Source organism: Xyrauchen texanus, chromosome 7 (genome assembly GCF_025860055.1).
Source record: "Xyrauchen texanus isolate HMW12.3.18 chromosome 7, RBS_HiC_50CHRs, whole genome shotgun sequence".
NCBI classification, from domain to species: Eukaryota; Metazoa; Chordata; class Actinopteri; order Cypriniformes; family Catostomidae; genus Xyrauchen; species Xyrauchen texanus.
Genome location: NC_068282.1, coordinates 28,369,963 through 28,658,320, shown reverse-complemented (window position 1 = coordinate 28,658,320; position 288,358 = coordinate 28,369,963). Strand labels below are relative to the sequence as shown.

Here is a 288,358-nt window from a genome sequence, read left to right as displayed (position 1 = left end):
ACACACACCAGTTTTTTTTTGTGTGTTTGGGGTAAGAGCATGCTGCTCTTGCATTGAGGCAGGGTGGGTGCGAGCATTGCGATCTGTTCTCAGCAAAATGCTTTGCACTCATCTTGCTTACTTCCGAGAGCCAGCGCCCACCCTTCCATCGTGGGGCTCTCATATGGATCTGGCTGAGGAGCCAGAGACGGGTCCGTCCCTATCGCTCGCTCTCTCCCCAGATCCAGCCGGTCCTTCTCGAGATCCTGAAGCGAGCTCCGGCGCCTCTTCGGCTCATGAGGGGTACGTTGAATCTCTTGAGTCTGCGGACTTTAAGCTACCCACCTCTGAGCGTTCCTCACATGATAATAAAGCGGCTGAGGAATTACTCGAGGTGGTTACTCGGGCGGTGGCCAGACTTCAGTTAGACTGGCCATGCGAACAAGAGACCCCCAAGCGCTCCAAACTGGAGGACAGGTTTCTGTGTGGTGGCCAAGTGAAGGGAACGCTACATCAGTCCCTTCCTTTCTTTGATGACCTTCATGACGAGCTTTTTCATTCATGGAGGAAACCTTATACTTACCGTGTCTTTGTGCCTTCGATGTCGACATATTCGACTATCGTAGGTGCTGAAGCACGTTAGTGATGTCGCCGGTAGAAGAGACACGTGCGGGTTATCTCTCGCCTGGCTCGGCATCATCGCTAAAGAGACCCACTCTCCCCTCAAAGCCATGCAGGATCACCTCTACGCTTGTGGGTAAATCTTATCAGGTTGCAGGTCAGACTGGTGCTGCTCTGCACACTATGGCAGTGTTACAGGCGTACCAGGCTGACCTGTTGAAGGACCTGAGTGCGGGCACTATAGTCGATGAAGAGGCTTTCTCAGAGCTTCGTCAAGCCACGGATCTGTCTCTCTGGGTAACCAAACAGATGGCACGTGCCATTGGCCGGTCCATGGCTGCTTTGGTCAGCACGGAGAGACACTTATGGCTCAACCTTTCGGGCATCAGAGACAAAGACAAAGTGTTCCTCCTCAATGCCCCGGTTTCACCTTCTGGCTTGTTCGGTGACTCTATGAACACGGTCATCACCAGGTTCCAGGAGGCGAAGAGTCATGAGGAGGCCTTCGTGAAATTCCGTCCTCTCCGCACTCAGGGGGAGGGGCCGCCGGCCCCAAAGCAAGACCTCAGGACCGTCATCTCCAAGAAGAGAAAGCCCTGACGATTTTGCACCCAGCCTTGTGGGGGTAGCCTCCTTCGGGAGGGGGCATGTGAAACATCCACTTGTACCTTCCAGATACCCCCACGAAACCACTCCATTGCCGCCGCCTCTGGTGTTTTGGGAGTTAGAGGTTTCCAGCAAAATGTTGGGTGTTGGGAAACATCCTCTGCTCGCTCGCTTCATTCGTGGAGCCATACGATTGAGATCTCCTGCTAGGACCAGGATCCCTTCATGGGACTTAGTCCTTGATAGTCCTTGAGGGTCTGGTTGAGACCCACTTTGAAACTCTAGAGTCAGCGTCTGATCAACTTTTGACTCTCAAGATGGTTTTTCTTATGGCGATCACTTCTCTAAAAAGAATTGGGGATCTGCAGGCTCTGTCTGTCTTGCCATCCTGCTTAGACTTCACCCCAGGAATGGCTAAAGCAATATTGCACCCTCATGTTTCCAGGAGTGTTGGTTATTCACAGGGAGGGTTACTTTTGAAATGTATTCCACTACAAATTACAGAATACATGCTGTAAAATGTCATTTGTAATGTATTCCATTAGAATGCTCAATGCCATTAATGTATTCTATAAACCCATGTGATGTATTTGCCACATTTTTACCTCCTCCCAGCCTGGGCAGGATGTGGTCTCCATGGGGTCCTGAAAGAATAGGACTGGAAAAGAACACCTTCCCCGATGCGTGTTATAGCTAGATGGCCCCAGCTGCATCTAACACTCTGTGAGGAGAAACATAGAGAGGAAAAGGCCGCGGCTGGCATGGCCTGCTCCCATGCTTGCCACGTCGCTTGTTCCCACCCCTCAAGGGAATCCTTTGTCGGATGCTGGGAACCTAATAAAAACAATATGACGTCTTAGTGTGGCGTCGGGGAGGGTTACGTGCAGTCTGATGCTCATGCTCCTTTGCCACGCTACAGCTTGCTGCATCAGCATCAGCAGATCACGTAACACGGTTCAGTGTAGGTGGCACTATTGAATAGGGACCCCTTGTGTCACTACAATCGACACACCATCGAGTGAGTGACAGAAGGGGAACATCTAGGTTACTAGTGTAACCCCCATTCCCTGATGGAGGGAAAGAGACGTTGTGTCCCTCCTGCCACAACACTCAACCAAGCTGCTATAATGGCCGAACCTTATTCTCGGCTCCTCAGTGCAGAACCTGACTGAACAGATGCACAATCCCTGGCTATTATACCCGTATGTCCAGGGGTGGGATATTCAAATTCTGTTCGCCAATTTGGCATTCGCCTTTTTCATATTCAGAGGTATCCGAGGCTCCCAAAAGAAGCCCCTTGTGTCGCTACAATCGACACAATCGTCTCGTTCCATCCATCAGGGAACAGGGGTTACACTAGTAACGTAGATGTTATATACTGTTGTCTGATGAAGAGCATGTAGTTCGAAATGTCATGATTTGTCTCTTGGTGAGCTCATTAAATTGATTTGGAAGTAACAGTATGCCAAATTTGTTGTATGTTTACATGATATAAATACACATATAGTTTTATATAAATATTGGTTCATGGATCCAAAGTATCGATAAAATATCATCAGAAAAATATTGTGATATATCGATATTTGATTGTTTCGAAACTGCCTGAAACTGACATTTTTGTCAGAGTTTATGAGTGAGCTGCATAGAGAGCTGTAGGATGCTCCCTTGGTTTCTTGATCCCTATATAGTGAATGACTTAACTTCCAGTGTGCTGCGTGTCTGTACTGGTCTCAGAAAAGTTTGAAATGCACCTCATTTTCATCCTAACTACAAAGCACTTTAAGAGGGTCATGATCTTTGTGTTGGGCACTGCAATTGTGTGTCTGCCACAGTGATGGATAACACTTAGACTAGCTGCCTCACAATTGGCCAAGAATGCAGACAATTATTAGACATAAGCTTAGGTGAAAACACAAAGCCCTTCCATAAATCACGCACAATCATGAGTAAATATTGTCTTGTCATCTAGCTATTTGCTTAGCATCTGGGTGTGCGCATTGTGTCGCTAAATTGATTCACGGTTCAATTGATGGCAAATGTACTAAAACAACACTCAAAAAAGGGTGATAAATTCAAAGGAATCCTTGAGAGACATCCACTTTGTCCTCTCCGAGGCTCGCTATAGAGATAAGCAATGCCAGTTACAGTGACGGCTTTCCGGAATGAGTCTAAATTGTAATTTGAATCTTGAGATTGTATCTATGCAAATCTGTGGTGTGAAGCTGTGAAAGAGGCAGAAACTGAGCAGCTGACATCTTGTGCTGAAATATATAGTGCCATCAAATTGTTTATTCATGCCGTGCTTGTAAAAGTCTCCCCTTCACAAACTGCAGCATTTGCATTTGATGATGCCCTTCCAAAGAAGATGTCTCAAGCTTGATAGCTTCTTCCCAAGCTGTTTTTTTTTTAAAGATCGGATGAGCCCATAGAACAATGCATTGTGTTTAATTAGCTTTTTATTGGTGAGCTAATGAAGTTTTCTTACAGATATACTTGAGTATATAAATTAACCACATTGAAATGACAGACAGAGTTTATAAAACACAGGTGTTTATTGCCTTATCGTGTGTTTTAGCATTCCAACGAGTCGCTATTAAACTCATGAACACGGACAGACACGCTACACAGATGCAGTAGCCGAACACACACTGGTACATCTGGTGCCATCATGGGTTTTAGCAGTACACACACACAAACAGTATGAAAAAAAAGAAAAAATACAAAATAATTTTAACTAGCTTCTGCCACCACTCTGGTATTACATGAGGATGCCTTTGGCATAAGTAGATCTACATGTTCATTTGGTATATTAAGAGCGGCACACAGTTAAAGAGTGTTCATTTCAATTGTAAATTTCTGCCCTGGGGCCTGTAGCCCAGTACTTGATTACATGAGGTCTGTGCTCACGGACACAGCCTGAGTCTGATTGAGAGTCCAGTGCACCTAATTAATTTCATTAGAAAGTGAAGTCATCTTCTAGCAGGAATTAATATTTGGAGCGTCATGTTGCTAATTCATTTCCAGATTTAATTAGCTCCGAGAAGAAATGTTGCTTGGGCAAGAGGACTTTTTAATTATCAGCTTGGATAAATTTGAAAATGTTGATGCCTTAGGGTTGAGTTAATTAAAACCTGCATTATTTTAACTTTAATTAGCTCCCATCTTTGTTTTGCTCCACCATATGGCCATGTCCTGTAGTCAAATGTAGTTAATTAAGCTAATTAAGCTAATCATTTTAATTACTCAAGACAATGTGATTGGATAGAGGATGACTACAAGTTTATGGCCTAGTACTTGTTATTCATTAAGTTGAGGGGACAGAGTTATTTCTGATTGCAGTTGGCAAGCGTTGCCAGGCTGTGACAAGCTCTGAGATATTAAGGCTGAAGAATAATTGCATTCCTTGATAAAAAAAACAACATGTCACAAGCACAACTCTTTTAAAGTGGAAAATAATTTAGAGCTACGTCTATTAGCATTCTGTGCGACTCGTGTTTTGGTTACAGGCTCTCTCTAATATCTGATTTAATGGTGCAGAATCACTCAAGTGAGAGGACCCCCCTCCCCCCCTTTCTCTCTCCCTCCTACCCCTGACCCACTGACCACACTATCGAACCTGTGATCTGTTGCTTGGGTAATGAAACACACAGAGTTTGGAGATTAAACTTTATTAAATTCATTCATGTATGTCTGGGCGGCAGTCTTAAAGAGATGTATTTACACTCCTCTGTGATTTTTCTTTTGCGGTTCTATAGTATTATTCATGTTTTTAAAAGAAAAACTCTTTCAATTTCATGCTTATGGCTGCTGGCCAAATGGTTTTATTTAATAGATGTCACTGCATAACAAATCATAATTTTTTATCAATCCATGATATACAGTATATCTTCTAAGTTAGCATAAAAGTATATACTGATCCAGTTCTCGAGTTCAATTTACAGACTCAAATATCAGCAGTTCTCAAACTAACAGCTAATTGACAATGATAAATAAATAACAGAATAACTATTTCTAACACAAATATATTGTAAGGCTTCCAAGCAATTGGAATATAGTGTACAAGTTGTAAGAACCATTTTTGAAGCTTGAAATTAGTAAATAAATAAAGAAATAAACTAACAATACATTATTCAAAATGTCTCCTTTTGTGTTCCATGGAAGAATGAAAATCATACTGGTTTGAAAAAAACGATGTCCGATCCCCTGAATAAATGATGCCCGAATTTTTATTTTTGGGTGAACTATACCTTTAAATTGCCCTTTTCAATTTCCTGTTGGTTGCCGAAAATAATTTTGGATTTTTGGATACTTTGGTAGTTTTTGTGTTGGAGGACTAAGAGGCAGCAAATTCCTGAGCATGTGAGGCAGACACTGTCAATGGACAGACATCTGGAGGCCTCCAGGGGGTCTGAATTCTCTCTTTACACCCCCATCAGGACCAGGATCTGACTGAAAAATTGAGGAGGTGTGTGTGAAAGCAAAGGAGTGTGTGCCTGTTTGCTTCTGGGAAGAGCCATTTTTCCCTCTGGGCCAACTATAGAGATACAACAGCATGTTGAGGTTTAATGGCAACATATCATGTCCAGTTGGTAAGCGCCCAACAGATACAGAGGCCAAGTGGAGTAATGATATAATATAGCCAGACATGATGTCCATGGTTTCCATTATTGTTAAAGATTTTCGTTGCCCGATAGCACCACTTAGGTAATTTGTTTCTTCGTATAATCCTATTGGCTGCTATTAAATTAAACCAACTGGTCATTGGGGTTTGGGGACTATAAATAAACCCTGTTGCCATGAGGTATGGCAGTATGTGTTATGTCTCATTTGATTAAAGGGGAAGCACTTTATAATTTCATCTGTAAAACATGACCACCCAGTAGCAGGTGACCTCACTGGGTCTGCAACCCATCAGATGATCCCAGCTAATGGCTAAAGTAGCTAGTGGCTTTCACTAATGTGCCCACTGTCTCATTCATATCCATAACCTGTGATTCCACCTCTCATACTGTTCAAAATTCTGATCAGGAACATTTGCACATTTATTCAATTTAGGGTGAATATTAGCCTTATATGAGACATTAGTAATAACTTTAAAGGAATATATTAACCAAAAAAATGAAAATTCTGTCATTCTATACTCACCATATAATGGTGCTCCAAAATAATGACTTTCTCTCTTACACAGAAAACAAAAGAAATATTTAGAAAATTGTATTTTAATATTTTACTCTGTGCTGTCAAGCTTGGAAAAGGACAAAAACACACCATAAAATAGTGATGGGAAGATCAGATTTTCTGCCTTGGATCTTTAAGTCTCGTTCAGCAAAATGAACTAATCGTTTTTCAAGTAATTTTGTTTATTTAGATCATCATGTGACATAGGCTCTACAGAAAACAGAATTGATTAGTTCTCCTCCAGAGTTGGTCTTAGGAGTTCGGATCTGGGTCTTCGTTCATTTGACACATGACCTCCAGGCTCAGCACTCATTCACGAATGACAATTACTCTTTTTTCATAATTTATTTCTTTACAGCTCAGTGTGTTGCAGTTTTTTGTATCACGATCAGTACATGTTAGTATGGCAATAAATGAGTTTTTAAAATCATATGTATTGTCATGATTAATTATTTTCATGTATTCAGTGCAGAAAGTGTTGACACGATATTTTTTTCCCAAGTGTAAAATGAGTTAATAAATATTTAACGCTTTAATACCAAACACTACGAGCACAAACGAAGACAGGTAAGAGTGATTGACATGGGTTTTAGCCTGCTCGATTTCACAGCTCCCAAAATCTGTCTTGTTAAATACAAAGAAAGAAAACTTTATGATGTTTCTTTTAACATCAGAAATTGAGCACAAATGAACATCACATATTTGGAGTGATTTGGACCACAAGGGCTGGAAAGTGACATCCCACAGTCAGACAAATGATGTCTAATATATAAAACACAGAACCAGCACAAACGTTCATATTTACAGCACAGATAAGCACAAACAAATGGTATAGATTTGGTAATTATTTAATTATATGGGGTGCAAACTTCATGGAGGTTACTAAAGCAATTGCTTTGCTGCACTGCCTAACCTTAAAGCTATTCACATGTTTCATTACATTATGACCGCTCTCTCTGCCATATTGTGAACAAAGCCCCTATACTGTACCCCCTGTGATCATTGGGACATGATGAAACTTTACTAAACTGTTTCTGTTTATAAAGCTTAATAAAGTGTTATCTTTCGTTTACACAATCAGAAGGTCTTTTTTCCAGTAAAATGTATGTTAAGTGTTTCATTTCACACAATTCTATCAGTGAAGGGGGAAAACACTTGTTGTTTATTACTTTTTACTCTCTGAAAATGTCTGGCCTAAATCTTGGATGTGTACATGTACATACAGGTACAAAAGGAACTGGAATGCCCACTCCATTCAGATATTTTATTCGGAGCTGAGCGGTCTGAATCAACAAGCTGAATACTGCTGCTGTTCCATTCATATATCCATGCTGTTGGATATACGACGCATTTCCAACGGCTTTCTCTCCTTTTGCACTACGAGGGCAGATTTCGCACCTTGGCACTTCAACGGCGCCAAAAGAGTGTATATTCTTAATAAAGAGTATATTTTCTCTATTAGAGCACACATTGACATTGAATGTCTTTTTAAAGACACATCTTTTTAAAAATGCCTTTCTGTCAGTGTGTAATTCTTGGATGCGGTAGTTATCTCTCTGCTTCCGATGGCCACGGGCCCTGCCTCACGTGTCTGGGCAGTGATCACACTGAGGCAGCATTTGCGGATGATTCATGTTCATATTGCGAGAATATGACCATGGTAACGTTGCGGTCGCGGATTTCTTTCGTCCAAGGGAAAGCCACTCTAGCCGCCCCCCGCGCTGTACCTTCTATCCATGGGAATGAGGCCCGGCTGGTGCTGGAAGCGTTTTGTAGAGTTCAATGGGTGCGGTCTCGCCGGGTAATTCCCCGCGGACCTACCATTCCCCAGCATGCTCGTTTTCTCACGTCCAGTACCAAAATTAGACCAGCCTGCCTCACGGCCAGCATGACGTCTCTTTCGGAGCTTGCGAGCTGGATGAGTCTTTGATTGCTGCATCGTAGAGCGTACTGTCGATGTCGTATGCCAATGACTCGACTGGGCTGCCACCTTCAGGTCTGCTCGCTCAGTCTGAGGCTGACACAGAGTTGACCGCCATGCTTGCCTGGGCCGCAGCGAGGAGTTGAAGCAACCCTCCTCAACATGACGTTGCCTGCCTCCCCTGCCTTGAGGCCCCAACCCCAGGTACATCAGACACGATCATCCCCTTAGTGCCCCTCACCCGGAGCTTGGGCGCATGTCTAACGCTTTCCAACCCATCGCGGTGGCTAGCCAGGACCATCCGACTAGGCTATGCGATTCAGTTCACCAGATGCCCGCCCCTGTTCAGCGGCCACCCCTGTTCAGTCTGAAAGGTGGGGGGTTGCGGCCAATCAAGGAATGTGAGTTCTGAACCGGGTCTTACACAGACTCCCGTTCAAGATGCTGATGCAGAAACACATTTTGAAGTGCGTCCGGCATCAAGATTGGTTTGTGGCGGTAGACCTGATGTGTACTTTCACATCTCGGTTCTACCTCGACACAGACCCTTGTTCCTTCCTTTTGATGGCCAGGTGTATCAGTATAAGGTCCTCCCCTTTGGCCTGTCCCTGTCCCCTCGCATTTTCATGAAAGAAGACTCTTGTGCCGTTAAGGGAAGTGGGGATGATTGGCTGATTCTAGCACACGAGAGAGTTGCTGTGCGCGCACAGGGATTTGGTGCTCAGGAACCTCAGCCATCTAGGGCTTTGGTTCAACTGGGAAAAGATCAAGCTCTCCCCAGTTCAGAGCATCTCTTTTCTCGGCAAGGAGTTAGACTTGGTCTCAATGACAAGTGAGCATGCGCATTGGGTGCTGAACTGCCTGAAGTCATTCAGGCAGAGGACAGCGGTTCCACTGAAACACTTTCAGAGGCTCCTGGGGCATATGGCTTCCTCAGCGGCAGTCACGCCGCTCGGGTTGATGCAAATGAGATCGCTTCAGCACTGGCTTCAGACTCGAGTACCGAGATGGGCATGGTGCCGCGGCACACATCGTGTAGCCATCCTGCCGCTCTGCTGCTACTTATTCAGCCCTTGGACAGACCTTGTGTTTCTACGGGCAGGAGTTCCCCTAAAGCAAGTGTCCAGATGTGTTGTGGTCACCACAGATGCCTCTAAACTGGGCTGGGGCGCGATGTGCAATGGGCACGCAGCCGCTGGTTCCTGGTCAGGACAGCAACTGGGTTGGCACATCAACAGAGAGTGGAGACTTAAATTTTGCCTAAAACATAATCGATGCAGGTACAATTAAAATGTAAATACATTCAAAAATAAGACCCAGACTACAATTGTAAAAGAGCAATGTGATAATAGAATGTTTAAATTGTGTATTTACTATGTGTATAAATCCTGTCAGTCAATAAACATCTTTATAAAGATGACCACAACAAAAGATTAAGCACAAGCTTTATTTGGGACATTATAAAGAGAAAAACAAACAACAGAATGAACTGGCAAATGCCGGAGTCATGACAGGGATTTCACAGCAGCAGTGAATAATCCATCATTAACTTCTGATGTTACGCATCCGTTTCTTATGCGCAGCTCCAATTATATAATTGTTCGTACCGTCGTCCAATGACAGGCCTTTTTGAGTGGCACGTGGGAGAGGCAGTGTGTCTAATAACTGCTCTTACGAGTCAACATTCCAATGCCATTTTTTTTTAATCGATTCTCAGTTGTTTAAAGAAAAGGAAAAGAAAAACGAAAAAGAATAGCCATTGACAAATGGATGAGGAAAAGCAACCTTTTTAAAAGGTGCTTTTTAAGTGCATTTAAAAATGTATTTATTGCTACATTTAATTTCATTTTAAAAATTAACTAATTATTATTTATTAATGAACAATTTCATTTTTCATTATTGTTAAATATAATGACATTTTTAAACATAAATAAAAAAAAAAACACACATTTCAATGTGTCTTTTTATTTTTCCATTTATAAACTGATTTATTTATTCAAGTTTTTATTTTCAAATTAATCGATTGATTTATTCCTTCATTATTTTTTAACTGCCACTCCTGGGCTACATCTCGTATGGATTTCCAAATGGTAAAAGAAAAGGAAAAGTCAAACTATAAAGAAAAGAAACTGACAGATGGATGAAGAATAGCAATTGCCAAATGCTTTTTAAAACACCATTTAAAATTAATAATGTGCTGTTTTATTGCTAAATGTAAGTACAGTTTAAAACATTTAATTAAACATCTAAATGTGTCTATTTATTTGTCCATTTTTAAATTGGTTTATTTATTCAAATTTAAATGTGTCTATTTATTTGTCCATTTTTAAATTAGTTTATTTATTCAAATTTAAATGTGTCTATTTATTTGTCCATTTTTATTTTCAAATTAATAGACTGATAATTTATTCCTTCATTCTTTTGTAAATGGTTCTCCTGGGCTTCCATAAGAAATGCAGGATCATACTTCTTACTTTTGTCTTTTCTTTTTTCATGCGCATCATGGGAATTTAAGCATTTTTGTATGTTTCAGTGTGGACAAGCAACTTTTGGAAAAGTTTTTGAAATGTGTGTGGAGAGAGAGCATTTCGAAAATGAAAACATATGTGATGTTGAGATCACATACGTGTTATTCATAACATGAGATGTTATTCACTTTAAAATTAAATCATTGATCAACTCCCAACAGCGGCACCTAAATCAAAAAGAGCGACTACAGTGCAGCTCCCAACAGCAGCACCTAAATCAAAAAGAGCGACTACAGTGCAGGTTTGAGGTCATGATGAGTTTTACAGTGGTTTTGTGCTGTTTTGTCTTTTTTGGAGCTTGTCAGATTTTATTTTAACTTTGACTTTCTTCTTCAATGGAAGAAAGAATGTCATAGGGGTTTGGAGGGACAATTGAGTAAATAAATAAATTGACTTTTCGTGAACTATTCCTTAAATTGCCCCATATCCATGTAAGTGCTGGTCATGTAGTTTAGTGAGATTGAATTGTGCTCTTGCCTTAGGATGGAGAGAAGAAGGCCCAACAGATTCTCAGAACTCATTGTGATGTAAATATTAGTCATTTTAATCTGAATTAACACCTAGGGGAGTGTATATGTGTGCACACCAAGTTATGCTCACCGGTATTCTCTAACACTAATCTTGTATTCTATCAGGCACATATTAGCTGTTGATCAAGGTGCAACTGAACACTGCATTAATTAAACAGTTTCACTTTACATATAAATATCTTTAAACGTTTATCCATAATATAAAACATGTTCCATGACAACTTACCTGGTCCCTTATTTTAAAATCAAAGCAGCTGCATTTTGAACTCAGAGATTTAACCGCATTCATGTATTTCTAACAGATAAACAAATGCATGAATGTTGTCTCCAATTAAATGGAGTTGAAAATAGGCAGATTACTTAAAGGAATAGTTCAGTTGAATATTACAATTATATTATTATTTACTCACCCTCTCCTCGTTCCTTTTCAATTGCTATTATGCTATTTTATTTTAATTCATTATGCAGCTCTTGCCATACAACGATAGTTCCAAGTGACCAGAGTCCTCTGAAGCCTTATGACAGTTCTGTGTGAGGAACAGAATTAAATATAGCTAATTATTCACTGAAAATCTCACCCAATCTAAAATTGACCTGTCAACCATAGGCTTCATATCAGTCCCCCTAAAAATCTGTGACTCTGCAATCAGCATGTAAATCTTTTAAACAGTGCCAGCACTGCAATATTTTAAAGCACAAGATTGCTTTGGTCGATTTTCCCACCTGTAAAGACTGACTATAGCGTGAGCCAATAGCATTGAAGTGCAGACTGTGAAGGAACATTTCACTTGTTTGACCCACTGAAATAATACATCACATTTCCCCCTTTTGAATCGTGACCAAGTGAGGATAAGCGTCTGTTGACTGACTAGAGGAGAGAAGGCATGTTGTCCGTTTAGTTTGGTAATCTCGTTTTAAAGTTCCCATGAAGTGCCTTTACGAGCGCAAGTTAAATCTGGTGTTTTGACGTATTTACTGCTGTAACAGGAATTGGGGACGGGACATGTCGAATAGACTAGTCCAATTTTTTAAAATATGAATGGGTGGCACCTGTTGGTCACAATAGAGGCACAAAGTCTATTTCATGATCATTCATATTCTCTGTTCCTCTGTGGCAGAATGAGCTTCCAAACTCAACACAATATGCTAAAATCATCTCAACATTCAAGAACCAGCTGAAAACACATCTGTTCCGTGAGCACTTAACCAATCCACACTAAATGCACTTCACTTAATATTTAACAATTTTACAAAAATAAATGAATACATATTGTCTGTCTCTGTCTTCAAAGCTAGCTTCTATACTACTCTAGCCACTTTGAGAACTTGGCAGTGCGGTACTGCAGATATTGTTTACTTTTGTACAACAATTTTTGAGGAATTGTTCCTCAATTGTAAGTCGCTTTGGAAAAAAGTGTTTCCTAAATGTATATGTAGCCAATATGCTTTAGTTTACAGCCACACACACATACCCCTTTCCACCAGCTGCTCATGTCAGAGCCGCTTACCGGGGAAACTTTAGAAGCAATCTCAATTCTGGTCAGTTTTTCCAAGGACTTGTGAACCGAACAATTATATATCTGACAACATTAATCCATAACCAGCCCACAAACACACACAGCACATTTTTCACAGCACTCTTTGCTTACGACAAGGCTAGATACGTTGTGCATGCCCAAGGCAGATGAATGAGAAATAAGCAAGAATTTATATATATATATATATATATCCACGCCCCCAAGTGTAGCTGATCAGGACTGTCCAACTCGGCTAAGTAATTCAGTTCGCCAGGAGCCTGCCCAGGTTCAACGACGTCATTTTCACCTCGTTGAAAGGCGAAAATGTTGCTGCCTTGCGCACAGAGAATGTGTCCCTTCTACGGAAGGACACTATAGAGCCTGTCCCTTTAGTTGAGATGAAGAAGGGGTTTACAGCCCCTACTTCATCGTACTGAAAAAGGCGGTGGTTTGCAGCCAATCTTGGACTTCTGGACTGGACCTCTGCACAGACTCCCGTTCAAGATGCTGACACAAAGATGCATTTTAGCAAGCATCCGTCATCAAGATTGGTTCGTGGCAGTAGAGCTGAATGACGCGTACTTCCACGTCTCGGTTTTACCTCGACGAAGGCCCTTCCTACGGTTTGCTTTCAAGGTGTGGGTGTACCAGTACAATGTCCTCCCCTTCAGTCTGTCCATCACCTCACGCCTTCATGAAAGTTGTGGAGGCAGCCCTTGCCCCTTTAAGGGATGTGGGCATTTGCATCATCATTATCGATTCTAGTTCACTTGCGGGATTTGTTGTGTGTGCTCAGGCACCTCAGCCGGCTGAGGCTTCGGGTGAACCTGAAAAGACATTGCTTTCCCTGGTTCAGAGTATCTCTTTTCTCAGCATGGAGTTAGACTCAGTCTCAATGATGGCTCGCCTCATTAGCGAGCATGCGCAGTTGATGCTGAACTGTCTGAAGTGTTCAGGTGGAGAACGGTGGTACCACTGAAACTATTTCAGAGGCGCCCGGGTCATATGGTATCCTCGACGGTGGCCACGCCGGCGATGGGCATGGTGCCATGGTGCACAACGCGTGCTTGACAAGTAGGTCTGCCCTCATCTGTTCAGCCCTTGGACGGATCTGGCATTTCTACGGGCAGGGGTTCCCCTAGAGCAGGTCTCCATGCATGTCATGGTTATGATGGACGCCTCCAAGTGTGGCTGGGGGGTCATGTGCAATGGGCGCGCAGCCACCGGTCCCTGGACTGGCCCGAAACTGCATTGGCACATCAACAGCCTTGAGATTCTGGCAGTGTTGCTCGCCCTGCGGAGGCTTTGGCTGTTGATCCAGGGCAAGCACATGTTGGTTCAGATGGACAACACACCGGCATAGTGTACATCAACTGCCAAGGTGGCCAGTGCTCTTGTTGCATGTCGCAACTCGCCCAGCATCTCCTCCTCTGGAGACAGCAGTGGCTCAGGTTGTTGTGAGCCATTCACATCCCGGTCAACCTCCACAGCACAACGGACGTGTTGTCATGGCAGGTCAGCTCAGGGGAGAGTGGAGACTCCACCCCCATGTAGTCCAGCTGATTTGGCGTCGATTCGCTCAAGCGCAGGTAGACCTGTTCGCTTCCTTGGAATCCTCCCACTGCCTGCTCTAGTATTCCCTGACCGAGGCTAACCTCAGCACAGATGTACTGGCACACAGATTGCCCCTGGGGCTATGCAAGTATGTAGTGAGAATAATTGCACAGACGTTGTGCAAGGAGCAGGTTGTCCTAGTAGCACACTACTGGCCCACCCAGACTTGGTACTCGGACCTCACGCTCCTCGTGACAAGGGAAATACCTAGTTTCACTACATCATATTTGTACGATTATTCCCTCCATCAGTGAATAGGTTACGAAAGTAACCAGGACGTTCTCCCAAGGTTACTTTTCTCCATTAACAACATCTTATGGAGTTTTGTGTTCCTTGCCACAGTCACCTTTGGCTTGCTCACTGGGTTTCTAAATACAATTATTATTTAATTACCATTTTTTATACACAATTCACAATCGTGTTTTATCAAACTAAACAATGATGACTCTAAGACTTTATAGATATTACAATTTCATTTTCTGTTAATTCATGATTTTCTGTAAAGCTGCTTTGAAACAATGTGTGTTGTGAAAGGCACAATACAAATAAAAATTACTTGACTTGATAATTAGCGGACTTGAGCCCTTCAAAGCCTTAAGGCAACACCCAATACCTTTGCGAGAACTCTGTAACATGCTGAGAAACTGACCGGGTGGATCGCTTGCACCTAGCGCCCTTTCCCTCTGCTGAGGTAAAATCGTGCGCTCTTTTCCCAGGAGATCCCACTAACTCGGCTCCCTGGATGACTCCTCCCTAGCCCTCTAGTCCACGAATTCAGTGGAGGAATTTGCCGACCACATCCAATGCGGGTACTCAGTCTACCCTGTACTGGAATAGGTGCTCCACAGGTCAGGCTCCTACGTGGACTTCCACAACGTCAAAGTAAGCAATAGATGGGGAACATCTAGGTTACGGATGTAACCTCCGTTCCCTGATGGAGGGAACGAGATGTTGTGTCCTGCCGGCCAACCTCATTGTCGGCTCCTCAGAAAAATCCTGACTGAAACAGACGCATTTCCCTCTCTTTATACCCGTATGTCCGGGGGCGGGACATGCAAATCATTTTTTTCATAGATCAGAGGTGCAAAAGGCACTCAAGAGAGACCCCTAGTGTCGCTTCTTCGACACAACATCTCGTTCCCTCCATCAGGGAACGGAGGTTACATCCGTAACTTAGACGTTTCCGCTACTCTCGTCTCCCTGCATCTTTCATTGCATTTTATTTTTATATGTAACATCCATCTACTGACGTACAGATTCAATCTTGGTTTATTAAAATAAAAAGTTATATTTGGGAAAATTTGAATCTAAACCTTTGAAAACTAAAGGCAAAAAGTTACCACTAGATCAATCAGTCATGTTCTTAATCAAAGTGCTGATCTATGCATTCGTCTACTGACTAACAAAATCCCAAGACTGACATTGGTAGATGTAGAAACGAAATTACCATATAATGTAGTACTTGAATCGGTCATTAAGAATGACTGTTGATCAAAACAGATGATTTAAAATAATCTTATATAGCATAATTAATATTCATGAGTTTCGCAGCACTGCCCCCAAGTTTTCATTTTTATATAGGCCTATCTTTGGTAAATCTTCACTTTCAAATTGATTATTTTGTAACAAAGATGATAGGCCTATAGGACTGTATTAGCAGAAATAACATGTGATATGCATGCATTTTCATCCATGGGTACCCTTAAAATAAAAAACAATTCCCTGCATAAGGTGGTGACGTTTAGTCAGACTGCAAGTTCAAATGTGAAGCTAGGAACATTTAGAATTAGTTGGTGTGTTTAATAGACAGTGATTTGGTTGCTCTGAAGATATACATTTTTTTACTTATATTTTATATGCAAAAAAAAAAACATTAAAAAAATGTATGTTTGCAAATCAGTAGCAAATGTGGTTCCTGTGGAAAAGCAGTTGTATCACAAATGAATGGACATATGTTAATTGATAGTGACTCTTTGGCGCTTGCTTTGGTTACCCCTCATAGTCTGCATACCACCCAATAAAAAATGTCTCGATCCACCCTTGCCGGACGGGCTGGTTTGAGTATTTCTGTAACTGATGATCTCCTGGGATTTTCATGCACAACAGTCTCTAGAGTTTCCTCAGAATGGAGCCAAAAAAAAAAAAAACATCCAGTGAGCAGCAGTTCTGTGGACTGAAATGCCTTGTTGATGAGAGAGAGGTCAGTGGAGAATGGCCTGATTGGCTAGAACAGAAAGGCTACAGTAACTCAGATAACCACTCCGTGCAATTATAGAGAGCAGAATAGCATCTCAGACTGCACATGTCGAAACTTGAGGCGGTTGGGCTACAACAGGACCATAATAAAGTGTTCAGTGAGTGTATGTTCAATGTAGTTAACTAACTACTTTTTGGAAAGAGTAGCTTGTCTGTCATTTAACTACAGTACATGTAGGCTTTACAGAGAGGCAACTAGGCAAAACAACTTTGAGGAAGCAAACATCTAAGATTTTGATTTGTCTAATATGTTTGATCACTACATAATCTCCTTACTTCCATTTATATTATTTAAGAGTTTTGATGGCTTTACTTTTAATCTAAAATGTTGAAAATTGTAATGAGGAATGAGTTAGCCAAACTTTGACTGGTAGTTTAAATATCTGATGAAGCAGGATACTATGTAAAAAGTCTGAAAGTACTGGCTGAACTGAATGAGCTGGTAGTCAGGGCATCATATGCTGAACTATGTTATCACTAATCGCTGGGAAAAACCATTATGGGTAAAGGAATTCAGGCAGGGTCAAGCTCTAGCATCCAAAGAGAAATGAAAATAAGTTATAGGTCGAAGACTAAGAGGTGTGTGGGGGGATGGGGGTGAGATGGGAATGGGCAGATAGATCCTAAGCAGATCCCGCTCCCCTTCATGTAATTGCAGAGATAAGAAGTCATGCAGCCTCTTGGGCAGACCGTTTGGTGATTTACAGCTCTTTAATGGCCTTAACTTCAAAGCCTCCTAGAAAAATCATTAATAGATATATTTAACAATGTGATACATTAGTCCTTGCCAACACACTCTCTCAGCTACAGTGTTTGAGAGAAAAGCCCAAAGAACTGATTTCAAATGCTTTATTAATAGGTAATGAGATTTTTCCACTCTTTTTTCTCCCTTTTCTTTTCTCTCCTCCGTTTATATCAGGTGGAAAAAGCAGGCTAAAATTATGTCTTGTTACAGCGATGCATTCATTTGCTTTATACTGCCTTTCTCTATACCTCCTTCTTGACAGGCTCCCTTCCTCCCTCCCCATATATTCCTTTCATTCTTTCTTTCTTTCATTCTCTAAGTAAGTCTTTCCTGTAACCATGATGCAGCATGATGCTTTGAAACCCTGACATGTTGATGTTTGGTGCTCAGGTGGGTAATGCATGTTTGAGTCTGGTCTGGCCAATAATATTCTGCCCCCCTTTAAAGCCCAAAAATAAATAGAAGCCTGTCCTGCAGTTTATGTTATGTTATGAATCCTCAGCAATCCTTTTAAAAAACAAAATATCTAAATTATCTTATCTTGTGTAATCCTCCAAAAGCAATACCACTGTTCCAGCCCACTGACACGCAGATATTGCGTGGGCACCTGCAAGGTGACCAAGTGTATCTCAGCAGCATACATTTATAAAAGCAATAAGTTAAATACATAGCATATGTCCAACCTAATTAGTATAGTATACTAGCTAATTCAAATACAAAATTAAACATTTACAAAAATAAAAAAAATACACAAAACCCTTAAATTTATGAGGTCTCTTGCTTAGGAGATTTGCCCTGAGCGAGAAAATTCACTAGCACCCTCAGAGAGATAAGAAGAGTTGCAGAATTTCTGATGAGGCCTTTCTTTTTTTGACATCTTGGCTGATTCTGCCTGATTAATGAAAGCATTTGGTGACCTTTTGCTGTTCTTATAGAAGGTTCAGCCCTCTGCTCAGGGACTCTGGCCCTGTTGCTCCTGTCTTGCTTCATCCTGGTTAGCTACAGGGCCTCAATTACATTTTATATTCACTTCCCCCACTAAACATTGTCTGTTTTTTTCTTGGAATGAATCACAGGTATTATAAAGGCTTCAAAATAAGTTTATTTAAGTCTTTGCTCTAGAATATTAGTTCTTTGTTTTGTAAAATGTAAAGCTAATCAAACAAAGTTCATTGAATATTTTTTTAACAAACTGGTTACTTGTCTGTTCCATTGCACTGAAAGCAAATTAGCTTCTCACTAACATGTTACAATAAGGTTGTATTTATTAAAATTAATTTACTACATTAGTTAACATGAACTGACATTGAGCAATACTTTTAAAGATTTTATTAAACTTGGTTTATATTAATTTCAACACACTCATATTTTTTTTAATCAAAAGTTGTATACATTAACACTAATTTATGCATTATGAATTAACATGAACTAACAATTGTATTTTTATATATTAACATTGCGCAAGATCCACTGTTAATTGTCAGTTCATGATATCTAATAATTTTTTTATTGTTAACAAATAGAGCCTTGTAGTAAACTGTTACCAAATCCTCTAATACTACTGTTGAGACTGTTGATTGCAACACAGGGGCCAAGATGTGCTGGACAAGAGGTCGTACAAACTGGTAATTACAAGGGTATCATGCTATAAATGTGGTTTATGAGGACATTTCTAGTGTCCCTATAATTCAAATCGCTTAAAAGAACATACTAAACAATGTTTTATTGAAAATTAATTTTTTGTGAGGGTTAGGTTTAGGGGTAGGATTAGGGGATAGAATCTATAATTTGTACAGTATAAAAATCATTATGTCTATGGAGAGTCCTCATAATGATAGTTGCACCAACATGTGTGTGTGTGTGTGTGTGTGTGTGTGTGTGTGTGTGCACTTTTTTTTGCATAGCCAGTGGATGTACATCAGGAACACCATGGTTCACTGCTGACTAGGAATGTGTATACGGAAACAAACAAAAAAGGACTGTAGCACAAAAAAAAAATATATATATATATATATATATATATATATATATATATATATATATTCAAGCAATTCACATGAGCAAGAGTGCGATATGGTCCTACATCAGCACTCTTGTGATTCGGCCGCAGGCCGAGTGCCATAGCTAATCATGGTAGTGCTGATTTAGGGCCATATAGCATGAATGCAAGTGTGATGTTGCTTATATACAACAGTTCAATGAACAAGTACATTTTACAAAATTAGGAATAACTGAGTACGGTCATAAAAACGCATTTGTGCATGGAACTACTTTATTACATGATAATAATCTGCCATTGCTGGTTCAAACCAAATGATGTGTTCAAGCATTCGTTAGTAATTCAAAAATATCAATTCAGAAATAGTATCACGGCTTGTGCTGTTTCTGACAAGTTATTGGATAAACAAGGATGGATGCATGTGTGTGTGTGTGTGTGTGTGTGTGCGGATTGTAACAACTATAGGGGCATCTCGCTCCTCAGTGTGCCGGTAAAGGTCCTGGCAAGGATTATTCAACATCGCCTTGCCAGGCATGCTGAGGAGAGGCTTGCGGAGCCCCAATGTGGTTTCAGGAAAGGGCGGTCTTGCACAGATGCCATATTCTCTGTCCGTCTGCTACAGCAGAGGTGTAGGGAATTCCAGCAAGACCTAAATATCTGCTTTACTGACCTGGTCAAGGCCTATGATACCATCAGTAGGCCTGGGTTCTGGGTTGTTCTTCATGCTTTCGGAGTCCCAAACCCACTGCTCGTGATCATTAAGGAACTTAACGATGGCAAGCAGGCCCGGGTAAAACTACGTGGCCTGGAGTCGGAGCCATTCCCTGTTCACCTTGGAGTGCGACAGGGATGTCCTCTGGCTCCCACATTATTTAATATCTATGTTGACCACGTGGTTCGTGAAGCCTTCAATGGCTGTACCGGAGGAATTTCCATCTGGTACAGATATAATGGGAGGTTGATCGATGCCCAGGTGCGGTCAAGGTATGGCTCCCTATTGATCAACCATATTATATATGCTGATGATCTGGTGATTGCTGCTCACTCAGAGAAGGAGTTGGAGGCGCTGCTGATGAACCTGAAGCTTGCCACTAAGAGATGGGGCCTTACCATCAGCCCAGCCAAAACTAAGCACCTGCCTGGGTATTATGTACCATAGGACACTCCACCCACACAGCTCCCAATTGGTGATGGGGCAGTTGTGGAGAGAGTGGAGTGTGTTCCATACCTGGGCAGTGTGCATATGACCAGCTCCAGTTTGACAGCAGAGGTCTCACTCTGAATCAGTCGAATGGCATTATCTTTTCATTGGTTGCGTAACTGTGTGTGGAAGCTACCCTGTTTGTCACTCCGCACGAAGCTTCAGGTATTCTCAACCAGGGTCATTCCCTCCCTTGCGAAACGTGGACCCCCCTTATGGAACATCTTCACCGGTTAGAAACATTTAGGCTGGCCTACCAAAGATCCATCCTGGGTTTAACCAGGCTGGATTGTGTGAGGAGCTCACAAATCCTTGAAAGATGTGGACAAAGTCCCATCGGTGAGCTCCTCCGGCAGGCAAGGTTGCGCTGGCTGGGTCATGTAGCCCGCATGCCCGGCCACCGCATGCCTAAACAGCTTTTGTTCAGCAGGATAGAGAGGGCTAGGCGGGTGCGGCATGGGCTGGAGAAGAGATGGAGTGATGTGGTACAGGAGGATGTGGAGCTGAGTGGACTTGCCGATGACTGGTACCAGTGGTGTCAAGATCGGCCTCTTTGGAGGAGGCTTGTGAAGGACGCTACTGGCCAGTTGGAGGCAGTCACCTTCCAACAACAATGGAGGGCAGAGGAGCGACACTCACAACAACGAGCAGAGCACCGGGTGGCTAAAGCACAGCAAGTTGGCATAGTAGGGGGCACAGGTGGTGCATCAGCCAGTCATCTCAGTCAGTCGACCCATGTCACTTGTTGGATCTGTCCCGTGACCTCCTGCCAGTGGGAGTTCGACACTTCACGTGGCCTAAACGTGCACATAGCCTGGCACAAGCGTCATGGTGACGTCACCACCACTTAGTGGTGAATGGCGGTAGTTGTTGTTGTTTGTGTGTGTGTGTGTGTGTGTGTGTGTGTGTGTGTGTGTGTGTGTGTGTGTGTGTGTGTGCTTTTTTTCATATTCAGTGGATGTACATCAGGAACAATAAAGCATTTGGTTACTTTTTCCATTTTATTTTAGTTTTTATCATGCCTATGGATGTCACCTCTGCCACGGTCCACCGCTGAATATGAATGTGTATACGAAAACAAACAAAAACAGGACTGTAGCACATACTGTGCGAAATGGATTGACAAGCAAACTGTTTTGAATTGAAAGAGGTGGAGCAATCCACTCAATCTGTGCATTTATTTTGGAACCAATGATTGTTTACAAGTACAGATGATTCCCCAAACTAACTGTTTTCAGTAACAATTTAGAGAAAACAGTCACATTTAAGGGGTCTGATGCTCACAGTCATCAATCTAGAATTGCTTAGGTTGCAACTGCTTTATACTGTATTTGATGTTTGGTAAGAGGTGAAATCAGTGAGTGACACCTAATGAACAGCTCCTGGGTAAATGTGTTGCATGTGTTATCTGGGTCTTACTTGCACCAGGATGGGATATACAGGACATGCAGTTATCCACCAAAGTAAAATAAAAAATATATATTAGAAACACCAGTGTATTCATATCGCTCAGTGGGGATCTGATTGAAGAACTCACCCACATACACACACAAAAACACATACACAGAGAATGAAAAACCTTAGAGGAAGTTTAAGCTTAAAATTATCAGATTTTACTTTGGCATTTTTGGAATAGTCCCTGTATAGCAATGCCGGTTATGAAACCTTTTCATTGTGAATGTATTGTGAATGTGTGTTTTGTCTCACTGTAGGAGTCTGTCTGCAGTCGGCCATGCTTTCAGGGGCTGGCCGACCAGCCCAGCACTTAAGAGATGGCACACTGAGTGTTGTCGTGAGCCACGACTGGCTTAATGCATTATTATTGTTACCACATTCCCTCACTGAATGCTCCAAAGGGAGTGAAGGCTCAGAAAGGCTTTTCAGAAGCCCAGTCTGAGAAAACATACTGCCATAAATAGCTGAATTGGGCCTGGGTATGGATTGGTCATGGGTATTTTTGCTCATTTCCCCCTGAAGTGGGAAAGAGCCTGAGAGGAGGCCTTTCGGAACATTGGAGCTGGGCAGAGTATATGTGTGACCTGCTAAAAGACTTTAGACCTTCGGACAGTTTTGGAATTTGAATATTTTTTGTGTGTAATTTCTTTCATATTAAAATACTTTTTTCTCATTTGCCAGCTTAATATGAAAAAACAAATATATGTAAGCCATTTGTAGGTTAATTTCCAAAAAAAGTATTAAAATGTTACCACTTTTTTTTATAACATCCCAACCAGTCCGACACAGCGACATGGCTCAACCAATGGTGTGAGTTTTGGGCAGGACTAAATGTTTGGAAATAATCTTTTTGCAAATCTGATTTGTGACACTAGTGGCACATAAATTCAAGCATACTTTAACTTTAATACTTTCCCATTTCAATAAGGGGTCTGTGGATAATTCTATAGATTTTAAAGAGTTTGATAAGAAATTGATATTTCTTTTAAAAGGAAGAGGAACAACATCACACTGCAGTAGATGTGAAATTCAATACAAAAACATAGGGTTGAATCATTTTCAGATGACACCATTAACCTTTTAGTTAAATGCTTTTGCACTTTGCAAGATAAAACCCAATAGTGTGTGTTTTTAGTGCAGTTCTCTCCAAGGTGAGTCGAGACTTTCTGAGAGTAAAAGGGAGCAGAGTTACTAATGGAGGTGGGTTGCTTCTTTTTGTGTAGTGAAAAAATGAAGTAGCCTTTAAATGCGCTTTTCCTAGAGTCCATTGTCTGCCCCTGGGGGATAGAAGGACAGAGCGAAAGGGTGGTGCTTTCAATCTCATCGCATTACACAAGCATTTACATGACGGACAGGATGGTCGTTTATGAAAAGTGAGCCCTCTCGTTGTCAGGAGCGAACCCTATTAGCTGAAAGAAACCATGCCCTTCTGGAGCTATTCACAAGTGTGTTAGCAGTACACCCATAATGGCCAGGATTGTGTTACCCCTTTACTTTAGGGCAAACAAGACTAGCCTTAATTGCCTTACCAAAATTTGCATGTCCCTCTTCGTGTTATTGAACACCCTGCTAAGTAATTGAGCACCTCTGCCCCTGCTCTATTTTAAGTTGTTTGCAGATACCATGGAAAGACAGTTGAAATAGTACAATTACTAACCAGATTTCACACATCTTACAAACATCTCAGTTTCAACAGCAGGTCCTTCCATTGGTCCTTTCATCCACCTGATACAATATTTAACAAGGTGGCATTCTTGATTAGTGTTGACCTTTTGACAAACTGGACACTGATACCTTCCAGAGGGTTATGTGTTCAAACATGGACAAAGGAGGTAAAAGAGAAGACAATGTTCATGGCTTTTAAATTATTAAACCTTTAGGTTAATTATTCATGTTCATAAAAGTATGAGTATGTACCTGAAGTGGAAGAGATAATATTTTCCAGAGAGTGTGTTTTTAAGAGGACATACCAGAGTAATGCAGTTGGCTAGATGGAGCTGTATTAATGACTGAGAGAGTTTAGCTGTGTGAGACTAGCCATAATGGTAATTGCATGTATGATTCGCAAAGAGCTTTAGCCCAGAAAGTGACTGGGGAAAAAGAGGCCTTTTAGAGCAATATGGGCTGTTTTACCACAGCTCCACTTAAGTGCTATGGTGCTCTAAGCCTAATGAGAAACTTTGATCCCAGTCACCAGAACCCAGTCAGCATACTTTCACTTTTGGAGTTGTTTTTTTTTTTTCTAAATCTTTCTTTAAAAGGAATTTCTTCAGTCAACTTTAAATTCACCCAAAAGTGTAGCATTCTGTGGCAGAATGCTACTCTCAGAACATTGCTTTGTTTGTCTGAGTGACCCAAACAGCTCGACACAGCAATATTGATGCATGCAAAATCACACGGGAAATCAGCATGTACAGTGTAGCTTCTGAAAGTTAATTTATCCAGAAGTCAAACCCATACTGCCAAATTAAAGACAAATGGCATTCCCTGTCAGACATATATGTATAATTTCAACAGTAGTTACTTTTCCCTCTAGCGCTAAATTGCGCAATCAACCACCCAGACATTCACTGAAAAAGTGCATAAGGCTTGTCATTAGTCACACTGCTATGGGTTGTTTAATGGCCGATGCCGATAACCAGCGGCAGGGTGGATGATAGGCCAATACAATGCTGATATATCACACAATGTTATATAGTAAATTTATATAAACATAACATTGCATAAACTCAATTTACTCAATTTCACACTAAACTTTAACTTTGTAAAAATAATCTGAAAAAAATTATATCGTATTTAAAATGGTAGATAGTAGTTTCTTCTGATTTCAGTTTAGTCATCACATTTCTGTAATTTATTTGCACATGAAGAATTATTAATATACTGTATTAGGAAGAAGGAAATAACAGTACACACAGTAGTCGAGAACCATGGATGGCATGTCCACGTTAGCAATCGCAAAATAAATAATCATACCCAAAAATACATAATCAAACCAATTGCACATACAGTACATAGAGAATAAGTAATTTACTCAAAGCACACGTGAAGCACTTTTACTTTAAAGTTGCATTCACTCGCTCATGCGGATCAAGCACGAGCAGCAATCTCCTGACAGTTTAAACCACCTGGATCACCTGCTTGGATTGTCACAAACTGACCGTCATGATTTGTGAATCAGAGGAACTTTTGATCCTGTTAATGATGTTTTGATTCAGGCTGAAAGAATACGTGCTTCAGAGGAAGATATTAGATGAACACTCGATGGGAAGAAAACATCTAGGTTAGGTCAAGTCAAGTCAATTTTATTTGTATAGCGCCTTTCACAACACACATCGTTTCAAAGCAGCTTTACAGAAGATCAGGCATTAACAGATGATAAAACTGTAATGTCTATAATGTCAGTGAATCATCATTGTGTAATTAGATAAAATACAGTTGTTAATTGTGTTTAAAAATAAGTAATTAAATAATAATTGTATTAATAACCCCAGTGAGCAAGCTGAAGGCAACTGTGGCAAGGAACACAAAACTTTTGTTGAAAAGATGTTTATTAATGGAGAAAAATAACCTTGGGAGAAACTAGACTCACAGTGGGGGCCAGTTCCCCTCTGGCTAACATCATGAATATAATGTAAATATTACTTATGTATAGGTAAAGTTATGGTTTAAAATGATTAAACTAAGTAAGTGTTAAGGGTCAGTGTTTTTACACATTGATTTTGTTTGAACTGTAAGATTAATGACCAATGTCTTTGAAGTCCATACTGGATTAACTGCAGAAGTTCACATAGATGCAGTTGTCCTTGTTATTTGGCTGATGAGGGCTTTTGTTGACAATTGTTAGTCTATGCATTCCATTTCAAGATCGTAGTCGATCAATAGACCGAGGTGATGCAGGCAGAGATCAGGGATGTGAAACGCAGTTCAACCTGGCCGGTAATTTCGGTGAGGTTCGGTGTGGTCCATCCTAAATCCAATGGCATATGAAGTAGCCCATGTCTTATGGTTGGAGTTGGCATCAGTTCATCCTAAAGTGATGTTTGGCTGGCACTGGCTGCACGTAGTCATCATTATTCAGCAACACGTAGCAGTGGAGTCCAACGCGAAGCAGGAATGGTGCTGGATCCAGCCGGTTCTGGTGACCTCAGGATAGGAGTCCCGAGGTTTAGACAAGGAAACAAATAAAGTAATATAACCATAGATGCCATTCAATTTATTGCAGAGATATAAATCATGATCAATGTTTGTTGATCTGGTTTCTGCTTCCATATATTAGGTATATGCCTGGCTAAATAGATGAGTCTTTAGTCTAGACTTAAACTGAGGGAGTGTGTCTGCATCTCGAACAGTGATAGGGAGACTATTCCATAGTTTAGGAGCCAAATATGAAAAGGATCTACCTCCTTTTGTGGATTTTGATATTCTAGGAACTATTAACAGGCCATAATTTTGCGATCATAATGAACGTGATGGAATATAGCATGGTAGGAGGTCATTTAAGTACTGCGGAGCTAGACCATTCAAAGCTTTGTATGTAGTTAACAGAATTTTTAAATGAATACGGAATTTAACAGGTAGCCAATGTAACGATGATAAAATGGGGCTAATATGATCATATTTCTTGGTTCTCGTTAGCACTCCGGCTGCTGCATTTTGAACCAATTGAAGTTTATTTATTGATCTTGCTGGACATCCTCCCAGTAATGCATTACAATAATCTAGTCTTGAGGTCATGAACGTATGAATTCGTTTTTCGGCATCAGCAACAGAGAGCATGTGCCTTAATTTAGCAATATTTCTTAGGTGGAAGAATGCTGTTCTACAAATATTGGTAATTTGATTTTCAAAGGACAGATTGGTATCAAATATAACACCCAAGTTATTCACTGTTGAAGATGATGTAGCAGTACATCCATCGAGAGTCAAATTTATTTTAGAGTTCTTAGGCTTATTTTTTAGAGTTTTTGGTAAAATAATTAGTACCTCTGTTTTGTCAGAATTGAGTAGAAGGACATTTCTGGCCATCCAATCTTTTATTTCATTGATACACTCTGCTAATTTGGAGAATTTTGAAATCTCATCAGGTTTTGAAGAAATATAAAGTTGTGTATCGTCGGCATAGCAGTGGAAACTTATTCCACGATTCCTGATAATATCTCCCAGGGGAAGCATATACAAGGAGAAAAGAAGAGGCTCTAAAACTGATCCCTGTGGCACTCCATATTTTACTTTTGTTTGGTTTGACAATTCCTCATTTACATAGACAAAGTGGTAGTGGTCTGATAAATATATTGCTAATGCAACCTCACAAATGCCAACATAATTCTCTAGCCTATTCAAGAGAATGTAGTGATCTATCGTGTCGAATGCAGCACTAAGATCTAAAAGCACTAGAAGAGAAATGCAGCCGCGATCAGATGACAAGAGCAAGTCATTTGTAACTCTGATAAGTGCAGTCTCTGTACCGTGATGAGGCCTAAATCCCAACTGAAATTCTTAGTATATACTATTTCTCTGTAGAAATGAACATATTTGGGAGGATACTACTTTTTCTAGTATTTTTGACATAAACGGGAGATTTGAAATCGGTCTATAATTAGCCAGTTCTCCAGGATCAAGTTGTGGCTTCTTAATAAGTGGTTTGATAACTGCCATTTTAAAGTTTCTTGTGACATGTCCTAAGTATAGCAAGGAGTTACTAATATTAAGAAGAGGTTCTGAAATTACAGGAAATACCTCTTTTAAGAACTTAGTTGGTATAGGATATAACAAACACAAATTCATGAAGTCATTACTCTTGTGCTGTGACGTAATATCTGGTTCTGTTGAGGCTTCATTCCTAACCAATTTAGCCACAGTACTGAATAAACATCTAGGATTGTTGTGGTTATTTTCTATGAGTTTACTAAAATATGCTGACCTGGCAGCTTTTAGTGCCTGTCTGTAGCTACAGACACTATCCTTCCATGCACCACAAAATACTTCTAATTTTGTATTTTTCCACATGCGCTCCATTTTCCGAGCTTCTCTCTTGAGAGAATGAGTGTGATCATTGTACCATGGTGCAGGGATTATTTCTTTAATTTTCTTTTAATCGAAGTGAGGTGAGAATATCAAGAGTGCTAGAGAAGACTGCATTTATATTTTTTGTTATTTTATCAAGTTCTTCTGGGCTTCTGGGTTTAATGAGTGTATGAAATAGATCTGGAAGATTATTAGTGAAGCTATCTTTAGTTCTACCTGAACGATAGTGTGGCGTAGATTGAGTAACATTAGCTGACTGCAGCATACAAGAGACGAGGTAATGATCTGAGATATCATCGCTCTGCTGCAGAATTTCTATATTATCAACATCAACTCCATAAAACAGAATTAAATCTAGCGTATGATTATGGCGATGAGTTGGTCCTGTTACATTTTGTCTGACTCCAAGAGAGTTGAGAATATCGATAAATGCTAATCCAATGTATCATTTTCATTATCGATGTGAATGTTGAAGTCACCAACAATTAAAGCTCTATCTACAGTAACTACAAGATCTGATAACAAATTTGCAAATTCACCAAGGAAATCAGAATAAGGCCCGGGTGATCTATACATTGTAGCAAGGACAAAAGATGAAAGAGATTTTTTATTTATATCTGATGTTATCACATTAAGCATTATTAGTTCAAAAGACTTGATATGATTTATATCCTGTCCTCTGAGTAACACCAAAAACCTCCTCCTCAACCCTTCAGATGAGGCTCGTGTTTATAACAATAACCTGGGGGAGTAGATTAATTTAAACTAATATATTCATCCGGTTTAAGCCAGGTTTCAGTCAAACAGAGCGCATCCAATCTATGATCTGTAATCATTTAATTAACAATTAGTGCTTTGGTAGACAGAGATCTAATGTTTAGTAGCCCTATTTTATATGATGCATATTTTTAATTTGTTTGTTTAGTTGAAGTTTGACCTTAATCAAATTTTTTCTAAATGATTTAGTGAGGGTATTGTGTTTGGTAGTTCGGGGAACAGACACAGTCTCTATGAGATATCTAGGAGATACTGTCTCTGTGTTGTAGTTTATGTGACCTGTGTGATGTCTCAAGGCAGCTAGCAGTAGTTCAGATTAACCAGTTTGTCTGCTTCATAACCTGGGCCCCAGTTAGTCAAATACTCATCATTATTATTAAGACTATGAGCCAAATTACTAGAGAGGAGAGCAGCACCTTCCCTGGAGCACCTTCTCTCTTTAGCAGGTCAGGTGTACTCCAAAAACTCTTCCAATTGTCTATCAATCCTATTTTATTCTTCAGACACCACTCAGATATCCAGCCATTCAGTGACACTGATCTACTATAAACCTCGTCACCACGACGAGCAGGGAGGGGACCAGAGCATATTACAGTGTCTGACATCGTTTTTGCAGGTTACTAGTGTAACCCCTGTTCCCTGATGGAGGGAACACGACATTGTGTTGATTGTAGTGACACAAGGGGCTTCTTTCGGGGGCCTTGGATAACTCTGAATATGAAAAAGGCCAATGCCAAATTGCATCTGTTCAGTCAGGTTCTGCACTGAGGAGCCGAGAATAAGGTTCGGCCATTACAGCGGCTTGGTACAAGAAGCATCTCTGCGTGAGAGGGTACTTATTTTGTATTTTTGTGTTATAATTCCCTCATACTTTGTGATCTACATCACTTTAGCAATTTAGTGTGTCTGGACTGTGAGTTGTGTTTTCTCCTTCTCCTCAATCAGGCAGGAGCTGCAGTGCTGCTCTCGTTTGTCATCGTTAACATTTGAAATTATCTCATGTTGCGTTAAATGATATCAAGCAACTATTCCACAACAAAAAACTGTGTAGACAATTTGTTATTGTCTACACATAATGATAATGTCGATAATTTCACCATTGTCGATAAGACTGACTAATCATTTCAACCCTATTGGCACCCAATATAACTGAATTATCAATATGATTAGTTGTTACGAATGAGGCAGCGAGGAGAGAGGATCTAAATGCAGGACTTCTTTATTAAATGAACAAACAAATAAACAAAGGAAAAACCCTCAATGGGGAAATAAACATAAACAGAGAACTAGAGCAAGGAACACAGACCAGGCTTGAACTACATTCAACGAACGACAAGGTGTGAATAAAAAGCAGAGCTTAAATAACCAGGGAGTGATGACTGAATTAGACACAGGTGAGAACAATGAACAAAATGGCAGTGGTGATGGCAGGTGGATTCTGGGAAGTGTAGTACATTTAACAATGACAAGTGAAACCCAGGGCAGACAACAAGGGAATGGTGACATAGCCCCCCCTCAAAGGAGCGGCTTCCAGAATAAATGAAAAATAAATGAAAAAAAAATTAAAAATCGTCCAAGGAGTGAGGGGGGGGGGAGCAAACAGACAGACCAGAGGAGCACAAGGGGCAAACAGACAGACCAAGGGAGTACAAGGGGAAAACAGGCAGTCCAAGGGGCACAAAGGGCAGAGAGGCAGTCCAAGGAGGCACAGGGAGCAGACAGGCAGTCCAAGGAGGCACAGGGGGCAGACAGGAAGTCCAAGGGGGCACAAAGGGCAAGGACAGGTTCAGGTGGTCTGGGAGCTGGCCACCGGGCAAGGATAGGTTCAGGAGGCCTGGGAGCTGGCCACAGGGCAAGGACAGGTTTGGGGGACCTGGGAGGAGGCCACTGGACAGGGACTGGGTCAGGGGGCCTGGGAAGAGGCCACAGGACAGGGACCGGGTCAGGAGGCCTGGGAGGAGGCCACAGGATGGGAACAGGGTCAGGAGGCCTGGGAGCTGGCCACAGGGCAAGGACAGGTTCAGGAGGCCTGGAAGGCGGCCACAGGGCAAGGACAGGTTCAGGAGGCCGAACCGTGGGAGGTGGAGCTGTTGCAGGTGGAGGCGTGGAAGTAGGCGCCATAGGAGGCTCTAGAGGCGGAGACCTGGAAGGCTCTGGAAGCGGAGCCGATGGAGGTGGCACCGTAGGAGGCTCTAGAGGCGGAGCCGATGGAGGTGGCGCCGTAGGAGGCTCTAGAGGCTGAGGTCTGGAAGGCTCTGGAGGCGGAGCCGATGGAGGTGGCACCGTAGGATGCTCTAGAAGCGGAGCCGATTGAGGTGGCACCATAGGAGGAAGCTCGGGAGGCAGAGCCATAGGAGAGTCGGGAGTCTCTGGGAGAGGAGCCATAGAAAGCGTGGGGGGTACTGGCTCTTGGACGGTCATGGCCACTGGCACTGGCTCTTGGACGGTCGAGGCTACAGGCGCTGGCTCAGGGACGGTCGAGGCCACAGGTGCTGGCTCAGGGACATCGGAGGCTACAGGCGCTGGCTCACTGACATCGGAGGCTACAGGCGCTGGCTCACTGACATCGGAGGCTACAGGCGCTGGCTCACTGACATCGTAGGCTACAGGCGCTGGCTCACTGACATAGGAGGCTACAGGCATTGGCTGGTTGGCCGTGGTTAGCGGAGGCTGGAGAGCAGAGGCCTTTCTTCTCCTCCTGCTCCAGGTGGATGAAGTTAGCAGCGCTGGTTCATTGACCACGGCAGGCGTGGGGGTTGGCTCACTCACCGTGGCTGGCGAGGAAAGCCCAGAGGCGGGAGCTGGGATCTGGAGAGGTGGTTCCCCGGCAGCGAACTCCTCCAAGATGAGTCCCACGTACTCCCGCCAGGTGCAAGGAACACAGACCAGGCTTGAACTACATTTAACGAACGACAAGGAATAACCAGGGAGTGATGACTGAATTAGACACAGGTGAGAACAAAGAACAAAATGGCAGTGGTGATGGCAGGTGGATTCTGGGAAGTGTAGTACATTTAACAATGACAAGTGAAACCCAGGGCAGACAACAAGGGAATGGTGACATTAGTTTATGCTGATTTGAGTTACAAAAACAAACATTTGTGCCTGTTTGGACTCTGTATTACACTTTTTTTTTTGGATGTGTAATGTCACTCCCCACTCCATGTCATCCAAAACGCTCCAAACAATGTCAGTCATTTGTTCGTGATTTTTAAAACAAAACTGGTTTGGAGTGATTTAGATAATTTGGGGTGGAAAGTGATGTCATTGCTCCCCCAAAGTATCATGTTATATCTAAGAAAGAGAAAGAGTTACAGTGTTTGTTCTAATGGCAGAAACCGGTGCAAATAAGTACAAACCAACACAGATGTTTGTTTTTGCAGCATAAACTAATTTATATTTTTTTGCTGATTTAAATATGTGGGGTGCCAACTTCACTGAGGTTCTCATACAGACCTTGTGTAGCCCTTGAGGGACCCTGTTAGCTCTGGACATACTCGGGTGCTCTTTTACTTACATACTCCCTTAATTACTCTCTGTTCTTGTATGTATTTAGGCTGGCCAGAGAAATGAAGTGGAGAGAGACACTGCACAGTCCATCATGGCCATTTTTGTTGTGCGAGAATGTGATGCTCTCAGCACTCCACTGGACGTTTGCGTTGTCATTGATGGTGTGGAGGTACTAAATGAGTTGTCCTCTGTTGTATGTGCCTGTACCATGATGTTTGGACTCATTTATGCACTGAACTTAAGAATCCACAAGAACTTAAATATACCCTTTAGGCCTTTCAAAAAATCCTCATGGATAAAGAAAGCAAGCAGATGACCTGAAGGGTGCAGAACTTCTCTGCAAAGCTGCAGGAGTGAATTCCTCTCCTTGGACCTAGCTGCAATTTCCTGCTGAATGTAGTTGTTGAATTGCTTACTTCACTTGATTGGGGTATTAGAATATAAAAATGTTGCAAACTGTTATTTTGTGAACGGGGACCTATATATTTTATTTAGAAATGTTTTACTTTTATTTTCAGAACTAATCATATGCAGAATTATTATATATTTTGAATTGATATTTGGGGTAATTTTAGGCTTAGTTTATTTACATATAATCTTTATCTAGGTACACTAAAAGATTGGCAATTGAAATTGATTTGCCATGGGTAATTCAATCAACGTTTTAATTTCTACATTGGGTGGATGTATAATTTAGCTAAAAACTTGAATTTAGGAAAACTTAAACTTGGTTTCAAATTGCAGCAGAAATATTCCATTGGCCAGTTGGACAAATGTTTTATTTTCAATGTATTTGGTACACTTACCAACCACTTTATTAGGTACACCTGCACACCTATTTATTCATGCGATGATATAATCAGCCAATCGTGTGGTAGCAATAAAATGTATAGAATCTTGCAGATACGGGTCAGCAGCTTCTGTTAATTTTCACATCAACCATCAGAATGGGGAAATACTGTGATCTTAGTTATTTAGACCATGGCATGATTGCTGGTTCCAGACGGGCTGGTATGAGTATTTCTGTAACTGCTGATCTCCTGAGATTTTTGTCCACTGCAGTCTCTGGAGTTTACTCAGAATGGTGCCAAAATCAAAGAACATCCAGTGAGCGGCAGTTCTGGAAAAAAAATGCCTTGTTGATAAGAGAGGTCAACGACGAATGGCCTGACTTGTTCGAGCTGACAGAAAGGCTACGGTAACTCAGATAACCAATTGTAGTGAGCACAACGCGTCAATCCTTGAGGCAGATGGGCCACAACAGCAGAAGATCACGTAGGGTTCCACATCTGTCAGCCAAGAACAGAAAGCTGAGGCTGCAGTGGGCACATGCTTACCAAAACTAGACAGTTAAAGAAGGGAAAAACATCACCTGGTTTGATAAATCTCAATTTATGCTGAGGTACACAGATGGTAGGCCCACTGCAGCCTCAGCTTTCTGTTGGCAGACAGAAGTGAAACCTGACATGGTCTTCTGCTGTAACCCATTCGCCTGAAGGTTAGATATGTTGTGCATTCTGAGATGCTATATTGCTATTCGGTTACATGTACACTTCAAGTCTGACATTTTGAGACAAATCCACTTTTTATCACACTATTAACATTGACTTTAGACATAATGACTGTGCTTACATTACCATGTCAAGACGGACATTTTGTCGGAAGTCTATATGAACTCTATTTGACTGTTCAAGATGCGTATCAAAAGCGCTCAACAAGTCGGAACATGTGTGAATGTAAAGCGGGCGGCTACAGAAGCGAGGAAATAAAAAGTAAATCTTTTAGATTTTATTGAGATCAACCAGTTGTTATCTTGCTATCGTGACCAATGTAATGAGCACCCCTGGTCAACATGACCTTGCAGTAGCCCTAAGACATAAATATAGACATTTACTCCAAAGTTTATAATAAATATTGAGGATGTTTTCCCCCCAATAAATATTGAGATGGTTTTATCGCCCACCCCTATTGCTAGCATTGCAGATATCTCTCACAGCAGCCCAATAATCTAAGTGATAGATAGCTAATTTACAGGCAACATTATAGATACAGAGAATCTAGTCTGCAGACATATGTAATTTACCTCTATATAATTCTTCAATTAAAGGCAGAATTCATGCTGATGTCTTGCTTGCTTGAGCAAGCTAAACTCACATGTCACGATCAAGCAATTGGCCTTCTTCATTGCGAAAAGCCCTTTCAGGTGTGGCCATGGATTTTCAGGTGTTGAACTGCTGCTTGAGGCATCCTCCACATCCATGATCATTTATAGCAGTTGGCGCCTGCTGCCATTCAAGTTTTCTATGTGTGTTTTGATTTGACAGGAGTCACGAGACTCTCTCTTGCCAATCACATTGATACATACAAATAAAATCAGGGCAGGGAAGAAGCAAACCAAGACGGAGGGAAAATAGCGCAGTAAAAGTAGTTACAAATGTACTCAAGTTAAAGTACACCATTTTTTTAAAAGTACAATTCCTTGGAAAAAGGAATTATTTGTAATTATTTACTTTATGCCCCTGGATAATCGCATGAATAATTACTTATACAGGTGTTCCTCATAAAGTGCTCAGTGAGTGTATATACCAAGAAAGTTGTTCCTTGTGCTTAAATCGTGCTTTTTTAACAAAACCAGACTAGATTATTTTCATAGTTGTTGTTATTACATCATATATTCAGCTCACAAGACAATGGCCACAATCCTGGATGAAGTATGTCCAGAATATATTCATACTACATTCATAAAACATACCTACTTTTGCATACCTAAAGAACATACTTTTTTACCGGCCGAGAAGTGCGTCCTTCATCAAATGCAGTACATATGACAGTATGCAATTTCTGACAGAGCTATGGATGACTATGCATATTAAGCTTTTATACAAGAAAATTTCAACATTAAAAATCTATCTTTTGTTGTAGAGAAATGTGCTCTTGTGTGTATTATAAAATCAAGAGTGTCCCATCTTATGGTAGCTATTTGTTCAAAATGATGGGGGGGAAATCTCCTTTTTCGTGTTTGTAAAGACATTGAGTGCAACATTTAAATGGGTTTGAAATGTGTCACATTCCTTCCTGATGAGTGCACTGATAGTGCTGAAATGTTGACTTACATAATGTAATGCACATAAGTGCACATAGTTTACACCCATCTTGACACATTTATACATCAGCCTCAGCACCTGACTAAACATCCAACATGCCAAAAAACTGTATTTTCTTTTCACTTTGGTAATCTTCACAAGTGTCTCTAATTACTGCCTCATTATTCGTATACAGCCTTTCTGTTTAAAGAGTCAGCCTTGAAAGGTTTTTTTATTTTTTTTATGCACATTGTACAGCTGTGGCCAAAAGTATTGGCAGTGACATACATTTTGTGTTTTGCAAAGTTTGCTGCTTCAGTATTTGTAGATTATTTTTTCACATGTTTCTAGTTTTAAACATGTTTATTGGCAAAAACTCTCAATTTATGCAGAGTCAATATTTACAATGTTGACCCTTGTTCTTCATAACCTCTGCAATTCACTCTGGCATGCTGGATATCAGCTTCTGGGCCAAATCCTGACTGATGGCGATCCATTCTTGACTTATTAGTGCTCGAATTTGGGCTTCTGTTTGTCCACTCGCCTTTTTAGGATTGACCACAGGTTCTCTATGGGATTAAGATCCGGGGAGTTGCCTGGACACGGATCCAAAATCTCAATGTAATGATCTGTCCTTGATGTTTTTCTTGGAGAGAAGTGGCTTCTTTGCTGCCCTTCTTCACACCAGTCCAAAAGTTTTTGACTCACTGTGCATGCAGATGCACTAACACCAACCTACTGCCAATATTGAGCAATACAATGCATCTGATCACTCTGCACAATAATCTAGAAACAATGCGAATCAACACCACAACAGTAAACTTTGCGAATCACAAAATTGATGTCACTGCCAATACTTTTGGCCATGGCTTTACCATTCTGATTTCTGAAAGTTTCTGTTAGTGTGAATTGACCCATTGCTCATCTCCTCCCCTTCATCATGTTACTCACTCAGACAAGATTTATAGAGATAGCAATGAATCACAGTTTTTCACAAACAGTTTGGTTTTCAGTCAAATGTGATAAAAAAATGCTAAAAATCAAATTAATATTCTTATAAAGGCTTGAGTTAAGTGTGGCTTTGCAAAGATTTTCTTTAAAGGGGAAATTACATGCCTTGTCTTATTATTTTAATATTTTTCTTGAGGTTCCCTTATGTTAGTAGTATATAAAGTGTTTTAAAATGTTTTGCACTATATTTTTGTAAATCATTATCATTTCCCACTCTCATTCTGCCCCATAGTCAGAAACTCAGTGTTTTGGTCATTCTCCTTTAAGACTTGACTGTAAACGCCCACTGTTATGATTGGATCTCTGTTCATGACTGACCTGCTCTCTCTTTGCTATCTCACTGCTCACCGTTGCTGACCCGACTCAATAATCAGAAGAGAATGAACAAGCATTAAAAAAACATTAAAAAACTAATTTCAGGTGTTACACATAATGGACATCCAACACATTGCATCTGAATATATTAAACTTTTCATCTCAAGCATAACTGTTAACGCTCACACTCTGTCTAGACCGGATGCGATAGTCGTGTCACATCAAAAGCAATAGAACCCATTATAATCAATGATTCTGTCTACCATGGAAGCATCCATTGTATCATGTCACTCCATCAGTAAACAGATATCCCATTCCATTTTGTACACCATGTTGCTACTACTGCCAACAACACACAAAAAAAGAAAACAGTTCAGAAAGTTTGAGTCGATGTGCCCAGTATATACAGCCTCAAGCCGTTGTGTCGCGTCGCTGTAAACAGGATGTCAGCACCATAAACTATCAAACAGTCACGACATTTGAAATATTTATGCATGGAACTGTTTACTTAATGTTTTTAACTGCCCCATTCTTCAATAACGGTTCCTTTACCAAGCTTGAATCGAATCGCTGAAATACACTGAAGACACATCCACATCCAGTTTACAGTATTATCCTGCACTGAAATGCACATTGCCATCAAAGATGTCCATCCAGACACATCTTAGGGGCAAGATAGGGGAAAGAACACGTCCATGATGCGTTTGCGCTCAAAACAACAAGAGGCAGCAGCTGGGGGGCCTGTATAGCTCAGTGAGTTATGACGCTCACTACCACCCCTGGAGTCACGAGTTCAAATCCAGGGAGTGCTGATTGAATCTAGCCAGGTCTCCTAAACAACCAAATTGGCCAGGTTGCCAGCGAGTGTAGAATCACATGGTTTAACCTTCTCGTGGTTGTGATTAGTGGTTCTCACTCTCAATGGGGCACGTGGTAAGTTGTGTATGGATCGCGAGAGTAGCATAAGCATCCACATGCGGAGCCACGTTCTGTGCACAACGAGCTATGTGATAAGATGCATGGATTGATGGTCTCAGAAGTGGAGGCAACTGAGACTTCTCCTCCACCACCTAGATTGAGGTGAGTAGCCGCGCCACCATGAGGACCTGATAAGTAGTGGGTATTGGGCATTCTAAATTGGATAAATAAAACATATTTTAAAAATTAAAATGTAAAAAAGAGGCAGCTGCTGAATGACAGATGTGGATTCTCCTTTTCAGAGTTGTAACTGAAAAAAAAAACATTGTAGTCCTTATCTTGCAACTTGTTAGCAACATATTCTTTTAAAAAACACGGTGGCTTCAAAATTCACGTTTGGGGTATGACTTTGTGTAATTTATGTTGTTGAACTTAATGACCAATTTTTTTTTTTGGTCACAGACCTTATTTTACTCATAAATTCAAAAATGGATTTATAAAAACCCATATAAAAGTCCAAAGGGAACCTATGGCTTGAGAATGCTAATTTTGGACTACAACCTGAACATCAACATGGCTGACATCAACACTTGCTGAAGTAGGATTGGTCATTGTTTTTTTAAGGCAGAGCTTAGCGGAGGGTCAATTAGTACACTGAGGTAAATGAGTCAACGGTCCTCTGTAATACTCTCTTCTTTAGTCCTTTAGCCCAGACTGAAAGATCACACATCACAGAAGCTCCACTTTCAAAATATTGCACAACTCTATTCACAGAACAATATATTACACTGTCAGCACCCATCAGGGGAAGGGTTGCTGTGATTTTTTTTTACTTCCTTTTCTTAATCCTTACTCTTGTTTTCTTGTATATAACCTTCATCTTCAAATCTTCAACAAGCAAGCTTTGACTTGTTCAAATATCACAGCATTACAGGCCCAAACATGCCAAAGCTTATTCAACGTCACTGCTGAGAGATTCTCTTTCTATCACTCTCTCTTTCTCCCTCTGTCTCATTCATCTCCATAGTAGAATAATGAATTATATCCATGTATATCTAACTATACTGTTGTTCAAAAAATATATACTTTTTTTTGTTTTGTTTATGTAACTGAGGCTAACATTCTGCCTAAACAAACTGCTTTTGTGTTCCACAGAAAAGAGTAATACTGCTTTGGAACAACATGAGGGTGACTACATGATGACATAATTTACATTTTTGGGTGAATTGTCCCTTTCAGAAATGACTATTTAATGACTACTAAAAACTATTTAACTTCTTCACTATCCACCATTGTACTTATTGAGAAACAAAGGGAAGCTTTCTATGCCTTATTTCTCCCTGAGCAGTAAAGCCATACATGTGACTCCATTGTTGTGACTTAGCTCCATTAACTCGCCTTCTTCACAATCCACGTCTCATATGGATTATGAGTGTAGAAATGCCATTTTTTAAATGTTCACTATTTACCATGCACTGGGAGTGGAAAACATTAATGTTTCATGTTAACATTCCTCATTCATACTGCATTGCAAGTTAAGCAATTAAGGCAGAGCTTACTAATAGTTTATGGGATTGCATACAGTATTCTATATATATATATATATATATATATATATATATATACACACACAAATATATGTACATACTTTATAAATAAAACAAAACAGCAATTTTGTAATAAAACCCTTTCATGAAACAAAAATGGAATGTATTAGGAAAAGATTAAATGCTGGAGAAATCTTGAATTCATTTCCATTTATTAGGATCAATTTACTCTGGTAATTGCTTTAACATTAGCAGATAATTGTCACATACATGGCCCTTATGTTTGCAGTTAAAACGCTAAATTACTTGTACAGATGTGAATCTGACCTTTGCTCCAGTGAAACAACCATGCTGCTTTCAAGTATGTAAGCTATGTTATGCACAGTATACTGACATTAAAGTGTGACTCTAATTATAACTGGGAAATAATGACAATACGCTATTATCATCATGACCAATTATCACAACTTTTACTGCTGCCGATATTACCAGAACTGTTTTCCAGAAACAGCTGTTGCTGGACTACAATCACCTGTTGCTCATAAAAGTATTTTGGAGATCCTGTATCCGTTACACGTTATACTGGCACCACATGGTAAAAATAGCTAGAGGACACTTTTTAACTTGAAGGTTAGATGAACATTGTACAGATCAGTGGACAACTTTATTGGTTTTACACAAAGAATTCACGCATGCAAAAAAGGGAGATATATTATTTTCCTCTGGAATCACTTTGTTGAAAGTTATTTAAATGTACTTAAGCTCTGTTCTCTCTAGAAAAGAGACCATCAGACATTCCTCAAGTTTATAACTGAGAAAACTCTGCTGAAGCACTTAGGAGATGGGTGTGCTTTCAGAATGGCTCATTTGAATTCCTGATGCTCTGAGGAAAGCAAAGCCTTACACCTGTTTTAACTATGCTTTCCATGTTGCTTCAATATAGGAATTCAAAACCTCCGAGTGTATTCCCAGAAAATACTGTAACTTTACATGGTGCATCAAGATGGGTTTTGTACTCTCGCAATGGAGCTGGAGCATGTTTTGAAAATTAGCAGAAACTCAACAAGCTGACCAGAAAGTTCAAAGAGATCCAGACATGAAGAATGAATGTATGCTGACACAAAGTTAAATATTTCACCATTGTGGCTCATGTACTTTTATATTTACTTCATGACACTTTATTAGTGGTGCTTGCAAAGCATCACTATTGTAATCTCACATACTTATTTTTATTTTTATACTTTTTATTATTCTATCTCCGTTACAAAACTTCGGCACCTAACTCGTCCCGCACCGTTTGGCGTAGACCCACGAATGAGGTGTCAAATCGAACGACCTATTGAGGACACGTGTGCTATGACTTTTATAAGCGATCGGGGTACAGTAATTGCCCCAGGGGCAAAAAAGCGGCCGAAAAATCCCATAGACTTAACATTGCGACAAACTTTGACGCGTCACAGCTCCGAGCGAGGATTTCGCAGAAACGTGTGATTTGCCATATTTGAAGAGGCTGGCAGGCTCTGTAAGAGCATACCTCAAAATGGGGTAAAAGTTGCACCCCTGGGGGGCAGGAGCTGCCCAAAAATGCCCCAATTGACTTACAATGGTGTAGGACGGCCCATGAAATGAAATGGCATTGGGATTTGTATTCAACATAGCTCTGGATCACAGTGTCATAGAGACAATGGGGCGGGCTCATTTTACTCAGACAACCAATCAGTATCTCAGGATCATTTTGAATCTATCAAGCCACGCCCTAGCAACAATTTAGAGCACCTTAGCAACAAGTCCCATAGACTTCTAATGAAAGACATCAAAGGGATATCTCCGGATAGAAGTGTCATAGAAACACAAGGGTGGTCTCGTTTCACTCGGGGCAGCAAACAGCCAATCATGAATCACCTCAACACTTCCTAGCCCCTCCCTAGCAACCATTGTCGAGCACCTTAGCAACCAAAATCCATAGAGGACATCTTCCATTCTGAATGTCACACAGGCATGGGAGTTGGTTTATATCATTCATACTGACAAGCAGCCTTTGGAGTTTCATGATTGGCAGCTGCCAAGCCACTCCCTAGCAACTAAACAGAGTACCCTAGCAACCCTTTAGCAGTAACTATATCTCTGCACCAGAAAATCAGAGAAACTTCTGGGTTGATTTATTTCAATCAGGATGGCAAGGAGACTTCATTAGTATCACTAAGGTAACTGCCTAGCAACCAGATGGGGTTACCCTAGCAACCGAGTAACAAATCACATATCTCTGCATCAGAAAAACGTAGAGACTTCTGGGTTGACTTATTTCAATCAGGATGGCAAGGACACTTGATTTATTTCAATCAGGATGGCAAGGAGACTTCATTAGTATCACTAAGGTAACTGCCTAGCAACCAGATGGGGTTACCCTAGCAACCGAGTAACAAATCACATATCTCTGCATCAGAAAAACGTAGAGACTTCTGGGTTGACTTATTTCAATCAGGATGGCAAGGACACTTGATTACTATCACTATGATTACTGCCTAGCAACCAGATGGGGTTACCCTAGCAACCGAGTAACAAATCACATATCTCTGCACCAGAAAATAGTACTGACTTCCGGGTTGATTTATTTCACTCAGGATGGCAAGGACACTTGATTACTATCACTATGGTAACTGCCTAGCAACCAGATGGGGTTACCCTAGCAACCGAGAAACAAATCACATATCTCGGCACCAGAAAAGAGTACAGACTTCCAGGTTGATTTATTTCAACCAGGATGGCAAGGACACTTCATTAGTATCAATATGGTAACTGCCTAGCAACCACATGGGGTTACCCTAGCAACCGAGTAACAAATCACATATCTCTGCATCAGAAAAACGTAGATACTTCTGGGTTGACTTATTTCAATCAGGATGGCAAGGACACTTGATTACTATCACTATGGTAACTGCCTAGCAACCAGATGGGGTTACCCTAGCAACCGAGTAACAAATCACATATCTCTGCACCAGAAAATAGTACTGACTTCCGGGTTGATTTATTTCACTCAGGATCGCAAGGACACTTGATTACTATCACTATGGTAACTGCCTAGCAACCAGATGGGGTTACCCTAGCAACCGAGAAACAAATCACATATCTCTGCACCAGAAAAGAGTACAGACTTCGGGTTGATTTATTTCAATCAGGATGGCAAGGAGACTTGATTAGTATCACTATGGTAACTGCCTAGCAACCAGATGGGGTTACCCTAGCAACCGAGAAACAAATCACATATCTCGGCACCAGAAAAGAGTACAGACTTCCAGGTTGATTTATTTCAACCAGGATGGCAAGGACACTTCATTAGTATCAATATGGTAAATGCCTAGCAACCACATGGGGTTACCCTAGCAACCGAGTAACAAATCACATATCTCTGGATCAGAAAACGTAGATACTTCTGGGTTGACTTATTTCAATCAGGATGGCAAGGACACTTGATTACTATCACTATGGTAACTGCCTAGCAACCAGATGGGGTTACCCTAGCAACCGAGTAACAAATCACATATCTCTGCACCAGAAAATAGTACTGACTTCTGGGTTGATTTATTTCACTCAGGATCGCAAGGACACTTGATTACTATCACTATGGTAACTGCCTAGCAACCAGATGGGGTTACCCTAGCAACCGAGAAACAAATCACATATCTCGGCACCAGAAAAGAGTACAGACTTCGGGTTGATTTATTTCAATCAGGATGGCAAGGACACTTGATTAGTATCACTATGGTAACTGCCTAGCAACCAGATGGGGTTACCCTAGCAACCGAGAAACAAATCACATATCTCGGCACCAGAAAAGAGTACAGACTTCCAGGTTGATTTATTTCAACCAGGATGGCAAGGACACTTCATTAGTATCAATATGGTAAATGCCTAGCAACCACATGGGGTTACCCTAGCAACCGAGTAACAAATCACATATCTCTGGATCAGAAAAGCGTAGATACTTCTGGGTTGACTTATTTCAATCAGGATGGCAAGGACACTTGATTACTATCACTATGGTAACTGCCTAGCAACCAGATGGGGTTACCCTAGCAACCGAGTAACAAATCACATATCTCTGCACCAGAAAATAGTACTGACTTCGGGTTGATTTATTTCACTCAGGATCGCAAGGACACTTGATTACTATCACTATGGTAACTGCCTAGCAACCAGATGGGGTTACCCTAGCAACCGAGAAACAAATCACATATCTCGGCACCAGAAAAGAGTACAGACTTCGGGTTGATTTATTTCAATCAGGATGGCAAGGAGACTTGATTAGTATCACTATGGTAACTGCCTAGCAACCAGATGGGGTTACCCTAGCAACCGAGTAACAAATCACATATCTCTGCATCAGAAAAGCGTAGAGACTTCCGGGTTGACTTATTTCAATCAGGATGGCAAGGAGACTTGATTAGTATCACTATGGTAACTGCCTAGCAACCAGATGGGGTTACCCTAGCAACCGAGTAACAAATCACATATCTCTGCATCAGAAAAGCGTAGAGACTTCTGGGTTGACTTATTTCAATCAGGATGGTAAGGAGACTTGATTAGTATCACTATGGTAACTGCCTAGCAACCAGATGGGGTTACCCTAGCAACCGAGTAACAAATCACATATGTCTGCATCAGAAAAACGTAGAGACTTCCGGGTTGACTTATTTCAATCAGGATGGCAAGGAGACTTGATTAGTATCACTATGGTAACTGCCTAGCAACCACATGGGGTTACCCTAGCAACCGAGTAACAAATCACATATCTCTGCACCAGAAAATAGTACTGACTTCCGGGTTGATTTATTTCACTCAGGATCGCAAGGACACTTGATTACTATCACTATGGTAACTGCCTAGCAACCAGATGGGGTTACCCTAGGACGACGGCACACGTGAGTAAATAAATAAGAAATAACAATAAATTTATTTCATGCTAGTTTTAGTTTTTATTTTATTTTATTTATTTTTTTTAATTTTAGTTTTAGGGAGTTTACTAATCATTACTTGAATAAATCATATTGCAATATAGAGACAATATAATATAAATGCATTTTAAAATTAAATGAAATTATATTAATAAGGTAAATTATATAGGTATATTATTTTCTTTATTAAAATATATAATTTAGGCATTAACTCAATGTAATGTGTTTTACTAACAGCCAGGTGTTATAATAAATTGTCGCATTGTTGTTAACTTATTAAACTCCAAGAAAGAGATGACAATTTGGTGGATGATTTAAAAATATTCGTTAATCATCTGTAGGGTAGTGTATTCATTTGAATGTAATCATATCGGACGCCTGAGTGCGCTCAACGACCACGTCATACCACCACGAGTTTCTAACAATTGTTAAAAAAATAACTAAAAACAATAAATACATGAAATAATTTACCATTGTTAATGTGTTTATTTTTGTTTGCAGTTATAGTATTGAAAGATTATACACATATTAAGGATGATAAACCAATTCAATTGATGAAACTACAAAGCTGGTACGGAGATATATATATAATTACAAACTAAAGTCATTATAATGGTTATTAATATTATTTTATAAAGTGAGTAACATTTAAGATAAAAGGAGTTTTATCACTACGTGTGACAAGCAGTTTCTGCAACAGCTCAAGCTCTCCGACGCACTGTGTATACGTCAGCGTCCGAATTCACTCACTTCATTTCGTTCACTCTTTACCGATATACCCCATTTCAATGGATGGAAGAATGACTTCAAGCCAATTGTAAAATCTCTTCATTGGATGACAGACAGAAATGCCCTGAAACTTCTTTCCGTTTTGGAATTGTTTATGTTATTGGACTAATTACCCTCACCCTTTTTTTTTCTCCTTTTCTTCTTCTATGTTCTTTTTCTAAGTGATCTATCAACACGAATACAACTGTATGATCGTCGATTTATGCCTTATTGTTTGTACTTGAATTCTCTATATTAATAAAAAAATAAAAAATAAATAAAAAAAACTCTTTCTATAATGCACTCAAATGCCATTCACTATATAAGGATTAGTGAATGAGTGAGCGAGTTTCGGACACCTTCGAGACAACTCCGAGGTATTCCGAGTCATATTAAAGATTTGTTCACAATGAACGAATCATTCGTGACCAAATCATCACTAAAAGGTGTGATTCTATTGGTCGTTCAATCAAAGCTCGCTGCTGATTGGCTGAGAGATGGACTTCACTGAACAGTGGCTGACAGATTCTCCGCACTATTCTCTTGAGGTGAGTGGAGACGGTTGGTTTCAATTATGCTGTTTTATAAAGCCTTGTATTGTCAAATGCAGCTCATTATGTGAAGTAAATGTAGGAAATATTATTTAGTATTATAGTATGAGTTGTAGTTTATATCATTTTTTGTTAAGCACTGAAGCTATTTTTTTCTTTAAATATGGTATCTTTAATGCATGATAAGTAACGTTAATGTCTACAGCCACACTTCTATATTTGTGTGAAAACGTAAAATTATATTTTGTGTGTGTTTGATGTATATTACGTCCTTTGGTTTTTGCTGTTTGTGTAAAGCAATGGTAGCTCATGTGATATAGGGCCTACAAGTTAATAGTATAGCGTTACTTATGGTAGTCGCGTTTGTTGTAGCCTATTTTACATTCATGCATATGGATGCATAGATTTAAGAATGAATATTGTCGATTGAAGCAGCTACAGCTCGTGTCAATCAAAGGCAGCGTCGAAGTTTCGCATGTAATCTAATGAAGGCGGTTGAACTGAGTTAGTCAGGGAGAAAAATCCAGTGAGAAGCGTATTTCATTGCACGCTCACTGACAGAATTATCTAATCATAAAGTGCACATACATGTATGTAAGAATTTCATTTTTCTCTGTAATAATATAACGAGAGTTTCATGAGTGTACTGGTAACTTTATCACTCAAGACAAGAGTGAGTTGAGATAACCTAGCTTTCAGCGCTTATGCGATCCACGGGCTTCATGCAAGTTAACAAAACTCCGCGCTGACATACGTTACAGCCAATCACACGCTTTTCTGCTCAATTTAAAAGCGCAGCGTGCCAATCGAAGGCGGGAACTGATTTCAGTGCAAGCTCAACTGACAGAATTCTCTAATCATAACCCACAAATGCAAATATAGTGTATGTAAGAAATTTATTTAGCACTGTAGACTGCATTGAATTAGACTTATTTGATCGGTGAGTGATGTAGATATAGATAGATGACTGCTGCGCTTGTGAAAGAACGAGCAGAGAGCGAGAGCGCGCCCCGGGCAATGAAAGACATCAAAGGGATATCTCCGGATAGAAGTGTCATAGAAACACAAGGGTGGTCTCGTTTGACTCGGGACAGCAAACAGCCAATCATGCATCACTTCTACACTTCCTAGCCCCTCCCTAGCAACCATTGTCGAGCACCTTAACAACCAAAATCCATAGAGGGATATCTTCCATTCTGAATGTCACAGAGGCATGGGAGTTGGTTTATATCATTCATACTGACAAGCAGCCTTTGGAGATTCATGATTGGCAGCTGCCAAGCCACTCCCTAGCAACTACACAGAGTACCCTAGCAACCGTTTAGCAGTAACTATATCTCTGCATCAGAAAATCAGAGAGACTTCTGGGTTGATTTATTTCAATCAGGATGGCAAGGAGACTTCATAAGTATCACTATGTTAACTGCCTAGCAACCAGATGGGGTTACCCTAGCAACCGAGTAACAAATCACATATCTCTGCATCAGAAAAACGTAGAGACTTCCGGGTTGACTTATTTCAATCAGGATGGCAAGGAGACTTCATTAGTATCACTATGGTAACTGCCTAGAAACCAGATGGGGTTACCCTAGCAACCGAGAAACAAATCACATATCTCGGCACCAGAAAATAGTACAGACTTCCGGGTTGACTTATTTCACTAAGGATGGCAAGGAGACTTGATTAGTATCACTATGGAAACTGCCTAGCAACCAGATGGGGTTACCCTAGCAACCGAGTAACAAATCACATATCGCTGCACCAGAAAATAGTACAGACTTCCGGGTTGATTTATTTCAACAAGGATGGCAAGGACACTTCATTAGTATCACTATGGTAACTGCCTAGCAACCATATGGGGTTACCCTAGCAACCAAGTAACAAATCACATATCTCTGCATCAGAAAAACTTAGATACTTCTGGGTTGGTTTATTTCAATCAGGATGGCAAAGACACTTGATTACTGATCACTATGGTAACTGCCTAGCAACAAGGAGGGGTTACCCTAGCAACCGAGTAACAAATCACATATCTCTGCACCAGAAAATTGAAGAGAATTATGGGTTGATTTATTTTAATCAAGATGGCCAGGAGACTTGATTACTATCACTATGGTAACTGCCTAGCAACCAGATGGGGTTACCCTAGCAACCGAGTAACAAATCACATATCTCTGCACCAGAAAATCGTACAGCCTTATGGGTTGATTTATTTAAATCAGGATGGCAAGGAGACTTGATTAGTATCACTTTGGTAACTGCCTAGCAACCAGATGGGGTTACCCTAGCAACCGAGTAACAAATCACATATCTTTGCACCAGAAAATAGTACAGACTTCCAGGTTGACTTATTTCACTCAGGATGGCAAGGAGACTTGATTAGTATCACTATGGTAACTTCCTAGCAACCAGATGGGGTTACCCTAGCAACCGAGTAACAAATCACATATCTCTGCACCAGAAAACACTACAGACTTCCGGGTTGACTTATTTCACTCAGGATGGAAAGGAGCCATGTATTGTATTACCTTGGTAACTGCATAGCAACCACATGGGCTTACCCTAGCAACCGAGTAACAAATCACATATTTCTGCACCAGAAAATCATACAGACTTCTGGGTTGATTTATTTATGACCATAATTTTTGTTCTTTTCAAGTTACAACATGCTGTTTGACGAGTTTTGCCACGGCAAGCACCACTCACATTTTCTTCAGGAAATGTACCCATCTAGTATATTATTATAATTTTACATATTATATATTTTACTTCCATCTACCGAGGTAGTTCAGCTTGGGAATTAACATTACTTGCATTTGAACATCATTTGTTCGGGTAAATTTGTGTAATTTTCTTAAATAAATGTATGTTTCCATTGAAGCAAACCATTTTGGGTTGTGAGTGCCATTGAAGGATACACCTCCTGCATACTCCAAATTCCTGTAAAGGTTCACATTCAAAGGCTGCATTCAGAGTGTCCTACTCATTTTTCTGAAAGGAGACAGCCTCTGTGATGCATGCGGCCAACAAATGCGACCTCCGTGGCACACAGCCTTTGAAGCGAGACACAGCCAGCATCCACTTTCACTTCTTTGATTTTTGGCAATTCACTTTATATGTGCATATTGCCATCTTCAGGGCAGGGAGGAGAATTTATAGTATATCTGTTTTTCACCCACTCTTATTATATCGCTTCTGAAGATATGGATTTAACAGCTGGAGTAGTGTGGATTACTTTTACACAGACTTCATGTGTTGTTTGGAGCTTAAAAATGTTGATACCCATTCACTTGCATTTTGAGGACCTACAGAGCAGACCTATTCTTCTAAAAATTTTAATTTGTGTTCAGCAGAAGTAATATATTACAAATTATACCTGGGATGGCTTGAGGTTGAGTAATGATGACGTGAATTAAAATTTTTGGGTGAACTATCTCTAAGTTTAAACATGTAACACTTTACATTTACATGATTAGTAAACTATGTGTTCCGTATCTGTACACCTCTAATCTTTGAGACAAGGACATGCCACTTCCCTGGACATACGGGTATAAAATGAGCTGGCTCGCAACCACTCATTCAAATTTTTTCTTCAGAGAGCTGAATTCCACTGCCGGCCCATTCACCTCGTTATGAAGCGTATGCTATTGTATATACAGGATATATTGGATATATTCTCTCCCTCTGCGCAGTCACTTCGACAGTGCTAAAAGAGTATATATTCTGAGCAAAGAGTATATTTTCCTCTAAAAGAGCATGCATTGATGGACAGCATCTTTTTTAAACTCTGGTTTATCTCTGTGAAATTCATGGGTGCAGTCCTTATCTCTCCACCTCCGATGGCCACGATCGCTGCCTCACGTGCCTGGGCCCTAATCACATTGAGGCTGTGTTCGTTGATGGTTCATTTTCTCATTGCGAGAACATGACCATGACAATGTTGTGGTTGCACTCCAGCCACCCCCGCGCCGGGTACGAGGCTGGGTCGGTTGACGCTGGAGGCGATTTTGGGCTCCAATGGGTACGGTTCCACCAGGTAATACCCCGCAGACCACCCATTCCTCAGCATGCTCGTTTGCAACGGTCCAGTTCTGGGATAAGACATTCAGGATCCATGCCTCGCATCCAGCCTAATGTCTCTTTTGACTGCGCGTGCAATCGGTGCTGAACTGCCTGAAGTCATTCAAGCGGAGAACAGCGGTTCCACTGAAAAACTTTCAGAGGCTTCTGGGGCATATGGCATCCTCAGCGGCGGTCACGCCACTCGGATTTATGCATATGAGACCGCTTAAGCACTGGCTTCAGACTCGAGTCCCGAGATGGGCATAGCGCCGCGGCACACATCGAGTGGCCATCATGCTGATCTGCCAAAAACGTGCTTACAGCTGCATGTTCCTGGACAGGGCCGCGACTGTGTTGGCATATCAACTGCCTCGAGTTGCAGGCAGTACTGCTCACCCTGTGGAGGCATTTGCCGTTGATCCAGGGCAAGCAAGTGTTAGTCCGGAAGGACAACACAGCGACAGTAGCGTATATAAACCGCCAAGGTGGCTTACGCTCATCGCATGTCGCAACTCGCCCGACTGAGGTCACTGTGGGCCACTCACATCCCGGGCAAACTCAACACCACAGCGGATGCACTGTCACGGCAGGTGATGCTCAGGGGAGAGTGGAGAACCCCCATGTGGTCCAGTTGATTTTAAGTTGATTCGGCAAGGCACAGGTGGACCTGTTTGCTTCCCAGAAATCCTCCCACTGCCCGCTCTGGAATTCCCTGAAGAGGGCTGCCCTCGGGATAGATGCATTGGCACACAACTGACCCCAGGGGCTGCGCAAGTATGCATTCCCCCCAGTGAGCCTACTTGCACAGACCTTGTGCAAGGTCAGGGAGGATGAGAACAGGTCATCCTCGTGGTGCCGTACTGGCCCACCCAGACCTGGTTCTTCGTGCTTCTTGTGACAGCCCCTCCCTGGTGAATTCCCCTGAGGAAGGACCTTCTTTCTCAGGGACTTGGCACCATCTGGTACCCACGCCCAGACCTCTCGAACCTCCATGTCTGGCCCTTGGATGGGACGCGGAAGGCCTAAGTGGTCTACCAGAGGTCTACCTCCCAAGGTGAAGACCCCCAGAGATGCGCAGTCAGGTAAGTGCTTTCCTTCCTGCAGTAGAGGCTGGAGGGGAAGCTGTCCCCCTCCACCTTGAAGGTGTATGTTGCCGCCATAGCGGCACACCACAATGCAGTGAATGGTAAGTCCTTAGAGAATCATCAGGTTCCTGAGAGGCACCAGGAGGCTGAGTTCTCCTAGGCCACGCCTTTTCCCCTCATGGGATCTCTCCATGGTCCTTCTAGGCATTCAGAAAGCCCCGTTTGAGCCCGTAGAGTCAGTCGAACTGAAAGCCCTCTCCTTGAAGATGGCCCTCCTGACTCACCTCTGTCAAGAGGGTGGGGGATCTGCAGGCTGCCTGGAGTTCGGTCCAGAGGACTCTCACATGGTCCTGAGACCGGGCTATGTGCCCAAGGTTCCCACGACCCCTTTTAGAGATCAGGTGTTAAGCCTGCAAGGCTTCCCTAGGCCTCTGGCTGGCAAATTCAGCAGAGGAATTCCTAGCCGGAATCAGAACATGTGCTAGCGTGCCCTGTATTGTGGTTTTGTCGATGCACCTGTGATGTATTATCCGCGTTACGGTCTCCCTATCGGTATACCTGTGACTCCCTTGGGAAGAACCCTCTCTGTCTCTGGTCGCTGTGTTTGTAGTGCTCCTCCGCTTCGGGTAGGACCTACCACTGCGCCTCTTCCATGTGTGGCTGGAGAGCCCACATGGCGTATTTGCCACATGTTAACATCCCCTTTGGACATGATGTGGTCTCCAAGGTGTCTTTTCCCCCTGAAGGAATTGGAAAGGAAAAGAACACCTTTCCCAGCGCGAAAAATAACGTTAGATGGCCCCATTTGAATCTAAATACTATGTGGAGAGAAAAAACATAGAGAGAAAAGGCCGTGGCTGGAGCAGCCTGCTCCCATACTAGTTACGCCCCCCCCCCCTCCCCCCCACCACCACCAGGGATGTGGGGAACTACATTAGGTCTTTTGGGGCATTGGGGGAGTCTACGTGCAGACTGGAGCATTTTCCACAATGCTGTACTACCTGCTGAAATGTCCTGGACCCTGTCTTGCCTCCTCGGCACAAAACCTGAATGAGTGGTTGCAAACCGCTCCTTTTATACCCGTATTTTCTCAAAGATCAGAGGTGTTTGGGGCTCCGAAGAGTGACCCCTAGTGTCACTACATCAACACAATGTCTCATTCCCTCCATCAGGGAATGGAGGTTACGACAGTAACCAAGATGTTAACATTATCAACACAAGGTAGTCTGTGTAGTTTAATAACAATGCAATTATAGACCATAGGATGTTATAAAATGCAATAAAAATTATGTTTATGATGAAAGATTGTCACCATGCTCCCTTTCCACCTGTGCACCAGTGGAAGTGTGGATTATAGGCAAGCATTCTGGAATGCAAATCAGGTCCACTTCATACCTATTAAGTCGAGCAACAGCTTCAAACGGTGATTTGTTCTGCAAATAGCCCATTCAGTCTGTGCCCAAAAAGGTGCAACACCTTTCTCATCCCCTACGTTAATTGAATCTTCAAAGGGAGATTTCACCCCCGGCCCCCTTCCCACCCTCAACAAGAACTGTGAGATGAATAGCATGTACGTATGAAAAGAGAAGAAAGTATACATGTTTATCCATGTTCAATTAGCCACCCCATCATCTGCATTCATAATTACTGCAAAAGAACATAGACAGACACAATTAGGGGATGGAGAGATGGTCTGTGATGGTACAGCATTCAGGGAGGTTAATAAAAAAAGCATAGTTTTGCTAATGAGCCCATCCTCGAGAGAAACTTGTGAGGTGAATTACAGTGATAATACGAATCTTTTGGTCTCAAGGAAAATTGAATGTAGAGGGTGTTTTCTTTTAGATACTGAACATTATTCATGTTGAGTGATTTCAGATGATAATTAGGACACCTGTGAAAGATTTAGGCCTAACCCAGAGTAAATACATGGTTTTAAAGTTTCACGCATACTTCATTAAGCATGAAAATCTAATTTTTCACATCAGGAATTTGGCTGATAGCCAAATGCTGAGTTTCGTTTTAAACATAATTTATATTTAGTGACTTTACAATAAGGTTATTAACGCAAGTATTTAATGCAATTAGGTAGCATTAACTAACAATGATTTTTCACAGCATTTATTAACCTTAGTTAATGTATCAAAATATTATTATTCATTGTACATGTTAGTTCTTATTGCATTAACTAATGCTAACATATACAATTTTAAATGTAAAAATATTTATGAAATATGTAGAAATTAACATTAACCTTGGTTAATGAATGCAGTAATACATTACAAAAAGGATTTGTTAACATTAATAAATGTTGTAAAAGTACTGTCTTTAACTAAACTTAATGTTCGGTTAACCATAATACATTTTATTCATTAAAAGTTGTATACATTAACAATAATTGATGCATTGTGAACTACCAATGAAGAATTGGATTTTTATAAAAGAACATTAACCACGATTAATAAATGCTGTAAAAAATATACTGTTCATTGTTAGTTCATTATGCATAAACTAATGTTAACAAATGGAATCTTATTTTAAAGTGTTACCACGAATGCAGTAAAATGTATCGTTAGTCCATTTTAACTATGTAGTAAACTAATGTTAATAACTACAAACATATTGTAAAGTGTCTTTAACACAGAAATTAAGTGGAAGCTTTAAATAGCATTTAAAAAAGGAAAGATTTTTTATCTTAATTTTTTTTATTAATTAAATACACCATATTGGAGCAAATGTCTCTGAAAATATCACAAATAGATTTCTCTCTATAAGCTATGAGCTTCATTTTTTGTTTGTTGCGTGATTTCAGGATCAAGGGAACAGGGTTTGCTGTGTAGTATGTACGGTAGCCACGATGGGACAAAAACATTTACATGCATACATACTGTACATGGTAGCTTTACAAATACACCAAGAGTGTTCATGATTCGATTTCCACAAAAAAGCCACGGATACTTCTTTGAACCCAGTTTTCTGGATTTTTATATCATCCAAAACACATTCCCTTTACAACATCTAAAATATAGAAAGAGAAGATACCATGTTGCGAAGAAAAGGAGAATAGACAAGGTAGGACAAAAATATAAAGAAAGAAAGTCAGTATCCCCCACTAATTTTCAAACAAGTGTTACGCAGATTTAAAAAAACGCTGCATTTCTCATTATTTTCACCCTTTCACTATCAGTCTCTTTTAACCCCAAAACATCCTCTGCCTGGTCCCTCTCAATCTCTTTTCTTTCTGTGTCAGTCTTTGAGTCACTCAGGATCAGAGATCTTGTCTGGGTCAGTTCATGGAGTCCTTAGTATTTCCCCTCTAGGGCTTCATGGTCATTTTCTGTCCATGATTTGGGAGAAAAGGGCTGTAAAAAGGGTGCTATTGCAGGGTTTGTCAAGGTGGAGCTCAAGCCTGAGATTGGCGCTCTGGTTTGGAAAAGCGGAGCTTTAGGGAAAGGAGTGGGTCGGGGTCCGATCCTACGGGTCTTCATTGGCAATGAGCGAGGGCTGAAATGAAGGCACACATCCTGCTTTGAGCAACACCTACGTCCTAACACACCTGAGAGACAGAGAGAGAGCAAGACCTGTTAGACACACTTAAACAGGGTTATCATTACTCAAAGGAAATTGAAACCCAAAAATTATAAATTACTAATTTGCTGTAAACATGGTTGTCTAAAGGACTGCTGTGATCTAAATAAAAGATGTTTGTACAAAAATTAGAGCTGTCAAAGTTCAACACATCTGATGAATTAAAGTTTGACGAGATCATTTTTCTTAATTGCAATTAACGCATTTATCATTAATAAAGCATAAACCAGCATATAGACTGGCCGGAAAAGGGCGGAATCTTTTGCAGTGAGTCTGCCTAGAGTCATTACACTGATGCATAAAACGCACACACAACAACCATGTCAGTAATCAAATGATGGGGAAAGGACCTATTATTTGTTGTACAAAACAAGCCAAGATGGGACTTGTGATAGATATCAAGTCCTTTGTATATTGCTATAAGGCACAATTTAATTAATACAAAAGCACGTATAATAAAGCATTACATTGTTACATATCGTTTTATTGTCTTTCCAAAGAAAGAAATTAGTGCATTTTGACAGGAAATCAAGTATACAGTATCTCACAAAAGTGAGTACACCCCTCACATTTTTGTAAATATTTGATTATACCTTTTCATGCGATAACACTGAAGAAATGACACTTTGCTACAATGTAAGTAGTGAGTGTACAGCTTGTATAACAGTGTAAATTTGCTGTCCCCTCAAAATAACTCAACACACAGACATTAATGTCTAAACCGCTGGCAATAAAAGTGAGTACACTCCTAAGTGAAAATGTCCAAATTGGGCCTAAAGTGTAAATATATTTTTGTAGCAACCATTATTTTCCAGCACTGCTTTAACCCTCTTGGGCATGAAGTTCACCAGAGCTTCACAGGTTGCCACTGGAGTCCTCTTCCACGACATCATGGAGCTGGTGGATGTTAGAGAACTTGTGCTCCTCCACCTTCCGTTTGAGGATGCCCCACAGATGCTCAATAGGGTTTAGGTCTTGAGACATGCTTGGCCAGTCCATCACCTTCACCCTCAGCTTCTTTAGCAAGGCAGTGCTCGTCTTAGAGGTGTGTTTGTGGTCGTTATCATGCTGGAATACTGCCCTATGGCCCAGTCTCCGAAGGGTGGATATCATGCTCTGCTTCAGTATGTCACAGTACATGTTGGCATTCATGGTTCCCTCAATGAACTGTAGCTTCCCAGTGGTGGCAGCACTCATGCAGCCCAAGACCATGACACTCCCACCACCATGCTTGACTGTAGGCAAGACAAACTTGTCTTTGTACTCCTCACCTGGTTGCCGCCACACACGCTTGACACCATCTGAACCAAATAAGTTTATCTTGGTCTCATCAGACCACAGGACATGGTTCCAGTAATCCATGTCCTTAGTCTGCTTGTCTTCAGCAAACTGCTTGCAGGCTTTCTTGTGCATCATCTTTAGAAGAGGCTTCCTTCTGGGACGACAGCCACGCAGACCAATTTGATGCAGTGTGCAGCGTATGGTCTGAGCACTGACAGACTGACCCCCTGCCCCTTCAACCTCTACAGCAATGCTGGCAGCACTCATACGTCTATTTCCCAAAGACAACCTCTGGATATGACGCTGAGCATGTGCACTCAACTTCTTTGGTCGAACATGGCAAGGCCTGTTCTGATTGGAACCTGTCCTGTTAAATTGCTGTATTGTCTTGGCCACCGTGCTGCAGCTCAGTGTCAGGGATTGGCAATCTTCTTATAGCCTAGGGCATCTTTATGTAGAGCAACAATTCTTTTTTTCAGATCCTTAGAGAGTTCTTTGCCATGAGGTGCCATGTTGAACTTCCAGTGACCAGTATGAGGGAGTGTGAGAGTGATGACACCAAATTTAACACACCTGCTCCCCATTCACACCTGAGACCTTGTAACACTAACACATGACACCGGGGAGGGAAAATGGCTAATTGGGCCCAATTTGGACATTTTCACTTAGTGGTGTACTCACTTTTGTTGCCAGTGGTTTAGACATTAATGGCTGTGTGTTGAGTTATTTTGACGGGACAGCAAATGTACACTGTTATACAACTAACAAAAACAAATACATTTGCTATCTTAGATTCCAGATAACCTTTGCACTTTTAAGTGTTTAATGCATCACTGATACCTTAACAAATGTATACAACATTACAATTAACTTGGTTCCCACCAGAGGTACATATTGCGAAAGAACATGCACGTTACGACAAAATCTAACTTTTCCAGAACTTTTATTAAATGAGAAAATGAATGATTTGCCTTGTTTGATGTATTTATCTGCCTTGTTTGAAACTTGTTTGATTTCCAACAGCATAACAGTGCCAACCACTTTTAAAGCAGTTTTGGTTCGGAAGTATTTTTCCCATTAAAATACTTCATAAAAAAGTTCTAAACCATGAACCAAACCAACAAGCTCAGAGGTGAATCACATAATTTAAAACTTTGATTTAAAGATATCAAGTATTTTGAAAATAAGACAAAAAAAAAAAAAAAAACACAAGATGGTGTACTTAACATCATTCATGAGAGAATGAGCTAATATCCCATGAAGCATTGCAAAAGAAATAATCAAATTATTAAATAAAAAAAAAATCACAAATATTTATGTACCATATTTTCTGGACAAAGTCATACCTGGTAAAAATCACATTGTTTAGAGGATAATAATAAAAACAGTACAAGAAATCGTGTGTAACAGTTTTTATTATTATGTTTCATAAAAAACATTTTGACAAATAAGTCACATCTGTTCATAACATATGTAACTCTATGCTGTATACAAATACACAGCTTTTAGTCTGAGAGTAAAACAATATGGCCATTCTATTCTATTAATTAATTAAAGTTAGTAAATTTATCTGTGGATATTCTGATATTTGCAACTCTTTTTGTATTATTTATTATTATCCAGATCGCTGACTGAATGTTTTTACAAGGAGCGTGATGAAACAATGTTGTGGGCATGTGAGGAGTTGCGTTTGACAGCAGTCTAGAGTTTGTTAGGACAATAATGGTATGATGGGACAGAATATTTAAACTGGTTGCATCAATTACTTCGCAAAAGCATAATACTCTTTAATTGGCTACATTCTGTATGACAGATATTTAAAACATTTGTAGTTTTCTGATGTGCCTGCATCAAGTGGCCAACATCAATTACGTATACATTTTTTAAATAAGTCACTGCAGACTATATGTCATAGAACCTTTCAGATGATTAAAAAAATCACTTATATTCTGGAAAATACGATAGTTTGAGAGTGTAGGGAAACCGACTGAATTGCATTATTCACTGTGCATAATGGAATTGGGCACTCACTTCAAAGTGTAGGAACTTTTTGTGGATCCAGAACCATGGGAAATGCTGTTCTTCACCAGAAATTACCATATTAAATATTATTTTTATTTAACAAAGTCTGGTCACTTCAACAGAACAGATCATCAATTACCAACCTCAGAGCACAGAGTAGGTCTGTCTTTGCAGGTTTATAAATTACTGGAAAAAATGAATGGGATTTTTACTTTTGGAACCAGACTGTTGCACTCTATAGACATGTATGAACAAACAGTTTTCAATTATATCAAATATCAGCATCTTGACAGCATGGCAGTCATAAGATTACAAGCCTTCCCCCATTTCCTTTGTCAAATAAAGACCGTTGGCCCCAATGAAGCCCCTGCTTTTTTATTGATCAGCCAGGCTTTTAAATCCATCTTCTGCCCTATTTTCTTCCGCTTTTTAAGCATACATTTTTGTCTAATTTCTTAACAATGATGTGCCATGGTCCCCAGGGTGCGAAGTTCTTGTGCAGCTGAGCAATGCTGCAGAACAGAGAAAATTATACCAAAATCCAAGCACTTGCATTCTGCTTTCATAGACAGTCATGCCAAAATGTTCCCCCTCACCATTCTCCTGGCAATTTGATTTTCCCATCCTACCTCAAGTTACTAAGGGGTTTCAGGCAACTGTAATAGTAATTGCAACCCCCCCAATCCCCACCCCACATTGGAGAGCTAATTAAAGAGACAGAGGCAGTGAAGGTTTGGATCCCCTGGGTTCAGGCTCAGCATGAGAAAGGTAATTTGTCTGTGCTGAACAAAGAGATTAGGGAGAAGCCGGGGAGCTACTTAATAAATGAGCATCAAATGTCCTCAGACGTGGACATGGACAGCACCAATTATGTCACCATGAAATTGCACATGATAAAAACAATAGCTGCCTGACGAGGCCTCGTATCTGTCTAGGGAAGCGTTCAGTCAGTCCCTCTCTCTCTCCTTCGATCATGCACTGGTTTGTTTTGGTTCCCAGCTAATTTCTATAGGGTTTGGACAGGCTGAAGAATTACAGCTAGCATTTGAGCAGTGGTGGAGAAACCATGCAGTCTCTTAAATTAGCCTGTATCTTTACTGCAGGGCTGAAAAGCTGAACTAAGTTTCCTAATAATGATTATAATCCACTCTCTATACTGGGCAAAAACATGATTGTGTAAGTATCTCCACGGACCTTCTCTTTTCCTGCTGGTGGAGAGGGGCATATGGGTGTATTTAAGAACTCTCTCTCTGCTATAATTAAAGCAGCGAGGCCAATATTCATATTGCATTTTAGCATTAATAATTCAACTGTTTTCACTACAATTGATGTCGGCACATAAATAAACAATGAGGCCTCATATTTACACAGCGGCAGCAGCGGAGCGAGAGCAAGGGAGAGAAAGGAGTAATGTAGGGATGGGGGCATTAACAGACATTTAAAATTATGCTTGATAATGCAAAGGCATTCAATTTGAAACACAACATGCTCTTGGAGCTAATTTGTGAAAGTGACGATCCCTTAAAAGGCCTCTCACAGAGTACTGAGCTAAATGGAGACTTTTCCCTGTGCTTTTCCTGGACTAACTACATCTTTACCTTTCCCTATCTTTTCTGCTGGAAGGTGAAATAAATGTTCACAATACTCAGCAACTGTCCGAGCTCTCTCGTGCACACATCCCCGCTGTCTCCATATCAATACTGATTATGTGTCACTGAGCCGTTACTTTTCAGGGCTGCCAAGTGATACAGTCGGCTGGTGGCCGACTTCAGAATGAAGTCTTATTGCAGACGGTCCCAAAGGCAAGAAGGGGAATTAGGTAAATAATTTGCCTGCATGGCATCTGGTTTTGTTTATTTAAAGCTTTCTGCGCAGCGTCGGAGGAGCAAATAGCCAGACAGAATTGTGGAACTGAAAACATCAAAGGAAAAGGGGACAGAATTATTGACGCCAGCGTAAAAATCGAGGATCTCTTTAGCAGCAACTAAAATGATTAAAGAGGGGAGTGTTTCTTTCCTTATTTTATAAGTCTTGTAAAAAAACAAATATTTAGTTTTTTTATTTAAGGAATGCCAAGTAATATTGATTGGGTAAATAAACCATTTACTATTACTTTTATTTTTACAAACAGAATTTTTTTTCCAGAAAATTCTTATTAGGCCAATAGGATTTCACATGTTATTCAGGTCTTGTGTAGTGTAAATAAATGACTTGGCATCATCAATAAGTAATTGGTAATGGATATTAATGTGGCAGGGTTAGGTAAGCGAAAATCTTTTTCAGCCTCCTTACCTGTCTTTTAACTTAACAAACACAAAGCTTGCATAAGCTGTGCTCTGATTTCAGCGCGTTAACATTATTTCTAATAAATTAGCTTTCAGCAAGGCTGAATTGCTCTTGTCCTCCAGACCTGACTATGGGCTGACTATAAGCTGCTCAGCTAAGCAGGTTAAATTGTTTTATAGATATAGAGACATATTACAACCTATCAGGTTTTTATGTGATATCAGTTACTATAAAAGTTCATGTTACTTAAAATTACCAGTTAAAATTGTGAAACCTAAAGCAATAACCCTAATAATAAAAAGTAAGGACCTCTAAAGAGAATTGAGTGTTGTGTTTGGCTACAGATAACTGAGAAAAACAAATATATATGGACCTAAGGGTATATCAGAGAAATGTAAGTGAAACTTCAGGAAAAAATACACAGAAACTTTGATAGTAGATAGATAGTCTCACTTTCTGGTCAGGCAGTAGAGAGTTAGTCTGCAGTGAACTCAAATGGCCATTGATGAGTGCTGTGGGTCTGTCGTGTTCGCAGAACAAGCTGCCGTTGATGTAGTGAAACCTGTCTCCAGGGACCAGCCGATTCCGGCAGGTAGAACATGTGAAACACTGCAGGTAAACATGAAAAGAACTCCATTACCCACAATCCTTAGTACATTAACTACTTCAGATCTCGGAGCAATTTCCAGAAAGCACACTGCAAAAACAATTATATTTAGTCAGTATTTTTTTGTCTTGTTTTCTAGTAAAATATCAAAACATCCTTACAAAAAGATACATTCACTTGAGAAGCAAAAAGATATTAAGTGTAACGGTTATGTTTAAAAAAAAAAAAAAATGCAAACTGCTTTTCCATGAGCACTTGAACAAACAATCATATAATATATATATATACACACACACACATACATACAAGCAATATCACAGAAGCAAGAATGCAATATGGCCCTATATCAGCACTGCTGTGATTTGGCCACAGCAGTGCTGATTTAGGGCCATATCGCATGATTGCGAGTTGTTGTTCATTTAAATCCATTTAAAGCTATTTTCTAACTTTAGTAGTAGTAATACAAGCGATTAGGAAGAGCTGTTGAATGTAAACGGCTGACGTGGATTCACTTCACATCGCCTAACTGGCTCATATTACACACAAAAATAAATCTTTTGCCACCACCTGCTGGCTAACATATGTAACGTTAAAAAAGACAAATAGATGGCTCTTAACACATATGCACTGCTCTTACACTTTAGTTTAGAACAGCATGAACACAAGCGGAGTGATACACACACAGTTAAGCGTCAGAGTGCTGATGGAACATCTCTTGTCCAATCAGATTTGAGGACTGGAACTAACTGTTGTGTGTGTGTGTATATATATATATATATATATATATATATACACACACACATATAATAATATATATATATATATATATATATATTATTCTTGGATAGTATTTTTCTATTGCAATTGAAACCATGTAATGCAGCAATTTTCAGTACTACTGTCTCCTTAATATGAATCGTTTATGTTGTATTATTAAATTGCTTATTTAACAAATAGATTTATTTTCTTGTTTTAAGAAAAAAACCTTACAAAATGTAGCTTGATTTCTCTGAAAACAAGATGCAATACATTATTAATATCATTTTGCTTCAAGTAAATGCATATGTTTAGATATTTTTACTAGAAAACAACAATATACTAAGAAAATTTGTATAAAGGTTAAATATTGATCTACTTAATTATATAATTTCTCATTATAATAATAATAATAGGAAATGTTCCTTTCTTATTTCTTCTGTACATGTGCATTAAATGTAAATATATTTATTTTGATTTGCTATAAATCATCAAAACATATCATTCACACACACACACGAAAAACACATTTTATAGAACATTCAAAACCACCAAACAATCATTGAAAAGTACACTCTATGATGTGTGAAATGACTCGAAGAAGCATATAATTTAAGTGCAGCAGAAGTACGCTAAAGATTAAAGCTTACCTTGAGATGGTACACGTTGCCTTGCGCCCTCATAACCAGTTCACTTGCTGGGATAGACTGACCACACGCACTGCATGCCCCACTGTTCCCAAATAACCTGAGGAGAAACAGAGACGTGTTAGCATTGTCAAAACAAGAGACAAATGTTCACATTCATGTCAAAGAGCAAGCAATGAATTCTTCAACAAAACAACAAAGCCTGAAGCGGAACAGTAAATGTTATCATGTTAGCAATAGCATAGAGAAAAATTTATGACAGAAATGTGGACAAAAACCAGATTAGCCAGAACTACGTGCCAGAAAGTTTCTTCATAACATCATAACAGTTAGCAATGAAAAAAATGCATTTCTATTCAAACATAGGCTAAATGGTACCAGCAAAAAAAAGAAAATGGGTACCGGTAGTCTATTTACATCAGAGAAGACAAACATTAGTTAAACATTCTGTACCAATATCTAAAGGTCTTATTCATAACATTGATGTGTTCTTTATTTTAATATTTATATATATTGAATATAATTAATAGTTCTGTGTACATCAGAAGTTTTTTAAACTGCTTGGCTTTTTGTTTATAATGTAACAATGAACTCCTTTGAAATCCAAAGACATGTTAAATCATTTCCGGTGCCTCTCCTCTCTCTTTCAGACACACACAAAATAAATTCCATCTTCAATATTCTGATGTAGGAAAAATAAAATCATAGTAATATCAGGAAACCAAATGAAAAAAATCATGCATTCTGTCCTTCAAAAGCTGCTGCCACTGGGAATAAGTATTACATTTGGTGCTCATTTTTTGCAACCTAATAATAACATAGAACATAAGCAATCATGGCCTAAGAATATTTGATTGTACATCTAGGCAGAGACATAGCGCTTTTGCCATTAGGACTCAAGCGAGTGCTCAGTCACCGCCGCATTTCCATTAGAAACCCTCGGCTACCCGGGTTGATATATAATGTGCATGGGTTAACCTTTTCAATCATGGTGTCAACACTTTAGATTTGCTTCTGCTCATCTCTTTCATCTCTCTCTCTCTCTCTCTCTCTCTCTCATCTCTCTCTCTCTCTCTCGATAATGAAATGCTTGCTCCTGCTTCCGTTCTATCTGCCTTCTGAGTCCACAATTTAGATTACTTCATCTTGCCGAGCAACAAACTGAATGAAATTTCGATTTGAGCAGAAAGTAATTTACTGGGATCTGGACCCATTTGTCATCATATCTCACTGGCTGTTTGCTCTATCACTGCACTTTTCCTATGCAATCAAATAAGACCACAGCATCTGACAAGAGAGAGAGAGAGAAGCAAAATATGAGAGACAGACTGTTAGAAGGATAGAGGGAAGGAAATGGGGAAGGAGAGTGAAGAAGTGCCACAGAATGGATGAAGTAAATGTTGGTGTCACGGCGAGCGTGTTCCACATGTGCACGGTTATATATTAACTATAATAAGAGACTTCAATGATTATTTTGTTCCTCTAAACAAAATACTTTCTATGTAAACATTCTGTTGCTAACAGTGATATAACATTCCCCTTACCGCTTAGTAGTATGTATATCTGTGTTATGTTCCAAGCCTGATCTTAAGAAAATTGAGTGGGGGCCTGGGTAGCTTAGCGAGTAAAGACGCTGACTACCACACCTGGAGTCGCAAGTTCGAATCTAGGGTGTGCTGAGTGAATCCAGCCAGGTCTCCGAAGCAACCAAATTGGCCAGGTTGCTAAGGAGGGTAGAGTCACATCGGGTAACCTCCTTGTGGTCACTATAATGTGGTTCTTGCTCTCAGTGGGGCGGATGGTGAGTTGTGCGTGGATGCCACGAAGAATAGCATAAAGCCTCCACACGCGCTATGTCTCCACATTAACACGTTCAACAAGCCACGTGATAAGATGCATGGATTGACTGTCTCAGACATGGAGACAACTGAGACTGAAGTCACTACACCACCACGAGGACCTAGAGTTAATAAATATGAATTTATTTTTCCAAGGTAAATGCTCAGTTGATTTTTAAATAAAATAAAACGTATCTATCTACCCTAAACTTTAAAGATCCCATATTATGCTAATATACAGGTTCATAATTTTATTTTGGGTTCTACTAGAATAGGTTTACATGCTTTAATGTTCAAAAAACACATTATTTTTCTCATACTGTACATTGTTGCAGCACCTCTTTTCACCCTCTCTGTTTTAGCTCCTGTCTCTTTAAAGCCCCCTTTTCTGAAAAGCCCAGTCTGCTTTGATTGGTCAGCTGGCCCAGTCCGTTGTGATTGGTCAACCGCTTAGAGCGTGTGTCAGAAATGTAACGGCCCTTACCATAACCGAGTTTCAGCTTAAAGTAACCCTTAGGCAGGCATTATGCAAATGTATTACATAGTGACATAGCTAAGTCACGGAAGTAATGGCTGGGCTGCAAAACAGGTGTTTCAGGCAGTGTTTTCTGTGGGAGAGAATAACTCCTTTTGTGTGCTTTGTAACTTTGCAGACCTTTTACATGCACAAACCGCTATATTTTTATTATAGCACCTCTAGTGTTTATTTCACCAGGAAACTGCTGCGATACATACAAAGAGCTATTTAAAAAAGTAATTTTGTAAAAATATAAGTATAGTAAATTTATTCTATGAGACCCAGTTTTATTTTCCAATCATTAAAACAGCTGTCCTCTTCAACTTCAACATGTGTTCACAAACAACGTTTATTGAGATCACTACACAACGCACGAGTGAAGCTTTGAGTTTCTCTTCAGTGCCGACTTGAGGGTGGGGGGAGGGTGAAAACAAATTTGGCTGTGGCATCGATTGGAGCAACTCAATCAAAACTCAATTTCAAACGTAATTAGCTGTAGGCTTGTGACAATGGCGCGGTTTCAATGGCATCGATGGGCCAGTCATGCTAGTCAAATGTCAAGGGGAGGTCTTTAAATGTTGCAGTTTGATTCACCTGTGAAATTACATCTTCCACCAGCCTTGAGAAAGTAATCTGACTCGCCCTGATGTGCACTTGAAAAATCCTCATCTCATCTGCTTAATTTGACAACTCCTGAGCACTTCCACCTAAACTTGCAAGTACACGATATTTGGGACCCAAGCTCAGAGCGCACTCCCCTCTTAATTGTACTGGAGTCTTTTAGAGAAACCGAGAAGACATAGCAAGAATCTCCAGGCAACCTTTTTATTTTCTCAGTGTGCTCTATATGTAGCGTAGCAGGTTAATTATTTGGGCAGGGGATGGCTGCTGATAACATTTGATTTAAAGGCCTGAAGGCTTTAGGTGCTCAATTAAGTTGCTATCAGTCTGCTCCTCACCTCTAATTGTCTCGCTCGCCATTGAACTTGTGTGCTGACGAGGGGAGCAGAGAGAAGCGATATCAAGGGTCACTATAAATAAGGCCAAGGTACTCTTTAATTGCAATGACACCACCCGTTTTTGCTTCCTTATCCTCAAACCAGCCTCTACTTTGTTGTTTTCTTATTCTTCCCAGCTTTTCAGACCCTTGATCAATTAGAGGATTTTGTCGATGAAACATCGTGGAATACTGATTTATTGACAGACTGCAATCTCTGTATGCCTTTCATTATAAAACCAAGAAAAAAAATCTGTCTGCACTCCATAGGCAATGTCTAGAGGATTTAATTTGGACAATTTAATTTTGGTAAAATACAACCTAGCAAGGCTGTTTAGGGCCATCTGGCAGAAGCTCAGCCTCTTAAGCGGAACCTTTTGAGCAGAGTGATGTAAGTTGGTACAACAATGATTTCTGCAACACAGTCCATTATAAAAATGCCTCTCTACATTAACAGCCAAAGCACCTTACATGCACAGGGACATATTGATACTTAAGCAGGGCTTTGCATAATGGTGATGTTACATTACAGAGAGAGAGTACGTGGGTGGGGTGGAGGGCTAGGGGGAGATTTCAAGGCAAGAGAGCAGGAGGGTGGGGAGGGGGGTGAAGGCAGCCAAATGACACTCGGTTAATTCAGAGTAACAGATCTAGTCCCAAGTGGATTGAAGGCCTTGAATTAATTCTGTTATGACAAATCAAGATAAACGTTTCCCCTAAATTGCATGCGATTTAATTAATTTTGGAGATCCAAGTATTTCCTGGCCTAATTGTTCACATGCTCCCGCTGTCATAGTGCTTGAGCCGGCAGACTTCAAAGTGATATTAAATAACCAACTATTAGATTTATCTAGCACGTTCTATTGGAAAAGTGCCATTTAATTACCTGGCTCTATTCAATTAAAAGGACAGTGCACACCCTATACCCCCCCTCGCCCCAAACCTAACAGTCACATGATTGTTCACCCCCTATATTAACTCTCTCTCTCAATCTCTCGGTGTTCTCTCTGGCCTACACAAATAATATGAGTGCTGGCTTATGGACAAAATGACTTCAAATACTCTAGAGTCCCTCCTGCTTCTCTGGGGCAAAAACTAGTGAAATCTACGATGCTGGTGGCGGCACAACTCGCAGCAGTTGCCCTTGCACACATTGCTTGTGGCCTCTCACTCAATGACATCAAAAGTCTATCGGCCCATGTGATTTCCCCCTTCTGCCATTAGGGAAAATGAGAGGCATTTTTACTTTGGCATCCCAATCAATCACTTAGCATTTTTGCATCAGTAGTATTAATATAATTCTGGATATGTAACTTCATTATTTACACAGCAAGGGCAATTTAATAATCCATTACAAAAATAAGGAAGGCCTCTTTAAAATCCCCTAAGGGGGCTGGCCTTCACAATAATCCCCTATTCTCTCTCTCTCTCTCTCTCTCTCTCAAAAGCCAATTTGGTTAATTAAATGTTTTGTTTGCAATGTGGCTCTCATTCATTTCGGACACGTCATTGGAAGCGGATAGGAGCCAGGCACTAGATCTCATTAGATAAAACCCATCAGGACTAAAGGAAAATGGATGGGGACTCTAATTAAAGCTTTTAATTGTGTGGACTCACTGTCAGATGTTATTTTTCCCCTGCTCTCATCGCTCTCTCCCTCTCTCCTATCTCTCCTTACATCACAGGCTTGCACGAGCTGAGTTTTTGCTTCATTCTCCCGCCTGATGCACTCTCATTACAAGGAGAAAGGTGTAGCTACTTTTCCCTCCCCGCTCATTTTAATTAGACTTGCAGACCCATTTCTAGCGACAAGTCTTGTGGACTTGATCCTTTCAGATCAGGTGGAGTGGAAAGAGTGAAGGCACTCTTCACATTTGGACCAGTCGTCTCAGGTTTGCTCTGGTTGACACCTGTTGTTCCAGCCTGCCGGCAGTAGTGTCAGCAAGAGGCTTCGCTGAATTATCCAGGGTGCAGCGCATGCCAAGTTCAAAACACACTAATGACTGCACTTCTGCCAAAAGAACTCCTTTCCAATGGGAAGATTGGAATACATCATGGTGATAAGTCTTAGAGACATCGCTTTCATGACAATATTTCATTTTAGAAGTGAATTTTTAAATTGGCCTGCCTATTTTAATATGAAAACATATTGCTGTTTCTTTATCAAAGCAGCATGACGTTATGTCGCTCGCACTATGTTGTTCACAGTTCTCCTCGCTCCACTGTATTAATCACCCTGCAAGAAGTTCTGCAGAGGGTTCTTAGGGCTCTCTGTGTGCCCTGACAGAGGTCAAAGTGTTGAATGATCTGCCTGTCAAATCAGGCCATCCACATCAGCTGAGTGAGCCTGCTTCCACCCAGCCGCTGCTTTGGGTGTCAGACAGACTTACATAAATATTTAAAAAGGCTCTTTTTGCTAATTAACGGTCTCTTTGTGATAAACAAACATTCCGGACAGGATGTGAAAAGACTTTTAAATTCCTGCAGAGTCGAAGGTCATCTCTGCCTTACAAATAGAGTTTAGTATCTTGCACCGTGGCTCCTTTTGCCTAACGATGAAATATAGTGCGAGCCACATACTTGCAGATGTTCTAGAGAAAGAATCTCCTTCTTCTGCTCTGTCAACATGTCAGTGACTTGACCTCTTTTTTTAAGAGTGTCCCATTGAGGGTTTGACACATGTTCTCGATGGAAATTCACTCCACTCTGTGAGAAGCCTGATGGCTTGTAACTTTTTCCTTAATATATTTTCTTCTTGACATCCATCACTTCATCTCATAATTTCATGCCTAATGTCATTTCATGTGGTCGTTTGACTGTCATAATGTCCAGATGTATGAACTATCTGAAGTTTTTTTTCAAAGATCTCTAAAAAGCAGATGGTGTAAGAATCCTGACTAAATTGCGCTGGCCTCAAAAAATCTGTACACATTATCAAAGACCTAATTTTAAAATAAATTTCATGAGTGCAGAAATCTGAACAAAACATTCCAAAAAGTCTATCTGAACACACAAACATGACTATAAATAGACCACAGTACAGACACCTCCTTCAAACACCTAAATATGGTTGTGATTCTGACATGAAGAGATCAAAATAAATGTAAACACACAGAAGGATGGCAGCGACTGACCTGATGTAGTCATTTCTGCAGAGGATCATGCCACTCTTAGTGTAGCAGGATGTGCCTATCTCTCCGAGCTGGGCCTGGCAGCAAGAACATTTCAGACAGCGGCTGTGCCAGTAGCTGTCCATGGCATACAGGAGAAAACGATCAGCAATCTTTCCCCCACAGCCCGCACAGCGCTTCCACGAAAGAGACCCCGCTCCAACAGGTGGGGGCTGGGCACTTCCTCCAGGGTTCACCATTGTGTCTGCAGAAATAGAAAGAGATAGAAAGAGACAGAAAGGAGACATGGTTAGAGATGTCTTGCCTGTTAACTAAGAGTTAAGAAGTGGAGGAGCATTAAAAATGCTGTATCTTTTTTGTTATTAGTTGTGGTGTTTTGGGCAGTTTTTAAATTTGCAAAAACAAAATAAAAAATACAGATAGACATCAGCACAACTTACTTAACAAGATTTAAAATATTACAACGTTACCAGATATATGATATATTATAACTTAAGTTTTGGCATCCGACAAAAGTTTTGGGAGTTCCAAGTCTCCAACCCGAATAGTGACTTAAAACGGATGTTTGTGAAGGACTGCTTCCTGACAGTTTTTTTGCAATAATTAAAATGAGTACCATAATGTTCATGCCTGCAAGCAAGTCTGAGAATTGTTTTAAGTGGCAAGCCACTCTTGATCTTTATCTGAATGCTGAAGTTAGCTCCTTTGGTCCCTTTGTGATAAATGTTTCTCCGCTGATAACATCCGAACCACAGGAACAATTAAAGAGGTACTGGCTTTTGTTGGGTTTCTACCTGCTTTTAAATAGCTCATTTACTGTACCTGAACCTTCGTATACTGCATGTTGGTTAACACGGGGAAGAGAAACCAAAGTGTAACCATGGTCAGAACTAGAGCAGTTAATTGGTGAACCCTTAAAGTTGAGACCCATTCAGAGGTCTACATATTCCATTTGCTTTCACTAAGGTTATCAGATGACGGATTTCCAGCCAACATCGTGAAGAATATTCAGCAGTGCTCGCTTTGGGAACTGGTCACTGCCCCGTGAAATTACCCCTGCTATGTCGGATCATTCGGTATATGCAAATAATCTGTTAATACCAGGCTACAGAAATGTATTTTAATACCACAGTGTGCCTCTGACAGAAAACACATTACTGTAACCACAAACCCTCATTCATGATTGCAATTCTGTACTTTGCTCTGTTGATCCATCAGTACTCCATGCTTGCACTTCTGCTCCATCCTTCCACTAATACATCTTCCATTTTAATCTTTCCCAGGTTTCATAAAGAGGACTGCTGGACCAAACTAGGGGAGATTACATTTTAAGATATATTCGTGGAAGGCCGTAAGCCAAATCTTTGTTGAAAGGTAATTAGAGGAGAAGAGAGAGAGGGGGTAGAAAACATTGCACAGAGAGAGAGAGGCATTCAGTAACCCCATTAGTGGAGGCTCTTAGGGACAAGCAATACCTTAGTGCTGATTAAATCTAAAGGGAGATGAATCAGAGACCGACAGTGACTCTCCTAGATAAATAAAATCGGACCATCGTCAAGTTTCATTCCCAGTAAAAGGAAAGAGGGATCTGAGAAAGGGGAGGGGTGGCTTTTAAGTGAAATGGGCAAACTCAAGTAATTACACGGACAGGCAATTTAAGAGAGGGGATGTGCAGAAATATAAAACAGATCAGCAGCCCATGGGCAGTAATACAGATCACAGTCCTCGTGGAGCCTAAATGCAGCTGCTGCTACAACCCCACTGGACAAAGCAAATAATCTAGCTAAAGATACAAAATTACATTACAGCGACCATGATCCCTCAGTTATGAATGCACTTACATTTACTTTGGTTTCTTTCTAATCTGTATCCTATGCATGGACTTCTGCTCCATTGTTTCACTAACATGTTGTTATAAAATAATAAAACAAATTAGGCTATTAGGGTGAAGTCTTCACCCTTGATTACATATCTCAAAGTGAGGTCTAAGCACTCAAAAACCCCTGTCTACTACACTAGGACATTAACACCAAAAATATACATATATAATAGGCCTACTGTAAAAACATTTTAAATAAATAATTCCACACCACTGTAACGTTTCTGTTTTCTTAATATTCTGCAACGTTATTTGTCATTTGTGGCGCTCCGTAACAAATGTATACACCCTTCATTACATCATCAAATAATATAAAAGTTTAAATAAATATAATTATGCAAAGATCCACTCACCTCTTTTGTCTATCTTAAATGTAATTGTTGAATGGTTGGTGAGAAATGTATAGCAGTCTGTTTTCTCTATAGACAATACAAAATAACGCGCAGTCCAAAAAAATTACTGACGGAGCGCGTGCATGAACACTTCTCACTGTTCTGTACTGTATATACTGCTAAGGCTGAGTCAAGCAAATGGAGTTTTCAGATTATATTTCCACTGTTGCCGTCCCCGTTTTAGTTGTTCTAGCTATCGCTGGTAAGATTAGTAGACAGTCTTGTAGAAAGAGAATTCGGGAATGTCTTCTGTAATTTCCATAGAACGAGTATGTGAAAAAGCGAGCGTCTCTGCTTGCGACCCTCCTCTCGCGCACGTTAACGTCTTGTCGCTTGTACTTCACATGTGTCAGAGGCAGAAAAAAGCCCCGAGTAAACCTCCTCTCAGAGCTGACGTCAATCACGCTGCAGCCAATCACAACGTACTCCATTCAGGCGGAATAACACATTCAGCCAATCAGAAGAAAGCGAGGTTGAATTAGACACGCACTGGTCAAAATATGAGAGATTGCAGTTGAGTGGGTTCTGTGTTTTGAGGTTGATTGTTATCAAATAGGGCAATGGCACGACCTGTTTATGTAAAAACTCACCAAACCGTATGCGAAACTTCTGAAAATATTTCCAATATGTTGGCATGTCAGGGTTATTTTACTATGGTGAAAGGTTTTGCTACCTAAATGTCTGTGTTTTCCTATGCAAAAGAAACATTTCTAATTATCTGTATTGAAATGTTAGGGGTTGACTATACAATACAGAAGTACTCATTTGGCTTCGTGGACGAGGTGAAAATTCCGTCTAACAACGGTTAACTGTTGTTACTCTCTAAATTATGTTCCTTGTTAAATTGGCGCCATCAACTGGTGCAAAGAAGAACCACAACAATAAATCAATTATTTTGGTAAAACGAATAGATTTTTATACTTTGCTGAGACTACTTTGTCATACATAAACTGTTATAGCTACAGGAGGATGTGGAATATTTGCATTAAAATTGCAATTTTTCTTTGATGCTCTGCGCCGCGATTTTATACTGACATGGAGACCATTTCAAGCATTTGAAGCATACAACGTGAATCAATCCTGAAAAGCTACAATAATTTCAATAATTTAGCAATGAATTGATAATTCACTTAACATCTTAATTTTCAAAAAATAAGAATAAAATATGAGGTTTTCTATTTTGGATGTTTTATCTTAATAAACCACCTCCACAGACTTAGTGAAAATATTTTCAAGAACTTTCAAGACTCTATAAGCAAGACATTTGACAGAAATACATACTTATCTTCAGAGATGATTTGTTTGCCAATTTATTTTGTGTTTGGGTGTTTATTGCTTATGTTGCTGTAAAGCATTGATTAAAGTTTGTCATTTCACAATTGAGGAACCTGATACTGGCAAATAGCTTATTTTTTATAAGCTTATTTAAATAGGCCTATATTCATTAAATGTATTCGATATTTATAGTCATGTGCAGTCTGTAAAGGAAATGCTATTTTACGTGATATTATACTCTGTCTCAAAGACATGAATACAATTCATCTGAAAAATGTACCATCAAAGCAAGCAAAAGGACTTCTTCAAATGGTATCTTTATCATGGCTTCTGAATTATATTAATTTGTCACTCTGAGAACAATCTTCATTCAATATTCCAACTAGAAAGACCAGAAAGCAAAATGTTGTGTAATGCTCTGCTGTGAGTTTCAGTGGGCAGCTAATTTACAATACAAAACTGTGTGATTATGAGTTGCCCCTGGATTCATTAGTAAGATGTACATTGTGTAAAGAGTGTCCTATACTAGATACTAATGGTTTAAATGTTGTCGGTCCAGGGTGATTGCAGTGAGCAGTTTGATTTCCCTGCAGGAAAGGCAACTGTATTTCTCACAGGATTGGGCTCAATTCTCTCCAACAAGAATGAGCCAAAGATGGCAAAGAATGTATTTTCCACGAAGGAATAATTAATTTATCTCAACTATTAAAACTAGTGGGAAATTATGGGATGACTCTGAATGGGAGCCTCAGAGGAAAAGCTTTGTTTGGGTTGTTTTAATGAGCTTTTCACAAATGGGCAAGAAAAAATACTTCTTTCTCTTTTCCTTTTGCAAGATGATACTTGCAAACAATAATGAGGAGGGGGTGCTCAGGGGATGCCATGAAAAAGAGCAACACCCAGCCCCTGTGTCTCCTGATGTCCTTCAGCATCAATAATATGTTTACAAACTGTGCAAATGAAATGAAAATAAATACACGGACACAAACTTAAGAGCAACGCCAGTTAAATATTTAAACAGAAGATAGAGTAAGAGATGGTAAACGTATTGATATCCCCAAAGTGTTCGAGAAAGACCTCAGAAGTTTACGTAAAATCTGAAATTATCCCCTCATGATATTTCATTATTATGCTGTTAACCCTTTAAGCTCTTAAGGTGTTTTAACAAAAAAGGGTCAATTGTTTGGTATCATTTTAAAGAAAACTGTTATAGATTAAGATAAATTCTCAACGTAAGAATCTGCTGAGAAACTTAGTGTGTAAATAAGGTAGCTCAGAAAACTGCTTTGTTTTGTTCCAAATCATGTCCCCTGCAACTGAGAAAAAATTGTGTTTATACAAAAAAGCAATCAAAAGTATTAGCATTACAAAAATTATTTGTTCTAGTGTCCAAAATGTATCCAAGTGTCCAAAAGCCTCTCCAAACAAATAAAACATAATATTTGTACATAAGAACTAATTAAACATGCAAATATAACAATGACTAAATGTATGTTCTCTCTCCAAAGTATGCAGGCATGAGTGATGAGATCTCATTCACAGTGTTGAAGTCGAGACCAGTGTAGGTCGAGCTAGAGTCAAGACCGAGACCAGAAAAAGGTCTAGTATGAGACAAGACCATTTATACAGAGTAGAGTAGAGACAGAGACCAGTAAAGGCTGAGTCTAAGAAAATAGTTTTTTATGAATGTATTAAATAGTTTAAAGAACTATAGGCACATATATCAAATATTATATTAATTTGTAACTCTGAGAACAATCTTCATTCAATATTCCAACTAGAAAGACCAGAAAGCAAAATGTTGTGTAATGCTCTGCTGTGAGTTTCAGTGGGCAGCAAATTTACAAGACAAAACTGTGTGATTATGAGTACAATAACTAAAATGGGCCTAAAAACCAAACAATAATGTATTAAAAAGACAATGTTTTCACAGAAAGTGAAATAAACATTTACATTAGTTAATAACTTCCTCGATTGCACTATTATATTTCATTAATTGTAAGTAAAGTAAGCGTTTCTTCTTACTTTTGCCTCAAGATTTCATTTCACAATCATGCACAGAAACCATAATTTTTTTTTTCCAGAAACCATTTAATTCTAAAGACATTGAGAGAAGTATTTTTACATTTTCTTCAGTATGTGTATTCATGTAACAAATTGCTAAAGCATTTCTAAAAGACACAGTGCAATGAACCCAGATCTCAGAGATGTCTGATTTAGATCTTTTCATCTGGAAAGCATCTAACATCTGCTAAACACCTTAAAAAGATCAGATTTCATTCTATAATAATAATAAACATTTCATTTGCGGAATGTCTTATTGACATCCAAGACATACTTATTGACATACGTCTTATAAATGCGTATTTATATATGCAGATGAGCAAACAATTTGAAATAGACATCTTTCAGATGTAAACATACATAAAATAGATGTCTGGGTGTTGTATGTGTGCTACACACAAAAGAGTAAAACACAGGTGTCTCGAGACATGTTTTTAATAGTTGATGTTCTTTTTAACTTGAAAAAAGAACGTAAAATAAAATGTAGCGCTCATACTCGAGACGAAACAGTGATGCGTAACGCAATGGTTAAAGACATTTGTTTGGCATGTTTACATTGAAAAGCAACAGAAAAAACAGCTTGGGTGGATGCAATAAAACATTTGGTGTGAACAACACCTTCTTAACAAGACAAAGCGCCAATGGAAGTTTCTCATTGATACCTCTCAAAATCAGTCTTTTGTTGATGTAGCTAAATGTTCACTTTATCCAACAATCGAATTGGACTGAATATCTGATTGATTCAGACCTTTTTGCTAACAATTCTGACAAGAGCTGACCAAGAACTGGGCATCACTGGTTCTGATTCTACTCAGCAGATTGAAATTAGGGAGATGACTTCAGGATCTCTGACATTATCATTCAAAAATGTTTGTCAGATAAATCGAAGCATTTCACTATATATTTTTTTAAAAGGGACTTGACTGGACTCAGGGTTAAGTCAGAGACCACACTTGTTCAAGTTCGAGTCAAGGAGTACTACAACATTGCTCATTCAGTTCCATTTGAGCCTTCATTGAGTCTGTGTCATGTACTTGGTGTCATTTCATGGTGGCCATGTACAATTAGAGTGAACGATCCTCTCTGCCCATATTTGGATGACTTCCTACCTTTGGTTGCAGCGATCTGAATCCTAATAAGACTGGTTTAGTGTTCCATGATGCTGGTCAACATACTACATAATTTCCCATGAAGTCATCTGATCAGGGAAAGCTAACATGTTTTTATCCAGATAGCAAATTATGTGCTGTGTGTACATAATCTAATGATATTTTATATGTTCATCAGATTACGTTGTGTGTGGGCTCATTTTAAATATAATCACACCCTCAAATGGTATGTGATATTTTATGTTCTGTTAATTTTTCGGGAAGTTATAAGTGAAAATGTGGCAAATAAGCAACACCTGTTTACATGTAACATGTATGTAAAAGACATATACTTAGCTTTTACTCGCTATAGAGATTAAAACAAATAGGCTGGTTGTATTCTACTTTTTTGAGCGCTTTCCAACAGCATATGACACATGGATATTTTATCAGTTTAATGTTTTTACCGATTAGTAATATGTGCCGTGCAAAATTATGAATAAATTATCGAAACAGAACATTTCTGATTTATCTGCAAATTTCAAAGCACTTGTTCACTTTTGGTCATAATGCCTTCATGCATTGTAAAGTACAGCTTCTAAGCTTTAAAACTATACCTATTTTGTGTTGGTCAAGACTGTAGTTATTAATATTTTGATCATTCTTTTTTTCACAGTGGGCCCATCTGAGCTGAAAGGGTTAAACTGAGTGACTTTCTATCATACAGCAAAGGAATAGCCTGAAAAGGCCTCTTAGATCCACAGAAACACCACCTGATACAAATCAGTGCCCTTACTCCGTGAAATAAGTACAAAACAACAGTGTCAACAACTTGAATGAAAGGGCCTGGGACAATTGCTGTGTTGTCCCCATTCTATAACATTCCTGGCCCGTGTGCACGTTCAAGCACAATGTTACTTCAAGTTACAATGTAACTATGTTCATGTCAAGGCCTTACATTAATACAGAGTTAATGGATTATTGATTTGTAAATCAAATTCCTTTTATAAAATGTTGGGGGTAGTGGTTCAAAATGGATATAATTCATTGAATTTACCTCCAAAGAGTTCATAATGCCTTTGTAGAGAGGTGATCTATGACCAAATGAAATGAAAAGTCAACTGGCTAAGGAGAGCAAGAAATTACTTTTCAAATGTGAATGCAATGGTGCCTGAGGTCTTTGGACTAATATCCTCTATGTGAGTATATTTTGCTAACCCTTCTCTGTTTTTCATTACAAGCTTGGAGAATGTACTTTACCCAGGTGAGTATAACATGCCTGCAGCACCTAGACGGGTGGCGTGACACTCTGAAATATTGAATTGCATATTTCAAGACCGATAGTTTGTTCTATACCCTCATAAATATTGAAAAAAAATCTCAAAGTAATTTCTTTAATATGCCATTATTGACTGCTGTGATCAATCTTGTGTCAGCATCGAGCAAGTAAGTGAGCTTAATTAAATACAAATCGATAATTCCGTAACAAATAGCACATGGACTTGAGAAAAAGACACAACAGAATTAATTGGGGAGCATTTGTTAAGCTAAACGTTTGGGAAACTTCATCAAGAATTCAGCTCTCCATCTTTGGTGAGCATTTATACATTATGCATGTCATTTAAATGCAATTAGAGGTCCTAATATGTAATCTCCTTCATTTTTTGGCAAAGCTTTTTTGTAATTACATTGTTGTAAACAATGATAAAGCTGTGTCCTCATGCATGCAATTGGATAATTGGCTCCACACAACACATTTAGTAGATTAGTCTAAAATTATTTTACAATCATATCTGGGAAACTGGCAGTAAGATGCACACTGTATCTTAATTTCCATTCGGTTGATGTCATGGTGTAGAAACACCTATGTTTCCTAAACAAACCCTTCTAAAATTTATGATTTGTAATATATTGATAAAATGTCAGGATCCTTTGTTTGCTCATGTTTGATTATTATTATTTGCAGAGACTGTGGAGAGTAGACAAGAAGCTATGGAGAGAAAGAGGGGGAAGGATCATGATGCAGGCTAGAGACTAACCTGTCTCTCCCACATGAGCACAACAGCTCAACATGTCAGAGCATATGCACTAACCACTAGTCCGCAGCTCCAACTGATCCTGTCCTTGTTTTAACTGGCAAAGGTAAAAGCTATGGGAAATGGTACATGACAAATTCAAGAAACAAGAATAGCATAGCAGCTGAATGTGCTACCCAAGTAGATTGTTAATGAAATTATCTTTCTGATGAGATATTAGCATAAGCGTTGTTATTATCAGCCATAGTGTTGTATAAGTTCAGCTTTTTCATGTTGCCTTGACCACACGCAAAAAGACACATTGCCTGGCCCTCCCTTCATGGATCTAATAATTATGATGATCAGAACAGCCACAGCCCCCGAACAACATCACTCTAATGAAAGCTTGCTAATCCTTAATGAGTCGCCATGTCTTGTGATAAATATCATAATTATTCAACCCAGCGCGTCGGGAGACAAAAATTCATCAGTCAAAGCAAATTAGCCGGGCTCCATTATAGAGCAGCATCTTGTTGAGACGTTTACTTTATTAGGCCTCTACAGCCATTGCAGTAATTGGGAGCATATTTCACTTGGCTGTATTTTCACTTCATTCAAGGACTGCTTTTATCCGTTTATTTATACTGACTCACTTTTTAGAGTATTTTACAGGTTTTGGGAAGAGAATACATGGTCAAAACTTGTAGATCATCAGGGTTACCCAGAAGCCATCCTTGGATTTTACAAATGGGTTTTGTTCCTAATGTATTTATTTAGACTGCGCATTGCATGCGTTGCTAGGCGAGACGCAATGCTTGATCCTGCTATGGCTTCATTTGGAATAAATGTTCATGTTGTGTCGAAACATTCTTAAAGGAATAGTTCACCCAAAACGCATGAAAATGTGAGATATTCCTCTAAAAATAAATTATTTTTAGAAGAATATCTCAGCTCTGTAGGACCATACTCTGCAAGTGAATGGTGACCAAAACTTTGAAGCTACAAAAAGTGCTTAAAGTCAGCATAAAAGTGAAGTGATGCAATCAGCTTGAAATAATGATCCCAAGAAGAATGCTGATGTCAAGATTTATAGTGAAAAAGGAGTTTGGTAATAATTTTGGTCTGTTTCACCCAAAACTGATTGGACCATTTCAGAAGACATTGATTAAACCACTGTAGATTTATGGATTACTTTTATACTGCATTTGTGTGCTTTTTGGAGGTTCAAATTGGTCAACTTCACTTGCATTGTATGGGCCTACAGAGCTGAAATATTTTTCTAAAAATCTTCATTTTTGTTCTGCAGAAGAAAGAAACTCATACACATCTGGATGGCATAAGGGTGAGTACTTGATGAGAAAGTTTTCATTTTTGGGTGAACTTTTAATTAAATATAAATGTATTGTGTCTAGAACTGTTGTATGTAAGCAATAAGGTATGAGAGGTATTGTGAATATAGTAAATGCTGAAGATGTTTAGGCACGACGCAAGCATCAGCATCACAGCCATGCTGATTTTCAGTACCATGGTCCTCTTGCTTGTGTGGTATTGCTTAAATATGGCATCAGCAATGGCTGACTAATTTTTATTTTATTTTATTTAAATTAGCTTTTTGTACCAGGTCATAAGTATTATCCATGGCTATTCTCTTACTTGTCATGTAAGTCATCTTCAATAGGCCTAACCTCTAATCCACTCTAATTATCATTCTTTCTGTTATTAGGAGCTTCTATCACAGGAAAAGATGAGAAAATGTGATTTCCCCAGTTCTCTAATGCTGATTAAAATGAGGACAATATGAAAGAGTCTCATTGTGCGTGTTCATGTCTAGCTGCAAACGTATGTGTCGGTAGATCAGTGGCTGCAACAGGAGGTATAATTTTGCCAGGATGATGGACATTAGGGTCCCCCTCACACACATTGGCCTTGTTTGTTCCTTGAATGCCTAAGGGTGTGTGCTCGGCAGGATTACTCTCTCTGTCTCATGCACAGACATGTCAAACAAACAGAAACGGGCATGTCACTCACACATTAGTAAATATAGCTGAGTATAGCTGATGACAAAAAATAAATGAAAAATACACATAAAATTAAAATAGAAAAATACTAATAAAGATATAATATGTCCTTGGGTGTTTCTTTAAATACAGGCAATTTTATGTCCCAGGGGTTGATAGTTATTAAAAATAACACATTTTTCAAACTTTTTTCCAATATGAAGGTCACAAACTGTAATGGAAACCTTTTATCATGCTTTCGTCATTTATTTTTGCTAGTTTTCAAGTGCCTTTTATGTATAGATTTAAGATTTTTTTTTACCCTTGTTGCAAGCCCAGACTTTCAATATGAATCTTAAAATAAAATTTTATACAAATTACCACTGTACCTCTATTGTGGCATTATTTCCATCATGACCAACAATTTTGCCACTACATTTTTTCTATCAATAGTTAGTTTACTTGGTTACTAAGAACTGTAAATTAGGAGCATGTTTAAGATGAAATTTTAGACACATGAGGGCTTTTATTGAAATTGTTTACCCCGGGTCATTCTAAACCTGGGAAAAATGTAATCTTGGGTTATCCTGTTTCATGTTTTACACTGTTCATACATTACACTGGGTTAAAAATTTATCCTGGGTATTCATGTTCCGATGTTTCACACTGGACATTCGTAAACTCCAGCTTAACATTCCTATTTGCGGTGTTAAAAAACAATGATTCGACAAATACAGCTAGTAATGGACACGCAACCTGTCAATGGAGCTTCTCTTCAGTGGACATTTTGCCAGCAATTCAGGTTTGTCCTTCATATACTGAAACGCACCACGAAAACAAATGCAAAAGGAATACTGGACAAGCATCATACCAGTTGTCGCATATGCCATCACTGTTTGATACAAGTTTCCCTAAGACGGAGAATGTAAACAGTGCTTGAAAGTTGGCGAATGTTTTGGTGACTGTGCAAAGCACATGAATATTCAATGAGGTAAGTAATGAGGCTTTGTATGATTGGTTGTGTGGTGCTAAACACCTTTTGGAAACTTTCTAACAATGCATCATTTCACATTGTGCACCTCTGGTGACACATTGCGGGATAATCCCCACCAATGAGGTGCTAACCCTGCTCTGGAGGGTTTCATTACCCTGGGAAAAAAGTGGTGCTAATGCTGCCTTCACATATCGGAATTATCGTAAATATGAGTTTCCCACTCAGAAGTTACACATGAATGGGAAACTAAGAGATAATTCAGAGATGAGTCGTAAACTTTCATCATGGTCAAGGATATATGAAAATAGATTGTATTTGACCAAAATTCCATTCTCGTTAGCAGGCTAACTGAGTAAGTTGTATTATGGTGTCAAAATAAAAGTTTCTCAAAAAATACATATGAATGAACCATCGTCCATGTTTTCTGTTCTTTCTGACAATAAAGCACTTGAATGTGACATACTTATTATTACCACTTCAGAAGTGGGAAGTAGGATAATTCTGCTAGCACCTGAAGGCAGCATAAACTTCTTTCAAAATGTTAAGTGTGAAACGTTGCTTTACCCAGGGTTAAAGCAGGGTTTAAAAAAGACATTAACAAAGGGTTCAGTACAGTGTCAAAAGCCCTATGATGTGTGAAAAAAAAATCAAGGTACCACTTTTAAACAGAACATTTGTATTGTGCCTCATTTCCGATTAAGCTGTCATTTTTGTATGTAAATAGTTGTAAAACAATAATAAATTATGTGTATTTAGGACGTATAAAATGTTTATAATGAAATTAACCTTAGCACAAGAAGGGATTCTACCATGTTATTAGAAAATGTAAATGTTTAATATAATTTCCATCACTGAATGTTATTAAACACAACACATAATTTGAGAAGTCATAGAAATTACATTGTTGATGAATGTCATTTCAGTAAACTGACAGAATTCTACTTTGATACATGTATATACATTGTAGACATTGTTAGTGGACAAATTAAATAAACTAGTGAGAGTGTGAAACTTGTTTGTTAAGAAAGTTTATTTTCTAAAAGTCCTCATAGTTGAAAAACTTACTTAAAAGACAAGAGGCACATAAATGTATTTAAAAAAATTCCATGCTCTGCAGAGAGTGTTTTGGAATACATTTCCCTAATAATGCAAAAGGACAGAAAAAGAAGAGACAAGACAGAGCTGATAAAATGAATAGTTTGGACAAGTGAAGTCATGAGAAACAATGCAATCAGAGCACAAAGGACTCCAGTTACAAGGTAGCTCAGTCAAGGCCAGGCTAGGGATGAAACCGTGAAAGTGATACTGCTGTTTGCCTGCAGCAAAGGCAATGACTAGCAACTACAGAATGATAAGTAACACCACACACTTTTTAACAGTTTAAATTCATTAATTTAAGGGGGTGCCACAAGGCTCAATATTGGGTCCTCTCCTGTTTATTATGTATATAAATGAATTGGGCCAAAATGTGTCAGATGCTAATATGCATTTCTATGCTGATGACACGATTATTTATTGTTTTGGATCGTCCCCAGCTAAAGCGGTTGAGTCTTTGCAGAAAGCTTTTGATGTGGTTCAACACACGCTTATGCAGCTTAAACTGGTTCTCAATGCTGATAAGACCAAGCTGATGCTGTTTAGTAATACTAACCTCCTTCTGTGTTCACTTTGACTGGAAGTGCCATAGAGGTGGTTCATTTTTATAAGTACCTTGGCATTTGGCTTGATGATGCTCTCACTTTTAAACCTCATATAGACAACCTTGTGAAGAAACTCAAACTTAAACTGTCTTTTTTCTTTCAAAATAAATTTTGTTTTTCTTTTAAAGCAAAAAAAGCAGCTAGTCACTGCAACATTTTTATCTGTCTTAGATTCTGGTGACCTGGTGTATAGGACCGCTTCAGCACAATGTCTGCATAAGATTGACACTGTTTATCATGCATCTCTGAGATTTATTACGAATTGTAAAAATATGACCCATCATTGTGAATTATAATTCACATATATTCCAGAGTGGGATGGCCATCGTTGTCCAACAGGAGATCAGGGCATTGGCATATTTTTATCTATACGGCCATGCTTGGTCTGTTGCCATCCTACATCAATAGTTTAATCACATGGAGAAGTGTTGGTTCTTATTCATTGCGATCAAATGATCACTTGCTGCTCTTTGTTCCATTTGCCCAAACAGAACTGGGGAAAAGGGCTTTTGTCTACTCCGCTCCTTCTGCATGGAACTTTTTGCAAAAAGACTTGAAATTATCTGAACTCATTTCCTTAAATGCTTTTAAGTCCAGATTGAGAGAACCTGAAATGACCTGTTTAAATTGTAAATGTTTTTAATTATTTGTGTTGTATAACCTTTATAAATGTAATTGATTGTGTTTTTGCTGCCTCTTGGCCAGGACTCCCTTGAAAAAGAGGTTTTTATCCTCAATGGGACTTTCCTGGTTAAATAAAGGTTAAATAAAAAATAAAAAAAATTAACCATGACAGACATAATGTGCTGATTTGTCCACATCTAGTCTACAACCTAAGAAGGGCTATATTCTTAAACATATCAACCCTCACATGCAGTTTAAAATGTTCTGCTCTCACAAGTCCAAGTTTTACCATGTGCAAATATGACATTTCCAAATTTATGGTTAAAGAGAAATTTCACCCATTAATGAAAATTCTGTCATAATTGACCAAACCTGTATGACTTTCTATTTTTATGTGGAAAACAAATAAGAGGTGTTAGACCATATGTTAGTCTCAGTCACCATTCACTTTCACTGCTTATAAATATGTATAAGTATATATATATATATACATACATATATATATATATATATATATATATATATATATATATATATATATATATATATATATATATATATATATATATAGTTGGAAAACCATGAGGATGAGTAAATTATGAAATAATTTTTATTTGTAAATTAACTTTATTATGGGGCAATATGGTTTAATTTAAGAAGAGTTGGATTTCAGAGGATGTGGTTTGTTTGTGTGTGAAATCCCTTTTGGTTAGACCGTATCATTTGACCAAGCTAATCTCCTCTTCTTACAGCTCATTACAACAATGTTTGTCCAAAACAATGGTCCAAAGTAATGAAAAAAGACTGCTGTGAGGCTGAGCTGATTTGAAGGTAATAAAAAGTGAAAAAGGCAATGCACACACTAACCCACACAAACACACACTCACTCCATCTCACAAAAACAGACTGAAAATAGCATCCTTATCACCCCTGTTTCATTTTGATTTGATTACTGCCGGATTATAATGCAATCACAACACTGTTTGAGAAGTAGCTATGGGAACCGTGTATCTCACCACAGATCTTAATTTAGGTTTGAACACTCCAGATCACTTAGATACAAGAGACGAGGGGGATGGACAGAAAGGAACAAGGGTGCGAGACGAAGTGAGAGGTATACTGGGAATGAGGCATGGGGGGGAAGTAGAGACAGGCGCTTTCTTGTTCTTTCTCTTTTATTTCATATGCAATTCAATTTGTCTTTCTGGAGGAAAATCAATTTCTGATGACAATCCTGGGTGTTGCACTGAAAGGCAGAGTTCCTGAGTCCTGGGAAAGTTGCTGTTGGAGACGGAGGTTAATCTCAGCGGAATGAATCATTCACACTCTTATTTGGACATCTGTGTTAACATTTTCCCCCGATTCCTCCCTCACAAACTCTCTCTGAAAGTGATGGTTTCATGAGAAGTTTTTGCAGGTGCACAGTTGAAACTTTGATGGGGCAGGAATATGAATACGAAGACAACTGGCCTGAATTTTCCTCATACTGAAAAAAATGCATACATTTTTTAATCAATAAAATTATCTTTAAAAATAATATAAACATAATCTATATAAAACCATATATTTAACCTCCTGAGACCCCAACGTAACTGCTGTGTGCATTCTCCTTTTTTATTTTTTTACTTGGTTTGACTTTCATGTTACAATGTTTACTTTGGCAACAAAATCTCAATGCGCTAAACACTGTCAAAAAAAGTGATAGCTAGTGCTAAAGCATTTTACTAATCAGAAATTAGCATATATAATTCTTATTCAAAGTAATGGCCTGCATCATCCAATCACTTCCAACCATGTTAAAATAAAATGGTACATTATAAATTCTGAATCTATGTACTGAAACCTATGCTGGCTTTAAGTTTAAGATGGTCTTCTAGACTGGCAAACCTGGTCTAGTTGGTCTCACAGTCTGCTCAACCTTTTCTTAGAACAACAGTTGTTTTGCCTGGCCACCTGAAAAATGCCCAAACCCTTCTAAAACCAGCAGATCAGACTGGCCTAACACGGCTTGAAACCAGCTAAAACCAGAAAACAAGCTTATTTTTTATTTTTTTCAGCAGGGTTCTATCCATATAGTGCCGTAACCATGGCAATGTTAAACTTGACCATGGCAAAGTAAAGACATTGCAAACAGTGTGCACAAAAACAATGACTTGAAAGCACTGAATGTCAGATCAATGGAAAGTTAATTAATGAAGTGAGCAGAACTGCCAGATGCTCTTGATTCCTATGGCGCACATGTTCCTGATACTGCTCAGAGCGCTGTGGCTAGACACAAAAGAGAGGCTTCTTTTGCTTCTTTTCTATGGCTTGCAGTTAATTTAGGCTACGTCCACACCAACACTTTTTCGTTTAAAGAATACGCAAAAAATCAGTGTCGGAGTCTTGTTTACTACTGACAACCAGAAACATTTTAAAAAGGTTATGTTGTTTTTGTTTGGTTTTGTTTACTACCCTAAAGAAAATGTTCACTTAAAATTAAAATTCTATCATCATTCTCTTACCTTTATTCTGTTCTAAACCTGTACAATTGTCTTTCTTCTGTAAAACACAAAATGAGAAATTTTGAAGAATTTCCCGCTGACCTTTTTAATACAATAAAAGCAAAGTGACCAGTTGCTATCAAAGGACAAAAAGCATATCAATACAACTTGTGCACTTATGTTTCAGGTATTCTGAAGCCATTCAATGGCTTTGTGTGAAAAATGAAAATTAAAGTCAGCATTCATTGATATAACTTAGTCATAAGTCTGAATGGGCAAGGGTAAATGAGATTTGAGAGCTACGCTGGAGGGGAAGATATTAGAGAATAACTACTTAGAAGACAACAGTGCATGAGTCATATGGATTACTTTTACAATGTATGGAAAAGCCGCTTGGACATTCTACAAATATCTCTTTTTGTATTTCACAGAAGAAAGTCTCATGGGTTTGGAATGACATTTATACATTTTCATTTTTGGATGAATTATTCTGTTTATATAAAGGTATTATGGCTCTAAAAGATATAAACTCACTGAGCACTTTATTAGCAACAACTGTACACCTATTTATTCATGTGATTACCTAATTAGCCAATTGTGTGGCAGCAGTACAGAGCATTAAATCATGCAGATACTGGTCAGAAGCTTCAATTAATGTTCAGAGAATGGCCAGACTGGTTCGAGCTGACAGAAAGTCTACGGTATCTCAGATAACCACTATGTACAATTGTAGTGAGCAGAATAGCATCTCAGATTGCACATTGAACCTGGAAGTGGATAGGCTACAACAGCAGAAGATCACATTGGGAACTTTATTAGGACCATAGTGTTCCTGATAAAGTGCTCAGTGAGTGTATGCATTTTTAAAGATATCCATAAAAGAGTGGGAAATTTTCACAACTTTTGTGATTTCTGTCACAATGTTTTGGGAATAAGCTTCTGTGGAATGTGAAGATGCTTTTCAATCAAGCCTTTTTCCTATGTATCAAGAAAAAACTGATTAAGGATGTAACGCAGTGCAATGAATAGGAGGAGGTGAGAACCGGAATGGCAATGTAAATAATATTTTAATGATAAACTTAAACAAAAGACAAAAACACACACATAACGGACATGCCCGTAAACGATCTCTCTCTGCCGCACCATCTTCCGCAGTCTGCCTTTATCCCTCTCAGAGGCTTGATTAGCCTGATAAGGTACCGGGTGTGTAGAATCATGACCCAGCACCGCCCTCATTCCTCCCTCGTTCTCTCAGGCTGGGGGCCCCCGGCATGATGTACACCCCCACCTCTTTACCTGGGGAGGGGCATGCCTTCCACCCCGTCTGCCATCAGGCCTTCCCCGTCTACCTGGATGAGGGAGGGGACAAGGGGAGGGAAACAGAAATAATTAAATAGGGGGGGTACTATCTGTAACAGTGTAGTACCCCCAAAAAACACTTTAAAATTTTAAAGAGAGAGGGAGAAGACCAACGCGGAGCTACAGTGAGAGAGAGAGAGAGAGAGAGAGAGAGAGAGAGAGAGAGGAGAGCGAGAGAGAGAGATAGAGATGAAAAAAAAAAACTCGGCAGTTCTCTGATACACCGTCACATGGTCCTCGATCACTCCTCCACCCTCTCAGGTGAACGACAGCCGCTCCTCCCCGGGCGGACCGGAGTCAGACCCACGATCCCCGGTGGACAAAAAGCCCCTCCACGTTCCCGGCAACTCGTGGGGACACTCCTCAGCCCCTGGTAGAAGGCCCTACCGCTACAGGCAGTCAGGGAGTCACTTCCCTCCTCCCCTCGCGGACGGCGATCTTCTTTCGACCCCTCCGCGTTTCTGGGGGATGGCAGGGCTCTCCTCCGCCCCTGGCAGCAGCTCCATCGCTCCAGGTGGTCGGGGAGTCCAGTCCCCACTCGCCTCGTGGACGGCGGCCGTTCACCGCGTCCGGGCGGTTGGTCTACTCCATCCCCGGCGGATGGCAGCGGCGCTCCACTGGGTGGACGGCAGTGTCGAGGACTCCGCGACGGGCATCCCTCCTCCTTCCTGGATTTCAGCACCAGTGTAACGCAGTTCAATGGAAAGGAGGAGGTGAGAACCGGCTTGGCAATGTAAATAATATTTTAATGATAAACTTAAACTTAAAGATAAAAATACACACATGATGGACATGCCCGTAAAAGATCTCTCTCTCCCGCACCATCTTCCGCAGTCTGCCATTATCCCTCTCAGAGGCTTGATTAGCCTGATAAGGGACCGGGTGTGTGGAATCATGACCCCGCCCTCTGCCCTGCCATAAAGGGATATTGTATTGGCTCAGCGAAGACCTAAAAATAAATAATTATTTTTTTACAACTGTAAAGAAAATTTGATAAAACAGACTATTTATCTACAATGGCGAATTAATGCTGTTGAAGGTGAAAAAAAGACAAAAATGTTAGATGTGAAAGGCACACCATTTGTTATATAGCTTCCTGATTTTAAAATAACTCCACCAACTGAACTGGCTTGATTAGACATTGGATTAATAGATCTGAAGTATCAGTTGGATTCATCATTAATAAAGGCGTATTGTACCGGGCAGTGACCCTCATGGCTGAAATGCTTCATATGGTCTTTCAGGCAGGAAGGTTTTAGCCCTCATAATAGTTATTTTAAAGGGCATGTAATTAACCAGGTCTAATGCCATTGTCATACTGTTAAGGCTCAAAAGTTTGCACAGCAAGGAAGTTGGGTTTTAAAATAGACTGCTCACTGAACGCAGGCTCTGATTACAATTATGCGCTATACTTTGCTGATTTGAAATCAATGAGGCCAAATTTCACAGGGGCCCTGTCAAATGGTAGCAACGAGCATCCCAGATCCATTCCCCAATCAAAAGTTTTTACTCTGTATAATTTCACGCAATCAGATTTCTCCACAGTCATCCAGTGCAATCAGGTAATCAGTGGGGCCCATTAACAAGACAAATGGGGTTTAAAAAGTGGGTGCACTCTGTTTGCAGGAACTTCCTGTGGAGAAGGCCCCCCTGCCTCTGCCATCTTTGATGCACTGCAGAATGGCTGCAGAGCTGCTGTAATTTGGGTTGGAAAGGGATCTCACGTTTTCATGAGGCTTTCATAATTTAACATGGTATTGTCTAATGAAGGGTTATTTTATTTTATTAAGGGTTATAAGTTAACTTATTTAAGTAGGAACAACACAGAAACCTGGGTTTCTATTGTGGTTAGTGGATAAAATATAATGGTTATATCAATACAATGCATTCTATGTTTGTGTAACAGCGCTGACTTGTCTTGCTTTCCCCAAAAATCTAATATTCTACTAACTTAGAAAAGGTGTCTTTCATTTGCCCTTTTTAAACTAAGGGGATGATATTTTGGTCTAAACTGCCATTTCTCTCAGTGGACACCAACTGTCATTACCACAAATTGAAATGCCTTCGGAAATAATGAGGCAAGACAACGTGAACATAACAAAGACAAAAAAAGAAAGAAAGAAACAAAGAAAGAAAGAAAGAAAGAAAGAAAGAAAGAAAAGGAATAGGCTCTAATTTTGCCCCTTAGGGAAATGTAGAGCGATTCCAATTAAGCTCTTCCTGAAATGAAACACTCGGGTCATGCCAGTTTCTCATCATGGTCCCATAACTGGCTGCTTTTGTTTGAGGCATATAGTTAATAACAATGTCCAACCTAAGAGAGAGGAAATCATGCTCACAAAGACCCTTAGGCCATTAGGATCCTCACATGCTGTAAAGATATTAGATTAGATGCAGCTTTAACTGCCAGAGGCAGTAAAACATGGCTGAATAGCCCAAGTCGTCCCTCAAGAAGTCCTGATTAAACATGGGAATCTTAGAGGAGCATTGCTGCTTCTACCCAATGTGATTTTAAATTCTTAATTAAACATAGACTATACAGAGACAGCTCAATCTAAGAGCTGTCAAGCCTTAAACCTGAATGAATATTGCACACCTCATGCATCATATTTGCAGATAGATCTATCTCGACTGCTAATATCTGATCCACCGACTCTTATCTACACTTTGCCAGACCTGAGATTGTTGAGCTACCTTTCATTTCATTTATTGTGTGTGGGACGGTAATTGCCCGCAGATAAGCGCACTCCCTCCCTCCTAGACCGAGCCTAAGCATTCCGAAAGCAATCTTCTTGGACACGGGTTCTATCCTGGGTCATTTGGCAGACCAGGGGCGTCTAAAGCTTTTTTGATGCCTGGCTTCAGATGAGTCCACTTGGCTCTGGTCTGCCACTCCCAGCCAGATGCCCCAATCTTTCAATCAACCATCCCATTTACTGCAGCAAAGCACCACTGCTCAGCATCACTAACCGACAGCAACAGCAGGTCTATCATCTAATGCTTAAAATATCCTTCACATTAGGCCTAATAACTCATGTTGTTCTGGATGAGCGTAAGGGGTGTGTCAGGGTCAAGGATATTGATGCAAACATTTGGTAAGAAAGGAAAGGATTTAGTATTTTCATAATCACAGAAAGTGAATCAAGGTTTCCAAGGCAACACTAGATTAGAATAAAACGTGGGGAAGAATTGTCAATCATTTGTCAGCACCTAAACTGTTTTGAGATAAGATGATACCTAATTTGCATTTTTAATTCCTCTGCAGATGATACCCTCCCTAGTTAATGAGCAATTAATTGATGAGAAATTCAAATTAATATCAAATATGGAAAATGTCAAGGCTTGACATTGAACAAACAAAGCATTTTCTGCTTCTTTGCTTCAAAGAATATCAGTTATTTTCAGTATGACTGTTTTACTTGTTTCCTAACATATATTGCTGTGGTTCCGAGGTGAAATTTACACTGGTTTGCACTAAAATTTCCCCCAAACGAATGAGATTTCTAAGGTTAATCCTCTATTGAGTTTTAAATTAACTACCTCCCTACCATAAACCTTATAACCGATAGTGTCATAAAAACAAAATGTTAGATGAAAATCAGAAGATGTTTTCAAGGCTAATGCTCTATCAGGTTGTAAATCAACAAAACCCTACCCTAAACCTTAAACCTACTGTAAACCAAATCAATAGTGCCAAAAAAAGCAAATGTTAAATGAAAAATGCAATTGTTGAAGCAACCATATAATTTTGCTAAGACATCACAAGAAAAGTATGTTTAATGTACTAAAAACCTGCCATTTATTCGTGATTTGTGTGAAAGGTAATTAAAGTATGATGTTTCAAATCACTTTCACATAATTGTTGTTGCTCTGCCTCTAGTGTTCATTTCACCAGGAAACTGCGACGTTTTTCGCCCAAATCACCTAATGGGTGTTTTTCAATTCATCATCCCTATGCCCTACTCACTAGGAAGACCGAGTCCATGACGTGAGCATTCTGAGGGAGCATGACATCACAGTTTAACCCGTTGATGGGCTCCCCCCTTTTTTTGAGCACAAACCATGCAAATGACATACCCAACTTAAATGGCTATATTCACTGGCACCCTTGGAGTATGGACACAGCTGTAGTATCTTTTGAAAGACACGTTGGGCTTTATTTCCCAAGTTTAAGAATTAATATATGTTGTTATTTTTAAAGCTAGAAAACTACACCATTTAAAAAAATAAAATTTGAGATGGGCTCATGCTCAGATTGCATAGTCTTTCGAAGAACGACGATGAAGTGTAATTCTTCCAGGCGAGATCTCGTGTAAACAATGGAGAACATATCAAGATTTATAATTATGTATAAAAGTGCTACTGGACGTTATAGAATGAACTCTGTCACGGACAACTGACCCAAGCAGGCTGAACTGGACTCATCTGGCGATCACGATTTTATAATAAGGTATGAAGTCGCATTCGCACTTCCGGCGCAAATAAACAAATGGCTGTTTCTGGAGGATTGCTATCATGCAACAGAGATCGGATACCAACGTTGAACACTTAGACCTTCGAAAAGACGTATAATCTGTTTACATTAAATATACAGGCATGCATGTATATATCAGAATGCAATTATATTAAACGTAAGCAGAATGACGTCACTCCCGAATGCGAACAAATACGCATCAACGGGGTAATATAGCCTTCACCAAAGCCTTGTGAAAGAATTTATTTCGTTCGGTACAACATTTCGAATGAGGTTCCCAGAGCGCCTCCAAGGGCGCATTTATGCGATCCATAAAACGCAGCATTTTCTTACTCCAGACATACTTCCATGTTCTCATCGCTAGCACCACTGTTGCGGCGCGCCTCTGACACCTAGCGTTAGGCTCCGCACCGCTTCCCCTTATTCATCAGATTATCTATCACCAGCGTAAAGCATTTCGCTATGATCAGGTCATACAGCGAGGAATTCCCATCTCATGGAAAACGTACATTTTATTATCATTCAGGCATCATCAAAGTGCAGAAATTCGTTGGCATGTCTTCACAAATCATTCACTCATCGTGGTCAGACCACTACAGCAACAACTAATCAGAACCAATATGATTGACAGCGTAAATGCCGGAATTCAGCCATAAATGTATAGGCGTGCGTGTGTGTATTTGGTCTCCGGAATACTGTCAGAGACAATGGTAACTTGCCACATCAGCCATCGAATCAGCTATCAAGCACATTCGGAAGGAGATTTGCAAATATTCACAAAATATAAAGTGCGATACTGTCGTAAAGGTGGGACATGAAAAGTTGGAACTGATCCATGCTCAAGAATCACATTCACGAAGATCCCGATTCATATTAACACACATTCACAAAGCAGTCTTGTGCAAAATGATGTGCACAAACATACACACATTTTTGTATATTTTGGGGCACACTTCGTTCAAAAATTAAACTGTCTACTACATCTTCAGGGCTCTATGTCGGGAGTACATGAAGACTCTTATGTACAGCCAACAACAAAACTCTCATGAAGCTGAGATATTATACTTCTCACCGTATTTTCTCCAGCTCGAGGAATAAGAGGGAGGAGAGAGAGAGAGAAAAAAAAAACACAACGAGCCACGTCTCTAGAATTTCTAGACATCACACACTATTCTCTAACCATGCAAGCTTCCTGCCTAAAGAAACATGACAGGATCAGGTCTATTTGCATGTCGTTCTCTGGTCAGTTTGGGTCTCTTAACGCAATCTCCAGCCCTATCAGGCCTATTCTCGGACATGGCTCCCTCCATAGGATTCAGGGTTTGCCGTCTAGGACCATGGTTCACAGGGGAATGGCCAGAATTATACTTTCTTCAATATAGCTTCCTACGCTCCAGACGCTCTCTTCGAAAGTAATCCCATTGTTAGATATTTCATAATTTAATGTATTTAATAAATGTTCTCGATCTACAATCCCCATCTCGATGCGGCTCAGCGAAGGGAAGAAAGAAATGACACCGAGACCCAAGCTTCAAATCCTTCCACGCCATTCGTACAGCACTTCATCATATGGTCCAGCAAACAACCTTCCCCTCTACCCTCCAATGAAATAGTTCTTTACCCTATATGGGGTAAAATATATGTTTAAGTACAGAAATAGGAAATACATTCCCAGAACCACTGCAGCCTTGTTTCGCGATGACACCGCAAGCTACATCTAAAAGACAAGTTTAAAAGAGGCCTTTCTTATTCCACACCCATCGTCACGGCCAGCGTCATATGGGTTCCCTCCAGAAACGCAAACGCATCGTAGTCATGCGACAATTCCGCAGTCGTCACTACAATCAATAAAGGCTGGCCCTCCTCGAACCATCATGTTCCCTATGAGACGTCCGACATGGCAGAGCATTTCCTGTAACTTCATCATCCCAGCCAGACACATTCCTGTTTTTTTTCAACGTAGTCTCTGACCCCCTGCCTCGCTTCGCAGGAGTTACACAGACCAGCTTCTACGGGCACCCTTCGAGGTATACTGGAATCTACAATGAAGATGCTCGGCCGCTGCTCTCCCTAATCGTACCTGAAATGGTCAACTTGACCCAAATCATCAAACAAGCTCAACTCCCCATCAGCCATAAGTTCTCATGCATATCTGGTGGTGGTTGGTGGCTCTTCCCCAGCTCATCCTTATCTACACAATGATTCAATTCAAGCAGGCCCACCGTTCGCAAGGATAGCGCATATCTATGCCGTTAACGTCATAGAACGTCATGGAACGTCGCCATTATCGTATGGCTCTACACACGTTGTCCACTTCGGCAAAGATACCTCAAACAACTTTCCCTCGCCGGAGGGTTTTCATATCAAATGTCTTTCAACGAAGGGACTGCACACAATGTCGCCATTATCGTATGGCTCTACACATGTAGTCCCCTTCGGCAAAGATGCCTCAAACAACTTTTCCCTCGCCGGAGGGTTTTCATATCAAATGTCATTTCTTTCAACAAAGACACTGCACAGCAATGCCGGTCTAAAGCTAAGATTCTGCTCAACCAGGGGCTCTTGACGGAGTGCCCAAAATCACACTCGAGGACAAAGAGGAAATGCACAGGGACGAAATCAAACTCGAGGAGAAAAAACTGCTTTCCCATTGCATAGGCTTCACACAACCTTACCAGAGATATCAAAAATGTCATGTCAATTCTGATGCCCACATCTCTATTTTTTCTTCTCCAGAATGAAGACCTGGTTCGTCTTGGGGGTAGTATACTACTTTCTCTCTTTTTGGGGGTAGGCTCCTCGCCCCTGCCTCCTATCTCCGGCAGGACATGATGGTTCCGGGCACAACTCCCTCGGACCGCCGGACGGGGCCTACGCCAAAGAGAGAGACATTGCTTTCTGTTTTAGATTAATCAAATAATTGGCATCTTAAACTTCACTCAAGCCTGCATGTCTTCCCGATAGGAATGTAGTTATAGTAATTTGATACTCTGAGACCATGATGCAGAAAATACAACTTGAAACTTGATGAAACTTCTCTCATCATTTATTCACTTTCATGCAATCCCAGAAGTCTTCTGCTGAATACAAACAGATCTGTCCTTAAAATTCAAGTGAATGGTGACTAGACATTTCAAGCACCAAAAATCACATAAAGGCAATATAAAGTAATCCATAAGGCTCCAGTGGTTTAATACGTCTTCTGAAATGATGCATTCACTTGCTGATCTGCAAACTGATCAATATGTTTTATAAAGTATCACATACTTTCAGAAAGTGAAAGTGGAGGTTTATAGTAAAAAACAAAAGGGCTGAAATATCAATCTGTTTCTTACCCACACCTATTAAATAGTTTCTGAAGTCAAAGATTTAATCACTGGAGCCATATGGATTGATTTTATGCTGAGTATATGTGATTTTTGGAGCTTAAAAGATCTGGTCACCATTCACTTGCATTGTATGGACCTACACAGCTGAAATATTATTCTCAAAATCTCTGTTTGTGTTGTGTGGAAGAAATAAAGGCATACACATCTGGGATGGAATGAGGGTAAGTAAATAATGAGATAATATTTATTTTGGGGTGAACTATCCCTTAAAAACTCAGTTTCAGAGGTCAACATTCACTGAAAGAACAGTTGCATTGAAATAAAATTTTGCCTTTTTCAAAACAAAGACAGCAAGAATAAATGTCAGGTATTGTTGGGCAACTTGACACTTGATATTATAGTCACTCAATGGTGAAAATCATGTTCTAGTATTTTTGCATTCACATAACAAACTATCAGCATCTGTTCTGTTGCTTATATGGAACAGTTCTAAAGCCTTCAGAACACCAATTTCAGTCACATAATCACAAAGCACAATGCATTGATTTAAATTGTAACAATTTTGTTTCAGTCATGCACAATGATTTCAAACTTTTTAAAAGCCTCTTAGTCATGCTCTCATTTTGTCCCTTTTTAAAATGTTTCCTAATTTCTATGAGTTCCTCTTCCTGAGTCCAATTGGATAATGGTTGTAAATAGGCCTTGTACATATAATATAACTAGGGACTGAAAATAGAGAGTAAGTGCCTTTTTATAAAGGCTTATATTGAGGGAGAGCTTTTGATTGCAGGAAATGGAGTTCTTATCTCGTGTGCTTGACAAACGCCTGCGCAATGTAATCTGGATTATTTAACTAAAAAGCCTATATGTTCCCTTTTAGACAAAATGGATTAATCTTCAAGTGTATGTGCAGTATTTCCATTATATACATTTAGATGCTCACAGGCATGTTTTGGGTTGATGATGCTAGACCATGGTCTCTGTCTGGCACAGACATTGTTTTATCCAGTCAGGTGTATACCATTTAAAGAAACAAAACAACAGAACACATTACATTAACATGAACATTTCTAGATCTGTCTTCTATAAAAAACTGTTTTTTATTGGCCAACAGCTTTTTATACATTATTACCTGAACAGACAGTTTGATCTCAGCACTAGAAAGATTATGAACACTTTCGCTCTATTAAAAACACATTAGCAAACCCTGGACCTGTGGAGACACAAAGTAATGCTGCATAAACACAGTCCTCCTACATTCTCCCTTTTATTTGACCTCAGGTTAATGGCTACATGGAATACCCATATGTGACAAGCTGTTTGGAATTCTTAGTGTGTTACATTTGCTGGAACACACTAACCCTAAATACATTCATTCCCCTCTATGTTTTCACTCACATTTTATTTTGGAGCAAATAAAATACCCCCCATTCATCCCTCTGCTTAAGGGCACGTTTCCCCCTCTCTGAGTTTTTCTCTGATCACTCAACTTTTGGAGACAAAAGAAGTCTTGTGCTGCATTTCGTGCTGACAGCCTCACTTGCTTCATTTTGAATCGGCTTAGAATTCAGTGACCTTTTCATTTTGGGCTGTTTTTGTGCGCATCCATCTATTGGGATTATCTCTATACAGATTGTTTGTGTGAGTGTGTATGTATGTGTCTGGAGGGAGGTGGAATAGGAGGCATTATTTTAGGCTGTTATCATTCTAATGGTATTGGGGGGAATAGTGCAAAACAAGATCGATGTGAATGAACTTCCCCTTGGAGAACGGAGGACAACAACAGTACCTGAATCGTTTTGTCCTTTTCATGTTTTCAATCAAAGGGAATGAAAAATGTTCTCCTTTCGTACATGTAAATGAAACATGAGACAGTAGATAATCTCATAAATATGGCATTTTATGCCCAATGCTCAGGCTAATAGAGCGAGCAAGACTTACAGAGTAGAAGCAGAATGGGAGTTAGAGAAAGAGAGGTCTTTGTCTTAGGCTTGGCTGACAAGAAGTGGTGGCAGAGGGACATTCAGGGACACTCATCCCTGGGAATTAGGAATGCTGGAAGACATGGTATCCCTTTTTGATCAGACCTCGCTGATGGATCAGTTGGAGAAAAGCAAATAGGGATAAGACCAAACCTTGATGACAGCAGACCAATTTTGATGTCCTTTTAACTCTCATTAAGGTGCGTCTTGTTTGAGCTGATGGTTTTGAGCAGCATGGGAAAATGGCCTTTAGCCTAAGCACAGAATCATTGAAACAAAGGCAAACTTCAGCATGGATAGACAGAAAGAAAAAAAAAGACTGGGAAAGAGATAGAGCAGGGTGGGCTACCTTTCACAACACTTCAGAATATTTACATGACTTCTACAAGCTTTCTGAGGGTAAAGACGGGCTGATTTATTCTCAGAGGCTGGTTTTACTAGTGGTTTAACAAGATAAATCTTTCATTAAGATGATACAGCAGGGAAGGGGTGGCTGTCGTGTTACTGCAGTCGAAGAGTGAGTTTCCTTATTTGTGTGCAGCCATGGCTGTGATTAATGCTCCTCTTGTCAACTTTAAGCGGGGCCTTCGAGAAAAACACAGAGAAAAACAGACAGCAAGAAAAAATGGAGAAAGCGAGAGTGAGGAAAAGAGAAAGATTCTGCGATTTATGTACCAGTCGTGTTTCCTTTTTTCTTCCCATTTCCGAAAAAGTGAGTTTGTGAAATGAGGTGACAGATGGCTAGTTTTCTCTCTGTTTTTGTGCAAAAATCAATGATCTACCAATTGAACAATTACACAGATATTTAATCAGAAAATTAATAATTCCAAAACGTTGAGCCATGTGCAAAGTGTTTCATCAGGGCAGTGTTCAATTCCATATTGAATGTAGTTCTAAACTCAAAGGCCCCAAGCCCTCCTCAATGTTTATAATGCATTAGTGGAACAAACTCTTCACTGTACTCTATTTACAAATCCCAGCAGGTCATGGATTAGTTGCAGATGTGGCTAGAAAACTGTCCTGACCAAATTCATACCAAAGTAATAAACGTTCTGTTGGTGTAAGGCCTATTTTCATCTAGTTTTTCCTTTTTGTTTGAACTAATTTTGATGGGGTGGAGGGAATGAGAGAATACTGCTCTCTGTTTGGAACATGAGGTGTGGTACTACTCTACATGTACAAGGTTATTAAAAATGTACACATACTAGGCTAAAGGCTTAAACCAACATTTATTTTTCTTGTGTAAGCAGATTCAGTCATTTGTCTTCGAAAACAGCAATTATTGTTTTTAACTTTAGCTCACACCAACAGAAACTCAGTCTCTCTTCATTTAATTGATTTGGATGAGCACTCAAGAACGCCTAGACGGAGCAACCTTAATTGATTTTCTCAACTAAAACCTTATAGAAAGAGACAAATGTACTTATTTTGTCACCTAGTCAGATCCAAGCAAGCACATCTTAATTTACAATGATGTAAGAACACCAGCCCTGTTTACATATGTAGAACAAGTAACAAATTAAGAGTGAAAGACTTTTAATATTCATACAAATACTTGTACAACTAGGACCCACACAACTCATCATAAAAGACAAGGATTTAACCATATATTCATGATTCTAATTTCAGTCATTACTCTACATGGCATGACCTGGTAGGTTGCCTCAATTGTTGACAGGTAAGCCAGTTTCACTGCAGCTTGCTACACAAGTTCTCTCTCTGAAACCCTCCTCCTCCCCGGTACCACTGGTTTAGATCTGCTTCAAGGGGACCGTATGTCTCATTTGTAGCAGCAGCATGTCCTGCATCCTTGATGCAGCATGTCGTATGAATGTCTAATTGTGCAGCAGCATGTATTACATGCTCAACACAGCATGTCTGTGTACATTGTAGCCTAAGCAGATCTAGCCTGTCTGGACCAAACCTACTAAATTATCATATATATTATAACACCGTACATTTATTCTGAGAGTTGTCATCACTGTAATGTAACAATTTAAGAATAAACTATTGAAAAATCCTTACTCAACCAATAATCTCACTGCCTCCCTCAATGTCTATGGTGGTTACAGCCCTTATAAAAGAAGACAATTTTGAAAGAAATTTGAAAGTCACAAAACACAAAGAGGCCTGATCTATGGGGTATATGTTTTATTTTCACTCTGTCCCCTCCAGCCTCTTACACATGATCAGAGAGACAAGTGCCCTGCCATTGGCAAGTTAATGGACAGAGGACACTGGGGTGCAGGAAGATCTTCTCTCAGAGCCATCAGCCAGCCCATTGTTGGGCTCTCGGGTGCATTAGGATCATACTGGGCCTTACTCTTTGAGAGGATAGAACAGTAAATGCATTTAACTTCAAACAGAACACTGGGTATGTCAGTCAAGCACCTCCGCCACTTCCACCAACTTCCTGCCCCCATTTCCAGAAAAATAAATAAACTATAACAGGAAACTGTGAAAGGGCAATGGGCTTACCAGGTCATGCTGCTGAATTTAAGTAGTTCTTCAAACAGACAAAATAATGCCAATCATAGAGGTTGGTCTACAGTAATTATACTAGTATTGAGACCAAAACTGTGTCCTTTATTTACTTCTTTGAATGGATGTGACATCAAAGGCATATCATGTCAGATTTTACTAAATATTTCAGTAGTAAATATATTAATATCCTCCTAACCTTTACCCAACCCCTAAACCTATACATTGAAATCTGAGCTTTTGTCCTAACCTTTTGTCTCGCACCCGTGCCAAGTGACATATTTTCAGTTGTTTACATGGGTGTCACTTTGTTTTAAAAAGTGGGGGGCAATATGAGGAGAGGAGGTGCTGGTTGTGACATCCTCACTCTCAGAGTCACAAAGATGACAGCGCAGGCACTCGGACAGGCGATGGCCACCCTCGTGGTCCAGGAACGTCACCTATGGCTGAACATGGTTGAGATGCACGACGTTGACAAGGCTCGCTTTCTCAACGCCCCCATCTCCCAGCTTGGCCTCTTCGGCGACACAGTCAACGACTTCGGCCATTAGTCTTCGGCAGTAAGGAGGCAGACGGAAGCGATCTCACACATCATGCCGTGGCGCTGCCCCAGCACGGTCCGCGCCCCGTCTACCCGCCGAGGGCATCCCCATGCGTCCAAGCAACAGGCAGCTCTGCCTCAACCCGGGCCCAGCTCTCAGCCCCACCGTCGAGCACCTCGCAGGCGGCACACACCCCCCGTCTCCAGGACTTCCTCTAGGACCTGGAAGGCTCCTAAGTGGTATTCGCTCCACTTCAAAGAGCAGCAAAAATGTCAGCAACTTATGGGCAGAGATTACAACTCTGCTACTCAAAGACACGATAGAGCCTGTCCCTTCAGCTGAGATGAAGAAGGGTCTCTACAGCCCTTACTTCATTGTACCCCAAAAAGGCGGTGGGTTGCAGCCAATCCTGGAATTGCAAGTTCTCAACCGGGCTTTACACAAACTCTTGTTCAAAATGCTCATGCAGAAACAGATTTTAACCTGTTTGGCATCAGATTGGTTCGCAGCGGTAGACCTGAAGGACGTGTACTTCCACGTCTCTATTCTGCCTCGACATCGACCCTTCTCTGTCAGCAACACTTGCCTGGAGTTTAGTCCGGCAGATACTCAAGTCATCCTAAGACCCACTGGCTACATACCCAAGGTTCCTACGACCCCCTTCAGGGACCAGGTCGTGAACCTGCAAGCAAGCTGCCCCGGGTGGAGGCAGACACAGCCTTCGTTTCTGTGTCTGGCATCTGCTTTGCGTATCTATTTGGACTGCATGCAGAGCTTTAGATGCTCTGAGTAGCTCTTTGTCTGCATCGGCGGACAGCGGAAAGGGAATGCCGTCTCCAAACAGAGGTTAGCTCACTGGGTCGTTGATGCTATCTCCCTGGCCTACTAGACCTTGGCCGTGCCTACCACCTTGTGGGTTTGAGCACACTCGACGATAAGTGTTGCATCCTCGTGGGCTCTGGCCAATGGCACCTCCCTAGCAGACATCTGCAGAGCAGCGGGCTGGGCAACACCCAATACCTTTGTGAGATTCTACAGTCTCAGGGTTGAGTCGGTCTCGTCCCGTGTTTTGTCAGGTCTGTGCCAGTACAAGTTGGGGTCCACTTCTGTCAGCCAAGAACAGAAAGCTGAGGCTGCAGTGGGCACAGGCGCACCAAAACTTGACATAGTTGAAAAACATAGTTTGGTCTGATGAATCTCTGAGCCAACCATCTGTGTACCTCACCAGAAATCGAGATTCATCAGACGAGGATACGTTTTTCCAGTCTTTAACTGTCCAATTTTGGAGAGCCTGTGCTCACTATAGCCTCAGCTTCCTATTCGTGGCTGACAGAAGTGGAACCTGATGTGGTCTTTTGCTGTTATAGCCTATCCGCCTCAAGGTTGTGCATTCTGAGATGCTATTCTGCTCACAACAATTGTACAGAGTGGTTATCTGAGTTACCGTAACCTTTTTGTCAGCTCAAACCAGTCTGGCCATTCTCTGTTGACCTTTCTCTTCAACAAGGTGTTTCCATCCACAGAACTGCCACTCACTGGATGTTTTTGGTTCCATTCTGAGTAAACTGAAGAGACTGTTGTCTGCGAAAATCCCTAGAGATCAGCAGTTACAGAAATACTCAAACCAGCCCACATGGCATCAATAATCATAGCACGGTTGAAATCATTGAGATAAAAAATGTTCCTCCATTCTGATGGTTGATGTGAACATCGACTGAAGCTCCTAACCCGTATCTGTTGGATTTTATGCATTGCACTGCTGCCACATGATTGGCTGATTAGATAATCTCGTGAATAAGTAGGTTTGCAGGTGTACCAAATAAAGTGGTCAATAAGTGTATAATCTATCCTCAAGTGCATCTGATGTGAAGTGTAAGGTGACATATGTTTTAATCACAATTGTAGGTAAACAAAAAAAAGTGATTTGTGTGTTAACATCTAAATTAAATGTTTGGTTTTTTTTCTTTCTCTTAAGCCAAAAATATTATTTAACATAACTGAATCAACCTGACTACATTAGGTTACACCAAGAAAACATATTTTAGATCAGGTTGAAATAGCTCTTAAAAGGAAATTCAGGTTACCACTTTTTATAGTGTGGTTAGAACATCAGCATTGTTGCTGGTAGATTCCATGAAGAACAAAAGCACTCTATCCAAATAAATGCTCAGATGTTTTAATAACTGTAGCTATTTATTTATTACATTAACAAAGCTAAATTGTTCTGCAAAGATAAAACATTTCTAGTATTTATATAGCAGCCTGAGTACTTCAACATTGCAATAGTGAAGGCCAAGACATAACTAAGCCTGAGAGAGAGGTTCGGCTATGTCCTGCGACCTAATCCCCACCCTGACCCAACTTCTACCTCCTCATCCCTTCCTCCAGGGACCCAAACTCAGACCTGCATTCCTCTCTCTAATGCTCTACTTAATCAGTCAGTGTACAAAATATGAAACTTACAGTATACTGGACTTGAACCAACACAGATGAGAATGTAACTCATGTTCTGCTGGACCCACATTCCAGGCAGAGGTTTACACTAATGTGTGATTTACAATGAGTTTACTGTCCCATTTCATATGGTAGAAAAACATGCTTCTCAGACAGTGCTTGGGGGAAGTGCCAGCCCACGTAGTTTAAAACAAAGTCAAATTTGACTGTGGCCACTCGAATGCCCCTTGTGGTTTATATCCACATCCTGAAGTGGAGACAGTGATTTACAAAGTGTGTCTATCAGTCATTTGTGACTGGCGGTTAGTCGGTGGTGTCCTGATGACAGGCATCCATTGTGCAAAATTATGTTATAAATAGATCTTTAAAGCTAAGTGGCATTGCTGGAGCTTATATCTGTCTCTTGTTATATGGCCACAAAATGTCCTGCCACCAAAATGGCAATTCTCTTACAAGCAACAATCTAACCAAATGGTAAGGTCAATTTATAATCTTGTTTTCAGAAATCTGTAAATAAAGTTTATGTGCACTACAGATTGCCAGCTACTCTCTTCCAGTTATAATGCAACATGTTTTTGAGCAGCTTATATGTTTTAGGTGATTTATCTACAGATTTGGCCATTTTCCTTTGCATCAAATTCCTGCTTTCAGATGGAGAAGGTGAACGCAGGTGTCACAGGTTGAAGCAGAGGCAGGAGTCAATCGCAGAGTGAAAAAAAAAAGAACAAACAAAAACTACCCCATAGGGGAAAAAGGACTGACTAGGGATGGGGACCAGAGATGAGACTGACATGAATATGAAATAAAACGAACTGGCACTGACACAAGGAGACTAAAATAGGGAAGGAAATCAAACAGGTTAATGGGCAGGGCAAAACAAATTAACTAATTATGGGCAAACAAGGAGGCGGGGTATTAAGCAAGACTGAGAAACACGTGGCAATACAGAAACAAAACAAAGCCACATGCTCTCACAAGACACAGACACCCAAATGGCACAAGCGCATATCACCAAGACAACAGGCAACATGTGCTCATGCCAACCGACAGATAAGACGAAAGAATGCATGGCAATGCTTCCAAAGCAATGCCATGCATTCTCACACTAGACAAAGCCTGAGCGTACATCACAAGGAAAACACCATGTGATGCACGCAACAGACGATAAAACGAGACAGGACACCTGTGCAAGAGTTCGGCCACACACAAACCCGACACCTCAGACCATAAAGACCGAACCTCAGCACAACGTGAAGACAGCTTGTGACCCGGTCGAGCAGTGCAACGCGAAGCACATTCGTGGTCACGAGAGACCATACATAAACCATTGACATGAGTGCACGCAACCAAGATGACAATGCACTCACACCAATAACAGACAGAACATGGAGCATGCCTGTCCGGATGCCGATACCAACTGAAACCGAACCACACAGGGAAGTCAGGATCCATACACCATGCTCTGAATATGAAACATGAAACCAACCGTGGAGCGCACGGCAGGGAAATCACAACTGAAGCCGTGCGCTCACACAAAGACAGAAAATGAAACGCAAGACAGACATAGAACGATGATGTCATGGTCCTACCACACAAAAACCCAGACCGACAGAGTGACAGGACCATGACAGCAGGATAATAAAAAGCTATGGCATAAATAAGACTCGGAATTTATATCTTCTGCGTCTAAGGAGAACTCATTCATGTTCACACTCTTATTTTCTCCATTTGGAAGAGAAAGAACCCAACTGCAAAGTCAGATTTTATAGTGTTTTATCAAAAGGCTCTGAAGTTCTTCTGAGCACGTAGTCCTCAATAAGAAAGCAGCTTTGATTCGTGACACCTGTCAGAGAGACAGGTCCGAGCTGTTCTGATTTTGACTCCCATTCAAAGTCCAGTGAATGATACACATGATTTTTGATGCCTCCATCCCAGCTGTTCCTGCAGGATGGTATGTACATGGGAGCTCACAGTAACAGAATAGCAGGGGTGGTCCACAGACTGAACTTGACACCAAGAGGCATTGTAACTGAGGGTAAGTCACACATCTTTATTGTACAGGCAATATGGGAAGAAGAGGTTGAAAGCCTCTCCGCTTACATCTGCTGGGTGGACCTGTAGATGGCTGCTGGCCCTTGAGATCTGAGATGTGACTCATTTTGACTCATAATGCAGTTGTCCAGGTTTAGAGTGATCACCTGTGTGCTTGTGTTTACATCTACACTGGCAGCCAAAAGTTTGGAATAATGTACTTTAATTCACCAAAGTGGCATTCAACTGATCACAAAGTATAGTCAGGACACAAAGGACAACTGGCTTTAACAAGGAAGGCCAGATATGCAACTAAACAAGAGGATACGTACATCAGAGTCTGGAATTCTGGAAATAGATGCCTCACATGTCCTCAGCTGAGAGCTTCATTGAATTCTAACTGCTTAACACCAGTTTCAATGTGCAACAGTAAAGAGAAGAGTTGCAGGCCTTATGAGAAGAATTGAAAAGAAAAAGCCACTTTTGAAATAGAAAAACAAAAAGAAAAGGTTAGAGTGGGCAAAGAAACACAGACATTGGACAACAGACAATTGTAAAAGAGTGCTATGTATCTTAACCTCATTGAGCTTTTGTGGGATCAGCTAGACTATAAGTTGCATGAGAAGTGCTCGACAAGACAGACACATATATGGCAAGCATGGGGTGAAATGTCACCTTAGTATCTGGACAAACTGACAGCTAGAATGTCAAGGATCTACAAAGCTCTCATTGTTGCACGTGGAGGCTTTTTTGATGAGAACTCTTTGAAGTAGTTTAAGAAGTTCTGATTTTTTTTTATTTTATTTTTTTATTGTAATATAATGTCCTGACTATACATTGTGATCAGTTGAATGCCACTGCAATGAATAAAAGTACGCATTTCTTTCCATAAGAGCACCTGTACATATTCCAAACCTGTACATATTCCAAACTTTTGGCCAGTGTATGTGAGAATAAACGGCCCCTGGTTCATGGATATATACATATAGGTGTTGATCAGAGCTTTAGTATGACTGTTTCTGAGAAACTGTCATACTAAACGTCTTACGTCATGTTTTTGAATGTTTCTGTTAATAAAAACCCAGTATCATGAAAGTATCATCTTTTATGAGTTGGCTATTTGTATGATTTTGTACAAGTTTGTTTGTATAAATTTGAATGATTCCATCACGTACAAATGCCGTTATGCAAATGCCCTTAACGGACAAGGCATTAAGGACATGCTTATTAATATTATGCCCTTACACAAACACTTGATCTAAACCTAACCAAAACAAGATAGGAAGGTGTTGTGTGTGACAGAAGCAATAATTGTCACGTATTAGATGGAAACAATGTCCAGCAACGTCACTGGATGTAGTGAAAGTTGTATGAATTCATACGACTGCAGTCGTACGATATCATACGAATTAACCAAATTGAGAAAAGTTGTATGAATCCTTACGATTTCACCATGAGAGTGTGTAGGTTAATTAATACACAACTAAAGTAGAAAGATGGAAGGGATCTAGACATTCTAACATAATGCCTTCAAAGGAATAGTTAACCCAAAAAAATTGATTTAGTGTACTCACCATGTTTGTCCAAACCCATCTGACTTTCTTTTGCCTGCAAAACACAAAATTGGATAAAAATCACTTTAATGCTTAACACTAAGTTTTTTTTAAAGATTTCCTGTTTCAGTGGTATGCTCAAAATTGACCAAAAAAAAGACAAAGAGGGTCAATTGTTTTGTATCATTGAAAAAAAAAAAAATTATATATATATATATATATATACACTCACCTAAAGGATTATTAGGAACACCTGTTCAATTTCTCATTAATGCAATTATCTAATCAACCAATCACATGGCAGTTGCTTCAATGCATTTAGGGGTGTGGTCCTGGTCAAGACAATCTCCTGAACTCCAAACTGAATGTCAGAATGGGAAAGAAAGGTGATTTAAGCAATTTTGAGCGTGGCATGGTTGTTGGTGCCAGACGGGCCGGTCTGAGTATTTCACAATCTGCTCAGTTACTGGGATTTTCACGCACAACCATTTCTAGGGTTTACAAAGAAGGTGTGAAAAGGGAAAAACATCCAGTATGCGGCAGTCCTGTGGGCGAAAATGCCTTGTTGATGCTAGAGGTCAGAGGAGAATGGGCCGACTGATTCAAGCTGATAGAAGAGCAACTTTGCCTGAAATAACCACTCGTTACAACCGAGGTATGCAGCAAAGCATTTGTGAAGCCACAACACGCACAACCTTGAGGCGGATGGGCTACAACAGCAGAAGACCCCACCGGGTACCACTCATCTCCACTACAAATAGGAAAAAGAGGCTACAATTTGCAAGAGCTCACCAAAATTGGACAGTTGAAGACTGGAAAAATGTTGCCTGGTCTGATGAGTCTCGATTTCTGTTGAGACATTCAGATGGTAGAGTCAGAATTTGGCGTAAACAGAATGAGAACATGGATCCATCATGCCTTGTTACCACTGTGCAGGCTGGTGGTGGTGGTGTAATGTGTGGGGATGTTTTCTTGGCACACTTTAGGCCCCTTAGTGCCAATTGGGCATCGTTTAAATGCCACGGCCTAACTGAGCATTGTTTCTGACCATGTCCATCCCTTTATGGCCACCATGTACCCATCCTCTGATGGCTACTTCCAGCAGGATAATGCACCATGTCACAAAACTCGAATCATTTCAAATTGGTTTCTTGAACATGACAATGAGTTCACTGTACTAAAATGGCCCCCACAGTCACCAGATCTCAACCCAATAGAGCATCTTTGGGATTTGGTGGAACAGGAGCTTCGTGCCCTGGATGTGCATCCCACAAATCTCCATCAACTGCAAGATGCTATCCTATCAATATGGGCCAACATTTCTAAAGAATGCTTTCAGCACCTTGTTGAATCAATGCCACGTAGAATTAAGGCAGTTCTGAAGGCGAAAGGGGGTCAAACACAGTATTAGTATGGTGTTCCTAATAATCCTTTAGGTGAGTGTATATATATATATATATATATATATATAATGATAAATAATGAGACTCTTAACATAATAAACTGCTGAAAAAAAAAAAGCCAAAAATGAATTATTCATAATCATTGTATAGAAAATTACCCAGTTCATCAAATTCCCGAGATCTCCATAGGATTGAGCATCAGTGGGATGTTCTGGACCAACAAGTACGATCCACAGCAACTTACAAGACTTGAAGGATCTGCTGCTAATGTATTGGTGCCAGATACCACAGGACACCTTCAGGGGTTTGTAGAGTCTATGGCAGGTTGGTGTTCTTTTGGCAGCACGCAGAGGACCAACAGCATATTAGGCAGATGGTCATAATGTTTTGGCTGATCAGTGTATGTTCTATGGAGGAATAGGGGTTTGGAACAACATGAGGATGAGTAGATGATGACAGATTTTTTTGGGGTGAACTAACCCATAATGGCTAGGCTTTGTTTGCTTAGCTATCCTATTTTACATATTTGAATTTACAGACAAGACTTTGAAAAGAGAGAAACAAAAGTGGGTTAATTTAACTTGGCAACAGTTTAACTCAAGATATTCCAGAACATCCAGCTTGATGTTGGTGAGCAGGGCCAGCCAGCAGTGTCATGGAATGTTTTTAAGTGGCCAGCTTTGATGTCCAGTGTTTGAGAGAGACTGCGCCCTCTATGTGCCCTAACATTTGTGCTTCTAACTCCCTCACACTGAGGCCCCTGTGATACTCATTGCATGAAAGGGAGAGCGATAAATACAAAGAGAAATACAGAGCGAGTGAGAAGGAAAGAGAAAGGACTGTAGAGCATTGTAATTAGTTGCACCTGTTTCCTTTAAAGCGGCTCCGGTTTCTCTGTACAAACGCATGTAGATTAGGCATCAAAGTGCTTCGATTCAATGCCCCTTTTGTTGGCAGTTGTCAGGGAAGCAGCCTCCAGAAATGTGTGACCCGAGCAAAGCTCTGGAACTCAAGCACAGAGAACCCGCAGCCATGTGTCCTCTCCACAGCAGGAGAGAAAGCTTCTGCTGGGTCACCATTAGACATCACTCACTTCTGTAATGACATGTGGATACATTCCTGCTTTGTTGTGGCCTCAAGAGAGTAAAATCTGAATAACTGATGTTCTTCTGCAAGGCAGTAACATGATAGTAAAAGTCACTTATTTCACTTTATTTAGTTTAAAAAACTAAATAAAAGTTAGAATAGTATAGTATAGTACTGCAGTCACATAAAAATTTCCATAGTCTCATAGCATTAAGCATATTTGTGTATTTGTAAATTTTTACATGTGCATATTCATAATTGCTCTTTTTCCCTAGCTTAATTTTGTGATTTCTATTTTCTTTGGAGCTTGTAGAAAGAACATAATTGCCAGTAATTAATGCTGTATTGCAGTGCATTTGTTAAATAAACTTTGGCTGCATCCCAATTCACATGCTATCCATTTTAGGTACTGTGCGAGATTAGAGTGTCTTAAATCATAGTATGTTGAAAATAGTATTTGAAAGGTGGCAATGCCCAGATGGTAGGCTAGACTGTTTCTGGAGGATTTTTGAAGTGTACATCAGTGCATGCTTTTTCGGTTATTGTTCTAAACAATCCCATGCACAGCAGATGACAAGTTTGTGATGCTTCTCTTTAGACAGTTGTAGAAAAGTGACAAAGAATGCGAGGCAGAAGCAGACACATCAGTTTTTAAATGTATGATACTAAAAGTTAAGGTGATTTTTATTTATTTTATTTTTTTGTGACAAGAGGGTGTGTGGTAAGAAAACTTTACTTTTTGGTGTGGTAGTCTGTCCCAATATTGCCATAATGTCAACACACTTGAATACAATGTAGGCCTATGTTTCCAAATATATACTTATAATGTATAGTATAGTAAAGGAATTGGAATGGTGCATTTGAGTTGAATTGACCAGAATACTCACTAGCCTACTAGAACTACTAGAAGTAGCATAGTATAGTATAGAACTGTGTAGGGTATTATATATATTAGTAGACTTATAGATTTACTGTTACCATCGTATAACATAGCGTAGCATAATGTATAGTAAGTATAGTGTATAGGATAATATAATTAGTACAGTGTAAATTTTCAGTGACAGCATAAAATATATTTTCATGATTTAGGTCTATTTCATTCGTTTTTCGTAGGATTCAGTAGTTTTATCAACTACTAACAAAACATTCCTTTTCTGTTCACAGAGTTCGGCTACTTCAGTGTTGAAGGTTGCCCACCAATCGATGGAAAATTCAAAACAAAGACGACAATATATGTATAGCTTCTGCTAACTCAACATATCCCAATATATCAACAGAGTAGAATAACGATCCAGTAATACAGGATGACATATCAAATATAGACACAAATATTAGAAGAAGAAAAAAACTCTACCCTTATCTGACTCATGTAACGAAATATTACAGGTTCAACAAGGGAGCAGTGTCACCTAGTGGCTGATGAACGTAAGTACTAGAGCAACTCGTCCATTTTCTTAAGAGGTCAATTTATACTTGAATCTTTCAAGAGTAAGACTTGTGTGAGGAATTTGTGAATGCAGACATTTTCAGACCTTGTGTTAATGAACACAGGCAATCTATCTGAATGCGGGAATACATTTTGTACTTGGCATATGCAGTAAAGTCTGTGCAAATTTAATTATAAACATGATTAAGTTTAATTGCTCCCCCTTCAGAACATATTGATTGGGAGGAACCAGAACACACTTTGATGGATGAAATTAATTATTTGTATAGCTTGTAGTGTGCTTAAATATGAGTTATTTGTGATGAGCATTTTTTTTTTAAACCACATGCTGTACTTTTATTTGGAAAATGATGTGACTGGACTCTTTATCTCATGTGAGTATGTGATTTATATGAATATTTTTCAAAATATCAATACTATTGATTTCTTTACATACAAAATGTTTTTAAATGAGGAAAAAAGTAGAGTGCACCCTCAAAGGGATTTTAATAGTTTACCCCCATAAAAAACAATATAACTAAATAAATAAAGTCTGTCACCATTTACTCAGCCTTATGTTGTTCCAAAACTGTATGAATTGTTAGAATGTTCAATTTGCTGTGTTGAGAAAGCATGCTACTATACTACTCAAATCTATATGCTGCATGAATAGTGAAATCAGTATGGTGGTAAGCTATTACAAATACTGTATGGCTAATTTTAGGCACTGATCACCATTAATGTACATTGCATCTTTTTTCACACAGCTAAAGTGAATGGTTACTGAAACTGAAGATACATGCCTACATCTCCTTTTGTGTTCCACAGAAGAAAGAACATCACATGGGTTTGCAACAGCACAAGGGTGAGTAAATGATGACATAATTCTTATTTTTGTGTGAACTAATCTGTTTAGGTTTTAATTAGAACATGAAAAGGGAGACAGATTAGCTGAGAAAAGAACATTTTAAATATGCTGACTGGATGAACAAGATTTTCATAGAACTGCAGGAAGTGATGCAGGCCTTCATCCTGTGACCATACAGCTTTACAACGGTATACTGACGACAATGAGAAGTCACAGAAGAAGAGAAAGCAGAGGGGTAAATAATTTACTCCATTATGTGCTCTGCAAAGCTCATCAGTAAGCCTGAACAATGGGCACGATTGAATTGCTGATTGCATCTCTTTCTGCCTGCTAGACCCTTTACTTCCTGAATTCTGCATGAAGAAGAAAGAGGAAGACAGAGAAAGGAGTGTAGAATCTTTTTCAATGTCAAACATCCATATTGAACGAGTCTAATTAAAAGTCAAAGGTCAAATCCAGTGTCCAACTCTAAGACTTCCATTATTGTAGAAACAGACTAGAGTATTTTATGAGGTCTTTTCCATGTTCTCAGAAATAATCAGACATCTAAACAGCAATTGGATAAAAACAAATTGGATAGACCAAAGCCTTAATCACAGATGTTAAACAAATTACCCATCATTCAGTGTTTACACTGAAATGTCTTCAAGCGGTTTACTTTAATCTTATTTCCAGTGAGCAATCAGATTTTTCCAGTACCTGTGTCATATGCCCCACATAGTAAAGTCAAGCCACATCCTACAATTTTAGCTTTTCCAAATGATCCTTCCACATAATGGGTACAATTCTCCTAACTGCTATATTTAGATTGCAAAATTAAGGAAGCCTGAGTGCCCCCAAGTAAAGTGCCAGTTTACCTTGGCCAGCCATTGACTTTAAACTTTGTTTCATCTCCACCCCCCACCCCATCATCCAATTTAGATCACCACATTTCCATTAGAAGGCGTCCCTTTAGCCAAGTGCTCAGAGGTCCTGCCTTCTGTCCTAGAGAGTGGGAGATCAGAGTGTCTCTCCTCCTGTCTGCTCTGTTTGTTTTATGGAGCACCAGTTTCAATACACTGTGGCCAGTTTTACTCCACAGCTCAGTGGTCTCCTATGATCTACTCAGAAAAAGAGGCATTCTATCCCAAGTCCAGAAGGTTATGGTTGTCAAACCCGCCAGCCTTCATTAGTAGAATGAGGTCATTATTTTGACTCTGATTTAGAGGTTATTTCAGCACAGTGACATGCAGTACTAGTCTAATTGGTGGTGAGCTTTACTTTTGACCAAAGAAGTAGCGCTCTAAGTATGCTTAAATCTTATTCTTGACACCTAAAGTGAGCAAACTCATTCAAACCTATTATTAAAAGCACAACCAATCATTGTTACACACCTCCTGCTGTAATTTAACAAATAGGGCAGTTAACAATGCCAGTTCGTATGCTTGGCTCATTGAAAGACCTTGATGTGTAAATCACTCATTTCGGTAAAAGCTTCTTAAAAGACTTTGTGACAGAAATTATTCTCAAGAAAAAAAGGCCAAATAATCAACCAATTCCACACAGTGACTTAAACAGCACTGTGCAGTTTATGCAAGAGCACAGAGAGAGGGGCACAAATTGCCAATGCTGATGTAAAGAGCTTTATTTATAGCCTCCACCAAATCTGAAAGCCGGTGCAGCTCTAATAGAGCAATCTGTATTCTTAATGGTAATGCCCCATTCGTTTGGTCCATTTGGCTCAGCACAGGTGCATTAATGGGGCTTGTTGAACAGTTCCAGCTGATCTGATTCAAAGAGAAGGACATGGCTCAGTGGACACAATACTCCCTCTAGAGGAAAGAGGGAGAGTTGGACCAGTCATAATGATTTCAGACGCTCACAGGATCAAATGCATGTTATCATAACATGGAAGGAAGTAAACATTGTTCTAACATAATCAAGGTACATTATAATGTTTTCCTAAGCTACAAATCTACTCAAATGCTGATATTAGATAATCAATTGGTCACACAGTATGTCACAACTTTTAGGCATAATTTAACTTTATTTTCAGACTCTCTGAATGGGATAGCTTATGTGTTTTAAAAGTAATACTTTACCCTTCAGTGATACTTTAATGCTTAATATCTTTAAAATGAATGTATTCTGAATAATAACTCAGATAAAAATTGAATCTCTTTCCAGGATACTCATTGTCATGGAAAAAACAAAACAAACGATTGCAGTGCTAAAACAAAAGCTCACAGAGAACCTCAGTGCTCCCAATTAACCTCCTTCCTCACAAATTAATACTTGGTAAAGGCTCATTTTAATTGAGGAGTACGTATCATATTATATTCATCTGCTTAATGAAACAAGCTTTTGTTACACCTGCAGCACCAACAAAAATTTAATTGTGTTCTGTTTCTTGAAACAGACATTCTTCTTGTAGCTGCAGTCTTGGTGCATCAAATTTGTTTGGGACTGCTGTTTTTCTCTCTTTGTGGAGATGGAAGCTGGATTTTTGTTCAACACTGATCCCATTGGTCACACTCACTCTCCTCCCACTTTTTTCCCCCACTACCACACAATAATAACCAGTTTCAAAATGAGAGATTACCTATATTTTTTACAAGTCACCTTGATAGCCTACTCTTTATTAAATTCCATATTATTTTTCCCTTTGTAAGGGGTAAAAGCGTAACTTTAAAATTAACTGGGATGAATAAACTGTTTATGTAGAGTGTCACAAACCAGGGTATGTGTGGGTCATTACTTGCATACTTGCTTGGGCAGGACTTGATAAAAAAAAAGTGGGAATTACAGCAGAATTAAGCGAGGTGGTGGGTGAGTTGTACTTGACGTGTCAGCTGAAAAGGCAAGTTGTTTGATATGCAGAGTGCAAAGGTAGCACGCTCTCCTGACATACAAAAGCCATTTACTCACTAGGACCTGCATTAAAAACCAGCCTGGGTTATATCCCGATCCTGTTCCACCTCTCTTACCCCACTTTCATGTCCATCTACTATCCTATAAATAAAGGCTAGAAAGCTAAAATTTCAATAAAGTATGAAAATCATCCTGATCTTATTCACAGAAAAAATTTTTTTAACTATCCATTACATTTCAGCAATGCAAATGACTAGAAATCAGATGCTCAGAAAAGATTGATGAAGATTGCTTTTACGTTTTAACACCTCCACTGAAAGCTTGATGGCGTGACAGACAGACTATTAGTTGGAAGGATGGGTTTGGCAGTGTCCTTATGAAGAAACAGAATATGTCTGCTCTTATTCACTGCTTAAATCAGCCTCATGTTACAGAAACTGTGTCTGTCCAAATCCTTCTCTAAGTTAAACCTATACTTCCCTAGAAGTTATCAGAAAAGCTAAAATGCCTTGTAACACTTGGTTTAGATTATTCATATTTCTAACTTGTAATGTCAAACAGTCAAGGTTGTCCTTGGAATATTTTGAAGGAATAGTTTCTGTTCAGTTTAAAAAAAAATATTATTTACTCACCCTCATGTCATTCCAAACCCATATGACTTTATTTCTTCTTCAGATCACAGTAGAATAATAATAAATAATGTTTAATTTTTATAGTGCTTTTCCAGAACTCAAGGACACTTTACATTCTTAAATTAGTACTGTAGTATTTTAAAGGGATATTTCCACACAAAAGTAACCATATCAAATGTGTGTAACTTTCTTTCTTCCGCTGAACACAAATGAAGATTTATATAAAAACAGCATAAAAGTAACCACTCCAGTGGTTAAATCAATGTATTCTGAAGCGAAATGATATGTGTGGGTAAGAAACAGATCAATATTGACATTTTTATCTTATAAATATCAACTTTCACTTTCACATTCTTCTTTTGTTTTTGGCAATTTGCATTCTTTGTGCATAACACAACCTACTGGGTAGGGAGGATAATTTATAGTAAACAGGAATTAAATGTTGATCTGTTTCTCAAACACTCTTATCATACCATTTCTAAAGACATGGAGTAGATTTAACCACTGGAGTCATAAATTGATTACTTTTATGCTGCATTTATATGCATTTTGGACCTTCAAAGTTCACTTTAAAGATTAAAAAAGCACCCAAAAGTGTCATAAATGTAGAACATGCAACATCATATTATACAAGTCTTCTGCAGCATACAATTACTTTGTACTACATTGGCATGACGCTTGGTCACAAGACATGTAAGAACCAAAGAGTTTTGATGTTGACATGTTGCCATTGGATTTATGAAGTTTATTAATGATATGATCTGTTCATTATAGAAAGTGATTATATGCACTCAAGAAAACCTTAAATATTACACACAAGTGGTATGGACTACATTTATTTTTTAAGCTTTAATGTGAGTCATTGTCACCGGTTATTGTATTGATATCAGTTAATGCTACATTCTTTTAAAATATATATTTTTGTGTTCTACAGAGAAAGTCAGTCATGGGTTTGGATTTAGGAAACCAACAGCTGACTGAGAATTAAATTTAAGCAGTAATGTGTCGACACTGATAAAATGATAAAAGCATGGTCTTAAAGACAGCAATGTTTATTTGAAATATACAGTTGAAGTCAGAAGTTTACATACACTTAGGTTGAAGTCATTTAAACTCATTTTTAACTCCACAGATTTCATTTTAACAAACTATAGTTTTGGCAAGTCGTTTAGGACATCTACTTCGTGCATGACAAGAAATTTTTCCAACAACTGTATACAGACAGTCTGTTTCACATTTAATTGACTATACCACAATTCCATTGGGTCAGAAGTTTAAACACACTAAGTTAACTGTGCCTTTAAGCAGCTTGGAAAATTCCAGAAAATGCCTTTAGACAATTAGCTTCTGAAAGGAGGTGTAATGAATTGGAGGTGTACCTGAGGATGTATTTTAAGGCCTACCTTCAAACTCAGTGCCTCTTTGCTTGACATCATGAGAAAATCAAAAGAAATCAGCCAAGACCTCAAAAAAATAATTGTGGACCTCCACAAGTCTGGGAGAAACTTCCAAACGCCTGAAGGTACCACATTCATCTGTACAAATAATAAATAGTATGCAAGTATAAACACCATGGGACCATGCAGCCATCACACTGCTCAGGAAGGAGACGCATTCTGTCTCCTAGAGATTATGTAGTTTGGTGCGAAAAGTGCAAATCAATCCCAGAACAACAGCAAAGGACATTGTGAAGACGCTGGAGGAAACAGGTAGACAAGTATCTATATCCACAGTAAAACAAGTCCTATATCAACATAAACTGAAAGGCCGCTCTGCAAGGAAGAAGCCAATAATCCAAAACCACCATAAAAAAGCTAGACTACAGTTTGCAAGTGCACATGGGGACAAAGATCTTACATTTTGGAGAAATATCCTCTGGTCTGATGAAACAAATATTGAACTGTTTGGCCATAATGACCAGTTATGTTTGGAGGAAAAAGGGTGAGACTTGCAAGCCGAAGAACACCATCCTAGCCGTGAAGCATGGGGGTGGCTGCATCATGTTGTGGGGGTGCTTTGCTGCATGAGGGACTGGTGCACTTCACAAAATAGATGGCATCATGAGGAAGGAAAGTTGTGGATATATTGAAGCAACATCTCAAGACATCAGCCAGGATGTTAAAGCTTGGTCGCAAATGGGTCTTCCAAATGGACAATGACCCCAAGCATACCTCCAAAGTTGTGGCAAAGGCTTTGGAGTGGCCATTACAAAGCCTTGACCGTAATGTTTTGTGGGCAGAACTGAAAAACTGTGTGCGAGCAAGGAGGCCTACAAACCTGACTCAGTAACACCAGTTCTGTCTGGAGGAATGGCCCAAAATTCCAGCAACTTATTGTGAAAAGCTTGTGGAAAGCTACCCAAAAATGTTTGACCCAAGTTAAACAATTTGAATGCAATGCAACCAAATAATAACAAATTGTATGCAAACTTCTGACCAACTGGGAATGTGATGAAAGAAAAAAAAGCTGAAATAAATCATCCTATCTACTATTAATCTGACATTACACATTCATATAAATTAAAATAGTGATCCTAAATGACCGAAGACAGGGAATGTTTTCTATGATAAAATTTAGTTGTGAAAATGAATTTGGCTAAGTTGTATGTAAACTTAAGGCTTCAACTGTATGTATGTATGTATGCATGTATGTACATACATACACACACACACACACACACACACACACACACACACACACACACACACACACACACACACACACACACACACACACACACACACACACACACACACACACAGGCGGCCAAAAGCTTGGAATAATGTACAGGTTTTGTTCTTATGGAAAGAAATTTGTACTTTAATTCACCAAAGTGGCATTCAACTGATCACAAAATATAGTCAGTACATTAATAACGTGAAAAATTACTTACAAATAGACTTCTTAAACTACTTCAAGGAGTTCTCATCAAAAAATTATCCACGTGCAGCAATGAAAGCTTTGCAAATCATTGGCATTCTCGCTGTCAGTTTGTCTATATAATTCCTGTAGTACTTGTCACATATGTGGCTGTCTTGTCAGGCACTTTTCACGCACCTTACAGTCTAGCTGATCCCACAAAAAGCTCAATGGGGTTAAGATCCACTACACTCTTTTCCAATTATCTGTTGCCCAATGTCTGTGTTTCTTTGCCCACTCTAACCTTTTCTTTTTGTTTTTCTGTTTCAAAATAGGCTTTTTCTTTGCAATTCTTCCCTTAAGGTCTGCGCCCCTGAGTCTTCTCTTTACTGTTGTACATGAAACTGGGCCTTCCACATCTCTTTCTGGCCTTGCTAAAGATTGAGTGATGAGTTTCTAGAGCAGAGGTCGATAACCTTTTTTCACTAAGTAGCCAATTTAAAAAAAAAATTGGTTGATGCATTTTTTCGAAAGAGACATACCACAAACGAATAATTGACTATTTTCAAAAACGACGTTTATATTGCCCGCAGACTACTCAAAAACAAACAAATATGCAAACATTTATAGGTAATATGTTCCAATATGGAATTGAGTACACATATTTGTGCGGGTCTCCATAAAATGAATTTACAATTCTTCATGAAAAATGTTACTTCGCGTTTGGGCTGGGTGATATGTAAAAAATATTTGAATGATAATCGCATTTAAAATATTGGGATATCCGATTATATGATGAATATTTTTGCTTGATTGATTTTGGTTAAAAAATTTACTTATTGAAACACGTAAAACTTAAACCCAAGACATTTATAAATTCAAATTGCACTTTAAATGAAATGAAAAAAGCAATAAAATAACAAAGTTATCAAAGAAACGTATAACCACCTCCCCAAATACAAACATTCACCATCTCCAACGACCCATTTGCCATCAAGCAAGTATCAGTCAACAACACCAGGTGAAAAATTACTAATAGCATACAAATTAAGAACTAAAGACAAGTATAACTGTAAATATATTTATAATAATCATCATAATAAATAAGCCTAATAAATTCCTGTGTGTTCCCAAAAATGCAGCCAATTGTGTTTTATTGCATTTTGGTAATACAGCTTATGCTCCCTAAAGAAAAGAAAATAGAAATCAATTTTAGGTTCAATGTGAACGTGTCTTGAATTATTTTATATTTGAATCACTTTCATCTTTGTTTCTTTAATATAAACATACCTTATATATTACTGAAACCTGCAGTGTCACATTCACAATGTGTAAGAGCGAACTAAACTCGCAATTCCTCACGAGATGATCAGAGATCATTTGCTGCATTCTCATAGATTACATTATTCTTCCAAACAGTTTTCAGTTGAATGAAACAGAGAAAAACAAATAATAACTCTTTAGATGTGCTTGCTCCACGAGACAGTTTCCCGTTGCTTGCCAAACAGCAATTCAGTCTCCAGCACTGACAGCTTTTCTTTTGACTGTTCTTAAAAATATAATAGAATGGGTTTCTTCAAGCGCATGATTTAGCTATATGACAAATTTAGATTAAAGGAAATCAAAACTGTTATTGACTTCAAGCTTTGCAATCACACCCACACTTTCTGTTGGAAAATTATCTCTAGAAAGTTTGAAATATGTTGGTAAATGGTGAGACACCCGGCGAGCCACTTGATTTTTAACAAAGAGCCACTTGTGGCTCACGAGCCATAGGTTCCCTACCCGTTATTGACCTAATATGGACCTTAAGATATGCCAGTCTATTGCATACTGTGGGAACTCAAACACAATGTAAAGCTTCATTTAACAAACCAAATAGGTTTCAGCAGTGTTTGATATAACGGCAAGTTATTTTCTAGTACCAAATTAGCAATTTAGCATGATTACTCAAGGATAAGGTATTGGAGTGATGGTTGCTGGAAATGGAGCCTATCTAGATTTGATATAAAACAAAAATAGTGATGGTGCTGTTGTTTTTACATCAGTAATGTCCTATATTTTGGATACTATACTATACTTTGTCATCAGTTGAATTCCACTTTGGTGAATTAAATGTACAAATTATTCCAAACTTTTGGCTGTCAATGTGTGTGTGTGTGTGTGTGTGCATATATACATATTTAAACAAATGGAACAACCCAAATAAAAAAGATATCTGGCAGTTTAAAAAAACAAACTTAAAGTACAGACATAGTTTGAAACAATACATGAACAATTGCTAAAACCAGGGCATGTGATGAAAGGTTATTTATGAAGGCACTATTGAGTGTAAAACTAATGTTGGTTTAAGCCTTGATCTTTTCATTCACAACTGAACCCTGTGACCTAAATGACATTCAGAGACAAAGACAGATATAGAGATGACTTCCTCCCAGGTCTTCTGGTAAAACACACCACAGCAAACCTGTATTTATGAATGCTGAGGGGGCAGTGGTCTGTAGAGACCAAGTTACCTTGAGCTTATACTGAGCTACAAGATGATACCAGTAGTTACTGCTCAAGGAACCTACCATGTTATTTAGATTTCTAAATCTGCCTCACACTTGCAGTAGCAGATAAAATCATGATGAAGGACTGCTACTCAAACTGTGTTTTGTTTATTTGAACTGTTAAACATGGTCTGTTAAATGGCTTGACAGTTCATCTCAGAGGTCAGTGTAACTTCTTTTCTGTTACTTTTTAGAATATTTTACCTGGGAACTGGGATGAAAAAGAGCAATAGAAAAGAAAAAAAAAGATCCCCCAAACAATGTCTATGTTCTATCTCATTAAGTTTAAACTAAACACATCTGAAATTCTTACAACCATTTGGTCCAATTACATAAAATATATCTGTAAATACAATTTTGACCACTTTTTATCCTCTGGCTTCAATACCTTTACTTAAGTCTGTAAACACTGTTCATGGCATTCTATTAAAAATGAATATACACAATGCAGAAAGTGTTATAAATCCACAAAACATCAGTTAGTAGTAAAATAAGGAAGTGCTCCTAATGTACCAAATGTCTGGTACAAAAAGCAGTACCCTGTTCGAAATGTACCTTTCACAACAGTGACAGATGGCCAAACATTTGCTGACATTTTCTTTTGGAAGGCATAATGAAATCAAACTCATTTTTGTCTTTCATTTTGTTTTCAAGTTGACATCAGAAGTGCCATCACTGTTGTCTGGAAGTCCATAAAACGATTCCGGTCTCAAAGTTGCTGGTTGATACAGTGTCTCAATGTCTGCACTGCGACATTTGTGTCCGTGTTCTTCTTTTCCCAGAACATGTGACTGAACAGTACTTAAACAAGCCAAAGGACACAAGCTTATAATATTATAAGCAATATTACTCAACATCTACTTGCTCTAGTTTACTTTTGGATAGATCTTCTCGTAAAAGTAGTTCTGTGCCAGCAGGTAGAGTTCTCCGTCTTTTTCCCTAACACTGTGAGCACGCACAAACTGAAACTGCTCCAGGGCAAACTCGTAGAACTCGTTCTCCATCTTCCATATGTTTGACTGCTGCAGTTTTGAGATGGACTCTTTAGCTGGAGGTTTCTTCTCACTCGTTTTCCTCAAGTGAGACTTCTTACCTGCAGGTGAAATTAAACACATACGATAATGGAGTTGGTCAAACTCAAGACTTCAATATTACTGATTTAATATTTTAATGGTGAGCATTCTTGATAATTATTAAGTATTGCTAATAACCAAACCCGCTCCTGAACGAAGTGCCCAACACATTTATTGGCCCAAAATGTAAAATGATTAGACTTCTGTTTTGTTTAACCTTATGGAAATTAAACATGGTTTTACTACAGTAACCACTGATCTTTATTCAGTGTCTATATTATAGATCAGACAGTAACTAAAGTTTACCTATGGTATTTGTAGTAAAACCATAGTAACCACAAAATTAACCATGTTTACTACAGGCATGGTTTCTGACAAAAACATCAAAAAAACATTACTACAGTTGTAGTTACTACAATATTAGTATAGTAAAAGCATGGTTTTATAAAATAATTAATGGACATATTAAATATGCTATCAAATTTATTCCTTGTTTTGATTTTGAGTTATTAAATATAGTAAGGATCACTTATTGTATTGCATTTATGCAAATCTTTACAAAATGTGTTTTACATTTATTTCAGATTGGTTAAATCTGCCCTGTAGAAACATTTGGCAACAGACTGCTGAGGGCAGTCATCTCTCATTTCCAAATAATTATTCCTCAAAAGTATTAAAAGAATCGTTACTGGAACCGGAACAATTAAGATGAATTGGAACCGGAATCTTTACATTTCTTATGATTCCCATCTCTTATTTAGGACTGATCCATAAATCAATACTCAAAGTAAAGGTACACATATTCAAAAATATTTTTAATAATCATGTAAACAGAAATGTTTGAACAAAAATATGTACAATTTCATCTTGATTTTTCTGAAGCCAAACCCAAAAATTAGGCTTCGCTCTTTTTAACTGGGCTTAGCAAAGGGCATGCCTATTTTCTAACAAGCTCTTTCTCATTTTCTCCTTTGCAGAGATTTGAAGGACACGTGTTGCTGCTCGGCCTTCATCCTCCATTTCTCTTCTGTGCATGTAGCCCATGGTGGCTGAATATTAGGTGATTAAAAAGCAATTCCGTACCATGCAGACATGTTTTGCATTTCCATTAAATAAATTAGACTCAAAAATATATACTAATTGACAAATTAGTACAAACAACGGTTTATCATTTTAACTGTTGTATCGCCCACTAGAAGTGCAAAATTACTTAACGTTACCTGTCATTTAGAGCATGCTTTTTATCTAAAGCAACTAACAGTAAAGTTATTGATGAAACAGCAAGTACCTTGCTCAAGAGGACAATAGTGCGATAGCATTAGATTGTTTAACCCTCAGATGACAAACATGTACCTGTGCGGTAGAGTTCTGTTGCTCCTCTGAAGAACCGTGGCAGCGCTGCCTCAAGCATCATTATAAAATCCTCCAGCTCCTCTGTTACTCCCACCAGCAGATACTCATTCACCAAATTATACTTGGCCTGCTCTAGAGCCCACCTGCTTCCAACATTCCTGCACATACAAAAACATTTCCATCTAAAACAGTGATTCCTACTAAGAAGGTTTATAAAGTTCCTCCTTCTGTGTTCACTTTGACTGGAAGTGCCATAGAGGTGGTTCATTTTTATAAGTACCTTGGCATTTGGCTTGATGATGCTCTCACTTTTAAACCTCATATAGACAACCTTGTGAAGAAACTCAAACTTAAACTGTCTTTTTTCTTTCGAAATAAATTTTGTTTTTCTTTTAAAGCAAAAAAGCAGCTAGTCACTGCAACATTTTTATCTGTCTTAGATTATGGTGACCTGGTGTATAGGACCGCTTCAGCACAATGTCTGCATAAGATTGACACTGTTTATCATGCGTCTCTGAGATTTATTACGAATTGTAAAAATATGACCCATCATTGTGAATTAGATTCCAGAGTGGGATGGCCATCGTTGTCCAACAGGAGATCAGGGCATTGGCATATTTTTATCTATACGGCCATGCTTGGTCTGTTGCCATCCTACATCAATAGTTTAATCACATGGAGAAGTGTTGGTTCTTATTCATTGCGATCAAATGATCACTTGCTGCTCTTTGTTCCATTTGCCCAAACAGAACTGGGGAAAAGGGCTTTTGTCTACTCCGCTCCTTCTGCATGGAACTTTTTGCAAAAAGACTTGAAATTATCTGAGCTCATTTCCTTAAATGCTTTTAAGTCCAGATTGAGAGAACCTGAAATGACCTGTTTAAATTGTAAATGTTTTTAATTATTTGTGTTGTATAACCTTTATAAATGTAATTGATTGTGTTTTTGCTGCCTCTTGGCCAGGACTCCCTTGAAAAAGAGGTTTTTAACCTCAATGGGACTTTCCTGGTTAAATAAAGGTTAAATAAAAAAAATATTTTTAAACAAATTCACAACCAGGGGTATATGTAGCCTAGAGGGTCCCTTAAAGGAATAGTTCACTTAAAAATGAAATTGACTCATTATTTTTTCACCCTACTGTTGCTCTAAACACATTTCTTATGTTCTTCCATAGAACAGAAAAGGTAAATTTTTACAAAAAGGTCTTCACAGGGTTTATTTGCCAAACTGTGAGCGAATAGTAACTCATCAAACTGGTTCATTGCATCTTGTGACTAAATGTGCAACTAATGACATTTGATGTTACTAACATATAGTGGCATCTCTACATTAAGGGCAAGTGGGGCTGAACCTCAACAGATGCGGTGCTGTTGTGCAAAATGCGTGACATATTCAAACATTTATTTTAAAGCGATAGTTCACCCAAAAATAAAATTCAGTCATTGTTTATTCAGCTCTGTGATGTTATAATTTCTGCATCTTTAACTTGTTTTATGTCAAGACAACAGAATATATTCATTTGATAAATTATACTATTATTAAAGGTCTGTTGCGTTAAAGCCATTTAATCATTCTCATATTCTGTGTGTGGGGCTAGCCCATCGTCCTATATGTTAATCAAGGCAGACCTAGATAATATCATGAGCATGTGCAACAATCATTCAACGATAGCCTGAGGGGCACATTTGCCTTTGCCCCTAGCCAATCAAAAGCTTTGATCATACGTATGTCAGGCTGACATGGCTCTCGGAAATGACACCTCTTCATTGCCAACCTGCGTAGTGAACTTCATTGTTAAGTTTTAAAAACTACTTATCTTAATGTGCTGCTGGTTTGCTTAGATAAAGTACAGTTCAAATGCCATTGCTTTTAAGTACTGTTGATACATTGGATTGTAATACATAACAAATAACTTCAAAATATTCAGGCTTTCATTTTGATAAGTTTTGTTATGCAAGTTCGTGAGAAAATATGCTTGCACAGCCTTTGACGATATGCATATATCTGGTTTGCTTTCAAAGTCACTTGAGCTTTTTGACATGGATATGCATATTTTAGTGGTGGTTTGAGCTAAGAATTAAATTAATAGGGATGTTTCTAAGTGGAATCATGTTCAAAAGTTGCGATATAAAAATGTTTTATCCATCACACATGTAATAAGTAAAAGGTCGATCATGATCTATTTTATCTGTTATACTTGTTTTCATTTTATAAGTACTACGGCAACATTGAGGGAGATAGCTTCCATTATAATGGCAAATATATTACAGTGGATAGGCTTATATGATAAATTTTTGACTCTATCATATAGTGTGATGAAACCAATGAGTTCTAGGGAGAAAGTTCTACCAATTAACCACTATGCTAAAACAAGATTTTGTCTGATCTGAAAATTTGAAAATGCGTATAAATATATGCACAAGTTCACGGAACTTATTCAGTGTGACTGATACTTTTTTGCACTTTATTATCATGCAGTAACACACTGACATTATGAAATCCAAACACAATTAGTCAAAAGAGGTGGATAATACCAGGTGTAAATTGCAATGGCACCTGTTAATACCAGGGAATACACATGGCATACATGCACTCCCGCTGTGTGTGAGAGAGTTTAAAGTCAATACTGATGCACTAGGTTGAAATTATTTTAGTTTTGTTATTTTTCATCTGTAAAAATGACAAACAGCATTTGGAATTATTCTTCAAATACAAAAATCGGAAAATGACAGAATTTTAGGTTAATGCAACCCCTGAATTCATGCTGTGTTAAATGATTGTTTGAGCCCCACCAGAAATATTGAGCCTGAGTCACCACTGTTAACACAGCCCCCATATTTTACTGAAGCGCTATATTAATTATATGATTTGATTTCAGAGTGAACACAGACTTAAATTTTCATTCAGCTCATCACATAAAGTGATCATATGGCTTCAAAAGACTTGGAATATAGTGCATGAAATGATTACTTTTACTGTGGTTTTCAGTTTTTTTATTTTTTTATTCCAAGCCTGAGAAACCAGAGTACCTATTCACTTACATTATGGCAAATAAACCCAGTGGAGACTTTTTAAAATGATACCTTTTGTATTCCACAGAAGATTAAACAATCATACAGGTTTTGAGCGTTATTAGGGTGAGTTTGGGAGAAATATCCGTTTCAGAATGTTCATGGGGTACTTTTGATTTTGCTTTTGCTTGATTAAAACTATAAAACAGAAAGTGTGACAAACTGATTAAAATAACAAAAAGTAAATAATGTCCTGGGATCTTCGAGTTCCTTTTAAGGGAAGATAACATGTGTGTAAGTTTTGTACATTGTTGTGGGTCACCCTAGTAGGAAAATATATGTGGGTAGACAATGGACAAAGGTGGAATTATGCATAAGTATTCTTTACATGTTTAACCTGCACTTCTCTCTCTTTCACAATTCTACAACAATCTGTTAAAATACTGAACTCAATGCAACACTGAAATAAATAAATAATGTATCATCTTTCTCCACTCTTCATGGTCTTAATCTTACATACATAACATATGTTTTGTTGTTGGCATGCCGCAAAAGAACACTGATGGTATTCTCATTAACAATGGCAAAAATGATTGGTTTAACTAGTTTCATTTTAAAAGAAGAGTTAAAAGAAGCACATTTATGGTTTGGTGTCCATGGAGAGGTATTTGAGTCTGACTGAAGGGGCTGTGGAAGGAAGTACATGAGACAAAAAAAGTTGGGAAACACTGACCTACATGGTTTTGAAAATGAATCAATACAAGTAACTTTGACCTCATCGATTTGTCTAATAAGAAAGCGCACTTTGTTAAGAGGAAAACTTCACACTGCATCATGTTACCCACCAGCACTCAGAGTAATGGCCACAGAAGAACGGGATCTGTAACCATAGCTTCTCAGGTGCGCAATCAGAACCTCCGGATGACACACACTCATCAAACGTCTGAAACACAGCGTGACGCAGAATTACATATCAGGATACACATGTTGAGAACATAAATTGTTGTTTCATCAAAACTTTTCATATTGGTTCAATAGAATAGTGGTTGATTTATCAAATATTGTTACAAATATGTTTAATGTACAGTCAGTTGGTCAAACTGCAAAATTAACACAGACTGGGTGTTTAGGACCCTAACACTAAGTGGAATAAAGGCGTTGATTTTGCGATAAAGACAGGATGATTGTACTTTATCCTGGTTATTATATTGGCTACTGAACAAATAAATACATTTAAGGGCATGCAATATTGATTCGATTTGAAATTTTGTGAAAAGGCCATTACCTTTTTGTCCCCCTGCTTTCTCCGTCTGAGACCGGGTCGGTAATCATCTCCAAACCGCAGAAAGTAGTAGTATGACACCAACCTCTCAATGGGGTCCCGTATGATGTTGATATAAACTAGCTTACCCTTAACCCCAAACCTATGTGGGAAAGTATGAATCTTTAAAAATATTCTTCCGTTTACAAATTCTGTATATCCAGTGAATTGCAAAAGAAATCATGTTCCATTTTCAACCACTAGAGTGCAGCAGCACTTCAGTATATCTTATGTCTGTGACTAAAGTAGCATTCTGATGGATTTATTTTATTTTTTTTCCTTTCCAGCAAGGGACAACACTGGTTATAATCACATAATTTAAGTAATAAATTCATAGTACCTGAACTACAGTACAATAAAGTACAGTACACAGTTTTTGTATATGATCATTGATGACTCACTTTGAAAAGTCCAGGTAGGCGACATGGCCGTGGTAGAAACCTGGTTTCATTTCCCGCCAGGATGTCACATTCCTTACAAACCTCATCTGTAAGCACAAGATTACGAAATAGAGTTGTCTTTCCACACTTTATAATATATACAGTGGTCCCATACAGTATTTGGAAACTTAAGCCACAATTACAACTATATTTATGTTTTGCATTACACAAAATATCAAACTAAGTGGCATAGAAGAATATTTCAGCTCTGTAGGTCCATACAATGCAAGTGAAAACCAGACCTTTCAAGCTCCAAATATCACATAAATGTAGCAAAAAAGTAATCCATACAACTCCAGTGGTTAAATCTGTCTTCTAAATTGATTCAAACACTTTGTGAGAAACAAATCAATATTTCGATCCTTTTTTTACTATAAATCTCCACGTTCACTTTCAGAATGTGAACAGTGGCAACAGTGGAGATTTATAGTAAAACAGGACTTAAATATTGATTTGTTTCTCACCCACACCTATAAAATAGCTTCTGAAGACATAGATTTATCCACTGGAGTAATATGGATTATTTTTGTGCTGCTTTTATGTGATTATTGGAGTTTGAAAGATCTGATCACATTCACTTGCATTGTATGAACCTACAGAGCTGAAACATTCTTCTAAAATCTTCATTTGTGTTCCGCAGAAGAAAGAAAATCATATGAATCTGGGATGGCATGAGGGTGAGTAAATGAGAATTTTCATTTTTGTCTGAACTAAACCTTTAAAGCTAGGGTGTGCAATCTCTTCCAGAATGTTTTTTTTTTTTTTTTTGTTATACTGGTTGAAAGTCTCTTCACATCCTGATAGCAATCAATAATTTAAATGGTCTAAATGTAAAAAAAAAAAAAAATCCACCAACACGACTCTCCTCCTGGTGCTTAGACTCTGCTCTGTGTGTGTGTGTGTATATGTGTGATAGAGGCGGCGAAGCTTTGGAGACACCTCTGAATCGAGGGTGGGCTCTATGCTTTCAAAGCTAGCTTACTAACTGCTAGCCTCTCTGGATTGCACACTCTAGCTTTAAGACCATTTGTTGTAAAAAGTAATTGCAAAAATGGCTCAGAAAAGATTAGTTATTCCTGAGAAAAGGACTACCATCATTTGTTTGCACATGCCATATTGTTACCTAATGCAATAATATTCAAACATTTTTGAGTGTGACTTAATTGTCCACAAGTGTCCAAATATGTTTTTGTGGCCAATGTATTTATACTGTATGTGTATGTGCGATATGCCATGCCCCATTATCCAATATCCAAATCTCAAATAACCATCTCAAAATAGCATATTTATCTTGAGCTGTTGAACAAACCAGCCAACTGACACTTAATATATGCCAGAGACAAACACCTTTCACTGATATATTTTCCAAACATCCTCCCCTCAGTCCTACTGTACAGCTCCTCAGGGAAGAGGTTGTGTCATTTGTACCATTGTCAGTCTTTGTTGCCAGGCTAGACTGAATATTACCTGGGCTAAAATGTAAACAAATAACACCTTCCCTTTCTATGCACAGATAGTGATGACATGAATACAAAGGCAAAAACACAAACAGAAAATAAAAAAAACCCAGACAGACAGACACATAAAATATGAATAGTCACAGGGCAAAATTAAATAAGAAAGTTTTTCCAGAGTAGCACTTCCAAACTTGCAAATGAAACAGCTGCATTCGTCTTATGATTGATTTCCATTCCTTGACAACTTGTTGACCTATATAGCAACCTATTTGGTGAATAAAAAATAGGTACGTGCACAACTACATATTTTTTAATATGATTTTATATTTACAAAAAAGGCTCTAAATCTAGTATTCTATGAGTTGCCAGAACAACTTGTCGACTAAACAATCTTAAGGTAGCCCTATGCAATTAGGCTGGTTTTGGGTTTAATTGACTGCAATAAGATGTATCTTTGGGGGAATTTAAAAAAGTCACTTTTACGAGAGAAAAAAAAAACAGCTAGACTACTCACATTTGCTAGTAAAAAGTACATGCAAATGTTAAATATTAATGCGTGATCAAACATCTGACATTATGAACTTTCTATTATAGCCTACCATCACAACATAAACTTCTTAATCTAACATCATATGAAAAGTTTAAAAGTAGCACATTAGTTCTTTTTGCATTAAGAGCTCCGATTTCTCACTCCAACATGACTGTGAATGCTCTCCTATCTCTCTTTCTCTCAAGCGCACGCAGAGACCAACTATGAGGAGGAGGAGGGTGGGGCTGGGCCATGACTACGCACGCATGGACCCCAATCGGGCTAATCAGCCGAGAAGAGGGATAGGCGCAACGGGAGAGAGAGAGCTACAGGCAGCTGCCCTGTATGCATTTACGTTTGTGTGTCTTTGTGTTTAAGTTTATTAAAAACATTAGTTTGATGCTTTGTCCAGTTCCCGCCGCCTCCTTTCAATTGAACTTTACTTTCGTGCCGAAGTCCGGGAAGGAGGAGGGATACACTGTCGTAGAGTCGTCGCCACTACCATCCAACCCAAAGGAGCCATCTTGGTTGGGATCAATTATTGGATTGGATTTAGGTCTATAAATAATTAGTAAACACCTTTTAAAAGAATTGTATTATATTTATTTATGATTGTTTTATCTGCTCTGTGGATCTTAAAGGATCTCATCATTTGTATCATTTAAGCGCATCCATTTAAATCAAGGTATTATTTTTGCCATTTTTGGATAACCAGTTTGCTACAGTGTAATTAATAAAACCCCAAAAAGCTGTGATTTAATAAAAAAAAAAAAAAAAAAAAAAAAAACATACTTGTATGTGCTGTGTGCTTCAGAACGCTGTCCTCTACTATCACACGCAAAGCGCATGATAATCATGAGGAGTGTTTTCAGTGTATGTGCGGCTGGCTTTATTTTGAAGAGTACAGAACATTCACATTATATACTTCATTAAATCACAGCCTTTTGCAGTTTAATAATCCCAGTAGGACATATTGCGATTTTAATTTGATAAACTGTGCATTCAGACATACATTTGTGTATTAAATATGTGAAATTCTGTCAGGCAGTCCAGGGGGCACAAAGGGCAGGCAGGAAGTCCAAGGGGGCACAAAGGGCAGGCAGGAAGTCCAAGGGGGCACAGATGGCAGGCAGGAAGTCCAAGGGGGCACAGATGGCAGGCAGGAAGTCCAAGGGGGCACAGATGGCAAGGACAGGTTCAGGTGGTCTGGGAGCTGGCCACCGGGCAAGGACCGGGTCAGGAGGCCTGGGGGGAGGCCACAGGACGGGAACAGGGTCAGGAGGCCTGGGAGGAGGCCACAGGACAGGGACTGGGTCAGGAGGCCTGGGAAGAGGCCACAGGACAGGGACTGGGTCAGGAGGCCTGGGAAGAGGCCACAGCACAGGGACTGGGTCAGGAGGCCTGGGAGGAGGCCACAGGACAGGGACTGGGTCAGGAGGCCTGGGAAGAGGCCACAGGACAGGGACAGGAGGCCTGGGAGGAGGCCACAGGACAGGGACTGGGTCAGGAGGCCTGGGAAGAGGCCACAGGACAGGGACTGGGTCAGGAGGCCAGGGAAGAGGCCACAGGACAGGGACTGGTTCAGGAGGCCTGGGAGGAGGCCATAGGACAGGGACCAGGTCAGGAGGCCTGGGAGGAGGCCACAGGACAGGGACTGGGTCAGGAGGCCTGGGAGGAGGCCACAGGATGGGAACAGGGTCAGAAGGTCTGGGAGGAGGCCACAGGTCAGGGACTGGGTCAGGACCCCTGGGAGGAGGCCCTAAAGGCGGTGACCTGGAAGGCTCTGGCGGCGGAGCCATTGGAGGCACTGGAGGCGGAGCCGCAGGAGGCTCTGGAGGCGGAGCCGCAGGAGTTTCGGGAGGCGGAGTCGCAGGAGGCTCGGGAGGCGGAGCCGTAGGAGGCTCGGGAGGCTTTGAGGGCGGAGCCGTGGGAGGCTCGGGAAGCGGAGCCGTAGGAGGCTTGGGAGGCTCAGCTGAGGGAGGCTCTGGAGGCGGAGCTGAAGGAGGCTCTGGAGGCTCAGAGGCCTCAGGGGCGGAGCCGTGGGAGGCTCAGGAGGCAGAGCCGAGGGAGGAGGAACCATGGAAAGCTCAGGAGGCTCAGGGGGCGGAGCCGTAGGAGGCTCAGGGAGCAGAGCAGAGGGAGGCTCGAGAGGCGGAGCCCTGGGAATCTCGGGAGGAGGAGCCCCGGCAGACTCGAGAGACTTGAGAGATGGAGCCCTGGGAGGCGGAGCCCTAGGAGGCTTGGGAGGAGGAGCCCTGGGTGGCTCGGGAGACTTGAGAGGCGAAGCACTGGGAGGTTCGAGAGGAGCCCTGGGAGGCTCGGGAGACTTGAGAGGCAGAGCCCTGGGAGGCTCGGGAGACTTGAGAGGCGGAGCCCTGGAAGGCTCGAGAGGCGGAGCCCTGGGAGGCTCGAGAGGCTTGAGAGGCGGAGCCCTGGGAGGCTTGAGAGGCAGGGCCCTGGGAGGCTCGAGAGGTGGAGCTCTGGAAAGCTCGGAAGGCGGAGCTCTGGAAAGCTCGGGAGGCAGAGCTCTGGAAAGCTCGGGAGGCGGAGCTCTGGAAAGCTCAGGAGGCGGAGCTCTGGAAAGCTCAGGAGGCGGAGCTCTGGAAAGCTCGGGAGGCGGAGCTCTGGAAAGCTCAGAAAGCTCGGGAGGCGGAGCTCTGGAAAGCTCAGGAGGCGGAGCTCTGGAAAGCTCAGGAGGCGGAGCTCTGGAAAGCTCGGGAGGCTCGGAAGGCGGAGCACTGGAAAGCTCTGGAAAGCTCGGGAGGCTCGGAAGGCGGAGCTCTAGGAAGCTCGGGAGGCGGAGCTCTAGGAAGCTCGGGAGGCGGAGCTCTGGAAAGCTCGGGAGGCGGAGCTCTGGAAAGCTCAGGAAGCTCGGAATGCGGAGCTCTGGAAAGCTCAGGAAGCTCGGAAGGCGGAGCTCTGGAAAGCTCGGGAGGCGGACCTCTGGAAAGCTCGGGAGGCGGAGCTCTGGAAAGCTCGGGAGGCGGAGCTCTGGAAAGCTCGGAAGGTGGAGCTCTGGGAAGCTCGGAAGGCGGAGCTCTGGGAAGCTCGGGAGGCTCGAGGGCATGACCATTGGTGCTGGCTTTTGGTCAGTCCTGGCTATTGCGTTGGCCCAGGAACGGTCGAGGCTACAGGCGCTGGCTCAGGGACGGTCGAGGCTACAGGCGCTGGCTCAGGGACGGTCGAGGCTACAGGCGCTGGCTCAGGGACGGTTGAGGCTACAGGCGCTGGCTCACTGACCTCTGAGGCGACAGACACTGGCTCACTGACCTCTGAGGCGACAGGCACTGGCTCACTGACTGTGGTATGCGCTGGCTTGGGTTCGCTGACCGTGGCTGACGAAGGCTCTGGCTTGCAGGCCGGGGCAAGCGAGGGCTCTGGCTCGCAGGCCGTGGCAGGCGTGGGCTCTGGCTCGCTGGCCGTGGCAGGCGTGGGCTCTGGCTCGCTGGCCGTGGCAGGCGGAGACTGGGGAGCAGAAGCCTTTCCTCTTCTCCTCCTCCGCCGGGCAGACGAAGTGGACTGTGCAGGCTCACTGACCAAGGCAGGCGTGAAGGTACGAACCACGGGCGAGTGGAGGGTTATTACTGTGGGAGGAGTGGCAGAGTTCTCCTCGATGGCGCCCACAGTTAACGGCGAACCGCAGGCCAGCAGAGTCTCCTCCACGAACGCGTGGAGCGTCCAGCCGCGTTGCCTGTGGCAACCGCTCCTTAAGTGCGGGGTGCAGATTGCGCCTGAAGAAGACCACCAGAGAGGAGTCCGGGAAATCCGAGATACCCGCCAGCTTAAGGAAGTCGCGGATGTGGTCCTCTATAGGGCGGTCCTCTTGATTCAAGCAGAGCAGGTGGAAGTTTGCTCGTTGAACCGCTGGATCCATAGTGTGGTTGTTCGTTCTGTTATGAACGAGCAGCGAAGGCAGACGAGGAGATGCAGATCCAGTTGCAGTTCAACTTTATTACATAAACAAACTGGCAAAACACAAAGGAAAACCCTCAATGGGGAAATAAACATTACATAGAAAACACGGGCAGGGAACACACACCAGGCTAACAACATTCAACGAACGACAAGGAGTGAACAAAAAGCAGGGCTTAAATACACAGTGAGTGATGACAGAATGAGACACAGGTAAAAACAATGAACAAAATGGCAGTGATGATGGCAGGTGGATTCTGGGAAGTGTAGTTCTAAACAATGACAAGTGAGACAGTGGAGCTAAACAAGGGACAAAACTATGGAATGCAAAGGTGACAAAAATGGCAGACAGAGGGCAACAGTGAAACAAGATAAGGAATTCCTAACACCTGTGGTGCAAAGGCAGAATCAACAAGCTACCACCTAGGGGTGTAAATTAATTTTCATAAAAACAGTGGTCGCACCGTTGTCTTTGTCTATAGTTTACAACCCAAATGTTTCTGTAGTTAAAACTACAACACTGTTGGAATGAAAAAAAAATTATATTTTGTACTCTATCTATACTTAAACTCGTAAAAGCAAAGTAGAGATGACAGAAGATGAGCAGAGAATGTATGTGGCAGGACTTCGTTCGTGATGTTGATGTTGTTTCCCAATGCGCGGTCACCGGCAGTGACAAAAGCAAAGTTTCAAATGACGCAATCAAACTTTAGTTATACATTTTCCAGGACAAATAATTATTTTCCAGGACATTTAAATATTTTTCAAATTTTCCATGACTGGAAAATTGCATTGCAAAATTCCAGGTTTTCCAGGACTTCCAGGACGTGTGGGAACATTAAGCATTATTGGATGATAAAACGCTTAACAGGGATAGTTTCAATTGAAACTACATTCAAATAGTTATGAATGACATGAAAGTTTGATTTTATATATTTGAGTGTTGATGAACTACTAATCTGTTAAGAATTACCAAAATAATGTTTGTTATTTGCAAATGCAAGTATAAAGTGTCATATATTTATAATTTTCTGTTTATATGGCTGTTTAAATGGGATGAATTTAAAAAGACACAACTTTTCAGAGACTTTTACCATGCAAACTTTCTAATGGCTAAATAACTGCACACGGTCGACATGCTACTGAAGCACTACTAAAAATACCAAAACCAAATATATATTTAAGCAATATCACAAAATCAAGATTCCTGTTGTTCTGAATATCAGCATATTCGTGATTAGTCCATAGGTAATCACAGATGTGCTTATTTTCGGATCAACAGCCTAACTTCAAGAGTGATATTGCTTATACACAACAGTTCAACAATCAAGCAAATAAAATTGAAAAACGTACGTTTGACATAATGGAACCAATTTATATTAGGTGTCTTTAACTAATGTACTTTAGCTTTTAATACAATGTACATATTCTGTACATACATGTTGTTGCATTATACTTACATTTACAGTACCTGCATTTTAATTATTTTGTAGTTACACTAAACCCTAAACCAAAGAAAACCTATTTCTTAACCTACCCTTACCTCAACCTCAGTAGCAGCAAATATGTCTAAGTTTTTGAGAATTTTGCAGAACAATATGTAGTTAAGCAATAAATACTTGGTATTGTATTTATTTTAATGTTAGTACATAGTAGTTAAAGACACCTAATATAAAGGAGGACCACAAAAATGTATCTGTTAGTTTGTGCAATTCTTTGCCAGCAGAACGAGTTGGTAAATGAATCAGTTATCGTAAATTAATATTTTCTCAATCACTTTCATTGTTATGGTCATGCACATCTCAGTGCTGTTTAAAGGAATTTAAAATGAATGATGAATCAAAATCTTCACCACTATTTGGAAAGCCATGAACACACACAAGCAGAATGACACAAATAGTGATGCTAAGCAAATCCAATTTTGCGGAGCGGAATAAACTGTAGTATAAATAAATATAAATATTAAGCATTCTATTAGAAAGATGGATGTGTATACTGTACATATGAAAAATAAACAAACTACTCGACCTCACTAATCGACTAGTCGGTTGTTGGACGACCCATCCCTAATAAGTCAATGGTATTTCATTGTTGCCATCATGAAGGACTGTTCCTCATTCTTCTTGGTTCAAGCTTGTTCAACACAGCTTTGAACCTGCTAACTACACAAAGTCACGGTAGCAGCGTGGATATTGATAGAGGATAATGAATAATGGAAGTGTAGTCAGAGATGAGACAGTTTGTTAGAAGAAGCATGTGCTACAGACACAGGGCCACTGCGCTGACATCACCTGGACTGTCAGAGTGAAAATTAACTGACAGAGAGCAAAAGACCATCATACTGTCATCAGTTCAAGCAGCCTATATCTCTGCTCCAAACTGCAAAATATATTTCTTATGAGCTGGTCTGGGAAATGCGCATACCAGCATATTCATTGCAGCAGGCTATATTTGGCAATTCTATTTAATTATTGTCTAGTGCAAGCTTGTTTAAAAGCGAGTATTTTAAACTCTAAAAGCCTGTAGGCAAAATACATTCCAGCTTACTATGCAGTATTTTTGTTGTTTATAGCAACTAATAAAAAAAGTAGTATTGAATAAATTCTATACTGAATTTAATAACCCCTTTTTCCTTAATATTTTCCTGACCACATTCACTGTGAAAATATAATGCAGGCAGACATACACTGCATTGGAACAGCATATACTGTATGTTATGTAACCACAAATATGGCAGATGAATAATCGAAAGCCTCAGTCTAAAAGAGCCAATCACCTATTAGATACAAACATCGGCAGTCAATAAACTTGAAAATGAGCATGCACATTAGCTGCACCAGCTGGGAAAATAGCATAATTTGTTGCGTCATCGGAGGTAAAGAAGTACAATTTATGATACCATTGCTGTCAGATTTTACTGTTCATTGGTCTGCAATCTTGAACAACCGTTTTGATGATTATGGTCTTTCCACATTTAAGTAGATAGGAGTTGTACTTTCATGAACCTTGTATCCATAGAAAATAGCTACCCAGGAGTTGCAAAGATGGCCGCCGAGTGGACTGTCTTGCCTTTAAAGGGACTTTGGTGTATGCCACAATGGTAAATGCTTGTCTTGACTTTCCAAAATAACACCGCAAGTTTAAAAGACCAACTTCTTATAAATGGTCTGTCGTCATTTATATCGCTATTGCTTGACAAACATGTCCCACTTCACCAAACCGACCCACCTACTTATATCAAACATATCCTAACCAGATATCAAGCTATAGGTTTCCAGTAACAAGCAATTTGTCCACATTGAACATGGATCTGCTGTGCAATGCAGCACAATCACAACCAATCATAAAAAATGTATGTTTAATTATGAAAGCTGAATTTTGGATCAATGTTTACAGGTCTACCAGGTGCCAATGTAGAGCTCTTAAAAAGGGGTCTGAAATATTATAGCATTACACGGCTTCGATACAGTATCAACCCCATGGATGTGTGTGATTTAATGGCCATATCACCTGGTCCTGTAGTGACATGACTGGGTTGTTCTTGGTGGTGTTGATGTGGAGAACATGAAAGTGGTTCTTTCCGCAAAGGTCATATGCAATGTTGGTGAAGGAGGTGCTGGCAGTCTTGGGCACACGGTTATAGATGATGACCAGATCGTCACTCTCAGCCAATGCCGGAGAGTCCCGTAGGCTGTCCCGTGTCTGTCTCTGTTCCACCTCTCGCACCTCGTGTCTGGCTATGGTGCGTTCTGCAGGAGAGAAGATAGAAGATAGATTGCATTTACATTCAATCAAGCTTTCACCAAAGAAACATATGGGACAAAAGTGTAAATATGACAATAACCACGGATTTCTATGCTTTTTATTACCTTAAAAAATATATAGTATTTAATTACAGAAAATGCAACGATTTAAATTGTATTTCAATTGTGCAACCTATATACTCAAAGCCCCGCCAATGAACACTGATCTTGAATACTTCACTATGGGACTTCAAACACATGACAAACACAACACATGACACAAATAGCATTGCAAAAATGGGTATATGGATGGGTGGCTTTGCATATATGTACATGCGAGTTGACATTTTTTTATGTGCCATTCCTAAAATTTTTTTTTTTACTGTGTTTTTAACACTTCTCAAAGTTTAGTTAAGTATTGGTTTATTTAAATGTGTATGCAAACTTTTAGGGGGTAGAAAAGATGGTGCCACTGTCTGTCTGTCTGTGTGTGTGTGTGTGTTTGTGTGTGTGTCTGTGTGTGTGTGTTTGTGTGTGTTTGTGTGTGTGAGAGAGTGAGTGAGTGAAAGAGAGTGAGTGAGTGAGTGAAAGAGAGTGAGTGAGTGAGTGAGAGAGAGAGAGATACAGCCTATAAATCTGGGGTAGCTAAAGATCTGTAAAACTTCCGAGCAGGTCCCTTCAGCTAAATGTTGATTTAAACCATAGGGAAACAGCAGCAGGATGAAAAGAATTGAATAATGGAGCGAGAAGAGGATACAAGCAAGCAGTTTCAGCAGAAGAGTTAGTGTGATCTGCTTCAGGTGCTAACACACTCAAGCACAATAACTCCACTGCCAGTATGAAGATGTCAGGAGAATTCTGCACCATAAAGTCCCTCTTCTATAGCTCTCATTTAGTAGCATCCTCCTTCAGAAACTGTAGGAAGGTTTAAAAATCCCACCTTCTATCTATTATTAAGTTTCTGGATGGTTATGCTCTTCAATCTCTCTTAATGGTTTATAACTTGAAGCAGCAGATGCCTCCTTGTTCTTATATTAAAGTTTAGCCATCTTTTATTTCACAGCCATTCAATTACAATGTGGGAGGTGTAGCAATTTTCTATGACTATGATGAAATAAAGATTACGCAGGGTAATCGCAAAGACATTTGCACAGCTCAAGCCAATTTAAAAAGAAGAGTTCAATATTTCTGAAGTAAATTTAACTGAATGAATCACCATTACTCATGAGGCAAAGAACGCCTATGCTTCCGCTTAAATGTGGCTGTTTGGTTGCATACAGAAGGTAAACTGAAGGAAAAAGAAACCTTGGTCTAAAAAACTAAATATATATAAATTAAATCAGTGTGGCTTCCAGGTTGCATATGCAAATGCACTCCAAGGTTCCATGACATAAAAAGGGAAATGGAGTAAACCTTTCTTAGTTCCCTGTCACTGAAAGACACCAATAATTCATGCAGAATCTTATCAAGCTTTAGGGCTACTTTAGCGAGCATTTTTATAGCTGAAGTATGGATAGACCTCACCAAAATTACTGGCCGGTTGAACTGCGATGCACCTCACTGATCTCTGCCTGCATTCACCTAGGTCTAATGTGGACTACACAATTGCCAACAAAACCCTTCATCAGCCAACTAACAAGGACAATTGAATCTATGTGAACTTCTGCAGTTAATCCAGGATGGATTTCAAATACATTAGTCATTCATTTTACAGTTCATACAAAATCTTTGTTTAAACACTGACCCTTAACACCTACTTAGTTTAATTTTAAACCATGACTTGCACTAAACATAAGTAATATTGGCATGGTATTCATGATGTTAGACAGAGGGGAACTGGCCCACATAGCGAGTCTGGTTTCTCCCAATGGTATTTTCTCCATTAACCAACATCTTATGGAGTTTTGTGTTCCTTGCCACAGTTGCCTTCGGCATGCTCACTGGGGTTATAAATACAATTATTATTTAATTACTTATTTTTAAACCCAATTCACAATCGTATTTTATCAAACTACACAATGATGACTCATAGACAATATAGACATTACAGTTTTATCTAAAAGTATTTTGACACATAAAAAGTTACATACTTCATATTTAAACTAACTATTACCACCAAACCTTCAGTATCACAGCTGTGAAACAGAGATATCTGAAATCACTGGACAGCTTAGATGAGTGTTATAAGTGAAGGACAAAAGGTACAAATGAGATCCAAGAGCATACATTTAGACTCTTAAATCTGTTCCTTTCTGGACAAACTGCTAACTGATGAGTGGTAACGACTTATGTACACCCTCTACCTTCTAAAGCAAGCAAGGTTCATAACTCTTGTTCTCCTGGGGGTGATTTAAAAAGCCTCATGAGGGACCAGTACTCAAGAAAAAAACAAGAATTCTCTTGTGGTTTATGTGGACCCAAGAGAGTTCAGGATGAACTCCATAAATAGATAATTCCTCAGAAGGGCTAAAACGATTAGCCAACGTTATTGACAATGTCGACAATAAAAAAAAATTGACATATTTTTTGTTGTCGATTAGTCGTTTCATATCTTTTAACGTAACATACAGCACTGCCGCTCACACCTGAACGAGGAGAGGAAGAATTACACAGCTCACAGTCCAGATGCACTCTAAACTTTCCAAATAGCTTCAGGTGATGTAGTATTAGGGAATTATAATGCAAAAATACAAATATGTAAATACAGAAGCACTCTTGTTGTGGAATACGCAGAGCTCTTTAAAGGAAACACCCCGGTGTTACATTTTACAGTGCATCCGGAAAGTATTCACAGCGCTTCACTTTTTTCCACATTTTGTTAGGTTACAGCCTTATTCCAAAATGGATTAAATTCATTATTTTCCTAAAAATTCTACAAACAATACCCCATAATGACAACGTGAAAGATGTTTGCTTGAAATCTTTGCAAATGTATTAAAAATAAATAAATAAATCACATGTACATTAAGTATTCACAGCCTTTGCTCAATACTTTGTTGAAGCACCTTTGGCACTAATTACAGCCTCAAGTCTTTTTGTGTATGACACTACAAGGTTGGCACACCTATTTTTGGGCAGTTTCTCCCATTCTTCTTTGCAGGACCTCTCAAGCTCCATCAGGTTGGATGAGGAGCGTCTGTGCACAGCCATTTTCAGATCTCTCCAGAGATGTTCACTCTGGTTCGATCTGGGCTCTGGCAGGGACACTCAAGAACATTCACAGAGTTGTCCCATAGCCACTCCTTTGTTATCTTGGCTGTGTGCTTGGGGTCGTTGTCCTGTTAGAAGAAGAACCTTCACCCCAGTCTGAGGTCCAGAGCGCTCTGGAGCAGGTTTTCATCAAGGATGTCTCTGTACATTGCTGCATTCATCTTTCCCTCAATCCTGACTAGTCTCCCAGTTCCTGCCACTGAAAAACATCCGCACGGCATGATGCTGCCACCACCATGCTTCACTGTAGGGATGGTATTGGCCAGGTGATGAGCGGTGCCTGGTTTCCTCCAGACATGACGCTTGCCATTCAGGCCAAAGAGTTCAACCTTTGTTTCATCAGACCAGAGAATTTTGTTTCTCATGGTCTGAGAGTCCTTCAGGTGCCTTTGGCAAACTCCAGGTGGGCTGTCATGTGCCTTTTACTGAGGAGTGGCTTCCGTCTGGTTGATTGGTGGAGTGCTGCAGAGATGGTTGTTCTTCTGGAAGGTTCTCCTCTCTCCACAGAGAAATGATGAAGCTCTGTCAGAGTGACCATTGGGTTCTTGGTCACCTCCCTGACTAAGGCCCTTCTCCCTCGATCACTCAGTTTGGCCAGGCATCCAACTCTAGGAAGAGTCCTGGTGGTTCCAAATGTCTTCCATTTACAGATGATGGAGGCCACTGTGCTCATTGGGACCTTCAATGCTGCAGAAATGTTTCTGTACCCTTCCCCAGATCTGTGCCTCGATACAATCCTGTCTTGGAGGTCCACAGACAAATCCTTGGACTTCATGGCTTGGTTTGTGCTCTGACATGCACTGTTAACTGTGGGACCTTATATAAACAGGTGTGTGCCTTTCCAAATCATGTCCAATCAACTGTATTTACCACAGGTGGACTCTAATCAAGTTGTAGAAACATCTCAAGGATGATCAGTGGAAACAGGATGCACCTGAGCTCAATTTTGAGTGTCATAGCAAAAGCTGTGAATACTTATGTAGCCTACATGTGATTTTTTTCGTTTTTTATTTTTTATAAATTTGCAAAGATTTCAAACAAACGTCTTTCACGTTGTCATTATGGGGTATTGTTTGTAGAATTTTGAGGAAAATAATGAATTTAATACATTTTGGAATAAGGCTGTAACATAACAAAATGTGGAAAAAATGAAGCGCTGTGAATACTTTCCGGATGCACCGTAAATGCAGTTATATTTTATGCTTTATATAGCTTTATTAAAGTTCAAATAATATGGAAGCAGATCATATAAATAACTACAAACTCCGAAACTGGCATTTCTGTGAAGGCAGCACCTCTTCTATGAGTTGCGCGAATGTCCGTATCTAAGTGGGATAGATTGAAACTGCGTCCGGCTGAGGCACACACTGTCGCGGGGATGCTCATCACTCGAATGCACATGCTTGGAAGGCCAGACAGACAAAAAACGTCTTTAGGCGTAATGTATACAGACATTAAATGTAAAGATGAATATCGTATGAAGACATCAATACCACGAGTATGCATTATAGCATCTAAACAGAATTTTGTGTACAGGCGTCAATGCAAGGATGCGTAATTGTGAGTAGGTGTGTAAACACCAAGACTTCATTGTCAAAATAAAAGTCTTATCCACTATCAATGCAAACCCTGCAGTTTTATGTATTTATTTGTGTATATTCATTTATATTACTTAATATGGATCATATTTAATATATTGTAGCTTTTGTTTTTATATTTAAATATTTTTCATATGTTTAATATTTATTAAAAAGTGGCAACAGGCTATTTTTCTCTTACGGAGATATATCTACCATATCTAATCTTAAAAAAATTATGTTTGTTGGTGAATTTAAATTTTGTCAGGATAAAACTGGTTAATTGAAATGTTACGACATGAACCATGTTTGATGGGCTACTAGACAAAACAAATTTTTACATTGTGTGCATGGTGAGGGTCAGTGAGGAATAAGAGGCGGCTGTAAAATGTGTGGGAAGATGTTCTGACAAACTAACACGGCAACCACTCATTGATATAGAATATAATCTCTCCATTCCCTCAGAATGTCATTTGCACAGTTGTCTGCAGCTATCATGACAACACTTTGCTTGTAAAAACTAGGTACAAGTACAGTGTAGGCTACTGTCTTTATGTATTTTATATTATCTATTCATTCATTTGATATTTTTTCATGTATATAATATTATTTAATACTTATAATTAGATTTTAATCTAAATATTAGATTAGATATAAATTATTTGATATTATTTAGTGATATTAACTCAATATGATATACATTAATTTATATATTTAAATTATAAATTTAATAATATATTACATATAACTAAAAATAAAATAAAACACAAAGATTAATTTCATTACATTTGCACAGAGTGTAAGCATTCTAACTGCATTATGTTTAGGTGTAATTTTGTTGATTATGTGTCCTGAAGGAGTCCATTAATTTATGGTGCAATTGGCAGTCTACCATTACTCCAATCCAGAGCGCCTGAAGATTTGTAATAATTTTCAAGACCTAAGTTAAGATGCTTTGGGAAACACACTGAACTGTAATAACAGATTCATTAAAAAGAGTAGACTCAAAATAATGACTATTTCATAAATCTGACAACGTGTCTAGACTAGTAAAGATTCCATTATTATCAGTTAATAATGAGAAGAAAAATGTGTCTCTTTGTTTTGATTTTAGACCTTGAAAGCACTAGCAGGCCTACGTATTCACTTGAGTTGTAACAAACAGGGTGAGTAAATGATTATTATTATTATATTATATTATATAGAATATACAGCTAAAGAGCGTCAATTTAAAATAAATATATGTATAATTTGTAAATTAATGAAAAATAAAAATGCACATTTAATATTCACACTATGGATGATTCACTAACCCTCACTAATGTGTACTCAACTCAGTCTATAAATGATTCTCTGTTCACCAAAATGCCTTGAAATATGTTTGTTTAAAAAAAATTAATTAAATTCTCTGAATAACGTACCGATGACAAAAAGGTGGTGACATGGATGAATTCATTACCACTCTTAGTGGTTACAGAAGGGAATCCTGCAAACCATCTCCTAAAGATCATCACTGACGTGACATTGGTTTTCAAAGAGATTTTTCTTAGTGATTTAAAGGATGTTACATATGCATTTGCTGTACTTATGGGGCTTTTTATGCCCCAAACATCAGTTACCCAAGATGTTGAAATTCACATGATTTGAGGTAATCCAATAAATTGTCATAAAGATTGCTGTTGTATAGCAATCTCAAATGTTTTGACGTTTCACTATATTTGTGGGGACATTTTCAAACATTCTCACGAAACTAAAGCCAATAGGCTATATATATATATATATATATATATATATATATATATATATATATATATATATATATATATGCTTTGTGTCTTAGCCAGAGAATTCAGAGAAGTTTTTCTGTTGTAAACTTAAAATAAACTTGAAAGGTTAATGTGCTCTTTTATTGTTATGATGGTTTATTTGTGTCACACCAGTCTTGCCAGAATAGCTAGATAGAGGGCTTTGTACTGTTAACTTATGTTAAAGAGAATATATTTATATATATATTGTAATAATTAACATAATTATTAAATTAGGATGTTTGAAACAAATAGGTGACTAAAATCTTACTCTAAGTGTAGACTTTGTAGTTCCATGGTCTGTAATTATTTATGTGGCTTCATTGCAAAAACTGACACTTAAACAAAAACATGCTAAACATATACTGACTTTGATGTCTTTGATACAGTCTTTCTATATATTTCCAAGTCAAAGGGTGAACGAACTGCAGCGTAAGGCTTCTCTATGGTTCTGTGGTCTCTAATTCATAAAAATCACAAAATACTGTGTGGAATCAACTGCTCACTCATTTCTGAGATCAATATTCAGTAGCAATTTTACTTAGTTTATTTCAAATCTGTACACCCCTTAAAAATGTGATTTATTTTTAAATAGTAAAATAATTGGATAGTTTAGTATGTTCAAAGCCAAGGTGATGCCATACCTTGGGCAAAATTATGATAAACTTGTGCCAGCTAGGGATGTGCATCTCCATAACTGAGGCCAATACAAAACGCATCTCGATGCATAGCCAAGGATACGATACATTAAAGATACATATGAAGCAGCTACCGATACGATGCGATACAATTCACTCCATTACGATGCGGTACGATCCGATTCGATTCAACACAATGCGATTCAATGCAATACGATGCAATGGGGAAAAATATGATGCTATGCAAATCAATAAGGTAGGCTACAGATAGTTTGCTTTTATTTCTTTGGTTCAGACAGACAAATTAAGTGCCTTCTGACTTCTAAATCATGGACCTTTCACAAAAAGGCCTTTGTAGGTCAAAAAAACAAAAAAAAAAAACTACTCAAAAGCCCCCGGCTGAGCGCCGCTACATTGGTGTTTACCCCGGTGGACGAGATGGTTGCCTCCCTACGCCTACGGGTTGTGGGGGGGAAAACTCTGACTGTTGTCTGTGCATATGGACTGAACAGTAGTTCAGAGTATTCAGCCTTCTTGGAGACCCTGAATGGAGTCCTGAATAGGGCCCCAGTAGGGGACTCCATAGTGATGCTGGGTGACTTCAACGCGCACGTGGGAAATGACAGGGACACCTGGAAAGGCGTGATTGGGAGGAATGGCCTCCCTGATCTGAATTTAAGTGGATGTTTGTTATTAGACTTCTGTGCTAGTTATGGATTATCTATAACAACCCCCGAAGGTCGATGATCGATTTTGTACGTGACGTCGGATCTGAGGCCATATGTTTTGGACACTAGGGTGAAGAGAGGGGCAGATTTGTCAGCCGATCACCATCTGGTGAGGAGTTGGGTTAGGGGGTGGAGAAAGACTCTGGACAGACCTGGGAAGCCCAAGCGAGTAGTGCGGGTGAACTGGGAACTTTGGAGGAGGTCCCTGTCCGCGAGATCTTCAACTCACACCTCCGGCTGAGCTTTTCAGGCATCCCTGCGGAGGTTGGGGAGATTGAACCAGAATGGGGAATATTCAAAGCTTCCATTGCTGAAGCCGCGGTGGAGAGCTGTGGCCTCAAAGTTTTAGGTGACGCAAGGGGTGGTAACCCACAAACACTGTGGTGGACACTGGTGGTCAGGGAAGCCATCCGACTGAAGAAAGAGGCCTTCCGGGATTTGTTGTCCCGGAGGTCTCCGGAGGCAGTTGCAAGGTACTGACAGGCCCGAAAGCTGCGGCCTCGGTCGTGAGGGAGGCAAAGCAGTGGGTTTGGAAAAATTTTGGAGAAGCCATGGAGAAGGAATTTTCGGTCAGCACCAAAGTGCTTCTGGAAAACAGTCCGCCACCTTAGGAGGGGGAAACGGGGAACCATCCGAGCTGTACACAGCAAAGATGGGATGCTGTTGACCTCAACCGAGGAGGTTATTGGGCGGTGGAAGGAACACTTTGAAGAACTCCTAAATCCCAACACGCCCTCTATGCTAGAGGCAGAGCCGGAGGCTGATGGGGGATCAGATTCTATTTCCCTGGGGGAGGTCACTGAGGTTGTCAAACAACTCCGCAGTGGCAAAGCCCCAGGGATTGATGAGATCCTACCAGAAATGCCAAAAGCTTTGGATGTGGAGGGGGTGTCATGGATGACACGCCTCTTCAACATTGCGTGGAAATCTGGGACAGTGCTTAAGGAGTGGCAGACCGGGGTGGTGGTTCCCCTCTTCAAAAAGGGGGATCAGAGAGTGTGTGCCAACTACAGTGTGCCAATCACACTTCTCAGCCTCCCTGGTAAAGTTTACTCCAAGGTGCTGGAGAGGAGGGTTTGGCCGATTGTCGAACCTTGGATTGAAGAGGAACAATGCAGTTTTCGTCCTGGCAGTGGAACGACAGATCAGATCTTTACTCTCACAAGGACCCTGGAGGGGGCCTGGGAGTATGCCCATCCGGTCTACATGTGTTTTGTGGATCTGGAGAAGGCGTATGACCGGGTCAACCGGGAGAGACTGTGGGAGGTGCTGCGGGAGTACGGGGTGGGGGGGTCCCTTCTTAAGGCGATCCAATCCCTGTACGTCCAAAGCGAGAGCTGTGTCCGGGTCCTCGGCACGAAGTCGAGTTCATGCCATGTGGGGTTGGTCTCCGCCAAGGCTGCGCTTTGTCACCAATCCTGTTTGTGATATTCATGGACAGGATATCGAGTCGTAGTGGGGTGGGGAAGGTGTGCGGTTCGGTGGGCTGGGGATCTCATCGCTGCTTTTTGCAGATGATGTTGTCTTCATGTCATCATCGGTCCGTAACCTTCAGCTCTCACTGGATCGCTTGGCAGTCAAGTGTGAAGCGGCTGGGATGAGGCTTAGCACCTCTAAATCTGAGGCCATGGTTCTCAGCAGGAAACCGATGGAGTGCGTACTTCAGGTAGGGAAGGAGGTATTGCCCCAACTGAAGGAGTTCAAGTACCTCGGTGTCTTGTTCACGAGTGAGGGGACAATGGAGCGGGAGGTTGGCTGGAGAATCGGGCAGCAGGGGCGGTATTGCACTCGCTCTATCGCACAGTTGTCACGAAAAGAGAGCTGAGCCAGAAGGCAAAGCTCTCGATCTACCAGTCAATTTTTGTTCCTACCCTCACCTATGGTCATGAAGGCTGGGACCAAAAGAACTAGGTCGCGAGTACAAGCGGCCCGCATGGGCTTCCTCAGAAAGGTGGCGGGCTTCTCCCTTAGAGATAGGGTGAGGAACTCAGTCATCCATGAGGAGCTCGGAGTAGAGCCCCTGCTCCTTTGCGTCGAAAGGAGTCAGTTGAGGTGGTTTGGGCATCTGGTAAGGATGCCCCCTGGCCACCTCCCTGGGGAGGTGTTTCAGGCACATCCAGCTGGGAGGAGGCCTCGGGGAAGACCCAGGATTAGGTGGAGAGATTACATCTCCACACTGGTCTGGGAACGCCTTGGGGTCCCCCAGTCAGAACTGGTTAATGTGGCTCGGGATAGGGAGGTTTGGGGCCCCCTGCTGGAGCAGCTGCCCCCAAGACCCGACTTCGGATAAGCGGCTGAAAATGGATGGACTGATGGACTGACTATTGATCTTACCATCAATAGTCCCAGCTGTCAACTGATTTTTATAAAATATATACAATACATCTGATATCATTATTAAAATATATTTTTTAATAATTTATTTTTGTAATTTAATGTAAATCAAAAACCTATTTTCTCAATGAAGTAAAAAAAAAAAAAAAGATAGACAAATTATATAACATAATCCCAGTCAAAGAGATTCATCTGATAGAAAAATAAATAAAATATTATATACATACATACATACATACATACATACATACACACACACCATACCATACACACTACACAGGCCTATAAATATAAACATATTTGGACGTCTATATTTTTATTTGTATGCATGTTATAACAGCAACCACACGATTAAAGTTCTCCACCTACGAAATCTCAATTTAACCCCTGCATTCAAGACAAAATATTTGATTAAATTGCAATTATCTACTACCAAATGTTAATGTTCACCCTCCATAAAAAACTTCCAGATGAACAAATGGTTAATTATTGTTATTTACACAGATGCAAGTATTATATTCATATGCAACTCATTAATAATTATTTTTGAGACTCAATATTAACAGCAAGCAAATATGCACAATTTATTTTATGGGCATAACTAAAAATTAAATAATAGGTAGTAAAAACTCTTAGCTAACATAGAAAAATAAAATCAATAAATAAAAGGTATAAGAAAACGAAACCGTATGGACCTGAAAACACGTTAAAAATGGTCCTGCACCGGTGTCATCTAGTTGAATGAAAGTTTTGGAAGTTAAGGTAAAATCCAGTGGAGAGACTCTTTTTCACGAGCTCAAAGAATGATGATGAATTTATTTTCAGTCATCTTCATGCTGGATAATTTGAGTTTTATCAGATGCTTATTGATTTAAATGTGAATGATGCAATTAAAAAGGAATGTTACAAATGCAGACTCGATTCAATGCTACCATAATCTACTATATTAATAACATTTATTAATATAAGAATTGCACTGCAAAATTGTATACATAAGTGAGCGCATTCTTGAAAAACACATTTGCAATTATTCATGAAATTTCGTTGAGAATACGACTACGTACAATGTCACGAATGACGGCACGTCATCTTCATACACATGATTCATTAGTAACATAATACTACGTAGATTTTGAGGTCACCATCACATAGTTAATACATTTTATGAACATTGTTTATATTTTCGGGCTCGCCATTGGACAAAACATAGACATCTGTACATAAAATTACGTGTTTGGGCACAATAATGCGAACACACGTTTTGTCGTCTGTACATGTTGTGTCCACAAACAAAAAACTCTCTGGCCTTCCATAGCTCCTGACTTATTGAATCATAATATATGTCACTGTGCATTTCGTACCCTGAAGAAAATGTGCAATATGCAGCTATATTAATGAGACAGAGTTTGTTTCTTTGTGAGTTAAAGATTGATTGAAGTGAACAGAAAGGTGAGAGAGGGTAGTCTTCACCCCATTTTACACCGCAACAAAATAAGTTTTTGATTTGTTTTTGTTTGTTTTCCCAATCTAAAACTCCTTTAAAACAACATACATTTAATATAGCAACTATACTGCAAAAGAAAAAAATATTTATCTGAGAATGTTGAATATAATATAAAAAATACAAATATTTGTAAATATCTAAAAATGCTTTATAATGCTTTTAAATATCTAAAATGATACATTCACCTGAGAAGCAGCATATAAGTTATTTAGGCTGAATTTTAGAGAATGGATCTTGAATACAAGTATATTTTGTCTTTACAGCACTGGCAGAAGTATAACCATGTAAAAGATACACTTATATACAAAATACACTTATATTTAAGATATATTCTCTTAAAGAAATTTTATATGTTGCTTCTCAAGTAAATGTATCATGTTTTAAGGATTTTTAGACTATTTTAAATGGAGAAAAAGACAAAAAGAAAAACACTTGATAACAAGAGGATTTATTGCAGTGGATTTCTTTACTGAATTAAACTTAATAAAAAGAATTTTGTCATTTAATTCAGTAAAAGTCATTTAGAGGTATTTTTAAAAGATGATTGTGTCCTCTTTATTGTTAGTAAACGTGTTTAATACAACCTATTTAGTCAACCTCAAGCTGAATAATTGGTTAATAGCTAATGATAAATCGTTGCAATAATCGCTGAATAGTCGAATAATCATTCTAATTATCATTAGACTCATTGATTATCAAAATAATCATTAGTTGCAGCCCTACTCCACAGAGAGAGTGAAAAAAAACCCTCCATACTTCAGTGTAACAAGACATAAACAGAATTTATTTAAAATACAAATAAAAAATTACCATGGAATTACCTTAGTGGGTACATGCAATACCATCATTGATTACTAGGGGTGTAAATCTGATGTTTCACCAAGATACGATCTTATATCGATTCTCTTGGCCTGCAATCCAATAATTATTTTAATAAGTTTGCTTCATCGACTGATGGAAATGTGTATGGAAGTGGCTGACATGAGAGTATTAAAATAAAGGTGATCTTAAAAAAAATGTCTGTTGATATTTACCCATTGTATCGATAACATTGGTATCGTATTGGCCTCAGTTATGGAGATGCACATCCCTAGCTGGGACAAGTTTATCATCTTCTTGCCCGAGGTAAGGCATCACCTTGGCTTTGAACATACTAAACTATCCAATTATTTAACTATTTAAAAGGCAACCCAAAATTTCTGAAAACCATCCCCAGTCATTTCACTGAATCAAACACTCTTTTCAATACAGCAATTACACAAAGCTCAGTCTACTAATAGACTCATCAGTCTTCAACAGTGTATGTCTACCAGTGCATAAAATAAGCCACTTAAAATGTTGATCAAGTCTTAACAAGCCTCCATGCATCAGCTGTATTACTTACACCATCCTCCACCTATGAGGATGCTAACATCACTGAGTCAGTCTCAAACCCAAGGGAGTGACACAACATGGCAGTTTGTGGGGGCATTAAATAGAGTACATGACAGAATATTGGCTGGTTGTTTACTTCATCGGCTTTTTTGAACATGGCAGCTAAAATCATCCAAAGGCTCACTTGTATGTTTTTTTGCACAGTTTAATAAAAGATAGCGTATTTCGGCAAAAACGAAAACTAAGATGGTGAAAAATGGCCGATAACTGATTCATCTGCAGATAGTTTTTAAATTTGATTTGAAGAATTTTAAAACAAAGTCTATATTATAACAGGCACAGACATAGATGCTACAAGAGATCAACATCCATAAAATGCCAAATTCAAATGAAGATTTGGTGCATATTGTTGGATTTTAACTATATACACACCCAAAACACACAAGAGACTCTTATTTTGTAATGACGGAGTCTTGGCTCTGTTACAAAGCTCAATATTTAAGAATTTACCTCAATAAGCTTTTAATAGCCTATATATTCACCAGATGTAGAGTTTGTATATACATTATATACACCACCACCACCACCACTTATTATTCACTATGAAGTTGGAGACTAAATGTATTAGGGCTAACCCCAACCAAACATTTTTCTAGTCAACTAGTAGTCGTTCGTTTAAACCATTAGTCGACTAGTCGCACGTTTATTATATTAATTTAATTACTTCAATATATATATATTTTGTGGGGCAGCAGATAATGGTTTGAGTTCCAGGGCTGAGAATGAATGTTATAAGTAACATTGCTAACACTGTTCTACATTAAAGAGAAATACCAAACAGTAATAATGAGCCTTTTTAAAAAGTGCACGCACGAAGCGAACCACAGCGACACCGGCAAAAGTGGTAATGATTCCGAATGCGTTGGAAAAACCAGCAAGGAGACTGTCTGAACAATTTGTTAATTAATAGAGATAAATGCACATTAGGGTTGTGCCAACAGACAATGATCTCGGTCAGAGTGATAGCTGATGCCTTTAACAATGTCAAGACAATATATGGCTCGTTTTCCCATTTCTGTATTAAATTATTATTATTATTACTATCAAACTAATATTACAAATAATTTGCCCCCATGGCACACAGACACACACTTGAAGAAACGCACTTTATTATATTATATTATTAAGAACAGATGACAGAAAACTATCTATGCACATGTATGGCACACTGTTTGTACGGAGGTGTGCAGTCTAGTCAAGTCAAGTTTAATTGTATAGCGCCTTTCACAACACACATCGTTTCAAAGCAGCTTTACAGAATATCAGCATTAACAGACGATAAAACTGTAATGTCTATAAAGTCGATTAATTATCATTGTGTAATTTAGATAAAATACGATTTTTAATAGTGTTTAAAAATAATTAAATGATAATTGTATTAATAACCCCAGTGAGCAAGCTGTACGCGACTGTGGCAAGGAACACAAAACTCCATAAGATGTAGATTAATGGAGAAAAATAACCTTGGGAGAAACCAGACTCCCAAGGGCCAGTTCCCCTCTGGCAAACATTAGTGGAACATGCACATGTAAAAGGTTCTCACTCTTTGTTTCTGTCTCCTGAATTCTTTTTGGAGTATTATCTGAGTGCTGCAAATGACCTCAGACATCTCAGCGCAGACTTCAGTGTGATTTATTTCCACAGAGCAGTTAATTGTGACCACAAATCTGCAGCCCATACATCTGTGATTAAATAAATACAAATAATAAATAATTATAGACTAATACAAAAACATGTTCACTCCAAATCATTATTTATATTTCAGTGATTATTATAATCATTTTAATTCTAATTTTTACATTTATAATTTTTCATTTAAGTAATTTTCCACCAGCATGATGGATACTTGTTCGACAGTAAATAAATTTACTGTCAAACAAGTATCCATCATGCTGGTGGAAAATTACTTAAATGAAAAATTATAAATGTAAAATATATATATATATATATATATATATATATATATATATATATATATATATATGTATTTATGTATGTATATGTATATGTGTATATATATGTATGTACACTCACCTAAAGGATTATTAGGAACACCATACTAATACTGTGTTTGACCCCCTTTCACCTTCACCTTCAGAACTGCCTTAATTCCACGTGGCATTGATTCAACAAGGAAATGTTGGCCCATATTGATAGGATAGCATCTTGCAGTTGATGGAGATTTGTGGGATGCACATCCAGGGCACGAAGCTCCCATTCCACCACATCCCAATGATGCTCTATTGGGTTGAGATCTGGTGACTGTGAGGGCCATTTTACTACAGTGAACTCATTGTCTTGTTCAAGAAACCAATTTGAAATGATTCGAGCTTTGTGACATGGTGCATTATCCTGCTGGAAGTAGCCATCAGAGGATGGGTACATGGTGGCTATAAAGGGATGGACATGGTCAGAAACAATGCTCAGGTAGGCCGTGGCATTTAAATGATGCCCAATTGGCACTAAGGGGCCTAAAGTGTGCCAAGAAAACATTCCCCACACCATTACACCACCACCACCAGCCTGCACAGTGGTAACAAGGCATGATGGATCCATGTTCTCATTCTGTTTACACCAAATTCTGACTCTACCATCTGAATGTCTCAACAGAAATCGAGACTCATCAGACCAGGCAACATTTTTCCAGTCTTCAACTGTCCAATTTTGGTGAGCTCTTGCAAATTGTAGCCTCTTTTTCCTATTTGTAGTGGAGATGAGTGGTACCCGGTGGGGTCTTCTGCTGTTGTAGCCCATCCGCCTCAAGGTTGTGCATGTTGTGGCTTCACAAATGCTTTGCTGCATACCTCGGTTGTAACGAGTGGTTATTTCAGGCAAAGTTTCTCTTCTATCAGCTTGAATCAGTCGGCCCATTCTCCTCTGACCTCTAGCATCAACAAGGACTGCCGCATACTGGATGTTTTTCCCTTTTTACACCATTATTTGTAAACCCTAGAAATGGTTGTGCATGAAAATCCCAGTAACTGAGCAGATTGTGAAATACTCAGACCAGCCCGTCTGGCACCAACAACCATGCCACGCTCAAAATTGCTTAAATCACCTTTCTTTCCCATTCTGACATTCAGTTTGGAGTTCAGGAGATTGTCTTGACCAGGACCACACCCCTAAATGCATTGAAGCAACTGCCATGTGATTGGTTGATTAGATAATTGCATTAATGAGAAATTGAACAGGTGTTCCTAATAATCCTTTAGGTGAGTGTATATATATATATATATATATATATATATATATATATATATATATATATATATATATATATATATATATATATATATATATATATTTATTACACATATACATACATATATACATATACATATATACATATATATACACACACACACACACTGTATATATCCATATAATTATTTTGATCAATTTGTTATTTTAATTTGCTTTTTTGTTTCATTTGCCAGAGAGATGTCGCCCTGTTTAATTGCATTTAATTTTTTCCAGTTTCATTTACATTTCTAGTTAAAATAAATAAAGTTCAAAGTTTGAAATCAAGGTGTCTTGCTTTATTGTGTAGGCTTAACCCTAACCCTGCTTAATGAAAATTACCCCATAATACCACCTAGCATCAACCATGGTACTTTAATGTCCTCACTTCAATATAGATTATTTGATTATCTAATCAAATTAGCGCCGGCCAGAGAGGAGGTTTATAAAAAATAATAAGAATATTGGCAACAATCGGCATATATTTTGGCCAATAACCAATAGCTCAAAAAGCAACTATCGGCACTGATTAATTGGTAAAATCGATTTATCGGTCTACCTCCACGTTTGGTCACATTTTTGTAAATGCCACTGTGTGTTTTTGTTTATATTTCACACTCATCTGCATCTCTGTAATGTTTTGGGTTCATGCATATGCTTTTCAATAACCAGAATTAATTAATTTAAAATTTGAATAATGAAATTCCTGATTGATCCATTGTTTTAGAAAGAATCACAATGCATCAGTTGGATGGATGATAGATGTATCAGGGGCAGGGACAGCATACAGATTGTTTGGGGGTAGGTAAGAAGCGATGAAGCCTGAAACTCAAGGTATTTTGTTTGTCCTCTGCAGGTGCTGACAGACGGCTGAAACAGCTCGTAATAGAGAGGGATGGACAAGGTTTGGTTGTGTCATTGCACGCAGCGTCCATTAAAGTCCTTTCAACTACCTCTAGCTTCTTTACACATTCACAACTGGGATACATTTCTTATATTCTGTCTTGCAGTTTAGTGCATGGCTGCACTAGCTCTTCTTAATTAGTAACAACCTTGTTTTTCCTGACACACAAACACATTTGCAGGTGATTAAGCCTTCAATGATGCATAATTACAAGTGAAGCTTCTTTGTTTTTTGGTCTTTTGCTTTTATAATGCAATCATGGTCTGATGGGAGCTCATTAAAGTCTTTGAGTGTCTCTCTCCTCTCTCTCTCTCTAATTTCCACTCTGCACAGTAGAGGGCAGTATCCTGCTGCCAGGCAGCTGTGTAATTGGCAGGTGCTCTGGGAGAAGTTTTCCCCCACAGGGAGAACACCTGTGTGTTTCCTGGAGTTTTGCCATCCACAAATCAGATGCTAGAAACACCTCTCTATGTCAGCACAAATAATTTGAGGAGCTAGAAGATGCTTGGATCATTGTGAGATAAGAGTGCAATGAATGGTGGGAAGATACAAAAACTGGACAAAGCTGTATAACTCGTACTGATTTTATTATTAGTGTAAATTATTAATGTAAACTATAAACGGTGTAGCTTTAATCTCTACTACTGTATGTAGTGTGTATATCATTTAAATGAATAGTGTGGCTTAAGGCTATGGAATACATTGCTTTTCCGTTTGCTGTTTCATGCACATTTGACTGCTCAAGCCTTTAGATGTACTGTATATTTGGTTCACTGCAAGCCTGTACATACTCGCTTGATGCATGCTCAGTAAGGTGGCTTTGTGAAACTGTTTTGTGAAGTGAACAGCAGGTGCATATGCAGACAACGCACACTGACACAGACTTTTTGCAAGTCTAGAAAAACTGGGCTGCACACGGACAGTTTGCGTGTACTGTTCTAATGATGAAATATGCGTCACTCTGACTGAAAACCAAAGAATACTTTGGTTTTAATGGCTAAGGATTTGGGCTGCAAGCTAAAAGTTTGTACTTCTGAACCCAGCAAGAAGCAGTCCATGAACAAATCACTAAAGCACCAGAGGATTTGTCCCCATATGTAAAAAGATGCATGCTATGTGCACCAACCCTGCCTGAATATCCTCCTCTATTACTTGTGTTTGAGTTTTAACATTTATCCATTCAATTCATGTGGGGGGCTCCATTCCATCGTAAAAACTCCAGTAAGTGATCCTCAGTAATGACACTTCTCTGAGCAATGTGTACACTTACCAGGTGCTAAATTGTAAATCAATCAACACCAGTCATAGCTAAACCTGTGCCTGTATTAGTCTTCACTCCTCATATACTTGAGGGCAGACCTTAAGTGTTGTGCGAGTCTTTTGTAGTCGAATGAAAGGTTTTTATATTGCTCTGCAGAGGTGGACATCACTACAGCATGTAATCTTCGAAAAAATCTTTGCATGTAATAATATTCAAGGATGGAAAAAATGCTGCAAGTTAAGAGAGGAGTCAGAAAAGTCATGCAGAGGGAAAGACAGAAACAGAAACACCTTTTAACTTACCATTTTGATATCTATCCTTTCTCAAAAACCCATTCTCTCTTTCACATTCAAGTGTGAATAACAACTTGCTTGCCTTTTTATGTACCCTATAGCTGTGCCCTAGCCTTACCTTTACTGAACATTCTAATCCAGTACCTTTCCTCAAAAGAAAAAGCTCCAGGGAACTCATATGCTTCTATGCAGTAATAGTTGAAAAGGTGCAGATATCATGCGTTTAGCTGTGGGATTTTGAGCTTTTATTGAAATGCAGTGTTGGAGTTCATCTCAGATACCATGAGCTTAGAATAAGAGGTTTGTGATCAGGAGAGTAGGTCTCTCATCTCTGAGCAATGATAGGAGTCTAATGTGTACAAGAAGGCCTACAAAACAGTGCACACTTAGAAAGAATTCTCCATCCCTGACTGTGTTTGAAGCTCATTCAACCATGACAGTTAGAAACAAAAGACTGATTTGTCTGCTTGAAACTGGAAAAATAACCCTCATTTTACGGTGACTAAATCAATTGCTTTTCTTTTTATATCACCTTCACGAAGAAAACAGTAGATAAAGGCAATTTTTCGGAAATGACAGATGGAGTATGACTGTAGTGTCACTTATAATACCGATAGTTTGGTGTCTAGGATGCTGATTAGTCAATATAAAATTCAACAAATGCAAAAATTCACAATATACAGTAGTAACAGCTACAAAGAAAAACACCGGTTATGAATTTGACTGGCTTGTAATGTCTGGCATTGAGAGATGTTCCTGAATGTTTCGTGGATATGTGTGTGGGGAGGACCCACTCAGGGTGTGCAAGGGGTAGACTGAGCAGAAGGGGTTCACCGCTGCTTCAAGTGTGGTTCTCAAAACAGCTACTGAGTGTACGGCATGGCTGTGACCAACAACAGCCTTTAATAAACACATGGTTTATGAGATTGACCTCATGTGTCTTCATTTCAAAGCAACAATACATTTTTAAATCACATTTCTGTAAACGCATCATATAAAATGACATTTTCTGCAGCCTCTGGACCAGTGCATGGCGAAACCGGAAGTGGCGATGACCAAATTTGATAAACCAGAAATAAAACATGTCCGTCATATGCAACTTGCCAATTGATAAAGCTTTACGTAACCAACCTCTGAGACACGAGTTGTGGTCTCAAGAGAACCAGGAAGTACCGGGGTAATCACATTTTGAAGTTGCATTTCAGCTAAAAAAATATATATTTTTACTCTACTGATGGTTAGGTTTAGGGTTTGGGTTATGTGGTGGAGCTAATAAAACATAGATTCTTTTTGACTACTAAAAATACTACAAAATGTTTTCTCTGTGGACGTTTCCCTGTGAAACTAAACAGCACCCTTACTAAAATTCTGTTTGAAAGATGTTAGATATTAGGAAACAAAAAAGCCTATAAATGTTTATTTCCATTTCGTTTTTACCAATGCAATTTTCTTTGTTGCATTGCTTTTAGATGAAGATATTGAGTTTCTTTAGGAAAGTTTATAATAATAATAATAATAATAATAATATATAATATCGTTCAAGAACATGGATGAAAATGTGGCATAATGTGAAATTTAGCATTATGGTAAGGTTGATTTTTGTATTTTATATATTTTTTTTTATTACAAAAAAGGAAGTTTTCACTTATAAAGTATTTATAATATGAATACAATATGTTTATTTAACATATAAACCAATTTTTATTGATTTTCCAGAAAAATTATATCATGATATATATTGTTTTCATGATATAAATAATTCATTTCATGATATAAGATTTTGGTCATATCACTCACCACTACTCCACATTGTCATAGAGGAAGAGAGCGGAGGACAGGATCCAAGAGGCAGAACGTTATCTCAGAGCATCTGGCTCAGTAAAGATCTGCCTCTCTTACAGACCAATACCATCGACAGGCCGCTCACCTCCAAACTTCCAAATTTATTGTAACACACTCCACCATTTCAGCTATAACACAAACTTCTCATTGGTCTCTTTCTCAATTTGTTCCTAGTGTACCTACAAACAGCTTTTTAGCCCATGTTCAAATATGCCAATCGGTTTATTTGAGTTTGTATAAGGACCCCATGAAATCACTTGACGAATGCAAATTTCTGTTCTGTGTTCACTTATGCTGCGTTCCATTTAGATTGGGATGTGAGGTATTCCGACTTGATTATGCCGATCTTGGACCATTCTATTCCACTATGTTCAGAAGAAAACATATAGGATATAAAACACATAAATAATGCAATGCAACACTAGCATTTTTTTCTGCTGTACATGTGTACGATAAACAAAAGTGAGTATAATTTAACATTTAACAAAACTGTCTCTGCAAACATTTGCAAAACCAGTTTTATCATGTACACTCCTGAGCAAAAAAATGGGCCAAGCCCAAAATGGCAAAAAATTCAAGCTTTTAATGGTCTCCACAACAAATCACTGGTCAGGAAATTTGTGAGAATTAAAAAAATGCACTCCTGGTGCACTTCTGTGACACCATTTGCTCATTAACTTTTGCTGCAGTGAACTGTTTGAGAAAAAACTGGGAACAGGGAAATTCACTTATAGTCTTCTTGTATGCAAAGGTAAAATCATGATCATGATTAAAATATTTGATATAAAATTTAAATGTCTGGGTGCACAATATAAAAAAATAACTACAACAGGGATGTATTTGTTTTCTTAAAAGATTAGTCATTAGTTGCTGATTTGCCATACCTGATGCAGCCCATCAAAGGCCTGATAACAAGCTCATAAATGGAACCAGGAGTGAGAGTAGAGAGAGATCTACAATATGCAGTGTTGTGAGTCCCAAGGAGTGAGAAAATAATCTCCAAAAAAAGCAAAATATCATGCAGAGGTTGCTTTCAAAAACTGCATAGCTGGTTTGCATCAGGCCAACTGTAGCTATTCAGAAGTATGCAAGTCCATAAAGACCCTAAATCCCTATTTCTCTATCAGCTAGGGTTGTGCCGATGGACATATCATCGTCCATCGTGATGGCTGACCAACATCACGATGTAGAGCCACCATCGTGATGCCACGCCCCCTTTTGCCAGTCTTGCTAGTGTGACTCACTAATCCTAGTCTCTTCTATAGTTAACCTAAAAACTTTGCAGGGATTGCTCTGTAAATTAAATTGAGAATATAACTAATGCATATATGCTATTTTAAATACTGTAGTATGCCAGAGACGTGACGTGTAAGTCTGTGAAAATACCGTGTCAGGCAGGCTACACAAATATTGATCTTGACATTGTTATCTTCTTGTCTTTTTTTACATGTCTTACACTGTACTACATTTAGATTAAAATATTTTATGTTGTAGGCTACAAGAAAATAGCCTTTATTAATTAATTATTAGTAGTTGTAGTGTCTCAGAAAATCTTGCTCATTATCAAATTGTATATACACTGAAGCGGCAGTTTAAGATAAACCCAGACCAGCGAACGTCAAATAACTTTTGTCTGGTTAATACTTTTAAAGAAAACTTTCCTTGGCCATAAATCCATAATGTCAAATCAAATGAAAGAAACAAGGTGAATATGAATAACACACATTTATTAAAACATAGAAGAACAACAAATAAAACAAGAAAACAGGAACAACACTCAGACCGAATCTCGGCATTAACATTTCACTTATAATTAGCAGCACAATTAACTTCAGCACAGGCTACAAAATAAATTATGTTATTGAAATATTGTAAAGTGGTCATATGAACTACACAAATGAACGTTTAAAAAATAATATGCAAAATCGAATAGCTCCACAACGGATGGCGAAAAATGCGTAAAGAAGTCTAATATCTTTCACCATAGACCATGTTTAAATTTCGATGTTTCTGGCCAGAAATACCAACATATTCACTTTATCTGGTTTTAATAAGCTGCGGATTGGAGTAACTACACTACCCGCTGTGCTGAAGACCAGCTCTGATGGAGTACTGGTAGCACATATGCACAGATATTTCCGTGCTAATCTTGCCATGAATGGAAACCTTTTGTCGTTCGTTTTCCACCAAGTCAGCGGGTCCTCTTCCCCAGCAATGGCCATTTCCTGCAGGTACATGGTCATTTCTGCCTCGACCTTTTGCTCATCAGTGAGTAAAATAACGAAATTATAGTTTTTATGTGGAAAATAGTACTTATGTAAAGAGATATATTAAAATAAAAAGTGTACAACTCTTCTTAAGTGAAAGCTAAAAAAAAATGCTTCACGTGTCGTGTAACCTACTGATAAAGCGCCGACAAGTCATTAGTGGGGTTAGTAAAATAACGAAATTATAATTTTTCATATAATTTTTGAAAATTATATGAAATTATATAATCCCCCCCCGCCCCACCGACGATATCATCGTCCATCGCGATGTTTTACTGTCAACATCGTCAACTGCCAATTTAGGGGACATCGCCCAACCCTACTATCAGCTATTAAGAGAATGCATCAACAGCTTTGAAACAACAGGTGATGCTGCCAGAAGGAAAGGATCTGGAAGGCCCAAAGCCTCTTCATGCACAGTTTTTGGCAGAATATGGAAAGTCTGATATGGAGTGGTTCAGCAGAGTTGTGTGGAGTGATGAATTATGATTTGAGTTGAATGGTGAAGGTCCAGAGAGGTGTCGTCAAAGATCTGGTGAGAAATACAAAAGTGAATGCATCTCTACCACAGTGAAGCATGGAGTAAGAGGTGTGGGGATCATTTTCAGCAGCTGGTACTGGTGAGCTGCTTCACTGTGAAAAGTTAATTAATGCTTTGGAGCCCAGGAGAATACTGAAAGGCTTGCTTGCCACAATTGAAAATATATTTTCTAAAGAGGAACAATCAGATGTTATTTTCCAACAAGACAATGCTCCTGTCCAGTGTCCACACTTCAGAGACCACCAATAAGTCGCTTGAGAACAAGTCCATCAGGCTCATGTTTTGGCCTGGTCAGACTCCAGATTTGAATGGGAAATGCTTCTCAACAACAAAACTGTTTGAAGCCATCAACATTGAGTGGAATAACATTGACTCTTCTTTCTGGATATTTTTTTTTTTAAATGCTGTCCGCAAGGCTTAAACATTTAAATAAATCAAAGGGAAAAACTAGCCCATACTAAGTTACTATTATTTGTTCAGTTCTTGCTAATTTCTTGACCAATGATTTTTCGTTACGCCAATTTAAAGCTTAATATTTTGCTATTTTGGCTTTTTTTTTTTTTTGCCCAGGAGTGGAATGTAGGAACTTTGACTCAATGATACACTTGGATAAAAGTGAATGTTTAATATTTACTGTGCAAATTTCCCTGGGTGCCAAAATATGTATATTTATATTTATAATGAAGTTTTAAATGTTTGACTTTAAGGTAATTTTTTCCAAGTAGAAAGTTGGAAATTCAGACTTTCAGAGATTAATTGAATGAAGCATTTTTCCCTATTGAAACAGGAAGTTTGGGCAGGACATTAAGGGCTTATCTATTTATTTTAAATAGCCAATTGGCATTAGTGCCATGAACAATAACTTGCATGTTGGTGGTCAGTTGTAGAGGGAGGACATTCTCATTCTAGACTACATGAATAATCAATATTCGTGGTCTGTTTTCTCAGATCATAATGCAAATAAAGACTGTAAATGTTATTTTTACCCCCCACTAACATACATACAGGGTTGGCGATATATTGAATATTAACAATATAATCGTGATGATTTTGCTGACGATTTACAATTAAGCATTATCACACAATGATTTTAATATGCTTTCCATCTGGCCATTTAGTTTCACAAAGAGCATCATTTGACTAATTTCACAATCCTTCAGGGCTGAACCATTAATCAAAATAAAATCAAAATGGCTTTATGGTCATATGTGATTATTAAACTGCAAAAGGCTGCAGTGAAAGACAGATAAACATGTCTGTGTGCGCTTCAAAAAGTGCACTGTTCTGTGTACGTGTTGGGCTCATGGGCTTGTGTTTTTAGCGTTTTTAGAGCAGTTCATGTGTATTGTGAAATAAAAAGTACTGTCGGTTTTGGCATTCACAATTCCAAACATTAGTAACCACTACAAGTTATTATACAAATCTACAAAAGAGACACAGTATAAAACAAACGGAGGAGATGAAATCGGTTCACCAGATTTCACTTTCCGTATCAAAATAAAAGCTGCATGTGAAGTGACGTGTCAAAATAAAAGTTCCAACTTGTTAATTCACAAAAAATGTTTAGGTAAAAAATATGTGAAGGTAAATAATGCTTTTTATTAACCTATTATGTATCATTGTATATAAAATGTAAATGTGCATATTAATGAAAATTATTAGATCTCATTCTCCCTGGTGTTAATTTAGTGAGAATTTGAGAAAACCTGCATTCATTATTTTAAAATAGATTATAGATTAATAGAATAGCCTTTAATACATTGAATCTACTTGGCTACAGTTTGAATGAAATTATGGTTCCTCTGATTAAAAAATATATATATATATATACTAAATTAAATTTTGAGCCATTTCAGAGCAAATACATAATTATACAGATATATATTGAATATTGAATATTGAATATTTTTCTTAGCCATACCCCCAGCCCTACATACATATGGTGTCAAAACTTAAACATATGGACTAACATCCATAATCTAATTTTGTCTCAATTTTATTTCATGGGGTCTTTAAACAGTTTTGATTTTACAGCAATGATTGAATACAACAAATGACTGAGCAATAATGTGTGCACCTTTAAGCTGAAATAAGTACAATGACCTGAACCCACGCTTTGCCTCTAAAGTCCTTCAGAGTTTTGGCCTATAGAGTACAAAATACTACATTTCTGTAGTCCAAGGTGAGCTTTAACATCTCTTTTCATGGTCCTCTCTTTGATTGTAACTTCAACAGAGCTTGAAAGCATCATTTAATCCTGTGTCTTGCTACCAATCAAGATGTGATTGAAAAGCATGGCAAGCATCCTCATAATGCCCATTAAAAAAGAAACTCTGTTCACGAGCATTCACCAATTCCATTACGGCCCAACACCTTTAAATGACTCCCAAAGCATAAACAATAAACACTGCAGATGACAGTCACTGCCCATTCAGGACACTTTACGTCCACAGCAGATGACAAAAAAACAAGGCAGTTATCTGAGGGATGAGAGATGGTCCATGAATGTCAGAGGCAGGCTGAGTTGAGTGGTGCTAAACTAACTACAGACCAGGTCTGAAATTAGGCTCATTATCATGACAGATCAGCTTAGAAGAAAAAAAAAAGGTGCCTGTGGACCCTTGACCACACAACCTTTGATTTCTTGGCACTTGGTAGTTCAATTCAAAAAGACTTCACAGACAAAGGAGAAGACAAATACAGCACATCTATTCTATCCTTTGCACTGACTCAGAGCTTTTTAAAATATCACTTTGACCTTAAAAACTTCACACAAGCGGAGGGTTGGGCTCTTTTGAATTAGGTCAGTAAGCAACCACACGAAAACCAGAAGACCAAAAGAACCTAGCAACTGTACCAATGTCTTGGCACCCAAAAACTAGTGTGTAGGCACGTTTGACATGGGTAAAATTGGTCAAATGTGAAAATATAGTTGATTAAGACTCCAAGGGAACCAAAGAGACAGAAAGCTGAATAGCTTAAACATCCCCTTCAAACCTGCAATAAAGAAAAATTTGAGGAGTCAGAGGTACAATGAGGTTTGCATCATCATTTCATCATTCAGTCAACAGCAGATGATTTAAATGGAGGAAGTTATATGTGGCAAGATTTTTTTTCTGTTCAGACTGCAGTCACTTTTGCCAATACGTCCACATTAGTTGTCACAGTAACACTACAAACTTGCGTAGGTTCACCTTGCGTGAGAGTATAGCAATTCATGTTTTGCCAATGCTTGTTTTTTATCCAAATATGAAAAATTCATCACAGACAAGGGCTTAAAACAGGAAGATGTGGCATATGCAGTTTATTGCTGCTAGGGTTGACAACTGTCCTGTTTTATCTGGGACGTCCCATATTGTGCCAAATGACAATGCCCCATACAGTATGCCCATTGTCCCGTATTTAAGCCAGCAGTAAAATGTCCTGTATTGAAGTGGAAAAATGCTTGAAGAGTCATACGATGAGGAGCTTGAAGCGGATGTTCGTCCCATATCATTTACATTGTTTGAAACACAGTACGTCTTCTTGTCGCAAAACCTGATGTAACAACCCATCATGAACAATAATAAAAAATAAAATAAATCACCTGAAATACGATCCGACCATTCAGACTGAGACCCAATAACAAAATCTGATTTTAATCTGATTTCAAACCACCTACGTGATGGCTGATTTGATGTGTTTTTGTCCTGTTCGGACTACAAAAATCTAAATAGATTTTAGTAAGATAAGCCATGAAAAATAAATTAATCTGCATGGGTCAACTGTGAACATAGCCTAAGTGAAGCCTCAAGACAGCAGGAAATAGAAAAACCTGCAGCTTTCAGCAAGTGAACTTCTGTTGAACCCATTTAATTTTCAATGCAGAATATTTCTCTGTCTGTATGCCAACTGTTTATTTATTCAAAACGGAACAGGAAAGTTTGGCCCACAACTGAACTGAAAAGCTTTTTCACTCTTGAGGGTTCCCCTGACATTTAGCAGACAAACAAACAGTACTAAACTTCACAAAGTAGAACTCATCCTCCATGAAATTCTGCCATGTTATGGTGAGAATATAAAGCTTTGATCTTCACTTTTGGAAACTGAAGCGGACCAACATTCACACAAAGAGCAATAGGGTTGCCCATAACCAAAGATTTTCCTAGTCGGAAAATGGTTTGCATTCCAGGGCTGAGAACGAATGTTATAAGTAACATTGCTAACAATGTTCTACATTAAAGAGAAATACCAAACAGTAATAATGAGTCTTTAAATATACATTTTAAAGCACACGTACAAAGCGAGCTGCAGCGACACCGGCAAAAGTGATAATGATTCTGAATGTGTCAGAAAAATCAGCAAGGAACTGTCTGAACATTTTGTTCATTTATAGACAGAAATGCACTTTAGGCCAACAGACGAATCTTGGGGATTGACGATGATCAGAGTGATTGCCAATGGCTGATCCCTTTGAGATGTCAAGATGATATCTGGCTCGTTTTCCCATTAATGTATTAAATAATAATAATTATTATTAGGCTATAATCAATATCAAATTAATATTACAAATAATTTGCCCCGCCGCACACAGACATGCGCTTGACGAAACGCATTTTATTATATTATTAAGAACAGATGACAGAAAAAACGTCTATGCACATGTATAACACACTGTTTGTATGAAGGCGTGCAGTCTCTTGGAACGCACATGTAAAAGGTTCTCACCCTTTCTTTGTTTCTGCCTTCTGATTTATTTTTATTTTTTTGCAAGAACAGAATCAACTATGCACAAAGCTCAGGAGATGTTTTGACTTGAAGCCTATACATCTGTAATCAAAAAATTAAATACAAAAATACATTCACCTCAAACCATGATTTATATTTCAGTCATTTTTAACATCATTCAAATTATTATTTAAAATGTTATAATAATTTTTTATTCTTCTCATTTCTGCATTTAGAGAGTGGAGTATACAGAACTAATGATCTAAATTATTTTGACACTGAAAACTGTAACTTCACTGAAATAAGAATCCACGCAGGACTTTAAAAGCTATGAAATAGCGAAAAGGCATTAATAAAGCACAATCTTGCTCTAGTTTATATTTCAGCATTATATATAATGTACTTGTGGGACATTTTCCCATTTTCACCATAACAATTACTAGAAATGTTTCCAAACATCTCTTCTTATTGACCAATTCATCCAGATCTGACAAGATGCCTTAAAGGTATAGTTCACCCCAAAATATTAATTCTCATTATTTATTCACCCTCATTCTTTCTTTCATCTGCTGAACTCAATGAAGATTTTTAGAAGAATTTCACAGCTCTGTAGGTCCACACAATTCAAGTGAATGGGTGGCAAAATTTTAAAGCTAAACAAAATCACATGCAGTCAACATGGGTTTGCATCATATCCTGCAACATCTGGACAGACCAGGGACATACGTAAGGATCCTTTTTGTGGACTTCAGCTCGGCTTTCAACACAATCATACCAGATATACTCCGGACTAAGTTAAACCAACTCCCTGTTCCCACCTCTACCTGTCAGTGGATTACCAGCTTTCGGACGGACAGGCAGCAGCTTGTGAGGCAGGGAAAATTCACTTCCACCACCTGTACCATCAGCACTGGTTCCCCCCAGGGATGTGTGCTCTCCCCACTACTCTTCTCCCTGTACACCAATGACTGCACCACCAAGGACCCCTCTGTCAGGCTCCTGAAGTTTGCAGATGACACCACTGTCATCGGCCTCATCTGAGATGATGATGAGTCTGCATATAGAAAGGAGGTTGAACGGCTGGCATTCTGGTGCAATCAAAACAACCTGGAGCTGAACACGCTCAAAACAGTGGAGATGATTGTGGACTTTAGGAGGAACACCCCAACATTGTCCCCCCTCACCATTCTAAACAGCACTGTGGCAGCAGTGGAGTCATTCAGGTTCCTGGGCACTACCATCTCACAGGACCTGAAGTGGGAGATACACATCGACTCCATTGTGAAAAAGGCCCATCAGAGGTTGTACTTCCTTCGCCAGCTGAGGAAGTTCAACCTGCCACCAGTGCTGCTGAAACAGTTCTACTCAGCAGTCATTGAGTCTGTCTTCTGCACTTCAATAACTGTCTGGTTTGGTGCAGCTACGAAATCAGACATCAGAAGACTACAAAGGACAGTTCGGTCTGCTGAGAGGATTATTGGTTGCCCCCTGCCCCCCCTTCAAGAACTATACACTTCCAGAGTGAGGAAAAAGGCTGGTAAAATCACTCTGGACCCCACTCACCCAGCCCACTAACTTTTTGAACTGTTGCCTTCTGGCCAGCGCTTCAGAGCTCTGAACACCAGAACCGTCAGACACAGGAACAGTTTTTTCCCTCAGGCCATTCATCTAATGAACAATTAAATTGCCCCATTGAGCAATAATTATGTGCAATACACAGTTTAATTTTAATTTTAATTTATATTATCCAACTTATCCACTTCTGCCATTACTTACATTGCTCTGTACATAATATACAGTTTTTTGTTCTTTATATAACAGATTGTATTAGATTTGCACTACGTGTGTGTATGTGGGTATGTATGAAGGTGAGTGTATGTACGTATATGTATAATTATTTATTTTGTGTTCTTTTTTGTTTTTAATTACCTATGTCTTGCTGCTGTTTTTGGTACTGTTTGTATTGTTGTTGACTGGAAGCTCCTGTCACCTAGACAAATTCCTTGTATGTGTAAGCATACTTGGCAATAAAGCTGATTCTGATTCTGATAAAAGTAATCCATAAGACTCCAGTTGTTAAATCAATATCTTCAGAAGCGATGTGATGGGTGTGGGTGAGAAACAGATCACCTTCACATTCTTCTTGGGTTTTTGGTGATTCACATTCTCTGCATATCGCACCTGTTGTCTAGCAAAAAATGACAAATATCGATCTGTTTCTCACCCACACCTATCATATCACTTCTGAAGACATGGATACTTTGTGTTATGGATTACTTTTATGCTGACTTTGTGCTTTTTTGAGCATCAACATTTTGGCCTCTGTTCTGCGGAAGAAAGGAAGTCATACACATCTGGGATAGCATGAGGGTGAGTAAACAATGAGAGAATTTTCATTTTTGGGTAAAAATGAAAATTTTTACCCAAATTTAAAAATTTGGGTAAAATCTCTTTAAAGTGATAGCTCAGCCATAATTAAAAATGTTGTCATCATCATTCCATACCAGTGTGACGCTTTGACATTATGTAGAACACAAAATATGTTAGACAGAATGTAAGGGACTGACAGTATCGGTAACCATTCACTTTCTAAATATGGAGGAAATTGTTTTTATGGAATATAGGGGAGTTAACGTCTATTATGTCATTTGTGAAAGAAACAAGTTAATCACTAATGAGTACTCTTTTATTTGGATACTTTCATACTCAAGTAATTATTTCTGTTAGTACTTTTACTTCAACATGAGTAATAATTTTTTTTAAGTAATTGTAATTTTACTTTAGTAAAGTTTTTGGCTACTCTACCCACCTCTATATCTATCTTGTGAAGGAGGGAATAAAACTAATATATTCACACACATGATGTATTATTGTGGACAGCGAAATACCCAACCGGTAGAGAATGCAGAGATGAAGTCGGTTTCCAAAGAGATGTTGAAATTCACAACCTTTGTAAATCCATCTTTCAAAAAGTTGAACAAAGCACATTTTAACTACACTTCATTTTTTTCCAGTTTCATTTGAATTTTTTGTTAAAATAAATAAAAATGTCTTTATTGTGTAGGCCTGACCCTAAACCTGCTTAATGAAAATTACCATCTAGCATCCAACCAGCGGTGTTCGTTGGTTTCCTGTGGAGTTGTATTTTTTTTGTTCTTTTTTTGCGACCAAACGACCAATCAAAACTTGGTCGACCAAGAGTGTTCTCATCGACTAATGTTTGGTTGACTATTAGGGGGCAGACCTAAACAGTAATGAATTATCACATGATGCTTTATTCAGTTTAACATACATTTCTTTTGAATCAGGACATTTTCCTTTACACTTTTATTTGTGATTGGACTATATTTCCAGGTTTAAATCCAAGACGGGTCAACTTCCAACTGGGGTGGTCAACGATGGTTGATTATTTGTACTTTTGAGCATCACAGATGCAGGAACAGGTGGCACCTGCCAGTGCATTGTGTGATGTAACCCACCCACCTGTTTCAGAAACCCCTAAAATTTGTCAAACCTTTCATGTTAACATAAACAAAAAAACAAGAAACATGAACAAAAAAGAAAACTCTGGAATGTAAAACAACAAGCCCAGTCTCCAGTGTCCTTGTAGACGAAACTTTTAATTTTTTAATAAAACATTTCTTCAGAGGCTACATCCACACTAATACGTTTTAGTTTGAAAACGCATCTTTTTCTCTATGCTTTGGCCTTCCATCCACACTGAGACAGCAGATTTGACTGCGAAAAAGGAGCTTTTCAAAAACACTCTCCCAAGTGGATACATTTAAAATGGAATCTTCACAGTTGTGTGGACAGGGGAAATGGAGATATCTGAAAACGATAATATATTTGTGGTCATGTGATCCTTTCAACCCAAAGAAATCAAGATGGCGGCACATGTTTTAGTGGCGTTGTTGTGCTTGATATTAATTTTGATAGTGTTGTTAAAGATAAATGTTACTTTGTACAACCTTCACAATACGTTTCTTCAAAGGAGATGTTAATTTTCCTCGGAATTGCTGTCTGGTGCCAAAACAGGAGGACAAATGTCCAAAGTTCAGCCATGCAACTCTATGTGGTGCAAGGTTTTTTGACATGTTATCTGTTAGCCAATCAGCTCGCTCACATGTGACATCTTAAGGCAATCGGCTCACATGGCATAAGCTGATTGGTTCTCTGACTTGTTATCAGGCAGCCAATCATCTTGCATCTCTCTCAATGTGTTTTATTTAAATTGCAGTTAAGCTGGTTTCTCTGCAGCGCACCGAGCGTTTTTCTCTGAATCTCCTCCACCCCAGCTTCCACCTGCATAGATCTGCTACACAGTGATTGTTTATGTCAATGAGTGCAGCAGCATTTAACACATGCTCGATGCAGAATGTCTTGCGTTTTGTCTCATTGTGCAGCAGCAGCATGTCCACATGCTAACTCTGTATGTATTTATTTTTCTAACTGTAGCAAGTCTTCGTACTTGCTCTGCAGCGTAGCAGATCTAGTCCATCAAGACTAATATCCGATCTACATTTCACACCCACATTTTCAGATGCTAAATCCTTCAGAGAGTTGGCATGACTGAACTGCACATGGAATGGCAAATTTTCACATGTGCAGTGAGGAGATTTAAGAGTTTCATTGTGGATGAGAAACTTCTGGAAAACAATTGAAAACGGCAGTGTGGACGGAGAGCGTTTAAAAATGAAAACGCTGTTTGCAAATGTATCAAGATTAATGTGGACATATAGCCTCAATTGTCCTGACTTCACTTTGGCATGCATTAACTTTTTGAGCAAAATTATGGTATGAATGAATGATAAACGAACCTCATATGTGACTGTCGCACAGATAAGACTTAAATTTGTTGTTTGCAATTTCTCCCTTCATCAGTCTTATCCGACTAGAAGATAGCTTCAGTATATGCTCTTGTCCCAATTAAAGCACAGTCAGGGCTTTGATGGCACTAGGGCCCCCTCAGCCCCAAGAGTTTAAGCACTAGGGGCGATCACTTTCTCTTCCCTTTCAAATCAGCAAACAAGACAAGCCCAGCTTATGCTTGTTCCCAATTAGCAAGTGTTCCACTGTATAGTGAGGGGAAAGCTCAAAGCTTAATGAAATTACAGCGATTATATGAGACTCTACAGGGAGCAAAGTGAGACACAGCAAGGCAGAGTGGCCAAATCCTCAGCTCATTGTGCAGTGGCCTAGATTTTACCTCCCTCGAACCATCTTTCTAAACCCCAACCATGAAACCATTCAGACTCCTGCAGATTAATTGCACCATGCATTAATGTTATCTGCCACTAACATTACTGCTTACGCATCTGAGATTTATCAATGTAATCAGAGTGCTATATGGTTGCCGCAATACCAAAATTTCAGTAGTCGATAGTAATGCCAGTTGTTGTAACCAGTGACATTTCACGATTCTCAATAATTTCAATGCCATAGCAATACCACTAATATGATATTTAAGGCACTTCTTATTTTAAGTTAAATATCAATATAATAATTAAATTAAAACAATGGTATATGGCCTTGGCCTTTATGTGTTTCTCAAATAAAGGAATGTTGACAAATATTAAAGTCCTTTTCTAATGTCAATATGTAATAAAATTATTTATACAGATTTATGGCATTAGAAGTAGGGTGGCATTCTATACTTTACCTATTTTAAACAGCTTTTTGCTAATTCTTTTGTGATTATTATGGTTTTCATTAGACAAACCTTTATAGACATTTAATAAGGGAACAAAGAGATTAAAAAAATGGTAAAAACCTAAAAGAAATGCTGAACATTAACAGTACTTAAGATATACACTTTCACATGTATATATTTATACAAATGTATTAATGTACAAAAAGTCCATGAATGTGTCATGTGCCCACTATCCAGAAAACTATTATGGAATTTTATTAGGGAATAAACCTGCTGAAGAACAAATACAACCACATACAGTAGTGTAAAATTAAGTAGAAGTACTTAAGTATAATTTTTTAGGTATTTTTACTTTACTCGAGTGCAATTTAAACTGAATAATTGTACTTTTACTTAATTACATCTCCATAGAAAAAAATACTACTTTTTACTCCTTACAATTTTATTTAAAGTTGAACAGTACTTATTATATTTTTGCAGATAATTTTCTTTCGTCTGAAGCTGCCTTTTCACCACATCCGACAAACGACCAGAGGCCAGTCATTTCAAATGGAGTATTGCACGGTGGCTGTGTGGAGTTCCGACCATCTGCAGAGGCGGAATTTTGGATCTGAATTGCGCTTCGGATACGTGGAAATATTTGTGTGACTAGACCGTATGTGACCGCCTGACTGAATGTGTATTGTTCAAAACTATGAGCACAAAGTAAAAAAACACTGCCGGTTTTTGTTCTAAGCTGTATTCTAAACACCTGCTACTTCTACAGATTGGATAGTTATAGAGCCAGAAATGATCATTCACGTTGCAAATACACTGCCTGTTCAAAAATAAATAAATAAATTGTCGTTTCACTCAAGGCTATGTTTAATAGTGAATGTAAGAGCATTTACACCCACACAATGCAACAAGAGCTTACAGGATTGGGAATAAACAGCTGTGTGGCCACAACAAAGCCACTTGTTAGTGAGGCTAATAGGAAAAAATTATTTTACTTTGCTAGGGAGATAAAGATCGAACTGTGGAGAAATGGATAAAGGATAAGTGGTCATGTGGAGTCCAGATTTAAACTATTCCAAAGCGATGGGCATGTTAGAAGTGAAGCACATGAAGTGCTGCACCTGTCGTGCATAGTGCCCACAGTTCAAGCTTCTTGAGGCAGTGTTATGATCAAGTCATGCTCAGCAACATTATGCAGCAAAAAAATCAAGTCAGCTGACTACCTGAATGTACTGAATGACCAGATTATCCCATCAATGTTTTTTTCTTCCCTTACATCACGGGCGTATTTCAGGACGACAATGCCAAGATTCATCGAGCTCAAATTGTGAAAGAGCAGTTCAGGAGGCATGAGGAATCATTTTGACACATGAATTGGCCACCACAGAGTCCTGACCTTAACCCCATTGAAAGTCTTTGGGATGTGTCTGAGAAGACTTTATGGAGTAGTTTGACTCTCCTGTCATCAATACAAGATCTCAGCCAAAACTTTGGATGGGAATAAATGTTGTGACCTTGCATAAGGTTGTCAAAACAATGCCACGACGAATATGTTTGAAATAATGTACATATTTTGCTCTTATGGAAAGAAATTGGTACTTTTAATCACAAAAGTTTAAAGCGTTTTCATCAAAAAACCCTCCATGTCCAGCAATGACAGCTTTGCAGATCCATGGCATTCTAGCTGTCAGTTTGTCCAGATACTCAGGTGACATTTCACCCAACGCTTCCTTAACCACTTGTCGAACACTTTAAGTCTAGCTGATCCCACAAAAGCTCAATGGGGTTAAAATCCATAACACTCTTTTTCATTTATCTGTTGTCCAATGTTTGTTTCTTTGACCACTGTAAACCTTTTTTTGTTTTTCAACACCAAGGTTTGGTAGAAAACCTCAGAAAATAATTCACAAAACCAACAACACTACTACATTTCTTGAAAGCTTGATTACAATTTTTTTTTTATCTTTCTCTATGTCTCAAGGGGCTGGATGCTCTGACATCACAATTTGTGAGTGCCTTCTCCCATGCAACAAATATTGCGTGACTGTGGTAACAATTTTGTGCTCTTCAAGACATGTACCCAGGTGCTTTGTATCATATATGCAAAACACTATCTGTTAAGCTAGCGCACAATTTCATCACACTAAAACAAGCTTGTTAATGTACTTGATTGTGTAATGCAAACATTCAAATGAGTCATGGGCTATAGTAAAAGTTTTTAGATGTCATGAGACAGCATTATGTGTGGAACAGAGTGAAAAGCATGCGTTTATTAACTGATAATCTGCCGTTTTACTCATTATTTGTGTAAAAGGGATAAAAGTCATTGGTGTTTTAGCACCGCTAGTGTTCATTCCACAAGGAAATTGCTGTGTAATGTACAACAGGCCACATAAAAATGTGCAAAGATTTTGTTATAGTAACATGATCCTATGACAAGGTTGCGAATGCCAAGAGTGAGAAATATGACAGTCGTCTGTAGGGCTGGGTATCGAGTTCGATACATTTTAGGCACCGACCGAGTATCAAGAAATGTCTTGTCGTTTGGTACCAAATTTTGATACCTATGGGGTTAACCTCGTCAACGTCAGTGGTAAGCATATAGCATGCTAGATGTGCCCAAAACTGCCTGTGATTGGCTGTTTAGGCATCAAGGAAAAACACTAGTTTACACCGGTTACGCCCACAGACACGGCTCACACATGAGGCTGTAGTGTGTATGATTTCAACCCCCATAGATGTAAAAAATTTGGAAAATATCAAAAGTGTGGCTACATTTCACCAGGCTCGATGCCAACAGCGTGCGATGCAATATAAGCGACAAGATAATTGCTGCCAAGACCGGCAACACGACAAACCTGATTAAGCACTTGACAGTGCACGGAATAAACTTAAGAGCAGAAAGTTGCTCCGTCTTCGACTGAAAGAAGACCAAGCCGGTGCGGTCATCCTCTCAGCATCCTCCTGCCACAGAGATTCCTTGAACATGCCCACCACAAGTCCTCCTCCAAAACCACTGATAAATGCAGCGGCACTATGACAAGGACTCCGACAGGTTAAGATAACATTTTGCAAACAAAATCGGCTAACTTGTAGTGGTACATGCTTAACCATCCATCCATCCATCGTCATCCGCTTATCCTGTGTACAGGGTTGCGGGAGGCTGGAACCTATCCCAGCTAACATTGGGCGAAAGGCGGGGGACACCCTGGACAGGTCGCCAGTCCATCGCAGGGCCACACATAGACAGACATACACTCACACTCACCTCCACATCCACATCTAGGGCAATTTTTGGAGACACCAATTAACCTAGCCTGCATGTCTTTTGGATGGTGGGAGGAAGCCGGAGTACCCGGAGAGAACCCACGCAGACACGGGTAGAACATGCAAACTCCACACAGAAAGGCCGGGGCAACCAGGGTTTGAACCCACAACCTTCTTGCTGTGAGGCGACAGTGCTAACCGCTGCACCACCGTGCCGCCCGGTACATGCTTATGTACTTGTTAAATTAACGTTTATGTGCACAGTCATAGTCCTATAAACTGGGACCTACGTAATGCTAGATATTCTTTGGACGTATGGCAATAGATAGCTAGCAATATCTATGCTAAAAATGCTTTAAGGTTGACAGTAACTAATCAAGTTTAACTCACCTTAAACTAGTTATCTTGTTAAACCGTACTTATCCTTAGGGTTGGTTGAATTAACAGTTTAGCTTTCTTGTTTGTTCTTTTTCCTCTTCACATTAATGTTATAGCCTCTGCCCCTGCCGACCCTGGCATGAGGAGACCAGAAGGCTCAGGAGATGAGTCTTTGAGTCTGTAAAAAAAAGTCAACAAACTGAAAAAAATAAAACGTTTTTGAGGTGATGTTTGTAATCTTGTTAAAATGGATTTCATAAAATTGGTATCAGAAAAAATATCGTTTAGGTATCGGTATCGATCGGAATCGATATCGGAATGTTTTGAAGGATACTCGGAGACGGTAAAAAGGACACTTAAGCCAATCAAATTTAACAACATCCTCTCTCACAATATGTTCTCTTGATTTCATTACAGCTTGGAATTAAGTAACTTTTTTAAAACTTAAGACAACAATTTAATGTGAACTTTACTTTCACTCAAGAATATATTTGTCTAGATACTTAATCGAGTAAAGTTTTCACTCAGTATTCATGCCTTAACTTAATTATAATTTCTGAGTACTTTTTACACCCCTGCTTTCTTAACTCCCCAAGATGATGCACAATGCATAAACACACAACAGTGATCCAAATTCTAACAAGACCTCCCTTGTGGACACAGAAGAAGTGATATTCGGGACAGAAAACAAAATGTTTATAACAAAAAGTTGATTTAAGGCAAAATGTTTGCTGTGATCTATGGTAAAATAAAGAGGAACAAAAAGTCTTGCTAATTTTATACATTGATTTGCACCCTGCTATTTTCTCATTAAATATCATTAAGCCCCAGCATTCAGCTTCATTAGCGCCAAGATAATTAACTGACAAGACAATCAGCTCTAATGACTGAATTGGTCAGAGAAGAAAGCCTTTGTGCAACAGACAGAACCTAAATGATTTTGACATTTTGGAAAAATGTGTGTGGTTTTAATCCACTGATAAGACACTATGGGCTTTATTTTAAGTCACTACGTCTTAACCGCAGTGCTATGCAATACATCATACATATGGTGGGCATGGCCAAGAACCTTTGGTATTTTCGTGTAAGCGTGCTCTATGTCTTAAGCGTTAGTGGATTGGAGAAATAGCGAGCACAAAGCATGAATGGGTTTGGTCAAGTGCAATTTAATTCGGAGGTTATTCTCCAGTTATTGTGCCATTAAGGTTATATTATATATTCCATTCCCTGTACACGTACTTCATGTACAACAGTTTCTAAAATTTACTCAGAATGGTGCAGATAAAAAAAAGTGAGGGGCAGTTCTGTGGATGGAAATGCCTTGTCGAGAGAGGTCAACAGAGAATGGCCCGACTGGTTAGAACTGACAAGTCTACTGTAACTCAGATAACCGCTCTGTACAATTGTGGTGAGAAGAACAGGATGCTATTGAATGCCAGCTCTGAATGCTATTCTGAGAAGCGGGTTGGCGCTGTTTTGGCGGCACGAGAGGGACATACACAATATTAGGAAAGTGGTTTTAATGTTGTGGTAAGATGGCAGCCGAGTGGTATAACTTACCTTGAGAGGGACTTAAAAGGGAAATAGAATGTTCAGAATTAAAATTCTCACTTCCAGCAATGTCACCTCAATAAATGAAGTTACTATTTACAAACAAAAGTTCCTGAATTTGGAGTGAATTTGAATTGAGGTAGCACAAAAGATGTAGAATTGCAATTCACATTGGAATATAATTATAATTAAAATGGAATGAAATTCAAAGAAATTCACTGTTTTTTAAGTTTCATTTTTAACAATACATTTCAGAGAAACTTGAAACATGTTCTCATATTATCATATGCATAATGAATAGGGTATATACATAATGAATAGGGTATCTAGAAACATTACACATTAAAAAAAATTCTTAGAACAAGTAACAAATGCTGAAAAAACATTGAAAATTTGTATTATTGTAGTTTTTTTGGCTTAACACCTTTAAGGAATTTAATGCATCTCAATACATCAAAGTATGTTGTAAAAGTCTATTAAAACATACTTGGTCAAACCAACCAGCCTAACAGCGAGCTGGATTATGCAATTATTTCAGTTCAAATTGGCCTACACAAAATTTGTATGTGGTTCAGTCCAATTTGCCCTCTTCTCAGCAAGCACTGGAGCATGGATAATACGGCTGCATTGTTTGGCCACTTGCATGGCTTTATTTACATTGTTGTTGTTGATTATGTTATCATGGTAGGTAAATTGTTGTTTTGCAATGTCAGGATGAGTTTATTTCTCTAATAAAATTATCAATTTGTTTATTGTTGTCATTTTAAAATACTTTATCTTTTTTTCTCATACGTGTTCATGTGGAGTAAAAATGTGACATAATTGGTTTTAAACAGCAAGCACATCACTCTCCATGAAATATGTTTATAGAAATACATAAGACAATTACAATATTGAACAGTTTGTTCGCACTTCTAGGCTACATATGTCATCAGGGCTGTCTCGTTTAAGAAAAGCGAGTAGGACACTCCAAATGAGACTTTGTCACAGAAATTTGCAGGATGCATGAGGTTTATCCTTCGTGGGCACTCACAACCAACAATTTTTTCCTTAAAAGTAAATTAACCTCATTTTTCGAAATAAAATGACAGCAATTTGCTTGAAATATGATGTTCAAATGCAAGTAATGTTAATACGAAATTGAATACATCAGTAGATGGGTGCAGAGTATATAATATGTATAATTATAGTAATATATTATTAAAATTATTATAGATTAAGAGTACACCTGTCAAATCTACCCTTTTCTCCCCAATTTGAAATGCCCAATTCCCAATGCGCTCTAAGTCCTGGTGGTGGCGTAGCGACTCGCCTATACCCGGGTGGTGGAGGACAAATCTCAGTTGCCTCCGCGTATGAGACCATCAATCCACGCATCTTATCATGTGGCTTGTTGAGCGCATTACTGCGGAGACGTAGTGTGTGTGGAGGCTTCACGCTATTCTCTTTGGCACCCATGCACAACTCACCACGCACCCCACTGAGAGCGAGGACCACACATTATTGCGACCACGTGGTTACACCATGTGACTCTCCCCTCCCTAGCAACCTGGCCAATTTGGTTGCTTAGGAGACCTGGCTGGAGTCACTCCGCACAACCTGGATTTGAACTCACAACTCCAGTGGTGGTTCAGCGTAAAATCTTTTCTTTTCTCTTTACATCATTATAAATGTCCTAAAATTTACCTTATACATTCCCTTCTAAAGGGATTTTGTTCCCTTCTCACCCAAAGCGCTCGCACTTGTTAAAGTGGCATGCCGTCATAGCAACCATGTTACATTCTGTTTCCGTTTGTCCCATGAAGGCAGTCTCATTTAAATGAGGCTTGGTTAAAGGAGGACGCTCTGTATAATGTAGCCTTCAAAGGATGCATCCTATCAAGCGCACAGCTTTCGAAACAAGGAACAGCTTTAAATGTACAGGTATGCTCTATATTTTCACAAAATATTCAATATTTTGAATCTATTTTTAAAAAGTTGTCTGAAAACAATGTGGTGGACCATTTCTGATGCTGTACATCAAAAACAACATCTTTTTAATAATGGTACATTTAAATATATATATATATATTTATTTAAATGTTAGATTTATGTTAAAAATGTTATCCTACCCATTAAGGAATAAATAAGCATACTTGGTAAAAAATAATTAGGTACATTTTTGTCTTAAAATATATCTTGGACTAATTAAATTATGTAGTGCGACTGTGATGAATTTCTTTGAATTGCAATTCAGTAAATTCCACTTCCTATCATTAAAATTCAAATTCAACTTCCTATGGAGCATGGCCAATTGAACTCAAATTCCAACCCATAAATTGAAAGGTTAATTCTAAAATTCTGAATTTTGCACAACCTTGTTTTAGAAGCTCACGAAGGAACTGCTGTCTATGGGTGCTTCACTCAAACTGAGCTGAAAATGCCCCAAAGATGCTGTTGTGTGGTTGAAACACCCTATTTCCTGCAGAATCTTGGAGATTTGGGCTTCTTTAAAATTTCCAACATTATTGTTGAATTGGGAAAAACTCAAGAATTGACATGATTAATGATATTTTATGGGTCATCGTCATTGTTATCACATTTGCTCTTTTAAACCCAAATGATGTGAAGCTGATTTTGGTGAATTTGAACTTTTGAACAAAGAAATCGTGCAAACTCCGATTGCAAACTGCTGTTTTTTTTATTTTTTTTTATGAACAAAGTGCAACAGCTGTAACAAATTTGAGGTCAAATATGATCTAATGATGACCTTAGATGAACAAGACCACAGTGGAAGAGCCAACGGGAAGTATAGGACCCCATTTCTAACACTGCAACGCAAAGGCTAATGTTTAAAGAATATGCAAATAAAAACAATATCATACTGCTAAAATGTTGTATTTGCATTAATTTTGAATGCAGTAAGTAACAATTGTACAGAAATGGACGTCTGACATAATCATACAAGTCCATTGAACAAAGTTAAAACATGTTTTGCTGATATTTCAGAATGAACATTTTCACTGTAAGGCATAGACATACATTTATAATAATTGTATTAACATTTACAGACATCACTACACTATAGATTAAATTACTCTGACGTCACACAGCAGGCAACAGCAATTCCGGGTTCTTTTGAGCAGCAGATTTCAGTGTTATACATGGGCTGAACCACAGTTTTAATAATCTTTTAAGCATCTCATAATGTACAAATGACTGTTGATGCCAATAAAAGTTATAAAGGGATATCCATGGTTTAAAGTGAAGAAATAATGTAGGTTCTTACTAAATTATCAGAAAAAAAAAGTTATAAATGATACAATAGGCCTGTTTGATTAAATTGGAGATGTTACAGGTTGATGAATAAACATCCTCACATGCTTAACACACTTCTAAAGCCAGAGGAATGTGGCATATAAAATTAAAACTACCATCAGACATACAATATATGTCTTACTGCTTAAATTATTAAAGCACTTACAGTAAATAACCTAATAATAATATGACATCAATATCATCATATTCCATGTTCAAACTTAATAACAGTATTTTTTTTACTTAATGTGTTGCTTAATGTATTCAAAATAAATGCAAATACAATTTCAGCAGTACGACATTATTTTTATTATCTTATTCTTAGACAAATTGTAGCCTCAGCTCTGCAAAATGGTGAAGGCGGGGTCCAGTTCTTCACGTTATACCTTTCATTGGTGTTGTTCATATACAATCATCGTTTGATAAAATTTGGCCTCATGTACATAGCAGTGATTGCCCTTTGGAAATTTAAATAAGCCATTTGTGTGATTTATTTGCTCAAATCAACCAACAGCAGCTGTGGGTCAATTGGGTCTAATAGAGCAGATGTGATAATGACTGTGATCCATGAATGTGGCAGCGGGGGCGTGGTCAAGCGCTCGTACGGGAGAGAAAAGCGGTAAGGGCTCTCACCTGAGCTAAATTATGTCTAACACCTGTCTCTAATTACAGTAGAGCGAGGAGAGCGGATAAAAAGCCAGCAGCCACAGAGCAGAGGGAGACGGACGTACAGCAACTCAGCGTTCCTGTGCTTACGTGTGTGTGTGTGTGTGTGTATGGTTGCACATTATAAAGAACCATTAAAAGACTTACCTTGTGCCAGATCCCCAGTTTCCCTGTCCTCCTTGGGAAGGTCGTTACACTGGTGCTGAAACCGGGAAAAATTGATGATGGAACAGAGTCAGCCCCATAGAGTCCTCCCAGCTGACGGAAGTCCTCCAGTCCCTCGCTACACTCCATCAGAGCCACCAACAATCCCTGCTTGAGCTCCGCAAGACCAGGATCGTCGGTTCTTCGAGATCATGCGGGCTCAAGCAGAGGACCGGCACGCCATCCGAGCCTCCTCAGCCAGGAGGCCGCTCCAGCCGCAGCCGCGACCCCGGACACCAGCGCCACATTGCCCCCACCAGCGTTACAGAAGATGGGGCCGGCAGATGACCCAGAAGCATTCATCGACCTGTTCGAACGAACGGCGGAGGTTTGGGGTGGCCCCAAGACCAGTGGGCAGCCCGGCTAGTCCCTCTCTTGTCCGGGAAGCACAGCTCGCGGCGCAACAACTGCCGGCAACAAGCCTCCTGGTTTATCCCGATCTGAGGAAGGCCATCTTGCAACGGGTTGGTCGAAGCCCGAAGAAAGTCGCCAGCTCTTCCGGCCTTGAAGCTTGATAAGTCCGACCGCCCGCTTGCATTCAGCCCAGCAGCTCCGTGATGCTTGTCGGAGGTGGCTGCTCTCGAGGGACCGCGGCGCCGAGGAACTAATCGACCAGGTGGTACTGGAGCAGTTTGTTCAGCGCTTGCCCCAGAAGACGGCCGAGTGGGTCCAGTGCCACCGCCCGGCATCGCTGGAGGAAGCCGTCCGACTCGCTGGAGGACCACATGGCGGCGATTCCGAGGGCGGATGAGCCCTCTCTGTCTGTCTCCCCTTTCCCTGTGTCTTCCCCTGTTTTTTTCCCTCCCCTCTTCCCTCTCGCTCTGCTCTCTCCCCAGGGTCCGCTCCTGCCCCCCGCAGGCGTGGAGCGCTCAGCGCCCAGCTCCCCGGTCTTGGGAACGCCCACCAAGCCCTTCTCCATCCTTCAGCCGCCTCCTCCTCAGGTGGGGCGCTCGCCAGCACGGGTGCGGCCGCAGCGCCTGGGCCGGTCTGCTGGAGGTGCGGAGACCGGACCACTTCCGGGATCAGTGCCCGCTGATGGAAATAGGGGCGGTGGTACGGGTCTCCGATGCTCCACAGGCTGCCCCCGATCGGGCTGGAGCGCATCGGATTCGGTAAGAATCCAGGGGTACATACCAAGCTTTGTTGGATACCGGCTGTAACCAGACCACCATCCACCAACGCTTGGTTCAACCCGGGCTTTGGGCTCAGCTAAACTGGTGAGGGTAGGTGTGTACACGGGATATTCACAAATATCCCGTGGTGACTCTGGCGATCAAATTCAGGGAGAAAAACATAGTGTAGAGGCAGCGGTTAGTCCCTCACTCACCCATCCGCTAATTTTGGGTACGGATTGGCCGAATTTTAGAAAGTTATTGGAGGGAGTTTGTGCGGATGGGTCCTGCGCGAGAGTGAAGGGGTGTGTGATGTGCGATGCTTTGGCGGGGAGGCGGAGCCAGGGCCGCCCTCGACTGCTCCGAGTGACGTGGGAAGGGCGAGGTGGACGCTCCTCCTCTCCGGAATTCCCGGAGGGGACTTCCCTTGGAGCAGTCGCGGGATGATACCCTTAAGCACGCCTTTGACCAAGTGAGAGTAATCGATGGTCAACAACTCCGGCCGGGTGTCGCCGTCTCATATCCGTGATTTTTCGCTTATTAAAGATCGCTATACAGGGTGACGAGGACGCCCAAACAAAGGAGGAAGTAACACAATTATTGATTCCACGGAGCCGCCGGGAAATGGTTTTCCAGGCGGCTCACTATAATCCTATGGCCGGTCACCTAGGGGAACGAAAAACACTTCTCCGCCTAATAGCCCGCTTCTATTGGCCGGGCATTGGCGGTGACGCCCGCAGGTGGTGTGCGGCGTGCGCTAATGTCAGCTGGTAAACCCACCGCCACCCCAAAAGCGCTTTGCGCTCTCTACCATTAATCGAGGTCCCCTTCGAAAGAATTGGGATGGACCTCGCCGGGCCATTAGAACGGTCAGCACGCCGGACATCGCCGTGTTAGTCCTAGTGGATTACGCGACGCGATATCCGGAAGCAGTGCCTCTGAGCAACATCTCCGCGACGTAGTGTTGCAGGGGCACTCTTCAAGATAATCTCCCGGTGGGGATTCCGAAAGAAATCCTCACCGATCAAGGCACAACTTTTATGTCACGGACACTTCGCTAACTTTACGAGCTCTTGGGCATTAAATCGATTCAAGACTAGCGCTTACCATCCTCAGACAGATGGCCTAGTGGAACGGTTTAATAAAACGCTCAAAAACATGATTCAGTAAATTCGCGCACGCATGACGCTTAGAAATTGGGATAAGTGGCTAGACCCCTGTTATTTGCGGTACGAGAGGTCCCGCAAGCCTCCACCGGTTCTCCCCGCTTGAGCTGCTGTACGGGCGACGCCCGCGGTGTCCTCGATGTCATCCGTGAAAATTGGGAGGAGGGACCTTCTAATGCCAAAAATGAAATTCAATACGTTCTTGATCTTCGAGCAAAGCTCCACACACTGGGGCGATTAACACAAGAGCATTTGCTCCAAGCTCAAGAACGCCAACGCCGGCTGTATGACAGGGGTGCTCGGCTACGGAATTTGCACCGGAGACAAGGTACTCGTGATTACTCCCAACATCGAAGCTCTAAATTACTCGCCAAGTGGCAAGGACCCTTTGAGGTCACACGACGACAGTGGGGATCTCGATTATGAGGTTATACGCACCGATAGAGGGGCGCTGGCCAAATCTATCACCTCAACCTCCTGAAATTGTGGAGGGAGGAGGCGGCCTCTGTGACGCTGGCCACGGTAGTTCCGAGAGGGCGGAGCTCGGACCGGAGATAAACAAAGACTACAATCTCAACACTCCGGTCACTTGTGGAGACCAACTCTCACCGCGGCAGCTCACAGAGGTTTCTGAGTTACAAAAGGAGTTTGCGGACGTGTTTTCCCTCTCCCGGGCCGCATAAACCTCATACAGCACCACATCGAGACCGAACCGGGCGCTGTGGTGCGTTGTCGCCTTATCGCTAACTCGAACATAGAAAGAAAATCGCTCGGGAAGAATTAGATGCAATGCTTGATATGGGCGTAATAGAGGAATCCCACAGTGATTGGTCCAGCCCGGTTGTTCTTGTTCCTAAGAGTGATGGGTCTGTTCGGTTCTGTGTGGATTACAGAAAAGTCAACGCGGTGTCTAAATTTGACGCTGCACTCAATGCCCCGTGTTGATGAACTGCTCGATCGGGTTAGGTACTGCTCGATTTTACTCGACCCTGGATTTAACAAAGGGTTATTGGCAGATCCCCTTGACACCAATGTCCCGCGAGAAAACAGCCTTCACCACGCCGCTTGGATTACACCAATTCGTAACGCTTCCTTTCGGTTTGTTTGGGGCACCAGCCACGCTTCAGCGACTCATGGATCGGATCCTCAGACCGCATACCGCGTACGCCGCTGCTTATCTAGATGATATCATCATTTATAGCAATGATTGGCAGCGCACATGCAACATCTGAGGGCCGTCCTGAGATCGCTAGCGGCGGGCGGGCTCACAGCAAACCCTAAGAAGTGCGTGTTGGGCGGTGGAGGTACGGTATCTGGGGTTCCACTTGGGTCATGGCCAGGTGCGCCCCCAAATTGATAAGACCATGGCGACATGCGACTTGCCCTAGACCTAAGACCAAAAAGGGGTGAGGCAGTTCCTGGGGCTGGCTGGCTATTACAGGAGATTCGCGTGCCTAATTATTCGGACGCCACCAGCCCGCTGACTGACCTCACTAAAAAGGGGGCTCCAGATCCGGTCCAGTGGTCGGAGCAGTGCCAACAGGCGCTTACGCAGATTAAAGCTGCACTTTGTGGGGGCCGCTTTTGCATGCACCTGACTTCTCTCTCCTTTTCTATTACAGACGGACGCTTCTGACAGAGGGCTGGGGGCCGTACTCACGAGCTGGTGGAGGGAGAGGAGCTCGGTGCTGTACATTAGCCGGAAGCTCTCCCTAAGGGAGACTAAGTACAGCACCGTGGAGAAGGAGTGTCTGGCCATCAAGTGGGCGGTCCTCACCCTCCGGTACTACCTGCTGGGCGGGCCTTCACCCTCTGCTCGGACCATGCCCCACTGCAGTGGCTCCACCGCATGAAAGATACTAACGCCCGGATCACCCGCTGGTATCTGGCCCTCCAGCCTTTTAAGTTCAAGGTGGTCCACAGACCGGGGTGCAGATGGCTGCCGCTGACTTCCTCTCCAGAAATGGGGGAGTGGTAGGCAGGCCGGATGACGCCTCGGCCTGAGTCGGGCGGTGGGGGTATGTGGCAGCGGGGCGTGGTCAAGCGCTGACGGGAGAGAAAAGCGGTAAGGGCGCTCTCACCTGAGCTAAATTATGTCTAACACCTGTCTCTAATTACAGTAGAGCGAGGAGAGCGGATAAAAAGCCAGCAGCCACAGAGCAGAGGGAGACGGACGTACAGCAACTCAGCGTTCCTGTGCTTACGTGTGTGTGTGTGTGTATGGTTGCACATTATAAAGAACCATTAAAAGACTTACCTTGTGCCAGATCCCCAGTTTCCCTGTCCTCCTTGGGAAGGTCGTTACAATGAAATATAATTAATTATGTAAAATTCTGATCTTGATGGAAATTTAAAGAAGCCCAAATCTCAAGGGGCATGAGTAGCTCAGCGAGCATAGAAGCTGACTACCAAACCTGGAGTCGCAAGTTCGAATCCAGGGCGTGCCGAGTGAATCCAGCCAGGCTTCCTAAGCAACCAAATTGGCCCAGTTGCAAGGGTGGGTAGAGTCACGTTGGGGTAACCTCCTCATGGTCGCTATAATGTGGTTCTCGCTCTCGGTGGGGTACGTGGCGAGTTGTGCGTGGACGCCATGGAGTGAAGCCTCCACATGCGCTATGTCTTGACGGTAACATGTTCAACAAGCCATGAGATAAGATGCATGGATTGATTGTCGCAGACGAGGAGGCAACTGAGATTCGTCCTCCGCCACCTGGATTGAGTCGAGTCACTACACCACCACGATGACCTAGAGCGCAATGGGAATTGGGCATGCCAAATTGGGGAGAAAGGGGAAAAAAATTTAATAAATCTAATCTCCATAATATGTAGGAAACTGGGTGTTTCAAACCCACACACAACACCCGTTGGGCATACTCAGCTCAATTTGTGCAAAGCACCTATTGAACGCTACTCTTCTCTAGGCTGCCAAAAGAACCCGAAAGTGGCAGAGAGGTGCATTTGTTTGTAAACAGTAACTTAATCTATATGATGCTTAAAAGAATATTAAAACTGCATTGCTGCCCATCTCCAACACTGAAATCTGCTGCAGAAAGCATTGCAGTTACTGTAAGGCACTTTCAATGAAAGTACACATGGCAAGGCATTTTGAAGGATTAAAAGCAGTTTTGTGAAACTTGTATTTTTGTTCAAGTTACAAGTACTTATATGAATAATAAAAAAATAAAAAAAGGTTTATCATTTGATCTGTAAAGCTGTCTAAATCATCCTTTCTGAGGTGGGAATACTTACCAATGTCGATGGTAAGTATGATCTAATGATCGAGTGCTGGCTCCATGCAAACAGTGCTTTGTGGATAGCTATGCCATGTCCTTTTCTGGTATCTTTAAGCATATCATGTGAAAGGAACCAGGTTTACTGGCTTTACATGGTCATGACACTGAAGTTGAAAATCCAGATATAACTTTACACGGACAAGGAAGTAAGTGATCGAATGTTTAAACCTTGTCTTAATACTTTAGGAACAGTGTGCATTAAAAAGATTATATCAACCTGCCCCCATAGACTTCTACTGTAATGTAATTTTTTGGTATTTTGTTTACTGAGGGACAAACCAAAATTATTTTCTGAGGTAATCGATAGCCTGCCACAAATGCTGTATTATTATTTTTGATTAACTTGCATTGGGCCCGAAACATTCCTTTAACTCTACAGTGTAAAGATAAGATGTTTTAAACCCAATTTCTCTCCTTTCTTTCTTTTTTAATTTTATTTTCTATTTTTATCTTTTTGCAAATACTTTTAGAGTATCAGACAGCCCACAGTTTTCAGGCTAAGATGGCGCAGCTGTTTTCCTTTTCTCGCTTACACTGCTGACTCAGGGAACGTGAGAGTCTCTCTGCGCCCCCAAACTGCTGACAGCAGACTGGCCTAATTCTTGTTCACACTGTATCAATGTGTGGAGTATTACCCTCTTTAGAGATTATTCATTACCTTCGCAAGTGTGAAGTGGGTGAAGATTCTATTCAATTTTTTGTTGCAACGCATACAACAATCCTGAAATGACTGAAGCAGAGGTTTATATAAATTTGTATGCATTTATGTTCTATTCTGTGACAAGCGTGACAGTAATATGTTAAACAGCTGAGAGTGTACCAGGACTCTTTTTATCATAGAAAATAAAGAGATTGTGTTTTTTGTGCAGTACTGGAGGAATGTGAAATGAAGGACACTGAGAAACCATGCTGGACTCATTACATCAGCCACCTCAATCTCCAGAGATGTCCTTTTAATTACAAGACCTGACCAAACTATGACAATTAATCACTTCATCCACTAAAATAAAAGGAGCTCTATTTATGTCTTTATAAGTTAAAGGTGAACGGTGTAATATTTAAACACTGCCCTTGTCCACCACTGGTCGAAAATACAACATATAGCTAGATAGTCCCGCTCCAAACTCATGCCATTGGTTGTTTAACACTGAAATTTTTTTTTTTATTTATTTATTTTTTTTTACACACTTTACCTTTAAAAAGGAGTTTATGCACAAAGAAAATTGGTGTTGGAAAAATAACAGAAAATTACTGTATGAAGAGTGTATTATGATTAGTGAAAACGATTTGGTGTTACGTGTTCTTGCTAGTGCAAACAAGCATAATACAATCACCCTAAATAAATTTAAAATAATAGGTACCTGTTTCCCAACCACTGTGCTGAGGCACACTAGTGTGCTTTGAAAGACTGTCAAGTGTGCAGTGGAAAATTATCAAATTAGACAAAATAAATAAATGCATGAAAATTATGAGATGCTCCTCATCTTTTGGAAATAACTGCCGCTTTGAAACCATAATCGGTCACTCTTATTTTTTCTACATCCATCGACGGTGTGATTCTGACGTCACTGGACTTCCTGTTGCTGACGGCACGCTGCACGAGTGTTTGTTTGTAGCCTGCTTAGGCTGCTTAGCATTGCTTATACTTATTCTTATTCTCAAACGTTCGTCGTTATATTCATCGCTCATCGTTATATCCTTTGTCATTTTACAGAGTTTCAGGTTTTTCCCCTTTTCTACTGTTTCATCTGAGTGAATTTTACCTGTTGCTGCTGGCACCTAGCTAGAGTCTGTGTTTGTAGCCTGCTAGTTTTTTTATATATCTGTTTTCAGCCTTTAATCCTTAACATCTGCCATTTTTAAGCACGCATCGGGTTTTCCCTCGTATAATTTTCTTATTGTGATTCAACTGCGTGCATATTCTACCTGCATCTGCATTCTATTTTTATCACGATTAAACTGCGTGCATTTTTTCAGCACGCACCCATTTCTTCTACTCTGCGGTACACAGATTATTGCATCGATCTCAAAGCACCGCTTATCAAGAACAACCAACAACAACAAACAATTGCGTGAGGGATTCACATCAATCTCAAACCCTCACCGCTCAGGAACAACCAACAACAAACAATTTGCGGTAAGTCATGGCATCCGCTCATGTTATTTCTTCCTGCATTGCATGTCACATGTTTATAACAGAAGGTTAATGAGTTAGAGACTCGCATCCGAATGCTAGTGGAGGTCAGTGAGAAAGAGAAGCCGGTAGGTACTGTTTTGGATGCGAGTAGTACAGAGAGCAACATACACACTTTGGTTCCAGCTGTAAAGCCCCTGCAGCTGGAGTGGTGGTGGTGTAGTGGTCTAAAGCACATAACTGGTAATCTGGTAATCAGAATGTCGCTGGTTCGATCCCCACAGTCACCCATTGTGTCCTTGAGCAAGTCACTTAACTCCAGGTTGCTCCGGGGGGATTGTCCCTGTAATAAGTGCACTGTAAGTCGCTTTGGATAAAAGCATCTGCCAAATGCATAAATGTAAATGTAAATGCATTTGGGTGATGTCTTGGCGGCATACTTGCTCAGCAAATAGACACCACTCTCCCGTTCCTGTTAGGGTTTCCAATCGATTCACCCCACTCAGTGATACACCCACTGAGAATCATGTTGAAAGAGCCCTTGTTATTGGTGATTCTATTGTAAGGAACGTGGAAATAGAGACTCCAGCCACTATTGTTAATTGCATTTCGGGGGCCAGAGCGTCTGACATCAAATAAATTTACAAGTGCTGGCTAATGCTAAACGTAGATTATCTAAAATTGTTATCCATGTCGGCAAAAGCGATGTCTGGCTTCGCCAGTCGGAGATCACTAAAGATAATGTTAAAGAGGTGTGTGAATTTGCAAAAACTATGTTAGACACTGTAATATGTAATATGTATACATATAAAAATAGGGCTACTAAACATTAGATCTCTTTCTACCAAAGCACTAATTGTTAATGAAATTATTACAGATCATAGATTGGATGCGCTCTGTTTGACTGAAACCTTGCTTAAACCGGATGAATATATTAGTTTAAATGAATCTACTCCCCCAGGTTATTGTTATAAACATGAACCTCGTCTGAAAGGGTCGAGGAGGAGGTGTTGCTACAATTTACAGTGACGTTTTTGGTAAAATGTAATCGATGATGTCGATTAATCGTCCCAGCCCTAAATGAAAATGATACATTGGGAATAGCATTTAGCGATATTCTCAACTCTCTTGGAGTGAGACAAAATGTAACAGGACCAACTCATCGCCATAATCATACGCTAGATTTAATTCTGTCATATGGAGTTGATGTTGATAATATAGAAATTCTGCAGCAAAGCGGTGACATCTCGGATCATTACCTCGTCTCTTGTATGCTGTAATCAGCTAACGTTACTCAATCTACACCACGCTATCGTTCAGGTAGAAATATTCTTTCGGCCACTAAAGATAGGTTCACTAATAATCTTCCAGATCTATCTCATACACTCAATAAACCCCAAAGCCCAGAAGAACTTGATGAAGTAACAAAAAATATAAATGCAGTCTTCTCTATCACTCTTGATATTGTCGCCCCACTTCGATTAAAGAAAATTAAAGAAATAAGCCTGCACTATGGTAAAATGATCACACTCATGCTCTCAAGAGAGCAGCTCAGAAAATGGAGAGCATGTGGAAAAATACAAAATTAGAAGTATTTTGTGGTGCATGGAATGATAAGTGTCTGTAGCTACAGACAGGCACTAAAAGCTGCCAGGTCAGCATATTTTAGTAAACTCATAGAAAATAACCACAACAAACCTAGATGTTTATTCAGTACTGTGGCTAAATTGGTTGGAATAAAGTCTCAACAGAACCAGATATTACGTCGCAGCACAAGAGTAATGACTTCATGAATTTCTTTACAGATTGAAATAATCAGAAATAAAATTGGAATTATGCAATCATCTGTCATAGCACCTCATATCTGTTAATGCCTGATACTTCTGTAAAGCTGCTTTGAAACAATGTGTGTTGTGAAAGGTGCTATACAAATAAAATTGACTTGACTTCTGTGATTGTGATGAGCAATGATTAATGTGCAAAATTACTGATATTTATACATGTTTAAAGGTCTTCCACATGATTTGCGTCAGAGCTGCAGAATACATAGAAGTCTATGAAGTGTTATTCACACACACGTTTTTGCTTCACCAATAATGTCTTTGAGAGTTCTAAGCAATAAAATATTTAAAAACTGTCCAAATTTGTGGAGATACACTGAATGTCTCATAATTTCTTTTAACTAAATATTACCTGATTGTTTAAGAATATCAAAGACCCCAGTTATTGAACTCATTTAAATTCACCAAGTAAACGCTTAGACCTAAACAAGTGCTTTTATTACTTTCTGCTATCAAAGCAACTGCAACTTTTGTTCTCTCTTCCAAATACATGTTTTCAATGTTTATTGTGCATACCTCCCGCTTTTGTACTTGGCAAATTCGTAAAATCGCCCGTTACACTTTCTGCAACTCTTTTCATGTGGAGGGCAATGCAGTGTTTGACGCTGGCATTGAACAGAGCGTTGACACCTCGACTCTATTCATGTGAAATGCACTTTACAATTATGAAAGAACATTACTGAAACTAAAACGTATTATTATTAGTCTATTATTGTGGCCTTTTCTGATAAAAGCCATGCTCAGCAGTTTAAATGATACCGTATATATCTGCTTTGTGTTTATAATTCTTATACTGAAGTCAGATTTGTAGGTAAGCAAGTTTTAATAAAGGAGAAGGTAAGAACGTTATTGAAACTCAATATTATTAGACTATTATTGTTGTCTTTTTGGATGAAAAATAATGCTCAGACTGAAGGAAGACTATAGATCTGCTTTGTTCATTTAATGCTTAAACACTATAGAAGTCTCTTGGTAGATTGTGGTCATGAATGACTCAAAATGATTCACTGACTCACTCAAAGCACATAAGATGCTCATTTGTCACCATCTAGTGACATTTCCAGAAGGGGTCACTGAACTAATTTATGAAACAGAAGGAAGCCTCACCAAAATACTATTTATTTTGCAGCTAATTCTGCACAACTTTAAACTTGAATCACTAAAATAGCTGGAATTGGTGCTTTTAGCTTATTCTTCAAAATAAATATCCCCAGAAAAAATGTCCGGGGACTAGTGATTGTTTTACCTTTTTCGCCCCTCATGAATTTGCATCACTGTAATTTGTTGTGACATTGCAAGCAGCAAATTTGTTGTTTTTCATTATCCATTTAGCGCTCTTACCACCTGTGACCTCACACAGCTTAGCCTACCTATGTGACTTTTTTTTTTTGTTTAGATTTTTGCAAAGTCGAATTTCAAGTAAACATGCTACTAAGATGGACAGAAAACATGGACAAGTTCTTGAAAAGGAAAAATATTGACGATGGTTAGCCTATGTGGGATAGCGGTGTGCCGAATAATTTTTTTGTTGTAAAAAGTGTAGTTAAAAATTTTGGGAAACACTGTACAAGGGTACTGTACTGGACCAAATTAATTAAACTCAAAAGTCAACAAATACCAATCTTAATGTTTTATTTGCCCTTGAAACTAAAACACTTATCTTAACAAAGAGCCTATTGTGTTTAAATGATTTAGAGAAGACTTAAGTGTCAGTTATTGTCGGCCCATTATAGAGCTAGCAGAAATGCTGCATACGCTCCATTAGTGTGCAAAGTGAGAATGGGCAGAGTGTCATGAAATAAAGCAGGTCAGTGGAGTGCACAGTGCAGTATATGACAGGGCTAAAGAGGGCTATCATGCCTCTCTCAGATGTTTCTCATCCCAGACCGGCCATGACACACATGACTGAGAGATCAATGAAGTGTGAAGGAGAAGAGAGGGTATCGATGGTAGAGATGGAGAAATGCATCTCTTTTGGCCAGCAGGTTGCAGTGTCCCCTGGGACTAATTAGAAAGATGCCATTTAGCTCTTGCTGCAGCAGCCAACCTGCCATCCTTCCTGTTTACAGAGCTAAAGCCATCTCTCATATTTCCTTCTCAGTCTCCCTTTCATGTCTTTTAACCTCTTTGCACGTACTATCATTCCGGGGAGATTACACTAGGTTGGGATCAGAGTGGTGTGTGTGTGTGTGTGTGTGTGTGTATATCTATATATATATATATATATATATATATATATATATATATATATATATATATATATATATATATATATATATATATATATATTTTTTTTTCTTTTTTTTATATTTAAAGATAACTATGTATAATTATATATTGATATAAATATATATTTCATTATTGTTATATGAGGGCTTTCTCAGCAAATATTTGTATATGCGATTAATTAATCGGGACACCGTGCAATTAATTAGATAAATTCATAAAATATATAAAAAATATACACATACATATACGTACTGGCAGTGACATAAATGTAGTGTTTTGCAAAGTTTGCTGCTTCAGTATTTGTAGATTATTTTTTTCACATGTTTCTATGGTAGACTGGAAAACAATGATAAGTGTTTCATAAGTTTTAAAGGCTTTTATTGGCAAAACCACAAACAATTTATGCAAAGAGTCAATATTTACAGTGTTGACCCTTGTTCTTCATAACCTCTGCAATTCCCTCTGGCATGCTGGATATCAGCTTCTGGGCCAAATCCTGACTGATGGCGATCCATTCTTGACGTATTAGTGCTCAGATTTGATCACAATATGTGGGCTTCTGTTTGTCCACTCGCCTTTTTAGGATTGACCACAGGTTCTCTATGGGATTAAGATCCGGGGAGTTGCCTGGCCACGGATCCAAAATTTCAATGTAATGATCTCATTTTGATATCATTATTTATTCATGGCTGTGTTTTTGGGCAGAATTGTGAGAGCCCACTCCCTTGTATGAAAAGCAACCCCACATATGGATGGTCTCAGGATGCTTCACTGTTGGCACGACACAGGACTCAAGGTAGAGTTCACCTTTGCTTCTCCGGACTATCGATTTTCAAGATGTTCCAAACAGTCAGAAGGTGGCTTCATCAGAGAAAATATCTTCTGTCTTCTAATGTCCAATCCTTGTCCTTCCTGAAGAATTTCAGTCTGTGCTTGATGTTTTTCTTGGAGAGAAGTGGCTTCTATGCTTCCCTTCTTGACACCAGGCCATTGTCCAAAAGCCTTCGTCTCACTGTTGTGCAGATGCACTCACACCAACCTGCTACCAATATTGAGCAAGCTCTGCACTGGTGGTGACGCAATTCCGTAGCTGACTCCTCAGGAGGAGATGGTCCTGGCGCTTGCTGGACACTCTGGAATGTCCTGAAGCCTTCTTTACTGCAGTTGAAGCTTTCTACTTGAAGTGCTTGATGATCTGGTAAATGGTTCTTTCAGGTGCTAAATTCTTTGCAGCAATTTCCTTGCATGTGAGGCCATTTTGATGCAAAGCGATGATTGCTGCACATCTTTCTTTAGAGGTAACCATTGGTAACAAGAACACAACGATTGGAAGCACTTCTTCCCTCCTTTTATAGCAAACAGTCTGCTCTAATAATCCAATCAGAATGATAGTGATTTCACCTGACTAGCACTCGTTCACACTCTCCCAGTTGCTGCTGATATGATTAGTGAAATGATGTTGGCTGGTCATTTTGTGCCAGGACCAAAAAACCGTGAAGTTTTTTTTTTTTGTGATAAAGTTAATTTTTTTTGGCCAATGAAGCTTTTTGCAATTATTTAAAATGCATCTGATCACTCTGCACAATAATCTAGAAACGATATGAATCAACACCACAACAACTGAAGCAGAAATATATGCGAAACACAAAATGTATGTCAATGCCAACACTTTGGCCACGGCTGTATATGTATGTATATATATGTGTGTGTGTGTGTGTGTGTATGTGTGTATGTATGTATGTATGTATATACACACACACACACACACACACACACACACACACACACACACACACACACACACACACACACCGATCAGCCACAGCATTAAAACCACAAACTTAATGTTGTGTAGGTCCCCCTCGTGCCGCCAAAACAGCGCCAACCATCATCTTAGAATGGCATTCTGAAATGCTATTCTTCTCAACATATTGGTGCAGTGCGGTTATCTGAGATACCATATAGTTTGTCAGTGTGACCATTCTGGCCATTCTCTGTTGACCTCTCTCATCAACAAGGCATTTTCATCCACAGAACTGCCGCTTACTGGATGTTTTTTTGTTTTTGGCATCATTCTGAGTAAAATCTAGTGGTCGTTGTGTGTGAAAATCCCAGGAGATCAGCAGTTACAGTAATACTCAAACTAGTCCATCTGGTACAAACAATCAATCATGCTATTATCTAATCAGCTAATCATGTGGCAGCAGTGCAGTGTATAAATCATGCAGATACGGGTCAGGAGTTTCAGTTAATGTTCACATCAACCATCTGAATGGGGAATAAATTTTATCTCTGTGATTTGAACCATGGCAAGATTGTTGATAACCTCACGAAAAAGCTTAATTTCACATTATGCCACATTTCAATCTGATATGATGTTAACCAATATTATAATTTTGTTTTAGATTTGGGCTGGTTTGAGTATTTCTTTAACTGCTGATTTTCTGGGATTTTATGCACAACAGTCTCTACAATTTACTCCGAATGGTGCCAAAAACAAAAACCATCCAGTGAGCGGCAGTTCTGTGGACAGAATATAGATCTATATCTATATATCTATCTATATCTATATTAGGGCTGTCGATTTAATACGTTAATTCAGTGCGATTCATTTTACTAAAAATAACGTGTTAAAAAAAATTAACGCAATTAATCGCATGCCCATGGACGTATAAGGAAGATTCCTGAGAAATGCAAACTTGTAGTACCACCTGTTTACTCCAGAAGCAGTACCGTAATTTCCGGACTATTGAGCGCACCTGAATATAAGCCGCACCCACTGAATTAAAAAAATATATATATTTTGAACATAAATAAGCCGCACATGTCTATAAGCCACAGGTGCCTACCGGTACATTGAAACAAATGAATTTTACACAGGCTTTAACGAAACACGGCTTGTAACAAAAACAAATAAGCTTTAACGAAACACGTTGTGGCAGCGGGGGCGTGGTCAAGCGCCCGTCCGGGAGAGAAAAGCGGTAAGGGCGCTTACACCTGAGCTAAATTATGTCTAACACCTGTGTCTAATTTCAGTAAGCGTGGGGAGAGCGGCATAAAAAGGCAGCAGCCACAGAGCTGAGAGAGTGACACACGTCAGTCTAGTGTTGGCGCATAGAAGACCAAGAATTTAGAAACTTCATAAAATTGATTGTAAACATTGCTGTGGCCATTAAAAGCCTTACCTGGAACGTCAAGTGCCCTGCTGAAACTGTCACACTGGTGCCAGTGTGACAGTTTTCCCAAGAAGGACACGTGAAGCAGGGCACTTGAAATTAGACACTTGTGTTAGACATAATTTAGCTCAGGCGTAAGCGCCTTACAGCTTTTCTCTCCCGGACGGGCGCTTGACCACGCCCCAGCTGCCACACACGGCTTGTAACAAAAAATAAAAAATTTGCAGTAAACAGTAGCTTACTAAGAAAGTCATTGGTCACTATCTTCCTCCTGTGCACTGAAACCACTGAAGTCATCTCCTTCGGTGTCGGAGTTGAATAGCCTCAGAATAGCCTCAGCTTTAGTTGTCTTTTTGCACCGAGTCAATTCCTCACGCTGCTGTTTCCAACGTCTTATCATCGACTCATTAAGACCAAGCTCCCGGGCAGCAGCTCTATTTCCTTTTCCAACAGCCAGATCAATCGCCTTCAACTTGAAAGCTGCATCATATGCATTTCTCCGTGTCTTTGCCATGATGAGGGTGACAAAATGACAATCAGAATCAGAATGATGGGAAGTTTGAGCGCTCTCGATTTAATCTAAACAGTAAACAAAAAAATTTGTTTGACCTTAACCCGTTCGGCAATTTCATTGGTCTAATGAAAGCTTCACGCTGCCAAAAAACTGAGCACGTCACAGAATGTTATTTTATTTTTTGTTATAAAATTTTAAAGCGGGAAAAATCCATATATTAGCCGCGTCATTGTTTAAGCCGCGAGGTTCAAAGCGTGGGAAAAAAGTTGCGGCTTATAGTCCGGAAATTACGGTAAGTGAAATTTCAGCTGTACGAGCAACACACAGTTTATATAGTGAAGAAAACACTTGGAGCGCAAATGCGATCTAAGGCATGCTACACAAGGCTACACATGCAGCGTGTCCTTAAGCAAGCCCTATGTAATTAATTCGATTACAAATTTTTATCGATTGACAGTCCATACACACACACACACAAATAATCACACAATTAACATTTAAACCAGTTACTGTCTGAGCTGGCTGCTTTAATGCAGCGCTGTTTTCTGACGTCAAACAAAGAATGTATAAACTAGTTAGTCCACTTGAGCCTTCTCCCATCACTCACTCTCACCACTTCTGGTGCAACAAAGTAGATGGACTAATGTTTAAGAACCATCTTTGCTGTGACTCAGAATCCCATGCAGCATTGCGATCTAAACAACATAGTGGCACACATACCAGCAATCATATTTGTAATTACTATAAACATCTTAAAACTGAAATATATAATGTCTGTGACACTAGTCACCGAACGAAATTGCAAAAAAAAAGGTTTAAACAATGTTTTCAAAACGATAAAGGATATGCCCCTCATTTGCACTGAAACACTGAAAAAGTTAAATACTTCAGCTTTAAAATCACATCAAATGTTTAATCATATTAAATTCCTTCCACCAGTATGTCTGCTTTGAAATGTGAAATACTCACGCTGGGGGATCAGTCAGTAAAGTGAGAACTTGCATGCGAAGAGGTATAACAATATGAAAAGAGCAGCATCTCTTTGAGTACGGGTCACACTATAACTACATTACACTCCAGTGTTGAGCGGCATTTGAGTGGGCGGCAATTTCCTTAAACATCTTCCACTTGAAGCAATGATAGCAATAAGATATGAAAGGAAACCATATCATCTCAGTCAGTATATATTTAAATTAATTCTTGCGTTGCCAGATCCTCCCTCAGTATTCTCTGTGAGAATGCCTGAGGCTGTTTGATTTCAGGCCTCCGTCAAGACAATAAACTCTTGCCATCGTTAATAAACATGCTCCACACATGGGATCAGAGCTTCAGCTCTGCCTACTTCCTGCACTCTTTTCTGAAAACTAGGGATTGCCTGCTAATATTTCCATGGCAAGATTTTATTTATTTATTGAAGAAAATGTACACAATTTTCTTGAACAAAGATAAGTTGCATCTGTGTAAAAGATGCACTGATAACCAGACAGGTTACATAAGGCAGGTATAAGGACAAGGGAACAGCCAACTTCTCCTCAGCATGTGAAGCCTCTCTGTGAAGACTTTCTAGGGCTGTAAATCGGACATTTATCATGATATGATCTTGGCATGCGATCCGATATTTGCCGATACTTCAAAGTCTGCTGCGATATGATTTAGATGCCCATTTTACACAATTAATACAAAAAATGTTGCCCTCAGATGCAAACAAAATATATTTTGAATATTTTATTGAGCTCTCTGAAAAGTGCAAATTTAGTATCCACATTGGGACATCCACAACAAAATAAGGTACTTCAGATGTTACAAATAAAATAAATAATTTATACAAATAAATAATATAAAAAATAAAGTTTGATGCTACTGTGGAGCAGGTGTTTCTCTTTCCCTCATCAGTGCTGTTCAGAATGTAGCCACTGTCGAGACGTTTCACATGATGTTTGAACTGCTCCATGGTACTTTTAAATAGCAAATTCTCATGTAAAACTCAAACGAGTCAAATGCACAACAATATAGATGGAAGCCCGAATTAATTGCACTTGTGAGCCGCTCTAAGTTTGTCATGAGAGCTCACATTTAAAGGAGCGCCCGGTTGACATGCTCACACTGATCCAGTCACTGGAGCTAGGGTTTCACGGGAAGAATGGTTAATGCGCATGCACAGATAGAGCACAATTTGGCTTCTCAGAACCTGTGCACATACTTGTCCCACATAAAAAGCATGTTTAGTGCTCATAAATTTAAGTGAATGTAATAAGGTTGCTTAATCGTCTGACAAATATGTGTATGGAAGTGGCTGACATGAGAGAATTAAAATAAAGATACATCTTAAAAAATGCCTAAATTGATATTTACGCATTGTATTAATAACCTTGGATCGTTGGTTATTGGATCGATGCATCGTTACACCCCTAAAGATTACCTCAAGGGGTCAACATCATGTTGTATTTTGGTTTGTTTTAATCAGGAGCATCTGCTTAAAGTAATCGTGTGTAATAGGTTTTTTATATTCTATAATAGTCATGAAAAAAAACATAAAATAAGCCACGTGTTTATAACATATATAAGTCTACTTATACTGTTATATAATGATACTGTATATAAATTAACAGCTTTGTGTTTGAGTGAAACAATATGCGTGATGTATTCTATTATTTCATTAGCTTTAAAGACTGCCAATCATGGATATTTCAGATTTTTGCAACCCTATTTGCTATGCACTGTCTGCACTGCATTGTCTACTTCAATGAAATTATGTTTTCACGAGGGATGTGATGAAACGTAATTAGTTGGGATGTGAGGATTTGCATTTGATTTGCACAACAATGTTACAATGGACGGAATACTTAAACTGGTTGCATAAAATACTTTATAAGCCAAAATACTCTGTATAGCTACTTTAAAATGGTAGTACCATCTCTATGAGTGAGGTTTTCAGCTGTGTGTAAGCATGTCTGTTTTGGTGTGTAATGTGTTTCACTGACCGACATAAAGTATGTATAAATTATGTAAATAAGTCACTTTGAACAATAAGTCACAGGACTTACATTCTGGAAAATACACCAAGTGGTGCTTGTCCAAGAAAATAGCTGTCATGATGTTATGGTGTTGTGGGTGGTCACCACAGTGTTGCTATGCGGTTGCTAATTGGTCAGAGTAGTTGTTAGCATGTTGTCATTGCAGCTGCTATGGTGTTTAAGGTGATTACTAGGGCACTGCTAGGGGTGTTCTGTGTGGGTGCTAGGTGGATTCAACCCAGAATTAGTACTGTAACTGCAGTCCTATTTGTGGTTCCACCTTTACAGAAGACTAGATAAACAACATGGTAACGTTGTACAAAAATGGCCAGAGGAAGTACTTTCAGAGAATGAAATTTGTCAATATGCAGAAGGCTATAGGAGATTTTCCAGCAGCATTTAATGGCCTGCACACTTTGTAAGCCACCATCACAAGCAATTCCAAACCCCTAAATGAACTATTCAAAAACGCCAGGCTGTTATCAGACTCAAGCTGGACTCATTGGAGGCAGTGACAGGAAGAGGATTTGAGTATGGAATTAATAATTCTGCACATAATTTCCATAATAATCTACCCTGGAGCAACTTCAACCACAGTCTTGTTCTACCAATGTCCTTAAGAAACACTAGTGGGGTCTTTTCTGTCTGCTGGTACTGTATCAGTACTATGTGTATACATTCTACATGTTTATGCTGCTTTTATTTGGTTTTTCAAGTTTTTAAAAGTTAAAGCAATCCAGCTAAATAGGTCTAGCAATCATCAAAAATGTATCCACCATAAAGCAGCATACGGGCCCCTACACAACAAATCATCTACACCTACACCTTAAGCAACTTTTAAAGAATGTGCAGGCTGTAGACTTTGGGGAACCAACTCAGGCAGTTAGGGAGGTAGAGAAAGGAGGAGGTAGAGTGAAAAGGGCATTTGATGGTGCCATCAGGCTGGACAGCTCTGTCTCTTTGAATGTTCTCATTGATTATTGAATCCACCATATTCCATGTGAATTCAATGGAGACTATGAGCACACATCCTGCACACTACAACACTGCAATAACCTTGGCCTCATCTAGAAAAAGTCACATAGGATATTTCACAATTACATTGATAATACATTTGACAAATGTATTGGTTATTGGTATTAGGTCAACAAATACTCCATCATATCTATACAATTGAAATGTAAACTCAATAGGGCTCTGTAATCTATAAATATAATTTTGACCATTAAACTATCCCAGTGTCTGATAAACTCAAATATTATTGGACACAATATCTGGTGAAAATATTTACACCAAGCTAATCCCTAGGCAATGGCTTCACTGTTATGAGAGGTTTCATTTTTGATACTTTGCAAAGACAAGAGTGGGCCACACTGGAAAAAGTAGCCTGGCAAAAGAAAGAGACTTCTCACTGAAGGATTGTGTTAAAACAGCCTTGCGTAGCTACCTTCTGGAGAATGGTCACCAGGCTTATCCACATCTCGGGTCATAGAAAAACACTGGACACATTTCACTTCACGTTGCCAGCAGACGGTGGATGGATAAATTGTTTAAGGTTTGTATTGCTAATGCCATTAATTATTTTATTTTGACTGGTATGGAAAATGAACTAAAACAAATAAATGGTTGCACACATAGTGCAGTTGAAAAGTCTGATTTAAAATCTAAATTAAACCAGGAAATTGACAAAGTTTCAGATTTTGACAATTACATTACTTTAAATGAGTAAGAAATATTAAAGATTACACACCATTTCTAGGTTATTAATCAAATAAGCATATTTGTGTCATTAATTGTTTACTACCTTGCACAAAAGGTCAAATTTCCTCATGACTCATGATGCTCTATTGAACATTCACAAATCATGCTGGATGATATGGATCATCAAGTTTTGCCCAATTTTTGTATGTTGGAAAAAAAAACTGCATTAAATTAGAAAAATGCAAAATAGAAGCATTTTTTATCGTTTAAACAATGGAACAACAGACTTTCGATTCCACATAACGATTTCGGTTTTGCTTCCTCTTAACAATTCTTTTCAGTGCTTTTTAGGAAGAATTATTTAGAAATAAGAAATGCAATTCGTATTGCATTTACTGCCATCAAATTTACTGCTTGTTCCCAAATGAAGGGATACATTTCATATTCCTACAGAGCAGATATACCAAATCAGAAATAAATTTGATTCAGTTCTTGTAAAAGGTACTTTAGCATACTTTTTAGAGGCATAAATGCAATCCAATAATTGATACAAAATGTTACATAAATCTAAACAAACAAAAAATTATAAGCAGGTGAGTAATATCCAGACAGTGTATAGACACGATGAAAGAGATAACTTACAACAATTTTATGATACTTGCAGGCAATAATGAAGACACATGTTTGACATAGTATTTCTGAGACTCCAGAACTTTCTACTATCGATGAGAACAGGCACAGAGTGTGAGAGAGAGAGAGAGAGAGAGAGAGAGAGAGAGAGAGAGAGAGAGAGAGAGAGAGAGAGAGAGAGAGAGAGAGAGAGAGAGTGTGCGCGCGCGCGAGAAAGCGGGGTATTTATGCAGTCATTGATTAGCCACTAATGATATGCAGTTGCGTGTAATCAGAACTCGGGGAGTGCCAGTATCCCGTATGCTAGTTAATAATAAAGTGTTTCTTAATAAGCTATACATTTATATTGAAATAATGTGTAGTTAAAGGTTTGTGTTTCTTTACATATTAAAGAGTACACCCAATTATTTCCACAAAATAATGTAAAGATATTATAAACTGATTATGCAATAAAACAACACTGGTATCGGATCGGGATCGGTATCGGCCAATACTGAGATTTCCGTTATCGGAATCGGATCGGAAGTGGAAAAAGTGGTATCGGGACATCCCTAGTTAAGACTAAGACTAAATAAAAAAACAGATGACAAAATTAACTAGTGTTCAGTTGCCAGGTTATTAGTAGCGTATTAACGCAAAGCCAACGTTTACATGTTCTTAACGTCACTTTTTTGATCAGTAGAGTACCACCTCCAGCTCATTTTGAGCCTGGTTAAATGGTGATATTTTGGCTTTAAGATCTCTTCGACAGAGCAGAGAGGGGTACTGTGCAAAATTTGCAAAAAAGTTGCTACATCACATTGCAACACAACAAATTTATATCAGCACCTGAAACAGCACAGAGAAAAGTATGATGAATGCATGATGGTGAAAGCCCAGATTAATAAAGAGACAGCTGAAACAACAACCTGTAAGCCAAACAAAACAAAGCACAATTACAGATACGTTTGCGAGTGTCACGCCATAAGACAAGTCTTCACATAGATTGTTTAGACAAATTGTTTAAGGTTTGTATTGCTAATGCCATTAATTATTTTATTTTGACTGGTATGGAAAATGAACTAAAACAAATAAATGGTTGCACACATAGTGCAGTTGAAAAGTCTGATTTAAAATCTAAATTAAACCAGGAAATTGACAAAGTTTCAGATTTTGACAATTACATTACTTTAAATGAGTAAGAAATATTAAAGATTACACACCATTTCTAGGTTATTAATCAAATAAGCATATTTGTGTCATTAATTGTTAACTACCTTGCACAAAAGGTCAAATTTCCTCATGATTCATGATGCTCTATTGAACATTTCACAAATCATGCTGGATGATATGGATCATCAAGTTTTGCCCAATTTTTGTATGTTGGAAAAATAAACTGCATTAAATTAGAAAAATGCAAAATAGAAGCATTTTTTATCGTTTAAACAATGGAACAACAGACTTTCGATTCCACATAACGATTTCGGTTTTGCTTCCTCTTAACAACTCTTTCAGTGCTTTTTAGGAAGAATTATTTAGAAATAAGAAATGCAATTCGTATTGCATTTACTGCCATCAAATTTACTGCTTGTTCCCAAATGAAGGGATACATTTCATATTCCTACAGAGCAGATATACCAAATCAGAAATAAATTTGATTCAGTTCTTGTAAAAGGTACTTTAGCATACTTTTTAGAGGCATAAATGCAATCCAATAATTGATATAAAATGTTACATAAATCTAAACAAACAAAAAATTATAACATCTACAGTATCATTAATACATTTATTATTTTATAAAATTCCAAATCAAAACAAAAATTCAAAATGTCTATCTTTAACTAGACACTAATTATAATAATAAAATATAAGTAATAATAATAATAGTGTTGTCAAACATATTGGTACTTCGGTACCAAGTCGGTACTAAAATTAAAAAAGATTAAGCAATACTGAAATGTTCACAGTAGTTCTATTTTCACTTGTTAGATGTTTTAAGAATTAACTGATTAGACACCATTTTGATGATTAAATTAAATTGAACCGTAAACATGGAGTTCTGGAAAATAATAATAATAAACAATCAAAAGGAAAACATGACTTGGTAAAGTATAAAACAGATTTCAGTATAACCTTAAAAACCTTAAAAATACTTTTTTTGGCAATGCATCATTGACTGAGAAACACGAAGGAAACATGTATTTCTTTTCATTTATTATTTGCATTGAAATGTAACTTTTTAAATAGGCCAAATGGGTGTGTTCAATAGCACATTGTCATATTAGCATATTTATGCTGTGCTACCAAAATTCGTATCGAGAACTGTGAAATTTCATTGGTATCAGTACAGACTACTGAAATTTTGGTACTGTGACACTAAATAATAATTATTATTTATATTAATAATAACAATAATAAATATGCTATTAGAATTGTATTATACAACAGTAATGTTTTTCAGTAGTAATTTCTTAACTAAAAATTGTGGGGCTTTAATTTTGATGGAACGTTCCAGGAAAACAGCGGTCATAGAGCGACTGTGTGTCAGCTTGTTCACAGTAGTTTAATAAGCTTTTCAATCAAATTCTAGTGAATTGTGTTTTTAGTGATACACAGTTCTAATCATGATATGTCGAATAGTGTCTCACAATATGTATCGTGCCGTGAGGTGGCTGGTGATACCCAACCCTAGAATGCAGTGTATAGTGTAATTTCATAGAGCATTATTTGGGACACAGCTATAGCCTTTAACCTCCTCTTTGATTGGTTTGATCAAGTATCAATGCAAAAGAACTATCAATGTCAACTAATGAAGGTCAAATACCTAAGAAGATTGCATTTTCGTAATAGGTTTGCCACGTTAAAATGGCAGCATCTAGTGTAGAAGACAGTGACAGCTTACTAGTGCTGCACGATTAATCATATTGCAATCGCAATGTCAGCCAGTGTGATTATATGACGGCAAAATGCTGCGATTTTAATAAATAAATAAGTGCATGTGTGGACGTGACAGCCCGTTCTCTCTGAGAGCTGTTTGCCCATTTTCTACACTGCTAATAAAAATGACCAGCCAGTCTCAGTTTAGGGAGTGGCATGTGTTGTCATGTCATGTGAGTTTCCGGTGTTCAGCGTGGAATTCAGGTGAAGATGGATGCCGAGCAGACCGACACTGAACTGGTGGCCAGAAAAAAATAACACAAATCACAGCGTGGCGATATAGCTTTATTTCATTAATAATTAAAGTTAAAATAATACGGGGTGTGACATGTTAATAAGCACAAACTCCAAAACTGTCATTCTCTGTGCGGTCAGAGCCGTTTCAACCAGTCGCAGAAGAGACTCAATCTGGGCGGGAGTCGAGATTTAAAGTTCCGCCAGCTGATGTGCACTCTAACACGGAGACGCTCTTCTCTCATCCCCGCTATCTGCAGCTCGCAATGTCATCATCATGAGATCATCATGATAAGATCAATCTTATGTGAAAAATAACACTAAAATGACAACAACAATAAAATGTGTGTGTGTCAACAGTTTTCAATGACTAAAACTTGACAAAAAAAAAAAATCTAATTAAAATAGGATAAGGTTGACTAAACATGATAAAAATCCTGTGTCAAATGTCCTTTTTAGTTAAGACTAGGGATGTCCCGATCCGATACCTAGATCGGTATCGGCTTCGATATTGAGGTTTTAAACGGATCGGGTATCGGTCTGACGAGCCCGACCCAAATCCGATACTCTGTGTTAGTCATGTTCGTTACTGTCAAGCTTAAAAAATGACATAAAAGAACTGTTAAAACACCATTAAAGTGGTTCATATGACTCGTGCATTTTATTCAAAGCCACTTGAAGACACGCGATAGCTCTGTGAATTGCAATAGGCTGTGTTTAATAAGTAAACATATAAATGCACGCGCAGCTTCAGCCCGTTAGTGAATGGTGCTTCGGTTTACACACACACACACACACACACACACACACGGCTATTTATAGCCTTCACACGTGCACAATATTTGAGCGCTACAAACGAACATCTCAGATGTAGATGCTCAGCAGTTCGGTTCACTTATAATATGGACTTAGAACGGCACTGGAGGTGCATTTAAAAAGAATATAAATAAGAAGCGAATTACATGTGAATAAAAAGGGTGAGGGTTTAAAAGTTAAAGCTGTCATGGAGAGACTCACAGCAGAGATATGAACTCTGCAGGGTTTATTGAGCAGAGGATTGAAACAGTGATGTAAACATTGTGAGTAAATCCAGTTAAGCAGAGTGGCAAACAGCAGGTGAGTAATATCCAGACAGTGTATAGACACGATGAAAGAGATAACTTACAACAATTTTATGATACTTGCAGGCAATAATGAAGACACATGTTTGACATAGTATTTCTGAGACTCCAGAACTTTCTACTATCGATGAGAACAGGCACAGAGTGTGAATGTGAATGTGAAAGTGAGAGAGAGAGAGAGAGAGAGAGAGAGAGAGAGAGAGAGAGAGTGTGTGCGCGCGCGCGAGAAAGCGGGGTATTTATGCAGTCATTGATTAGCCACTAATGATATGCAGTTGCGTGTAATCAGAACTCAGGGAGTGCCAGTATCCAGTATGCTAGTTAATAATAAAGTGTTTCTTAATAAGCTATACATTTATATTGAAATAATGTATAGTTAAAGGTTTGTGTTTCTTTACATATTAAAGAGTACACCCAATTATTTCCACACAATAATGTAAAGATATTATAAACTGATTATGCAATAAAACAACACTGGTATCGGATCGGGATCGGTATCGGCCAATACTGAGATTTCCATTATCGGAATCGGATCGGAAGTGGAAAAAGTGGTATCGGGACATCCCTAGTTAAGACTAAGACTAAATAAAAAAACAGATGACAAAATTAACTAGTGTTCAGTTGCCAGGTTATTAGTAGCGTATTAACGCAAAGCCAACGTTTACGTGTTCTTAACGTCACTTTTTTGATCAGTAGAGTACCACCTCCGCCTCATTTTGAGCCTGGTTAAATGGTGATATTTTGGCTTTAAGATCTCTTCGACAGAGCAGAGAGGGGTACTGTGCAAAATCTGCAAAAAAGTTGCTACATCACATTGCAACACAACAAATTTATATCAGCACCTGAAACAGCACAGAGAAAAGTATGATGAATGCATGATGGTGAAAGCCCAGATTAATAAAGAGACAGCTGAAACAACAACCTGTAAGCCAAACAAAACAAAGCACAATTACAGATACGTTTGCGAGTGTCACGCCATAAGACAAGTCTTCACATAGATATAAAGAAATCACTGACTCCATAACACAATGCTTGGCAAGAGACACGATGCACCGTTAGCAAAGTGGGATTTCAGAAAATGATCCACACATGGGACGAGAGGTACCAGCAATAAGTAGAACTTTTTAGAAAGAGGATTTGGTAATACCAGTTGGTCATTTAAAAAAAAAAAAAAAAAAAAAAAAAACACACACAACAACAACAACAGTTTTAGTGGTTTGAGAGAACCACACTTTTATATCCAGTTTCCTTTTCAAAAGAGTTTATAGAAAGTACATGTTACATCCTGCTTACAGGGTGTTTTGAGCCCTGGAGAAGTTTTGGCATGCCTTGACATTTGTGCTTTTTTCAGTTGCTTAAAAACATATTAATGGCTAAAGTCTGATAACACTGTATTCAACACAAAATGGGCTAAAATAATATGTGAGCAACATGTGTGAACATGTTAGTATTTTTGAGAAAATAACATTTATGCATGGTTTTGAAAAAACAAAAATTTTAAGTCATTGAAATAAGGCCATATAACACATAATAAATATTTGTCCAGAATACTTTTGAGAACTGGATCTTGTAGCTTAGAGTTTTTGCTACAAAATGATGTGAAAACCATCCTGATCACTCATTCATACAAAACAATATAGTAACTGAACTTTTGTAAGATATTTTTAGTGTTGAAAGGTCATATGCAAGGAGGCGTGAACGATCACGAATATGGATTGTGATTCACACCTGAAGAGACAAAAGACGCCTCCCCTGGGCCTATCAATGAGGAATGTGACAGAAAGGAAATGAATGTGAGGAGACTTAATTATCGAGACTTAATTATCAAAATCAAGTTTTAAGTTAAAATAAGTAATCTGACTATACATTTTCTTTACATAAAGACTTTACTTAATTTTATACCTACACTACCATTTAAAAGAAGTCTCTTCTGCTCCCCATTACTGCATTTATTTGATCCAAAATACAGTAAAAACATTGTGTGAACTCTTTTTACAATTTAAAAGAACAGTTTTCTATTTGAATATGTTTTAAAATGCAATTTGTGATCAAAGCTGAATTTCCAGCATCATTTCTGCAGTCTTCAGTGTCACATAATCCTTCAGAAATCATTATAATATGCTGATTTTCTAATATGGGCATATTTAAAGTGCATTTTACTCATTTAACCTGAACACATATTTGCAAGCACAAGCTTTGTTGATGATAATGAGGCAGCATAAACGCTAGTTAAAATATAATCTAAACATTCATATTATTTTCATATCATATTACATATCATATTTATATCATACAGCATACAATTTAAATACCTGCTTTAGCGAAACAGCATTTAAATGTAACTTAAACTTGCTTATTAGAACATATTTCAAATGTCAATATTCTGAATCCTGGCTGGCAAGTCTGGAAACAGTCCCACTAGTAAAATATGTACGTTTAAACAAAATAGCACGTCAACTAATGAAAACAAAACGACTTACTCATCAGAAATTGTATTCTCGCATGGATCAAGTCTCTCTTCAAAATACAAATGTTCATCGGAGTCCCGCTCTTCTTCTGAGGAAACGGTTAACACTTCCTTACTATCCAGGAGTTTCATCGCCTGTGTATCGTTAAAAACACACAGAAAAGTTGAGTTGTGTTGTGTTTACATTAAACCTCACTGTCGGGGGCGTGCACCATTTGCATTGATCACCTCAGCACATTAGCGTATGAACGGCGCACTCTGCTTGTGGGTGTGATCGCATTAGCTTTAATGCGTTGAGCCAGAAGAAACTGTACATCGCTTTGTTTCATACAGATTACATTGCAGGAGAATATTTGTTTTAAATTTGAATTGTTTTATTTAAAAGTAAACATTTTAAGCTTTCTTTAGACATGTTTGCGGAGTTTCAGTTCATTTTTGTGACGTGTTTCAGAAATATGCTCGTGAACACAGAGACTGCTGAAAGCTCACCCTTTATATTTTCTTTATTTTACAAAAGCACAAGGTTTTGTTGTTATTGTGAGTGTACACAAATAAAAGTAGACCCTTTATAGATTCTAATGATGTCTTACTTATAGATATACTTATCTGTATACCCAAAACACGATGGAGTATTTTAAGTTGTTTCCGCTGTAATGACGAAAATATCCAGCAGGACGTGACGGTGCGTCTGTCGACCCCAGAGGGTTAAATGTCTCTGTTTGTATCTGTATACCCAAAAACTATGGAGTATTTTAAGTTGTTTCCGCTGTAATGACGAAAATATCCAGCAGGACGTGACGAGCGTGTCCGTCGACCCCAGAGGGTTAAATGTCTGTTTGTTTGAACGTATTTTTGTGAAAATGTTTATGTTCTTATTTATTGTTCTATTTTATTTAGGTGTAATATTGAGAAAATAACAAGTTTGCAGTAATGCAAAAATATTATTTTAATTTGAAAACACTATTCATTTATAGTTGTTGTTGTTGCTAGTTTGTATGTTTGAGTTGAAAAATACAAATTTCAGTATTATCAGTAATCTATTTGTGCATTTTCCTTGATAACAAATCAAGTTGACTTTTGATACCATTTGTTTATTATATTGTGAATCGCATATCGCAATATTAACCTCAATAATCGCAATATGACATTTTGCCCAAATAGTGCAGCCCTACAGCTTACTTATACCTTCATAAATAAAACAGTCCCTGAGGCCCTATCAACTGGGCTTTGAATATCCAAAGCAAAGAGCAACCCCCTCTCTTTCTCTAATTTCACACAGTCACAGACTACCTTCTCTAGGGCACCTCAATCAACCCAAGTCACGTAAGAGAGTGTCAGACCAGATACCTCTGAAATCAAAATCACCCAGGATATCAGCTCTGATCAGAAACAAGCAGAAGTTGGTTCTGTCCAAATAGAAACTCACCAAATCAATCAGGCAGTAAACAGCCCAAATCAAACACTATCACCTCAGCAGTAACCCCTACAGCAACTAAAATGATCCTTCAAACACAGACTAGCTGGCAAAGAACCATGTCTGACTAGGGCAGCAATGTCTAATTGGCCTATTGATTTCTTGACAGGCGGCGGGTTTCCTGGCACTGCTGCTGGCTCATGCATCATCAGAAGTAGACATAAAGACACATGATGGGATACTATGACTGGAAACCTTAACCTTGGGGGAGCTAATTTGCATTATTGTTGCTGGAAATCAGTGCTGGAATAAAGAGGTACAGTCGGGAGTGTGGGATGACAAAAACTGAGAAAGATTGCACAGAGATAACTACTTCCTGCTGAAATAACCAGCATTAAATCTCAGGAGGCATTTCAACTTGGTCATTTCATGCATTTTAACTGATCAGTTAGCTCTCTAAACAAAACAAAAAAATAAAACAAAAATACACAAGTGCCCTCTATGACACATTCAAGATGGATAGCAATCCAATCGCTCAAACAAAGTCAGGAGTTTGTTTGAGATGCATACATGACAGTTCACATACAGAAGTTTGGAAGCCCAAAACAACAAAAAACTCAGCACATAACATCTGTTGCCTTTCTTACTGCAATCATTGAAGCAATTTTAGGTGCTTCCTTTTTTAGTTTTTATAAGCCTCATTAAGTGAAGAAAACATTTTACTTAACAGGATTTCACATAATCATGGAAGTTAACTCATCAGATTTGTATTGGTTTTGAAGAGACGGTTTGATACAATGGATGCTTTTGAGGTAGAATTAATAATTGGATTAGCTCAAATTCTCCAGGTTAGTGGCATCAAAGATACACAAGTGTTTTATTTGAGGCACTTAATATCCAGTTACAGTTGAAGTCAGAAGCTCATATACACCTTAGCCAAATACATTTAAACTCAAGTTTTTCAAAACATCTAAATTTTAATTGTAGAAAACATTCCATGCCTTAGGTCAGTTAGGATCACAACTTTATTTTAAGAATGTGAAATGTCAGAATAAATGTAGAGAGACTTATTTATTTCAGCTTTAATTTCTTTCATCACATTCCCAGTGGGTCAGAAGTATACACTTTGTTAGTTTTTGGTAGCATTGCCTATAAATTGTTTAACTTGGATCAAACATTTTGGGTAGCCTTCCAAAGGCTTCTCACAATAAGTTGCTGGAATTTTGGCCCATTCCTCTAGACAGAACTGGTGTAACGGAGTCAGATTTATAGGCCTCCTTGCTCGCACACGCTTTTTCAGTTCTGTCCACACATTTTCTATCGGACTGAGGTCAGGGCTTTGTGATGGCCACTTTAATACCTTGACTTTTTTATCTTTAAGCCATTTTTATGTAACTTTGGAGGTATGCATGGGGTCCATTTGGAAGACCCATTTGCGACTGAGCTTTAACTTCCTGGCTGATGTCTTGAAATGTTGCTTCAATATATACACATAACTTTCCTTCCTCATGATGCCATCTATTTTGTGACGTGCACCAGTCCCTCCTGCAGCTAAGCACCCCCACAACATGATCCTGCTACCCCCATGCTTCATGGTTGGAATAGTTTTCTTTGGCTTGCAAGCCTCACCCTTATTCCTCCAAACATAATGATGGTTATTATGGCCAAGCAGTTCAAATTTTGTTTCTCAGACCAGAGCACATAACTCCAAAATGAACTATCTTTGTCCCCTTGAGCACTTGCAAACTGTAGTCTGGCTTTTTTATGGCAGTTTTTGAGCAGTGGCTTCTTCCTTGCTGAGGAGCCTTTCAGGTTATGTCGATATAGGACTCATTTTTCTGTGGCTATCTGTTGAGTGGTTATAAATTAGTTTTAAAAACTAATGACTTCCACCTAAGTGTATGTAAACTATTTACTTCAAATGTAACTACATATCCACAAGCAGAAATGCACATTCAACTTTGTTTACTGTTTGTGAAAAAAAGGCTGCAAAATAATCAGCACTTACTACTTTTAGATTAACATAAATCTAAATAGAAGTCTACACAAATACCCCATGTCATTGTATTGTTTTTCATAATTTAAGTTAACCCCGCCCCTAAATGGCAAAACAAAACTAACTGTCATTGGTCGCTTTACATGCCAGTTAGACAGTCTCTGCCAGCCTATGTGGATGGTTCTTGGCCAGAATAAACTGGATTGAGGACCACACTCACTGCCACTAAAAGCTAGGTCACATTTACCCATTTGCACTGCAAAATTCCAAGAATGAAAAACAGTTTTATGGAAATATTAGTAGGCCATGCCCATCAATGGGAATCTGTACAGTAAGGGATTTTAGTTGATGGACTTCCAATAGTAGAGAAATTTCCCTAAGCAGATTTCACATGGGGATCAATTGACCCTTCGCCAAGCCCGCGCTAAAAGCATTTCTGACCAATCCTTTCTTAACATCTGTTGCTGTGAACCATTTCTCTGACAAGTGTTTGCCTTTCTACAACAAAAGTCTACGGAAGTAATGTGTGTTTGAGTGGTTTCAACTGGAAATTTATAGAAATGTTCATGTGACCAGGAGGAGGGCTTGGCCGGGCCGTGCACCATGCCTGCGCGGAGAGTGAGATAAATGGAATTCAAAAGAGACAGACATGTACGCGGCCGCATATTTTGCATGTCTGTGTTTATGTTTGTTTTAGTCAAGTTTGACATTAAAAGTTTGTTTACTGCTCAGCCAGTTCCCGCCTCCTCCTTGGATGACCTTTAACCGTTATTGTGTTGCCAAAACCAGGGAGGGAGGAGGGATGCGCTGTCACGGAGTCCTTTCCGCAGCCATCCACCAAGGGAGCAGTCGCGGCCATCTGCCATGGGATGGAGGGGTTGCTGCTGGCCACAGAGATCCGGAGGAACCGCTGCAGTCCGCCAAAGAAGGGGAGGAGTGGTTCCGTCTGAAAGGGGCCAGAGGATTTGCTGCTGTCCACCAGGGGAGAAGGGAGCTTATGTCCGACAGAGGGCGGAGGAGAGGTTGAGGACTGGACGATAGTATGTCTGAGAGCAGGCAAGCAAGTTCCTTTCTCTCTCTCCTCTCGGTGTGTCTCTGCTCACCCTTTCTCTCTCCCCACGCCTCCTCTCGTCTCAGCCGGCGGGGTGGACCACCGGCTGATGGAAGGGTCAGAACGACAGTGTCTCCTATCCAGAGATGAGGGGGGTGGGGGGGGTGTAGGTCTCGGGCGGGGAATGAGTGTGACGAGGAGGAGGGCATGGCCGGGCCGTGATGGTGTATAGCTGCTGCTGAATCAGCGGGAGAGCGAGATAAAGGGGAGCTGGAGGCGCCAATTTGAGAAACATGCACGCGGCCGTGCTGCATATGTATCTGTGTGACCTTACGTTTTATGTTGTTTTTAGTTCAATTGTATCACTAAACCTTACGTTTACGGTCCCACCTCCTCCTTGCCCATCTTTAACTGTTACAGTTAAAAATTATTATAATTTTTCTTTAAACGTTGTCATTGGGCAATTTGTAATAGTGTCACGAGGTACCTGGAGAGGATACACAATTTTTTTTTCTAAACCTCGAGAAGAGAACAATATGGATTAAACTGTGTCACTTCTCATTCCCAAATGAACATGTATAGCATCAGCAAGGACACTTACATTTGTTCCAAGGTAAATTAAAGCACATAACTTAACATTAATTAATTTACATATTGCTTCAGGTTTTAATAAAGGCGATAGTAAATAAACAGTTCACGGCATAATAGTAAGAGTGCTATGAGACGTTATAAGCAGTTCCGTTCACTTACAGTAATTTTATCAGGTGTGTATGTCATCAAATGGCACTTTTTCTTTTCAAGTGACTGTGATAGTCGTTTGCCTCAATTCTGCTTCACAGTCTCCACATTTCTCAATGAAATTACTGTGTAATTTACCATTTTGTTTTACCAAACACTTTAGATAATTATGATTTAAAATGTCACTCATCAGACAAGCACACGTAAGAATATTATCAATTTAGTTGATGAAAATATTTAGCCAAAAACCATGCCACACACGACAATCTTCCATTCATTCCTATGAGAAGTTCTGCAAAGCTCATCAGAGCGAGCAGCGGTAACCAAGAGGGGGCAGAGCTTAGCGAAGGATACATTTTGATGAACTGCGACATGCAAATTTGCAGCTTTGACCAATAAGAAGTTGCTTGGGTTGGCAGTGACCTCTATGCGAGACAACCGGCAAGATATTAAAGACTGTGATGATATTTAAAATGGAGCGTAATATAAACGTTCAAAGAACTTGAGCCTCGTAAGGGTGAGATGGACAAAATGGATCTCTTAATCTGACAGAATGATTAAAGGCTGTGGTCAGCCAGGGTGTTGATAGCCTCTGTGAAGCATGCTCACCCTCAGAGCCTCCGAGCACTTCCACAAATGAAGCACATGAAAGATCTGTTCACCACACTAAATTTGCATGGAGAAAACTGCAGAGAATTCATGAATTGTTTAATCCACCGCACAAAACACAAACCCCTCTCTCAACAAAGATTATTATATCCACCTTGCATAATTATGTTCAGCTCCTATAAAACACATTTCATTGTCATCAGTCAATTTTACTTTTCCTTATAAATCATGCATGAGGGTGGGTTTTTTATGTGCATGACATCATCAAACTCTATTTCTGTGGAAATTGCACTTCCAAGCATCAAAGGTTTCTGCAGTTCATTGTGGATTCCTGCATGCTATAAATGATAAATATGGAGGCAAATCCAACTGACACCTAAGATTAATCTTTCCTTGGAAGGAGAGCAAATTTATGTACCTTTGCCCAGGGGTGTAGCAGTCATTTTAAAAGTGGGGGGGACACAGATGTCAGTATGTGGCTCGCACAGACCCAACACTTATGGGGCACGGTACAACTCGACTCTGCTCGATTTTAGGGGGATTTCCTCTGTGGACAGTACCCGGTACTTTTTTTAGTACCACCTAGGTCGAGTTTCCAAGCGAGCCGAGCCAATAATAAATTTGATGTCAAAACCCTGCAGATCACTGATTGGTCAGAGAGAATCGTCACTACCATCAATCACTGGATTTTCGACACGGGACCCGCTAGCTTTAAAGTTAGCTACAGTGATAGCAGTATCATTTGTTCATGCGACTTTCGAATTGTAAAAAGAAATGGCTGTGCGCAAAACCAAGCCGTGGTCAATAAATGAGGTGCAGACGTTCCTCTCGTTAGCGACGAATGAAACGGAAAGACTTTCATGAAGTGTCTCAACTGTTGGCCGTACAGCTGAGACACAGCTACCACCGGTCCTATCAACAGTTGACAATAAAAGACTATTATGTTTTTACGTTTTTGTTGACAATGTTTCCAGCTGATGAAAACTCAGTTTGGACCGATGTGCCAGTAATACCCTTGAATGTTTTAATAATGGCCCCTCGTCGTGAAATTCTCGAGAAAACTATAAGACGAGATAAGGGATAAGATGACTGCACGTGTGTTCTCAAGTTAGATATTGTGGAGTGATATAGCAGCAGTTTCTTACACAACTAACAAATGACGTTGGTTTTATCAACAATCTCGCCTTCGATACTCCAGAAACCGAAGATGTGCCACACAGCACTTTTAAGCTGTTTTGGTGCAAGTAAGATCCTCTCCGACTCCACACAGTTTTTGCATTCGAATGTGCATTTTTTAAAACTCGAATATTCAATATTCAAAATTCAAATTTTAATTTGACAGCCCTAGTGCTTATGCATTGTATGATGTAAATGTATCCAAGTGACTCGAGTGTTTTGACTGCGTTCACCAAAATTCGTTCATATCCATTTAATTATTCAGTGACCATTTCTGGTGATGTCACCTGGTGATGTCTTGTGTGAAATGAGTTAGTCACTGAATCACCAATCAAAAGAAAATTTTAATCCATAACATGTGTATGTTTAAAGACCTACAAACAGACTTTAGTAGAGGTTTTATAACAAGAACAAAGCAAATCTATCACTTCCCTACTGTTTGTGAGCTGCTGAGCATGACTTATCAAAAGACAACAATAGTAGTCTTATATTAGGAGTTTCAATAATATCCATAAGTTTTTATGTATAAAAAAAAGCATGTCTACATATCTATTGACTTCAGAAAAAGCATGTGTTCTAAGAACACAGCAGAGCTATCTTTTCTTCTTACAGTTTGTTGAATGCACACCAACATATAGTTTAAATATAGGAGCTGATAGGAAAAATAGCTTTACATATTTAACACAGATCTAAAAAATTTACAAAAAGAACCGCTCAATCTTTTATCTCACAAACATGATGTAAAAAGCATAACTTAATGAAGACACAGGCACTGACATAAACTCCACTTACAATGTGTGATTAAAAGATGGATTGTCCTTTATTTTAGTTTTTCTGCAGTGTTTTTGCATTTCACATAATCTGCCAAACAAGAACGATATGCCGCTAAATAACACTCGTTTGCCTGTTCCTCGTCTCTAGATTATTAATTTAGATCACATAAATGCAGATAAAAAACATGGATAAATGAGCATTGTTGAAAACAACTTGAAGAACTGAACAGAGCCATGTTGATTAGACTGCCTGACTGACGTCCTATTATGTAAGGGTGGTTTCGGCTCATGAAACTCACCTGTGATTGGCTGGATGGTTGCTCAATCAGCCCAAAGTAACAAAACGCAAGGAAAACTGTATACAAATCCACCATTTGGACTCTGTATGGGTTTAGCTTGGAAAAGTATGAGGGACCGAATAACATTTTTTTAAAGAGTGTGGGGGATGTGTCCCCCACGTCCCCCCTGGCTGATATGCCCTTGCCTCTGCCATCTCTTTCTCATTGTCCATCATGCATCATTCCCAACAAACTCAGCCATTCCCTCACTCATTCTTCCCCTAAGGACTTTTGTGAATTCATATCTCTTTTCATTCTCGCACTCTTTGAATGTGACCAAGGTGCAGATACAAGAAGTAAATCGAATTCTACGGTTGTTTAAAGGCACCTGCTGCCTGGTTCTGCTTGGTGTTTCAGTACCTATCAGTGGTTCATCTGACACAACCTCTCTGTGATTGTAGTGGGAATGGTGTCACATTTGTCTGTAATGGGGTGGAAATCAGTAGGGACCTGGCAATATGTCATATCAATATGGGTTATGTGACTATAGTGTGATTGTGTAGTGTTTTGTGATTCAGAACTGTGATATATTGTGATAATTTACCCACTTGTTTCTCATTCATCTTCACTGGACTGTGTAATTTGAAACTTGAATGTTGTTTTCGCCAAAACGTATAACAATATGGCACTTTTAAAGCATTCCTATCTGTGTATAAACTAATGGATAGCGCAACTTGCAATTACAATTACATAACTAGTGATCCAGAAATTTCACACTTCAGCTTTAAATGTGATAAAATGTAACAAAATTGAGTCTTGTGTTAGAATATAGACATAGTGTCATGAGGTAAAATAATGTAATACTTTGAAGTATTGATTTTTTGTCCTTCCACCTCAAATGTGTAATATTTATCAGAATGTCCTACAAATGTTAAGCTCATGTGTATGCAGTCAGTTCAGGCATGTGAAGAATCACATCACAGCATAAGATGGATGCTCTGCAGAGACATCTCTACATCACAGTCTATTTTCAGATCTGTCAATCATATTTCCTCTATTCACCTTGTCGCAGATCTTTCTTCTGTTTTCTCTAAGGTGAACAGAACAGTAGCTACTCATCAAGGGTCTCTGATCATTGCTTAAATATGCTGTGTGTTTGTATATATATATATATATATATATATAAAAGCATGACAACAGGACAATGCCCTAATAATAGGACAATTGCCCCTTAGGGCGCACATTATATAAATCAGGTTTCACACACCATTAGTGTAAATGCTCATTAGGACAGCTCCCAAATATACAGAAATGTAAAAAAAAAAAAAAAAAAAAAGAGAGAGGATCCATTGGTTCTTCAGAGATCCTATTTTCTCATTTCAGTTCAGAGACCAAAAAGTCCCAGTCACCCTCCTCAGTTCTGCAGAAATCAACATTTCAATTTGTTTTAAAATGTCAGCACTCACAGTATCAATAGTATTAAGATGGCCACACATTAGCCTATTGCACAGATCTGAAATTTTGACAAAACATTTTTGTCACTTTACATTCACTTTAGACTAGGGCTGGGCGATAAAATTATATCGATATATTAATATCATATATAATATATATAATATATAATCACAATAAAGAAAATCCACGATAAGGTTGAGGAATTTTTTATATTTACTGCCTGTCGCTAAAACACAAGCAGTTTGGCTTTCTCAGGCTGCGTTTCTGAGAAACACACCAACAACCATGCCACGCTCAAAATTGCTTAAATCACCTTTCTTTCCCATTCTGACATTCAGTTTGGAGTTCAGGAGATTGCCTTGACCAGGACCACACCCCTAAATGCATTGAAGCAACTGCCATGTGATTGGTTGATTAGATAATTGCATTAATGAGAAATTGAACAGGTGTTCCTAATAATCCTTTAGGTGAGTGTATATATACATACATACAGAGAGACAGAGAGAGAGAGAGAAAACAGATAATGTGTAAAAAAAAATAAGCCCATGATTTACTCAACCTCAAAAAGTGCATCCATCCATTATATAACCCCCAGAGTCGTGGGGAGTACTTATATAAATGGATGGATGCACTTTTAAGCTTCAATCTGATGGTAGCAATCCACTGCCATTATAAAGCTTGGAAACATCAGAGTGTTTATTAATATAACTTCAATTGTATTCGTTTGAAAGAAGAAAGTCATATATGACTAGGATGGCTTAAGGGTGATTAAATCATGGGCTAATTTTCATTTTAAAGTGAACTACTCCTTTAAATACCCTATTTTTTTACTAAGGCCTAGACCTGGCTTAAAGGAACACGCTGACTTTTTGGGACTTTAGCTTATTCACGCATCCCCAGAGTTAGATAAGTCCATACATACCTTTTCATCTCCGTGCGTGCTGTAACTCTGTCTGACGCACACACCGCTAGCCTAGCTTAGCACAAAGACTGGAAGTAAATGGCTCCAGCTAGCATACTGCTCCCAATAAGTGACAAAATAACGCCAACATTTTCCTATTTATATGTTGTGATTTGTATAGTCACAGTGTGTATATATTCTCAGAAGTCGAAGCACTGCTACTTGGGCGGAGTGATTTGCTCGCAGCACCTGAGAAGCCCCGTAGTGAGGAGCAGAGAGTTCGCTCAGGGTGTTGCGCTAATCACTCCACCCAAGTAGCAGTGCTTCGCCTTCTGAGAATATAGTTCCCAGTATGTATATGGTTAAAAGATGCCTGTGTCTCATATGACCTTGTTATTTGTACACACTGTGACTATACAAATCACAACATATAAATAGGAAAATGTTGCCTTATTTTGTCACTTATTGAGAGCAGTATGCTAGCTGGAGCCATTTACTTCCAGTCTTTGTGCTAAGCTAGGCTAGCGGTGTGTGCATCAGACAGAGTTACAGCACGCACGGAGATGAAAAGTGTATGTATGGACTTATCTAACTCTGGGGGATACGGTGAATAAGCTAAAGTCTCAAAAGTCGGAGTTCATCTTGAACACAAATTAAGATATTTTTTATTAAATCTGAGAGCTGGATCACTCCTCCCTTCTATGGGATTGAAACTTGCGGCCCAGAAAAGTTATTAAAGACATTGAGCCACTGTAGGCACTTGGACTATTTTAACAATGTCTTTAATAACTTTTCTGGGCCGCAAGTTTCAATCCTATAGAAGGGAGGAGTGATCCAGCTCTCAGATTTAATAAAAAATATCTTAATTTGTGTTCAAGATGAACGAAAGTCTTACGGGGTTGGAACAACATGAGGGTGAGTAATTACTGACAGAATTTAAATTTTTGGGTGAACTATCTCTTTAAAGGAGAACTCGGTCAATTTTAAATTGAGCTCATTTTTTGTAAATTTGGAGTGCTGTCAGTACAGAGAACAATGACAAAATCGGTGTTGCCTACACCGTGTTATCCTTAGGTTTAAAACTTGCCCCATTTAAGTCAACAGGGTGCAAATTTTAAAAAGAGGATAACACGGTGTAGGCAACACTGATTTTTGTCATTGTTCTCTGTACTGACAGCACTCCAAATTTACAAAAAAATGAGCTCAATGTTAAAATTGACCGAGTTCTCCTTAAGCTAAGCCCTGTCTGTGAAACCAGTCCTTAACAAATACTGTCAAGACAAGGTTAGTGACAATTCAGTCTAAAATATATAATAATAATAATAATAATAATAATAATAATAATTGCCTAATTATTATAGGCAATAATTGCCTATGACTAATGACTAACCTCTGAACAAACTCAAGGGTGCATGCTGCCTCTTCCTGGTACTGCAAGTTGAAGTTATAGGAGGCGGCAAACAGCGCTGCCAGGCCAGTGATAAAGTTGGGCTGTGCTCCTTCACACACAACTTGGCCTTCCAAACTTAACATCCAGCACTGGTTGCTTAGAGATTGACCTGTAATGGAAAAGAAAAAAGAATGAATAAATAAATAAATAATAATAATTAAAATAACTATTGTGGGTTCCACTGTGGTTCTATGTAGTTGTCTATTCATAGTTCTACATAACTGTTAAAATAACTCTGAAACACCATTCACAGGATTCACCATTTCATTCTGTTTTAGTAGTGTTTTTGAGAATGGTTCATCAATACAGTAATACTATCATTTAATTTATAGCAATGAGCAATTTCCTAATTAGAGGAATAGTCTCCCTGGTGAAATTAAAGTAGTGTTAGAGTTAGTTACAGCTGGACTTCACAACCACACAATACTGCCTTTGTTAGGGGAGCTGAGTTAAATGTCTGGCGGTCAATTTCACAATAATTATAATATAATTTCAAAATAGAGCCATGTTTTTCAAAAAAAGAGATTCGTCTGCATTATCTGGCAATAGTGCATTATCCAACTGCTCTATGCCATCACCACAATCAAAGAATTCAGACTGTGGATGTGAGTGTTCAGCCATGTTAGATACCTCACCATGCGCCCTCTGTACTGAAACATTTGACTGCAGTAACGTTATATTATGACGCAACCTTTCTGCTGAAGAGTTTCGATGATTCCTGGATAAATGTGAAGTCAATGTAGATGCTACAGAAAACCTTTTATTACATGTAAATGGACATGGCACTCTGGTGCCTTCTTTGATATGAGTTTTGAAGTTTTCAACAAAGTTTTTCAAATCACTGCACTTTTCTTGACAAGTACCAATGTCACAGACTAAAGCATCAATTCCTAATGGCTCAACAGATGTCTTTGAGGGCCTGTCTTTGTGATACCTGAATATGTGAGCCTTGAAAGCAGTGAACTTTAAATGTTTTGGTGCAATCAGGAATACCACATTTGAAAACAGTATTAGGAATATGACTATGGATTTTCATGTGCTGGCAAAATGCTGACAACGATTCAAAAGCATATTCACAGAACTGACACCATGGCATTTTTGTTATGTAACGTTAATACCACTATAAAACACTTACGTTATCACTGGACCGTCATCAGATTACAAAACCTGAAACGAAAAAAATACATATTAATTAAAAGCAGGTCATGCAAATGACATGGTAAATGTTGCCTATGTCAAATATCGAAGTTAAGTTACTTTGTAAAGAGGTGGAACAGAATGTTTTTTTTTTCGCGGTAGCAAACCACGTTCAGCAAAATCAAACCATTCGTGTAAACAATATTATATAGAGATGCTGAACGCAAAAAAAAAAAAAATAGATTGGCTTACCAGTATCACTCAGTTGAACAATCTTGTCAAGCTGTAAAATCCACTTTTGGTCACCGCGCAAGTTAGATTTAGTTGTCAGATTCTTCCTCCCGTCTTCATGTGACGTTAAAATTTTCTGCTGCGTCCACGGCAACTATGTTTGAAAGATGCTCACAAAAGCTCACACGAACCAAAGCTTCAAGATTGCTCACAAATTCACAGACACTGTATTGATACAAGGAATTAAAGCAGTTGAGTCCTGCTGAAAAATCAAGTAAGCCTGTACTGTCAGTTCGCGTCACGTTTGATCTGAGCGCGAAAAAAATCAATCCCACAATGCAATGCCTTTACAGTATAATACTGTATTACGAATTTATCAGGATGAAAACAGAATTGTGCTGTATATTTACAGCTGTTCTGTAAAAAATACAGCATAATACTGTATTATGAAAATACAGTTCAATACTGTAAGAAATTACCTGTAAATTTACAGTAAAGGGTTACAGTGTACTGTATATTACACATCACAACCGATTTAATAGCAAGTCTGTTCTCTCAGCAAATAAACAAATATTGAACTCATTGAATAATCTTTGATCCTTCTTGTAAAACCACTGCACATGGGCAAAAGTTGCATGACTGCATGACAAAACGAATTACTGAAAACCCATCATCTCCTCCACAGAACTCTTGTCTTAAAAACGCATGTGTAAATGGTAGGACGGCTGAGGTATATGGGATATATGGGATTACATAAGGCATAAATAATATCTTGCAAATTATAAATGTGATCAAATTTTGGGGGACACTGTATTTGTTAATTTTTTCTCCCCAATTTGGAATGCCCAATTCCCAATGCGCTCTAAGTCCTCATGGCATAGTGACAATCTGTGTGGTGGAGGTGTAGCATGTTTGAAGGCTTTACGCTATTCTCCACGGCATCCACACAAAACTCACCACACGCCCCACAGAGAGCGAGAACCATTATAGCGACCACAAGGAGGTTACCCCATGTGACTCTCCCTCCCTAGAAACAGGGCCAATTCGGTTGCTTACGAGACTTAGCTGGAGTCACTCAGCACGCCCTGGATTCGAACTCGTGACTCCAGGGGTGGTAGTCAGCATCTTGCTACCCAGGCCCCTGGGGGACATTGTATTACAAACATAAGATATGCCAAAAATCGGAAATATTTTTTAAAGCCATGATGGTAAAAACAGCTATTTGTCATTTCTGTGTTGGGGCCAGTAAAAATCTTTGGCAGGACCAGTAAAAATCTGAAGCACTGGCCCAACTGGGCTAGTTGAAAAAATGTTTAGTGTTGAGACCTGAATATAATACATTTCTGCACTAAATTCTTCACTTTTATACAGTGCATCCGGAAAGTATTAACAGCGCTTCACTTTTTCCACATTTTGTTATGTTACAGCCTTATTCCAAAATGGATTAAATTAATAATTTTCCTCAAAATTCTACAAACAATACCCCATAATGACAACATGAAAGTAGTTTGTTGGAAATCTTTGCAAATTTCTAAAAAATAAAAAACGTGTACATAAAATCACTGTATCGTATATGTACATAGTTCACAGCCTTTGCTCAATACTTTGTTGAAGCACCTTTGGCACCAATTACAGCCTCAAGTCTTTGTGTATGATGCTACAAGCTTGGCACATCTATTTTTGGGCACTCAAGGACATTCACAGAGTTGTCCCATAGCCACTCCTTTGTTATCTCGGCTGTGTGCTTCGGGTCGTTGTCCTGTTGGAGGATGAACCTTCGCCCCAGTCTGAGGTCCAGAGCGCTGTGGAGCAGGTTTTCATCAAGGATGTCTCTGTACATTCACGTTTTCATTATGGGATATTGTGTGTAGAATTTTTAAGAAAATAATTAATTTAAACCATTTTGGAATAAGGCTGTAACACAACAATATATGGAAAAATTGAAGCGCTGTTAATACATTCTGGATGCACTGTACATTATCTTAAAACCACAAGCCCTTATTTCGCATGAAGGAAGAGCTTTAAGATTCTGTCTTTCTTCATTCTACAGCATTGAGCAGACTTTAGAAAGAAACTGGCATAAATATGAGAAACCAGGGCTCGACATTATCGCTTGTCTGCTTGTCCGGGAAAAGTGGATTTTTGAAGGGGCCTGATCGGACAAGCAGACTGGTTACAACGTCAATAACAAAAAAAATAACAAGCTATATATGTGATAGCCTAGGTAGGTGTCACTTATTAGAAAGTTAATATTCTTTGTCTGCTGTTGAAAGTAATCAAGAGCATGTAATTTAATAATTTGTTTGTGATCTAGTAACCGCTGCGCAGTTTCATCAACAGGCTTCGTAGGTGTGTGTGCTGAACGTGTACGTGTGTTCCAAAAATGCTTGCAAAAATGACCTGAAAAACGACCTGAATGGTTAAATAATTTTTTTTATAATTTTTTTCCAATTCCGCCAAAATGCCCGTCTTGGTGAGGTATTCAAGTAAACACATAAGTGATGTCTAAAGTGAATGTAAACAGCAGAGAAAAAAGCTGATTTTTATTAAAATGCAGGACAAGTAAATGAGACTGCTTTTACTATTATAATCATACAGTGAAGACCAGTAGTAGTTCTATTTTGCAATTCATTCTGAATGCTTGGTAGCCTACTGCTGTTAAAAACTTAAAAAATCTGAATTCTCTTAATTTGTAATTTTGTTCTATTATTTTTTATCTATTTCTATTCATTGCTGTTTTTTATTGTTATTTTATTACGGTTTACTAGTCTTAAATAATTACTTAAGAATTAGAAACCATTCTCCCATAATGAACATATTAATTAGTGTTAGATTTTGAAGCTGGCATTCAAAATAGTCAAATTTCACTAACGACTACTGACATTTTTGGTTTGTGATAATGTATAGCCTTTTTGTACATCTTGCTGCAATAACATGATAAAAAAAAAGTCTATAGAAGTGTGAACATCCCCGCTGTAAATGGTGGCGATGGAGGCTTTTCTTTATTTGACTACCATACGTAACACAATAATGATCATATAGCCTCCTCCACCCAATGCAGTTTACATTTCTGTTGCATAGAACTGAGTTGATTGCATAGGTACACTATTTGGTTGGTCATCGGTCATAATTTTAGAAAAATATATAACATACATTTTTGAAAAATATATAACAAACTTTAACATGTTAATTGAGCATGTACCTTAAATGTCCTTTATTCTCCCCGGAAAAGTAACTTTTTTACTCGGACAAGTGAATGACCAATTTACAATGCTTAATGTCGAGCCCTGCAAAATATGTGTCTATATTTAATTGTGAAAACACTCCAAACAAATTATTTTGCCGTAACTTGTGGAAAACTGTAACGCATATAAGAGGCATATTTCACTGCATGTCATATCCACAGCCTCTGTAGACACTTTCCGATTGCATTGCTCAAGGAGCTGTGCCAGAGAATATGTCCTGACGGATGTGATTAATTGTGCAAAACTAAACCTACTGCCAGATCCTGTGCGGCAGCAGTCAGATGAACCTTAAGCACATGGGAGACTGTGGCAAGGAACACTTCAAAGAGGGCCATGCACACACTGGCCCCTCTGTTCCTGTTTTTGTGCTGTGTAGGCAAAGCCCCACTACCTGGATCAAAGAGATCATAATTCACCTACATAAAAGAAGACTATCAACTCCACAGGACTAAATATTCCCTTGGATATTTCATATTTCAGTAAAAACCATAGCTCTTCTCACTTTCTCCCTCACAATCTTTATTTCTCTTTTCGTGACCTGATTTCAGCAATAACTGCAAAAGAACACATAAATAACACATGGAACATAAAATATATAACAGTGACAAATATGACCCATTTACAGCTTGCATTAACATGCATTTCATATCAGGATAGTATTCAGATTTCTTTTAGCTGCATTGCATTTACACATTGCAGTCCAATGTCTCCAGAGTGATCGGATTGAGATCTGGTAAAAATTACTTGTGCAAAATGGAAAACACTATTTACATTACAGCCTGTAGAAAATAAAAATTCTTCGTCTTTTAGCAAATTTTCAAAACATTAAGGATACATTTAAATGCTTTCGAATCACTTAAGAGTTTTTCCTTTGTTTAAATTTTTTGCCAGCAACCATAGCATCTCAATAGAGAATGAAAACATATAGCCTATTTCTGAATGAGCCAATTACTGTAAATATTGTATTCAGTGTTCAGTGCTAACTAATAAATCTAAGAAAATGTATCAAATGAAATGGTTTGTATTTTTCATAAATTAATTTAACAACAAACTCAGCATAAATGTGAAATCGCTCACTCGTTCACAATTTCCAATATGGTGACTGGCACACAATGCACTACATAGGGAACAGGGAATGACTGATCATATCAGGCTGTGTTTAAGGGAACTGAACATATAAAAGCTAAATGCCAGCTGATTAAAGTAATCTCTGCAAGATCGCCAATGACATGTCATTAAGCAGACGCTAAAAGGTATTTTTTTATTTATCTTGCGCAATATGTGCCGTAAGCAGTCCAAGAAAAAGCGGCTGATGTCTCATAAACAAGCTTGAAAAGAACCACCTTCATCTGTTTGTTTGACTGCCACCTTTCTCCCATTGAACATACAGAACCCACGGCTACTGAGGAACCATGTAAAACCGCCTTTCATTACGCAGTTTTTATAAAAGGAAGTTTAATAAGCTAATGAGCACTGCTTTCTTTAAAAATTATTAAAAGGAGTTTAAAGATGCCGCATAACCATCACATGCACTTCAGCACCAAAAACATAGACATACCGGTAATCTATATTACACTATGAAAAAACTGATTGACTTTCTACTAGGGCTGCACGATTATAGCAAAAATCATAATTGTTGATTATTGCCCTTGATATTGTAATTGCGATTATTAATGTCGATTAAAATATGAAATTACCATGATGTCACAAAGTAAGCAACCAACCGTGTGGTTCTTCAGAGTATCAGATTTCAATGGTGGATGTGATCGCCGCCCTAGTTTATTTTAAGCATTATATATTGTATTGTAATTTATATTGTAATAATGTTTGTTAAGGTAAGGCAAATACAAATATTTTAAATGAATATCTATGGTATAGAATAAATAAAATTATTGCTAAATTACTGCCTAAATTATTAGACCACGTACAGAAAAATAATATGGCATATTCAATAAACAAACTTATTAACATCCGATTTAAATCGACCAAGTTCATTAAGCCCTTTGGTGGCAAGACAGGGGACCATTCAACCAGTTAGATCTTCAATGGTTATCTTGTTCATGTAAGATCATCGTTAGATCATTTTTGGCCTCAGTGGTTGCACTTTGGAAATTAAAAACAATCATTTGCTATCAGAGTTTGTGCGATTCGTAAAAATTTTAAATCTACCAATACCAGCTGCATGGCAAATGAGTCTTATTAGAGCAGACATGATAACAATGACGGTGAATCCTGAAATATGCTATAAATGCCATATTATTTATGTGGGCTGCACCTCCAAAACACACTTAGAACAGTTAAGCTGAATTACTTTATTGCCATTTTGTACAAATCAAATTCACATTGGCCTACATAACATGACAAAACAAAAAATATTTAATAAATTGTACACAGAAATCGAGCAACGCGACAAACTCTCCATTACAATGACTGCTGTCACTCACTGCAGGTTTACACTGTTTGAGACCTGCATTTCAGCTCAGTAATGCTTCACACAACTCACACGAATACTTTTATTACAAACAAAGCTGTCTAATCAGCATTATAAATCAATTATTTACACCGCATATGTGCTTTGATTAGAATGAGATCATTTATTTTTGTCGTGTTGCTCATTTGCAGTGTATTTAACATCTACGTTCAAAGCGAGTGTTGAAATATGCAACGAATCCAAAAAAACTACAAAGTGCTTTTCGCTCTTGTTTTATGGTTTCTTTTCAAGTGTAAGGTGATGTTTCTTCAGTATTAATTTACGTGTGCCACCATGAACAGAGCTAGAACATAAAGCAAGCATCTTGGCATTCAGACAGTTTAAAACTTGCACATTAGTGTCAGTTGGACTAATCTCCTAAGCGGCTCTGATTGGCCATTGCCGTTTCATTGCTCAACAGAAATGTTATTTATTGGTTAGAATACTCAACCGCTGCAAAAACACGTTGTAAATAGAGACCATTGATCAAACAGGAGCAGACTTAAATTGAACACAGTAATCTTCAGTTTTCACAATTACAATATCTTGGCAGCCGTAATCGTAATCGCGATTAGTTTTTCGATTAATTGTGCAGCCCTACTTTCCACAGAGATCAGATATAGTTTGCAAACATTAACCGCACTGTAGCTAGTTATTACCATAACACCACGCTTTCTCTTTGTCCTCAACCTTCCCTGTGAGAGCAATCTCCGAAGCAGCCACGGGACGTCGCTTATAGCGAAACGCGACTCGACTGGACTGACAAAATTAGACAGGGAAATTAAATTACTGCTACAGACATTCTATTTTACAAGCAATAATCATTTTACTCAAATTTCAAAAAATCCATTAACAATTGTCTTGGCTCAAAAATCTAAGGGCCCCCTCAGTCTGATCAAAATGAAGGAAGTTTCAGGTAATTATTTAAGGCTAAATAAAATAACAGTCCCCTATGGAAAGTGCCCAGATCTCAAAAGAGGTAGGCAGGTATAAATCCTACCAGCAATGCAGATTTTCCAGCTTATGTGTGTTCATGTTCTGTGAGGGACTTTACAACCTCTATTTCATGAACAACCTTTCACAAGGACAGCTGAAAATTATGGGCCACTTCCTATCACAGTATACAGCAAAAGACACATTTCCTCATATATTTAAGCAACATCACACAAGCAAGAGTGCGATGCGGCCCTACATCAGCACTGCTGTGATTCGGCCGCAGGCTAAGTGCCATAGGTAATCACAGCAGTGCTGATTTAGGGCCATATAGCATGACTGCAAGTGTGATATTGCCTATATACAACAGTTCAATGAAAAAGTACATTTAAAATTTTTTGAAAAACTGAGTATGGTCACAAAAAACACATTTGTGAATGGAAATACTTGCTCACGCAAAGGATTAGAATCTGCAGTTGCTGGTTCAAAAGAAATGATGCTTCCAACCTTCCGAATGTCTAGATTAACAGCTTGGGCTGTTTTAGTTTTTTGATGTTTTTGGAGAAACGAGAGAGAGAGAGAGAGAGACAGAATGCGAGTGTGTGTGATCACCTGTTGAGAATGCTGTTGTCTGTTAGTCAGATTTCTGACGATATTGTAATTTTGGTGAAATGCATCCTATTTTCTCAGTGGAAAAATAGCCATCCAAGCATTCCTCTTTATTTCGCGTTAGCTGGTGTGCAAGAGTCTTTCACTATAGAATCCACAATGTCCTCCGCCATTTCGTCCTCTCCAACGTGGAAAGTCTGGTTAGATGTAAGCGCATTGAGTTTGTGCAATTAATCAGTCTGCTGTGTCTCTCAGCTGTGATGAGCCTTAATGCTGAAGTTGTTAGTTTAAAGCAGCTAGTTCCTAACTTTAGTAGTGCAGTATTAATACGAGTGATCATGGAGTGCTGTTGAATATAAACACTGAGTGACACTGACTCACTTCACGTCTCCAACTGGCTTATATTACATGCAAAAATATTTTTTTGCCTCCACCTGCTGGCTAAAATATGTAATGACACAAAATGAAATGTAAAGAGACAGATGACTCTTAACACATCTCCACTGCTCTTACACTTTAGTTTAGAATGGCACAAACACAAGCGGAGTGATACACACAGTGAAGCGTCTGAGTGCTGATGATGTGAGGCCATCAGTACTCATGGAATGTCTCTCGTCAAATCAGATTTGACATGACATGCTATTTATATATATATATATAAACACACACATACACATACATACATGCATACATACACACACAGGCGGGCAAATGTTAATAATGTACATATTTTGCTCTTATAGAAAGTACTTTTTGGTATTATTGGTACTTTTATTCTTGAAATTTGACATTATAGCTTAGTAAAGAAAACAAAAATGAAATGTTACAGTATAATGCCTTAATAACATTTTGCGAGCGAAACATTCCACAGGATAAAGAAATGCACTAAAATAGCACCAATTCAAGTAGCCTAACATTAAACATTTACCAAAGCTTAACTGGGAGGTTGATTAATTGAAAGAACTATTCTCCACATAGGTTGCATTTCATTGTACTGAATGTTCATTGCAATGGGCATTCAATCTCTTAAACTCAAATCCTCTACAATAATAATCTGCTGGTAGACTGTGGCTATTCATTTTGCTACAGCAAAGTATCTCATTCAGCATTTCGGTGATATGTTAAGACTTGACGTGCTTCAGTGTTTATTAAAATGTCCCTTACATTAGCTGAAAAAATACTTGATGTACAAAACAAGCCAAATCAAATAGCATTAAGAGGTCCTTTCTCCATCATTATATCACAGAAGTGCAGTTGTGTGTGTGTGTGTATGTGTGTGTGTGTGTGTGTGTGTGTGCAGATATTCTTTTATTTACTGAGATAAGAACCTCCACGGCTCTATCATAGGAAAGAGCATAACGGTCAGCTCCTAAGTTATGAAAGGACAGCCCATAAAATGTTTATTGCCACGTTATGCTATTTTATCCGAAGCTTGTAGGCTCACCTTGGTAGTAGGGCTCTGGAGTGTGTGTAGTGAAGTGTACGTCAGTGTAATGACTCCGGGTGGACACATCACAAAGGTTCCGCCCTTCCTAACAAGTATTTATGCTGGTTTATGTTGTATTAATGGTAAATGCGTTAATTGCGATTATGAAAAATATACTTGTAAAATTTGTATTAATCGCAAATGTTAACGAGTTAATTCTGGCAGCTCTAATATATATATAAAAAATATATATATACATATATATGTCAAATGCATTGACATATCCTTACAAAACTCTATGTGTTTCATTGGCACAATGCCCTGAAGGGACAGTGCCACCTTCTGGTCAAAAGTTACACAAAATTTTCATAAAATGCTAATAACTTTTTATTATTTTGTGCTATTGTCATGAGATCAGTCTTGGTAGATTCCGTGGTTCATTCCGAAAAAGTGTATACCAATTACACCATGATCGATCGAACTTACTGTCCGCCATTTTGAAAACTTTTAAAAACCTATTTTTCGAACTCCTCCTAGAGCGTAGGTCAGATTTGAACCAAAATTGAATCAGACCAAATACCATACCGACAAAAAGTTATGGATTTCGTGTTGCTAGACCATTTTCGTTTCACACAACAATGAATTTGATGGCACGGTGACAGAATGGTTTTCAGGCTCCATCTTGGCAATGCTTTGGCGTATTGACATGAAACTTTATGTGCGTCATCATGACCGTATCTTGACCACATCATATACATTTGGTGACAGCACACCTGTTGGTCAAAAGTAATAAGCTTTTATGTCCCAAAAAAAATTACAGACAGACTGTTTCACTTTTAATTGACAAAATCAAAATTCCAGTGGGTCAGAAGTGTACATACACTAAGTTAACTGAGAAAATTATGTAATGCCTTAAGTTAACCAATTAGCTTCTGATTGGAGGTGTACTGAACTGGAGTACCACCTGTGGATGTATTTTAAGGCCTACCTTCAAACTCTGTGCCTCGTTGCTTGACATCATTAGAAAATAAAAAGATATCAGCCAAGACCTCAGAAAAGAGAAGACAGAACTGAAAAAGCATGTGCGAGCAAGGAGGCCTACAAACCTGACTCAGTTACACCAGTTCTGTACGGCGGATTGGCCCAAAATTCCAGCAACTTATTGTGAGAAGTTGTGGAAGGCTACCAAAAATGTTTGACCCAAGTTAAAAAAAATGTAAAGGCAATGCTACCAAATACTAACAACGTGTATGTAAACTTCTGACCCACTGGGAATGTGATGAAAGAAATAAAAGCTAAAATAAATCATTATCTCTACTATTATTCTGACATTTCACATTATTAAAATGAAGTAGTGATCCTAATAGGGCTGTCAAAATTGCTCAAAAATGACATTCGAATATTCCCTCTAAAAAAAACACATATATTCGAACTATTCGAATATCTGGTTGCGCATTTGGTCAATGACGCGCATTACGTCAATAACAGGACAAATTAATACAAAGAGACATAACTATTTGTATAGGTAGTTTATTTAAGTTTAAACATATTTGACAACGTATTACCTACACAAAAACAAGTAAATCAACTAATGGCCAAGACCTCACTCTCGCTCGCACGCGCAGAGCACTCTTTCTCTCTCTCTCGACCTCACGCTCTCTGTGCATAACGGTTTAAAAGAACAACAACAATAAACAAATGTTGAGTGCTGATCAAGAGTTTTGTGCAAGCAATATAAGGTCGCGACTCTTGTCCCAAATATAGCAGGCTTCATTCAGTGATTAAAACAAATTATTAACATTAATTGAAGTTTTACAGTATATAGAACCGACATTGAGCGCTCCGAGCGAGCTGTGCTGTGGTAAACATGGAACTTTTCCTTGACATGAAGCGGTAAATAATCAAACCAGTGGAAGCCTGCAGTGCATGAAACTGCTGTATCTAACCTACCTTATTCATGCAACATCTATTCAGTCAGTACAGTAGCCTTACATTTTAGTCATGTTTCTGTTTAACGTTAAATAAAATGAGGCACACAATTCCGAGAAATGTGACAACAAAGACCCCTCAGGCAGCACGCCCACTCGCAAAGCAGACAGCCGCACATCTGCTACCGCGGGCGCGTTTTTTTTTCCACATTCGAATATTAATTTTCACCTTCGAATTTCTGTTTTTTAAAACTATTCGAATATATATTCGAATTTAGAATATTCGTTGACAGCCCTAGATCCTAATTGTCCTAAGACAGGGAATGTTTTCTATGATTACATGTCAGGAATTGTGAAAAACAGAGTTTAAATGTATTTGGCTAAAGTGTATGTAAACTTCTGACTTCAACTGCAAATCTAGTTTGACATTTATTTAATCACATCTGCAGGCGCCTCCCATACGCTAGTTTATTAGGCCTCTCTTGCCTTGACCATATTTGCCCTGTTGCTGAGTGCAAGTGAATATTCACACGGTACTAGCAGACAGGCAGGGCAGGAAGGTAGGTAGATATAGGGGTCAAAGCTCTGTCAGAACCCAAAATAAATTACCCAGCAGCCATCACACTGCACAATACTGATTCACTGGAGACTAATTCAAACTTACTGGCACCAAAAGATCCAGACTGCATCTCCAAACCTACCTTGACACCATAGCACCCTCATAGTGAGCTTTCAAAAGCTCAAATGTGTCGGCAAAGCTCAGATCAAGAATCAGTTGCTGAACCCACACCTCAGAACACTTTAACTAAGACATGTTGCCAAGGGAACCACTTAAAGTTTTAGGTTCATCTTAATTAGTCCAGAAAATAACAGTTGTTGACCATTTTACCTTTCTTTCTGCTTCCAAACTTGGAATGAAACAACTTGGATATAAAAAGTACAATGAAAAATAAAGCTTTTCTTATAAAAAGTATTTAAACTGGCAGCAAATATAGCAAATAAGAATGTAATATAGCCTACCAACAAATTTAGTATGAAACACGAGTTACTCAATACTTCTTGTTTATAGAACTGCTGTATAATAGCAGTATCAAACTTACAAATCATGCTACTAAACTAAAAACAGCTCTTTTGCTTGTGTGATATTGTTTGAATAAAATGGCCAACGCATACATAGAGACAATGACTTGGGTATCTTGAAGACAAGAGCTAATAAAAAAGAATATTGGTAACACTTTACAATAAGTTTCCATTTGTTAACAACATTAGTTACCATGAACTAACAATGAACAATTGTATATTTATTAACATCAACAAAGATTAATAAATGCTGTAAACAATATATTGTCTAATGCAATAGTAATGTTAACAAAGGTAATCTTATTGTAAAGTGTTACCAAATTATTTGTTAGCTTATCTGCAAACAAGCGTGAAAATCAATTAGTTATAAAAATAAAGAGTGAGATTCATTTTGGGGGTTTTATTAAATGAATCAGAGGTCTGTAACTCCCACTCTTTCTCTAAATGGGACACCAGATTCACTGTTGAGATACACAACATTGAAATGGGCAAAGTGACATTCCTATATTTGACACTTTTAATTATAGAATAAGTGGAACGAAATGATGGGAAGAAGACTGATGAATGAGAACAGGAGATATCAAGAGCCAGACTTGTACTGCCAGCCTAAGCACCATGGCTTGACGTATCAGAGTGTGAGAGACACAACACTCAAATTCTCCAAGACATTTTGGAGGTATATTTCTAAATATAAAAAAATAATAGTTCATATTATTATTATTTTTATAAAAATATAAAAATAAAAAAAAACTCTGAAAAAGATTTCTGTTGGAGTAAGACTAAATGGCGTGATCTCATTTACCTTTTTGCACGGTTAAATTCTGTGGGTGAAATAGTCGTCTCAATGGGATTTCACATAAGAAAGTAATTCACTGGAAATGTCCCTACAAGAATTTATGTAGGGTTCAAGTTTGGTCAACTTTGAAGACACAAATGTGTGCTGTTGACCAGAAGGAAGCTTGGTTTGGCAGTGACCTCTGTGTGGTAAGGTTTTGTAAGCACTGAAAAATGGGCAGTGGGGAGATTGTTGAATTTGCATACATTCAGTCTTTGCTCCATTCATTTATTGTTGAAGGATGTTCAATCTTTTAGAATTAGTCATGTTGACATATAAGAAAGTAGATGTGTTTTCTCCGTAAACTCCGCCCCCTGGGAATACACATACGCTTCATGATGGAAAACCAATTGCACCACAGTCTGCGCCATTTGGTCTCTCGCACTGGGAAAGTTATTGTGGGTCCGGAGCTCTACACTGTGAAGGTAATTAATACTTAAAACTGAAATGCCAGTGAGAAACAGAGAGTAGTCCCTTTGAATGTGTAAATTTTTACGAAAGTAATGTTTTTATGTACTGGTTATGTCAAGCAGCATGATGGAAAGGCAAAGTTAGTGCTAATGCTCAAGTTAGTTAACAATAAAACTAGCTTTAGCCACTGTTGAATATTATGATGTGTATAAAAGTTTTTCAAATTGTGTGCAATTCCTCAGGCATATTGTTTTTGTGTATGTTGACTAACTAGAACAAACTCACATCAGTAAGAGAGAGACTAATGTTAACTGGCGGCACCAACACATCTTAAAAATTAAACCAACTAATGCGGGTTGGGGGAAGGCATGTGATGTAATGTTAGCGTTGACTTGTTGAAACATGCCTGCTGCCACAAAACAAAGAAAATTCAATCAGGAGCAGGCTGGGCAGATATTGACTACATTTATGGTCAATTTTACTATAGAAAAGGCTTTTTTTTATGCATATAGGAGATATGAAGTGGTTCGTAACACCCCCATGATCCAAGACTTCAGGGCAAGATGGCCAGCACTCATTGACGTAAGCGAGGTATGTCAATAAATAACTTTTTTGAAGGTCATTGTTTCAATGCAGGTATTTTGGAATTTAATATGTTAACAGTGTAGTGGCAGCTTTGAGGAAAGTGTCAAAACTCTTCATTGTAAATTGTTTAACATTTTCTTGGTTTGGATGTTACATTTATATTTACATTTATGCATTTGGCAGACGCTTTTATCCAAAGCGACTTACAGAGCCCTTATAACAGGGACAATCCCCCCGGAGCAATCTGGAGTTACGTGCCTTGCTCAAGGACACAATGGTGGTGGCTGTGGGGTTTGAACCAGCGACCTTCTGATTACCATTTATGTGCATTAGACCACTACACCACCACCACTCCATTTTTTGGATGGTTTTTTTGTTTTTTTTAATCACCACCTGGGGCTTGTCTAATAACCCAAGTTTAACTTAACCTTTTTGGAAATTCCTGAATTTGTTTTCACAGGAAGCTTATAAAAGCCGGACCTGTTGAGACAGGATTTTCAATCTGTTTTACATGTATATTGACTGAAAATAAGTTACTTGCAGCAGCAAAAAAAATGCGGGTTGGATAAATTATATTAAAGACTAGGACAATCATAATATTATAAGAAAAGTTATGACAAAAACATTCTAGGTTTTTAAACTGAATTTACTATTTTAATGGGAAAATATTTTAACCCTTTTTGAATGTGTGTCTTTCAGAATTGCATTTCGACAGTATTTTTATGTGAGATCACTCTTGTTTTCAGATAAATGCTGAATTTAAGCATATTACCACCATGCCCCTACAGTCCATATTTCTGTCAAAGATAGATGTGCTGTCAGACAAAATTCTAAATCTGTATCAAAAGCGAGGAGGACAGATAGAAAGACGACTTCAGACCATCATGGAACACATGGCTCAATTAAAACAGAATTTAGTTTTTGGTGTACACATTTGATTGGAGAAAAATTATTCTAACAATTATTAGTGACTAGAAATATTCAGACGAGAATGTATTTTCAAGGGGCCCTGCGTGTACCTCAACGAGGACTCGGACAATTTAGTGAGAGAGTATGTGGTGAGTACAATTAGAAATGTTCAGAACTTTCAAACTTTATCTTTCTCATACTCATTATATACAAGTTTACATTTCTCATGATATCTCATTATTGAAATTACATTTGGTATAATATTCCCAGAGCAGTGCCCAGTGTTCTGTTGAATCTCATTTTTTGAATGTGCATTCTCCAGGCTGCAGACGAAGCCTTCATCCAAGGATTCACTGAGGAGACCACGATGGGAATCTACGTTCACAAACTCAGAGATGCCAATGACAGACCAAAGGACAACAGGATTGTCCTTGAGGGCCAGATGGTCTCACAAAATTTGAATACATTTGCATTGGCTGCTGCATTGTTATTTGAACTAATGTACACTTTTAACCTCAACTACCCACCTGAACTGAAGTATACCTTTGAGGTACTGCAGAAAATGGTCATGGAGTTGGAAGGCAGCACACTTTCAAAGAAGGCACAAGTTCTCAGAAACAGACTCTTATGAGTGAGCAGTTTCCATGTTATGGCAGGCGGACACAAGGTAGTTTCCCGTGTTTGCCTCTTGGGATAAGGACCATTATTAATTTTTCAAATCAAACACCCACACACAGAAAGCTTACTTATACAGCACATACAGAGTGAAACTTTTAATAGAGGGTAGGTTAGCCACAGTTTATTGTATTCATTTTTGTGGTGACGTGTATAGCATGTGTACTGGGTTTTTCCCTTGTCAAATTTGCACTGTATTATTTTTTTCATTAATGTTACTGACCAAAGTCAAGATGGCCCTGTTATGGTTTATGGGTAATTTTGCATTAGTAATTATTTACTTTATACTGTCACAGTTCTTATTGTGTAATACTGTAATGTTGTCTTAAACTTTGAGCCTGTTAATACTAGAGATGTGTATGAGTAGTCGAATACTCAAGCATTCTTTTGCAATAAGTATTCGAAAAGTAAAAATACTACTCGTCTCGAATGTCACAAAATTTTGCTTTGTTGGCCATATAGTGAGATGCATTTTAGCAGTAATGATGCTGAAAATTCAGCTTTGATCACAAATTGCATTTTACAATATATTCAAATAGAAAACTGTTCTTTTAAATTGTAAAAATACTGTTTAAATACTGTTTTTACTGTATTTTGGATCAAATAAATGCAGCCTTGGTGAGCAGAAGAGACTTCTTTTAAATGGTAGTGTAGGCAGACATCCCAAGTCTCCCGGAAGTTCCGGGAGTCTCCCGCATATTGATAGCGGCTCCCTGATGCCCGCAAATTAGTTAAAATCTCCCGGAATCAAGAGCGAGCGAGCAGAGCGGTTAGACTGTGCTCCAAACAGTATAGCGCGCACGGCAGAGAGCGAGAGACCTTCCGTGTGTGTGTGCATCAAGAAGTGAAGACAGAGAGCATCCTGACTGGCCTGTTTCGGTAAATCAACCAAACAATTGTCAGTGTGGGCGGGCTTTTATCTCTTCTCCCGAACTTAATTAATCAGGACAGTGTATCTAGACACAGGAGCGCCATGGCAGAGGGAGAGTGCCCCAAAAAGCGAAAATATAAGACACATTTTACGCCAGACTACACGAAAGTGTACCCCTGTCTAATAAGAGTGAAACATAATGACAGTCTTGCACGCTGTACAGTTTGTAACAGTGACTTCAGCATTGCCCATGGCGGGTTAAATGATTGTAAAAGACATGTTGAGGTGAGTTAAACAAGTTTCATTTCATGTGCATATTATTCAGGCCGGCTAGTTACCTAGGCTACATGAAAACAATAAACTCCTTAGACCTGTTTAAAGTTGCAATGGAATATATATAAAAGCAGTTTACATAAATAGTATAAGTATACAAGTGGGGGGGGATACCTCCCTGAAATGACTTTTTGCAGGTTGGGATGCCTGTGTAGGTCTAAAATTAAGTCGTAATGTAAAGAAAATGTATAGTCAGATAACTTCTTTACCTTAAAACTTGATTTTGATCATTAAGTCTCCTTAAATTCATTCTCTCTCTGTCACATTCCTATTTGATAGGCCCAGGGTAGGGGTCTTCGTCTCCTCATGTGTGAATTACATCAATATTCATGATCGTTCACGCCTCCTTGCATATTAATTTCTAACTCTAAAAGTGTCTTACAAAAGTTAAATAACTAAATTGTTTTGTATGAATGAGTGATCAGGATGGTTTTCACATAATTTTGTAGCAAAAAATATAGGCTACAAGATCCAGTTCTCAAAAGTCTTGTGAACAAATGTTTAGTATGTGTTATATGGCCTTATTTCAATGACTTACAATTTCTGTTTTTTCAAAAACCATGCATAAATGTTATTTTCTCAAAAATGCAAACATGTACGCACATGTTGCGCACATATTATTGTAGCCCATTTTGTGCTGAATACAGTGTTATCAGACTTTAGCCATTAATATGTTTTTCAGCAACTGAAAAAAAGCACAAATGTCAAGGCATGTCAAAACTTCTCCAGGGCCCAAAACACCCTCAGACCCCAGAGGGTTAATTCCTGAACACACAAACTAAAATTAGGCAACTTAAACATAGATAAATAATGTTGTGTAAACATAACAATAACATGTGCAACTGATATATATATATATATATATATATATATATATATATATATATATATATATATATATATATATATATATATATATATATATATATATATATATATTTTTTTTTTTTTTTTTTTTTGTTAATCCAACAGACAACAAGTGCAGTATGCACTGAATATTCACAATGTGTGAATCATATTTGCTTGTGTTTCTTTAAAACTTAACTCTCCCAGAATTGCCACAGATCTCCAGATTTGATATTCCAACAATATTTAGAAGCCCATTTAATGAATATATATATATATATATATATATATATATATATATATATATATATATATATATATACACACACACTCACCTAAAGGATTATTAGGAACACCATACTAATACTGTGTTTGACCTCCTTTCGCCTTCAGAACTGCCTTAATTCTACGTGGCATTGATTCAACAAGGTGCTGAAAGCATTCTTTAGAAATGTTGGCCCATATTGATAGGATAGCATCTTGCAGTTGATGGAGATATGTGGGATGCACATCCAGGGCACGAAGCTCCCGTTCCACCACATCCCAAAGATGCTCTATTGGGTTGAGATCTGGTGACTGTGGGGGCCATTTTAATACAGTGAACTCATTGTCATGTTCAAGAAACCAATTTGAAATGATTCGAGCTTTGTGACATGGTGCATTATCCTGCTGGAAGTAGCCATCAGAGGATGGGTACATGGTGGCCATAAAGGGATGGACATGGTCAGAAACAATGCTCAGGTAGGCCGTGGCATTTAAACGATGCCCAATTGGCACTAAGGGGGCTAAAGTGTGCCAAGAAAACATCCCCCAAACCATTACACCACCACCAGCAGCCTGCACAGTGGTAACAAGGCATGATGGATCCATGTTCTCATTCTGTTTACGCCAAATTCTGACTCTACCATCTGAATGTCTCAACAGAAATCGAGACTCATCAGACCAGGCAACATTTTTCCAGTCTTCAACTGTCCAATTTTGGTGAGCTCTTGCAAATTGTAGACTCTTTTTCCTATTTGTAGTGGAGATGAGTGGTACTCGGTGCGTGTTGTGGCTTCACAAATGCTTTGCTGCATACCTCGGTTGTAACGAGTGGTTATTTCAGGTAAAGTTGCTCTTCTATCAGCTTGAATCAGTCGGCCCATTCTCCTCTGACCTCTAGCATCAACAAGGCATTTTCGTCCACAGGACTGCCGCATACTGGATGTTTTTCCCTTTTCACACCATTCTTTGTAAACCCTAGAAATGGTTGTGCGTGAAAATCCCAGTAACTGAGCAGATTGTGAAATACTCAGACCGGCCCGTCTGGCACCAACAACCATGCCACGCTCAAAATTGCTTAAATCACCTTTCTTTCCCATTCTGACATTCAGTTTGGAGTTCAGGAGATTGTCTTGACCAGGACCACACCCCTAAATGCATTGAAGCAACTGCCATGTAATTGGTTGATTAGACAATTGCATTAATGAGAAATTGAACAGCTGTTCCTAATAATCCTTTAGGTGAGTGTGTGTATATATATATATATATATATATATATATATATATATATATATATATATATATATATATATATATATACGCACAATTTTAATAATTCCTGCAAGTTCCAAGTTCATAGCGCAGGAAATTCCTGCACACTATTATTCACTTTACAGTGCAGCTGAAAATTATTAAACCTAAAAAATAGATACAGATGAACAAATCAAATTAATAAACTTGTTTTTGTATCAAACTGTAATTCTAGAAGATGCACAAGTACATTTATTTAACATATTAAGCGAAACGTGTATTAAAATCGATTTTTCATCAGGGAGACGATTAAAATATTGGTTGTTTCAAGAATTGCGATTTGTTAACAGAATAATATTTTTCCCCACCAGTGTAAAACAGCAGAAAAAAAGATGCTGCTTGACAAGTAATTTGTGCAGGTTTCACACACGCTTCACATCTGCCTACACATTCACCCACTGAATTTCGACATACAAACATCACTGTGACCGAAATTTCCATCCACCACATGCCAATTGCAGGTATTTGTGCCCTGGGGGTAATTTTGCCAATTCAACCTGTAAGACGTCTCGGAGTGACATATGACAAGAAACGCCTTTAGAGACACAAACATGTGCCTAAACACACCTTATCATAATGTTGAAGAACAGATGAAAGATAAGACGTTAATGCGTGTCTGATTTGCTGTGAGTTCAGAGGTTCGGTGATGCTCTTTTGCCCATGCGTTGAGACATGTTTTTTTGTTGGCAAAAAAAGTTAATTCTGTGCCCAAAAGTATGAAGGTAATTCACTTACATGAGGGATGCAACAAAAACTAGTCTCATATGCATCAAGACCCATATGGAATAAACAATACAAAATTACATCCGGAAATAGGCAGCATATGAGTTCTAACAGTTGATTATAAGAGGAAGTGGTTATTATTTCTGACTGTTGTCAGTGCTACACAGTTGTGTGAGTGAGAATAGCATGCTAATGGATGCTGTGCAGTGTGACACCTTGACAATGTCACAGACCTCATAAAGGAAGTGTGAAGATCTAATTGCACAGGTCTTGCAAGCACGAAGATGTCGCAGGGTTTTAACTTTTTTGCTCTGATAGTTTAATGTAAATAAACTTTTTGTGACTACCCTCACCTGCCTATTACATGTTTTATATTGGTTAACTGGGTCGGGTACGGGGATCTAAAATGTCCATATGATAGTATGATCGAACTAAACTTATAGCTATCCTATAAAATATCCTGGCTAAAAATGTGCAATAAATCCGAAGACTGCCGAGCTTGTGACGAAACTGTCCAAACTGAGGGGAGAACAGCATCACAAGGACATTTTCATGATGCAGTCAAAAAGTCACAACAGTGATACATTTATTATATGAGACTGCCTTGGTGGAACAATAAAGTAGATTTTTATCCTTCCAAGGGTTTATTTGCAATAATGTAAGAAATTGTGACTTCTGTGAATTAGGTCAAGCTCAAAAAACCCCAGTAAAAATAATCAATATGTTAATTGAACTACAATAAATGTAAGTTGTTTTATCAAATTATAAAGCAAAGTGCTTTAATAAAATATGGTGGCCAATAAATAATATCAAACCTCATTGGTTCTCATCACTTCTCGTGAACAAATGTGCAACATGAGGTCTTGACGTTTGAAGTGATGAGATCCTATTGATGCAAACACTTTTCTTTATTAAATACATAAGATCTTTCATGGACAAAATAAATTCATATAGGTTTGGAGTAACATTAGGGTGAGTAAATACCCTTTTTGGGTGAATGTGATAACAAGCCTGTGGGTCAGTCTCCCCATTATGGAATTTTAACTGTGTTCAAATGCTTTAATTGTTTTATTCATCTTTCAATATTTATTTGTGGTTTGTTCAAATTAGCAAAGGTGGGAAAATGTTTACATGAGCAGAGACTATTTAACAAAGATGGGCCGCTTCTATGAAAAACAATGGGAGAAATTGGAATGCCCAACAGTCAACGGAAGTCCTTCTTCCAGGTAAAAGAGCCATTAACCCTTTATATATAGGCACCGCCTGTCAATCAACTCGAGAAAGTGCATGCACTTTAACTATACAAGCTGGGAAAAATTCTTGTTTTAGCATAATCTGAGGTAAAGAAGCAGAATTTATTATACCATGGTTGTGGCAATGGAGGCGTGGCCGAGCAATGTCTGTAGAGTGCAAGGCCGGGAGAGGAAGAGCGGTAAGGATTGACACCTGTGGTAAATTATCTCGAACAGTGATCTATTCAAACAAGTTAGAGGCTGCTTTTAACTCCCCCTAAGATGTGTATAATAAAAGTGAGCAGATATCAGTGTGTCTGTGAGGTGATTGATGTAACTATTGGAGACCACAGAGTGAAACAAACTCAGCTTTCTCCTGAAGAGGCAAGTTCTGGTCTTTATTCAAAATGCACCAAGAGGGAGTGTGGCAACAAATTAAAAAAAACTACATCCAGAAGTATTCATATACAGACACAATTCCACATTGAGAGAATCAACATTGCTCTGTTGCCAGTGCAGCTTCCCACCTGGAACTCTACCCAGGTACTTCCTATCTCACCTTCAAGACCTCTCCAGCCAAACCTTTCAATCAGCAGGTGATTCCAATCAATGTCACATCCTTCATAAAACAAACTGGATAAGCCTAAACCAACTACTTCAACAAAAAGAAAATGAGGCACTACAAACTCACAAGGAGGTTATTAAAACAGAAATTGTGATTTCACATTTAGTCTAGATACAGAGGCATGAAACACTGCATCTTCTAATGTCCCACACCAGGGCAAAATGTCCAATAACATCCATTATTCATAACGCAATTTCTGCAAAATAAACCACTGCCTCAATATTAAGCAGAAAACTGAAAATAATTATTAAAATGTGTTATTCATGGAGCAGAGTTTAAGATCAAGAGCAGAACTTTGATCTCAACAGGACGAGGTGTAGCTGTCCACATAAGCTGGGAGGAGACCAAAGTCACATCAAAGTCACAGAATATTTAATCCTTCAAAATATAATCCTTGTATAGCTGCTATTTATAGACAAAAAATGTCAAAAAGCCATCAATAGTTTTACTTGGATTGCACAAAAACTTGAGAAGACCAAAGATAGTGGCCAGCCTTTCCTTTCTGTGCCAAGAAGGCATTCAGGTGTGAGAGTTGAATGAATAATTTATGACAATCCTTCTTCCTTTCACCCTCTTCTCAATACTCAGAGGCAACAACGAGCCATGTGAGCTGAAATGAGAGATTCTTCATGAACTGACTCTGGAAGAGAGTGAGCTTGTTATATTTAGTATCTTTGTTTTGTCTTTATCCCTGAGATCATCTGCCTCACCACTGGATCAATACCTTCACAGCACGCAACACCGCATCTCAAAACAGACTGTTGTTACATAGTGGCTGTCATATACGTTTTTCTGTGAGCTTGTGAATAAGATATCAAAATGGGTGATGGAACGTGGCCAAGAAAGTTTTATTTAATTATTTCCAGTCTGAATTGAGTACCATTGTATCATATACATCAAAGCACCTCTCTGGATTTGAATAAACCTCACCAAACAAGGGCGATAATCACAGACAAATCACCAAAATTCAAACTTATTTTAATTATTGAATTGGCCGATACATTTTTCAGTTTGGCAGATTTGTTTCTTGAGGGCGCCAAAAATCACCTGCATGCATGTGAAGCAACTGAGACATGTAAAGCACCAGTCATGGTTAGTTTTGTTGTTATGTGCCACCATGTTACTACAATAATAGACCAGTGAGCAACACAGTCACATTTAAACGGTCTGCATATCAGAACCGTGGCAGATGCGTTTGAGCTTATAAATGGTAAATGGTCTGCACTTATATAGCGCCTTTTTAAGCCTTAACGGTATTCAAAGCACTTCACACTGAGTCTCATTCACCCATGCACACACACATTCATACATCAATGGTGACAGAGCTGCTATGTAAGGTGCTAGCCTGCCATTGGGAGCAACTTGGGGTTCAGTGTCTTGCCCAAGGACACTTCGGCATGTGGAGTCGTGTGGCCCGGGATTCGAACCAGAATCAGAAAATGTGATTGCTAACATGGACATGCCATCGATGGTTGCTGAACTACTGTGTGTACTGTTATTTTCTTCTTCTTCTATAATAACAAATTCTTCATGTGCAAATAAATTACTAAAATGTGAAGAATAAACAGAAATCAGAAGAAACTGCTTTCTACAATTTAAAATACAATATAATTTTTTTATTTATTACAAAAGTTAAAGTTTTGTGTGAAATTGATTATATATAGTGATAAATAAGAGTTTGTTAATTGTTTTAGTGATTTTATGTTATTTTATTTACTATATTAAATTGTGTAATTTATCAGCATTGACCACTAATTGAGATACTCTAAAGAAGTTTAGTATTGCTGCTAAAAACCTCAAGTCAAAACCTCCAACCAATATGCTACATTACAATTGGAGCACGAAACATGCAGTTTAAAAAACTAAACTCCAATCTTTTGGAAATGTTTAGAGTGCTTTCACACTAGCACTTTTGGTGCACACCAGAGGTCAAATTACGTTAAAGTTCAGTTCGTTTGGATAATGTGAATGCCGTTTTCCGAACTCTGGTGCACACTTGGTAACCGCACATGGGTCCGCTTGAAAAGGTGGTCTGGGGTACGGAAAGTGAACTCTTGGTGCGGTTAGGTGCAGATATGAACATATTCGAACCAAATCACGGAAGTGAACCCCTTGTGATGACATATAATTTGCGTCTTTGCAGGCTCTCAATCACAATTATTATGGTATACTGCATTTCTCATACCTGCTTGTGTCCAAATGCACCGCCTTCAGAGAGCAGCTCACATTCTTCACATCTCTTTCAACGCATCCGCGGGCTCGTGGCAGAAAAAATGCTAATATTCGTCACATCATTGCACATTCAGAGACAAACTATAATACTTCACTTAACACAGTGAGTTGTTACCTAGTTACAGTGGTAAATGGCTGCCACTTTTACTCACGTTGATGTAATCAACCACTTGTACTCACGTTGATGTTCGTAAACATAATATCATTTGAACGGAGACCAGCGCAGGCAATGGGAGGGGGAGGAAATTAACTCTGGTTCAGTCCAAGCAATCAAACCAAGTGTGAAAGCACCCTTAAGGTCCTATTATGAACCCTTTGAATCACTTCTGTATTATAATATAGCATAACTTTGCTCATAGCAGAACACTACCACTTGTTCATGCATTTGAATTGTTACTCTGTCATGCTATGTATTTTTACTCAAATACATTTTCAAAAAACAATTCATGTGTATTGTATATTTCATTTGTCTTATCTTTTGTTACCACAAACATCGTAAATAGAAAAACAACCCACTCCAAACTCCTGATTGACTGATATATTGTCCAGACCAATTAATTAGGCAATATTTTGACAATTTAAGATCATCGACATGTGGTTATCGCACCTAAAAACAGCCTTGTCAACCAATAACACATTTTCTGTATTTAAAATATTTTTAGTGAATTGATTACATATTGTGTAATATAATTGTTGAGTATTTTGTGTAATTCTCATTTGGTATTGTTACAGTTTATATTATGGCTGTGCAAATACAATCAAATCAATGTATTGTGACATATATTTTCTTACGATATTTTATTGTTACTTTAGATCCTATACCGATATATCATCTATAGCTATTTGCACTTAGCCGGTGCTTCTCATTGCAGTCTGAATCCGCATTATTCACTATTCCTCTTACACACTCTTGGCACCGTTACAATCCCAATCCAATAATTATATTTTGATGTATCGTGCTATACTGAATCGATTCATAAGATATGTATAGAGATACATATCGTGAGGTGGTTGGGGATTCCAAGCCCTTTTGTATTTATTGTATCATATCAGTAATGTCAGCTCCCCTGCTGTCTAGATATTGGTGTCGTTCATTAAAAGTCCCACATCTGTCGACCACTACTCCAAAACAAGCACCTTAACAGTTCGTTACTACTACATGTGAATGGTAATCTTCCTCTTACCCCAGCAACAGTGCTGTGAGCTTTGGACTGTGTGCGAGACTGCAGACGTGACAGGCCGGCTGGGATGGAGGCTGGTGTGATGTGTGGTTGGTGATGGAGAAGTAAATGTCTGTAAGAACACAATCACACAGTCTAGAAAATCCTCAGGCTTAGGGCACCAGGACGGCTGAGCGAGACAAGAATGGAAATGAATGATCTCAGACACGGTGCAATTCCTGGGTCAGCCCTGCTGCTATTCATTTCTGGCTATTCTCATTTAGCAATATTAAGGATAATAAATTTCAGCCCTGAAAAGTCCCATCAGTCTGAATTTCCTTATGAGAGACACTGATAAGTGGATTTCAGCTGTGAAATGGTTAGAAAAGTTTGTATTAATGAAATTGTGCAGCGGGAAAATGTTGCAGATGTGGTGGGGGGGGGTGCAATTAAACATGGTCAGAAGGACAGAAACAAGAAGACATGCTTATATACATGCAAATACTCAAGACACAGGTAAATCTATCATCAAACACACATGACGGAAATCCTATGAAGATATGTGGAAAACAAAACTTCAGACATTAGGAAAATGTATATGGTCAGCTTAGAAAAGCTTAAAGGGGTCATATAATGGTACATGCACTTTTTCAAGTTGATTGTACTGAAATGTGTGTTGGCTGTGCCTGTACACAACCATCCTATTATGATAAAAATCCATCCAGTGTTTTTGTTTTAATCTCCTTATATATTTTCCCCTGCCTCAAATCGAGCCGTTCGGCCGTGTGACGTCACACGGTCGGACGCCCCTCCCAGGATTGTTGATTGACAGCAGTGTTTCAACACAGACCCGCCCTCGCTCGTGAGCGAGCTGTCAATCATAGTCCGTCATCATTGTTGATACACTGGAGCAGAATGGCGCCTAAGCGATTGTGGTGTTCTGTTCTTCGGTGTAATAACGAACACAGCAGTCATTTTGATGTTCCTAAAACTGAACCGCTGAAGACGCAGTGGCTGAGTTTTGTTTATGATGGGAATATTCCCCACGAGCAACGTTAATGCGTTCATGTTTGCGTGAATCATTTTTCACCAGACTGCTTTATAAACGAGGGTCAGTATAAAGCTGGTTTTGCTAAGAAGCTGCTGCTGAAAAAAGATTCGGTACCAACTATTTATATTCCCTCTGCACCTCCAGAAGAAGTAAGTGTAACGTTTTATTAACCTTTATATTAATCTTTGCAAATCGCTTGCACGCTTCACAATGAATGTGGCTAATGTTTACACTCAGGGTACATTACGGCATGTTTTCCATAACGTTACGACGTTCTCAATATAATTCATAATCCCACGTTTATAATGAATAACGCGTTATTGGTTATTGTGTTATTAAAAACTGTGTACGCAGGTGTTACAGTTAACATGGTAACACTAAGTTACACCTGGTTTACTTGTATGTTACTGATTAAGAAGTAATGTCAAAAAAACAGTTATACAGCGAATAACTCCAGTACGGAGGGGCGGGGTGACCAAAGCTCATTATCATTTAAAGTCATATGCTCTGAAACGGCGTGCTGAAAACAGAGCTGTTTTTGAGCAGGTAAAATTAGTGTTTTCTTAAAATACTAATGAGAATTTTTAATAAAAGTATATTACAAAAGTTTTCATTTAGACCCTAAAGATTCGTATTAACTTGTACAAAAATGGCATTATATGACCCCTTTAAAAAAAAACAGCTTAGCTATATGGGGAAACTAAAGCACCCTAACAAAATTGTAGTTGTACCATGGTTCAGGGATGGTATCAGATGACATTTACCCATTGTGCTGCTTTACAACAGTTAGAAATTAACAAACTCAGCTGAACACAAAGTCTGGTCTGCTCTGGAAACTGTCCATTTACGTTAACGGCTCTTGTGCACTCTAAAGTCACATTTCAGAGTGCATCATCCCACTGTCACTACAACAATCAAATAGTTATTCTTGTCACATGAACACCAAAAGTGATTTACCTTTTTTTTTTTTTTTTTTTTTTGCTTTGACATCAGGGCTCACCAACAATGTACCAGCTTAAATGGCACATTATATTACTACAAACTTTCATGGATCATTTTTCTTATAATCTTGATTTTGTAAATGACTACATTGAAAAAATGTCTGGCTTCACTGCAAAAAGCCTGACACTGCTGATATCTGTTAAGACAGGCTATGTTTCTTTATTTGGGAGAACTGAAATCAGTTTGAGATTTTCAAAATCATCAACAGAACATACTTTGCATAACATATTTTAACGCTTAAAAGAAAGCAGATTTTTATCTCAAACATGTAATGTATTACGCACAATGTGTTTGACGTGAGACCTACAGATCATTTGGTTCTCACTGCATTCATCAAAGGTATTTTCAACATGGCTCTCATTATTGCACTGTGAAAATGGCATCAATCCAAACACTAGGGATGATAACTGACAGACAACAAACAGAAGATTTATACCATTCTAGCCATTATTGTGCAACAGAATACATTTGTGAATTATAGTCAATCTAACCAAGAAAAAAAAGAAACTTTCACTATTTTAAGTTAATTTCACTAATACAAAAGCAACATGTTTTTTTTGTACCATGGTAATTAAGTATTTTGGATTTGCATGTAAATACTATGGTACATTTTCCATGATGGTACTACCATGCTGTGTTTTTGTAAGGGTTGGGTTGTGAAAAACAAACTCATGGACATCAGAATTGTTTTACATGCATGTGCGTGCATTAACATATTGCTAGTTTTCATGGTTTTCAAAATCATTGCTCTTGTTTTTGTATTTCTCAAGCATGACATGCAAGTAGTGACTTGCTTTGCTCAATTTTGAAACCGTTAGGAGAAACAGGCTGAATGAAAACCCGTTCATAAAAAGGTACCATCATTAGCAATGGCCCAGGCGAGTTTTTTCTTAGAGCTGCCGCCTTTGTGATAAGACTGAGGGGAAGTCTCTGTGGCACAATAGAATGAAGCACACAGCAAAATGAGAGGCAGTTGTCAATCATCCATTCCCTTTTTCCCCCTCTACCCCAGTAAACACAGCTTTGCCAAGGAGACCTGCAGATTGAGCAGGGAATCCACTACAGAACAAGAGGTATTCCAGTGTAAGGATAAAGGGGAGGAGCGGAGAGGGAAGAGAGTTGGAAAATCCATTGAGCTGCTCCCACACTGGCCTCTATGGGTTTCCTGCTTTCAGATTCAGTCTCTGAGTGGCTACAACCCACTCTTTTTAAAAAGGATTTCTATTCATAAAGAGGGGGGTTGTGGCAGCCACATCTTGGGAGACGAAAAAATTATATCTTCAGTGGAAAATGGCCTTTTATTCAACATATTCCACCAATGTCAAAACATTCAAAAATGAATACTTAATTCTATAGTGTAGATGTGACATGTCAATCATCATTGAGATTCCTTGATTTTATTTATTTACAATGCAGATACTTGTGCGTCTCCTGTTTGTAAAACAGTAGCAACAATTATAAGTGTCAGATTTAATTGAAAAGGCCTTTAGTATACAATGCAGCCTTTAAGAGTTTAGCATAGATGTACTTTTGACATTTGTTATTAAAAAAGTTCACCCAAATTTGAAAACCGTCATTATTTAAACCCCTATGACTTTCTTTCAAGGAACACAAGGAATAAAAAAAAAAAAAAAGTCTTCACAGGGTTTATTTGACATACAACGCATGTAAATTTTGCTCGCAAGTATGTCAAGATAAAAAAAATACAATAAAAATAATTGACAGTAAAAGTGACAGGACCAGATATGAGCATGGTGGCATGACTTTGCCAACAGCGAGGAGCATTATTTTTATTTATTTTTTAAATCAGAGTGTCATTGTTTTCTTATGCTCCAAGAGTGCTCCACTAATGCTCCATCATGACCTGTTAACAGCCAATAATGCACCAAGAATTTACCTTTTTTCAAGCAGTATTAAACACCATTGACAAGAAAGAAATATGTCATTCCTGATATTATCAGAAAGAATGTGATTAAAAAAAATACAATGATCTAGCATCTAATGGTCAGTAATACATACCTGTCTCCCTTATTAAATATTTTGAATATCATCTGTTTAATCTAATGCATCGCCATCTCAATTGTATTGCGACAGGAGTGGTTGTGGCGTAGTGGGCTAAAACACATAACTGTTAATCAGAAGGTCGCTGGTTCGATCCCCACAGCCATCACCATTGTGTCCTTGAGCAAGGCACTTAACTCCAGTTTGCTCCGGGGGAATTGTCCCTGTTATAAATGCACTGTAAGTCGCTTTGGATAAAAGTGTCTGCCAAATGCATAAATGTAAATATACCGCATTAAATAGAATTGAACTTTTAATGACCTTAAACACCAACTGAACAGGACACATGCACTATATTCAAAGTCTTCTGTATCAATATGATCGCTCTGAAAGATGAAGAGACTGAAATTTAAATCCTCATTGACTCTCAAATCAAAATTATATAATTAATAAACTCTGTAAATCAAATATGGTGGCTTCAACAATAAGCTCAACCCTAGCGCCATGTGATTTCACGTACGAAAACACGTATTAAATACAGTCATAAAAACTGAATTATCTGTAAAAGATGAAAAGTCACCGAATTTGACAAATTTGGGATAAAATATATGTATGAATGCACAATGAATAAAAAAAATAAAAAAAAAATAAAAATCGCGATATGTTTTATTGTGAAGATTAAACCACAAAAGGCTTGTAGTGATGCACAGAAATGAAAATTCTGGGCCGAAACCAAAAATGACTTTTTTTAATACCTATTTTAAAATAGTTTTTTTTTTTCTTAAATATAATTGTATTAATATTAAACTTTTTAATTAATTCCATGAATTTAGTGAATCTGAATTGAAAAACTACAAATCATTAAAATTATCACACTTTTATTGAAAGTAACTGTGGCAGGGCGGAGGGCGGGGCCGGGTCGTGATCCTATGCACCCGGTCCCGTATTAGGCTAATTATGCCTCCGTGAGGATTAAAGGCTGACTGCAGGGGACCGTGCGGCAGAGAGAGATTGTTTACGGACATGTCCGTCATATGTGTGTTTGTGTCTTCTTTTAAGTTTATCATTAAACTATTATTTATATTGAAAAGCCGGTTCTCACCTCCTCCTTTCCATTGAATACCTTTACACTGGTGCTGAAGCCCGGGAAGGAGGAGGGATACGCCGTAGTAGAGTTCTCGCCACTACCGGCCACCCCAACGGAGCAGCCGCGGCCATCTGCCGGGGGACGAGGAGCCCAGCCACCTGAACGAGGACAATGGCCGCCGACCGCGAGGGGAGAAGGGGCTCCTAGCCGACCGCCTGGAGCGGTCAGGGCCGCTGCCAGGGGCGCAGGAGTCGCCTACCGGCCGCTGAAACGTGGCAGGGTTTAAGACCGCTGACCGCGAGCGGGGAGGGGCTCACTGGTGACCACCGGGAGCGAGATAACCGCTGCCAGGGGCGGGGGAGACCCCTTCTGTTCCCGGAGAACGCAGCGGGGTGTTCCGTCCGCCAGGGGCTGGAGGACTGCCTCGGATCCGCCCAGAGAGGCGCGGCTGTCGTCCGATAGAGGGTGGAGGAGTGGCCGAGTAACAAGCTGCTGCGTATCGGAGAACTGGCGAGTAAGAGTTTTTTTTTTCATCTCTCTCTCACCTTTTCCCTCTTTTAAATTTTACAGTTTTGGGGGGTACTACCCTGTTAAAGGAAGTACCCCCCATTTTAACTATTTCTGTTTCCCTCCCCTTGTCCCCTCCCTCGCCCAGGTAGATGGGGATGACCTGCCGGCAGACGGCGCAGAAGGCGCGCCCTTCCCCAGGGAAAGAGGGTGTACGTCAGGCCGGGGGCTCCACAGCCTGAGAGAACGAGGGAGGAATGTGGCAGGGCGGAGGGCGGTGCCGGGTCGTGATCCTACGCACCCGTTCCCGTATTAGGATAATTATGCCTCCGTGAGGGTTAAAGGCTAACTGCAGGGGACCGTGCGGCAGAGAGAGATTGTTTACGGACATGTCCGTCATGTGTGTGTTTGTGTCTTCTTTTAAGTTTATCATTAAACTATTATTTATATTGAAAAGCCGGTTCTCACCTCCTCCTTTCCATTGAATACCTTTACAGTAACATACCAAAATTGGACAGAAAATATATTATTCTTTATTCAGTTCTTTAACAATCAATTTAACAGATTTTTCTTTGACCATTTATCCAATAAATGTAACGTTCTAGAAAAAGCTAATGCTATGCAAAACAGCAGTCAAGTAATTAACTTAGCTGTTCTATGATAGCATCTTGCAAATACAAAAAGTTTAAATATGCTACACAGTCATTTTAATGATAACAATAGGCAGAATACAGAACAGCAGAGGGCCTCTATTCTGTTTATGTAAACATATTTTCACTTTAATATAAAATTATTGCGCAAAACAGCAGTAATTGAATTAAAACCAAACTCAACTGTAAACGACAGATGTAGCCTCAAGTGAAGAACAAAGTTTTGCAGGGCTAAACAAATTTTAATGTAATTGATATACACATAGCAAATTGGACTGCTTTCTATTTAAGTAAAAGTGTCAGGTTTCTCTTCAAGAACAAAAGTTGCTCAGCTTTTTGGCAACTCAAGAACATGAGATGGTGCACTGAATAGTCTCTCTCTCTCTCTCTCTGTGCTGGTGCTTGGGTAGATAAATACCTGCGTGCAATCCACGCAAACAATGGAAAGCGATCTTTGTGAGTCAGTTGTCAAGAGGAATCTGGCGTTCGCAATATGAGCGTGAAACAATCGACAGTGTTCTGTAACTGCTTTCGGGTCCTTGAATAACGTATAACGTGCGAGGAAGGGCACACGGTGGACTTTCTGGTGCCCTCCTAGGTAAAGATGGTGCCCTCCTAGGGAGTCGGTGTCCAACGCAGACTGCGTAGTATGCGTATAAGTTGTGGCGGTACTGCTTATTGATATTATATAGTATATCCACACCGCTGACATCAGCCTTTGCTTGGTAGCGACCCGATTATGATTAGATTGATCGAGAGTGAAACCTGAGCACTGAGGGGCAGGGAGGCAAATATATCGGCTCATATTTTTGGCCTTTTTTCTCTTTCGGCCAAAAAATGTCATTTTCGGTGGCCGAAATTTCAGTGCATCCCTAATTTTTTGTAAGATGTTATTCAATAATTATAAGTCTGCAAGTGCTGCGCGCTTCAAAGGGAATGTGTGAAGCCAGCCACTCCTACACTGAAAACCTCATGAGTATCTAGCACTCTGTGTATGTAATGAATGACAGAAAGCAGAGCGTTTATTAACCTTGAAGCTTGCAGCACATGCAGACTATATATTTATTAGATTATATTTCTTTAATAAGAATGGGGACTTGTTCTTTTAATTAGTCAACCTCCCACTTACACTTTAAACATTTAATGCAGTATACAGCAGTGGATCCCAAACTGGGTGCCACCACGACTGGCTAGGGGTAATGTGGAATCTCTTCTTAATTCAATATTTTAATAGCCAGATGTTAAAAGTATCAGCAATACCTGCACACTGTTTGAATACATCCGGCTGATTTCAGGTTTTCACATGCGCACTGTATTTCTGCATGTGCTGTTTAGAGCACTCGCATTTCGTAGTGAATGCAGCTGTGCATGTGAACAGTCAAATGCACTTCTTGGTAAAATGTCCCTTCTTGACACAATACTAATGTTAGCACAGTAATGTAATATTGAAACATTGTAAGCAGACGGGACAAAAATGCGTGCCATCTCGTTGCAATATTAATGTAACACCCGTTAATGAATTACGTGAGTCTAAGCAGACTGGACAAAAATCGTATATATCAAATATGTGCAATTTGTAAATGCAGACAAATAAACCTGCTGCCGTCTGTATAGGTCTATCTTTAATTTGAATCAAACACCAACATTGACAAGAAAAAGTGTTTGACTTCTGAGTGCATCAAATCAGTATTAATGTATATTTAAATCACAGAGTAATGATATTTTTTACTTTGCAATATATTGTATTTTTAATGTATAATTATTTTTTTGTTTATCGGCTGTTGTTATTGAAAAACCAAAAGCACTGTTGACACGGTTTTCTATTTTATTACTTTATGTTTAGAGGTGTGAATCTTCACTGGCCTCACGGTTCGATTACAATTCAAAGGGTAATGATTCGATTATAAAACGATTCTCGATGCATCATGATGCATCTTGTCCTTCAATATCTTTCTTTTTTACTCTATTTTTTTCCCTTTCAGCTTTTTATTTAACAGCAGTTTTAAAAATCAGCACATTTCATAAACTGGCCTTTTACATTCAGTATGAGCTGTGAACAAAACAGGAAACATCCACAAGATTAAATAAATCTCAGTTTCTTTCTTTAGAACCTTTTAAAAGATCTCTTAAAAGCACAAATAAAATATTGGTTCTCCATCAAAACACACTGAATACTATTACTTCAACTGATTATATTATTATTTTTATTAGAAAAAAAAAAATTAAAATGAAAACATCACCAATATCTCCCGAACCGCTGCCTCGCCATTATTTTCTTCAGTGTTTTCCCCCGTTGTGTGCAAATCAGTGCAATTATGGATGCTAGCTCGTCTTTCGTGTTGTTTGTTGGCTTCTTATCACGAATAAACTCTCCCGTTGCTATGTGTGAGGGTTTGTGAAAGAATGTCTGGATTGTAGTTTCATTCGGGCACAAATTATCATGTGTTTGATGCAGCTGGTCTGCAAACAGTCGTGTTTGTGCACTTGACTTTAGCGTATGCACTTAGCTCGCCTCTTTGTTTCTACATCTGTCTTTGGCACGCACCACTGCCCTGCCATGATTTAAACTGACCTCAGAATCGATTCGGATTCTTTTGAGACATTTTTTTTCAACAGCTCTATTTATTTTATTACTGGCAGAAAAACATGAAAACTACCTTGTTTTAATTTAATTTGTTATTATTAATATATTTATGTATTTATTTTTCCATGCTGGAAAAACACACTATAAAAGGGGTGCCAAAGTTTTAAAAAAAATATTTGGTACTACTGGTATACAGTAAAAAAACATTTATACTGTAGACTGCTTTGTTTGGAAAATGTTAATAAAATAATTGTTACATACGGTTTTCTTTTCTAAGAAGGAAATAAATGCATTTCTACAAGAAGTATAGTAACATTTCAGCACTTTCAAAATCTGCAAGTACTTATGAAAAATCATGTAATTAAATATTTGAATAGAAACTTTAGCCAGTGCTTGACATTTTTGTGTGCAATGTGGGCATAAAGGCAGATACTACCTCCACACACACACACATATGACAGATGAACCAAGTCCTTCTCAAGCTAAAATTCATGAGCAAACAACCACATTGCTTAGATAGATCAAATATCAACTCCAACTGCACCTCTCACTTTAAATCATGGCAACGATAAGATTAAGCTTCTGGATGTCTTCCAACACCCTGCAGCTTAACAGCAGTTAAAATTGCTTGAAACAGTTGGGAATTTCTCCAAGGATGTAAGTGTTCCAGCTGACAATGATCTAAAAAAAAAAAAGCCAAGGTGAACTTCCATCTATAATAGAGAAGCACGTGAACTTGTGAACTCCTGCAAAATTAGGGCATAAAAAAAAACAAAAGTCTGTATACAGCACCTGGACAATAAAATGACTGGTTGACAGTCTGTCTGGGCAGACATAAATTCAGATTTATAAAATAAGCTGCATATACAGAGCCTGTCACACTGGATTTATCAAAAATAATGTATCATTTAGTTTTCAAATGTAAAGAAATGCTCAATTTATTGGTGACCATATTGGTTACAGCCAAATTATTTTTGTTTTAAATGATCCGCATCTGCCTCAAATATTGGAAGCCTTTTTTTTTATTATTCCAAATAAATATTTTTTATTTGTTATCCATTTTACATTGATCTTATATTACATGTACAAAATAATGTTTTATTGTGCAATTACTCGCAGCATGAATAAAATATAGAAAGCTTTATTTTTTTTTTTAATTATGCAAAACTCGAAAATACATACAGTATTATTTCAAAGCAGTGTTTTTTATGTTACTGGCCATAACACAAAAATAATTACTGCATCGTCCAAAATGAATCAATTTAATAAAAATGTGCAAACTAAACTGTATAGGGAGTAATTTATTTGAGCATTATGTTAAGATATGCCTTGTTGTGATTTTTAATGAGCAGCAAATAAGACCATAGATAGTGCCATTAACACCTAGGCATGAATCATTAACAGCTACGTTGAATTACCAAGTTAATGTTAAATTGTTAACTGTGGCTAGGCTTTGTAGGCCAGAGCTGCACACAAGACACTGAAGATCATACAAGACAAACATGCAGCGGTTCAATGAATTTTTCACAAGCAGAAAGTAGGTCAATATGTCTATTATCAGTAACAAAATAAAATCTACTCAGGCTATGCCTCTACAAAAATATACTCACTGGTTATCAAACTCATATTCCATCATTAACCAATTATTTTGAGACATGAGTTCCAGAAAAGAGCCAAAAAGGAAACAGAATTTTTTGTTAGAAGAACGCAAAAACATTTGTTAGCCTTCATTATATTCACTCTCATTATCTGAATAAATGATGCATTAAAAGTGACTAAGGCTAAAATTCTGCCAAACATCTCCTTTTGTGTTTCGCTTAGACGTGTGTTTGGTGTGTGTGCGCGCTATATTTGTGTTGACTTGTCCCATAGTAGTCGCTGATAGAATTGTTAGACTTGTTTAAACTTGTCACGTAGGATTCGTTGCTAGATTTGCTTAGACTTCGGGTTGGTTATCCTGTGTGTGTGTAAAACTATCGTCGTTTTAGTGTCTGCAAACAGTGCTTCACTGGTTTCAGAGTATTATTTATTGCTAAGTGCAGCATAATTTATTTGCGCTGTACAGAAGTTGCGTTTGTTCCCGCAAGCAACCCTGAGTTTCGGTTTCGGTGACCACGTGACTAGCTTTGTTGTGATAAGTAGCATTAAGGCGTGGCTGCTTTTTTCCACTGAACGGCTCGTAAAAGTGGTTATTTATTGGACTTAATGCTGACGCGGAAGCGGCAGCGGAAGTGGTGGCCCTCATGTGAAGACCTACTTGGGTAAAGACCAGCGAGTCTACCTGTGCGAGTCCACCGAGCAAGGACACTGACAAGGCTCCACTCACCAAAGCACTTAAGTATTTTTCTATTCTATCTCTTTTATTATTTTACTTATATATACATACTATCATGTCTAGTTCACTAATAACACATGCCTTCAAGCACATCCCTGTTATCTGTTGTAGACCGTTCACAAGATACAGATGCAAGACAAAACGCAACCCACACAACCTACGGCCGCTTTGCACATCAACACCTGCTCCACTCTCGTTCTCAGTGGGACTCTGGAACTGCCAGTCTGCTGTGAACAAAGCTGCCTTCATTCCAGCTTTCGCCACGCAGTCCACCCTCAGCATCCTGGCACTGACAGAGACATGGATACGTTTTTAGATGTTGTTGTCATCTATCGCCCCCCCAGGTCAGCTGACAAGCTTTCTTGAGGAATTGGATGTCCTGCTGTCCTCCTTGCCAGAGGATGGCAGGCCACTTGTGGTTCTTGGTGATTTCAACATACACCAGGACAAACCCCAGGCCATTGAACTGAATACTCTTCTGGCCTCATTTGACTTGGAAAGACTACACACCACAGCAACTCACAGGTCGGGCAACCAGCTGGACCTCATTTTTACACGTAACTGTGCCACCTCTAATATTCTTGTTACACCTTTACATGTTTCTGATCACTACTTTGTTCAATTCAACATGATTCTCCCATCCATTGTAAAACCGACCCCACCTTTGGTTTCCATTCGCCGTAACCTCCGTTCCCTATCACCCTCTCTCCTTTCCACTGATGTCTCTGCCTCTCTTCCCACAATAAATGTATTTTCCATGCTTGATGTGAACACTGCCACAGACACACTTAGCTCTACTTTAACAACCTGTCTAGACAACATCTGTCCTCTCTCCTCTAGACCAGCACGGACTACACCACCCAGCCCCTGGCTGTCTGATGTCCTTCGTGAACATCAGACTGATCTCAGGGCAGCTGAGAGGAGATGGCGGAAATCTAAAGATCCAGCTGATCTAGGTAAATATCAGCTTCTGCTCGCAACTTTTTCAAATAACTTTAAAACTGCAAAAACTTCATATTACCAGACCAAGATCAACAGCACCACAGACACTCGTAGCTTGTTTAGAACATTTAACACACTTCTCTGCCCTCCCCCTCCCCCACCTGACACATCATTGACAGCAGATATATTCGCCACATTTTTTACTGATAAGGTTACAGCCATACAATCAGCAATACATTCACAGCACCACACCCTGTCAAACACCTGGCTCCTGTATGCAACTCTTCTTTCCCTATGTTCTCTCCTTTAACTGACACTGAGGTCTCTAAACTCCTCCTCTCCAACCACCCCACAACCTGTTCCCTTGACCCCATTCCATCACACCTTCTCCAGGCCATCTCTCCGTCCATCCTACCGGCACTTACACACATAATTAACACATCCCTTCTTGCAGGCACTTTTCCCACTACATTTAAGCAGGCTCGAGTAACCCCACTGCTGAAAAAACCTGCACTTAATCCCACACAGATAGAACACTACAGACCAGTCTCTCTCATCCCATTCATGGCAAAAACACTTGAAAGGGCAGTTTTCAATCAGATCTCCGCCTATCTCTCACAGAACAAGCTGCTGGATGACAATCAGTCGGGCTTCAAAAGTGGACACTCCACTGAGACTGCCCTGCTGTCTGTCATCGAAGTCGCTGAGACAGGCGAGAGCTGAATCGAGATCATCCGTTCTGATTTTGCTGGACCTTTCTGCTGCCTTTGACACAGTCAACCATCAGATCCTACTCTCCACCCTCTCTAAACTGGGTATCACTGGAACTGTGCATGACTGGTTCAACTCTTATCTCTCAGAAAGTTCCTTTGAGGTAGCATGGAGAGGGGAAGTATCCAAGCCACACAAGTTACTTACTGGGGTACCTCAGGGATCAGTGCTTGGGCCACTTCTCTTCTCCATATACACAACATCACTGGGACCCATCATCCAGTCACATGGTTTCTCTTACCACTGCTACGCTGATGACACGCAACTCTACTTGTCTTTCCAGCCCAACGACACCACAGTGACTGTTCGAATCGCTGCCTGTCTGGCAGACATCTCGGCCTGGATGAAGGAACACCACCTTCAGCTCAACCCTGCCAAGACCGAACTCCTTGTCTTTCCAGCCAACCCGGCTGTTGAACACAAAATCACCGTGCAGCTGGGTCCAACTACAGTTTCGCCTTCCAAAACGGTCAGAAATCTAGGGGTAACCATTGATGATGAGCTAAATTTCACAGACCACATTTCAAAAACTGCAAGATCTTGTAGATTTACACTCTACAATATCAGGAAGATAAGACCCTTCCTCTCTGTACATGCCACACAACTGCTCGTTCAGTCCCTTGTCATAACTAGACTGGACTACTGTAACGCTCTCATTGCAGGCCTTCCTGCATGTGCTATTAGACCTCTCCAAATGATCCAGAATGCAGCAGCACGTCTGGTCTTTAATGAACCTAAGAGAGCACATGTTACACCACTCTTTGTCTCTCTCCACTGGCTGCCAGTTCATGCACGTTTTAAATTCAAGGCCCTGATGCTGGCATATAAAACAGTCACTGGGTCTGCTCCAGCATACCTAAAAACATTTATGCAGAGCTACGTTCCCACCAGAAGCCTGCGGTCGGCTAAGGAACGTCGCCTTGTCGTACCAAAACAAAGAGGCACCAAAACACTTTCCCGGACTTTCAGTTTCATCATACCACGGTGGTGGAATGACCTTCCCAACTCGATCCGGGAAGCTAACTCACTCTCTATCTTCAAAAAACGGCTAAAAACACATCTTTTCCAAAAGCACTTAACCGGTCAATAAAAAAAATAAAAAATAAAAAAAATAAATAAATATTTACATTTCTTGTTGCACTTAAATCTGTTTTGTATACTATTATGATGATAGTGAAACTTTGTAATATGGCACTTTTTGTACCACTGTCTCCCTAAGATGATTCGCTGATGTTCTTCCTCTTTTGTAAGTCGCTTTGGATAAAAGCGTCTGCCAAATGAATAAATGTAAATGTAAATGTGTTTCACTGAAGAAAGAAAGGCTACTGGTTTGGCACAACAAAAGGGTGAGACAATGATTACAAATGTTCATTTTGGCAGCATTGGTAGTGAGATTATCATAATAACTTATGATTGCATGGAAAAATCACTTCATTTAGGTCATGTCACATCCACTGCTCTTTTGAAGCCCTTGACTTTTTGTATTTGGGTTAAGTGGGTCATTGCACTTACAGTTGGTATAGAAAAAACTGCATCAATATTGAGGAATAAACTGAGAAATGAACATGACAGAGACACACTGTGGTCTCCTATAGGCAGGATGTTGGGTTTGAATGTCAGTGATATCAGGCTTAGGTAGGCCTTAAGAGAAATGTAATTGCTTGTGTGCAGGTGAACAAAGTGTGGCCAACTTCTAAACCAATTTAGCAGTTCCCATGGAAATGGAGTACCAGCGGGTTGCAGGATAATGGAATTGACCCATGCATGTATTTTTTTTTCTGATTGATGCCTGAAAGCAATTTGTGAAAAGCTGAATGATTTCTTGTTGTAGAAATCCTGCTATCACAGGTAATCAGAAATTGTTAAGAGTAACTTCATTTCGAATAACTCATTTCAATTTTAGGTTTAGTGTTCCAGATATTGTAACAGTCTCATTTAATAATTAAAAATTATCATTTCTGAGTTAACTACTCCTTTGTAATATGGCTTTTAGTTAGGACATCTACAAATTGTTTTGCTTATAAATGTTTCTATACAAATTAATTGAAATTGTTTTAATTAAAAAATGTTTTTTAATTTATCTTTAAAAAATAAAAAATCCATATGTTGTGTCACTTCACATTAAATCCCAAAGGCACTGTTTTGCCAGTAAGTGTATTTATATGACAAAAAAGCAAAGCAGACAAAAAATTATTGCACTGTCATCAGCTAGACCGGTTCTGCATCTAGTCAAACAACATGAAGTCCACTTTGAAATTCTCAGAGTATGGCATGAATAATAGGCAAACGGAAAACAGGTGCTGCGGTAATGACAAACAGAATAAATCACTCCATTTAAAAGTCATCAGAGCAAGGTCTCCAATTTAGAGAGCTCTGCTACTAGCCACTCAGCCCTGGGCGTACAGGTAACAAGTTTGTCCCTCTGTCCTGCAAGAGATTTCAGTGGATGGCATGGGAAATGATCACCTGCTAACAGGGACATCCAATCTATACATCTGTTAACAGTTAATCATGAACACTGCAGACCTTTCTCAATTTTTTATAACACAATGTTTGCTGAGATATGTGAAAAAGACTGTCTATTATAACAGTATTAATCTGTGCCTTAAAAGGTACACTTAAGTGATTTTTTTATAACTAAACTTTTAAAAAGAAAGAAATGAATTGTATTGGAAAACAAATACAGCTTTGCACATGTGACAAGCGTGAGGAAGTGCAATCGAGCTTAAAATCTGAAGATGGCAGAGTTCCATTTGGGTCTGTTCTCACACCAAACTGATCGTAACGCTTTAGAAGACACAGGTTAAAACAATGAAGTCTTGTGGATTAAATTTATGCTGCATTTTTTTCCTTATTGGAGCTTGGAAGTGCTGAACCCTATAGACTTGCATTGTTAGGATATACAGTGATCTAACTTTTGGGAGAGTGAGATACTTTTCAAAATTTTGGTTGAGTATATATAATGTGTGATTGAAGAGCAGACTGACAGCTTTAACTTTATTTACATCCAAATGGGGTGAACGGTTTAGGAATTACAGCACGTTTTATACACCGACTCCATTTTCAGGTGCTCAAAAGTAACATAACTAACATAATCATAAATAAAATTAAATATTCTTAATAATTGGTTAAAAATCCTTTGCAGTGAATGATTGTCTGAAGTCAGGAACCCATAGACATCATCAAATTCTGGGTTTCCTTCCTAGTGATGCTTTGCCAGGCCGATACTGCAGTCTTATGATCCTGCTTGTAAGTGGGTCTTTCTGCTTTCAGTTTTGTCTTCAGCAAGTGAACTGCATGTTCAATTGGGTTGAGGTTGGGTGACTGACATAGCTATTGAAGAATATTCCACTTCATTGCCTTGAAAAGCTTTTTGATTGCTTTCATAGTATGTTTTGGGTCACAGTCCATCAATACTGTGAAGCGCAGTCCTTTCAGTTTTGCAGAATTTGGCTGAATCTTTGAATCTTAGCAGATGCCCTGAACACTTCAGCATTCATCCTGCTGCTTTGTCAGCAGTCATAACAACAAAAACTAGTGGAAACTAGGGTTTCCGTTAGCCGGTAATTAAAAGTTTTGACCGTTAAAATATCCTACTGTCCGACAAATTCAAACATTGTCAGAGACAACATCCAGTGAAAATATAAGCATGATGTGTAAACAACCACTTTTATTGATTCCACAAGTGTAGTGTGATGCCATGCATTGATAATCGTGCTTTATGCCATGGAGGTTTAAACTTTCCCAAAGCTTGTGAAGTCCTTATCCACGACTATCCAGCATAATAACTTAAAGAGCAACATGCAGGTTGAATTTATAACTGAATTAATACTTTATATTGTCTGCAGAGGTCTTTTAAAAACACATATGTAGAAATTACTAATGAAATCTCATTTGATGTAGAGATTTTGATGAAAATGTGCTAGGTTCTGGAATATGCCTTTCCCGCTATCAACGCGTCATATGACGTAGGGCGAGGCAAACAAAAGAGCTCGCGGTCAGCTCTCATTGTGGGTGTTGATGTAGTTAGAGCAGTAGTGAGAGACAGAAAGTTTTAGAGAAGCCATAATGGTAAATTATTGTGTTTGTGCTGGTTGCACGAATTCCAGCCTGTCAGGACATCGTGTCCATCATTTTCCTTCTAGAAAAAACAAGGCTTTTCGGTCTTGAGTGCGTTTTGTGCAGGTGAAGAGAGCAGACTTCACTGCCGCGTCTGTTACCACACACTCGGTCGCTTGTGGCGCACATTTCACTCCGGAGAATTATCGACCTGGAGATTTGTTGGAGTCTCGGATGGGATTTCGGAGTAAGGACCACGTGAGGCTGATTACTGATGCTGTTCCCTCGGTGCACTCGATGGAATCAAGTCCACCGTCAAAGTGTACACCGGATTTTGGCGCGGGCTGGACTGGAGGACAAAGTGCTAACGTTAGCAGACATTCTGTGCAACGAAACGAGGACTTAACAGAGTAAGTCTTACTTTTAATAATTTTAACTCTTAATTTGCTCATAATTATAGGCCTGTGGGCCATCATAGGCATGTTCGTCCACACCGGAGAACTCGGTTTCTTCATTCGCATCCATTGTAACCTGAGCTTGAACTTGACCAGACTCCCTCGCCCATCGTCACTTCCGGTTAGTGCTTTATAGACGCGGAAGTTATTTTATCACAATTTATCTCAAAATATCGTTAATGGCTAAATATATATTACTCCAGTTCAGAAAATCTAGTTGTTTTATCATCAACATACACTATGCTATATAGGGGTGTCCAACCTGCATGTTGCTCTTTAAGCAGCCTTATTCTTGTCTTGCTTGCCCGCTGTGAAGTTTCTCACTTCAGAATTCCATTATAACATTGTTTTGCTGTCTGCTGGAGAGAAGTACTCCAGGCTAATGTGAATTTCAAGTTGTAGAGAAACCTGGACATATTTGACTTTTGTGCGATGAAAAATAGGATGAAAATAGTTGTAAAAATAAAAACCAAGAAAAATAGGCAAGGTAAGTAGCCAAGAGAAATTATATGACATAACCAAACAATTTGTTTAGTTTACTTTTGCCCCATTGCTGATTTTTTTTTATTAGTAGTATTATTATTGTTGTTAGACGTTAAGTTCATGATGGCCTTTTTTTTTCTTTAAGAAAAAGCAGTTATAATGAACAAACATTTATAGCTCAGGTGACTTGAATATGTTATAAATTAGCCTGTATTGCATTATTATGTATAGTCCATGGCATTTACATTGCAAAACACGTTGGTCGGCACCAAAATGTCCTTTAGTGATCAAGTTCCATTGGCAGCCATGCATGCCCATGCAATAACACTGAATACACCATGTTTCACAGCTGATGTGGTATGCTTCGATCAGGGGCCACTCCTTCCCTTTTCAATACTCTTCTCTTCCCATGATTCTGGAACAGGTTCATCTTCATTTTATCTGTCCAATGAAAAGTGTTCCAGAACTTGGCAGGCTTTTTTCTGACAGTCTAATCTGACTTTCCTATTCTTGAGGCTTACCAGTGGTTTGCACCTTGTGGGAAACCCTCTGTATTTCCATTCATGAAATCTTCTCTTGATTGCAGACTTTGACAATGATACACCCACATCATGTTGTGTTCTTGACTTGGCTTGAAGTTGTGAAGTGTTTTTTCTTCACCAAGAAAATAATTTTGTGATCCTCCACCGCAGTTGTCTTCCATGGTTGTCCGGGCCTTCTGGTGTTGCTGAGCTCAACAGTGTGTTCTTTCTTTTTAAGAATGTACTAAATTGTTAATTTGGCCACTCCTAAGATTTCTGCTATCTCTCTGATGGATTTCTTTTGTTTTTGTTTTTTTGGGGGGTTTTTCAGCCCAATGATGACCAGCTTTACCTGCATTAACAGCTCTTTGGACCTAATTATGACAGTTTACAACAACAGCTTCCAAATGCAAATTCCACAATTTGGAATCAGCTCCAGAATTTTCAACAGCTTTATTAATGAAATAAACTTGGAACAGTTTGGCCATAAAACAGCTACTCAGTCGATTGTCCCATTACTTTTGAGCACCTGAAAATGGGGGTCTGAGTATCAATCATGCTGTATATCCTAAGCCGTTCACCCAATTTGGATGTAAATAACTTCAAATAAAGCCGACAGTCTGCACTTCAATCACATATTCATTGCTTCATTTCAAATGCATTGTGGTGGCTTACAGAGCCAAAATTATGAAAAGAATTCCACTGTCTCAATACTTATGGAGGGCACTATATTTACATAATTTCTCCATCAAAATATCTGTTTGTGTTCCACAGAAGAAATAAAGTCATACGAGTTTAAGACAGCATAAGCGTGAGTAAATTATAAAAGAATTATAATATTTGGGTGAATTACTTCTTTCACAAAGAAGTGTTATCCATTTGTTGTATTTGTATAGGCCTGTTATTTTGCAGCACCCAGATTATTTCTTTCACAATTCAATTCAGATTTCAATGTATTATTGCCATGGTGCTGTAGATTCAGAACACACCTGTATAGGCCACATAGAAGTGGAACACTAGAGAGATGTAACAGGTATGTAAGTGTCTCTTTTCACCATGCAGCTGGTAGATACACAAATAATTTTTGCTTTATCTGTCTATCTTGTCAAATGTGCTTCATTATGACTAATAAGTGAGCACCACGATATGAAAGGTGGCAAAATAGATTTCTATGTTGACAACTTTGATGATTAGCCTATAAACATAAGCGATAGTTTTATCACGTCACTTGTTCACGGAGATGTGGTATTATGCCATTTGCATGACAAATTAACAGGTTTAAAAGGTTCATCTGTAGCATCTTATGTTCAGTAACTTCGCGACAAAGCGTTTACTCCGTGCACTCACACTAAACTCAACAAGCACTCAATGCGCCGCTTACAGCTGTACAAAGAGAAAGAGGTAGAGAATGACATGACAGAGCTGATTTACTCGTGCAGCTTCTCGAATTATAGTTTGATACAAAAACAAGATTATTGATTTAATTTTAACTGAAGTGATTGGTTTACTAATTCACGGTTACATTTAATGCAGAGTTTACACTACACGATTTTAGGCACGATTTTCACTCACACTCAGCCCAAAATCGTCAGCAAATTAGAGCTCACGTCTGTGAGTGACGAACGCAATGCATGAATTATCAAAGACATGATCTGAGAGAAGCACCGACATGTCGCCAATGTCAGCGAGATATCTACAATGTTAAATATTTGGACCTGTCTTCTATTCCAAATCGCGCTATGTGAAATGTGTTTTGACTGAATACAACTGCAGCGTTGACCTACAGCCAATGAGAGAGCATGAAACGGTGCACAGGTTTCAGTGGGAAGAGTCATGATGTACCTGCAGTCTCATGTAAGCCATGTAAGTCTCAGAAGAAAGGGCCGAAGAAATGGAGGAAAAATTTGTGGAACATTGGCAGGAGCACCAGTGCCTATTTGATGTGTCATCTAGGGATGCACCATACCACTTTTTCTCTTCCGATTCGATTTCGATATCTGAAATCTCAGTATTGGCTGATACCGATCCGATACCAGTGTTGTTTTTTTGAATAATCATTACATTATTGTGTGGAACTAATTGGGACTACTATTTAATATGTAAAGAAACACAAACATCTACCTACACATTATTTGAATATAAATGTATGGCTTATTAAGAAAATCTTTATTGCTAAATAGTATACTGGATAATGTAGCAGCAACATTTTTTTTTTTTTTACTTGCATCTTTACTTTTGTTCAATTTGGTTGTAAGACATCAGTCAACTTTTCATTCACACTAGGGTTGTGCCGATGGACGATATCATCGTCCATCGTGATGGCTGACCAACATCACGATGTAGAGCCACCATCGTGATGCCACGCCCCCTTTTGCGAGTCTTGCTAGTGTGACTCACTAATCCTAGTCTCTTCTATAGTTAACCTAAAAATTTGCAGGGATTGCTCTGTAAATTAAATTGAGAATATAACTAATGCATATATGCTATTTAAAATACTGTAGTATGCCAGAGACGTGACGTGTTAGTCTGTGAAAATACCGTGTCAGGCCGGCTACACAAATATTGATCTTGACATTGTTAGCTTCTTGTCTTTTTTTTTTTTTACATGTCTTACACTGTACATTTAGATTAAAATATTTTATGTTGTAGGCTATAAGAAAATAGCCTTTATTAATTAATTATTAGTAGTTGTAGTGTCTCAGAAAATCTTGCTCATTGTCACATAGCTCTTGTATACACTGAAGCGGCAGTTTAAGATAAACCCAGACCAGCAAACGTCAAATAACTTTTGTCTGGTTAATACTTCTAAAGAAAAATTTCCTTGGCCATAAATCCATAATGTCAAATCAAATGAAAGAAACAAGGTGAATATGAATAACACACATTTATTAAAACATAGAAGAACAACAATTAAAGAACAGGAAAACGGGTACAACACTCAGACCGAAACTCGGCATTAACATTTCACTTATAATTAGCAGCACAATTAACTTCAGCACAGGCTACAAAATAAATTATGTTATTGAAATATTGTAAAGTGGTCATATGAACTACACAAATGAACGTTTAAAAAATAATATGCAAAATCAAATAGCTCCGCAACGGATGGCGAAAAATGCGTAAAGAAGTCTAATATCTTTCACCATAGACCATGTTTAAATTTCGATGTTTCTGGACAGAAATACTAACATATTCACTTTATCTGGTTTTAATAAGCTGCGGATTGGAGTAACTACACTACCCCACTGTGCTGAAGACCCGCTCTGATGGAGTACTTGTAGCACATATGCACAGATATTTCCGTGCTAATCTTGCCATGAACGGAAACCTTTTGTCGTTCGTTTTCCACCAAGTCAGCGGGTCCTCTTCCCCATCAATGGCCATTTCCTGCAGGTACATGGTCATTTCTGCCTCGACCTTTTGCTCATCAGTGAGTAAAATAACGAAATTATAGTTTTTAAGTGGAAAATAGTATTTATGTAAAGAGATATATTAAAATAAATAGTGCACAACTCTTCTAAAGTGAAAGCTAAAAAAAAAATGCTTCACGTGTCGTGCAACCTCTTGATAAAGTGCCGACGAGTCATTACTTGGGTTAGTAATATAACGAAATTATAATTTTTCATATAATTTTTGACAATTATATGAAATTATATAATCCCCCCCCCAACGATATCATCGTCCATCGTGATGTTTTACTGTCAACATCGTCAACTGCCAATTTAGGGGACATCGCCTAACCCTAATTCACACAGTTATTTTTTGGAACCCACTCAACATAAATATTATTATAATTTGTAAACAAATGATGATAATAATAATACATTATATTAGTAATATATAGTATAAGAGTCTCTTTCTTCCTCACTGCCATCAGCGCTCACACTCCCTTGAGTTCTGATAACACGCACCAGTATATCATTAGTGGCTAATCAAGGACTGCATTTATACCCCGCTTTCACACACACCATCTCATCGATAGTAAAATGGTCTGGAGTCTCAGAGATACTATGTCAAACATATCTGTGTCTTCATTATTGCCTGCTAGTATCATAAGCATGTTGTGAGTTATCTGTTCATCATGTCTATACCCTGTCTGGATATTACTCACCTGCTGTTTGCCACTCTGCTCAACTAGATTTACTCACTATGTTTACATCATCTGTTCCAATCATCTGTTCAATAAGCCCTGCTACTGAGTCTCTCAGTGACACCTTTAACTTTTAAACCCTCACGCTTTTATTATGACATTCTAAACTCTCCAGGAATTCCTGTAAGTGTCTGTTTGAAGGCAAGTTCACAGTAGTTTATTACGCTTATTCAAATTCTGGTAAAAAATGCTCCTCCGGTGCTGTTCTAAAAGTATATAAGTGAACCTAACTATTGAGCATCTACATCTGAGATGATGTTCGTGTGAAACCACGTGAAAGCTAAAAATAGCCACGGGTGTGTGTGCAAACAGAACAGCGCCATTCACTAGAGCTGCACGTGCATTTAATATATTACAAAACACAACCTTTTGTGATTCACAGAGCTATTGCACGTCTTCAAGTGGCTTTGAATAAAATGAGTCATATGAACTACTTTAATTATTGACATTTTTTGAGCTTGACAGTAACAAACATGACTAACACACAGTATCTGATTTGGCTCAGGATCGTCAGACCGTTAACTGATCCATTTAAAAATGTCAGAATAGGAGCCGATACCCATCTAGATATCGGATCGGTGCATCCCTAGCATCAGAACTGTACCACAACCTGGTAGACAAAGAGAAGAGTTGGAGAGAAATTACCAATTCTCTTGGAAAGTCAGGTAAGCAAATAGGAAGATTTTTCAGTAAGAGGTAATTTTTCATATTGTAACCAATAAAATATATAATTAAAAACATACACATCATATTCTGAAATGCATAACGTATGATCATGCATTTGTTTTCGTATCTCGTATCACTTCTCGCGTGTGCTCTTTTGTGAAATTTAAAGTCATCGGAGATTCCTCAATAGTGAAATATTTTGTAATGTGTTCAACCCTGTCACCGATTCCTCTTGTAATTTGAAAAAACTACGACTTCCATCCCAAGACAGACAATTGTTTAATATGAACGGCACCACAATCCGATGTCTTTGAAAGTCGTGAAGTGTGTAGGAGGCATAAGAGAGAATAGAAGTGTGCTGGAATTCCCCTCATTTTCAATGTGTAACTTGCAGGAATTATTAAAATTGTGCACAATACCCAAATCCCATGTTGAATTTCAGTCCCTGGCTGAAATACTTTCCACTGATATGTTCTTTATTTTAATATAGAGAACAAAAATTACACACTTCACATTTAATGAGATCAGAGCAAAGCTTCCTTAATGTATAAGTCAATATCCCTTCACACAAACAAAACAAATATATCTCATTTCATGCTTATAAAAATAGTCTCTCAATATTTTGGTAGGCCACATGTCTACAATGCATTATATCATGACTCGCAAATGCATTTCTAACAATCCCATGAGGCAAACTATAAACTACAGAATGTTGGAGTGATTATGTTGTAAAAAAGTCTCATTCATCTTTTTGCCAATAGAATGACATTAATATAATTCTACTATGTGCAACATGGGCTTATGAAAGCAGGGCTATCTCTTGTTACTCTGCATATATGTTTCTGCTTATTTCTCTTTAGGAGCTGCACAGCTGGTAGCTGAATAATAAAAAAAACGATTCTGTATAATCCACAGCACAAGAACAAACCCCATAAGAGGTCTGTTGGCAGTAGCTGAACACTAGATTTATAGCTTGACAGTGATGCTTGTAACTTAGTGGAGTGGGAGGCAAAGCTGAGGGCTTTATCCATCTTCTAATGAACCATGTCATGTGGGAAAACCTAATAAGAATAGTGTAAAGTCTATAAATTCAAAGTCTGCACAGGGCAAATCAGATTTCACTCCTAATTCCTGGCATCCTAACCCTCAACAAAAGTCCATCACAGGGCAAGAAAGGCTGCATTTCTTTCAATGTAATTAACTTTTCACTTGACAGACTTATGATTAATATTTCCACATCCATAATGCAAAAACTTTGCTAAATGCTAAATATGGCAGCATAATGAGAACTGGTAACAGAGAGTGGCATGTTTATTAATTCATTGATTTTTTAAGTGTGTGTGTGTGTGTGTGATGTCACTATACATAAATGCTGCCTGTCGTCAGGTTTTTTTTTTGCTTATTGAGAGAGGGCTGTCCTTTTATCAAATCAATTTAGTGTGCTTGATTAAAAAAATAACATGCTAAAAAATGTAAGCAATTAATCATGCCCCCGGAACGTATTACAAGATAGGCCTATTCCTACCATCAGAGCAACTCAAGCTTAAAACATGACCATCATGTTTTTACGAGTTCCAATCAGTAGGGGAAGGGAAGCGCAACCTCATCTGTTCAGGCAACAAACCACGTTACTAGAAGCATACAGCACAAGTAGGGGTGCAACTCAAGATTATTTTGATAATCGATTAATCTACGATTATTCGACGATTATTGCAAAGATTAATCATTAGCTCTTAACCGATTATTCAGCTTGTGGCCCAACGTAATAGGTTGGATTAAACGTGCTTACTAATAATCAAGAGGACAAAATCATCTTTCCTCAAAATTCCTCTAAATGACATTCACTGAATTAATGGGAAAAAAATACTTTGTTTAATTCAGTAAAGAAATTCACTACAAAAAAAAATCCTATTCTTATCAAGTTTTTTGTCTTGTTTTACATTTAAAATAGTCTAAAAAAACTAAATACATTTACTTGAGAAGCAACATATAAGAGATTTAGCTTTAAGAGAATGTATGTTAAATATAAGTGTATTTTGTATACAAGAGTATTTTTTCACTTGGTTATAAGTGCAGCAAAGACAAAATATACTTATATTCATGATCTATTCTCTAAAAACAAGTATAGGTATCTTATATGCTGTTCTCGATGCATGTTATAAGCTAAACTACCTTTTTTGCATCAACATCCGAGATGTTGCTTGTGTGTTGCGCTAACATATGCTCTGAGAGCTGAAAACATCAATGCATCATGATAACTCATGGGTGCTATATGAGTGAGCGTCATTAGCGTGCATTCACTGAAACGGGCTGTGCATGCTGACTTTATATTTAGATATAAAACGCATCCATTTGCAATTCACAAAGCTATCATTTGTCTTCAAGAGACTTTGAATAAAGTGCACAAGTCATATGAACTACTTTAATGGTACTTTTATTGCTCTTTTATGTAATTTTTAGAGCTTGACAGTAAGAACCATTACTAACAGACAGCTTTGAATAGGGCTTATCAGACCTACACCTGATCCGGTTAAAAACATCAGTATCGAAGTCGATACCGATCCAGGTATCGGATCGGTGCATCCCTATTTATGGCGCAACTCAACCTAAGAGTGGCATAAAGTCACCCAACAGCAATGTGAAAGACGCATGAAAGCTGTGATGGAAAATCAGGGTTATTCCACCAAATATTGATTTCTGAACTCTTCCAAAGTTAAAACATTAGTATTATGTTGTTTAAAACGAATACGAACATGTTCTCTTACGAGAGGTTCTCCCGTATTGCGTAAGCTAGCTTACACTACGGGAAAGATTAATCTTTTCTGAGATATTGAAGCCAAAAAATTATCCTTAATTTTGTATCCATTGTCAACGCAGTGCGGCAGCTGCAAACCTTGAGCGGGCTAGCTAGCGAGCTCATTGGTTGCTCTGCGGCAACTGCTGCAGCCTATAGACGAGCTTGGGCGACCTCGCATCCAACAAGAGGCGTCCGCGCGCTCACTGCATCAAAGCCCGCCAAAAAGGGCGTGACTAGAGTGCATATAAGCGTAGTTCGTAGGCTGGAACCCTGATTTTCATCTCTTCAGCGAAGCTCTTCGCATCACTGAACCGGAAGCCGCGTCGCCGTTCGAGGGGCATCAAGCAAGCGTGGACAGCGCTCGAAGAAGCCGGCCGTCTTCGCCACCTTCAGCCGTCCTGCGAGCTACGCCATCCGGCGACGTATCCTTTTTAAAAGCAAGCTAGTTCTTAAAGAACTTCACAAAAGAGTACGAGCGTCTTTTTTAAGATGCCTCGCTCCACTTGCGCCTCATGCCGTGCTCCTCTCAGCACATAGACCGCCACATCATCTGCGCTCTCTGCCTGGGACTGGGGCATGCAGAGCTCGCCCTCGCCGAAGGCGGATGCGATCTCTGCGAGGAGCTGTCGATGTCGACCCTGCGGGCTCGATTCGAAGCGCTCAGGACCGAAGCCGCCGCGCCGCCTTCCGTTCAGCCGCGCAGAAAAAAGCGCCGCTCTCAAAGGCTGCCGGAAACAATGGTAGAAGCGACTGCCTCGCCGGAGCCCATCCCTCGAGCATCGCCTTCACCCTCCCCGCCCACCCGGGACGCGCAGTTGCCGCCGAGTGGCTGCTCTGCTGCCATCTCGGACGAAGAAGCGGAGGATAAGGGCTGTTCCATCATGGCTTCGGACAGCCTCATATGCCTCCTCCTCGGCCCAGGAATCCAGCAGGACCCGCGCCGGAGTCGAAGGGGAACTAACACGCCTCCTCACACAGGCCGTCGACCGCCTCGGGCTCGAGTGGTCACCGCCCCTTGAGCAGGCACCCAACAGACTTGACGGCTGCTTTCTACAGAGCCGCCGCCGCGCAGCACCCGCTACCCGGGCCGCTCCCTTCCTGCCGGAACTCCACGCCGAGCTTTCCAAATCATGGAACGCGCCCTTTCTCGGCCAGGGTCCGATCCCACGTCTCCACCTCTCTTGCTTCGGTGGACGGCGCCACTGAGAAGGGCTACGCTTCCATCCCTCCGGTCGAGGATGCGGTAGCAGCACACCTTTGCCCGCCCTCCGCGAGATGGCGGTCTAAACCAGTGCTCCCGTCTAAGGCCTACAGAACAACTTCCGCCTGTGTTGGCCGCGCCTATTCCGCCGCCGGCCAAGCTGCATCTGCTCTGCACTCTATGGCCGTCCTACAGATCCTCCAAGTGGATCTTCTGCGGGAGTGGGATGAGGAAAGCAGGCATCCAGAGGCGGTTGCAGACATACGGAGTGCTACGGACCTCGCCCTCCGCGCTACCAAAGCTGCAGCCCAAGCTATAGGGAAGTGCATGGCCGCGCTGACTGTGACCGAGAGACATCTGTGGCTAACGTTAGCCGACATGGGAGAAGCAGAGCGCTCTACGTTCCTCAACGCACCGCTCTCTCCATCCGGTCTCTTCGGCTCCGCGGTGAGTGGTATCATTGACCGGTTTTCAGAGGTCCAAAAAGCCACACAAGCCATGAATCTCTTTCTGCCTCGTCGCATTAGCTCCTCTGCAGGCCGCCCACGTGAGCCTCCTGCACGAGCCTCTTCACAGCGCCCAGCTCAACAAAGCCAGACTTCTCAGCGTCGACAGGGCAGCCACCCTCGATCGCGCTCAGACAGCCGCCGCAGACCGCCGCCCCCCCGCGGGCCTCGGACTAGAATTGCGCTGAAACCTGAACAACCGAAGTCCTCCTAGCTTTGTTGACAAAACGACGGATCAGTCCCGCTGCGGCCGGACCACCGTCAAAGCTCCGCCCCCTGTCAGCCCCCTTCCTTCAGGCTACTACAGTGGTAGATTCAGCAGCCAACAAGCCGGTGTTAACGCCCGCTTGCCTGCGCTCAAACGCCGTTTTCACGGTGACCCAAATAAATCTGGTAAAGAGCAAGCATGCCATATGTGTAGAAAATGTGCCCACAACCCAGTGTTCACCCCTACACACAAGCATTACACATCCCGTGTCCATACCAGAGAGCAAACATGTCTTATGTGTAGAAAATGTGCCCACAATCCAGTGTTCACCCCTACACACAAGCATTACACATCCGTGGCCCTATCACGGCACACTCACATAAAGCGGTTACGAACCACTCGAGTGTTAGGGTTAATAAACGCACCCACGAATCCGTGCGCGCGCCCATTCTCTGGCCGCTCTGTCACACGACCAGCCTTATGTGTAGAAATGTGCCCACAATCCAGTGTTCACCTCTACACACAAGCATTACACGTTCCGTGTCCCCATCAGAGCACACTCAAAAGCGGTTACGAACCACTCAAGTGTTAGAGTCAATAAATGCGCTCACGAATACGTGCCCATTCTCTGCCCGCTCTGTCACACGGCCAGCAAACACTTCTCTGTATGTAAGTCCCGTGCCCGTGACTATGCTTGCGTATCACTTAACAGACGTGACTCTTTCCCCATTCACCTCAATCGGAAGTCACTCACAGAACAGCCTGTCCATGCTGTCTGCGAGCAGTCCAGCATAAGCACAGTAAGCGCGCTCACACATTCTGTTCAGCACGCTGTGTGCGGCAATCAGAGCGATTTGGCCACTCACCCTCTAACATTACGCTTCAAAGCGTGGGAAGATATTCCAGGGATATCCGAATGGGTGTTAAGCACAATAAAACAGGGCTATTTGCTACAGTTCGATCGCCGTCCTCCTCGCTTCAGAGCTGCTCGAAACTACTGTGAACACGGAAGCAGCGTGCATGCTTCGCTCAGAAATAGCAAACCTTCTGTGCAAAAGGGCCATAGAGAGAGTGCCGCCTCCCCTGAGCTGAGTCAGGGTTCTACAGCCGCTATTTTCTTGTCCCCAAGAAAGACAGCTGCCTCAGACCAATATTAGATCTCAGGGTTTTGAACAAAGCGCTTGCAAAAAGACCGCTCAAAATGCTTACAACCAGCAAACTCCTCGCGCATGTGCGCTAGGGGGACTGGTTTATTTATCTCGATCTGAAAGATGCATACTTTCAGATTCAGATAAATCCCTGTCACAGGCCATTCTTGAGATTCGCCTTCGACGGCCAGGTTTATCAATACACCGTCCTTCCGCTCGGCCTGTCCTTAGCACCTCGTACTTTCACGAAGTGCATGGACGCTGGCGCCGCACCCCTGCGGAGTCAGGGTTTGCGAATTCTGAACTATTTGGACGATTGGCTGATTTTGGCACAATCACATACGGAGCTTCTGTCTCACAGGACAGTTCTCCTCAGTCATCTGAACAGTTTGGGCCTTGCAGTCAATTGGACCAAGAGCTCACTACAGCCCAGTCAGACAATTTCCTTCCTTGGAATAGAACTAGACTCAGTGGCAATGACGGCTCGCTTATCTACACAGCGCACGACTGTGTGCAGCTGACTAGCCACGTCATTTCAGATGAACAGCCTCACACCTCTGAAGAAGTTTCAGAGAGTGCTAGGCTACATGGCCTCAGCCGCAGCAGTACTTCAACTGGGTTTACTGCGCATGCCCGCTTCAGCATTGGCTAAACACCCGCGTCTCGCCGGGCTTGGGCCACAGGCCGCCAGCCAATCAGAGTGACTCAGACCTGCATTTCAGCTCTGCAGCCCTGGACAGTGGCCGAGTGGTATCAGCGGGAGTGATGATGGGAGCTGTATCTCGCGAAAGTCATCTCGACAGACGCGCCCAACACGGGTTGGGGCGCGGTCTGCGAGGGCTCTCCGGTTTTTGGCCTATGGTCAGTTCAGGAAATGCTCCTTCACATAAATTGTCTGGAAATGATAGCGGTCGAGCACGCCGCGGCGCTTCCTCCCGATCATTCAGGGTCACCACGCCCTGGTCCGCCGGACAACAGGTCTGTGGTATCCTATCTAAACCGCCAGGGCGGTGTCAGATCCAGGAACCTCTTCCATCTGCCGAAACGCATACTGAGTTGGTTCCAGCGCCACCTGCGCCGCTGAGGGCGACGCGACGTGCCAGGCCACCTGAACGACGGCCCAGACAGACTGTCCAGAGACAATATTCCCCAGGGGAATGGTCCCCGCACGCTCAAACAGTCCAGACGTTATGCCGCATATTCGGCAGAGCAGAGATAGACCTCTTTGCATCAGAAGAGAACTCTCACTGCCCAATATTTTTCTCGAAAGCGAGGACGCGCTGGCCCAGGACTGGCCCAACCGCCCGCTTTACGCCTTCCCTCCCGCCTCGCTATTGCCACAGGTAATGCAGAGGATCAGGGAAACACGCCACTCGGTGCTCCTCATAGCCCCGCGCTGGGAGAATCAAACATGGTTCCCGGAGCTTACGCAGCTGTCACTGACAGCGCCGTGGCCCATCCCAGTGAGAGCAGATCTCCTCTCGCAAGCTTGCGGAACGATCTGGCATCCCCACCCAGAGCGCTGGGCGCTACACGCGTGGGTGATCAATGACTACCCGTTGCTTTGCCAGAAGGAGTAATAAACACCATCATACATGCTAGAGCCCCCTCCACGAGAAGACTATGCGTCAAAATGGTCTGTGTTTTCAAAATGGTGCACCGACAGAGACCTGGACCCACGGACATGTGGGGTGTCGCCGCTGCTCGTGTTTTACAAGAGCTGCTGGATAAGGGCAGATCCCCATCCACGCTCAAAGTGTACGTGGCGGCCGTCGCGGCGTTCGCTGAACCCCTGCACGGCCAGTCACAGGGTAAAAACGAGCTGGTCATCCGCTTCCTCAGGGGAGCTAGAAGGATGAACCCTCCGCGCCCCCCATCGGTTCCTATCTGGGACCTTTCTATAGTTCTCGGAGCTATGAAAGCCCCCCCTTTCGAACTGCTTCAACCCGTGGATGTGAAACACCTCTCACTTAAAACCATTTTTCTAACTGCCCTATCATCAGTTAAACGGGTGGGAGACCTTCACGCGCTGTCAGCGCTGCGTGTCTTGAGTTTGGACCAAGTGACTCCAAGGTCATTTTAAAGCCTAGACACGGCTACGTCCCCAAGGTGGTCGGTACTCCTTTCAGAGCACAGATCATTTCCTTGTCGGCGCTACCAGCATCTGATAGCGAACGCGACGCCAATCTCCTTTGCCCAGTCAGAGCACTGAGATTGTATACTGCGCGCTCCGCATCTTTCAGAAGCTCCGAGCAGCTTTTCGTTTCGCTCGAGGGCGCACCAAAGGTCTCGCCGCCTCGAAACAGACACTGTCCAGATGGATAGTGGACGCTATTGCTGCCGCGTACGGCGTCAAAAGACCTACCATGCCCGCTAGGCATTAAGGCTCACTCCACTACAGGCATGGCCTCCTCGTGGGCATGGTCCAGCGGGATTTCCATTCACGACATATGTGTGGCAGCGGGCTGGGCTTCCCCCTCCACCTTTGTCAGATTTTACAATCTGGAAGTACCCGCTCTGCAGGTTAAACTGCTAGCGGTTTAATACGCTACAGCTCCCCTGGTGAGCTGCATTAATGGGACACAGTCCACACAGACCGGCACCGCCGCTCTGTCTATGTGCTTATGTACTACACACACACTGTCCCGCACTCTTGCCGGCCAAATATTAATTCCCCACTCACAAGGGCTCCCCCGGGTCCCCCTTAATTCCCTGGGGCTCATGCAGTGGATGCCTGGCACGCACGGCGTTGACAAAGGGTTCCCGTAGCGTAAGCTAGCTTACGCAATATGAGAGAACCTCTCGTAAGAGAACGAATCGGTTACTAACGTAACCTCGGTTCTCTCTAGATGAGGGAACGAGTATTGCGTAACCGGCCGTGCTCGCGCCACGAGCGATTTTTCACTTCATTCAATGAAAACCAGGGTTCCAGCCTACGAACTACGCTTATATGCACTCTAGTCACGCCCTTTTTTGGCGGGCTTTGATGCAGTGAGCACGCGGATGCCCCTCATTGGATGCGAGTTCGCCCAAGCTCGTCTATAGGCTACAGCAGTTGCCGCAGAGCAACCAATGAGCTCGCTAGCTAGCCCGCTCAAGGTCTGAAGCTGCTGCACTGCGTTGACAATGGATACAAAATTAAGGATAATTTTTTGGCTTCAATATCTCAGACAAGATGAATCTTTCCCGTAGCGTAAGCTAGCTTACGCAATACTCGTTCCCTCATCTAGAGAGAACCGAGGTTACGTTAGTAACCGATTCGTTTTCTTTGCATTATTTGAGGTCTGAAAACACCTTTTTTGTTATTTTGACCAGTTGTCAATTTCTGCAACTAAATGCTCTAAATGACAATATTTGATTTGGCATTTGGGAGAAATGTTGTCAGTACTTGATAGAAAACAAACATTTTAATTTTACTCAAACACATACCTATAAATAGTAAATACAGAGAAACTGATCATTTTGCAGTGGTCTCTTAATTTGTTTCCAGAGCTGTATATCCTGGTGATGATATAAAGTGTCAATGACATTCAAAAGCATTAAATATGCTTCTCATCTGACACACACATCTGTATTTCAAGTGAATGGGGCGCATGCTATTTCTAAAGCGCGCAAGTGCGCGTAGACCCAGTAGGCTTCGAGATATTTCTGCTCCAGAGACAGAAGAGGGCAGAGCAGGATCACTCTCGCTACTCAATTTTTGACCCAGTAAAAACCATAATGGAGAAAGACATCTCCATAGAACAGGGGCCGGTTGCATAAAACTGTTTTAGACTAGTCTTACTAGTTAGTCGTCTAAAATGTTGGTCTTAATTTTTTCAGTCAGTTGCATAAAAACTTAGATCAGTCTAATTAAAGACCAAAATGTAAGACAGCACACCTCAGGCTAACTTTTGTTTACATTCCATTTTGCCATTGAAAATAACCGTCCGCTGAGCCAGTGGGGGCTGAAAGGGGCTTGAGTTGAGACTTGGTTGAAAACTTTGACTTCAAAAATGGTAACAAAATGTTGTGTTTTTAATTGTTTGGGTTAAATCACTAAATGTGTTCATTAAAATACATTTTGAAGCATTGTAGTCCTCTAATAAGCAAATATTCTCAGCGAATAAAAAATGTATTGAGCGTCCACTGTCAGCCATTTTTTTTAAGCTGTTCAGGGTCTCATTTTTCCCACAATGTAATGCAAATTAGACTGTCTTACTAAAGACAACTGTGAGCTTGTTTTATGCAACAGGCTTTCTATGGCGTCTTTAGCTAGTCAAACTAATTGTTAGATGCAGTCTTAAGTTAATGGCTATGTTTATGCAACCGGCCCCAGGACGACTCCCAAACAAGTCATGAAAATGAAGAGGAGCTTGTTATTAAAACAGATGCGACATCTGTGGTGTGGGTTCACATAAGCCGACACAGAGCAGAAAAATTTAATGTACAAACTTGTCACAAGACGATAATCACAAGTAGTCGTAATACAAGCAATTTGTTTTACCACCTCAATTTTTTGCAAGAAGTGTTTATATTTATTTGTTAAGTATTTTCAGATTTTTTTAACTAAGCGTATTATTTGCTTTGTGAAAATCTAAATAAAATAATAATATTGGTTAACAACATAGATTGAAATGTGGCATAATGTGAAATTTAGCTATTTCGTAAGGTTGATTTTTAAAAACAGGTTGTATTTTTAAATTTGTTTTTTTCTTTGAATATAAGCCTATTTGTCTGGTTACAAATTATATAAGAATTATGTGACGAGGAGGGCACAGCCGGCGCTGAATCAACTGATCACCGGGAGAGCGAGATAAATGGGAGCTGGAGATGCCAGTTCGAGAGAGAGATGTACGCGGCCGCATTGCATGTGTGTCTGTGTTTGCTTTATGTTGTTTTAAGTTTGAGTTTGAGTTTTGACATTAAACTTACATTTACCATTCAGCTGCTTTCAGCCTCTTCCTTGCCCATCCATATACTGTTATAAAGGAGGGAGGAGGGATGCACTGTTGCGGAATCCTCACTGCTGCCATCCGCCAGGGTAGCAGACAAGGCAATCTCTCTCTCAAACTGGCGTCTCCGGCTCCCCTTTATCTTGCTCACAGCCTGGCCACACACTCCTCATCACAAAGTATATTTAATTTATAAAGAATGTAATTCACTGACTGGTTTTTAAGGCATTACAATATTGTTATTTAATATATTAAATTACTATATTGTGATATATATATATATTGTTATCGTGATATAAGATTTGTCATATAGCCCACCCCTACGGCTCATTAGTGTCATTAGTTCGGGAAATGGAAAACGCTGAGCACACTTTGTGTTTTGCACTGTTGATTTGAAAGAACCAGCTCATTAGTATTGTTCATTCGGGAATCCAAAAACATTGGGCATGCTCTGTGTTTCATCCTGCAGATTTAAAAGAACCAGCTAATAAGAGTCATTCGTTCGACAATTAGACAACACTGGGCGAGCTGTGTGTTTTGTGCAGTATATTCAAAAGAGCCAGCTCATTAGAGTCCTTTGTTCAGGAATTGGAAAACACTGGGCATGCTGTGTTTCATGCTGCAGACTCGAAAGACACCAGCCCATCTGGCACAAACAATCATGCCATGGTCCAAATCACTAAGATCACATTTTCCCCATTGATTGTTTATCTGAATATTAACTGAGGCTCCTGACCTGTATCTGCATGATTTTATGCACTGCTGCCACACGGTTAGCTGATTACATAATCGCATGGATGATTGTTGGTGCCAGACATGCTGGTTTGAGTATTACTGTAACTGCTGATCTCCTGGGATTTTCACATGAAACAGTCTCTAGAATTTACTCAGAATGATGCCAAAAACAAAAAACATCCAGTGAGGGGCAGTTCTGTGGATGGAAATGCCTCGTTGATAGAGGTCAACAAAGAATTGCCAGAATGGTTCGAACTGACAAAGTCTACGGTAACTCAGATAACCGCTCTGTACAATTGAGGTAAGAAGAATACCATCTCAGATTGCTATTCTGACATGCGGGTTGGTTCTGTTTTGGTGGCACGAGGGGGAACTACACAATATTAGGCAGGTGGTTTTAATGTTGTGGCTGATCAATGTATATTTGTTTTAAGAACTATACAAAACATGAATTCACTTGCCTTCTGCTGTGCTTTTTATTCAGTAAATTCTTTCAAAACACATATTGCAAATGTTTCAGGTACCAGTCACATTTACATTTTTTTTTGCAAACTTAATGCATAGTCTGACATGGTTGAGGTATATGTGACAGCAAAGCATCTAAGATTGCACATTCAGCTGTTCAAAGACTAAGTGTGGAGTCAGGATTAAGAAAATTCAGTCTTAAAGCTAAACTTCAACATGAGACAAGAAAGGACAAAACAAAACCTGCTTGAGCATCAATTAACCTTGTTCGCTTCTCTTCAACATATCTACCAATAAGCTATGTACATGTCTTACAAATGTAGTATTTAAGCATGTGTATTGCTGATTATAAACAAAGGCAGCTTGGTGATTAAAATCGGATCCTTTGCAACATACCCTGTGCTGGCATTCATTATCTGCATCAATGAAAAAATTATATTGATATACTGTAGTTTGTCATTTCTGATCGTGCAATGCAAATGCTCTCTGTAAATCAGGACGAAGAGTCTTGCAGTTGTGTTTTTTATATCTTGTAGAATGCAAGAAGAAACAGCAGCAGGCTGTGTCATAACCTGGTGAGCAGGATACCTAGACAGCATTTTGGCCATCATAGGCGCATTCCAATCGATGACCAAAAACTGTGGCTACAATCGAACAAGCCTATGATTGCCAAAACAGTTGTCTCTTTAGTAAGCTCAGTAGGTTTTGAGATACAGCTGCGGTCTTACCCAGCTTTGCCCGAGACTCGTCCAGCTTCTGAATCTGGTTCTCAATAAAAAGCATCGCCACTCCAAATGCCAGAACAGCCAGGAGCTGGAACTTGGGTGGCATCATGATCCTCAGGAGCCCCATCAAAGTATCAGATGCTTATCAACATGGCATGCTGTGAAATGTGATTAAGAAGCGTGGGTCGGTCCGTTACAGGAGCAGCAATATCGACTCCAGACAGATGATCTTGGTTATGCGCGGACTAAAAACACTGCAAAGTTAGAGATGTGGTAGCCGAATGCATCAGTGCAAACGCGGGCTTTCCCTCATCTGTTTGCAGACGGTGGTATTTTGCCAAAAGTCAGGACTGTTGACTGTTTGTTTAAGTTGTTGTAAATCTGAGCAGCTCCAATCGGCCAGTGATCTCCTGCGTCACTCAACACTGTGGTTATATTCCTCTGCGAGGCGAGTGGAACGGGAAAGTATGTGCTGCGCCATCTATCGCGTTGGAGATTGACAGAATTACGTTTTTTATTTATGTATTCTCAAAGAGATATGACCATTTACATGTCCATTTCCACTTACACGTCAATATACAAATTATATCAATTCACAAAAAAGTATTTAAAAAAGAAAAACAGTGTATGAGATAATAGCATAAGTAAAGTAAAAGCTTTACAGCTAGTGCAAGGAAGGACCATGTGTCCTTAATATTTTTCAGACCTTCCAGGAGATTAACAAGGAACGTAATTATTAGGATTGATATAAGTTAATGATTGGAAATAGTGGCATTCAAAGAATGCACACCTTTTCCAAAAGAGTAATTTGGTCTTTCATATTATCTGGCAAAGGTGTAATTTGTAAAGCACTTATTGACAAAGATCAAGTCCTTTTTTCCTATACATTTTCATCCCTGCAGTAGGTGGTGATATGTACGAAGAAGCCAAATAAGCAAAAACAAAAGAGGAAGAATGTGGAAGTGAATATTTATAGCAGTAAATAACTTATATTGATCTATTTCTTACCCACTCTTAGTAATTGTATATCAAGATAACGGTATAGGCTATATTGCAATATAGTAATTTTTTTCTGGAAAACCAATACTGTTAAAAATTAGCAGAATATAACTTTTAGATCTATTTATAAAAACATTAAAAAGACGGAATTAACACAGAGTGCATCTTTTGGCTTTCATAATATTCTTTAGTGTGCTTAATTTTTAAGGGGATTATGCAAAATTCACTTTTATATGGTGTTTGTTCATAAATGTGAATGTGTGTACACAACCAACCTACAATGTTAAAAGTCCACCCACTCCTCTTTCTTATATTTCTATAAATAAAAAACAGTGTGTCAAAATGAATGGGTTTCATTTCTGCTCTTATGTGATGTCACGTTAGAGCAGGCCTCGTCCACAACTGGTGACAGAATACACCGTATTATCATAGATCCTCCCCTGAGTGATCTATACACAGCCGCCATTTTTTCCAAAAGTATTTTTAACCCGAAAATTCTTGCTGTCAGTTACCATTGTCTCTGACTGTATTCACGGCGACACGATATACATATATAGTCATACATATATGGCCGAACTCCAGTATTTAAACTGTCAGTCATATTGGTTCTGATCTGTTGTTGCTGTAGTATATGAAGCAGGAGCTGTAAAGGCACAGCCCTCTTCTGGAAAGGGTGCGAGGATCAGCAGCTCACACATGAAATCAGCGTATTTTTGATTCCATCCAAAAAGAGGCATTTATAACATGGCATAATAAATGATCCGTGGGGTATTTTGAGTTGAAACTTCACAGGCACATTCTGGGGCACATGCGACTTATATTACGTCTTGTAAAAAGGGGCATAATAGGTGTCCTTTAAAGTTTTAAAACAGATTGTTCATATTACCACAAGTGATTATCTTCGTGCAACAATTTGCAGATTAATTTTTTCTAATCTTTGTCATCTTTTGTGAACCAGATTTCACACCTGTTTTAATGACAAGCTCCCCTTTATTTTCGTGAATTTTCTTTTGATCATATCAGCAAATATTCACCAAACAATGGAGATGTATAGATGTGCGGTGTAGTCAAGCGCACCTCAGCATGTTAAAGAGATCAGACGCTGTCCCGGCAGCGTGTGTCAGTCAGATCACGGTGGACTTCTGCATCCTCCGCTGTAGAGCACTCAGAACAAGCCCGCAAAATCAGAATAGCAAAGAATGAGCCACGAGTTTGTGGGCACGATTGCAATGTTGCCTGATCTGCACAATTCCCTTAATGAATCTAGCATTAAACCAGCGCGTGCAAATAATACATATCAAATGTCTTATGAGGCAGCATAATTAAGTTGCATAGCCTACCTTTTGAAACAGCCTTTGCCTCGAGAGCATGCCTATGATGCCTTAAAATACTGCCTTCGGAGGCAGTTCACTAGGTTTTTACCTATCTACTTGGAATGCACTTACAGGCAGGGGCGGGTTTACAATTTCTGAGGCCCCAAGCAACCGACCAACTCGAGGACCCATTTTGAAAATTTTTGATTAAAATTTAGGCCTACATAAAATTATAATTAACACTTTAAATCATAATTTTAAATTCATCCTATAAACTGTTGTAGCCAAGTACATTCAAAATGTTTTAATGAAATAAAAATATAGTTAAATTTAATGAATGCATGTTTTCCAGTTTTTCCACAGGTAAAAAAACATCTCATTTACTGTCATAACCTCCGTTCCCTGATGGAGGGAACAAGACGCTGTGTCTATGTAGTGACATTAGGGGAGCCCCAAACATCTCTGATCTTTGAGAAAAGGCCAATGGGAATTGGCGAGTGTAATTTGTATGCCACTCCCCCCGGACTTACGGGTATAAATGGAGAAGGAATGCCCACTCTCATTCAGGTTTTGTGCTAAGGAGCCGAGACATTGTTCCGAGACAAGGTCCCGGCCATTTCAGCAGGTAGTACTGCATTGTGGCAAGAGGGACACAATGTCTCGTTTCCTCCATCAGGGAACGGAGGTTACAACAGTAACCGAAATGTTCCCGTTCTGTCACTCACTCGACATTGTGTCAATGTAGTGGAAAAATGCCACAACTGCTGAACCATGTTTCGTGAACTGCAGATGCAGGTGCAAGCAAGCTGCTGCATGCGTAATAGCGTACGTAACGTAACCAACGCCCCAAATGACGTCATGATGTTCCCCACATCCCTGAGGGGGGGAAGCGACGTAACTAGCACGTAACTAGCCGCGCCAGCCCTTTTCTCTCCATAGAGTATTAGATTTGGCTGGGGCCATCTAATGCTATTATATGTTTCGGGGAAGGTGTTCTTTTCCTTTCATATTATTTCAGGGGGAAAAGACCCCACGGAGACCACATCCTGCCCAAAAGGTGAGCTGCTCAGACCATCTAAAGCTCTGCGTGCAATCCAAGTAGATGCGCAAAGCATGCACCAGACACAGCAACAATAAGGCTTGGTCTGCCTCCTCCCGGGGCAGTGCTTGCAGGCTCACCACCTGGTCCCTAAAAGGGGTCGTGGGAACCTTGGACACATTGCCCGGTCAGAGTCTCAGGATCACGTGAGAGTCTTCCGGACCGAACTCCAGGCACATTTCGTTGACAGAGGACGCAGAGGACATAGGTCCCCGACCCTCTTGATGGAAGTGAGCGCGATCAGGAGGGTGGTCTTTAATGAGATGGCCTTCAACTCGACTGACTGTAGGGGATTGGACGGGGCTCTCTGAAGACCCAACAAGACCACGGAGATGTCTCATGAGGGAAAGAGGTGCGGCCTAGGAGGGTTCAGCCTCCTGTTGCCTCTTAGGAACCAGATGATCACATCATGCTTACCAAGGGACTTACCTTCAACTGCGTTGTGATGCGCTGCTATGGCAGCTATGTACACTTTCAGGGTGGAGGGGGACAGCCGCCCCTCCAGCTTCTCCTGCAGGAAGGAAAGTACTGACTCGACTGTGCATCTCTGGGGGTCTTCATTATTGGAAGAACACCACTTAGCGAACACACGCCACTTCAGGGAATACAGCTGCCTTGTTGAAGGAGCCCTGGCCTGAGTGATAGTGTTTACCACTGGGGGCGGTAGACCACTCCAATTCGGTCATCCGAATCCTGTCCAGGGACCAGAAGTGGAGGTTCCAGAGGTCTGGGCGTGGGTGCCAGATGGTGCCCCATCCCTGAGAAAGAAGGTCCTTCCTCAGGGTAATTTGCCAGGGAGGTGCTGTCATGAGGAGCATGAGGTCAGAGAACCAAGTCTGGGTGGGACAATACAACAATGGTGACTTGTTCCTCGTCCTCCCTGATCTTGCACAGGGTCTGACTCCAGAGGAGGAGATGGCGGGTGAGTTGTGACATGCGATGAGAACGTACTCGCCTTGGCGATTTATATATGCTACTGTCACTGTGTTGTCGAACCGGACCAACAAGTGCTTTCCCCGGATCAATGGCAATAGGCTCTGCAGGGCGAGCAGTACAGCCAGCAACTCTGGCAGTTGATGTGCCAACACAGCATTGGTCCTGTCCAGGAACCAGCAGCTGTGTGCCCATTGCACACGGTGCCCCAGCCCGACTTGGAGGCGTCTGTGGTGACCACGATGTGTCTTGACACTTGCTGTAGGGAAACTCCTGCCCATAGAAATGCAAGGTCTGTCCAAGTGCTGAATAAGTTGGGGCAGAGGTGCCGCGGTGCCATGGCCATCTTGGGACTCAAGTCTGAACTCAGTGCTGAAGCGGTCTCATATGCATCAACCCGAGAGGTGTGACCGCCGCCAAGGATGCCATATGCCCCAGGAGCATCTGAAAGTGTTTCAATGGAACCCCCGTCCTCCACTTGAGTGAGCTCAGGCAGTTAAGCACTGACTGCGTGCACTCGCTTGTGAGGCGAGCAATCATCGACACGATTCTAACTCCATGCCATGAAAAGAGATGCTCTGAACCGTGGAGAGCTTGCTCTTTTCCCAGTTAACCCGAAGCCCTAGACGGCTGAGGTGTGTGAGCACCAGGTCCCTATGTGCTAGAATCAGCTAGTCGTCGAGGTGGTTGAGTATGCGGATGCCCACTTCCATTATCGGGCAAGAACTGCCTCTGCGACTTTCATGAAGACGCGAGGTCGGTCGCCGAGCGCAGCTCCTGCAGCACACCAGGATCAGAATTACGCAAGTGCAGCCCTTTCAGTGCCTTGGCCTGGTGTACTTGCAGGAGGCCATGGCATGCAGGGTGGAGGTGGCCTGTCCAGCAGCACTGTAGGATTTGGTCACCAGAGATGACGAAGTCCTACAGGCCCTGAAGGGGAGTGCCGGACGATCCCGCCAGGTGGCGGCGTTTTGTGGGCACAGGTGCACCGTGACAGCCTTATCTACCTGAGGGAACTCCGTGTACCTGAGTGGACGAACCTGGAAGTCAGTTTCGGGAAGCAAAAGGTGCCCTCCACGACTTCATCAGTTCATCATGCACTTCCGTGAAGAAAGGGACCGAGGAGGTGGGGGGGCATGGCCATGAGCAGCAAACAAGCATGAAGGGGAAAGGGAGGTCCGTGGGGATTTACCCGGCGAGACTGCACCCATTGAACTCTCCAAATCGCCTCCAGCCGGGCCGGCCTCGTACCCATAGGTAGAAGGCAAAGCGCGGGGGCGGCTTGAGTGGCTTTCCCCGTAAGAAGGAAAGCAGAGACTGCAATGTTGCCATGGTCATGAGAACAGAGGCAGAGAGATAAAGACTGCATCCAGGAATCACACAAAGATGGAAAGGCATCTTTATATAGACGTGTCTTTTAAAAGATGTTCACATCAATATGTTTGCTCTTAAAGAGGAAATATATTATTTTAGCAGAAATATACTCTCTTAGTAGCGCTATCGACACAACGTCGAGTGAGTGACAGAAGGGGAACTGGTGCTCTCTGCTTCACATCAAAAAAAGATGGAAACTGTTGTTCGAATTTTGTGCTAGTGGTGGTAAGACATCACAAAGCTCCATGGCCCAATCTTGTTTGTGTAACATGTTCTTTTCTATACAGTAATGGACTTGTTTTTAATGTGTAACTGTTCTTTTTTTCAATAATTTGTGCAGAATGCTCTTACCCTGACTAGGAGTATCTATCCCAGACAAATGATACAACACCATGACATGGCAATGAGGATGTTCATGTACAACAAACTCAAGCAAAATGCAAGCACTCCAGTTGTAATGTTCAATTCAAGTGTTTGTGTGTGTAAATGTATGTACTCAAATGTACTGTCTTTTGCAGTTACATGCATGACAACCTGTAATTAGTAACCAAAAAATCCTACCCTTTAGCCAACAGAATTGCTTTAAAGTGTTAAAAAAAACATGTGCCCTGTCACTTTAAGGATCCACCACCTAAACCTGAGAGTATAAAATGTCTGCTCATTTGAGTGCACCAGATGTATGACCCTAACCCTAACCCTTAACCCTGTGAGACAAGTGTGGGGTGAACAGAATTAGTGCTTAGAGAAAGTTTGCCTAGTGTATGTGTGATATCAGGAGCACCATTGGAGTTAGAAAAGAACAAAGAGGTACTAACTAGTGCTTAACATTGTTTGACTGGATACAAAGAATGGACCAAACCATCCAACCGTTGACTCAATGTTTAAAATGGAGTGGCGTGAGTAGCAGAGTATTGACCAGCTGAAGTGCCCTGTATCAGAGTTAAGTTGGATACAAGTGTCTGACGTGCCAGGTGATCACCTAGGTTTGCTGACCTACTCCATACTCTCGTTCTTGGGCCTCAAACCACACCTATCTACATGTGAACTCTCCTAAACAGCAACCTCTCATTCTTGTACCCCCCATTCATTCATTCTTTTGCCTTTCATTTGTGTGAGATCTATTCGTTTGAAATAATACACAAGTGTGAACTGAAGTTTTTTGTATTCTTTGAGTTCAAACAAAACTGTGTACATTTTAACATATTGTGTAACAGGTGGCTTAGAGCTATCCAGGGTCAAATTACACTTGGTGACATGCCTACTCCTGTCTGGCATCTGAATTTATTTGTTCATTTATTATTATTTAATTCAATTATTTAAAATTATTCTGGGGGCCGCAACCATTACAACAGAAATGCTTTAAAACCTATTTACCTCAAAATGAGCTTGATAGAATTCAATAAAAGATTTGTCAACTAAATGACAAAAAATATTTTGTCAAAAAGATGAATCATCATTATAATCATATTCATGTTGTTCCAAACCCAAACAACTGACTTGTGGGAGGAACACAATAGGTAATGTCAGGAATTTCGTTTTAGCCTCATTAGTAGCATCTACTTTTTTCAATGTATTCTCATATTCCACAGAAGAAACTAAATAGTACAGGTTTTAAAAAAATATGAGGGTGAGTAAATGGCGGAATTTTATTTTCAAGTGAGTCAGCCCTAAGACCCTAAGGTTTATTTAAAATGTGTATTGCACTTTCATTTCAAGACATGACATTGTAACTTAAAAGAAATCTGACATAACAGAAAAATAAAGAATCTCATATTACACATTTTAAAAGTTTTCCAGTATTGGAGCTGGAACCACTGAGTTTTGGAGCAGGTGAGCCAAGTGCTCAAAGTTGATTGGTAGTACACAGGGGAAACATCTGAAAAAGATGACAATTATCAGTTATCATTGTCCGAACATGATACTGTATTTTAGAGAGGGACCCTGTAATAGTACCTCCTCAAACATTCAGACAAATGTGCTAAAATGCAAAATTCTAATAAATATTACTTCACAACTGCTTTTATTAAATTCATTAACATAATGTGAAACCAAATTATTGGCTTAGCAGATTATGTATACTCTGTAATATAGGGTATTAACTTATGGTTTGTGCTCCTATGATCATCTAATATTATTAATTTCTTATAAAGACACTATCCGTACTACTGATCTTTTGTAGTGTCTAGTAGTGTGTCTGTTTGGATCTGCCATGTGACATTAAGAGTAAAGGTTTTGATGACACATT

General features: G+C 39.5%; 3 protein-coding genes across 3 annotated transcripts; 1 reads left to right on the top strand and 2 right to left on the bottom strand.

Annotated features, from left to right (window-relative positions):
• Window positions 1-53,460: 53,460 nt before the first annotated feature.
• Window positions 53,461-71,027, bottom strand: lmo4b (LIM domain only 4b). The gene is made up of 5 exons (XM_052130894.1): window positions 70,659-71,027; window positions 68,430-68,670; window positions 61,947-62,043; window positions 60,387-60,542; window positions 53,461-54,312 (listed from the first exon to the last, which is right to left on the bottom strand). Exons 2-5 carry the CDS (start codon window positions 68,663-68,665, stop codon window positions 54,304-54,306), a joined length of 498 nt encoding a protein of 165 aa, XP_051986854.1. The 5' UTR covers window positions 68,666-68,670; window positions 70,659-71,027; the 3' UTR covers window positions 53,461-54,303.
• A 45,027-nt stretch (window positions 71,028-116,054) lies between these two features.
• Window positions 116,055-280,798, bottom strand: hs2st1b (heparan sulfate 2-O-sulfotransferase 1b). The gene is made up of 7 exons (XM_052130914.1): window positions 280,399-280,798; window positions 135,425-135,663; window positions 125,978-126,063; window positions 125,541-125,679; window positions 125,101-125,198; window positions 121,245-121,402; window positions 116,055-119,911 (listed from the first exon to the last, which is right to left on the bottom strand). Exons 1-7 carry the CDS (start codon window positions 280,520-280,522, stop codon window positions 119,685-119,687), a joined length of 1,071 nt encoding a protein of 356 aa, XP_051986874.1. The 5' UTR covers window positions 280,523-280,798; the 3' UTR covers window positions 116,055-119,684.
• LOC127646931 (uncharacterized) lies at window positions 255,508-256,998 on the top strand. Its single transcript, XM_052130915.1, has 2 exons — window positions 255,508-255,632; window positions 255,741-256,998. Exon 2 carries the CDS (start codon window positions 255,946-255,948, stop codon window positions 256,879-256,881), a length of 936 nt encoding a protein of 311 aa, XP_051986875.1. The 5' UTR covers window positions 255,508-255,632; window positions 255,741-255,945; the 3' UTR covers window positions 256,882-256,998.
• Window positions 280,799-288,358: the final 7,560 nt, after the last annotated feature.

Excerpts from the sequence above, each read along its gene's own strand:
- lmo4b (XM_052130894.1), bottom strand. The coding sequence starts at position 68,665 with ATGGTGAACCCTGGAGGAAGTGCCCAGCCCCCACCTGTTGGAGCGGGG. Across the intron at positions 62,044-68,429 it reads TGCAGAAATGACTACATCAG|GTTATTTGGGAACAGTGGGG; the intron begins GTCAGTCGCTGC and ends GTTTCTCCTCAG. Across the intron at positions 60,543-61,946 it reads GCAACGTGTACCATCTCAAG|TGTTTCACATGTTCTACCTG; the intron begins GTAAGCTTTAAT and ends GTTTACCTGCAG.
- LOC127646931 (XM_052130915.1), top strand. The coding sequence starts at position 255,946 with ATGTTGTTGTCATCTATCGCCCCCCCAGGTCAGCTGACAAGCTTTCTT.
- hs2st1b (XM_052130914.1), bottom strand. The coding sequence starts at position 280,522 with ATGGGGCTCCTGAGGATCATGATGCCACCCAAGTTCCAGCTCCTGGCT. Across the intron at positions 135,664-280,398 it reads CGAGTCTCGGGCAAAGCTGG|AACGCACCATAGCCAGACAC; the intron begins GTAAGACCGCAG and ends TCTCTCCTGCAG. Across the intron at positions 126,064-135,424 it reads TCATGTCACTACAGGACCAG|ATGAGGTTTGTAAGGAATGT; the intron begins GTGATATGGCCA and ends TTGTGCTTACAG.